Genomic DNA, 273,672 nt, shown 5'->3' on the forward strand with positions numbered 1-273,672 from the left:
AATCCTAAACACAAGATCCTGGTCCGGTTCAATACAGTACACAAAATCCGTGACCTGATCCCATCCGTGAAGGATGTCATTCCTGACTTACAGTACCCCGGGGTTTACAAATTGAGCTGCACTTGTGGTGATTGCTATATCGGGGAGACGAAACGACATGTCTCTGACCGAATTCGCGAGCACAAATCAGATTTGAAACACGGTAGAACGTATTTCTTCTGCCGTAGCTGATCACTGTTACAACACTGTGGGCGATCACGATGTAATTTTCTCCGATACCAAGGTCCTTTGCAAGCCGACAGGTTATCATCAGAGATTTATCCACGAGGCAATTCAGATTTACAAACACAGACACAATTTCAACCGAGAAGATGGTTTCAAATTAAGCAACCATTGGAAAGATGTTCTAAATCGAACCAAACATTAAACTAATTTTCAGTGGTGCAGTATATTTATTCAGGTGGTGTCATTCAAACTTCCAGGGTGGTGTATTATCTTCTTGTGCTAATTCCAAGCGTTGTTAGTGGTGTGTTTTATGCTAATTTCCATTGTCAAGGCGCTTTCTGTTTACCCCCGCAGCTTAAAAGGAGGCGACCTGCGCTTGGCTTTCTTCACTCCAACGCTGTCCGCTGGACAGTTTGTCCCTTCACCTGATGAAGGCCACTTGTGTTGTGGCCGAAACGTCGTGATTTTTGTTGTTTTATTTTTTACCTACGTGACTTTACCGAATAGAACCAAAGAGTATGGATCCTTCTTCATGGTTGGAGTGATAGCTTTGCGGATTGTGTAGTTGGAGTAACCATTAGCCTTAAGAGCTTGGTGTACGTGCTTGAGTTCACTGGCTATGTGTTCCTGGTCGGATATGCATTGGGCTCTATGGTTGCCTCTGTGGTAGTAGTTACATTGGAGAAACCAAACGACATGTCTCGGACCGCATTCGTGAACACAAAGCAGACCTAAAACATGGTAGGACCAACACCTCGGCCGTGGCAGATCACTGTTATAATTCAGTAGGCCCACATGACATTGACTTCTCCAAGACAGAGGTTCTTTGCAAGCCATCTGGCTACCATGAGAGATTCGTTCATGAGGCTATCCACATATACAAACACAGAGGCAATTTCAACCGAGAAGATGGATTCTGGCTTAGCAGTCATTGGAAGGATTTGATCAACCATTTCGGGTCTAATTGATTGTTCACGCTTACGGTGGCTTTCAGACCGCATCCATTATTTTTAGTCTCCCCCCTCCTCTTTTCCGAACATAGATGGACTCGTCCATCTGAACAAACTGTCAAATCGCTCTCCGTGGTGCTAATGTAAAAAAACGCCACTTTTTTCAAATTTTCTTGCTGTGGTTTTCACACCTGATGATGATGATTGCTTGTGTTGCAGTCGAAACGTCGTGATATTTTATTGTTTTATATATTTTTTATTTTATTGTTTCCCTTATACGTGACTTTGCCGAAAGAACAAAGAATATTAATCCCTGCAGTCACGAAAGCTTTAAATAAAAATTTAGAATCCATTTAATTTGAAAATCTCTTCAGAAAAAAAATATGCAACAGCTGTGATGTAATGTACCTTTAAAAGTCACGCGACAGCATTGAATATCTGACAGGCAAGGGTAATAGGATCATCGACTTCACAGCAGGGTGTAACTGGTGGCAAAACATGGGAGGGCAGCTGGCATTGACTGAACCCTGAAAACACTCAGCTCCATTTACACTTTACTGCACCAAAGCGCAAGTAGTTATCCTGTCTTTAGATTGACCGTTCCCCGTTATGTTCTCACTCAGGGTCAGTGACGAAGATCAGCACCGCTCCATGGTGTCCCTGTGAAAGGGGGGGGGGAACCCTGACTTTGAGCTTGTGTAAAAAAACCGACACGGTGGCTTGGAAACGACTCGCTCTGCCATGGAAACACCAAAAAACGCCTGGCGGCAATAGAGAGCCAACGTCGCTGATCGCGTATACTCCGCAAGACACAAGCACAGCGGCACTACCATCATAGTCGTGATAGTGCTCGTGGTGTGGCGAAGGCCTTTCTCGCGCTCCAATATCCAAACATGGAACTAAAGCCACAATGCGCAGAGGGGACCGCTGATGGAAAAGTGAAAAAGGTACAACAGCTGCGCCCTGGATAAGTATACCGCGCGAAATTCAACACTTAAACCCAAGAGGGCAGTCTCACGCTATCTGCCAATTAGTGCGCTGCTAAGAGATTGCCGCGCGCGTGTGTACAGCAGGTGTATATATATGGACTAAAACCACGTGTGTGTACAGCAGGTGTATATATATGGGCTAAAACCACGTGTGTGTACAGCAGGTGTATATATGGATTAAACCGCGTGTGTGTACAGCAGGTGTATATATATAGACTAAAACCGGGTGTGTGTACAGCAGGTGTATATATATTTAGACTAAAACCACGTGTGTGTACAGCAGGTGTGTATATATGGGCTAAAACCATGTGTGTGTGTACAGCAGGTGTATATATATGGACTAAAACCACGTGTGTCTACAGCAGGTGTATATATATGGACTAAAACCACGTGTGTCTACAGCAGGTGTATATATATGGGCTAAAACTGCGTGTGTGTACAGCAGGTGTATATATGGACTAAAACCGGGTGTGTGTACAGCAGGTGTATATATATGGACTAAAACCGCGTGTGTGTACAGCAGGTGTATATATATGGACTAAAACCGTTCTTAAACGTTGGAAAACGGTGTCGGCAGACATAGCAGAACTTTATATCTTGGGAGTGGTGAAGCAAGGCAAGAGGGAGGAATGCCTCGGCCTTCGGGTGCTCTCAACCACCCAAGTGTGCAAAGCCGAAAATCACAGCTCAGCTGCAACGACGCCGCAATCTACACAACTAAAGCAGCTTTATTTATTGATCACAAATCATACGAAAATTACGCCGTGGTAGTAGTGTCAGTGAAAATACACATTCGTATCGAGTTCTCGGTCGGCTAAGCATAACTATCTGGGACTGCTTTGGAAGGTGACACCACATAAGCGACTGATATCACGGCAATCGGAATCTCTTACCGAGCACTGTGCCGTTATGGTGCTACCTCGTGCGGTGTCAGTCGAAGTGAACGTCGTTGATACGCTGGGACCAGGTAATGTCGCGGATGCTGTATGTAATCCGCGACACACAGCGCAGGTTAGACCTGCACTCCAGCGTTCACGCCGACGTATGGGAGGGAAGAGTCGCGAGTTTCCGTGAGTCCGTGAAGACGTTGTGGGTTACAGGAGAAGCGGGAAGCGTGAATAGCGGCGAAATTAATCCACAATAAATTCATGGGTCACGGGATGACAATACATTTTTTTTAAAGACTTCAATGGTGCAAATGTACCATGTGGATCTGATGATGGGTTGTTGTTGTTGTAAGACTTGATTTCCAAGTGTGAACTTAAAAACATTGAAAAACAACCTTCCGTATTTTTCCCTGCAGCTCCGCTCCTGCAGATCCACGCTCACCCCCCACCACCAACACTTATACGGATCTCGGTTTGTAGTTGGAGAAAAGTTTCCAATCCGCTGTGGATTACGGGAGCAGTCACGAACCACCAATGATCTCCAAACTACAGGGATTCGCAGATCATTGAATTGTAGGTTTTTGTTGCAATTGCTGTATCCTTTGCAACTGCATGCGAGTCAAATGATTCGTATGCATGTCCCATGAATGTAAGCTAGGCTGGTTTAAGTAATTCTCCAGTACGTGGCGGTGTGTCCTTTGTGACCACCGCGTTGCTGCTATACCCTGCAGACTTCTCTATCGTCAGCTGCGGCTGCCCCAGCTGTTTGACCGCACGCTCGCTCGTGAAGTGGGCAGGCGAGACGCCACAGCACCGCTGGGGGGGGTGACCTTCGGGTGCCGCGCGGCCAGAGCCACAGCGTCACGCGTGTTGAACGCAGCTCGGGATGGGACATCCAAAGTGTTTAAAAAAATAAAACGCGGCGATATTTTGAATCGGAAACAACAATGTACACCACGGTGGTTCAGATGTCTCGTCACCCCCATTCAATGCTCTAAAACGTTATGTTCTTTTGGATACCAATGCATGTGAAAACAAAAACGAATACGCAAAGGGGGTAGGTAGGGAGGGGGAGTTCAGGGTCAAATAATTGTGGGGTCACAAGACATCTGGACCGGCCTGTGCACTAAAACTTCGCTACAACAACACTGAAGTATATGTTGACGTCCTTTGGGGTTTTGCTTTCAATACACTACAATCATTGCATGCAGGAGAGACACACTCAAGTCGTAGGACTCGCTTTTTTTCGTCCAGGATCTTTTTCTGTCTCCAGCTCTCTGACGTGCGATGTGAAGGCAGGCGGCAATTGGCAGTGGCGGCTTCTAAGGCGACGACCGCGATTGTAGATTCGGGGGGGGGGGGCGAGGCGAGACCTCGTAGGCCTTGGGCCGCTGTCGGGGGAAACCCACGGAGGCCCCCACGCAGTGCAGGGGGCCGGCCCGAGTGGGCCCAGGCCAGGGAGTCGACGCATTCGCCACGGCAGGCACTGAAGTCAAGCAGAGCAGGGTTGGTGTTCGATGTTAGGACGAGGAATGTGGTGGTGTTAGAGGTCAGGCTAAGGCTGGAGTTAGTGTTAAGACTACGGTTAGTGGCTGTAGGATTATTGCCAGTCCTGGGGTTGCCAACTTTAACGTAAAAGAAAGACGCACGCCAAAAAAAATAATTAATTGAACATGCTTACCCGACGAGGTTACACTTATTAGAAGCACGATACATTGGGATGGGCGGTCATGGTTAAATAAAAGGCATTAAGAAATAATTACTCGTTGGGCTTTCACAACGCTAAAGTACTACATTATGCATAATTGTCAATGAATTCTCACACAGCAAAAGTAATTAATTACTCAAATGACGCTCAATTGGCTTTGTCGTGGTTAAATAAGTACGTAAAGGTACGCTGCAGTGAATATCAATGTGCGTGAAGATGACTCAAAATGGGAGCTCACGTGGTTAAATACACATGCAGATCATAAGAAATTATAATTAATTTATTACAATAGAGCCATTGTTGTCAAGCCACTGGAACAAACTGTTTGGTGATGCTGCATTAATCATAATACTGTACTCACTATAGTAAAATATTTAAAAGATCATTTTGTAATATACTCCACATCATGTGATATGTTGCTATTTTCTTTCATTATTTTTATTTTTCTTGCAGCCTGTTGTGAATGGGAACCCATTCTTTGTTGATGAAACCCAATACAAAAGCCTCTTACCTCACGGGGTACTTCAAAATAAACTGAACAGAACTGCGTTAGCAGTGGTGCACAAGTACATGCAACAACAAAAACACAAGCACACTCTTCAACAGTAATTCCTTAAGATAAAAGCAAATATATAATTGGTGAGGTTATGGGAAATGGCCCTTCTTCATGAGGTTATCGGGGGTTGCTTAACCATACTTTACCACACTGGTCACTGTGCGTTCTGAAAGGGTGGAGTGGCGACACAGTGGTTAGTACACTGTGCGATGAACCTGAATACCCAAGTTCCATTCCCATTGGACTTGCCCCAAAAGTCTGTTAAGGCTATATGGTGGATCTTTGTTTGGTGCGTGTAGTGTATCAGTCTATGATGTAGTGACATAGAATTATCTATGTAGCAGCGTAGTGCTAATGCTGGCGGGGAAGGTGATTTGCAGCTTGCAGCAGCCCTGACAGCAGCAGGCCACGTGATACACCAGAGGGGGATCTAGGGGAAAGGTCACGGAAGGGACACACCAGGAACCTGCGAGTAGGTTCTAGAAAGAGGGTGTGGCCGGGGGCGGAGCCAGGCCACGCTGACAGTAAAAGAGGGGCCCCGAGGGGGGACCTCGGGGCTGTCGTTTGGAGTGGGATCCCGTCATGCTGCTGCTGGAGTCTTTCGCCGTTCTTCTCATCGTCTCCGTCTTCACCATCTTGGTGTCGCCAATCAGGCAGTCTACCCACTGTCCTGACTAGGAACCATAGTCGACTATAGACGGATTATTTGGAAGTGTTAACCCGTTGGTGCGTGTTAATAAACAGAGTGCCTCCAACTCTTAGTGTCTCTAATTCAGTCACTACACATGTGGAGAGCAGTGGTTATCACTGTAAATGGGCCTGAACATTGTACGTAATTTATTATTTATTCTGTCGTGGGATTCATTACATCATATGAAAGTACTACTCAGCAGGCAGCCGTCTCGTCCGGTTACTCTGTGTCCTTTTTTTGGAATGCATCTACCGCATAAAGCGAAGGAAACCTTGCATAGAGTTGTCCTTCCTTTTGTTATCCTTCCCCCCGCACCTCTGATTAGCACGGATGGCTATGTACGGTGCGAAAGTAGTTCAACATACAACAAAAAATAACCACTACCATCATCCTATCTGATCATCATGAAGAGGAAGACTGATGATCCAATCTGACCCCCAGGGTCAGGTTTACAGATAAAGTTCAATGAGAAGCAGGAACTGCCCTTATCCACATGCCACCTTGGGATGGTTTAGGAAACTGGAAGGGTGGAGGTTTTATCCCTTCTCTGTAAGTAGCTTGCGGATTCCTCCTCTGAGTTCGGAGGTAGTACACACCTTGATTGCATCAAAGGGATTTCCATACAATGCAGATATGGAGAATATCAGAGCAATACAGTATATAAAAACGGTTATTTTGGGATAAGTTGACCTGGAGATTTTTACCTATTACGCTAACGCAATAACCCACCCCAATCAATCAATCTTCCATGAAGAGGGCTTAACATCAGCACTTACTAAAACAAATACATCCATGTACTCCATCGCTAAACACTCCATGCCATCAAACGAGTGACGGGGCGGTTGGCGGAAGCGTGGAAGACTTTCCTCGGCTGAGCGGCGTTACCATGTGGAAGTCTCAATCTAAAGCAGACTGACTGCATCATCATCATCAGCAACGGTGCAACTCTGCAATTACACATTTGACAACTTTCAGTCACATCCTGCTCCATGTTTTTGTTGTTTGGCCATGATCATGCTGTCTCGCCGATGTCCTGGCAAAATGTGGCTCACCTGCACCAGCTAGACAATTAATACTGGCACGCCTGCCGTTTATCTCATCCATGTTGAGTTATGAGGTGTTCACCGTTAGCAGACATCTGGATGATATTCTATGAGGAGGCTCCTCTAGCAGACAAGGCCACTGTGGGCAAAACAGGCTAGGGAGGAGGACATCTGATGTCATACAGGAGGACCTAGAGCTGAGGACCTAGAACGGACTACTTCCAGTAGTGTCAAGAGAAGTCTCTGTGGAGAAGGCTCAGGAATGACACAACTGTACTGGACAGCTGGCAGCAGCTTCCTTGAAACAACTTGAGGTGGGAGTCATCCTGATAATAATGGGCAAGCTTGGTGAGGTTGGCAGAGGCACAGTAGGAGACCTGGCAATCTCCCTCGTGTGTTTAATCATAACTGTTGGGTCTGTCCTGTGATCTTCAACGAGCAAGTACTCCTCTAGGCATTAACGTGCCTACCCTAACCCACTTTCACACATTCACCGACTAAGCGGGAAACAGCTCATTAGGTATGTTGAACTTCTTTCGCACCGTACGTAGCCAACCGTGCTCGTTTGAGGTGCGGGGGAAAGACAACACACAAAACACAAAAAGCAGTTCTAAAGAAATGAGTTTTCAATTTAGAAAATGTGTGTCCTTAAACCCCTAAGCAAATTTGTGTGTGTATTTTACAGATGAAAATTGCATCCATGCTGAAAGGCAGCCTGCTTACTCTGGACCCACTTAAAAATAAATTTTCTGGAATATTAGTACAGCCTAAATATTTGATCATTTTACATGAACTTATAAAAAAGCAGCTGTGCAGAAATTTATGGTCTCTGCGTGAGTTTTAGGGGCCAAATTGCGGTCTTAAAAAAACTAACAAATAGCCATCATTTATTTAGTACTGTGTTGATGTCACCATTGTCAAGAATGAGCCAAATTGCCAAAACAATGTTTCACCCACGTTTTAAGGAGGGTAATCTGGCGCTATGCCTGCAAAAGTTACCGAACTTAAATGTAAAAACGAGGCATCTTTTTGTAACTTTATGTTCCATGTCGTGCATTTGCACAGCCTTACCGAATAATATAGCAAAGCCATTATACCATTTGAAAAGGCCCCCAATTATCCATCTGTGAAATTAATTTGTTTATAATAACATGACAACAAAATTATATGAAAAATTTGAGTTTATTTTATTTGTATCTCTCACTTCATTTTAAGTGGAAAATGATGTAATTACAATGCAGTATACAGTTAATTTAATATAATTTGAAAGTAACTCTTAAAATTGCATAGCTTTCTTTTGAAGTCGATTGAGATTCACTAATTGCCCAACTACACAAAACCCAAAAATGCAATTACAGCACAAAGTAAAAACCATTCCGCTTAAAATGAAGCAAATGTATGTCTACGACCACAGATTACACAGCAAAGTAGAGATGTGTACAGTCTCCCAACAGCATACTAGAGATTTATCATTGTCCAAAAACACAACTCCTTGAGCATGCAACGAGAAAAAAATAAAACTCCTCTCTATTCACAGACAAGCCAAGAGCCCCGTGCAAACCACAGCTTTAATCAATTAGTATTTTTCTCCCCCAAAGAAAATTGAATTTCTCGTAAAAAATGTGTTTAAACTCATTTGTGAATATGTAGCTTCGTGTTCGATTGAACAACAAAAAAGACATCTAAAGCTAAAGCTGCAAAGCAATAGTAACATTCATATTTTGAAATGAATAAGGGAACCAAAACGCACAAATAAATACGAGGTAAAACACAACTGTGTCACTACCTTCGACAATGACCTACACGGAGCCCTTTTGCCTTTATTTTCAGCCAAAATAATGACACAATGCTCAAGTTATATTTTTTAAAACAAAATATAACGTAGCTAAAGCATTCACATATATACCGAACCGGGGACCAACTTGGTTAATTTCAGCTGGTGTTTTCCATATTCATATCGTATATATATGGGGCAGAGGCGAGTGTTTAATGTGCAAATGTGGCTTCCTCTCTTCTCACCTCTTGAATCTAGTCTCTGAAAGCCAAGAAATCCAGTTTGTAGTTCAGAGGTTACATTATAGTGTGTCATGTACAACATGAAGCCTTGTTATTCAAGCAATGGCCATCAACATATAATACATTACTTTATACATCGTTGTAAAAGGGAGAATTGTAGAACAACCTCGTCAACATTGCTACCTTACTTCTCATTGCTGCCATGCTCATTCTCTTGCGATCACACAATACCCCCAAGCAAAAACTCGGTGCAGAAGAAGAAGTGTTTATTTTTTTTTGATGGACATAAAAGGATGCGTAAATGTCTGCAGTTCAATGGTGACTCAACGTTTATATCCTTGTGCCTCTTAAACAGTGAATCCATTTGCCATTTCACGAACGATGACTTGTTCAACTTGGTTCGCGCTATACGACCTGCAATGGAACAGAGAGCACGACAATGCATCAATCGACAATCCACTTCAATTATGATTGAGTTATTTCATTAGAGGAAGTTATATTGTCAAGGGAAACACGATTACGTGAACTGTAATTCTGACCAGGGTAACAAAGCATTGAGACAACAGCACTGAGATTGTGTTCAAAGATGTTCTGCCAGCCATGATTCAATTCATATTTTCACTTAATTTGGAACAAAAAATAAAAGTTATCCAGTTTTGAGATTTACAAAGTAAAATTTTGATTCAGTTTGCATCTACATCAGTGTGCGAGGCAAGTGCACTCTCATTCGTGTGGACAGCAGGTTAATAGGATGTACTGTAGCTCATATCATGATATCACCTTCTAACAAGACAACAAACATTTCTAAAGGGCACAATATCTTTGTGCATGCACGGACATCATCAGCAGTTCCTGAAAGGACTGCCTATGGACGGTGGGGTCACGTCGGGCCGGCCAGGTGCGGCAGCGGGGAGCTGTGAAGCAATGACGGGCACATTGTTGGTGAGCGATGTACGGCAGTGATCGGCCGGGATTATAGTCAAGGGCGGAGTGGCGCTGGAATGTCTGGTGATAGAGGGGGGCCAGTAACAGGTGCGGGGGCACACGGCCTAATTAATTGGTTGTTAATGAGAACGGGGATATATTCGGGAGACGGGGAGAACGAGGGGAGTTGTTGCTGGGACTGGAACGAAGCAAGTCGGGGAGAACCGGAGAAAAGATATAGGAGACAGAACAGGCTAGCAGTAGAGTAGAGACAAGCAGAGACAAGTGGTGACAAGTAGAGACAAGTAGAGACAAGCAGAGAGACAGCGTGGGACAGAGACAGAGCGAGATACAGAGACAGCGAGAGAGAGACAGAGATACAGCGTGAGACAGCGAGTGACGGAGAGAGACAGAGACAGCGAGCGACGGAGAGAGACAGAGACAGCGAGTGACTAAGAGAGACAGAGACAGCGAGTGACTAAGAGAGAGACAGAGACAGCGAGTGACGGAGAGAGAGACAGAGACAGCGAGCGACGGAGAAAGACAGAGACAGCGAGTGACGGAGAGAGAGACAGAGACAGCGAGTGACGGAGAGAGACAGAGACAGCGAGCGACGGAGAGAGACAGAGACAGCGAGTGACTAAGAGAGACAGAGACAGCGAGTGACTAAGAGAGAGACAGAGACAGCGAGTGACGGAGAGAGAGACAGAGACAGCGAGCGACGGAGAAAGACAGAGACAGCGAGTGACGGAGAGAGACAGAGACAGCGAGTGACGGAGAGAGACAGAGACAGCGAGTGACGGAGAGAGAGACAGAGACAGCGAGCGACGGAGAAAGACAGAGACAGCGAGTGACGGAGAGAGACAGAGACAGCGAGCGACGGAGAGAGACAGAGACAGCGAGTGACGGAGAGAGACAGAGACAGCGAGTGACGGAGAGAGACAGAGACAGCGAGTGACGGAGAGAGACAGAGACAGCGAGTGACGGAGAGAGAGACAGAGACAGCGAGTGACGGAGAGAGACAGAGACAGCGAGTGACGGAGAGAGACAGAGACAGCGAGTGACGGAGAGAGAGACAGAGACAGCGAGTGACGGAGAGAGACAGAGACAGCGAGTGACGGAGAGAGAGACAGAGACAGCGAGCGACGGAGAGAGACAGAGACAGCGAGTGACGGAGAGAGACAGAGACAGCGAGTGACGGAGAGAGACAGAGACAGCGAGCGACGGAGAGAGACAGAGACAGCGAGCGACGGAGAGAGACAGAGACAGCGAGTGACGGAGAGAGACAGAGACAGCGAGTGACGGAGAGAGACAGAGACAGCGAGTGACGGAGAGAGACAGAGACAGCGAGTGACGGAGAGAGACAGAGACAGCGAGTGACGGAGAGAGAGACAGAGACAGCGAGTGACGGAGAGAGACAGAGACAGCGAGTGACGGAGAGAGAGACAGAGACAGCGAGTGACGGAGAGAGACAGAGACAGCGAGTGACGGAGAGAGAGACAGAGACAGCGAGTGACGGAGAGAGACAGAGACAGTGAGTGACGGAGAGAGAGACAGAGACAGCGAGTGACGGAGAGAGACAGAGACAGCGAGTGACGGAGAGAGACAGAGACAGCGAGCGACGGAGAGAGACAGAGACAGCGAGCGACGGAGAGAGACAGAGACAGCGAGTGACTAAGAGAGAGACAGAGACAGCGAGTGACGGAGAGAGACAGAGACAGCGAGTGACGGAGAGAGACAGAGACAGCGAGCGACGGAGAGAGACAGAGACAGCGAGTGACGGAGAGAGAGACAGAGACAGCGAGTGACGGAGAGAGACAGAGACAGCGAGTGACGGAGAGAGAGACAGAGACAGCGAGCGACGGAGAGAGACAGAGACAGCGAGTGACGGAGAGAGAGACAGAGACAGCGAGTGACGGAGAGAGACAGAGACAGCGAGTGACGGAGAGAGACAGAGACAGCGAGTGACGGAGAGAGAGACAGAGACAGCGAGCGACGGAGAAAGACAGAGACAGTGAGTGACGGAGAGAGAGACAGAGACAGCGAGCGACGGAGAGAGAGACAGAGACAGCGAGTGACGGAGAGAGAGACAGAGACAGCGAGTGACGGAGAGAGAGACAGAGACAGCGAGTGACGGAGAGAGACAGAGACAGCGAGTGACTAAGAGAGACAGAGACAGCGAGTGACGGAGAGAGACAGAGACAGCGAGTGACGGAGAGAGACAGAGACGACGCAGAGTGACAGTGAGGGATGGGGGAGGAAGCGGAGTGAGCGAGACGGGCGGAGCACGGCGAGCGAGCTGCGGCTAGGCGGAATGACGAAGTCACAGACGTCATGTGAAGAGTTGTAATAAAAGTGGTGTCGGAGAAAACAATAAAGTTGTCCGCGTGAAGTCGACCACTACACATGCACGGACATCATCAGCAGTTCCTGAAAGAACTGTCTGTGGCCAGAGACAAGTCTACGCATAGGACGACCACTGTTGACTTTCTCACAAAGTGGCAACTATTTTATCGACCCCAGAGAGAGATGGCTGAGTGACCCACCAACCAGAATTTGAACTAGCATCTTCCAATTGCGAACCGCTCACGCTACCGCTGAGCCACCCGGCCACATAAATAACAAATGCGACTGAACTTGATTGGCCACTTTCATTTTAATTGTCGACTACAGTTTTCTCGCCTCCTCTCTCCAGAGATAAGCTAGAGGAGACAATTAATTACTCAACTTCCTGGCTTTGCGGAGCAAAGCAATTACCCACTGACCTTTAATCTGTTTCTCTCGGCTGGCACACATTAAACAAACACTGTTACCGGAGCAATAGTATCTGGCACTGAAGGGTCACTCACCTCATCCTCTTCATGTGTGTCCATGAGGGTGACGGGGCAATATTTAAATGTCACGACTCATCAAAATTTAAATGTGGCCTGACGGGGAACCTTACAGCAACAATAACACCGTACGCCGAACGCACGTTCCAGATTGCGGGCCCAGTTGCACGTTGTGTGAAATGCTCTGCCCGACAATCTCCAGAGGCAAAGACCACTGCCAGCATGAGGTGAAGACGCATTCAATGTCCACGGCGGGACGAAAAGCCACTGCGTATCGGAGGTGCGTTTAGCACAAATTTCTATTTCTAACGAGATCTTGGGACATACAAGCCTGGACCGGTGGCGGTACACTCTCATCACTGACACACTATTAGGGGAGTCAAAACAATGCACCGGGATATGTTAAGCATCATTTCATTAGGATCACGTTTTAAGACGTTGAATAGCGAGGGAAGATGAGTAGAGTTAGGGAACATGTGTAAATGTAAGGCAACTCCTCACATGCAGCCTACAGCAGGCCAAGGAAAAAAAATATATTCTGTCACACCCAAATCGCGATGCCTTTTACTACAACATGCGCACAATGCAAAACGGAGTAACCTAGAGAGACTGCAGCTAGCTTAACGCGATCCTTAGATCATTTTACGTGATCCAAGGGCACGCTCGTTATATTTTAAAATTAACTTATCTGTCACCTCATCCCATCCACCCTCATTATAGATAAGAGGAGTGTTATTACATTTAACTTTAATGTTTCAAATTATTACAATACATTGCTACATGGTCACATTAACAGCATACACACACCCCAGAATATATTGTATCGGTGAGTAATTCTTTTTATGAAGTTGAATAAATGAAGTGGTCAAGCTATATTGTTTGCATTTGACTTCCAATTATATACCGCTACTATTAACAATTCAATCCACATTGCACAATGAGCAGTTATCGTTTTTTCAAAATTGTGGCCCATGAAGTCACTGTGAGTTGGCCCACTCGAAATAATTAGGCCAAAAATGTAATATGGAACCGTGTCCTAAACAAAATGTACAACAGTAATATTTAACTCACAGCAGCACCAGATATAAACTATGAAAAACCATGATTGAGCCTGATAAATTTAAGCACAAATTCCGTGATAAAACATGGAGCCAAAAGAGAAATGTGTGCTCCCGCTCCAATCACAACAGCCAGTTTGTAGACAAGCTCTGCATTAGAAATAACAGCACTTAGCAAATGAAGGACAACAATTTTGTCGATCTGGCAGCAACTTGTGAGTAAGCCGAGTTCTCAGGTCTAGCGATTTGATGGTCTCAACATCTTCATCACCAATGGCTGCGCAAAAATAACCATTGCATGATACTTGTTTCACACTTAATTGTGCATACATTCCTGCTCTAAGACTCGAACACATCAGTTTGACCGTTACGCTACAATCGTACAGCAGAGCATGCGGCAAAGTGCGACCTATCCTGTGTGAAGCAATAACAAAGCTGCTGGAAATATTCTTTGGTTGTAGTTGCGTGGAAAAAAAATGTTCCGCAGCCATTCAACGACGTGAGGGGCACAATTGCTCCGTGAGATTTCCGCGTTGTGGGGTGGTGTCAATAGCCCAATTGAAATACAGCGGGGGGGGGGGGGGGGAAGGTGAGAAAATATCAATCCAACAAACTTCGCACGTGTGTCTTGTTCTTACGTCAATGCTGTCGTCAGGATTCTTGCGTTTCCTCTCCAGGGACTGGAATTTTTGATTCATCTCCTGGAACATCTCGCTGTGTCGTTGGCGTGTGTGCATGATCCTCTGTGCAGCAGCAGCAGAAACAACAAGAACGACAACGGAGGATTACAAATATATACACAACGTAGAAATCGTTTATGTCACACAATTCGGGAAAACCGCCGTCAAAATGGTTAATATTTGGCTTACCTGAATGTCGATTTCAGAATATTTACTTTTTTGTCTCTAGAGAAGAAAAGACAATATAAAAGACGAAAAAAATTGGCACAAACGAGTTAAGGCTGTGATTATCCAATATCATATTATATCTTCCGTAGTTTCACAACTGCACATTGAAGTGCCGTTTTAATTATAATTAGCTTCAAGCCATTTCAATTACTATGCATTTTAAAGGTTTTACAGCCCTGTTATCAACCAATAAGTGTTTAGGGATACTGTATACAGTGAGGGAAAAAGGTATTTGATCCCCTGCTGATTTTGTACGTTTGCCCACTGACAAATAAATGATCAGTCTACAATTTTAATGGTAGGTTTATTTGAACAGTGAGAGACAGAATAACAACAACAAAATCCAGAAAAACGCATGTCAAAAATGTTATACATTGATTTGCATTTTAATGAGGGAAATAAGTATTTGACCCCTCTGCAAAACATGACTTGGTACTTGGTGGCAAAACCCTTGTGGCAATCACAGAGGTCAGACGTTTATTGTACTTGGCCACCAGGTTTGCACACATCTCAGGAGGGATGTTGTCCCACTCCTCTTTGCAGATCTTCTCCAAGTCATTAAGGTTTCGAGGCTGACGTTTGGCAACTCGAACCTTCAGCTCCCTCCACATTATTTTCTATGGGATTAAGGTCTGGAGACTGGCTAGGCCACTCCAGGACCTTAATGTGCTTCTTCTTGAACCACTCCTTTGTTGCCTTGGCCGTGTGTTTTGGGTCATTGTCATGCTGGAATACCCATCCACGACCCATTTTCAATGCCCTGGCTGAGGGAAGGAGGTTCTCACCCAAGATTTGACAGTACATGGCTCCGTCCATCGTCCCTTTGATGCGGTGAAGTTGTCCTGTCCCCTGAGCAGAAAAACACCCCCAAAGCATAATGTTTCCACCTCCATGTTTGACGGTGGGGATGGTGTTCTTGGGGTCATAGGCAGCATTTCTACTCCTCCAAACACGGCGAGTTGAGTTGATGCCAAAGAGCTCCATTTTGGTCTCATCTGACCACAACATTTTCACCCAGTTGTCCTCTGAATCATTCAGATGTTCATTGGCAAACTTCAGACGGGAATGTATATGTGCTTTCTTGAGCAGGGGGACCTTGCGGGCACTGCAGGATTTCAGTTCTTCACGGCGTAGTGTGTTACCAATTGTTTTCTTGGTGACTATGGTCCCAGCTGCCTTGAGATCATTGACAAGATCCTCCTGTGTAGTTCTGGGCTGATTCCTCACCGTTCTCATGATCATTGCAACTCCACGAGGTGAGATCTTGCATGAAGCCCCAGGCCGAGGGAGATTAACAGTTCTTTTGTGTTTCTTCCATTTGCGAATAATCGAACCAACTGTTGTCACCTTCTCACCAAGCTGCTTGGCAATGGTCTTGTAGCCCATTCCAGCCTTGTGTAGGTCTACAATCTTGTCCCTGACATCCTTGGAGAGCTCTTTGGTCTTGGCCATGGTGGAGAGTTTGGAATCTGATTGATTGCTTCTGTGGACAGGTGCCTTTTATACAGGTAACAAGCTGAGATTAGGAGCACTCCCTTTAAGAGTGTGCTCCTAATCTCAGCTAGTTGCCTGTATAAAAGACACCTGGGAGCCAGAAATCTTTCTGATTGAGAGGGGGTCAAAGAACCTCCTTCCCTCAGCTAGAGCATTGAAAATGGATCGTGGATGGGTATTCCAGCATGACAATGACCCAAAACACACGGCCAAGGCAACAAAGGAGTGGCTCAAGAAGAAGCACATTCAGGTCCTGGAGTGGCCTAGCCAGTCTCCAGACCTTAATTCCATAGAAAATCCGTGGAGGGAGCTGAAGGTTCGAGTTGCCAAACGTCAGCCTCGCAACCTTAATGACTTGGAGAAGATCTGCAAAGAGGAGTGGGACAAAATTCCTCCTGAGATGTATGCAAAACTGGTGGCCAACTACAAGAAACGTCTGACCTCTGTGATTGCCAACAAGGGTTTTGCCACCAAGTACTAAGTCATGTTTTGCAGAGGGGTCAAATACTTATTTCCCTCATTAAAATGCAAATCAATTTATAACATTTTTGACATGCATTTTTCTGGATTTTGTTGTTGTTATTCTGTCTCTCACTTTTCAAATAAACCTACCATTAAAATTATAGACTGATAATTTCTTTGTCAGTGGGCAAACGTACAAAATCAGCAGGGGATCAAATACTTGTTTCCCTCACTGTATGTATTAAACAACTCAAAGTGCACGTATGAAAGGTGGCAATTAAAATATTTTGTAAAAATTTAATTTCAAATTAAATTTGCTAAACCGCCTCCTTTCCCAAGACTAAAAGTGCGCAATGCTACACTAGAAAAAAAAAACATATCAGCAACAGCAGGGAATTAAATTATTAGGAATTCCTGCACAATAAGCAGGTTTGTTTGGTATTATGAAAGCAATGTTTTCTTTTTCAATCTGTGCAATTAGTGAGCAGCAGAAGGGCCTTTGAGGTAAAGTCTGCCGCAAGCTAATGCTTCATGAGAGAAATGAATGTGCATTAGATATGTGGATGCAATGTATTTTTAAGTGACTTATTTCTAGTTTGGACTGCATTATTTACAATGTTGATGCAGGTTAAATCTGGTCTGCAATGGCATTGGTGCAGTGGGTGTGTATTATTCAATATAAAAAAAAACACTGAATGAAACCTAAAACTAAATTCGCATAGTCGCTGAGCACAGGCCCAAAGGCACAGACAATCAAGCAACAAACAGCACTGTCAAAGGCCGCAACAGGTAAGGGGTTAACACACGTTTCTTGCACTTGGCAACGTTATAAGAGCTTGGGAAAAGAGACGACGGGGGGGGGGGAATTAGAAAGTCAAGCAGTGTGCAGCATGAGACGACAGTCGGTCGAGTCGAGCGAGTCCTCAACATGGGCGTGCGATTCAACGCGTGAGGTTCACGGAAGATTGGGAGAGAAAGAACGTGAGAATGCAAACGATCACTCACATCTGGCGAGTGAGCGATGGATTCCGCCTCGACGGTCAGCATTTGCTGGTGCGTGGATCGATCCATGGGCGAGGTGGACGTGTGTTGCTGGCCAGGCTGCAAATGCTGCTGCATGAAAGTCGCGCCGCCGCCGCCGCCGCCGCCGCCGCTGCTGCCGCCGCACTGTGGATCTGCCGTGGGCATCTGGGAAAGTTGCACCTCTCCCCCTGACGACACGTCCTTGTCCGCTGGATACCTGTGGATGTGACGCCAGATGCTGCGAGCGGAGCCGGTGCCTTCCCGATGCCGCCTCTGCCTGTTCTTCTTGGAGGCAGCTGGGTACACCGCGGTCTCCTTGCCCGATATCACCGTGAGCGCGCTCTCAGGCAGGCTCGCCTGTTTGGAATGGTGCGCCTTTTCTCGGTTTTTTTCAGCCCGGGACAGAGTTCCAGAAACTAGTAAACGCGCACATACGCACACGCACAAAAACAAAATGCCGCGATGTGACATTCTCCATGAAGAGATGGGCCGAACATTTCGTCTGCCCGTGAAATGTTTACATTCATCAAAACGATTTACCATCACAGGTGAAGAATGCTGCTACGGTGTCATTTTTATCACGACGGACTTCCAATCCAGAGGACGCTGGGTTCGATCTCCTGGAGCAGCTGCTGAAACAATGTTTCAGTTGTTTCGATATGATAGTGATTTAAATGTCTGCTTAATTGCCAATTCAATTGAGATTTTTTTTTCTTCCCCCCTCCACCTCTATCCACTCAGCAATATAAATGGGTACACACCTCAATGAGTCCGCAGGGCGCATGCTGTGGGGCAAAGTGTGGTAACTCCCAAACATCTTACAAGATATCTGGCTAGCAAGGAAGAGTAATAAAAAATACCCTCTTGTGGAGGCTCTTTCACCAATTAGCAAGCAAATGTATACAATCATAATGATCACTTATTCACCCAAGATATCCTCACCGAGTCTGAAGACTCATTTTCAGGGGGATCCTGTGTTATGATATTTGGCTGACACCAATGCCATTGTATATTTTATCGATGGGAGGAAACCGGAGAACCTGGATGAAATCCATGCACAACAGGGGAGGAACTAACAGACTCCACACACACACACATGAACCCTTGCTGTGAGGCACAAGTGTTACCACTGTGACACCCTGCCACCTAAAGCTGCACATTTACTATTAATATAGCTTGAAACTCTTCTCAAGAACGTCCGTCTTTTGAGTTATTTTCGAGTTGCTCGACATTAAAGCCACGGGAACTTTATCTACCGTTTGCTTTATATCCCCTTCCATTTTGACGAATGCACACAAAACGCAAGCATACAACCACACACTGATATCGTGTTTAAATACATCGACGAACACAAATTAAATAAAGGTATGACAGCAATAATGCAGCAGAAATACAATAATTTAACGACCCTATAATCGGATTTGTTGGCGCTTCTTGGACCGCAAACAGCGACCCAGAGCAGTGGGCAGAGGGCTCACGTGAAGCCGCAGGGGTAGAACTGCAGGGAAACACGGAGGTAATATTTTTATTTTATTTTTTTGTATTTACACAGACTAGCTGTGCTTGATTTGTTCAGTAGAAGATAATTCAGTATTTTTTTTATTTTACTTGGATATAAAAAAAATCCTTTAACATAGACCCATCTGCCAGATTTGAGTAATATGTTAATTTATTGTAAAATATAATCGCGTAGTCAAGAGTTACACTTCCCCTGTAAGCAGTAACATCTTCGCAGATTAATCCCTTTCAATGCCGCGTTGGCGCAATTCATTTTACATAACATATGGTCCCCCCTTATCGCCGGAGATTATTGTATTTCTGCTGTATAAGCCAACCAAATTGCGGCCATAATGTCACAGGGAGACTTAACAAAATAACTTCACTTCAAAATGCTATTCCTGATTTTGTAGTGAGTTTGCATAATTGTTTTGAATATCATTAAATACCATGCGAATAATAATCTCTCCAGCATCCACCAACCAGCGCTGTCACAAAGTTGCCATACACCTCTTTATCGATTTAGAGTGCCACATTAATTTCAATACTCATCTCAATCTACATTTAATGGTCACATTAATCTTTGTAAATCACACTCAAAATGACAATACCGTAATGCAAACCGGCATCCCAATAAGAGCACTGATAATTGTACAGCAGATAATAATTACGATGGGGTTTTTGTTCATTATTAGTGGGAAATGTCATCGGACCTTCAAAAAAGTAGACAATGAGATGGAGTAACCAAAGTCACCTATTAGGAAAAAATAAGAGAAATGCCACATCCCACAGAAGGATTATTGAACACAATGTGGATGAGAGGGAAGTCAATCTCGTAGAATGAGTCCTTGGGAATGGCAGAGGAATGACAGCATTCACAAGGACACTGACATTGCCTGTGGTGCGGTAATAAAAGAGGGATACGGAAGAGCCCTGAACTCTGGTGAGAGAGTGACTGCAGTGAAGCAGTTGGGTGTGGGAGAATCGATAGGCTGAACCGTTTCACTTTCTGTCAAGCAGAGTCAGGCAGGAGCAGGAAGCTCCATCCCAGCAAGGGCTGTCAAGTTTTTGGACACGTGAGTTGTTTCCCCGATTACCGCGACTGGAGACGGCAAATCGGGGACTATCGCCTGTGAGCAATGTTGAGGTGCTCGCGAGCTGTCTGCGATGTGAGTACGGTGATTAACCCTGCGGAGCCGGGGGTGTGCATGAGGTCACAACGGATAGCCTCGTGTACCAAACCCTGACAGACTTGCGCTTCATACAGCAGCCATGACTCAGAGGTGAAGAAAGCTTTGGCATAAAAGAAAAAGATAAAACCAAGCTTTATCGATGCTCCTTCATCAAGGTTTGTTAAGTAGCCATTGCACGTTGCCCTTTCCCCTGCACCTCCGATGAGCACAGTTGGCTATGTAAGGTACGAAAGAAGTTCAACATATATATGTACATAGCAAGTCTGACTAAATGGCCGTGCCAAGCAGACTGATGAATTAATGAAACATACGATTTATATCGTTAAACACGACCGGAGGAAATGTGATTTTGATAACCTTCAGTGACATAAACATTAATTTGGTTTCCTTTGAGTTGAAAGTGACTGGATTCTCATCAACAAACTTAAGGATTGTATTCAAATCAATAATAATAAATTTCCTTAAGCACAAGTCAGCTCAGCAAGATTACACTGCTCTACAGCCAAAATGCTTCCGCAATAAATGTAGTCCAACTTTACTTATTCTCGGTCACTGAGAATGAAAACGATGCTTAAAATTGTTGATTGGCTCTAGTCTTCAAGAAATGCTACTGGGTCAGTATATACGACCCTTGACTTGGGAATGGCGGAGGATAAGTGAGTTATAAATGGAAAGAATCTCAATTTAAACCAGAAATGACTAAATATACATCTTTGACTAGATCTATTAATACATCTATGACTGGGTTTGGACAGTACTTGCTTTTTGGGCAAAACAATGAATGATGCAATCTGAACCTGGTATTGCATCATACATTATATGAATTGCATCATGTTATTCCTAGAAGTCATTGATGATGCAATCGTTACTAGGCTTACATCCCTCTGCTGAACAAATGTCCTTATATCAGCTCGAGAAAGAAGTGTCGTGCTCTCTTATGTGTCAGTGTTTGATTCTGCAAAGGGACACATTTCTGTTTAGCCAAAGTGAACAGAGATGCCTCTTACTTGTGCGAACAAAGCAGATAACTTCTGCACAAGTAAAGCTAAGATAAAGGAAGGTGTCTTTGTTGGTCCTCAGATGTGTGAACTTCTTCGAGATGATGAATTTGACAGTGCACTGCTTGGCAAGGAAAAGACGGCATGGAGAGCCTTCCAGTTAGTGTCAACAAATTTTCTCGGAAACAACAAGGCAGACAACTGCAGGGAGTTGTTGGAAAACCTCCTCAAGGCATACAAAAGCCTTGATTGCAACATGTCACTAAAGATAATTTTTTTGCACTCTCATCGAGATTTTTTCCCACCCTCATATAGATTTTTTCCCACCGAACTGCGGAGCAGTGAGCGACGGGCATGGCGAGTGATTTCACCCAGGACATTGCAACAATGGAGAAACGCTATCAGGGCAAATGGAGCCCATCAATGCTTGCAGACTATGGCTGGGCAGTGAAAAGAGATGCTCAATTTAATGAATACAAGAGACAAGCCAAGAAGCACCGAGGAGACACTGAATAAGGACTAAACTATGTACTTATACTAACATAATAGTTTTTTGCCTTTTGTTTCGTAATACATTTTATGTATATAACCCTTTCGCTTATTTTTAAAGTGTTACATGAACAGGACAGGTGACATGTTATTATGTAAAGCAACCATAAACACATGAAAAGACCTTGGTTTACAATTTATGAGTAAAACTCTACAATGTACACAAGATACATAGACGTAAAATGTAAAAACTTAAATATCTTCGGAACAGTAGTCAATCAGTTGTTTTAATTGTCATATTTTAATTCAGCACATCAAAATACATAATAAACAGCACATTTAATCTCTGAAGCGGACGACGTCTCAAAAATTGTAGACCAATATTATTTATATAATGATAGCACAATTACAATTTTGATTTGCAAAATGTGTTTTATAATTTACTTGTATTATTCAGTTAGATAAATATTAAACAGATATAGGGTGAATATTGCAATAATATGTAAACAGATGAGGATATATGTCAAATGTAGGAAAGATAACATAGTAAAGTTATTTTTAAGGAATTACGTTCTCGGTATTAATACCATCATCGTGATCATCATCACCAACAGCCGAGGATCAATCCACACGGTCACCTTTGCTCATGATCTGTACCTCTCAATCCATTCCGCTCCTGCACATGAGATAATCCCATCACTCCATCTCCATCGTGGTCACCAATCTCATGCATCAGTCATCATCCCCCCCGTCTGCCCCCTTCCACCGGTGTGTTTCATCTGAGCCAACTTACTTTTCTGACCGGTTCATACGATGTCTGAAATGTGCATTTGGTTTCTACTCCACAGGGTTCTCTTTCTCCTGCTTCTCAGTGGGAATATAATCTTTCATCTCTTCATGCAAATTATTTGTCTGTTTATGAGGTTTTGCTCCATTTATGTCAGCTGATCTACTACAAAGCAATCAACAATATGCACTTAAGGAAACATTCCCTCTCGAAATAAACCAGTGGATCAGTTTAACACGAAGGCTTTCTTGACCAATACTATTCATAATAAAGGTTTTTGGGTTAGATCGCGTTATTTATAAATGTGTCGAAACCCTCCACCACCCGACACGGCCAATCAGCAAAATAAAGTGTCACGTTGACAAAAGACAAAATAGTTCACTACTTTAGCCCACCGGTGTGCTGAAGAGTGAATCCACAACATTGACAGTTTGAATACGACGTTTCGCTGGTAATTACATCCAGCATCATTGGGCAATTTGCCATGGTAAAGCCCTCACTTGCTCTCGGTCAATGTTGTGGATTCACTCTTCAACACACCGGTGGGCCAAAGTAGTGAACTAATTGTCTTTTGTCAACGTGACACTTTATTTTGCTGATTGGCCGTGTCGGGTGGTGGAGGGTTTCGACACATTTATAAATAACGTGATCTAACCCAAAAACCTTTATTATGAAACCAGTGGATATCTATTCTAGATTTGTGGCTATCTTTTCCTTTTCAAATTCAATTTTCCAAAACACTCCACCGCACTCTTATTTGCCTATTTTGTTGTTGTTACAATTTTGTTCCAAGTCCACCTTCAATAAGTCCATGAGATAAATATCGACATTAAATAATACACATTACATTTTGATTTAAAGAATTACTAATCTACAACTCATTACTAATCATAACCAATGACTGATTAATAATCGATTATATAATCACTGCACCTGAAATGAGTTAAATGATGACATCACCCTGCTGCTCTATTTAAGACCGGGAGCAAGCGAGGGCTTTACCATTCTGGCGAATTGCCCGATGATGCTGGAAGTATTTACCAGCGAAACGTCGTACTCAAACTGTAAATGTGGATTAACTCTTCAACACACCGGTGGGCTGAAGTAGTGAATTATTTGTCTTTTGTCAACGTGACACTTTTTTTGCTGATTGGCCGTGTCGGGTGGTGGAGGGTTACGGCACATTTATAAATAAACGCGATCTAACCCACAAACCTTTATTATGAATAATATTGGTCGTGAAAGCCTACGTGTTAAACCAAAATTCACAGGTGTGTTTGCCAAGTTGTGACCTTCCAGCAAAACCCTGAACGTAACTTTTGGTTTTGCTCTTATTTACCTCATAGCTCCACGAATTTTAAACGAAGCGTTATCAGTTTATCGTGGTGATAATTTCATATCTTGATGGCTACGGGTGGGGGTGGCTAGGGTAGGGGGCACGCGGTGGGGTGGGGGGTATCTGGGTGGAGGCTGTGGCTGGGGGAGGGGCTGGAGGTCGTCATACGAGAGGGGCGGGGGCACACAAGTGGGGGGCACCCAAGTGGGGGGCACCCAAGTGGGGGGCACCCAGGCGTGGGGGGATGGGGGGGTGGCTTCGCTCAATGACGGGAACCTCCCCGAGTAGAAATTAAAGAGAAAAATAACCGAATGGAAAACAGTGCAAAAACAACCACATTGCAAAATAAATAAAGTAAATAAAACAGTGCACTAACATAAATAAATAGTACATTCAATACATTTCCTGTAACAAAAGTTGGCTAGGACTTAAAAAAAAAGCAGCGTAGAATTAAGTAAAAAAAAAATCAACATTAGTTTTGACTGAATATGGCTCAGTGCTACTTTACTCTGAGCTGCAGACGTGGACCGATCATTCCATATTCGTTTGTGATTGTGTTACCAAAGGTCGAGTCAGCCTCAAATGAGTACCTCGTGTGGAGTGTAACCATCACCGCTGGGGAGACAAAGGCGGCCAGGCGTGGTGCTGGCCACCCACCCCCTCGTGTACCGTGCCGGCCTTCATAGGTGCTCACTAACAGCACTTGCCCCTACAGTCTGTTAAGGCTATACAGAGGGGTCTTTGTGTTTGTTACCTGATTGACACGTGAGGTCGATGTCTTTTTCAAACTCCGTCTGTAACACAAACATGAATTTACAATCATGGGACCTCCCTTGCCAGTATCAAAATATAAGATTACGTTTTACCCTTTCTGGCAATAAAACCTCATGTAAGAATAGGTTAAAACATTAAAATTAAATGTTACCTGCTTTAACAATATTATTCAAAAACACTAAAACTAATATTTATAGCCATTCCTTAAATAAGCACTCAAGTGATGACATGTAAATTACCGAAAGACCCAAAGAGTATATAAATTACATTAAAGCCTAACTACAAAGAGTTAAGGTGAATACCGATTACGATAAATACAATTCAATATTTTAAAAGGTCTACCATTTTAAATAGCACAACTTCATAAGCAACACATATATCACACGTATGAAATAAAAACCTTCGCCACCTTCATTATGAACGACGTGTTAGAAATCTAAACATTCGGTCGCTGTTAATTTAGACATCGTTCAACAACATGGCATCGTTTCCCCTGATGCAGGCCTAACCCACCCCACCAGCTGGTTTCCATAGGTCTCGACAAGGCATGCATTCCTGTTCGAAAATCTTATTACGTTATGTAAGGCTCCTCCAACCTCAACCGTCACAAACATTGTTACCTTAAAACGATTTCAATACTTTCGGTGGCATTTACCTTTAACCCATTTTCCTTCACATTTCGCAATGCTGTGGGGTGTAAGATCCCTTCCCTCTGTAATCTAAAATATGGCTCTAACATAATAAAAAAAAATTAGCTTTAAAAAGCTGGAAAGCCACCGGTGTAGTGATACTCTCTGAGACACAGGCAGCTTCCCCAGGAGACAGGTTAGGAGTGGGGAAAGCTGCGATATTCAAAAGGACAATGGATCTAGGGCGATGCCTGCTGGCACTCCATCTCCGGGCAGCTGAGAGTGAGGGACGGAGAGACAGGGAGAAAGAGCTGCCAGGGGAATCCTCGTAGAGGTAGCGAAGCGAGCCAAATTGTGTGCTCCAGTGAGGCCATGTAACAAAAAAATTGTGACGCAAACCCATGTAGCTACAGCATGCACCTTAGATGTAATGTTTTCTGTTACTACGAAGCCATATATGTTGAAAATCCCAGTTGGCTATAACCTTAAGTAAGATGAATATTCTTCGATAATAACACTGTGATTACAATCAGCGCTGCTGTACAAGTGATGGTTTCCAGATAGAGTGCTTTAATTTCAACTAGGTGAGAACTCATTCAGAAAAAAATATCGTTTCTTCCAGAGAGTGGTTTACAGAAAGGGATATCGCAGAGCTGCTTCTGAGAACTCAAATAAGCTTTTATTCACACAGGAGAGGGTCGCACCTTTTCACCCACCCTGCTACAGAGAGAAGCGTTCATCACATTTCCACGCCAAACCAATAGTTTACTTCTCAGAGCTGGAGTTTAGCCAAAATGAGTGTAAAGCCCAATTTAACATGATCATTTATTTTGTGCAGTAGTTTATGACTGGGTCGGAGAGGTAATCAGCTTGACTACATCTGAGAACCTGGCTTAATGCGGACAGCTGCTTGCTAATACTACAAACTTTCAGTTTATAATTTCACAACAAAAACTCTGGCTAAACTGTAACGTTCACGATGTGCGGCGGACGTCACAATTGTGATTGTGACTCAGCATTTCCCATATAAGGGAGACTCTCACCACTGGTAGGCAGTTATATGTCTATGGGCCAATACAGACTTTGTCGTGGCATTGCTCTTGGACACCGTAGCAGAGGAGAGGATCTGAACCCTTCATGTGCCTCTGATGTTACAACACTTCACTGCCATAGATTCCCTTGTTTTCCCGATGTGACACATTCCATGCCACATATGTCCCACCGCCAGTGCTAAGTTCTGCCGTATATATTGCCCTCTACATGGAACGACAATGTAGAATGCTCACGTGGTTTCGTTTTTCACCCCACCATAGTACGTGATTCATGCATATGATTTGTGACAACCATTATCATTTGGTTAATCGAACACGCCCTAACACCTATATTGTTTTGAGACCTGTCATTGGAGCTGCATATCGAATTTGAATTTGTTACCTTACAATATATGTTAATACCTTGTCCCTTACCATAATTTGAGCTTGCCCATTGGGGAAGTAGCCGCAAGCTTCACTTGGATCAAGGCGACCCGTGATACGAAACTTAAATGCATTTTGAACCTGAAGGACAACAACATACACGAGTGTGTTTTGAGTAAAGAAAAATGCACACGGGTAACAGTAAACTTTAGCTACCGGGCAGTTTACTGCTAGACAGCCGGTTTAGATTTATTTTCATGAACATATCCATATTCCCAGTCTGTTACCCCCAGTTTCACACACTACCATCGCCATGATAGTGTGTACCACACGTTGTTTTAGTTTCAACTCCATACGGAGTTAGCCTGCGCATTGCTAACTTACCCACCCGGCAGCATAACAAAATGCAGCTTAATCCTAGCTGGCTTATCTACTTCCGCCATCTACATCACAAAGCCTCAGTCTCGGCTCCACCAGTTGCCTCCCAGTGCACCATCGGTTTCGCAACTTCTCCTCCCAGCCCACACCCAGCCCCCACACTCACCATGCCCCCCTCCCTCCATGCCCCGCGACTTCTATATAATCCCTCGTCCCAGCCATCTCTGAGACACACTGAAGCGTTTGTGCTTTCGCTACGTTGTCCTCACCTGAAGAAGGACGCTTGTGTTGCGCCCGAAACGTCGTGATTTAATTTAGCTGTTTTTTTTCATTTCTTTTTCTTTTATTTTTTTTTACCTACGTGACTTTACCGGAAAAAAATAGTAAATAAGTAAATTAGGTGGGCAAACGCTTTCGAGGTTCAGCCCTGAAATTGCCTGCTCACGTCACTTCTGTCAGAATGGCCTCCACGAGAGGAAGCTCTGGAGAGCTCCTCTGGAGAGGTTTTGACTTCCATGCTGCCCAGATGCCTTTAAAGAGGTGGGAGTAGCGACACTTTATCTCACCGCCTGATGATTGACTGATTGGTGCACCCCGTGTACACTGATGTTGGGTGGACAGGGGCGGGGGTGTGGATTTAATAAACATGCACCATTGTTTCAATCGCCACGCCGGGAGATCAAACTGGAGACCTCTGGATTGCAAGTCCAGCGTAACAACCCTTATACAGTGACAGTAACCCCATAAGCAAAGTATGCATGTTTCACTAATTGTTGTAACGAGACTACGTGCTTTAGGGCAATATCGCTGCCACTTAACTGGTTTACTTTTGCATATTTGGCTGTATTCTGGGAAATGTCGAATTATGTATATAGATGTGAACTTTATTCACTTTTAAATTTGTAATTGTATGCATGTTGAACTTCTCTCGCATCGTACATAGCCCAAATAGCATCATGCTCTTATAAACCATATTTTACAACACTCATTTAATTTAAAGAGTTACAAAAATATTCCATTAAATAAATTTAGGACGTAGAGTTAATTCGCATATAAAAAATATATAGTTGCACTTGAGCCACATGGCAAGACTTACAAACAGCTGCTGCCGTGGAGAGAGCAGCAGCTGAAGTACCAAGTGACTGGCAGAAAGAGATTATTTAAATTAAGTTGAAGGAAGAGTGGTCAGAAATAAAGATTAAAATAGTCCTGTTCATAATAAGAGATCGAAGATGCTTACATAAGGAGTGGTAATATTAAGTTGTTCATCACATTTAATAGATTCGGAAATAACAGACACTATTACAACACAGGATAAGGACCAGTTCAGGATAGCTGTTAGCATCAGACTGGGCCACCAGGAAGCCACACATCTGCTGGTCATGAGGTTGGGCATTTGGCCAACCTGAAATATAATTTTCAATCAGCCAGCACATTATTTAAGCTTGGCCGAGTGTGTGGTGGCTCAATGAGAAAACGTCTGGTTGTTTGGTGGCAGATTACAACTCTGGAACATTTGTAGAAACATTTCCTAAATGTATGTCAGCGTTTTTTAAAATCTAAGATTAGGTGGTGAGGATACTCTGTGATGCAGCGGTAAAGTCAAGTGCTTAAAACTATAATATTTTTCTTTTACCAGGTAAGGCCCACTTGAGCTATATAGCTCTGTTTCAGAAGGCAACTTGCCACAAATGATAGCCCAACGAAGTGGCTTATCGCGTGGTAAATGTGTAGCAGCCAAATACTCTAAACGCATGTTGACCCCGAGAAAAATACACACGAACACAGGGAAAACATGCAAACTCCAAAAATATTCAGGAGTCAGGGTTGGGATCGAACTCACAACCTCCTGTATACTAATGCGAGGTAGTTAAGCGTATGAAGTGGCCATGTGGCTCAGAGGTCAGAGCCCCGAGTTTGCACTGCTGAGAAAGAGCCTTAGCTCTGTGCTTAACCTTGATTCTCAAGTGTGGTGAGTTGATGTTCTCAGCCCAGTCACTAACGACTACACACAAACACACACATCATCACATTCAATTGGTCCTGTACTCAATTTGGCCAAAATTCCAGCTCTGAAAAAATAAATTACTCTATATGTCAGAGTGGGTGAGAAAGTGCTGCCCCCTACTGAGTTTCAATCCCAAAATCTGTGAAAACAAAATCAACGTGCGAATATTATTCATGATAATGAAGGATAACATGACCAGTCTGCCATGCGCACAGTATGGTATTATTCTAGCTAACGCCTGATGAGGCTGTTTTGTTTCCGTGACAAACCTTACTAATTGGCTGTGTCGGGTGGTGGTGGGTATAACGACACATTTATACTTACGAGATCTAACCCCCAAAAAATCTCTATTATGGTATTATTCGTAACTATAACAGGATTTCTTTAAATAAGGGTTGCTGAACAGAGGCCCAAAAGGCCAGCAACAAACATCCCTTCTGAAGGTGTAATAGGTACGCGTTAATAGGTGCCTTAAATCGAGCCAAGTTATTATTATGAGAACTTTGGATACGAGCGTATGACCCATCGCGGCTACAGCGGTAAAAATGAAATTTTCATTGCTGTCAAACATTTCATTTTCTTCAATCATTCGCTTCATAATCACTCACCATCTTCAGCGTCTTCTATGCTAGTGTAGAGGAGTGAAATACACGGTGCGCACAGTTAACCGAGGGCCACTGAGGGCAAACAGGTGCGCGTGTGCAACATGAGGTTTGCACGGACAAACCGCCAGTTGTTAAGGGGCGAAGCAGGTGCAAACGGGGTCGACCGTTTGTGCACGTTGAGACCGGAGGTGTTGCAAGGGTGACGGGAGATAAGGGTTGATTGATGGGCCGACAGGCGCCGGCCTGGCGAGAGCTTAAAGTGACGCACGATAGGTCTCGGATAATTAGCAGAGGGATATAAGGCGGTGTGTGTGAGCGTAGAGGAAGATGTTGCCGGGGTCGAAGAGTGAAGTCATCTCGCCGCTGCCGCTCCAGCCGTCAATGGAACCTCAACCCTCATGCCGTCGCCGGGCGGGTGTTTGTTGATCCCCCCGCCCGGGACAGACGGGTGAGCGGGTCTGAGCGAGCGAAGGTGAGGGCAGCGGTGGAGATGTGGAGTTTATGTGTGCGAAGACGCTGTGTGCGGAGTCGCTGAGAGCAGAGCTACCGAGTGCAGGATAAGTGAGGTGGAAGGTAGATGAGAGTGGGGAGATGTTATTCAAAAGCCTAGCCAGTCTCCAGACCTTAATCCCATAGAAAATCTGTGAAGGGAGCTGAAGGTTCGAGTTGCCAAACGTCAGACTCGAAACCTTAATGACTTGGAGAAGATCTGCAAAGAGGAGTGGGACAAAATTCCTCCTGAGATGTGTGTAAACCTGGTGGCCAACTACAAGAAACGTCTGACCTATGTGATTGCCAACAAGGGTTTTGCCACCAAGTACTAAGTCATGTTTTGCAGAGGGGTCAAATACTTATTTCCCTCATTAAAATGCAAATCAATTTATAACATTTTTGACATGCATTTTTCTGGATTTTGTTGTTGTTATTCTGTCTCTCACTTTTCAAATAAACCTACCATTAAAATTATAGACTGATCATTTCTTTGTCAGTGGGCAAACGTACAAAATCAGCAGGGGATCAAATACTTTTTTCCCTCACTGTATATCATCATCATGAGTCTTTATGAATTATTACTGATAATAGGATGAATGCAGCACCTCATGGTCTGTGTCCATACTGAAATCTGTAAATGCTATAGACAATAGGGTGGGTTTGGAATCCGTCCCAGGCCCCCTTCCACACTCTGCCTTCAATTTTCAAATTCTCGGGGGGGAAAAGTGGGAAGGATCACGGGTCAGCACGACTCTGCTGATATTTGGCATTGTGGATAGAAGGGCCATGGTTCAAAAAGTTTAAATGTACATGTGAAAGAAGGCGAATGGGTTTTAACTCACGAATCAATTTTGCCTCCACGTGTGAATTTAAGAACTGACAAAACATTCCAGGATAAAAGTATTTTATTTATGCATAAACATGAAGAAAAATTGGTCAAATATTTATTTGGTTTTCAAAATCTGGCTCTAATTGTCTTTATGATCTCAATTTACACCATGTCGTTTGAAGTTGTTCCATTATTAATACTGCAAATATTTATCTATTTAGGTAGGCAATCTAGAACATCATCAGAAAAATGATCGGTGTTTTTCAGCTGTAGATATCCAAGTATGATCCTGCACTAGTTAAATTAGTAGATTGCAGAGCCGCGACGCACGGGTCGGCGTGCGGCTCTGCGATCTGCCATTAACATGCTAATCTCTCATTAACATGCTCATTTTCACCTGCCAGCCCTTTGATTGGTGGAAAACCAACCACCGTCGGGTTGGGCTGCCCACCACTTGCATTATCATTGGCTGCTGACATTTGGGCTATGCCAATTTCAAACTCCTTATTAACAGTTTGCCTTGGAAGCTAACCCCCTTTTCCTGAAGACGACCGCTTGTGTTGTGATCGAAACGTCGTAGTTTTTGTTGTTTTTCTTTGAACCTATCTACGCGACTTTACCGAAAGACCCAAGAATATTAATTCCTGCATTCATGAAAGCTTTAAATCTAGTCTATGTGCTATTGAGCACCCCCTTCGTTGATGCCGGCTTCTTCAATCACACTGGTGATTGTGTTCACCAATTTCTGTTCCAATTCTTATCGAAGCGGATTTACAGAGTATTGTTGTATTCTAACTTGCGTGCGGCATTTACATGGTTCTTGATACACTTCACTTGTTCTTTATGCTTTTTAGTTATTTGGTAGTTTTCATTTTACCTTACCCCAAAGTGTTTTGTGCAGAGTCCATTATGCTGCTTCTATTGCACTATATGAAACATGGATAGCCTGGTCATCACTTTAATTATCTAGAAATTTAAAACTTTGTTCTTTTAGAAGCACTTTAGGTTCTCCCAATCCCTGAACTGGACTGTTAATGTTTTGATTTTTAACGTCTTGCTTTTGCCTATAATTATCTCCCTTATCTTGTACATTTGACCCCTCATGCCCACTTACTACACTCCTTAAGGAAGAAGTTGTTTTGTGATCCATAACAGACGCTTTTGGGTTAGATCACGTACATATAAATGTGGTGGCGGGCTGAACAAAAACATGTATATTTACACGAACTAACCCAAAAACATCTCATGGACAATATTGACTTCTGCTTGGCTGTGAACTCTAGCTGAGGCTTTCCTCTCACGTTTCCCCCTTTTGAATTAAAATTGGCAAAAATGAGTGCGAAATGCACTACATTAACATAATGGGAACATTTTAATGGGTAGGTTAGAGGGAGCAGTGATGAAAGAATGCGATTGGTAAATTTGGAAGAAAATTCGGTTACATAATTTCACTTGGTATACCACACATCTCTGGAGAGCATTAGCATGCTGTAAGTCGCTTTGGGTAATGTCCATGTAGAGCTCTATCTCTGCGTGGATTTCTTTTGGTGTAACCGAAGCAATATATCACAACATGTAGACGTACGGCTCACTATTTTACCTCAAATATTGTTATATTTGCTTATTGAGCAAAGTCTAACCAAGTGGCAATGGATATTTGTTTTTTTATCGGCATTTGTTATCATGAAGGAATACAAAAAAATAGAGCACCCACAGAACACCGAGAAGGGGTGGTGGCGTAGTGTTCAGTGCACTGTGCTTTGAAGCTGCAGGCCTGGGTTGTATTCCTGGTCATGGCTAACATCAGTGGCGAGTGATACATGAACCGGTCCTCCCCACCACCCTTTACGGACCCCGCACTGACCAGCGTGGTGAAATATGGTCGAACAACCTCCATGGCCGTCAAGGCATGATGAGGGCTTTTATCTGGCAGTGAATTGGAAAAGCGCTGTAAATGATGATTATTATTATCCACAGAAAAAACGCACGTATACATCTCACGTTCCCCCTCTTCCCCTCAATCCATCACCAGCTCCCTGACATAAACTGAGTTCCTAAACTGGTCTAGGACCGTTCCTTTCCCTCTATTCCCATGCTATTTCGCAGACACGTGGAGTTATTCCCCCCCCTCCCGCTGGTTCGTGTTGTCACGATGTCCTGCACCTCAGAGACATTGGATACGTTTGTAGTCACACTTGATTACACACGGTGCATTGATCCAATAAAACTGTTATACAGTAAAACCTCGTTATTTCCGTATTTGATCATTCGTAATTTGGGATAATTTGGCACGGCTGTGCTTTCGGCGTACCGAATGGTTCAATTTCGGCATACACGTGGAGCGAAGCCACGCGCCACGACCAAAACAGTGACTCAGCCTGGTGGCGGCGTGCATGGTGAGCGTTAGTACAGAGCTGTTTCTTTTGACTTTACCTTGTTTGTGCACTGTGCGCAAGCCAACCCTCTCAGAAATGTCATCTACACCTACATCAAGAAGTAATAGAAAGGGACTGGAGTATAAATCCCTTCGTCTGCGAGACAAATCCAAAGTTTTGGATAGAACTGATGCAGGGTGTGTGTCATTGCGTATGGTGTGTGAAGAGTTTGGAAAACAAATTATAATTTTTTTTCCTATTGTGGCAGGAGGCACTGTACATCATTCGGAATATTGGATAATTCGGCAAGGCCAGAGCCCCATATGTGTCGAATTAACAAGGGTTTGCCGTATATATATAAAACACCACACACGAGCTCCAGAGAGAGGTGAATATCAGACTGCTGTTGCGTGGTGGAATGAGGCTTTTTTTGCAGCTGCACTCAGCAGTGTGCCTGCTGTCCCACAGATAGTTTAACCTGCCTAAGTAAGTCCCTGTGGCACTCATCTGCGCCTGTCATCTCCGTAACTAAAAACCTTGACCTTGGACTGGGCAGACGGAGATTTGGAGAGCATGTCCTTTCACGACCATCTGTTATGTAGATCTGCTCAGCAGTCAGGCCATCGTCCTCCATATGTAGTCATGGAATTCTTCATTCGATACAAGCCATTTGCAGTGACGATGTAGCCGATGGATTGTGTTACACTCTTTGCAGGCTCGAAGGCTACCACCCAGAGGCAAAGCTAGTTTTATCAAGGCCAAATGATGTGTAGGGGTCAATATCCTTTCACACAGAATAAGAATAATTGATTAGTTGGCCTTCAGTACAATATTAATATGAAGTTTGTTCACATACCGCACCTTTAATTTTGGACCGCCTCGTAGCGCTACACGGCACATTTTGTACAAACGGCTGTGGCGATGGGTTGGGGAGGTTTTCATCCAGCAGTGCATTCACGCTATTAGTAAGGTATATAAGAAGCAGTATACAGTGAGAGGAGTGAATCCCAAATGAGCAGTTAAAAGCAGGCCACTTACAATAAAACAAGATGAAAAATAATATTAGTTCAGAACTTCTGTATCAAATAAGAGCTGGATTGTTTTGAGGAGTGGTTCTCAACCTTGTTTGGTAACTGTACCTCTTGCTGAATTTTGTTTCAACCGAGTAATCCCCCTTGCCTAACCCAACATGGTTCTGAGAAATAAATGTATGACTAATGAACATCAATATTTTAATCAATTGTCCACTTAGTGAGGTATGCTAACGAGCTTGTAACTGCAAGCAAATAGAATTTCAATGGAAGCTCTGCATGCATGACGTAATTTGTTCACGCTCACTGGTTACTCTTGGAAACCAAATTGCTGACGATCAATGAGTTTAGAAAGGTGTTTTAAATCGTTTTAGGTTGCGTATGGATTTAAATTGTACTGTAGCGATTTTATTTTAGCAGATTCATATATGATTAATCACCAATGACTCTAATATATGATATAAATTCACACATTTATAAATCACCTCTCATACCCCCTGGGATTTTGCCACGTACCCCCAGGGGTCCGCGTACCCCCGGTTGAGAACCACTGTTTTAGAAGATACACAGCCTATCAAAGCGTGATTAATGATGCACTAAGATGCTGTTCATGTCATTCATGAGAGTCCCCATGTGAATAAGTGTTAACTACCCAGACAGTCAATTGCATTCTAAATATATTCTTCATCACTGGACAGCAGTGAGCTGAGTGTGAATTAAAAAAAAAACATGCTTTTGAACCATTCCATAAATACAGCCTCATATCTGTCTGGTGTCGAGCTGCTGATTGTGGAAAGTTCACAGGAAAATGCCCTGTAACACGGCGTTTCATCATTATTCGTGCTGATACCAGTCTGCTTGAAAGAGGAATAAAGTCGCGTGATGCATCTGCATCACCCCAACGTCATTAGAAATACCACGGTTTTCTGAGTAATTTTATTTTGGGTAGATTAAAACTATTCAAAATAACATTAAATATCTCTATCTTCTTTAGGAATAAATAGGTGTGATTTATCGGAAGAGTACAGTTACAATGCGAGACAATGCTCAGGTGGAAAGAAAAATCGTACATTAAAACGAACAAAACATTGGACAATGTCCTCCAGTGAGGAAACACATCAACGTACATTTCCGTAGTCAGCGGCGCTGTATCTGTGGCAAGAGTTATCCGAACGGCTAAATAGCTCTGTGGACCATTACAGTGAGGGAAAAAAGTATTTGATCCCCTGCTGATCTTGTACGTTTGCCCACTGACAAAGAAATGATCAGTCTATAATTTTAATGGCAGGTTTATTTAAACAGTGAGAGACAGAATAACAACAAAAAAATCCAGAAAAACGCATGTCAAAAATGGTATGAATTGATTTGCATTTTAATGAGGGAAATAAGTATTTGACCCCTCTGCAAAACATGACTTGGTACTTGGTGGCAAAACCCTTGTTGCCAATTACAGAGGTCAGACGTTTCTTGTAGTTGGCCACCAGGTTTGCACACATCTCAGGAGGGATTTTGTCCCACTCCTCTTTGCAGATCTTCTCCAAGTCATTAAGGTTTCGAGGCTGACGTTTGGCAACTCGAACCTTCAGCTCACTCCACAGATTTTGTATGGGATTAAGGTCTGGAGACTGGCTAGGCCACTCCAGGACCTTAATGTGCTTCTTCTTGAGCCACTCCTTTGTTGCCTTGGCCGTGTGTTTTGGGTCATTGTCATGCTGGAATACCCATCCACGTCCCATTTTCAATGCCCTGGCTGAGGGAAGGACGTTCTCACCCAAGATTTGATGGTACATGGCCCCGTCCATCGTCCCTTTGATGCGGTGAAGTTGTCCTGTCCCCTCAGCAGAAAAACAGCCCCAAAGCATGTTTCCACCTCCATGTTTGACGGTGGGGATGGTGTTCTTGGGGTCATAGGCAGCATTCCTCCTCCTCCAAACACGGCGAGTTGAGTTGATGCCAAAGAGCTCCATTTTGGTCTCATCTGACCACAACATTTTCACCCAGTTGTCCTCTGAATCATTCAGATGTTCATTGGCAAACTTCAGACGGACATGTATATGTGCTTTCTTGAGCAGAGGGACCTTGCGGGCACTGCAGGATTTCAGTCCTTCACGGCGTAGTGTGTTACCAATTGTTTTCTCGGTGACAATGGTCCCAGCTGCCTTGAGATCATTGGCAAGATCCTACCATGTAGTTCTGGGCTGATTCCTCACCGTTCTCATGATCATTGCAACTCCACGAAGTGAGATCTTGCATGGAGCCCCAGGCCGAGGGAGGTTCACAGTTATTTTGTGTTTCTTCCGTTTGCGGATAATCGCACCAACTGTTCTCACCTTCTCACCAAGCTGCTTGGCAATGGTCTTGTAGCCCATTCCAGCCTTGTGTAGGTCTACAATCTTGTCCCTGACATCCTTGGAGAGCTCTTTGGTCTTGGCCATGGTGGAGAGTTTGGTATCTGTTTGATTGATTGCTTCTGTGGACAGGTGTCTTATACAGGTAACAAGCTGAGATTAGGAGCACTCCCTTTAAGAGTGTGCTCCTAATCTCAGCTCGTTACCTGTATAAAAGGCACCTGGGAGCCAGAAATCTTTTTGATTGAGAGGGGGTCAAATACTTATTTCCCTCATTAAAATGCAAATCAATTTATAACATTTTTGACATTCGTTTTTCTGGATTTTTTGTTGTTATTCTGTCTCTCACTGTTCAAATAAACCTACCATTAAAATTATAGACTGATCATTTCTTTGTCAGTGGGCAAACGTACAAAATCAGCAGGGGATCAAATACTTTTTTCCCTCACTGTACCTAAGAGAGGGAGTTACGTTCAAGAGTGCTGTGGCTTCTGCCTGGCATTTGTCGATTTTCCTCGGAGCTATTATGATACATTTCCTTTTTGTGTTTTGTGTTCCATCTGGTGCACAACGGGAGTCGTGATATTCTCTCTGCTCTACTCATGCTGCTCTCCCCTGACCCTAGCTTTCACAGCCACTCTCATGCCCAACACTTGACCCCTACTATTACTCCACCGCTGAGGATGCGTGTGGCCATGTGTGGGTCATGTGCTCGGAACCTACGGCTTGATATTGACAACAACTCTCAGTCAATGCCATCCAGTTTGCTACCCTTTAACCAGCGCATTAAATGTGTGTTGGGTACGTGCTCAATGCAGTGTTGGGGAGAGCGCACGTATTTATTTTCTCTAGGGATGTACTAGTTGATATCTACACGTTAATGGTGAATTTGCGTGGAAATGACCCTCGTGTTCTTGACTTACCTTTACAAAGGACCTGTGACCCTTGACGTGTTTGACAATTATATACCTTTTTTCAAAATTTCTTGCTGTGGTTTTCACACCTGATGATGATTGCTTGTGTTGCAGTCGAAACGTCGTGAGAATTGTATTGTTTTATATTTTTTTATTATTTTATTGGTTCCCTTCTACGTGACTTTACCGAAAGAACCAAGAATATAATTAAATACCCATTAAAGCATGCCCTTTTGTACCAATTAGAAAGATAAAGCTGGCATCCCCTATTGGTGAATACTTTTATAAGTAAAGTGAACCCTCCTCCCTGTTGCTGCTCCCAAAGCCGGAATGCCAAAGCGTTGTTTCTCTCAGTGGTAAACAGTTGCAATCTGGTACATCTGAACACAATGAAAGCAGACAAGAGCCTTCCTGCAAGAAGCACACCTAATACCCTCCTCAGCGACACAAAAGCTTCGGTGATTGCCGGCTGGCCAAGCTCTTCATTCAAAATTAGAATGGGGGGGGGGGGAAGGGGGGGCACTCCAACTGATACACTGGGAGTGTTGACATTCCAGCAGTCGTATTAATAGCAGACCCCAAGAGTGATGGGGTTTACTTGATCCTCACTTGAACCCTATCACCATTAACAAAATGAAGCCTCGTGAACATTTACATGTCCCATCCTGTTGGCACCTCTCTGCTTCAGAGAGAATGCCCAAACCCTCCTAGGCCATCCTCTGGAGAAACCTTATTACGTGGGGGAATTAAAATGTTGTCGTGGCCCTGTAGCTGAACACTATCCCGGGCCAAATGAATATTGGGCTGCCCTTTGCAGCCCAATATCACCTCCCGACTTGACCCCAGGGACTTTACACGTGTCTAGGGCTCGTAAAACTGCTTATCGGACAATTTTCCGATATGTGAAAAGCTTATGAAGAAACCTCTCAAAGCATGCAAGTGTCATTTCCATCATTACAATACATGTGCCCATTGCTTTCTGGCTCCTTTCCAATGCAGAGTTGTTGGGCCCTTTAATACCTGATGGCGAGTCTGTAGCATCCTCAGAGATGCGGTGGCTCTTTCTCAGATCTTTGATAATATTCAGCACTTCGCGCTATTTTTTAAAGTAGGAAAGCCTTATTTGAGCCAATAACCACCAACAGCCTTGAAAGTGAGCCTCAGTGTCTCCATAATCAATAGAAGACACGCTCCCTGAAGAGTTTGGAGATTAAAATTAAGAAAAATAAACACTGCCGAAACTAGCTTCTGAGTAGGAATGCACCGGTAGCTGCCTAACGATTTGGATTAATGCGCGATACTAATAATGCATTCTAAAACTCGACACTATTTCAGACATGAATGACCATGACACTCAGGCGTGGATGCCAAGCTCAGTGTCGTCGCTCGAAAGCCAAGCGAGAGAGAGAGGTGGCCTTTCAAGAGAGAGTTGGAGGCCTCTTTAAGCGTCTCAAAAGTAGGTGTAGCTTGAATTCCGCTATTTTTTAGCAGGATGGAAATTCCGCAAGGCACTTTGAGGCTTCTACTCAGCCTGGAAACGACCTAATTCTCTGGACTGAGAGCCGTAAACTGAGATCACACAATTAATGCATTCAGAGGCCATATATATAAAAAAAATCTTCACGAAACCTGCCAAGATGGACCTCCAGTTTCAATAATTCCATCAGAATTTATCCACCTCACAACAACGTGACGAGTATCTCACCGATAAATCCCAGCATCTATTGACACCCTGAGAGTAAACGACGTAAGGAATTACTGTCGGTCGCCGCTGTCTATGCTGTAGAACCAAGCACCAACGAAAATCCTCTCCTCTCGGGCAAGCCACCAGGTTTGGATGGTCTCCCTTGTAGAATTGTACCGGAGCACCTCATCACCCAGTCACGGCAATCCCCTCTAAATCCCTTCTCGGTAATACTGGGTGAACCCAAATGTTATACAACCGAATATACTTAAAACTAAAGTAACGACATTGAATAAGTAATTTCATATATATAAAACTAAATTCATTTATTCCTTCTCTTTTACTTGTACAGCATTCCCTCGTTCTTCACGAACTTGCTATCCACGATTTAGGCTATCCTTGGATTGCATCTGGAACTCGACACGACTACTGCATCGACAGAAGGATAGGTGATGAGATAAAGTGATGATGATGATGCTAATTGCGCAGCATAATAATAATTTAAGGTTAAGTTCATTTATAAACCACTATTTAATACTTTCATATTTATTTGTATTTAGTTTATGTTTTATATAACCAATCTTTATTTTTTTGTGTTATGATAATGTTCATGTATGTCATCGCATATTAAAAACAATATTTAATGTAATTAATCTAAAATATGAATAATGGGCCAATTTAATTATCTGAAACGTATCCCTCGTTAATAACCAGGGAATACTGTAATAGCAAGGAAAATAAATTGATGTTTGCATTCATCACAGACCTACTGCTGAATACTGTCATTCATGAATGTATTCATGTATTTCTTTTTGTGCATGATACTGCAGCTATATCCTCTAAATATTCCCCAAGTTCTGAATCTCTAAATTTCATACAGTATCCTGACGGCAGACTCACTGTTCAAGCTATTCAAGGAGACATTTTTCATCTACTGTACTGTTAATCGCTTAAATGGGTTTCCATTCACTTGAAACTCAGTCACAAAAAAACGGCCTCATCATTAAAATCCTTCAGGGGATTTATTCCAACTTACCAATTCAACAGCATCCACCCAATGACCTCCCCCTTAATGCATCTGCTCCACAGCCTAATAACAAATGTCCTAAACATCTCATTACGATGGTGGGTAGCTGCTCTCTCCCCATTCTGTCCCTTGTGCCTCAAACAGGTGGCTCACTGTTGTCACATTACGTTTGGTATAAATACATACATGTTGCTTATATATGCCATGCAATTCATTTCCGTTGACTGTCTTTGTATTTTGGATGTTGACGCACGGAGTGAACTTCTGCTTATTCGCTACCTCACCCTCAACGCATCTAACCCTGTCAAACGCACAAAGCTGCACACGACCGTTGTTCTTGGATGCTCTCCATTTATATACAACAACAACCCCTTATGCAAATCACACTTTTTTTCTTTCTACCACTGAAGAAGAACGACATCCGTTGGGACAATTTCCCAGTAAACACACGCAACGACGTTGGCCCGACGTTCCGCGTGGCGGGCTGCCAAAACCGATTGGTGCTCCACCTTTTTGTTGGAGGGGGGTGGGGGGGTGGAGGAGGAGAGGAGGAGGAGAGGAGAGGAAGAGGAGGAGGAGGTTGACCCGCGGGAGCGACCGGCACTCGCCTCCTTTTTGAGGATGCAGTTGACGACAAAGATGACCAAACCCTGCAGCGAGTTGAAGACGCAGAAGAGGACGGGGAAGAGGAAGGAGCGCGGGTCGGTGATGGCGAGCACAGCGCACATCCACGTGAGTGCGAGCAGAGGCAGCACCACGCAGGAGCTCCACAGCGACGCCCTGCACACGGGCGCCGTGGTAATAACGAAGGGGTGGTGGTGGTGGTGGTGGGGGGGGGAGAGACAATTGTGCAAAAAAATTGTTACGCAAGGACGTTCGGAGCACGACGCAAAGATCCACCCCGTGTAGCCTTAATAAACCTGTTGGGGCAAGTGCTGTGAGCGAGCAGCACCCTATGCAGGCCGGCACGGTATGCGAGGGGGTGCGTGGCCAGCACCACGCCCGGCCACCTTTGTCTCTCTAGTGGCGATGTTTACGCAACGTACCAGGTGACTCATTCGAGGCTGAGTCGATCTAGAGGAACCGGCCCAGGACCGGTTCAGATAATCATCACTGGTGTTGGCCGTGAGCGGGAATCGGACTCAGGCCGCCGGATTCGTAGCGCAGCGCACGCGTGCACACACACACAAAAAAACTAACAAAGATGACCGTACTTCTCACTTGAATTGCTTTTTTCTCTCTGCATAAAAAGGCTGTCCACTTCATCCCATTCACATGCAGTGCTGTATAGGCTGAAGAAGCAGCTGGCCCATTCTGGTGAAGGTTGCCACCTCTTCCACCATAGGCTAAACCCAAAGCTATCCCTAGGTCTGCACTCAGGGTCCATTTTCAACACTGGGAAGTAAATCGTGACAAAGTTCACCACAATTGCGATGCCAAATCTTGGTTACGAACCAATTCCTGCCGCCTGAACACACACGCTGATGGTCGGACTGTATCAGGTCAAACCCGGCTAGGTGGCAAACCCTGGGCTGTTCCCACTATAGAAGGAAAATGCAAAAATATTTTTTTAAAAAGCTTGCACATTTGAAAGTTCATAAACAGCATATAATTTTACATGTAACACAAGACAAAGCGTAGTTTCACAAGTGCTTGAAACTGCAAGTAAGCAAGCCGTCAGGCTGTATGTAGGGGAGTTGAACTTATTTCGCACCGCTCGTAGTCAACCGTGCTAATCGGAGGTGCGGGGGAAGGACAACAAACGAACCAAAATGTAAGTAACTTAGTTTTCAAGCGAGTGTCGGTGAAACACGAGCGAGGTGATTACACAACCACGCTGTTGACTGAAGATCTCATAGGTAGTCAATACATTTCTCATAGGTAGTCAATCAATTTCACTGTGATCGTTATAATAGTGACAATACAGCAGCTACAGTGGGTGCAGGAGTTTCACTGGTGTTCATCTGAGCAAGGAAGGCGCACACAAAACCCGGTGCCCCTCGCTGCGCTAGTCCTTGTAGGTTACCACACTTCAGTACATCAGCAGGATGCACGCAACCCCCTTCTCTCGCCCACCTTCCTTTGCCCCTGCTTCCCCCTCACCAGCCCCTCACATCCATGGGGTTCCGTGCCACACCAATCCATTTACCCACCGGCCGCCACTGAGTACATGAGATAAAAACTCTGTTCTCCTCTTTCGCCATTGGCCGCCTGCCATTCCATTAACCTTTGCTCACCCCGCGATGCCGTGAAGTGTAGCTTGTGGTCATAAAGCCGAAATGCTTTGGCCATATCCACGATTCCACTGTGTCAGCAAAAACAAGCATTTCCCAATGTTTTAGAATGATTGGGGTCGGTAAAAGTAGCGGGATTTTTTTTAAGCCTTCGTAAGTTGCTACGGCATGAACGTAACTTGTGGTGTTATGAAGCCACGATGCCTCATGTCAACTAAATTAGCAGTTTTCAGTGTTTCAGCATTTTTGTTATTTAACGAGGATTACCTGAGACCATATCAACCACAAATCCTGTTATCTGTGTGAGAAAATTGGTGCAAAAGTTAAAATTTTATTTTCCATTGTCTGTATATTTGCTGATAATGGTAAGCCTTTTTAGGGATTCCAACTTATTAGAAAATTATAAACAAAGCAGAATTGCAGATGGTTCTAACATGCCACAAAGGCAATTATACGGTCCTTCATATGAACCTTATGGTGGGACCCCGGGGTCCCATAATCCCCCGGCTCTCGCATAAACATTATAATGTAAACAAAAACATTGCTTTTTAAATTTTGATTTAAAGCTTTCGTGACTACAGTAATTCATATTCTTAGTTTTTTCGGTAAAGTCACGTTGAAGAGAAACAACAAAATAATAATATATAATATATAAAATAATATATATTTTATTATTTTGTTGTTTCTCTTCAACGTGAAGAGAAACAACAAAATAATAATATATAATATATAAAATAATATATATTTTATTATTTTGTTGTTTCTCTTCAACGTGACTTTACCGAAAAAACTAAGAATATAAAAACATTGCTCTTTTCACCAATGGGTTTGAAGGATGGTGGCAAGTGTCGTCTTAAACTTTATTTGGAGCTTTCGTGACTGCAGGAATTACTTTTTGGTTATTTCGGTAAAGTCACGTAGAAAGAAAGTAAATTAAATAATATAATAGGACGTTTCGATTGCAACACAAGCAATCATCATCAGGTACAAATGAGAAAAAACAAACCTAGTAAACTTAGAAATATAGAGCAATACAACACAGAGAGTCGGCTAACATAACAGTCAACACCCTACCTGGTTGATTACGTTCTTCCAAAGAGTGCTAAATTTGAGAGAGAGACAAAACACAGACACGGAGACACACAGACAGACACATAAGCAGAGAGAGACAACACAGAGACACACAAAGAGAGACATACATAGGCACACAGAGAAACAACAATACAGCACCACATCTGCTGCATTAGACTCTCTTAATCAAATTTACAGTAGCCTTGATAAAAAAAGCAGTACTGTGCCTGTCTTTTTCTTAACCTGTCCAAAGCTTTTGATACAGTAGACCACAACACCCTGCTTAGTAAACTAAGTTGCCTTGGTTTTTCTGAAAACACAGTAAAATGGTTACAAAATTACCTCTTTTCTCGCACCCAAACTGTATTCACAGATGGTTGGAGGTCAAACAGTGTTAAGATAACAAAAGGGGTTCCACAGGGCTCCATCCTCGGCCCCCTCTTGTTCTCTCTTTATGTCAATGACTTTGGCATTGACCTGGATCATTCCAGGGTAAATCTTTTTGCAGATGACACGATATTGATTATTGCTGGCCGCTCTCCAGATGACGTGATTGCTAAGCTCCAGGGTGATTTCAACAAACTACTACATCAGCTAGTTGCTCTTAAACTAGTCCTGAATACCTCCAAAACCAAAGTGCTATGCTTCTCACCGGGACTAAAGCAGGAAGTTATTTTTCCCCAATAACATTCCTTAAATAATTATCAAATAGAGCAAGTCAAGATCTATAAGTATCTTGGGGTCATCCTGGATTCAAAACTTAATTTTGAAGATCACATTGATTTTATTGGTAAAAAGACAAAAATAAAAATTGGTTTTCTGTATCGACACAAACACTGCTTCCCCCCTATGTTCCGTTTGGAATTGATAAAAGCTACCATACTGCCTCTACTTGATTACTGTGATATCATGTATAAATCAGCCCCAAGTACTGTACTGAAGAAGTTTGATTCCATCTATCACTCGGCCTTAATATTTGCATTGAACTGCCCATATAGGACTCACCACTGTGATCTTTACATTGGGTCAAACTTAACATCTCTTAATTTTCGACGGCTTGTGTACCAGATCTTATTTATTCACGATGTACTTACAAAAAAATCCGCAGACTACCTGCTGGATCTCCTCTCTGTTTCAAAGAACAAATTTGACCTCAGGTCTTCGCTCATTTACCAGCTTCACATTCCCATTGCCGCACAAAAACCGGAGGAAGGGCCTTTGCTATTGATGCCCCCAGGGTCTGGAATGCTATTGCCAATAAACTGCAACTTGAATCACTATCTATGAGATCTTCAGTCAAAACTGCTCTAGAGGAGTTGTACACCCCCAACTGCCACTGCTATTCAGTGGCCTAAAATAAATTAAAATGTTTTGCTCCGGATGACCGCTGCAAAGCATTATCTGTATTTTGATTTAGTGTGCTGATCTTAAAGGTGCATTGAAAAATGTGATACTCCGACTAATGCTCCTGTTGTTGTGGAGTGACTCATGCAGCCAGCTATGGCTCTAGGGTTTGGTGTTACATGTTATTTATGTAGTTTATTGTTACAAATTCGGTCACAGTCCCTATGATCACTGTTACATTGCATTTATGGCTTTATTTTGGTGATTTCGAAAAGTTTTTTGGTTTGGCCATGTTTTTTGTTTATTGTAGTACGGAGTTAGACTGATGGTCTTAATCTTAGTTGTCTTGTGGTTGTTGTTGTTTGACTTGCATCCCACTGGGATTTTTGCACACAGCGTTGGTGTACGGTGCTATTTCCGGAATATTTTGATGTTTTTTCCTGGATTTTCTGTTTGCACAGTCACACAAAGTCACTTTAAGATGTTTTCTTGTTCATGTTTTTGTTTGTTGCGGTTGCACCCGATTCAAGAGCCGAATGGCTCACAGGGCTATACCAAATAAATGGAACTAATGGAAATGGTGTCGAGGCCTTACATAGAGAGGGGGGCAGAGAGAGAGAGGGGGGGGGGGGTAGAGAAATTAGCATGTCAATGAGAGATTTGGAGCTTTCGTGACTGCAGGAAATACTAGAGATACAATACAGAGACACAGAGAGAGAAAATGAACTGACTAAAACAAACTCAGTAAAATTTGGGAAAGTAATGCAATACAACACAGAGAGTCAGTCATTCGTAGGTCACGAATAATAATGAAGAGAGCAGTTTCACTGTATTAATATTATGCATACCATTATGAAAAATAAAGGACTTAAGTCGTGTAGGCAGTTTGAGCAGCTTTGGATAAGACTTATTATGATCCTGCCCATACCCGAGCATGGAGCGCATTCGCTTGTTCAGCTCTAATGCGCATTCGTCCTCGCTGCTGTGCTTGGACGACACGACAAGAGAATGATCCGCGCCAGGTGCGTCGCGGCGTTTATGTGCGGAGTAGCAACAATCAATTAATTAATTAATTCGGATTTTGACTTACATTTATTCGGGACCCCGGGGTCCCGCCATAAGGTTAATGTGGACATTTTGGTGCGATTCCACTCCGTGGAGTGGGCAGACTACACACCCCATCCATGAAAGTCACCAATGCAAAGCCATGGAAGGTGCAAGTGGCTCCAACCACAGCATCACGGAATAATCCCCACTCACAAACCAGACGAACCAATAATGCCTGATATGTCCTACACATATGTACAATAACAACAGCCACCAACAACAATAACAATGGCAACAACAGCCACAACAACAGGTGACTTCACCACAGCACTTGTGCCAGGCTGGATGCACTTTGAGGCTATCAGCGACATGTGCAAGACTCGCTGCTGGCAGGAGGTCACCGGACAGACCCAGGTGCCATGGGTTGACTGACTGAGATGACTGGCAGATGCACTACCTGTGCTCCCAACTGTGCCACCTTGCTGTGATTTAGCCACCTGGCGCTCTGCTCTTTGTTGAAAGCGTCGCAGATATGTACACATACGTACACATACGTAGACATATGTACACATATCTACAAAGACAAAGATCCCCATATAGCCTTCACAGACTGTTGCGGCAAGTGCTGTTAGCGAGCATCTACGAAGGCCGCCACGGTACACGAGGGGGTGCGTGGCCAGCACCACGTCTGACCACCATTGTCTCCCTAGTGGCGGCGTTCACTCACTGCACGAGGTACTCATTTGAGGCTGAGTCGACCTATGGGAGCCCCAGATCCCATTCAGATCATCTCTACTAGTGTTGGCCGTGAGCAGGAACCGAACTCGGGTCGCCAGGTTCGTAGCGGAGTGCACCAAACGCTACACTACCGCTCCCCACACAGATCTACACATACATACACAAAGACACTTCGCAGCATAGCGCCTGCAGTCAACTCGTGCTGCTGCGTGGGGCACAAACTTGCAAGCCACAATGACAACGGCTCTAACTGCTCTGTTTGCTGAGAGAAGAGGAAAACGACGAGGGTCAGTGACCTTGTGGCTTCTGGGTGTCACTCACACGCTGGTCTCAGCAACCTGCCCTTCTCCCATCCTGCACATGTCAGCCATCCACCGTAACCTCATCTGCCCAATAATGTCTACTATGCTTTCTCGCCGCGTCCTATTCTGAACTTCCATGTCGCTGACCCTGTCCTGACATGAAATTCCTAACATTATCCACTTACGTTGAACTTCTTTCGCACCGTGCGTAACCAGCCTGTCTATAGGAGTTTGTATTTGAATGTCTCAATGTTTTTTTTTCTTTCTCTAAATGCCTTGTGTATGATTCGGATGGACACGTGGAAGTGATGGTTACCTGCTGGGAAGATCTCATGGCTAATTATGTGTTGCATAAAATAAATAATTTATGGGACCAGCTCAGCCACAACCCAATCCCTCACACACTCCCAGCAAGTGAAATCCTACTCATGAAATATTCCTGGAAGAAGTGTATCGTGTTGTAGTACGTATATAAACTTTTGTGCACCATACATAGCCAACCGTGCTAATCAGAGGACCGGGGTAGGGACAATATACGTTTAACTCGGGGTTTTTCGGGGGTGCCTATGGCGCCCCTCACAACCATTTACGGCCTTTGGCCAGGAAAGTCACTAAAAAAATTGCACACGAACGACGCATTCACGCAAGCACCCGATGCTCCGTTTTGAAGTTTAAAAATGAAACATCTTTGAATTGTATTATGTTTTTATTTAGATAATTGTATTTCTTCATTAAAAGCTTATATCATTTGACACCTGGAAGACTTAATTGAAAACGACATTTCGTGTGAATTTTCTCTCGTCGTTAAGTAGATGGCCTTGCTGGGGGCTCGGTTCGATACGGACTTTCACCTGTCTGGGATTGCGGGATCCAGATAAGGCGACATAGAGCTGACCGTGCGAGAAGACCGCCGTCTGCAGATCGATTCCAACGTGATCGAACGTCTGTCCCTACGTCTCCGTCGTTCATGCAGGGGGCGTGTCGGTTTACAGCGCCCCCTGCATGGAAACTACGGAAAATGCAGCATTCATCACAGATAAAGTTGTGCGCTTATATGAGTATACAGTATGTGTTTATTATTCACATTTATTTTACAATTTGTGTGTATCAGAAAATATGCATTAACAAATACAAAAAACTTTTTGCATTTCCATCGAAGTCAATTTGCATCGTATTTAGTGGCCGCCCTCTCTTGCCTTTAAATTGTCATGAAGAACGAGAATAATTATAAAACAAAACTAAACAAAGGTGGCCCGGGGCTCAGAGTTAATATTGAGGAACTGAACACTTCTGAGATCCTGGGTTCTAATCCAGGCAGCCACCTTGTGATTAAACTAGGTTTTCAAGTGTAGCCTTATTATAGCTAGCTAGGCAAGTCTACCTGAACTACTCTTAAATCACAATACTCCTATGTTTGGTTCCAGGAGAGTATATAAATCCATTTCTCCATAACTACTATCATGTCTGCCTCTATAACAGTTCTCTTCATTGCCCTGACCTCACCGAGTCTGACACTCCCAGTGTATTCCTCTCTGTACCAGTCTCTCGCTCTACAAGGATGTATTCGCCAACGTCTGTGCATCCATCTCGATCCGTCTCCATCGCACTGCCCAATCTCCCTGAGCCGTTTCAGTTCGCGCATCATCATAACGTTGAATCAGCATAACATGTGTCTGTAATTTGTATAATTAACATGATATAATGTTGAGCAAGTAATTCAATGCATGTATCGTTTGCTGCAAGATTTGTTGGAGTTGCCATGTTCCCATCCTAATAAGCGTGCAATGATGATGTACTCTCGCCCCCTGCTGTCAAAAATGGTTAATTACTTCCTCAATGGAATACAGCATGTATGTATGTATGTTGAACATCTTTTGCACCACAGGTAGCCAACCGTGCTAATCGAAAGTGCGAGGAAAGGATAACAAACTAAACACAAAAAGCAGTTATAAATAGTCAATCGAGACTTAAAAGTGCATAACTCTAGTGGCTTCCTAACATTGGAAGGATGAGCGTTCCAGACGGTCGCAGCACATCTGAAATCGCGCGATGCAGTGACCATCTTTGTTCGATGGTTAGCCAAAATCCACTCGAGGATGACAACAGTTTACCTGATGGTTTATGCCCCTTGACGAGATCAGCAAGGAATTACTCGGAGACCAACGGTTTAAATTAAAGTGAAACCTCTCAAAGCCGTTAACCCTTTTGATTTGGAGGAATATCTGGCATGCTGCAAACAATTGAATAATTCGGACAATTTCGATTTAAAGCTTTCGTGACTGCAATGATTCATCTTCTTTGGTTCTTTCGGTAAAGTCACGTAGAATGAGAATAAAATAATGAATTGATAAAATAAAATAACACAATAATATTCTCACGACGTTTCGGCCACAACACAAGCGGCCTTCATCAGGTGAAGGGACGAGACTCATTCTACGTGACTTTACCGAAAGAACCAAAGAAGATGAATTCGGACAATATTAAAATTTTAATTCCATGTATACTCAAATGACAACCTAATAGGCGTAATTAATGCTCATCAACCCATCCATAATAAAACTAAACATTTGGTCGTGTGACAATACTTAAGGAATATCACTACTGTACAGTTTAATCTGAGAAATGTACCGTCACCATGAAGCACGGTAGGAAGGTTGAAGTTCACTGGAATTTCTGACAGGCTGCAATAACTTAAAAAAACATAATTCAATGAAAACTGAGAGAACACGGCACCCAAGGACAGGGGTTTACCGGAGCCTCACTCGTGCACAAATGCACGTGAATGTCATTTCAATGTGTTTCGTGCTTGTCATTATTTTCGGTCAGTTTGCCAAAAATCACGAGTGCTGGCATGCACTTCTCAAATTCGTGCACATTAATTGGCATCTGTGTCCGGGTGGCAGGAATTGATTCGTGCTGAGATCTGATACCGGTATTGTGTTGAACTTTATTCCAGTACACGGTACAGTTTTGACAACAGCCCTCGGCTACCTCAAAAATGTCTGGGTTTCTTCTACACTGGAAGAGTGGCAACCCTAATGCAGACAGTGGCAGTGGCTGTTCATTTGACCCACACAAGCACGACTTTATCCATTGATGAATAACAGGGGAATTGAATACATTACGTAAATTATATTTTCCGCACCTCCGATTAACACAGCTGGCTACGTACAGTGTGAAAGTAGTTCAATATACCGTACATACACATTGTTTGGCATGATGTTTAGCATTGTCTTCGTGCAACAGCTGATGGCAATAAATGTTGGTTTTAACTGCCATTTTCATAAAAAAAATTCAGGGCCAGCCTAAGAAGAAATGGCTCCCGTGTCAACCTCACATTCAACGCCACCGCCCCCCAGGTACAGAGTTAAAGGGATGAAACAAGACGTGGATTGTGCCCCCCCTCTCCCCCCATGATAGCGCCGCTGTGTACGGGCGCACAACACCCCGAACCCCTAGGGCCGGGCCCCTGCCTAAACTGTGCAAGCCTAGCAACATTCTCGAATGATAAGAGTTACAGAAGCTGTTAAAGGGCGCCAGACGAATTGTTCACGGGAAACAAAATGAACCGGCACTACGATCATGCCAAATTAATGATTTTTTTTTATCTTTGTGCCCTACCGAGCCGCAATTTTGTTCCGAGTCAAACGTAACGCGCTCACCCGCGATACTCTGTGAGACAGGTTATGATATGTTTTGAGCAAAACAAGAAAATATCGCAATTTTACGTGAATTCCCATTCCAGTTTTTTTTTCTTCAAAAATCTGAAATGATTTGGCGACGTATACATCTCAGGCTTGTTTTTTTTAATTCATGGACATGTTTAATTCAACTTTAAATGTCTCAGAATTGGTCTTGTGTGTGGGAGCATTTAGTCCTTGCTACACCTTCATATATAGAGGGAACGCTTTCTATCCATCATGTTCTATAATCCTCTGGGGGGCTAGAGGATCTGCCATTCCTGTTATCAGTGTATTCCCAAGGACTAACGGTATGTTACAGATGAAGGATATCAGAAAGCATTACTATAAAACTCCTCTTATCTGATTTGAGACTCAAGAGGTTGGGGGGTGGGGGGTGCAGTATGGGGGATCATATTTCACGTGTGCATCTGCCTGAATCACCTCTTTTATCGACACACGGATAATAGGATGCTGCCACTTAACGGTCACTCCTCTTATCTGCATGTTGTCTCAGATAATAGGGTGACCTTGCCGTCATTTTCGGGTCACTCTTGTTTTGCCAAACATGTGGGTAAATCGTGGCATGAATACCAGAATTTTGCAGCTTAGGGGCACGGGTAATATGAAGTACACATGATGTAGTAGCACTGTGATATTTGGTTGAAACGTACACACACACACTTGATGAGATGAGTTTGTAAAAGCAATTAAGCTTCACGTTTTAGAAACCCGAGAACAATGGAAGACAAATGAAACAAAAACAGAAACCGCGCGAGTGGCCAAAAGCGATGTACAATCTCGAGAGACGCTAATACGGTTATAGGCGAGCGGATGGAATCATAACGCACGCAATAAGGCGAAACCCATTAAACGAACGGATTCAATGGGAAAATACCGATGGCGACGTCGGGCCCGACAAGAAGACCACGTGCGCTGTAGGTAAATAAATGTGCGGCGGTTGCCATGGCGACGCTCGACCCACCCTGCTCTGTGCTTGAGTGCTTTGTCTGCAATGGCGTCTTTGGCCACCAGCTTGTTGAAAACCACGATTCCCAAGATCATGTTCACCTGGGAAATGACAGCAACAGCAAGAGATTGTTTTAAACGTATATATACACACACACGTGAGCATCATATGCCCTAGGCCACGTTCATACATGTACAGACACAAGACAGCTACGGTGGGACGTACGGTATAAGCCTTTACAGACATAAGCATATAGGAATTTCCCACCGAATATGTAAGGGTTGCCACTTCTGAGGTGTATACAAAGGTAGATATAATGGGAAAAATATCTCACAATCGCACGCTCACTGCTTCGCGCTTGCGGCTGCCTGGAACGCTCTTCCTTCCGATATTGGGAAGCCACTGTAGCTCCAAAATGTTTATTTATCTAGATTGAAACCTAATTTCTTTAGAACTGCTTTTTTGCGTTGAGTTTGTTGTCCTTTCCCCGCACATCCTACGCATGGTGCAAAATAAGTTCCACATACATACAATAACGGAATAGAGGATAATTACATGTAAATGTATTTGATCTCTAGTGGTGTTTTGTAATTTAAATGACAAAAAACCGGGACAGACTTAGAGATTTCCCAGGACAGCAGCTGCCTCAAAATGAGGGCAATCCTGGGACAACCAGGACAGGTGGCAACACGACAAGACAAAAAACCCCCATGTACAGCCTGAACAGACTGTTGGGGCAAGTGCTGTTTGCGAGTGGCACCTATAAAGGGCAACGTGGTACACTAAAGAATTGAGTTGCCAGAACCACGCGTGGCTACCTTTGTCTCCCCAGTGGTGATTCTTACACACTGCACCAGGTACTCATTTATGGCTGAGTCGACCTAGGGGAGGCCCAAAACTGGATCAGATATATTCGTCACCAATGGTGTTCGTTGTGCAGTGCACTAACCGCTGCACTATCACGTAGGTGTAGTCCAGACAACCCTACATCTATACACACGCATGCCAGTGCATACAATGTGTACGTGTATACCCATGTATTACGTATTGCCGAGGCCCTCCCTCGCTCTGTGTACAACAGCTCAGTGTCTACACAGAGACCGACATTGATTGGCCTGGTGGATCTCAGAACCCATGGGTCGAATTCAAATCTGGATCAAAATCCATCCCATTCCCAGAAAAACGCAAACACAGGACATTCCAGGAAAGCTGATGAGAGTGACACTTGGATTCATATAGCATGCAGCAAACTAATGTATTAGTGGTACACCGGTGGTGCGCTATATATATAAAGAAGCGAATTTTTCGCAATAATAATTTATTTTCCCACGATTCGCGACCCGGTCAGAAAATCGTGCGAGGTGGTGGTGGTGCGTCAAAATCAGCTCTCGTGATGTCCAACAGTCGAAAGACGAATGTTTATGAGCAGCTGAACACGAAGCTTCACAGTCTGTTGCCGTACAGTAGCACCCAGCCTAATGACGATTTGGCTGCTCCGTGTTCCAAAGGCAGATTTGACTCCTCGTGCCTTAGACTTGGTCGGACGGTTCCTCGATTAATTTCCGGAATAATTTATTGGCGGACGGTGGCATCGAAAGATTATGACTCGTGTTGTCACCACCACCACCACCACGTTCGAATGGGAAAGCAGCTGCTGAATCTCAGTGCAACTTCTGATGCAGCTCACTGAAAGGCAACAGTGACAACGTCAGACTATTCTACAGGGACCGGTGTGTTATGCTGCACCCGTGTACCGCCAATACGTCCATAGCCAGTACGTGGCTACCCTGCATGTCGACCAGCATTGTTTAGCTCTGCGTTCATTTAGAACGAAGGCTTAATGGTGAAGCTCGCTGGCAAGGCTGGCTGGTGTAGTTGGCAATCGCGTGTTGCCCCAGGAGACTGCTACTCAATTCTAGATTTAAAGCTTTCGTGACTGCAAGGATTCATACTCTTTGGTTCTATTGGGTAAAGTCACGTAGGTAAAAAAATAAAATAACAAAAATCACGACGTTTCGGCCACAACACAAGCGGCCTTCATCAGGTGAAGGGACGAGACTGGAGGACAGCGCTGGAGTGAAAAAAGCCACGCTCAGATCACGACCTTTAAGCTGTGTGAGAAGAAACAAAGCGCCTTGACAAAGGAATTAGCATATAATTTAGCATTGAAATGGCTGAGTGATTAGCTTGTGACTGGTCACAGAAATGGCTACTCACCAGCACCACCACTGCTGCAGGCCCGACGAAGGAATAGAGGAGCCCACCTTCCAGTGACAACCAGCAACTGGTGTAACGCACACGACCGCACGCACACACACACACGGACACATATCCCCCGTATAGCCTTAACAGACTGTTGGGGCAAGTGCTGTTAGCGAGCACCTATGAAGGCCGGCACAGTACACGGAGGGGATGGGTGGCCAGCACCACGTCCGGCCGCCTTTGTCTCCCCAGTGGCTATGTTTATACACCGCACCAGATTCTTATTTGAGGCTGAGTTGACCTAGGGGAGGCCCAGGACCGGTTCAAGTAATCGTCACTGGTGTTGGCCGTGAGCGGGAATCGAACTCTGGTCACCGGGTTCGTAGCGTAGCACGCTAACCGCTACACAACGCTTCACACATACACACACGCACACACGCATGCACGCGCACACACACATGCACACGTATGCACACACGCACACATACACACACACGCATGCACATGCATGCCCATGGACTAGAGCGTTACATTAATACTTACTGCATATGAATTATTACACGATGCCCTAAGCATGTTCAGTACAAAGAAAAATATCAACCAATACATACAAATGTAAGTATAAAAATATGCAATACAGTATTCTATTTTCTTTGATAACTGTATATACTGAGATGTATTTATTGTTCGGGACATGCACGTCTTAACACTCCGTTTATTCGTTCAATACATAAAAGAAAACAATGTAGTCGTCAGGATGAGGCTGACGACTTCTGACATTCAGATAACCACATAACCATTGCACACAAAGCATTGAGCTGAATAAAACACAAAACTCTGAAACATTCATGAGTCCTGTGGTCCTAGACAATTTTCTAATTATCTGTTCTTAATGCAGTAATTATCGATAGTGGACATCACGTCATAAAATAAAAATGAGGAGAGACGCGGCACACATGCGTAAAGAGTTACGAACAGAAACCACGAGAGTGAAACTTACTAGTGAATCGTTCCATATCCGCTGGACTTTGTAAAACCCACAGATGAAGCCACCACCAGAGCAGGCAGCCCTGAAACACGGAAACAATAATAATGATGCCTTAGAACAATACGTCTGTACATTTTCAGAAAAGATTAACAATCATAAGATGAGAAAATCAATATGCAAAATGTTTATTGGTGATACAATTATTTGGTGATGTTGCGTTAGTAATGGTGCAAAGCACAACGAACAACAATTCTTAAAACGTTTGTCAATAACAGTGGCCTTAAAAATATTTAGAAATATTTCATGCTGCAGGTGATGACTTTTCTTCATATTCACATGCCAAGTAAAAAAGCTGTTCTTCAGGAAACATTTTAAAAAATGTGATTCTCATCTGGCCCACGGTGTAAAGTGCAATGTCCAACTCTTATTATCCACTCTACCTCTCTGGCCTCACAATGTATTTCCTATGAAGAATGTCCATCGCCCAAAACGTCACCTATTACATATTTTCCGTTTAAGGCAACGGTGTCATTGACGAACGTGTTTAATGTTTTTTTTTTTATTGCTGATATAGATTAATATTGATACGTAAAACTATTCATTGTAGTTCTGCAGCATTCTCGACTATTTCATGCAAAAGCTGTTCTTAGGCTCTTTCACCTCTTCCCACTTCAATCCGTCATCATTGGGCACCATTTCGTGTCCTCTGCTGGACGAATGCCTCCCCAACGCTGTCGCCATCCTTCACGGCCTCTCGACACTACAATCCCTTTCACTCCCACACATCTCGTCGCGTTCTCGTCCACATGGTCACCCTCTCAAGCGCGTTCTCGTCTCTGGCTGTCATTCCACCACTGGTCTCGTCCATCGGCCATCATTCCTTCTGTCCAGGCACACTTACTTTCCTGAACAGTCAATATGTAGCTGCTCCAACGTTTTGGAAGCAATTTGTCTCTTCGCTGGAGATCACCACACGGCCATGTCTGCACTCTTTTATATAGACACAATTGAGGTCGAAACAATACAAATGCGAACGTACGCAATTGTTTTGTAAGATCGTTTGATTATAATTATTTAATTTAAATATATTTTACATCGTGTTCACTTATTGATTTGTAACTCTCGCTGCTGTGTTTGTCTGCTGGCAGAGCCACCCTTGACAACAACCTGTATAGCTCAATGGGTAATTTACTCGGATAATAAACTTCTGATCCCAAATCGTGTTCCTTCCTTCTTCTGCGTGTTTCTCATTTTGTTTCTCAGTGGAATTCTGATCATGCACCTCGCCTTTTTCACGTGTGCATGTTTTATCCCAAGTTACGTTGAATTTGTCAGCGTCAATGTGTTTGATCCACGTCACAGTTGGAAATAATAACTGATTGAAAACAAATTCAGGAACATTCATAGTCAATTTAATTTAATTAAAGTGCTCAATTCTGTTCCCATTCGTCTCTTAATTTTATCCTTTTGGTCCCGATCAACCTTCAATAATTTCCTCTGTGTTTGTAATCTTTTGTTTTCCAGCTGTGGCTGTCCAACAATTGTTTGCGTAACAAACAAAAAATCATACACATTGATATATTTCCCAACTTATACTCAAATAATGGCAAAAAAAACTACAATTGTTGCTTAAAGGTTTCATTGACTTTGGATAGTTAGAAGTTGAAACTGACTTGATAAGGCCAGCACAATGAAGGGGTTAATAAGATGTAAATTAATAATCAGAGAGGGGTGAAATACACGTATAGATCATCAGCCAATGAAGAAGATCAGCTCGGTGCATCAAGCATAAGGTTGAAAGGCAATGTGAGTAAATAGAACATTGGAACTTTACCTCTCCAGAGGTAAAATGGAGAATCTATTTTTAAATGATCACATGGAGGGATATGATGCGAATATAAGTTACCAAGTGTACTATGTGAAATCTTTCAGGGCTAGTATGCGTGAGCAATAGAGAAGGCACATATTACCCTCCCTAATGGTAGGTATATTTCATAGCTTTTTAAAAACAATGGAATAGGCAATAGCAAGATGTAGTGATATTGATTTCGGCAGGATATATTCGCAAAAGAGAGATGAGATGGGCTGTGAATGGTGAGGAGTTAATGAGAGGATGAAGGTCATTAGGGAGGGGCAGTAGAAGTTGATGGATGAGTTTGAGAGACACAGGGCAGAATGAGAGAGCACAGAGACTCGGGGAGTTGATAGGAGGCACGCGGAGTAATGGCAAAATTAGTAACTATGAGGAGAAATCATTGTAAAATATCACAAAATAAAAAACCGCGTACGTACTACAGGGTGGTGTTTTTTTAATTGGGGCCATAGCACGTGGACCCACCCTGTTTACTGTGAGCGATCCGGGGCTGTGATTTGAGAGTAAAAGAGAAAGTATATTCTGAATAGGGAAAGTAAACATGAAGAAAGGGGGAGGGCTATGCAATGAATGTGTACAAGAGAACAACGTAAACAGTGAAAGTGATATCTTGCTCAAATGACGTGGAGGTGCGGCTCATCGCCCCGTTTGCAAAGCTGAGCCAGCGGTGGAAATTGAACATTCCTCGTGTACGCACATGGAAACCGCTGTTGGATGTCCATGATATGGTACCCATTTTGTTGACCCTGGAGGTATGATGGGCTGAATCAGCCCCCAAGCAGGATGTGAACTGCGAGTCGCTTCCCCTACCGCTGAGCCCCTGTACCACCGATAGACCATACAGTGACACCACTGTAGTCTGCACTCCTTGAAAGGAGGAGTAGCAAAATTATGCCAACTCTCTCCTGAAGCCCTCGCATGGCCAGCAGGCCTCGACATTGGCGTTTAGCTCCTGAACGTATTGCCATCACGCGCAAGACTAGAAACCGTACGACATGGCGGTGAGTGATACGTCGTCAATTCAATTAATGCCCGAACCCGATCATTTAACCGTTTGATGCTCCATCAAATAAAACAATGTTCAGCCAAAGAAGGCATGCGGCTATGGAAGTCAGGTGTGAATGAACGCTGGCTCAGAGTAGAGGCGTTGCATGCCGTACCCCAGCCCAAGCACAGGAATCTCTTGCGCACGATCCTCTTCATGGACACCCCGCGCACTGCCATGAAGGACTGCCAAGCCTCCGTGAGCACCCAGCAGAAGGAGGCGAGGAAGAAGAAGTGCAGGAACACTGCCACGACGGTGCACGTCACCTGCCAGGTGCAGACATTTCGCGGACGTAAAACGACCTTCATTTGTAAAAAAAATACATCTATATATAATCTGATGGAATTGCAATGGTAAAAGCCTCTTTTAACATACAGCCATTAAATTAGTCATCAAAACCATTGGCCATGATGACGCCATGGCGAATGCTGATTCTAATCGTTCCTTTTGAAAGTAAGTATAAAGTCTTATTTTGCCAGGACTCACTGAATACCGTAACGCCTCACAAAGGGAAGCCTCAATTCGGGGTTAGCCAGACGGCCACCGAAATAAATAAATAAATACACAAATAAATAAATAACTCTGCATGTACATCTTGTGCAGGAGCCTTCCACCTTCACCGTGATGCTAAGAGACTCGGATTACTCGGCACAGCACACGCAGTGATTTTTTTTAAAGTGTTTATAACAGTGTAAATAATAAATTGGAAATATTTACTTATTTGTTATTGACACATTCCATGTACAATTGTGAAAGGTATTTACTAGTCGAAACAAATGAGTATGGAATATGTATTTATTTATTCATATGCAGTACTTCGGACGTCCCCCATCACCTCCCCAATTAGTCACTCGTTGGGAGGTTTTTCTGTTTGATAAATGATCATGTATAATAAAACAAACATTTAAATTAAAAATGAAAATTGCAATCGTGATACGGTTAAAATATTGAACTATTAGTTTTAAATGAAGCAATCACATTTTCACAACAAAGATCAGCTTAAGTATTTAAGGTAAAGGCCACAACTAAATTGTTGGAAAGAGATGGCATGTGAAGTTAAAACTTGCAACAATATATAATGCTAAGTTGTATGATTGGGAAATACAGTAAATCTGTGCTATTACTCTCCACACAGGCGACTCTTGATTATTCGCAGGCAGATTATCCAGATTGCAAAACTAAACTATTACACTTTTTTTTGTATCTTACCATGAGCTACATAGCTTTTTTTCATAAGCGATATGGTCACAAATGATAGCTCAACAAAGTGGCTCATCGCGTGGAAATGATACCAGCCAAATACTCCAAACGCACATTGATTCAAATTGTAGAGGGAAAAAAACTGGACCCGGAAAAAAATCCACACGACCACGGAGAGAGCAGCAGGCGTCAAAGTCAGGATCGAACCAACCACCTCCTGTATACCAGGCGAGGTAGTTAATATCTCGCCACCGTGGCACTATGAAGAACTGTACTCATTCATCTGCTCCTCACTGGTCGAGGATCAATGATAAAGGAGTGAACACGTGTCCACAAATAAGCCAATAACTTTAAGAAACTATAAAAAGCAGACAAAACAGTATACATCATCATGACCATTCTACAGGGATAAACACAAACATGTTTTATTGTTTAGTTTACGTATGTTTTGCATTATCCATGCTTTTGTTTTATGCACGCCATCCTTCCCCCATTACCCCAGAAAATCAATAGTTTACAGTGTAATGATTATTATTTAGTCGTTGATTTATGTATATCAACATATCGCTAAACAGCGGAATACATAAATCCGTGTAATGTTTTAACATTTGGCGCCTCTTAATCTCCAAATTAAAAATGACAACTTAATTCAAGTATCAGTCAAAATGTATTCACCTAGCGGCTCCTAGCCATTAAAGTTAATTCTCGAATCAATATTTAATTCTCCCGATGTGTTCCAGGCCATGAATTGCATTTCGTCATCATGGTAATATCTTCCGTTGTTTTTTCATAATAGGAAATACAATTTCTATATTTTAAAATTTACAACAGGATGGTTGATTGAAACATTATTTTCATTATTCAAAAGCATTGGATATTACACACCTTGTTGTAGGTTTGCGTCTCTCCAATCAGAATCAATATATTGGAGGATATTATTGAAATGCAGAAGTTGAAAAGCAGCAGGCTCCGGTCGGATTTGACAGACCTGGACTCACACAAATAAATTAATATCATTGTAATATTATTATTCAGTCACCCCGTCCACTTGAGCCACAACCATTAAAACCAACCCAAAATATACGCAAACATGTGATTCATTAGTGAGTGAAAGAGTGCTGCTTTGAGTATCCTACAAGAGACAATTGTCCATAATACAGTGAGGGAAAACAGTATTTGATCCCCTGCTGATTTTGTACGTTTGCCCACTGGCAAAGAACTGATCAGTCTATAATTTTAATGGTAGGTTTATTTGAACAGTGAGAGACAGAATAACAACAACAAAATCCAGAAAAACGCATGTCAAAAATGTTATAAATTGATTTGCATTTTAATGAGGGAAATAAGTATTTGACCCCTCTGTAAAATATGCCTTAGTACTTGGTGGCAAAACCCTTGTTGGCAATCACAGAGGTCAGACGTTTCTTTGCAGATCTTCTCCAAGTCATTAAGATTTCGAGGCTGACGTTTGGCAACTCGAACCTTCAGCTCCCTCCACAGATTTTCTATGGGATTAAGGTCTGGAGACTGGCTAGGCCACTCCAGGACCTTAATGTGCTTCTTCTTGAGCCACTCCTTTGTTGCCTTGGCCGTGTGTTTTGGGTCATTGTCATGCTGGAATACCCATTCACGATCCATTTTCAATGCCCTGGCTGAGGGAAGGAGGTTCTTACCCAAGATTTGATGGTACATGGCCCCATCCATCGTCCCTTTGATGCAGTGAAATTGTCCTGTCCCCTTAGCAGAAAAACACCCCCAAAGCATAATGTTTCCACCTCCATGTTTGACGGTGGGGATGGTGTTCTTAGGGTCATAGGCAGCATTCCTCCTCCTCCAAACACGGCGAGTTGAGTTGATGCCAAAGAGCTCCATTTTGGTCTCATCTGACCACAACACTTTCACCCAGTTGTCCTCTAAATCATTTAGATGTTCATTGGCAAACTTCAGACGGGCATGTATATGTGCTTTCTTGAGCAGTGGGACCTTGCGGGCGCTGCAGGATTTCAGTCCTTCACGGCGTAGTGTGTTACCAATTGTTTTCTTGGTGACTATGGTCCCAGCTGCCTTGAGATCATTGACAAGATCCTCCCGTGTAGTTCTGGGCTGATTCCTCACCGTTCTCATGATCATTGCAATTCCACGAGGTGAGATCTTGCATGGAGCCCCAGGCCGAGGGAGATTGACAGTTCTTTTGTGTTTCTTCCATTTGCGAATAATCGCACCAACTGTTGTCACCTTCTCACCAAGCTGCTTGGCAATGGTCTTGTAGCCCATTCCAGCCTTGTGTAGGTCTACAATCTTGTCCCTGACATCCTTGGAGAGCTCTTTGGTCTTGGCCATGGTGGAGAGTTTGGAATCTGATTGATTGATTGCTTCTGTGGACTTTTAAAGAGAGTGCTCCTAATCTCAGCTCGTTACCTGTATAAAAGACACCTGGGAGCCAGAAATCTTTCGGATTGAGAGGGGGTCAAATACTTATTTCCCTCATTAAAATGCAAATCAATTTATAACATTTTTGACATGCGTTTTCCTGGATTTTTTGTTGTTGTTATTCTGTCTCTCACTGTTCAAATAAACCTACCATTAAAATTATAGACTGGTCATTTCTTTGTCAGTGGGCAAACGTACAAAATCAGCAGGGGATCAAATACTTTTTTCCCTCACTGTATATATAAACTTAAATTTTACCAGGTAATGCCCACTGGGCTATATTGCTCTTTTTCAGCAGCGACCTGGCCACAAATGATAGCTCAATGAAGTGGCTTACCATGTGGATATTTACAGCAGCCAAATACTGTAACGGCATGTTTCTAAATTTGGAGGGAAAAATCAGAGGACCCTGAGAAAAATACACGACCATGGGGAGAACATGTAAACTCCAAATATACAGCAGGCATTGGGGTCGGGATCGCACCCATGACCTCCTGCATGCCACCGCAGCGCTATACATTTGTGCAGCGCTGAATGGGTTCATATGAATTACCAACCGCACCGTGTTCTAGCATCGTGGGGGGGGGGGGGGGGGGGCGTGAATTTTAAATATTCTTAGGGCACAGCGCAATCTTCCCACCTCCAAATAACTGACATACAGCAAACTGTCTTTCGTCTATGGGAGGTGGAATAAATGAATCTACGATAAACAACAAAATGTACAATTTTGTGCTAGAGTTAATAGCCAAGATCAAGGGTAGAATGTCAGTTAACGCGAGCAAAGTAGTGGATTTAAAAGACGGTACCTCCAGAAGGTAAAGTGAACGATCATGAGCAGAATGAGTGCCAGGGAGGAAAAGCTGCATCCGACGATGAGGGTCAGTGACAGCGACCTGCTGCGATTAATCTTCTGGGAAGGAAATAAAATAAAACAAGAAGGAGGGGGGACAAAACGTGAGGTGGGGTGAATTCGTTAAATGGTTGGTCCTTGCCTTCAATCCCTGTTTTTCTCCAGTAAAAGCATTCATAAAAAAAAAACAAAGCAATAAACAGGCACTCATATAATTACTCGAGAGTGCATTCGGTGAAACAATTGGACATGTTTTGTGATATGCATGTGATTAATCTTAAAAGAAAGGCCAGCGATAAACAATGGCAGCCAATATTCAGGAAACGTATGAACCAACTTACATTTTTCCATAAATCAATGAGCTGTTGGGAGTGAGATTAAATGAAATTGCACTGAACCAAAGGCAACTCTGACATCAAGGAAAGGTCTTCATTTAGCCATGAAAGATTGCTCGTGATGAATGCGTCATGAGAGTTGACGATGAGATTTCACATGCCCCAAATGCCAATGTGCAAACAAGCATTGAATGAACATGTTTCATTTGTGCATGTTTTTACTGGGACTTTGTTATGTAAATTATAACAGTAACACTGGTGCCAACCGGCGCATTGGGATACACGGATGAAATCCGCGTGACAAATGTTAATTAATCTTCTTTGGTTTTTTCGGTAAAGTCACGTAGAATGAGAATAAAATAATAAATTGATAAAATAAAATAACACAATAATATTCTCACGACGTTTTGGCCACAACACAATCGGCCTTCATCAGGTAAAGGTCGCGATCTGAGCGTGGCTTTTTCACTCCAGCGCTGCCCTCCAGACAGTCTCGTCCCTGTTGTGTATACGGAGGAGAAGGGATTTCAGAAATGTGCAGAGTTGTCTCCACTGCCGTGCTAGGAGACCATACCGTTGATCTCTGGATTTAAATAAAGCTTCTGGTAGACATTCTGATTCTAAAGTCCCATGTGCTTTAGGTTCCCGCCAAGTTGCCACGATGTCGCTGCTGTAATTCCAATTGCGTAATTTGCAGGACATTTTTCAGCATTGAGATGTTTTGCCAATACTACTTATATTATATATTTTTTGTAGCTACGGCAGCAAAGCAGACAACGCAGAGTAAACCCATTGCAGGACAGGGGGAGAACATACAAACTCCTCGCGGAAAGGTGCCCGAATTGGGAATCAAAACTTGTCCCTCACCACTGCGCTAACTTGCCAAATCTTTATAACCAGGGTGGCTAGATGTTAACTACCTTGCCTGGTGTACAGCAGGTCGTGGGTTCGATCCTGACCCTGACGCCTGTATAATTGAAGCTAGAATGTTTTCCTCGTGGTCGCGTGGAGTTTTCTCCGGGTCCTCTGGTTTTCCCCTCTAAATTCGTTTAGAGTATTTGGCTGCTATAAATTTCTATATGATAAGCCACATCGTTGAGCTATCATTTGTGGTGAGGTCGCTTCTGAAAAAGAGCATTCAAGGTCAATGGGCCTTACGTGGCAAAATAATAATTATTCTTGGTTCTTTCGGTAAAGTCACGTATAAGGAAAACAATAAAATAATAATACAAAAATTATTGCTGTGGTTTTTACACCTGATGATGATTGCTAGTGTTGCAGTCTAAACGTCGTGAGAATTGTATTGTTTAATATTTTTATTATTTTATTGTTTCCCTTCTACGTGACTTTACCGAAAGAACCAAGAATATGAATCCCTGCAGTCACGAAAGCTTTAAATAAAAAAAAAAATAATTTTTGAACATATATTACCATTTCAAAAAGTCACAAACGTTATGTTGAATTAATCAACAAAGCAACATCAAACCGCTGCAATTCCTCATCATGGTGAACAAAAACTCCGTGCAAATCTTTACCCAGTAACGTCAAAGCGTGAATACGATGCAACGGTGAGCTTACCATTTTAAAGCCCGGCTGCGCCAAAATAGTGAAGCTTGAGAAATGCTCGCAACGGCACTTGGTTCTGAAAGCATCGCTGAACATGGTCTTACACCCAGCACCACTCCATCCGCTTTAGAGCAACAGGGACAGGAATACAAAGACAAACGTAATATCTGTCATGTGTGTCAGAGTGTAGAACCAAGGGTAAAAGAAAGAAAAACTCACAAACTCACATTACATGGCAGTTATATCGCTGCGTGTGAGTTAGAGTGACAGCTACCGAACGTTAGATGACGTAAAAGTGACGATACTAAACTAAAACTATTAAACTATGTTTATTTTACCAGGTAAGGCCCACTGAGCTATGCAGCTGTTTTTTTTTTTTCAGTGGCTTATCACGTGGACATTTATAGCAGCCAAATACTCTCAACGCATAAAATTTCGATTTAAAGCTTTCGTGTCTGCAAGGATTCATCTTCTTTGGTTCTTTCGGTAAAGTCACGTAGAATGAGAATAAAATGATAAATTGATAAAATAAAATAACACAATAATATTCTCACGACGTTTTGGCCACAACACAAGCGGCCTTCATCAGGTGAAGGGGACGAGACTCCAGCGCTGTCCTCCAGACAGTCTCGTCCCCTTCACCTGATGAAGGCCGCTTGTGTTGTGGCCGAAACGTCGTGAGAATATTATTGTGTTATTTTATTTTATCAATGTATTATTTTATTCTCATTCTACGTGACTTTACCGAAAGAACTCTCAACGCATGTTTGTAAATGTGGACGGAAAAGCCGCAGGACTCAGACAAAAAACCCATGCATTCTTGCTCCGTGAGGCTTGACTGCATCCGTACTTGCAATCACTGTCAAGAGTTTTCTCCAAACCAAAAAAAAGGCGTTTGTCAGTAACAAACCGTGCACGGTATTTGGTGTGCAGTTTCACACCTCCCTCCATGCCAATGAGGCCAGCGCTCAGCGGACGCTTAAAACCGCACGGCGCCTGCCGCTGTCGAGACAAAGGCGATGATGCGCTTTGGCGATGGCCACACGAGATCCCTCCACTGCCCAGTTAGTATACGTTGACTACATGCGGCAACTCATTGCAAATTTCGTGTAGCTTACGGGATCCTTGGCAAGCAAATAATGCTTGCGTGTGGTCAGGGGAAATAAATAAAAAAAACGAACGCGCCATTGCCAGGATTGCTGGCGATCAGCGCCGCGCTTTACCGCGGCCGCCAGCGGCTGTTGGCAGCCCCCACCATCTTGCACGGTGCAGGACTGGCAGGACTGGCAATTGAGAGAGGGGCATCATAAGAGCGACATGGAGAGGGATGGGGCATTGGAAGTTGGAGACCGCTGCTGAGGCAATGCTGCGAATGCTGTGCGGAACTCTACCAGCATCTAGTGCTCCAGCATCTGTCTACGCAGGAACTCTATTTGACTGTTTACATTCACGAAATGACCTACCCTGGTGTCTAGAAGGATTTTTTGTAGGGACAGCCGAGTGTTTTGCTCTCCCCCCCCCCACAGTCTGCCAAGCGGGTGAGCGGTACCCCCCCCCCCCCTTTGCCCTCATGTGACAGCGTTCAGGCTAGCGGTGCCCCCTCCACAGAGGACATGGTGGCAGATTCCTATTGGAATGTCTTGCACTGCACACTGACGTATTTGAATATAGGCGAGCGAGCGAGCGAATGTCAGACTCGTGCATTGCCAGGTCCTTCCCTCCACTTGCTACGGCACCGGTCGACCACCAATATCAACCTCCCCCACGCGGTCATGATGCTCGTTATCATCGGCAGCACACCGGGCCGCACAGCGCAAGGCGAGCGAATAGCCGACAGCTGCCAAGAGAGACGAATGGGGGGGGGGGGGGGGGGTAGCTCACTCCGACATGCAGGACGCAGGTGCGTCACTCGTGATTTGTCGCCCTTTGTGCGCCCCGCCGTTGTCTACTCGCACGGCGCTGTGCACGGCAGCAACCCAGAGCACTGGCCGCCTGCTGAGCAAAGGACTTACCCAGTGCACATTAATGCCGCACCGGATTTGCTGCATCCCTTTATCATCAAGTGATGCAGCACCGGTATTCACAGTGGTAGGCCATAGCCTGTAAAGTGTAAATGCACAGATGCTAAACTGTGACTGGAACGATTCACAAATGTTCCGCCAAGTCGAGTTGCACAATGGTGAGCGGCGCACTGCACTATGAACCTGCACACCCGAGTATATTAGTCAAAATGATAAAGCACACCAGCACTGGTTATTCAAGGCCTTCGTATAGCCAAGGATGCATGGAATTACCTAATTAAAGTCAGCAACACAAGTTGCATAGAACAAATAGACATATTGAATAATTAAAATGGTTAGATTTTTATATCAGGAGGTCGTGGGTTCGATTCCAGCCTTGACGCCTGTATATTTAGAGTTGGCATGTTCTGCCCATGGTCGTGTGGATTTTTCTCTGGGTCCTCCAGTTTTTCCCTACCTCATTTAGAATCAACATCACGCGTTTACAGTAATTGGTTGATATACATTTCCACGTGATAATCTACCTTGCTGAGCTATCATTTGTGGCCAGGTTCGTTTCTGAAAAAGAGCTATATAGCTCAGTGGGCCTTTACCTGGTAAGATGTAAAATGGTTTATTTTATTTCCAAATATCAAGGAACGTAAGGAATGTATCTTAGTTACCTTGATTGTTAACATAGTACTTGATGCAACACCCATCTACATATGCTTGAGTAGAATGTAGCTCCTCAGATATATTTCCTGCCCTGTGTGAGTTCTGTGAGATAAAGGATCTAGTCGAATAAAATGGATGAAACAGGAGGTGAAGGATATAGGAACAGCAATGCTCAATTATGTGTCAGGTCGAGTTTCATAAAGTTAGGGACTTATTCATCCAGGTATGACTTCCAAAGTGATCAGATATTCACTATCAAATTTTCCGTGATAACGTTAAGAACATGAATCAATGGTCACTGCCTATCACCTTCATCACAATTTGTATGAGCAGCAGCAGCTGCGGCTGATGGAGTTACGTCAGCTCGCGTCCACACTCCAGCCTGCTAACCATTGCTGAATCGATATGGCCATAAAAAAAACATTGATCATCAATATACTCACTTCCCACTTTAATAATGATAATTATTTAAATGTACATTATGTAAAATAAACAATATCCGGTGAGGTGGCGCTGTGAGTACAATTGGAAAGTTGTGAATTCAAACCAGCAGTTGGAGGCCAACTCTGCCGATTATTATTCTGGGGTTGATAAAACTGAGTACCGTACTACTTTTCTGAAAGTCAACAGTGGTCATTTTATCGAGATCAGCTGCCACCATGGGAATTAAAAATGCCACCGTTGTCTCAGAGCCTTGAGGCGGAGATGAATGCTGCCCTATTTCTCTTCTGAGCAAGACGGCACCGACTTTACATGTGGAATTGTGTGATCGATGTGGATACGTACATGTTTACCGGGTCCCAGAAAGCACAGTATGAGTTTGTACCCTGCAACAAAAATTATAACACAGTTTTATTCAAATAAAAAATGGTTATTTTCTTCGAGGCATGAACTAATATCAATCTAACAAAATTGGAAAAATGTCATGATCGTGCCATTGCTGTTCGAACAAATTGTAAAGATACTCCCACAATTAATAATTCAGGGCACAGGACACAATTCATTTAACACAAAGCAATAGATTTTGCATCATTTATTATTCACTCTTGGTAAATTTTAATATTGATCACATTTGTAATATCCGCTTCTTAAACATTAGGCATTCCAACTAAAATTGTAACCTTGCAAATGAAAAGCTAACTTAAATATTCACTAAACCTTGCAAGTGCTATGCTTTAAAAATAGTTAAAATGTACAGACCAACCTCATCTATTCACCCATCAGCTATTCACAAATCTACTTGCGATGTTGTTCACCAATGAGTTGTCTGTCGTTTGTGTAAATATATATGAAAATGTTGCGTCTCTGGGCATTTGCAAATTAAGTAATGTAATGTATTGTAAAACACATTACACACATTGTGATCGTTAAGCTTTCATCACTTACAGTCACGATGTCCTCCAATGCCTGTGTCCATGCCAATGTGAATGAACCGTTAAATGGTAGTCATCCTGCTGTGATTCGCATAGGAGACCCCAACATTAGTGTAAAATTTTGGGGATCTTTTGATGTTATGGAGGCACCGCTGACATTCTGAGTTCGAATCCAGAATGAGACCGCCCAAGATTGCACTGGACTCCCAGGTGTAGTTGCTTGATGGTCTCAGGCCCGTAACAGATGGCCACTCCCCTCAACTCTCCACGAGCAACCGGGCAGATGTCGAGAGAGTGGAGGAGTTCCTATACTTGGGCAGTGTGCTTATGACCATCTCAGCTTTGGCAGCAGAGGTCTCCCTCCAAATCACCATTACAAGTATTTAGGTATGTATGTTGAATTTATTTCGCATTATACGTAGCCAACTGTGCTCGTTGGTGGTTTGGGGGAAGGGCAACAATCACATCATTAATACATTTATATGATTTTGACATAGTCATGAAATAATTACTGCAGTGTAAATAATCCATTTCAAATTCTTGGTTCTTTCGGTAAAGTCACGTAGAAGGGAAATAATACAAATCAAACACAATTCTCACGACGTTTCGATTGCAACACAAGCAATCACCTACAGGTGTGAAAACCACAGCAAAAGAAAGAGCCAAGAATATGTGGATGTGGGTATTCCACTGTTATTTGAGGTTTGCAGAGGCATTGTTGAGACGTTTCTTTATTCATAATAACGGTTTGTTGGTTAGATCGGGTAAGTATAAATGTGTCGCAACCCTCCACCACCCGACACACCCAGTAAGGTTTGTCACGTAAACAACGCGCCAATTAGTTTACTACTTCAGCCCACCGGTGTGTTGGAGAGTAAATCCACAAAATGTACAAATTGAATACGACGTTTCGCTGGTAATTACATCCAGCATCATCGGGTGATTTACCAGAATAGTGAAGCAATTCACCTGATTCCTGTCTTAAATAGAGCAAGAAGGCGTCATAACTGTGAACCCACTATTCTGCAAAAACGCCCAAAGATGCTGGATGTAATGACGAGCGAAACGTCGTACTCAAATTGTAAATATTGTGGATTTACTCTCCAACACACCGGTGGGCTGAAGTAGTTACTAAATGGGGCATTGTTTATGTGACAAACCTTACTGGGTGTGTCGGGTGGTGGAGGGTTGCGACACATTAATACTTACGCGATCTAACCCGCAAACCTTTATTATGAATAAAATCTGTCGCGAAAGCCAACGTGTTCAACTGACGTTTCTTTATACTTCCATTAAGTGTACCTAATAAAATTGTACGTTTAAATGGCATACGCATGTGCGCTGTTTTTTGTTTTTTACAAAATTAGCAAACTTTCCCCAAAAAAGAGTTGTGTGCGACGTGACACAAACGGGGCTCAAATGTAACATGTGCATGTGTAATTTGCAAATGAATCCATTGTTTTAAAATTCTGGGGGCATGCTCCGTCACGATCACTAACTTAACGGTTTGACTATCCCAATCGTGAATGAGCTGTCCTGCAAGACTAAACACTTAATATCGAGTGAGATGGCACGCGCGTATATGGCAATAAAACAAAGCAATCGGACGCCTCATCTGTGAAGTCGTGCAACAAAAAACACACACTCCCCTTAGAATAATGTGACGCCGCTCCGGTTGTGCAAAGCGTAGAGACACTGCTGCATCGGTTTGCGCAATCGCACAGTAAAGACGTCCGGGACTGCACCAAGCATTGTTTGGTGCGTGCATTCATTCAGCACGTGAAGGAGTGCTGCGCCAAACGTGTGACCTCTTGCGACAGCATTCGCATAAACCGCTCTTGCTGCCATACACCGGTGTCTCGAATGATTTGTTTGAACGACGGATCACGGGGGGGGTGGGGGGGGGGGAGGAGACCGTGGGTGTGCCACCATTTCTTTTGAGGGTCGCAGTCCACTTTGAACGTCAATCGTCGACTGAGTGTGAATGCGTGATTCACGTGAGTTCCTGAAGAAGGTCCCGGCACGTGGAGCGGAAATGCCGGACACCGTGGCGAACGATGCGAAGAGCAGCCCGGAAACGTGTCAGGGAAGTGTGCGCGTGGTTTTAGTTTCATTTACAAGGAAACAAATCATCGAGGAACAAACAGAGTGGCAGCGGCGTGCATCGGTTGCTCACGTTAGCCGTGTGGCTGAAGTCCAGTTCGAGCCTGACAACGTCCGGAGCGGGGTTCATGCTCACCGAAATGATCCGAGACTGCACTATCGTGTTGTTCCTGAAAGAGGAAATGTTCACAGCACGCAGCGAGGGTTCAGGCCCAGTCCAAACATGTGAGTGTTGCACAGTTGTTAAATGAAACGAAGAAATTATGTCAAATCGACCATGAAACGTGACAATTACAGCTGTCTGCCCAACTTTCGGACTTCCTAAGACTTGTAGAATTTTACATATTTTTTTTTATAAAGGTTAATCCACCGTTGTGGTCGCTCCATCCAAATTGCGGTGCATCACATCGGATTAAGTGCCTGAATCATATCCTAGGTGATGCACCTTGCAGGTATATAAATTCCATTTCCATGATAAATTGCATCCATATTGATACAAATAAATGTCCTTATGATTTGATCAACTCATTTACTGTAATTCCAATTGTTTACGCAAAATTTGCTTAAATTGCCCCCAATTTAAAAAATATATTTTTTCATCTGACTGCAAATCAATGCTTTTTGTGATCTCCATAGGGCAAGGGTTCCATGTATGTGGCAGCAATTTTCATCCCCAAACTCTTCTGCTCCCGAATTGCATCGTGTGATATGGGCTCCACTCACTATTAAAGCCACCAGTTAGGACTCAAGATGTCAGCGGTTTTGAGTAAATTAAATAATTGCATTCCCCACTTTCTTTGTCGTGAAATTGAGTGGCACTGTGAATCTCGAGTCATATAATTAAGCAATTATGGCATGGAGATTGGAAACAATTGGGAGAGTTCGCTGTGAGTCACCCATCGCTTGGTGCGATTTGCATAAATCCTGACCCGTCACTTAAAAAAAAATATTCGCTTCCACTCTTGCGTTTGCATAACGGGGGCAGGTCAAGCCGTTTCAATACAAATTATGATCTGAAAGAAATAAAACCATCTACCACCACACCAGTTGTCACGGATACAAAGGATGGAAAGGTTCTCAAAGTACGGTGAGCCTCGCAAGGAAGTTAGCGAACAGATGGGGAACACTTTAGATGATAGCATTCTTTATTTTCTCGAGTGGCCGTTACAAATTTGCCGCATCATCAATTTTAATTCATATGGTTTGTGCTGGACTCAATTTTTATTTGTTTTGCTGCCATAAACCGGGTCTCTTTCTGTGTCCTCATACTGGTTGGTGCAGCCACCAAATGGCATAATCAATCGTAATTCATTTGGCAAGCTCACTTGCTGTCTGGTAACATTTCCTGGGGGGTAGGTGCATCCAGCGCTGTACATTTAAATAATCCAATCAGTGAGCGGGAACGTATGTCGTGAATGCAAAGCACAGCTCACTGCCTTGAATTAATAGTATGGAAACTCAAAGCAGCGTCCATTTGAGGCTGGTTCAGTAAATCCAATCAGCGTGACATTGAATTGAATTGGGACCATAAACATCCATTCAGATGTGAAGTTCATCATCATCTCCAACAGAGGTTAACAGCAGCCCCTCCTCCCTTCTCTCAATGACGTGCGGCAATAATAAATAAGGTTTAAAACTGTGGTCCGTGACGCGGCATCGACAATACTGGGCTAGTGATGAAGCTCTCGCCGGAAATCAAAGAAAACGGTAACAACTGAAGAAGTGGTAAAGGTTTTAGAGAAGAAAACAAAACATCTGGCCAACACAAACTGACTAAAAAGTTCGATGCCCGAATTGAAGATGATCAACACAGCTCGGCAGAGCAATGATGACAACCACGTGGTTGTTGAGAATACAAAAAACTTTCAAAGGCGTGTGTTAAACAACTAATTCTAGCGAGTCTCTGGAAAAAAAGCAACTCGGGTGAATAGCCATTAGGGGATCAATGCTACCCGAATCTCTACATCTCAGAGGCTCTACCCTGTGCAATACGGCAGGAATATTATGCCTGGAATACAATGTACTTCGCCTTATATGAACTACACTCGTTTTTACGTCCCCATTCAGCTGGGGGCACATGGTGCAGCTATTGAGCACCTCATGAGGAGGTGGCATTGCACCTACTGTGTCAGGTCATATTTTGCTCCTCCAGTTTCTGATGTTTATATATCCTGTGAGGTACACATTTAAGGCTGGATCGACCTAGGTTCAAATAATACTTGATGCCATTGAGTAAGAGTTGCAATTCATGGTATACATGGTCAGAAGGATACCCCTGCTTACAAGGCATGCAACTGAAACGTGTACCTGGATAGATTCAATAATACACCTCCTGACCATCTCACAGCTCAGCAGGTTTGGGAGTTTCATCAATCTCTACAGGATTCACCACCAATCATGTATGAACTTCTTTCACACCGTTCGCAGCCAACCGTGCTAATCGGAGGTGCGGGGGAATCATGAGCGCACCAGGCACCCATTTAGGGCTGAGCAGAGCGAGAAGCATCAGGCCTAAAGTGTCTTCAAGCTCCAATGAGTGACGAGCATGTACGTGGTGGGGCTCACCTCTGTTGACGGCCCTGAACCACTGATTGAACTCTAGATACTGCACAGTCAATATGAATGCGTAAAAGCTCAAAATATAACGTGCTTGATGAGTGTGATACTCTAACCAAATGGGGGAGCAGTGGCACCGTGGTTAGCGCACTACGCTATCAACACAGCGACTTAAGTTTGATTCCTCGTCATGGCTCACGCTCGTGGTGAGTGATAACTTAGGTGATTCTGAGCGTGTCCCCCCCCCAATCCCTTCATCAATCCTCATGAACTGGCATGGTGAAGGAAAGTCAAACACACCATCATTACCAATGAGGCGTGGGGAGCCTTCATCCGGCCCATAGATTGACAAAGGGCCGAGGTTATTATGCAGTGTGCACTACGCAATGGAGTAAGTGTATGGAGTAAATGTATCATTGTGAATGCAGAAAGTATGGTATTGCGTGTGTTTACCTTGGCTTGGGTAGGAAGGTTTCCAGATGTTTGTAGATCACAATTCCAACGACAAACACCGGCGATTCTGCTGCAAACAAGAAAACATCCGAGCATTTAGCAAAACAAAACAGGGCGCAGTCTGTTATTAAACCAATTCATAGTTTATGGACAAATGCATCAGATTGTCAAACAACTAAGAAAAACTATTTAAATGCAAAGTGTTCCATCGGTTTTGGAAATCAACCCTATCGAAATGTTTGAAGGAATAAAAAATATATATATGAAATATGCACATTTCATGAAAACAATAGATGCGCTTATACGTAACAAACATTGCACAGCTGTGCTCCTGTAATTATACACAGACGTGCACGTGTAAATATACTCGGCATATGACAATTACATTCCATCCATGAGACTCGATTACTTACAATTTATGCAAATTTCCGTACATGTAAATTATACATTTAAGCTGCTGAAGCAAAAGGGGGACTACAAATGAGACTGTGACATACAGCACAAATGAGAGTAAAAAAAAAGAACAAATACAAAACCATGATCCCAAATCACGTTAAATGCTTGGAATTGCCGGGAGTTGAATCCTCAACGACTAAACTCTGTTCGCATCGACAGCTGGTCTTCTGGGTCTCGTGCCCACCCACCCCCGCGGAGAAAAACAAGTTAAGCTGGAGGAATGAACGTAACAAAACTGAACCGCACATTTTTACGTTTCTAAACTGCTCGCAGTTTGTGACCTCACAAGCCTCTTGGTTAAGGGCGCGCCAGTGATTATGCAAGTTGTTCCGCAGCAATGGGACTGGGCCCCCCTACCACCTGCTGAGAGCCAGAGGTTTATGAACTCGAGACCGTAGCCAGCGGGGTCACGCACGCGCTGGCATTTCGATTCCCGCTGGGCCAGCGTTCTTCATTGCAAGGCCGCGCGGGCCACTGGCGGCCTCTGGTGGCTTAGCAGCGCGACCCCTGACCTGCGGCCCCCCGACAATACACAAATGTGAAAACACCCACCCATCATCATCGTCGTGCTGCTATCGAAGCCCAATGGTTTCAAATGCGTGGTGGCCCTCCCACTGAGAGTTCGTGAAGAACGCTGCTCTGGGCCATGAAAGGGCCCACGAGTATTCGGCCCATTGCTGCATGTGCTCGTCAGTTTCTACTGTTAAATACGGGGCACGCACCCTCCCCTAGCCTCCACCCTTTTCCTTCCACTCTACTCCCCACCACCACCCGGGCTTGTGCACCCCCCCCCCCCGCCCCCCAGTATATTTTACGACCGGGCGCTACTGTTTGTCCGCGTATGGTAAGTACCACGAGGTCGAGAGTCCATCCTGGCCACTATTATTGACGACACCCACACCTTGCCATCTCTTCCACCCCTATGCCAGACAAGCTCTGAAAACTTGCGCTTGGTTGTTGCAAATGCTGGAAGATCTTGCACAGCCGACACGAGGACACCTTGACTCCCGCGATCTCTGCGGGAGTCAAGTGTCCGCACTATGACCACATCACAAATATAGGTGATCAGCCATTCAGCACTGGGGAAACAAAGGCAGCCGGGTGTGGTTGTGAGCCACACCACGTCCTTGTCCACCATGCCAGCCTTCATAGGTGCTAACAGCAAATGCCACAACAGCTTGTTTTAGCTATATGGGGCGCCTTTATCTTTACGTGTTGTTGTGCGTAACAGCTCTGTGCAGTAAATAATGCTTCTAACAGGGCCTGAAGAAATGTTCCATGCTAAGTGGATAGAGCAGCTGAAAATAGTTTTCTGGCATGTTCTTCTTGTGGCATAAATGCCGCAAGGGTTGGCTACATATGATTCAAAACAAGCTCAACATACATACATAACTGTCCCTTCGACCGTGCGGGCTGAGGTTTGGCAAATTGTCCCCTCCCCCATTCGAGGAGATGGTCTGGTTGGGTTACTATATGCGGGATGAGTTACAGTGTCCACTGACAAGGCCATCATTCCACCAAACAACTGGACAGAATGAAAAGCGAAAGCAGGCATGACTGAGGATATGCAAGTTATTGTTTTAAAATACAAAATTACTGCATTTGAGGAATTAACAAAATGTGTAATTTTGATTTAAAGCTTTCGTGACTGCAGTGATTCGTATTCTTGGTTCTTTCGGTAAAGTCACGTTGAAGGGAAACAATAAAATAATAAAATATATTATTATTTTATTGCTTCCCTTCAACGTGACTTTACCGAAAGAACCAAAAATGGGTAATGTTAAAACGAGCAGTGTGACACATCAAAGCGGATGCTGCATACACATCAAGACGTAAAAAAGCTACAATTCACAATGTTTTTAGAGAGGGCCGTCGAGAATAAACCCCACGGACAAGTTTAGTTTTTGTTTGTTCCCCTGAGTTATTCTTCAAGGATCTGAAGGCCACGTATTATTTGAAGCGTGGCAACCCTTGCCTCCTGCCGTGACGTCAGCACAGTGCCACGTTGGGGCAATGTCTCCTGATCCGTGGATGACGTTGCCCGGTCGTGGGTCCTTGCTCACCCTATCTTTGCCCGTGTATCTGTCGCAGACTTCAAGGGAGTTGCCACCCTCTGGCGCGTGGCATCCACGATTCGTCACACGTGACGTGGACTGTTGTGCTGCTGTTGAGCATCGAGGGCTCGAGGCAGGCAAGGCAGCACTGAGTTTGTTTCCTTTTTGTAAATCACCGTGTCGCTTCCGATGTGTTGTTGCACGACAACGGGTGGCACTCCACTTGAACATTTTAGACTTCCTCTTGCATGCGATGTTGCCTAACAGAGTTTTAAAAGTTCACCTTATCTCTCCCGCATAGTTACACCATGATATTTGAGGTGAGAGTCCATAATCCCATGGAAATGTCACCACTTATTGTGATTTTAAATTGTCCACCCTATATGTTTGATGTGTGCCTCCGTGTGAACGTGACAAGACGAGCATTTTGCGACCTTAAAACTAGATGTTAACTTCATCTCACGAGCAACGGTGGTTGTGAAATGTAGCTTCGTGTCATTGAACCTAACCGTGAACTTTCAGGGGTATGCGCGCAGTAGGTTTACAATCCATGGCCTCAAAGGAAAAACAAATATTTGAGTGCAGGCAAGAGTATGACGATTCTGGGACTACTACTTGAAAATATAATACACGGGGGGTGGGGGGGGATGTGACTGAGTTCACTTTCACTTATCACGACTCCAGGTAACATAACAGTCAGTCACCGAAAACCCGATCCGAAACAAATGAAATAATGCAGCCTCCTGTTCGTGCAGATTCATGAAAATGCAAATACATCCAAGTTGCGAAATAGCATCCCTGGCGAGATTGGGGAGAGAGACTTTTCCACGCGCCGCAGAAGTTGACGGTGGATGCGCATGACGGCGGTCAGCTAATGTGCTCTGGCATTATTATCGCCGGTGTCAGCGGGGACTAGGAATGTCGAGGCGGTCGGGGACATTGCAAATCCGAGGGTAACACATTGCATAATCCAGCAGGGTGGTGGCTACGTCTCGGGCACATGACTCACAGTCAGAACATTGCTAATTGAAATCCCAGTTGGAGGTCGACTCAGCCCATCATTCCCTCTGGGGTCAATTAAATGAGTACCACTTCAAGAGAAGTCGACAGTCGTCAGCCTCTTAATGAATTAGCCCCTGTCAAGGGTATGAGGAGCGTACAGTATATGATGCACAAAGGGTTATGAGACGGAGGGAAAGAGACATTGCAATAACAGGAGAGGATTTTGATGGACTACATAAAACATCAATCTTCAGTTTTACCAGACCGGTTTTGAGGCAGGGGTAATGTCTGTGTTGCTGTATGGGACAGAGTGCTGGTCTTTTACCAATGCAACTTGTGCCTTCGAGTCTGTAGTTTTGAGCGGAATAAATGTGGCCAGAAAGTTGGACGCTTGGAATAGAATGTGACAGGAAACCTTTGTAAATATAATTGGATCGAGGTGGTTGGGATGGTTAGAGCAAACATGCAGAATGCAGGAGAATAACTTTTACCAAGACAAACATTTGAGTGGCATCCAGAGGTCAGTAACCTCAGAGCACTACTGTGGTGCAGTGTACTGTAACATCCTCAGACCCTATTTACCTTATCTTTCCACGGATGTTTGTGACATCGGTGTTCATGAAGTGATTTCCCTTCAGTATCATATGCAATGTGGAGTGTGATCTACCAGCAACCACCCACCGGTCTACTTCATGACAGATAAGGAGTTTTAGTGTCCAGTTCAACTCTGTTACAGAGCGATCAGGAGAGGGATATACCCAAGTAAGATTGTTATCAGTTTAACGCGTAGGATTTCGCGACGAATATTATCCATAATAGAGGTTTTGTTGGGTTAATTCGCGTGAATATAAATGTGTCGTTAAACCCGCCACCACCTGACACAGCCAATTCTGGCTGTCACCTGATGAGGCTGGTTGCAATGACCTGCGAAATGGCGTACTTGAATTGTAGATTTTGTGGGTTTACTCTCCAACAAACTGGTGTGCGCTGAACTCGTAACTAATTGGCACGTTTTGTTTTACGTGACAAACCTTACAATTATATTCTTGGATCTTTCGGTAAAGTCACGTAGAAGGGAAACAAGAATATGAATCCCTGCAGTCACGAAAGCTTAAAATCAAAATTTAAACCTTACAATTGTCTGTGCCGGGTGGTGGCGGGTTTAACGACGCACTTATATTTACACGATCTAACCCTAACCTATGTTCTGGATAAAAATTGTGTTCGTAGACGACACCCACAATAAACACGTGCCCCTCGCCCCCCGCCCCGCCTGCGTTGCACGGCACGCGCGAGCAGTACACGTCGCACCGGTAATCTCTAGGGCGATCTTCGGTCTTAATGCGAGGATGAAATATGTATGCTCTATGTTTCTGGAGACACACACACGGAAAGGTCACCTATCCCAATGCCAAAGGCTACATCTCATCCCAGCAGTATATATTTTGTTGAATATAAATGTACCGCGCATACGCTCGGCGTGTCGTGCCACGTCCATTGTGCCGACGTCACCGGGAACAGCGCTGACGACGTGCCACGACGCTTGAATTTATATTCACTTACTCAGGAAAGCCACACCGAGGCCAAAGACTCTTTTGCAGGAGGGTCCTGCTCACATTGTGTGTGTGCGTTTTTAGCTATGGGAGGAAACTGGAGAAGATGCAGGAAACCCATGCAGAACAATGGGAAAACATAATAAACGCCACACAAAAAGACACCCGAGTCAGAAATAGAATCCAGACTTCACCTTGCTGCGAGGCCCGAGTGTTGCCACCGTGCTGCAAACCTGCCACCCAAGTATATAAATATCACCATGGCCACCATATCGCAGCTGAACATAAGTTTTTTTTTTTACCCATTTGATCCATTATCTAACTTATTTGAAAAACCACGGGGGTTCAAAATAACAGGCACATTCACAGATTCGTTCCAATTTATAAAGTTGCCGACCTCTGAAATAACAGCACTTGATGTCGTCTTTCATTTTAAACGTTGATAAAAACCATTATAAGGATGATTTGCAGCACTGAAAATGTGAACGTACTTTTGCTACCTCTCGAAGTCGGACTTATGTAAGCTGGAATTTAGGGTAAGCCAGAAAGACTACCAGGAATCATCAAATATTAAAATTAAAATAAAACAAAGAGCACTCCAACCAGAACACAATGCGCTAATTAAGCTGTGCAAGGTATGACAGTTCAAGGCTAATCACGTGTAGAAAATTCGAGATGTGCTTTTCAACATAAGTCATTGTAAGATGTGATCCGCAGATATTGTTCTAAATACAATGAGCCGTGTGTGTTTATGCAAGGCGAATTCTGAAGTTACATATATATTTCTGCTATATGGAATTCAGTTAACCGGGGACGGCTCTTATACTGTAATTTCACATCCAGTGGGCCTCAGCTTTCCACCTCTGCTTCCAGACGATGTCAAGTGACCCAGTTTAAATGGTACAGCAGTAACTTTTACACGATTGCAAATATTTAACTTAGTCAAAACATATTTAGATCTTATTTTTTCCAGTTATTACGTTTTTTTTATTATGATGAAAAGTCTTAGGTGTTAATTCCGTGTAAATCTCGATACAGATGTAATGACATAGTGACATCTACTGGTTGGACAAGGGAGGCACGGGTACAGGCACCACTATAAACATCATCCAATCACAAAGGGAGAGGTATCTGGGCCAAAGGTAAGGGGCGGGGCTGCCCGAGATACTCCGGGAACCGGCATGAAGGTTCCACGAGAGGGCGTGGCTGGAGGCGGAGCCTAGCCGCGCATGCGGCAATATAAGCAGAGGCGGAAGAGGACTCGTGGTTGGTGTGGGGAGCCTTGGGTCCGGACTGCGTCACTGCTCGACGTCATCTATCTCCGTCGTTCGGCCACGTGGCAGATCTCCTGCGACGTCCCACCACCCTCGCCGGCAACCAGCGGCAAGGCCGGGAGTGGGTGGACGGAACCACGCTGTGGGATCGACCACGTGTCGCCTGTAGGGATGCTAATATCTATGTGTGTACTCGGAGAAAGAAGAGGAAAGGTATTCGATGGTTCTTTCGGTAAAGTCACGTAGATATAAAAAACAATAATAAAATAATAAAAATGAAAATAAAGTGAATAAAAAAATAATAAAAATATCACGACGTTTCGATCGCAACACAAGCGGTCGTCATCAGGAACAGGGAGTATTATAGTAATAGGTTTTACACTTTTAGCTGGCACAAAAACTGACACCTTGAATAAGGTTACTGGCAAAGGAGGTCTCATAATGTAAATGCTCACCCCGAGCCCTCAATACTCTGATAGTGTGCTGTTTTTGAGTTGTACGCCTTTTGGCGTCTTCTGGTCCAACACCAGTGGAGACTAGGCTCTAAGAAAAGCCGTCTCGGGTGTGGACCGATCAAATTCAAGGACAGTGCCAATATTATTATCAGAGTTGTCTCTTTTGTTTGCATTTTGACTGCTTGTGTTGTGGTTATTGCAAACATGATGCCTTGAATAAAGGTGTCAATTTTTGTGCCAGTTAAAAGGGTAAAACCTATTACTATATCTTGTTACTGGCAAAGGATGTCTCATAATATAAAGGAACAGGGAGGCAAGCTGTCGTGATATTTAAAAACAGAATTATTCACTGTATTTTTTATTATTTTATTGTTATTATCTTTATATCTACGTGACTTTACCGAAAAAACCCATAGAATATGAATTCCTGCAGTTACAAAAGTCAGAAGAGGATAAGGTTGGCCTGTGGTGTGCCCGAATTTGAATAAAGAAGAGAGTACCCTCTACACGACGTGTCGCGGAAGTCGCTCATTACACATTGAAATCAGCACAAGCCTCCCGTTAAATCACGTGACGCCTGTGTGGCCACCCCCACCCTGAATCCCCCCCCCCTCTGCCCGAGCACTGTGAAAACACGCGCGGCTCCGTCCAGCTGACTTCTGCCGCATGCTCCTTCCTTATCTCTCTCCCTTCGTTGCGTCCCCTCTCATCACCTTCTCATCCCCGACATCTTGGCTCAGCCATGCCTTCTACTCCTCGTCGTCCTCCTCCTCCCCTTCCTGCACCACTGATCGTTCTCTCTTGCTGCTGTTCATATTTGAGCCGTGCCCTCCTTTATCTACCTTGGGTGACTTCTGGCCCCGACCATGCCTTCCCCTTTTCTGTTCCGTTTCCATTCATTACATCCGTGCCTCCACTCCCCTTTCCCCTGGTGTGCCACGGGAAAAAAAGCATTTGATTGCGTAATTTAAGTCTGGAATTTAACCATTATTAATGAGTCTAATTGCAATATGCTGGGCATCTCCCATAATCAGAAAAGCCCTCCCCGAAATAGTCCAGCCTCGGGACGATTTACTGAGTGGTTAATCTTCGTGTCCAAGTAAACAGATAAAAAGAGAGATGCATTTCTCATTATTTTATGACCTTTGATTCATTATTGGGCAGCTGCATATGGCATTAACATTCATTGGCTTCGTGCATTGGCTTCGTGCCCTGCCAGTATACAAATCAGGCAAATATCCACGATGCAGTTTTACTAAAGTAATCTCCCCAGTACACTATTCTTTGTGTTGTGTTACTAACAATAACCATCAAAGTACACGTAGCTGTGGCATGTATCTATTTAAAACAAGAATTCACCATCGGGATAAGTGAAGGGAGTACGTGCACACCCTCGTGGCTCATATCCACAGGCACACTTTCTCCCGCACCCTCGTGTACTCGGCGATTGGTTTTTATTTCACCCCCTCTTCCACGGTTCGTGGCGAACAAAATTTGACTTCTGTTTTTGGGGAATGCCGAGCCGCAGCATAATGTGGCGCATGTGCTCAGCGCGCAGGTTCACGAGCGATGCCTCGTCCCTCCTCCGCGGCCCCCCTTAGCGATTAGGATGACAAGCATTGCGGCTTCTACACAAGGTAATTTTCCCCTGGATTACCAACAGAAAAATGAGGTGGCCGAGTGGGCGTACCACTAATATAATGAGCCATGAATGTCTGTGTGTAAAGCACGTGACGTCACTCCGCCACGTCGACCATGAACAGGTGGGGGTCCTCTACATGGACCCCCCCCCCCCCCGTTATTAATAATCATGAACAGGTGACGTCACTGCGCATGAAGGTGGAGCGTAAACGTAAATTTGTTCACGCAAATTAGCTTTAATTTTGACCTTTCTTCATGGAAAGTAAAGCTAATAAATAAATCAACGCAGCAACTAATATAACGAGCCGAAAAATGATGCGTGTGTGTGTCCCACGCGTGATGTCACTCCACATGGGCCAACCACGCGCCTCATTAATAATCATGAGCGGATAACGTGAGGCACCCCCCCCTAATTAATAATCATTAGCGGGTGACGTCACTCCACTTGGGGCACCCCCTCATTAATGAGTGAATGACGTCACTCCACATGGAGCTACACCCCCTCACCAATAATCATGAGCTGATGACGTCACTCATGTGGACCCCGCCCCCTCATTAATAATTATGAGCTGGTCATAATTTTTTCCATTGAATATTTCAGATTAACTGCAATACACCCGTCCCTGGACAGGCTACAGGCGAGTAATACTATGTTAGAGCACTGAGCTGGCACCACGAACATCTTTGATTCAAATCTGAGCCAGGACATTATGCATGATTACACAGGCTTCTCAAGGACACAGAGTTGACAGCCTGATTACCAGTGAAAATACACAAAGCGGGCTCATCATATTAAAATGTAAGACAATGAAATATCATTCTGTTCATTTACACCAGTACCGGTAATGTGTATATTATGCCCTGATTTAATAATACATAAATGTACTTATATATGTTTTTTTTTACTGATGTGAGTGCATTAATAGTGGAATAAACAAAAATAATTATTGTTGGTATTTACATTATCTTAAAAGATAAAACCTCCCAAAAAACTGTATATAGCAGCAAAATATTCATACAGAGACCTTCAGAGCAGAAATAAGGCAAAGACTTCAATCAGCTATAGATGCCATTTTATACTACACCGTCCTTCACCTCGGAAATACTGGAGAATCATGAGGAACGTTGAAATAAGCAGTTTTGGATTGACACCGGAACGCTTTCCATTACATTTAATTTGCTTTTGTTGCATTCATTGGGCATATCCCAGGTCTAAAGATTGAAAAGAAAATTATTTTTTTATGCAACGAACACTATTAGCACAGCCTATAAAAAGGTGTGAATAACGGGCTTATTGAAGAGAAGTTAAGAAGCAGCAGCAGCAGATGCGTGATGTAATTCGACCTGTTCTGCTCACTCCACTTGCTCACCGCCAGAGTTCTCAGTCTCATTGTGGCGGCAATAGCATGACCGAAACATCCTTGTGCAAGATAAGGGGGAAACAAATTACAACAAAGTCCACGGTCCGCCCATATTTTACTGTGAAAAATACAGTTTTCACAGCCACTACTCTTTTTTGTATCAACGCATGGCAACGCAAAAGTGTGATATACGATTTTGACCGCGATGAACAAATCGTAGAGGACCAGTCATACGCAGCCGAGGTTTAAATTAACAATGTGTGTTTGAGTCACCACATTGTTCACGATCCACAAGTTTGTCGCCTCTCTCCTACGCTCTAAAAAGTGACCATTTCCTGAGGCGTTCAACGATGAAGTCTGACGGCTCCTGATAAGTTGTCTGTTGATGTTACACGAGGAATCGCAAACATCTAACATTCCAACATCGGGGACGGCTGGCAGTAAACATCCACGTGGGTCCTCCACCATCACAAATTTCTCTTGTAATTGTGCCAACTAACGCCACCACTTCTGAGACCTGAACGTCATTCATCCTGCAACGCTCTTGTAATTGTGACAACTAACGCCACCACTTCTGAGACCTGAACGTCATTCATCCGGCAACGCTCTTGTAATTGTGCCAACTAACGCCACCACTTCTGAGACCTAAACGTCATTCATCCGGCAACGCTCTTGTAATTGTGACAACTAACGCCACCACTTCTGAGACCTGAACGTCATTCATCCGGCAACGCTCTTGTAATTGTGCCAACTAACGCCACCACTTCTGAGACCTGAACGTCATTCATCCAGCAACGCTCTTGTAATTGTGCCAACTAACGCCACCACTTCTGAGACCTGAACGTCATTCATCCGGCAACGCTCTTGTAATTGTGCCAACTAACGCCACCACTTCTGAGACCTGAACGTCATTCATCCGGCAACGCTCTTGTAATTGTGCCAACTAACGCCACCACTTCTGAGACCTGAACGTCATTCATCCGGCAACGCTCTTGTAATTGTGCCAACTAACGCCACCACTTCTGAGACCTGAACGTCATTCATCCGGCAACGCTCTTGTAATTGGGACAACTAACGCCACCATCTCTGAGTCCTGAACATCATTCACTGGGCCTCCTGGTCATATTAGCAGCTATTTCAATATTATAAAACGTTGATTTTAGACTATTGGTTTGGCACATCATTGCGAGTTGTTTAACGATGCTTTTAAAATGATGGGCTATAAAAAAAAATATGTGTACTGCGTATTTGAATCAAAATATTGATTTATACTGCAAGAATCCAAACTATTTAAATAAATACCTTAATCTGTATGTCTCAAAAACCTCTCGGGTACTTCCTGACAAGGAAGAAAGCTGACATTTGGTACATATGTACAAAATGACAATATGGTTCTCCGGGACCATGGTAACTAATAGGACATGCTAATGATGATTGATGGGACAAGCGTTGACAGGGTCACGTGAGGGGGAGCACGGGATTCAATGGCGGGGAAGTGTAATAAGGGCGGAGATTGACAGAGCCAGGTGTGGTGTGGAAAATTCGTGAATAGAGGCGTTGCCGGATCGGGCGAGGCATAAGAGCTGGTGCCCACCGGACCTGGGGGCTGTTGGTGTGGGGAATTGCCGTCGTCGTCGTCGCCTTGGAATGGGTCGTCTTCATCGTCTTCGAGCTGTCTTGAGACGAGAGCTATGTTATCTCAGAATAGAGTCGTCTAACTTTCCAAGTGTAGATACTCGTTCTAGATTTGAAGTTTTCGTGACTGCAAGGATCCACAATACTCTTTGGTTCTTTCGTTAAAGTCACGTAGGTAAAAAGTAATAAAATAAAATAAAAAAAAAGAGATAAAAATAGAAAAAAAAATGTAAATTAAATCACGACGTTTCGATTGCAACACAAGCAATCATCATCAGGTGTGAAAAATCACAGCTAGAATTTTTGTTTGCTAAAGTTGGAGAAATGGCGAGGCTAAGGAGTTTATATAAGTGTGGACGTCAGGGACTGGGACGTGAAACTGTGCGGGGCGGGGGGGCTAGAAGCGAGAGGTTGAGGGAGAGAAGCACGGGGGGGAAGAGAGAGCTACGCTGCGGCTGCTGCAGTTACAGCCGATGTTGGCGCCAAGAGCAAAATAGCAGCACTGTTAAACGCTGGGGATGCAATTGACTCGGTAAAATAAACAAGTACCTGTTAAACAAGACGGGACAACTATGCGCAGTTAAATATTTTTTTTTTACATGGTTAATAACATCTTTCCAATGAGTGCTCAATTTTATTTTTTACCTACGTGACTTTACCGAAAGAACCAAAGAGTATGTATATACTCGCTCGTGGTTACTCATTGAGTTGTCAGCGGACTTTATTCATAATAAATATACAGAAAGACAAGATGATGTCCCCGAGAGCTACATTACAGTGGTGTCAGAAGTGGCTGTTGTAAAATACCGAATAAAGGAAATAGTAAGAACCCACCTGTAGCATCTTCAGAGACGAAGAAGGGAGACGACCAAGGAGTTCCCCCAGCAGCCCCGGGAGCCGGAAGTCTGGTGACAAAGCCCGAGGGTGCAGAAAAAGTGGCACCTGCGACAGAAGAGTGGCAAGACCTGGTGGCCGAGGCACATCGGCTCCGTTCAACCATCGCTGAGTTGGTGGCGACTTCGAGAGCCGGCGACTTCGAGAGCCGGCGCAGCTGGGGACGAGCCGCAAAGTCGCGCAGGGATGGTGGAGTGGCCGCCTGCGGTCGGCGTTCCCGCGCTGGATACCACGCGGTCGGGGGCCGCCATTTCGCGGGAGGTGACGCGACCGACGGCCGCCATTTTGAAGCCTGCGCGGGAGGCAGCAGAAGCGGTGTCATCTCGGGCGCCGAGGCGAGGGGCCGCCAAGCAACCATGAAGGTTGCCCTTGATCAGTGAATTTACAGCGGCGGGGGAGGATTGAAACGCCTTCACCCGCCGGGTTGGAGCAGCATACCGGTCTGTCGGCTGGACGAAGAAGGAAGCATTGAGAGCTTTGCCTACGGCTCTTGACGATGATGGCCTCGCAGTGTTCTGGGCCATTACGAAGAAGAGGGCTATGCTTCAGGATGCCTACAAGGAGATGTCAGCAGTATATGACCCACTGTCGGGCCCGAGTGGTGCCTGCAAGCGTGCAAAACGTTGCGAAGACAGACTTGGGTGGCTGCATGGATTGGACAATCTCGGCTTGGAGACGAATGAGCTGGCTGACAATCCAAGATTGTTGTGGAGCCGTCGCAGGAAGAAACGGAGTCTACGGGGGAAGTGACGGCAGCAGATTATGGAGGGGACCGGCGGTTAAGGGGGATGTCAGGACGGCTCCGGGAGTGGCGATCCCAGTCCAATTTGGCGCCTTCGCCGCACGCGCCCAGGCTCGCCTGCTCCACTGTGGCCAGCTTCGACACTTCGTGCGGGGATGTCAAGTGTCGTGGAGACATCATGGAGCCCCTTGCGTCCACCGCTTTGTGGATAGCTACGTCCCAGCCCAGGCGAGTCGTGATGCACCAGATACCCGACCGCTAAAAACCACCTCAAGCATCAGGCTCATCAGGGATTCGTAGAGGCTAAACTCGGGCACGCAGTGGCGGAAGCTGGTGGGCCGAGTAGTGGTAGAGGCGGCTGGTTCATCGGGAATCGTAGATGGTGTGTATGGTGTGAAATTATGAGTTAAGGGATGAGTGCCTTGAACTTGTGATTCTGAAGTCGTTTTGTCACGAAGTCCTTTAAATTAAGGGATCGTTTGGGTTCGCTGTGGTGATTACATGCGTAGTGGCGAACGTAGGAATTTTGGGTGTTGTAGCCTGCATCAAAGAGGAGGTTGAGATGGGGTGCCAGCATTGGATTGGGACGCTGGCTGTGGCCTATCTCTGGGGCACGGATCCTGACCAAGATGCCCCGAAATTGTTGAATGACCAGGGTGTGTTCGGATTCCATGGGGCCACGAATGTTACGTGGATCCCCCATCGGCGAGCATTAGTTGGCTCAGGTAAAATTCAAGGAATCTCTAGAGATCCGCCTGACACGAGAGTAGTGGTCCTGTCGTGTTGGGGCAGATGGCTTAACCTGACGGCCCGGAGGTCGAGACCCTCCGTGGCACATCTAGAGCACTGGACTGTGGGCTCATATTGCTCGGGAGTAGTGGTCCCGTCGTGTTGCAGCAGACGGTTTGACCTGACAGCCCGGAGGTCGAGACACTCCGTGGCACGTCCGGAGCAGTGGGCTGGGGGGCTCACTTTATTCAGTTATAGTGGTCCCGTTGCGTGTTGTGAATGGTTTGACCTGGCGGGCAGGATACGGAGGTCCTCCTTGGCCCATCTAGAGCGGAAGGGCCGCGGACTCGCACTGCTCTGGGTGCTAATGCTGTTAAGTGAAAATTGGAAACCGTTCCTGCATGTTCTATTCGGGGATATGGAAATTGCTGGGGTTCAGGTGAAGAAGGTATTGCTTAAGCGAGGTTAGCAAGGAGCGACGGGTTCGGGCCAACCGCTGAGACAGGAGTGTGTTAGGACACATGCTGTGAAGCATGGAAGGGTGAGTTATTGCAGTTGAACCTAAGTTGTTTGGGGCGCAAGAGGTTGAGTGCAACCCCTGTTGAGTGCGACTCCTGTTGAATACGATTCCTGTTGATTGAATGTTGGCCGTGGAATTTCAACCCTTTGTATGTTGGATGGGGTCCGGCCTTAAGAAGGTACAAACCTTCATTACTATTAAAACCTGTAGGTCAGGCTGGATGATATGTCAAAAGTATGCATGTTAGAGGAGGTGTAGTATGGGATAGAGCATGGCTGAGTCGGTTGCGAAGTGCCATTGCTTTCGTCCCTGAAATTGCACTGGCCAGGGAAATGGCCGGTTGAGGTTGTTGAAATACGACGGCCGCGGTGTGGGCACGGGCGAGTGAGATGTCGCCGCTGAGTTGTCCATAAGCTAAGCTTGGAGCCGTATGTTCATTTTAGACTTGAATCATTCATCCCCAATGTTGTGCGGTCGGAGTCTGGGGTGTCGGACGGGCCGGGCCAATGGGCCGGAGTAATCAGATGCCGAGGGATGTGTGTTGTTCCACCTCAGTTGCGAATCCCTGGCGTCAGAAGTGCAAGCTCTTTTGGCCATTGACGGCCACAAATCTGCCCGGGGAGAAGGACCGACGTCAAGAACTGGACATTTTGTTGATGGATCGCCGTGAAATTGTTGGTTGTCTTGTGTGTTTTTGGGCGATTGTGTGTTAAAAATGTTCGAGGCTTGAAGTGGTGATCGCGGGGGATGCGTTGAGTGCGTTGTTCGGATTTTGGCATTGTTTCGATTTAAAGCTTATTCCTTTGTCAATGGGTGCCTCTGTGGATGTGTATGCTTTAACTTTAACATAGCCATTTCTGTGACCAGTCACAAGCTAATCACTCAGCCATTTCAATACTAAATTCTATGCTAATTCCTTTGTCAAGGCGCTTTGTTTCTTCTCACACAGCTTAAAGGTCGTGATCTAAGCGTGGCTTTTTCACTCCAGCGTTGTCCTCGAGACAGTCTCGTCCCTTCACCTGATGAAGGCCGCTTGTGTTGTGGCCGAAACGTCGTGAGAATATTATTGTTATTTTATTTTATCAATTTATTATTTTATTCTCGTTCTACGTGACTTTACCGAAAGAACCAAAGAAGATTTGGCATTGTTGTTGGGTTGGTTGTGGTTGTCCACATTGTTCTTCTAAGGAGTAAGTTGTTCCCCTTCAATCTTAGAACATGTATTATGTGTTGTGTTAAAGGGTTGATTCGGCCTAAAATAAGTTGTTTAAAAGTATGTAAGCCGAGGACGGCTATCTTTTTAAGAGAAGGGGGGGATGATGTAAAGACAGTACGAAGCGATAGAGGGACAGTATGGTTCCCCGGGACCATGGTTACGAATGGACGTGCTAATGATGATTGATGGGACAAGCATTGACAGGGTCACGTGAGGGGGAGCATGGGATCCAATGGCGGAAAAGTGTAATAAGGGTGGAGGTTGACAGAGCCAGGTGTGGTTAGGAGAATTCGAGAATAGGTGCGTGGCCGGATCGGGCGAGGCATAAGAGCTGGCGCGAACCGGACCTGGGGGCTGTTGGTGTGGGGAATTGCCGTCGTCATTGTCACCTTGGAACGGGTCGTCTCCATCTTCTTTGAGTTGTCTTGAGACTAGAGCTATGTTATCTCATAATAGAATCGTCTAACTTTCCAAGTGTAGATACTCGTGGTTAATCGTTGCCAGTGGACTTCATTCATAATAAATATACAGAAAGACAAGACGGTGTCTCTGAGAGCTACATTACACAGCTTTTGGGACAGAAACAACAGGAAAAATCAGAAAATCCGAGATTTTTCATTAGAAGGCCCCCAAATCTTAATTTAAATTTCCCCGTAAACATGTTTGTTCGTGTCATTTACGAACCATACAAAATATAAGACTGTTTCTTTTAATTTTACAGAGCGTTAAATGGCAAATAAAATTAAAGTGAGAACCATTGTTCTATATTGATTGTTCTTGAGATATTTTGGATTCAAGCGGTTTTGAATGAAAAAAATACGATTTGCATGATGTTCAAATCTGAATAATTCAAAAACTGTGAAAGATAGGAGCTTCCCCTCAGAGTATTGAGTTCATAAATGTTTGTTCTTTCTGATAAAAAAGAACGGAATGTTTAACTTGAGTGGTCTCCGATGGGTACATCTTTAAATATAAGAAGTTTAATCAAGTCCTCAACAATTTTTTTTGCGGAAAAACTATATTTTTTAAATAGCTGTTAGTGTCTCATCTTAGATAAATGTACAATTAAGATTCCTATTTAAAAACAAATTTACTTAAATATACTATTTAAAAATCTTAAAAGTTGAATGCAGCTCTCACTACATGGTACATCTATGCAATGCAATATATACAGAACTCAGTGTCAGATTTATTTAGTCGAATGTTACTTAAACATTAACAATGTTTTGTACGTCAAAAATGTTGATACAAATCTTTATTGACTGAAATTTGGCAGTAACAACTAATCTATCTTTGAAATATATCACATTTTTTGAAAACCTTTGCCTGGTGAAGACAGGCTTTCTGAACCAGTGAGCTATAAAGCTCTTTGTCACAGATGTCTAATAGGGGCAGGCCAGAACGTTACAACGACTATACAAAAACACGATAGAAGTGCAAAGTATAGGAAAGGTAAGCAAATTACCAAAAAAATACAACTAAACTTTTTTTTATTTATTATAACAAGGTATAGCCCACTGAGCTATTAACTTCCTTCTCAGAAGTGACCTGGCCACAAATGATAGCTCAACGAAGTGGATTATCACGTGGAACATTTATAGGAGCCAAATAATCATCCAATTAATCTGAACGCATGTTTCTAAATGTGGAGGGAGAAAAAAAACCACGCGACCATGGGGAGGGGGAGAACACGCAAACTCAAAATATACAGCAGGCGTCACCATCGGGATGGAACCTCCAGGCGAGGAAGACAGCTTACGCCACCGTGGCGCTTCCAAGCCCCAGCATGCGAGTGTGGCGCAGCGTTCGGGAAACTTACCGGCAGAAGCGCGAGCGAACGAGCTGCGCGAGATGAGCACGCGGTCGTTGGACGCACGCACCCAGTCCGGCATGCCGCGCCGGCCCTTCACCGGGAACACAATGTCTCCCGCCACGTCAGCGGCCGACAGCTTGCTCACTCCGACCACTGCAAATCGCACCGACCGTCACAAGTCCCGCTTACTCGCAGCAAGCGTCGTTTTAAAAGTCCACGGTTGCTGGGCAACCTTGAGCCCAAAGGGTCAGAGTACCAAGCGATCGGCAAACATGCAATGCAATATTATTGATGATGTAATAGACAAGAGTTGTGCATATTCTTGGTTCTTTCGGTAAAATCACGTAGAAGGGAAACAATTAAATAATAAAAATATAAAACAATAAAATTCTCACGACGTTTCGACTGCAACACAAGCAATCATCATAAGGTGTGAAAACCACAACAAGAAAATTAGAAAAAAGTGGCGTTTTTTTAACGTTAGCATCACGGAGAGCGATTTGACAGTTTGTTCAGATGGACGAGTCCATCTATGTTCGGAAAAGAGGGGGGAGACGAAAAATAATGGATGCGGTCTGAAAGCCACCGTAAGCGTGATCAATCAATTAAGACCCGAAATGGTTTATCAAATCCTTCCAATGATTGCTAAGCCAGAATCCATCTTCTCGGTTGAAATTGTCTCTGTGTTTGTATATGTGGATAGCCTCATGAACGAATCTCTCATGGTAGCCAGATGGCTTGCAAAGAACCTCTGTCTTGGAGAAGTCAATGTCATGTGAACCTAATGAATTATAACAGTGATCTGCCACGGCCGAGGTGTTGGTCCTACCGTGTTTTAGGTCTGCTTTGTGTTCACGAATGCGGTCCGAGTTGTGCACTTATTTTACTTGAGCAAGTTTGCAAGAGGCTTGGGAAAATAGACGATGACCCCAATGTAACTCAAATTATATATTTTTTAAGTGCATCATTAGCGGGAATATTAAATGATTACTAATTCAGCCAAATGGATTATTGGTCCTACCACTGTCAAAACTGTTGACACACCACATCCATGTATCATTACTCACACACCTATTCTACTGCCATTTGATGTTGTGTTAGACCAGTGGTTCTTAACCTTTACTGCAGCCTTGCACGCCTTGGTTCTCAAACTTTAAAAAAAATTATGTTAATAAATAATATAGGTTTGATGAAACAATGTAGTTGCACTTCCGTGCCCCTGCTTAATTTGTTTCGGTGCTTTACCTTCTAAAAAAATCTGGCCATGTCTCGTACCCCCAGGGCATGCGAGATGCCCTCAGGGAGTGTGTGCACCCCAGGTTAAGAACCACTGCTTTAGAAAAATATTTTGGATATCATTCACTGAACATACATAAAATTCACAAATACACATATTACATTTTGATTTAAAGCTTTCGTGACTGCAGTAATTCATATTCTTAGTTCTTTCAGTAAAGTCACGTTGAAGAGAAGCAATAAAATAATAAAAATATATAAAACAATACAAATTCTCACGACGTTTCGACCATAACACAAACGGTCGTCATCAGGTGTGTCGGTTTGCATAAATGTATTTATTTTTAAAAGTGTATTTATTTATTTATAAAAAACGTTAGCGCCACGCACAGCGATTTGGCAGTTTATTTAGAAGGACTAGTCCATCTATGTTCTGAAAAGAGGAGGGGGGAGATGAAAAATTTAATGTATGCTGTCTGAAAGCCACTGTAAGCGTGAACAAACCATTTCAGGTCCTAATTGATTGTTCACGCTTACAGTGGCTTTCAGACAGCATACATTAATTTTTCGTTTCCCCCCTCCTCTTTTCAGAACATAGATGGACTAGTCCTTCTAAATAAACTGCCAAATCGCTGCACGTGGCGCTAACGTTTTTTTTATAAATAAATACACCGTTTTTTTTAAATAAATAAATTTATGCAAACCGACACACCTGATGACGACCGTTTGTGTTATGGTCGAAACGTCGTGAGAATTTTTATTGTTTTATATATATATTTTATTATTTTATTGTTTCCCTTCAACGTGACTTTACCGAAAGAACTAAGAATATGAATACACATATTACAATTATAAGCACCATTTATCAGCCATCATGGATTATAATTTCGATTTAAGAGCATAATGCGATCTATAAATAATGTCTACACACTGGTTCATGTAACATTCCAAGGAAAGGAAACTTGTATCATCTATTAATAATGAGCATACAGTTTATAATACAACAAAAACAAAGACTAACTAGTGCCTCTCTTTTTACCATGGACAGATGGACAGAGCTAGTCCTCTTTGAGAATACTCTCAATAATAATTCACTAAATGGACCAGCAGGGCTACAGTGGTTGTGAAAAGAATCATGCCTCACCAACTTTGCCAGTCCACTGTTGATCTTCACACTACAGCTGTAGCTACTTATACATAGTAGAAGTGACACAGTGGAGGCCCAGGAAAGGAATAGTGCAGGTTCTACAACATGTTTTGTGGAGGGCCAGGGAATGTGACAGGATCACCAGAATCTTCCTGCACTTTACGGAGTACACTACCTCCCGCCACAATCTAATGTTGATAAATCTGCACTGGAGCAAAGGCAAGCCAGACTATTTCAAACCAGTTTATTATTTTAGGTGGGTCTACATTTCACATGCAGAGGGAACAGGGGAGCCATGCAGGATGGCTTGCGATGAGTCTGCGATGAGGGGTTTTGGTAAATTGCTTTGGTTTGGCTGATGCTGCATTAAGCATTCTTGCTATGCAATGTAAAAGACAAATATGGTCGGGTGTGACTTCGGTAACCTGCAGTGGCCCAGTTGTTCTTAAATACAATGGTTGTGAAGGTGTTCATTTTATTAGTTTTGTAGCACATTAGCAATGGACCACTCTTTTAATTATTTCCCCGTGAAGCAAGGGAGTAAAGTGTGGTTTTGTGAAAGTCCGTATGTGCTGTGCAGTACATCAATGCACGTGTGCACACCAGCATACGATAACTGAGTTGGGCCTGTGGGTGGCTGGCAGGGTGATTGATTAACCGGACTTGTACACCAGTCACGTGGTTAATGGCGACTCGGTTGAGGATTGCTGCGTGTGACACCACGTGCTGTTGCATTCTACAGGTAAAGGACCCAAAGGTTGTTTTTGATTGTTATAGAATTGTTCTAGACTTGTTATCGACTTCAAGCTTGGCTTTTAATTGTTAGTTTGTGATATATTCCATAGGAGGGGTTTTAGCACAGTACACTAAAGGATGATGTACTGCAGTTAATACTTGTAATTTATTAAACCCTCATACTGTTTATTCTATAACCATGCACCCAGAGTATGACTACTTGCAATGCTATTGAGAATAGAACACATGTATAGTAGTAAGTTGTACAATGGTGACAAGTATAGTAAGAGTACTGTACACATACAGTACAGATAATGGGTGTAAGATACCGATATAAATGTATGGTATAGATAGACATACAGCTTAGGATTAAAGTAATATTCGAATAGTAAAGTGCAAAGGTTATTGTCAAAGACAAAGATGGTTTATCAGTAGTATAATTGGGTGTAAGAGAAACTTATTGATTAACCGGACGTACACCAGTCACGTGGTTAATGGCGACTCGGTTGAGCATTGCTGTGTGTGACACCACGTGCTGTTGCATTTTACAGATTAACCACAATAAATGTGTTTGCCCTCGATTTGGAGCACCTGCCCACGTCCTTCATTTCAAATGTGTGCAACAGTTTTCTTAAAATATTTATTTAAAACGTAGTAGGTGAATAAAGGTAATAAAAGTGGTAAGCATGAGAGAGAACAAACCAGGGTCACAATACGAACGAGACTAGACGTAAAAGAACACTGATGAACAGAATTGCAACCCTGAATCATGACACTTCATACAATCGCGTGTGGTGATTCATCGCATACCTACCATCCAGTCACCAATCTCTTATTGCAAGGGTCTATTGGAGATCGTTGGCTGTTAGGTGTGAGATTGGGGATGGGGAGATTGTGATGTGGTAAACAAGAGTGGGGCAGTGTGGCTCATTATGTAATCAGAAAATCCTCATATGAGAGGGGTACGTTTTTATAATTGCTATTTAAAAAAAACTATTCACATTCAATTTGGTCATGCACGTAAGTTGACTGAATTCCAGCTCTGAGAATTAAATATTGTCGGTTTTGACTGCATCCTGATTAATAGCACTGCAGTGACAGAAATAGGTGGGAGCAAGATCTTCCCCCTAGTGTGTAAAGCAGAGGTCACTTGAAGGGGGTCTCAGTGGTAGCTCTGTGATATCTGCTTCCATGGATATTTCTCTATCCAAGCAGATAGTTCTCTACACTGCTTTGTGAGGGACATGACCAAAAATATAAAGAATGAGCACATTCTCATGCCCCAAAATGCTAACTCTCTTTATATCATGATGTTATTTTTTTTAACCCCACGTTTTTATGCTGTTCCCATTTGATGTTACCTATACGGTACTGAAGAATGTTTTGGGTCGGCTAGCTGGCTTTAACAAGTGGCGATGCACTGGCAGCATTGCAAAGAACAAAACATGAAAATATTGAAATTGTACTGATTATATTTGTAGAACTGTAATGAGTTAAAATGGGGATCTGACAGGAATAACAATATGATCATTGATTGAAATTATCTCAAATCAAGATTGAAATGATCTCTTTATTAAAATATAAATGCATTCAAACGTGCACCCATGGAGCTTTTTTTAAAAGCTTGTAATACACAAGTACTGCATGAATTAACTTTTATTATTTTCCACGATGGTTTCAACAAATCAAATTTGATTCAATGTTAATATATATAAATTACATGTTCCATTTTTGCATAAACGAAACTGCTTATGGAATTTAATTGTTTATCCCGGTTCAAAAAAAGGTGGAAATAATTACAAAAAACAACGGCAACGTGATGATCGTTTCGACGGCTCTGAATTCTCTGCACCATGCGCAAAGGTTGACAAACACTGAACGCGTTCAGACGAGCCCTGAAACTGAATCATCCGAAGCATCTTTCTGTCTCAGACCTATTGCATATTGCAAAATGTACAGTTTCAAAGGCATACGCCAATAGCCTGACAAACAATTTAAATGTTATCGAATCATGAGGCTGAGTGCATTGTTTATAACCGGTTGCACAATGACACGTGTTATAATGGTGAGCGCATTAGACTTGCAGTCCGTGGGATTTGCAAGTCTCTGACCATAGAGAAGTATTAGTTGAATAGGCCACAGTTCATTGATCAGCAGGTCGAATGTGGTGGGGTAAAGTGTGGGTACTCCCACTTCTTTTAACGCAATAAGTCAGCATGCAGGATATGGACAAGTATCCTCATTCTAGTGGAGACTCTTTCGCCTTCAGTCAAGCAATCACAGAGCTGCACCTTTACCATTTACCAAGTGGCACTGACATAAGAAGTGGAGAAAAAAAACACTCCCTAGACAAACCGGATGGCAAAAGTTGAGAACTCAACTGGCTGTCGCCTGATGAAGCTGGTTGTAATTACTGGCGAAAACGTCGTACTCAGATTGTAAATGTTGTGGATTTACACCGGTGTGCTGTACTTGTAACGTATTGGCACATTGTGTTTAGGTGACAAAACTTGCTACTTGCCTGTGTCGGGTAGTGGCGGGTTTAACGACACATTTATATATTCACGTGATCTAACCCAAAACAACTGGATTCTGGAGGAAAAAAAAAAACATTCCCGTAAATTTTAATTTACTCCCAAAATATTATCGATGCGAAACACATTTTCTCAGTCAAATTTGCATCAATATTTTTTGCAGCTTTCTTTTTCTTGATATGCTTGCCGACGTCTTATCCTGCCGCACTTGGCGCCTGTAAACGTAATAGGAATGTCTACAGCTTGCTGGACATAAAGGAGACTCATCCGGCGTGCGCTATAGCACATCCTCGCTGGCCTGAGAGGCACACTCAAACTGAGAGGCACACACAAACTGAGAGGCACACACACACTGCTTGGCAGCATCATTGGCGTAAAACCAATTGGGACATTAATCTGTAAATGCCTGGGGGATGCAGGTTGGGTATATACCAGTACAGTGTCCACATAAACTAATTACTTGTTCTCAGCTGCAAAATGAAATACGCGTGATTGTTCGCGCTAATCCTACGGTAATAACTACACCTAATGTGCAGAGATGTGCCACTGAGGAAGTACGCAAGATAAGCAAAAACACTGGAAAGCACATATTTCATTAAAAAAATACAAGCAACAAATGTTTTCCGACGGCCGTGCGTCGCATAAACATTCACGTGGCAGGCGAGCGGTGTGCTACTTGAGATAAAAAAAATTAAGCAGGGTACCTTGTTGAGAATTCTAATGAAATACCTACATTATGATATACAATCCAGATTCCTGAAGCAAAACCTATTTCAAAATACTGAGCATAACCATAATTTTATGAGGCACAGAGTTTGTGCTCGCCGCACATCCTCAATGCACAGTGAATAGAGACTTCTGTACTGGCAGTTAAAATAATTGAAAGAAGCCCTGTTGATTTGAAGACATCTCCACACTTGTGGCGGTCAGTCATTGTGCTCAACTTAATGATCATTCATTTAACAGCGCATTTTTTTCACAGGTTCATCATCATGATCGTCAACCATTATCTATCCACTGTTAGATGAAGTCCTCCCTATGTAAACATCATTTGCGCTCCTGTGATGGAAAACCTTACAGCCACGTTCCCCTGCTATTCTGTCACCAATCTTGTGCGTTGGCAATCATCCCTTCTGGCTACATGTCCTGGCCAAGATAACTTTAATCTTTGTTTTTCTTTCTCCCCCCTCTCGCAGTTTTATTCGAATTAGGCTGTCGGCTTCAGACGATGAAGAAATGTCTCTTCAGAAGCACTACAGCTAGCAGTGGATCACCCCTGTGGCAGAAAACGGCCCAGGAAGATGACATCATAGAATAACCGCAATGTATACGTCTCAGAGCTGGAATTTAGGCAAAATAAATTAAACCACAAATACTCTTTGGTTCTTTCGGTAAAGTCACGTGAGTATGGATTTCTGCAGTCACGAAAGCTTCAAATCAAGATTAAACCGCAAATGTTTCTATTTTGGTTTTTCCTTTTTTTTGCAGACAATGATTGGTGTCTGGGCTTAAGACCATTAATTCACGACGTTTGAGAAGGCAGTTTAATCACAGGTTTCTCCCCTGATTAGAATCTCGAATCTCCCCGGCACCAGCTCTGTGCTCTCAGCCCTGAGCCACCAACCAGATCTCTGATCCATGTGTTCTTCTTTCTATCTCTCAGCGTTAATTCCCAGCATGTGTATCTCTCTCCACATCCTTTCAGCTTTCAGGTTATTTGCTTCAGAATGTGCCATATTGCTGAACCTGATACTGATCTTTTCTTAAAACGTGATATGAAAATATTTCAATTAAATAATGTAGTCACTTTTCTTTTCTCTTTCCCGAAATCACATTTTGCCATCTAATTATTTTGGAATGTAACCTTACATTTCCTGCCAGGACGAAAGTGCAAGATGTTGTAAGCGTATCGACTGTGATGCCAGAAAGATTGCCTCAAGGTTTATTTCCACTTAAAGAGTTTAGCAATCGTGTCATTTGTAAACAGCACTTACCTAAATTCTCCTTTACAAAGTACGAGTCGTAGTAATATTTCATCCCCTCTCCTATTATGTGCAGAAAACCTTCCAGCATGTCCATGAAGTTAGAAATTGCAGAATAAATCTGGAAGAATAAACACAAACATTACCAAATTAACAACACATCAAGACAATAATAGGTCGCTGCGATAAATATATTTTGAGACAGTGAATAGAAATGGGAGTTTGTCTGCAGGTCATGTGATTCCTGCAATTCCACCAGAAACAGACAATGTATGCAGGAATTGTGATTCTTTTATCGACGATTTCCCATTTTAAATCTACATTCATATCAATTAGATTCTGCAATGGAAGATTTTAGCAAAATAATGGGATTCTACTCTGATTCTATTGCGATTCTATTGCAAAACTAACTTTAGATAAGCTTCAGCTTTGCTTGGCACAGCTAAGCAAGCAGCCAGTTTGTTGATTATGCCTCCTCCAGATGGCCAGATTGCCCATTGAATGCATTGCAATGCATCGCTAATGTATAGTAATGCATGCAATTGGCTCATTTCCACCCTGATTCTGGCATGAAACAAGTCGGTGGCAATTCCGATAGACTAGCCAGAACCCCCCAAGGCCATTCCTGAACGCTGTGCTGGGTTACTTGTAATCTGGCCGACCCCAATTCCAAAAACGCTGATCCCATTTGGAAGGAATCAGATTCCATTCTAAGATTAGAATCATGATTCCGGACGAGGAATCGTGAGAATCACAAAGCTCCAAACGGTGCCTTGGTGGATCATGAGGACCTCTAGAAGTTTCTACAAAGGTACTAAAAAGTCACATCAACTTTCAAGACCTTGGGTTCATTACCCAAATAAAACTAAACTGACGCATGGAATACATATCGAGTGCATTGGAAAATTATATTAACAAAGATTTTAACCAGCACAGACAGCTGTGCCATATCAAGGATGTTTATAAGCGGGATCTCGAACAAGCTCGTGTTAGTCTCATAGGTATGAGATTTTCTAAATCTGAATAATAATTATCATTGAAAATGTGATACGAACTGAACAGCCACGAAACTATTCATCAGTGGCTCATACTGCTTAGGGAAATTATATTTTAATTACTGGTGAGTTGTTTGTGGTAGCATTAAGATGTTGTTTTGCCGAACACAAATCCCCATCCGTTTGTTTTATATTCTCTCGTGACCCAATGTGCTAAATGTAATTGCGTCAAAAACGAGTCGCTCCCGAACAGAGGTTTTTACCACTATTGCTCAGTACAGCAGTGCTCACGCTCACTTTAAAATGTCACAAATTTAATAAACAAGACAATAACAAATAAGCTAGTGAACAATATACTTCCTCATATCGGTTTCTCCACGTAAAAAAAATAAGTTTGAACACATCCCATCAGTCTCACGGCCTTCTAGGACTGCATTCATCACAAGCAACGGGTATTTTAGGATGCACAATTTTTTTTCTCTCATTTAAAGTGAAGCAAATATTTAAAGATATAGTGAGGGAAAAAAAGTATTTGATCCCCTGCTGATTTTGTACGTTTGCCCACTGACAAAGAAATGATCAGTCTATTATTTTAATAGGTTTATTTGAACAGTGAACTCTCTGGTGGAGAGTTTGGAATCTGATTGATTGATTGCTTCTGTGGACAGGTGTCTTTTATACAGGTAACAAGCTGAGATTAGGAGCACTCCCTTTAAGAGTGTGCTCCTAATCTCAGCTCGTTACCTGTATAAAAGACACCTGGGAGCCAGAAATGTTTCTGATTGAGAGGGGGTCAAATATTTATTTCCCTCATTGAAATGCAAATCAATTTATAACATTTTTGACATGCGTTTTTCTGGATTTTGTTGTTGTTATTCTGTCTCTCACTGTTCAAATAAACCTACCATTAAAATTATAGACTGATCATTTCCTTGTCAGTGGGCAAACGTACAAAATCAGCAGGGGATCAAATACTTTTTTCCCTCACTGTATAAAGACTGAATACAATGGGGTGCACATTGCCTCATAAATGATAATGCTCACCACTGACGTGTCCTCCCAGTGCTCCCTGTGGATATCCGCGACCAAGTTACTGTACGACTGAAGCAAATTCTGCACAAGGCAACAATAACACACACGTTGTCAGCTGCATCAAAAGAAAACATTAAGTTATATTGAAAATACCCAGCATTTCATCCAGCCAGTCTTGTAAGTGACAGTTGAAGGATCGAACCATCAATCTTGGACTTTCAGTTACGGCCCCCGTGCAGGTTTTATGGAAGGGGGCGGCGGTAATGGAGAGCCGGCCGAAAGCTGCCCTTTGCGTGCCGTGGTTTTTCAATTGATCCCACTTCAGGTCGGATGTTGTTTCTCTGTCGAGATAGCGATGAGGTGGGTTTTTTTTTTCTTACCAATTTTTTTCTGTTAAATTAGGCAAGCAATCGTGAGTCGTGGCGATTTTGTGATACGCTGTTTAATTGACAGCTACAAATTATGAAATTGGTGTGAATTGTTATCGTGCTCGGGCCGCAGCGAATCGATGTATACCTTTCCCGTATCAAATTCAGTCAAACGCGAGGGTGGATTAAGGCTGGGGATGGAAGAGCGGAGTCGCGGTGCGGAGGGAGATGGCGACACCTCGCAGCTGCCGGGTACGGCGAAGCGACCGCCTCAGCATGCCAAGTACACATTTAAATAGCGAATCAAAAGAATGCCCACTGACCAGGGATGAAACAATTCACAAGTCTGTGCCCAGTGTGCGCCCTTTTACGAGGGGATCTATGGGCTGGCAAATTGCAAGCGAAGATATACAAAGGTGTCACATGCGGCGTCATGGAGGTATTAGGTTTATAACAAACTTGTAAAATGACGGCCACCGATACTGCTGATCACCCCCCCCCCCCCCCCCCACCAGATAAAAGCCACTTAAATCCTAAATTGCTACCAAATAACTTGAAAATATCCTATTATGATTATAGGTCCCACACATGTACGTGCGTAATTCAGGCAATTGGGCGTGCGGTTTGTGATACCGTCCAACACTGTATATATCCTTTCAAAGTTTCCAACCTTTGAAAAATATCCCAATCTTCAATATCCAAATTCGAATCCGGTTTTTCTACCCCAGCTATCGCCGACGGCGCTTTTGCACCGATCAATGCCCTATCGATGATGCTTCGCTCCGCTCCCCTGGGCCGCCGTCTTGCTCTCGCCTCTCTCCCCGTACTTGTTCGTGTTCTCCTTCACCGAACGATCGATCCCCGCGTTATGCTTAAGAAGCTGGTGCTTCATTGTGCTTCCCCATTTTGGAGTCGTGCAGGACGGACTGGAGTAAAACCTCTCCAAGCCAGGTGAATCGGGGTGGGTGGGGGAGCCTTGCTGATATGGGGAGGGGATAGCGCTGGAAGGCGGAGGGGGACTGGCATGCTGCAAACTGTTGCTCAATTGTGAATTAACTGAATAGAAATTACAATGAAACATGATTATCACCTAATACATTTAATTAACGTATGATAGGTGAGTAAGTATTAACTAAATATGTGGAATGTATCAATTAAAATACAGTTATGGCCAAACCACTTACAAACATCAACGTGAAGTAGAGCTAGAAGGTTGACGGTTCACTTGATTGTAAGAAGGTCGAGTATATTTTCAGACGGATTGAGAAATATATTTTGTTTGTAAAGTCAATGCGACGAATGAGAGGGAGGGCACGAGTAGACCCCGTGGATGCCCAAGGCATTCACCAATTGGCAAACAGCAGATAAGTCAACAGCTTTAGAACCGCTAGCGCCAACAAGCACTGGATCCGAACCCAGTGCCTCAATGGTCCATACAATTAGCACCGTTGGTGCCGTACGGTCCGAAAGAAATACATCCAATGGTGCCAACTCAGCGCTCTGACCTTCTGAGCCACCCGGCCACCGTGATGATAAAATTAACCGAGTTAGAGCGACAGTAACAACCCAGATTATGCGTTCCTCAAAGGTGCCAGGACGAATATCGAAACGACATCAATCCAAGCAATGTACAGGGTAGGTGGTGCCGGCGAAGGCTGAGAGGCGACGGACAGCAAGAAAGGACGGACGACGCTATCAGCGATGCGAGTGTGGGGTTGGGGCGACGCTCATCGGGCAGAGGTTTGAATAATGAAGTGACGACGTTTTTGCAAAACGACGTAAAAGGGGGAGACGTCCTTCAGAGTATTACTGTAGTTGTGAGCCAACGCAGTAATAATACTTTTAATTCATAGTAATAATAATCATAAAATAACCTTTTTTTGCCAGAGCAAATAAACACTGGAATATATCGGGATGCTGAACAACATCGCTACGTGCACATAAGCAGGAGACACAATTTATTTTTAAATGTTAAACCGGACTAAACGACAAGTTGGGTGGCTTGAGAAAGGGCGTGACACCAATGGCAAAGCGTCTCCCAGCACAGCAACCGCAGCTTGTCGTTTTTGTTGTTGTTAACCTTTATAATAGTTAATATATATAAATACGTTTGTTCTTGAATAATAATAAAAAAACACAATTTTAATGTATTGTATCGTTAGTGAATCAAATCGTCACTTTTAGCAATCTCACAAGCTCAGACCGTATCACCTCTGAGTTGCGTTGTGAGTGGCGAGTTGCTCAGATCGTGACACGTGTTGCACTGTGGGTGTCTTTGTCAAATCCCTTTAACTACAACTGAGACATATCTACATCCACTTGATTGTGCTAGATTTTTCTTTGCTCAGTTATCTTCAGCCCAACTTTACAGCCATTATTATCATCATCATCATCAAGTCCTTTGCTATCGTTCCACAGGGTTCACTTACACATCACTTAGATATCATTTATATCAAGTTCACTTAGCAATTAGAAACATGTTGTGTCAGAGGGACACACAACTGCAAAGAGAGTATCCAGGAGAACCACAGTGAGTAGTAGGACTCTTTTTCAGGAGGGTCCTGCTGCATTGGGTTTCTATTTTAATATATATTTCAGCCAATGCATGACGTGTGTTTATTATTCACGTGGGGAGGATACCAGAGCACGCAGAGAAAACCTACGCGGGCGAGAGGGCAACACTCTGTCCCCATACAGATGTATACAGATAGCGATTAGTCCACTTGCTGTACTGCCTTCGCCTACCGCGAGAGCTGAGCTCTAGTTAGCACCTGATGATGCTGGTTTTAATCTCCAGCAAAACAGTCGGAAGAAACTGTCAAAATTTTGCTTCCTTTTCAACATTCCAGTTTTCCGATAAACCAAATAAATTGGCCATATTTTCCCACGTGGCAACTAGATTTGAGTGGCTCTTGCAAGTAGGGCTGCGTTATGTTTAAATAAAAACAATTACCTACACGAACTAACCCTGAAATAAACGAATCATAATATTGGTCATGACAGCCTACACATACAATCATACCTAGGCCTGCTCTAGACCAATTCTTCGACCACATCAATTCTATACACCCAGCCATCAGATTTACCATGGAAGTCGAAAAAGATGGCAAGCTACCTTTTTTTTTTGGATGTCCTAATAAAAAAGAGACCTGATGGTTCAATGAGCCACTCTGTCTACAGGAAAGCTACCCATACGGATGCTTACCTGAAACCGGATTCCCACCACCATCCATCCCAGAAGAATTCCCTCATCAAGATTCTGCACCATAGAGCCCAATGCATATCCGACTAGGAACACATAGCCAGTGAACTCAAGCATGTACACCAAGCTCTTAAGGCTAATGGTTAACTCCGACTACACAATCCGCAAAGCTATCACTCCATCCATGAAGAAGAACCCTCTTGAGCCTTTCAAACCATTACTTTACCCTACATTGCGGGGATCACAAAAAAGATCTCCAAAATCTTGAATAAACACAAGATCCAGGTCCAATTCAACACATTACATAAAATCCGTGATCTGGTTCTGTCTGTAAAATATGTGATTCCGGACATACAGTACCCTGACGTCTACAAACTAAGTTGCCTCTGTGGTAGTAGTTACATTGGAGAAACCAAACGACATGTCTCGGACCACATTTGTGAACACAAAGCAAACCTAAAATACAGTAGGACCAACACCTCGGCCGTGGCAGATCACTGTTATAATTCAGTAGGCTCACATGACATTGACTTCTCCAAGATAGAGGTTCTTTGCAAGCGATCTGGCTACCATTAGAGATTCGTTCATGAGGCTACCCACATAAACAAACAAAGAGACAATTTCAACCGAGAAGATGGATTCTGGCTTAGCAATCATTGGAAGGATTTGATAAGCCATTTCGGGTCTTAATTGATTGCTCACGCTTACGGTGGCTTTCAGACTGCATCCATTATTTTCGTCTCCCCCCTCCTCTTTTCCGAACATAGATAGACTCGTCCACCTGAACAAACTGCCAAATCGCTCTCCATGGTGCTAATGTTAAAAATAACCGCCACTTTTTTCAAAATTTATTGCTGTGGTTTTCACACCTGATGATGATTGCTTGTGTTGCAGTCGAAACGTCGTGAGAATTTTATTGTTATATTTTATTATTTTATTGTTTCCCTTCTACGTGACTTTACCGAAAGAACCAAGAATATACCTAGGGCAGTTATTTACAGCGTACCGAGATCAAAATAATGAAACATAGGGAGCCAGTTACAGCGATTTTAAAGAGCTGATCTTGATAATGAAAAGAAACATGTATCTATGTATGTTGAACCTCTTTCGCACCATACGTAGTCAACTAATAATCGGAGGTGCAGGGGAAGGACGACAATATGTCTCAGTTTAACACATAGGCTTTCGTAACCAATATTATCCACAATAGAGGTTGTTTGGGTTGGACCACGTAAATATAAATGTGTCGTTAAACCTGCAAGCACCTGACACGTGTGTAAAGTTATGACCTATAACATTGATCAGAAAGGTGAACACTGGCACATAAAACTGAAACCAATGCTGAAAAGTATGCAAAGAAACATGGAGAGATGCATGATTGGAGTCATGCCGAGAGGCAGAAGAAGCAACACGTGGACCAGACAACAAAAGCACATCAGAGACATCGCGTTGACTGTTTATAAAAGCAAGTGGGCTTGGGAGGGACATGATATAGAAGGAATGGTCACGGCCAGATGAGGCAGGTGATGAAATGGCAAAGTATGGAACATGCTGAGAGGACGTCCGCAGAGGAGAAGCAGCGATGACATCAGCTCATGTGCAGGAGTGAGATAAATTGCGGCATCGTGGGAGAACGAGGGATGGCAACGACATGGGGAGGCATTTAATCTAGCAGTGGGTAGACCACCAACCGATCAATACAACATTTATCATGTGCCATATTCAGCAAAAATCTGAGATAGAAGTGTAGATCGCACTGAGAAGATGAAACTAAAATAAACTAAACGGAATAGAGAACGAATGCTTTATTTTCGTCCGGTCTTAAAAGCACCGATTGTCAAGGCTGACCGGACTTCAGTTGGCAAGCTGTTCCAGACCACCATGGCTAATCGGAGATGTTGACACAAACATGGGTGACTCTCAGGGGTTTATAGACATTTGTGGCCCATTGGCCAGCCAGATCTGTTTTCCTATAATTATAATTTGCATGAATTTCCGTACTTAGCTTTGTGTATGTTGATGTGCCCAAGTATTGTTGTGGAAGTGGATTGTCGGGAGTGCTTTGTGAAATCCTTTTAATGAATAGCGCCACAGTGATGTATTGCTAAACTAAGCTATATCATGCTCACGTATAAGTGGATGACGTTGGCTCATTGGTTAAGACCGTTGGCTGAAGCATTGGGACGTTTGGCAATTACGGGTGCTGAGGCTGTACACGCCGTTCTGAAGGGGAACTTTTTAAAGATAAAAACAAAAATCCAATGATTAATTTTATACAGTATCGTTTATCCAAATTGCATCTCACAATTGCTGAGGAACCACAGACAAGCTGGAAGGCTGTCATGCATCGCCAACAATTGCTCTGCAGTTCTTTACATATTAAGATGTTTTCAGCCAATCAGTCAGTGTTTATTATCTATAACAGTTTTTTTGGGTTAGATTGCGTAAATATAAATGCATCGTTAAACCCACCACCACCCGACACAGCCAATTAATAAGGTTTGTCACGTAAACGGAACGTGCCAATTCGTTACTAGTACAGCACACCGGTGTATTGGAGAGCAAATCCACAACTTTTACAATTCTAGTACTGGATTTGCTCTCCAATACACCGGTGTGCTGTACTAGTAACGAATTGGCACGTTCCGTTTACGTGACAAACCTTATTAATTGGCTGTGTCGGGTGGTGGTTGTTTAACGACACATTTGTATTTACACGATCTACCCCCCCAAAAAAACCTGTATTATGGATGATACTCTTTGGTTCTTTCGGTAAAGTCACGTAGAAAAAACATTAAATTATAGAATACGACGTTTCGATTGCAACAAAAGCAACCGTCATCAGGTAGAGTGAGGGAAAAAAGTATTTGATCCTCTGCTGATTTTGTACGTTTGCCCACTGACAAAGAAATGATCAGTCTATAATTTTGATGGTAGGTTTATTTGAACTGTGAGAGACGGAATAACGACAAAAAAATCCAGAAAAACGCATGTAAAAAATGTTATAACTTGATTTGCATTTTAATGAGGGAAATAAGTATTTGACCCCCTCTCAATAAGAAAGATTTCTGGCTCCTAGGTGTCTTTTATACAGGTAACGAGCTGAGATTAGGAGCACACTCTTAAAGGGAGTGCTCCTAATCTCAGCTTGTTACCTGTATAAAAGACACCTGTCCACAGAAGCAATCAATCAGATTCCAAACTCTCCACCATGGCCAAGACCAAAGAGCTCTCCAAGGATGTCAGGGACAAGATTGTAGACCTACAGAAGGCTGGAATGGGCTACAAGACCATTGCCAAGCAGCTTGGTGAGAAGGTGACAACAGTTGGTGCGATTATTCGCAAATAGAAGAAACACAAAATAACTGTCAATCTCCCTCGGCCTGGAGTTGCAATGATCATGAGAACGGTGAGGAATCAGCCCAGAACTACACGGGAGGATCTTGTCAATGATCTCAAGGCAGCTGGGACCATAGTCACCAAGAAAACAATTGGTAACACACTACGCCATGAAGGACTGAAATCCTGCAGCGCCCGCAAGGTCCCCCTGCTCAAGAAAGCACATACATGCCCGTCTGAAGTTTGCTAATGAACATCTGAATGATTCAGAGGACAACTGGGTGAAAGTGTTGTGGTCAGATGAGACCAAAATATAGCTCTTTGGCATCAACCCAACTCGCCGTGTTTGGAGGAGGAGGAATGCTGCCTATGACTCCAAGAACACCATCCCCACCGTCAAACATAGAGGTGGAAACATTATGCTTTGGGGGTGTTTTTCTGCTAAGGGGACAGGATAACTTCACCGAATCAAAGGGACGATGGACGGGGCTACGTACCATCAAATCTTGGGTGAGAACCTCCTTCTCTCGGCCAGGGCATTGAAGATGGGTCATGGATGGGTATTCCAGGATGACAATGACCCAAAACACACGGTGAAGGCAACAAAGGAGTGGCTCAAGAAGACGCACATTAAGGTCTTGGAGTGGCCTAGCCAGTCTCCAGACCTTAATCCCATAGAAAATCTGTGGAGGGAGCTGAAGGTTCGAGTTGCCAAACGTCAGCCTCAAAACCTTAATGACTTGGAGAAGATCTGCAAAGAGGAGTGGGACAAAATCCCTCCTGAGATGTGTGCAAACCTGGTGGCCAACTACAAGAAACGTCTGACCTCTGTGATTGCCAACAAGCGTTTTGCCACCAAGCACTAAGTAATGGTTTGCAGAGGTTTCAAATACTTATTTCCCTCATTAAAATGCAAATCAATTTATAACATTTTTGACATGCGTTTTTCTGGATTTTGTTGTTGTTATTCTGTCACTCACTGTTCAAATAAACCTACCATTAAAATTATAGACTGATCATTTCTTTGTCAGTGGGCAAACGTACAAAATCAGCAGGGGGTCAAATACTTTTTTCCCTCACTGTAAAACTAAATTTGAGAGAGATAAAACACAGACACGGAGACACACAGACAGACCCACAAGCAGAGAGAGACAACACATAGACACACAGAGAGAGACACACAACATAGACACATAGAGACCCAATGCCTCTGTGTCCAGGCCTTAAATAGAGAGTGAGGGTGGGGGGCAGAAAGAGAGGTGGGTCTGCTGTGCTTTGCCTCTCAAATTTAGTTCTACCTGATGACGGTTGCTTGTGTTGCAATCGAAACGTCGTATTCTATTCTTTCTACGTGACTTTACCGAAAGAACCAAAGAGTAATTCCTGCAGTCGCGAAAGCTTTAAATCAAATTACGGATGATATTGGTCGCGAAAGCCTACATATTAAACAGTGTTTATTATACATGTGGAAGGAAACTGGAGCACCCGGAGAAAAGTCCCACATGCGAGGGAGCAACACTCTATCCCGTAAAGAAGGGACAGAATATCAAGTTCACACTTCTGTTGGCGAGCCAGGGTATCACACCTCCTCAATGCCCACAGAAAATTTGTCTCGCCACATTTTGTCAATTGTGTGGTGATCCACCAACCCTCGCTGCTGCCTCCACAGTGCTGGATTACAGGCAGCTGAGCGCATAGCCACCACCACCTGCCTGGCTGATGATTTTTACGGCAGCATTTAGGGATGGGGTGCTGCACCTTGTTCGTAAGGTGTTGCGATTGTCAGGGAGTAAAAGGGATTCCGTTTACCATTGAAGCAGCGTTGATAATATTTGGGGTGTGTGAAAGGGGGTCAGAGGACATACTACGTGAGCAGGGTGTGGGTTTTAAAAGAATACGTAAATAACTCTTGCAACAGAAGATACATTAATCTTAGGCGGTTAATAAGAGAAAACCATTTTTATCTTTATTTTTATATTTCAAGTGTGGGTCGCGTCATCGTCTTATTAGACAAATCATTTTCCATTTGCAATGCACACAAGCAAGCAAATGGCACAATTACACAATGTCTCACTGCGAGCATTTGTCAAATAATAACCCCAGGGAGATTTTGCAGAACTGCTTATAATGTCACACAGTTGCCTCTTATCCAGAGTAGGTGGTGTCACTTTTTAACATGTTGGTCACATGGCGATAAAAAAACGTAATTCTCAAAACTGGAATGTCAAATAAATGTGAGAAACCAAATGTAATGTGTTTCCTGCGTGCGTGTGTGTAATGTAGATTCAACCTCTGAATCTCAGTGGTGCTGTCTCGCACTGCCCTCGCATATCAATGGCCCCTGAGCAATCCGGCTCCTTCCAGCACGTGGCTGTGTGAGGCACTGAATTCAGATGTCAACTTTAGACGATTTTAAATATCACTGAACTCTAACAAAGCATCCAGAGAAACAGGCTTGCATGTATGTTGAACCTCTTTCGCACCATACGTACCCAACCGTACCAATCGGCGTGCTTGTAAACCTGAATTGACTTCTCAAAGTGTCCTGGTGTCAAAAGGAACCCATTGGGCCTCCTGCCAACAGCGTGAACTGAGGGACGCTTTGCTCGACACCAGAGAGACAGCGAGCGCTGCGCTCACATCAGTCGTGCTCGCAACCGGATACCATCGTGCCACCGCGGAGTTGTGCGAGGTGCAGGCGGTGACCTGGATGTCGTCGCTGGATGGCTGAAAGGGCGCTCGCCGGAAGGTGTCGCTGACATTGCGCAGGATGTCGAGCGAGGCGAGGACGTCTCCGCCGTACAGCACTTGCCCCTGGGACGCCTCGGCCAGCTCGCGACTCGTCTGGGAGAGGCCGTCCGCGAGCGAGGGCGCCCACAGACGCTTGCTGCGGTGGTATCTCAGCTGCGAGGCGGGCGACAAACGGCGGAGGCGGAGCCGCTCAAAAAACACGACACAACGCTTCTTAACAACGCTTCCCGTTCGATGTTCATGACACTAATGTGTATGTTTGTTGAACTTCTTTCGCACCGTGCTCAGCGGTGGTGTGAGGAAAGGACAACAAATTCAAAGAAATGAGTTTTCAATCTAATTTGACTCCAGACACTGCCGTAGGTTTTCCCGGCTGGGCTGCGCAGCTCTGCCGTGTGTACCGTATGTTGTTTGCCACGACGTCCGACGTTCTGTTTCCCTGTGCTGGGGGCTTCTTCAGGAAACACATGCGGTACAACCCGAAAGCCCCAAGAGAGGGCGGTCGTCTTGAGAGAGTTTGGGTCTTACTCTCACATGGTCTGAAACATTACTCGTGAGCACCTCACTGCATTCTTAATGTTCGGTTACAATCTTAACACTCACGTGGTGCACGTTATATTTGTGAGCTGGCTACACTGGGTGTCTGGTTGAATGTGTCCAGGTAGTAAAATCAAGAAGGCACATTTGTATGAATGTACAAAACTATCTGTTGTGCATCTGTTTCTGTGCGAGCAATAACACGTGCATACATGTGTACATATGAGAGTATGTAATGGCGCCATATCCAGTGTAAGTACATGGAGGGTTATTTCCTCACTGATAGCCCTGTCGGTATATTTTGCTAATAACACTGTGTAACATAATTGTTTTTGTTCCTGGGTAGTAAGTGTTATTTCCTAATTGCTTATGCCTCAAAAGTACAGAAAATGGCTAGTATTCCCTCAAACTTTGCTTTTGTGACCAGTACAATGATATTTTGAAATTTACCTATTTTCCAGAACATTCCAGATAGATTCAGTGCTCAGTAAACTTGGAGTAAACATCTAGAACATTATAGAACTTTCCAGTAATATAAATAGTAGTATAAACACAGGTGCCTTAAGCCCACCAGTTCAGTTTAGTTCCAACTGCCTAAGTGGATACATATCTGCATTTTTCTGAGCTGGCATCAAGAGGCTGCAAGCATCCGGCAGACGCATTTTGCTCTGTCTGTGGCCAATTTATCAAGACAAGAGCGAAAAAGTACTCTGTGGAAGCATCTACTAAGATGTGTGAGGCCTACAACAAGGCATATTTCGGCATGCCTGTCGGGGATAAAGACAAACCCTGGGCACTTCATTTCACCTGCGAGTAATGCAAAAAACTCTGGAAGGTAAGATGGACAATTGTTGCTCGGAATTTTACGTTATAAAATTTGTTAAAATTTGTAAAATTGTAAAAGTTGTTAATTTTAAAATGTTTTACATTTTCAATGTTATTGAAAAAACTATCATATATGAAAGATTTTGCGAGAATCTCTTACACATTAGTCATGAGTGAAATAAATGTATTTTTGTAGGATAGTACAGAGGGGAAATGAGAGCCATGAAGTTCACTATCCCAAGAATTTGGCGGGAACCCACTGACCACTCAAGCAACTGCTACTTCTGCATGGTGGACCCTTCCAAACGTCTGACTGGCAAGAATGCACCTGCTTTCACGTATCCGGACCTTCATCCATCGCCCTGGTGCCACACTGCCATGAGCTCCCCGTACCCACTCCTCTGGAGAGAGAGCAGCCGTCTTTAGAAGAGAGCAGCAAGTCAGAGAGCGAGGACGACGTTGTAGATCTAGATGCCAATTTCAGAAGTGGAGCTGAGGAGAGAAACCTATACCACCCCAACCAAAAAGACCTCAAAGACTTGATCAAAGATCTTGGTATCACCAAGTCCAATGCCGAACTTTTGACGTCTATGTTCAAGCAGTGGAACTTGTTGGATGAAAGTGTGCAAGTCGCAGATCATAGGAAGCATTACCAACCTTTCTGCACCATCTTCACCCGTCAAGATGGGCTCTGCTTCTGCCACAATGTGACCAGTCTGTTTGAGGCAATTGGAATAACCTGTAACCAGAATGAGTGGCGCCTCTTCATTGACAGCTCATCCAGGAGCCTCACAGCCATGCTGCTCCATAATGGTAACAAGTACCCGTCTCTTCCCCTGGCTCACTCGGTGCACCTCAATGAGGATTACAACAGCATCAAGACCTTGCTGGACGCCTTGAAGTATGATGATTACGGCTGGGAGGTGATCGGAGACTTCAAAATGGTGGCATTCCTGATGGGTCTCCAAGGCGGTTTTACCAAGTTTCCCTGCTATCTTTGCGTTTGGGACAGCAGGGACACCAAGGCGCACTACCACAGGCGGGACTGTCCACAGCGGACCGAGTTCTCTGTGAGGAGGAACAACGTCAAGTGAGAGCCACTGGTGGACCCCCGGAAGGTGCTAATGGCACCACTGCACATCAAACTAGGCCTTATGGAACAATTTGGCAGAGCTGTAGATAAGGAGTCGGCAGGGTTCAAGTACTTAAAAAAATTCTTCCCTCAGCTGTCTGAGGCAAAGGTCAAAGGCGGTGTCTTCGTCGAACCACAGATAAAGAAGATCCTGGAGTGCAATGATTCCCCAAGACGCTGACTAGAAAGGAGAAAGCGGCTTGGAACAGCTTTGTCGCAGTGGTTCGTGGCTTCCTGGGCAATCACAAGGTCGAAAACTATGTGGAGCTGGTTGCGACTCAGGTGAAGAACTATGGCACAATGGGCTGTAGGATGTCCGTCAAAATCCATATCCTTGATGCTCATCTTGATAAATTAAATGAGAACATGTGAGTGTGGGAGTGTACTAGGAGGAGCAAGGTGAGCACTTCCACCAGGATATACTGGACTTTGAACGCCGCTACCAAGGACAGTATAACGAGAACATGATGGGAGACTACATTTGGGGGCTGATTCGTGAAAGTGATTTACAGCATAATCGTAAATCTCGAAAAACTACTCACTTCTAAATCTTTTGTTGTCATTTTTGTATTACTTTAGTATAAATACATGTTAATTTTGATTCATGTGTTGTTGTTTTCTGACTTTATGTGAACGAAAAGACACAAATTCGCCGGTTTTCTCATTGAAAATAGGCAAATTTCAAAATATCACTGTCCAGGTCACAAAAGCAAAGTTTGTGGGGAATAATAGCCATTTTCTACACTTTTTTGGCATTAGCAATGAGGAAATAACACTACCCAGGAACAAAAATTGTGTTACATCGTGTAATTAAAGGCGCAATTCCCTAGTTACTAAAATGTGGAAAATTATTTCACGTTTGTCAAACTTATAGGCAGTATATCGAAAAAACATAAAAAGGTACGAAATTATCAGAGTAGTATTTTAGGTAAAAAATGTAAAACAACCCAACTTGCTATTAATATACCCCAAAGAGCAGGGTGGGTAGCAGCAGCTGGGTTTAGTAGCGACGGCCATCGCTGTGGACCTCGACGGCCTCTTCCCCGTGGCCACCTGCGAGGCCGCTGCACGTGGAGCCTCGTGGACTCCCGAGACTCCACATGCGTTGGTGTCTCACTCGGTGTCTCACTCGGTGTCTCACTCTGTGTCTCAGTCCGAGTGAGACCGTGTCTCAATCCATGTCTCACTTGGTGTCTCACTCGGTGTCTCACTCTGTGTCTCACTCCGAGTGAGACCGTGTCTCAATCCATGTCTCACTCGGTGTCTCACTCTGTGTCTCAATCCATGTCTCACTCTGCGTCTCACTCCGAGTGAGACCGTGTCTCAATCCATGTCTCACTCGGTGTCTCACTCGGTGTCTCACTCTGTGTCTCAGTCCGAGTGAGACCGTGTCTCAATCCATGTCTCACTCGGTGTCTCACTCTGTGTCTCAATCCATGTCTCACTCGGTGTCCCACTCTGTGTCTCAGTCCGAGTGAGACCGTGTCTCAATCCATGTCTCACTCGGTGTCTCACTCTGTGTCTCAATCCATGTCTCACTCGGTGTCCCACTCTGTGTCTCAGTCCGAGTGAGACCGTGTCTCAATCCATGTCTCACTCGGTGTCTCACTCGGTGTCTCACTCTGTGTCTCAGTCCGAGTGAGACCGTGTCTCAATCCATGTCTCACTCGGTGTCTCACTCTGTGTCTCAATCCATGTCTCACTCGGTGTCTCACTCTGTTTCTCAGTCCGAGTGAGACCGTGTCTCAATCCATGTCTCACTCGGTGTCTCACTCGGTGTCTCACTCTGTGTCTCAGTCCGAGTGAGACCGTGTCTCAATCCATGTCTCACTCGGTGTCTCACTCTGTGTCTCAATCCATGTCTCACTCGGTGTCTCACTCGGTGTCTCACTCGGTGTCTCACTCTGCGTCTCACTCCGAGTGAGACCGTGTCTCAATCCATGTCTCACTCGGTGTCTCACTCTGTGTCTCACTCCGAGTGAGACCGTGTCTCAATCCATGTCTCACTCGGTGTCTCACTCTGTGTCTCACTCCGAGTGAGACCGTGTCTCAATCCATGTCTCACTCGGTGTCTCACTCGGTGTCTCACTCGGTGTCTCACTCTGCGTCTCAGTCCGAGTGAGACCGTGTCTCAATCCATGTCTCACTCGGTGTCTCACTCCATCTCACTCCATATCTAACTCGGCCTCTCCCTGTCTGCACCTCTCTGAATGTTGAGCGTCGTGTTCAATTTTACTATAACCGCTCCTCCTCCAATGCCATTCTCTTTACGCAAAACCACCCCCACCCCATCCGTTGCACGTCCAAGTTGTGAAGTAAACCTTATGGCGTTACCCCAGGGTACCATAGTACCCCGGCTCTTGCATAATGTCCGTGATGCAGTAATTTTTAGTCTGTTGATGGTCGGCGATGCGGCAATCGACTCATCTCGACGAGCTGTACTCACGATGCACCACCACCACTACGGTGTGTACCGTGAGCGTTCGGGGTTTCAGCGCAATCGCCCTCACTGCGTTTAAACATCGCGGAGTGTGGCACTGATTTCGGATTGATTAGTACCCCAGTCGTGGAGTTAAGTAACACTCCTGGAAAAAAGAGTGTCCCAGAAATAAAATATTTAATTGCCTCAGCCATTTTGTATTATTTGGAACCCCGGGGTACCGCCGTAAGGATCATATGCTGCATTAGCAGGTGCGTGTACGATTGTACAGACAGGACGCAACATTCATGTACATATTGATGCGAATCTGCCTGCGTTTGTGCGTGGGGAGCGGTAGTGTGTTGAGGTAGACGGCTGTCCTATGAACCCAGTGACCCGATCCCACACAGTCAACATCAGTGTTGAACATCTGAACCGGTCATGGGCCTCCCCCAGGTCGACTCAGCCTTACCTTAGTAGCTGGTACGGTGTGAAAAAAATCACCATTGGGAAGACAAAGCTGGCCAGGCGTGATGCCAGCCACACCACCCCCTCGTGTGCTGCCTGACCCAACCTTCGTAGTGGTCGCTAACAGCGCATGCCCCAACAGTCTGTGTAAGGATATAGGAGGGGTTGAGGAGTCTTTGCTTTTGTCTGGTGTGTGTGTGGGGGGGCGTAAGCGTGCCAGTACGAGAAGGCGGTCAGGCATGCGGGCAGCCCGCACTCACCACCCACATTCCCTTTGTAGTGTGTGTCTCACGAGGCACACAGAGAAGTCTGGAGGCACCACGATGTATTAACAACTGAACAGGGACTACGGGTTAACAATACTCGGGGTTATTCTAGACCCCCAACCGACGCCCCAAGACCCCCCCCGAAGCAAGGCCGCACGGTGAGCTCTTCCCGCCAGACAACCCCGATCGCTCCGCCTGTGGCCACGGCCCCCTTCCTCGGTCTCTCGCGACGGAACCGGAGCCAGCGTCACGTGTCCCCCGGGCCCCCTTCACCACTCCATGGCAGCACGTCCCCCTCTCTATCTCTCTCTGGGACGGGACCCTGCTCTGTAGGGCCTGCCACACGTCCCCCTCTCTATCTCTCTCTGGGATGGGACCCTGCTCTGTAGGGCCTGCCACACGTCCCCCTCTCTATCTCTCTCTGGGATGGGACCCTGCTCTGTAGGGCCTGCCACACGTCCCCCTCTCTATCTCTCTGGGACGGGACCCTGCTCTGTAGGGCCTGCCACACATCCCCCTCTCTATCTCTCTCTGGGATGGGACCCTGCTCTGTAGGGCCTGCCACACGTCCCCCTCTCTATCTCTCTCTGGGATGGGACCCTGCTCTGTAGGGCCTGCCACACGTCCCCCTCTCTATCTCTCTCTGGGATGGGACCCTGCTCTGTAGGGCCTGCCACACCCCGCCACGTCGCCGTCGGCCCCATCGAGAGCTACGTGCACCCTCCTTTACCAGTTGTGGTTGTAGTGGGCTTATACGCCGTAGAGACGCTATTTATGTTTCTACACCTTTATTACTCTCACTGCAAAGGGGACCTCTTGTGGCAAGAGGCTGACTGCGGCGACAGGATTTCTCGATGGGTGAGACAGGCCCCCTGATTAACAGCTCCTTCCTGCCACTGTAGCCTTGCGCTGAGGCAAGAGGCACAGGAGTAACACTCATTCACTTCGTGCCAATTTATGTGGCAATTGAAGATGTAGCTTCTCCACTGCGTTTCCATTGCACAGTGTAATTGTTTTTAAGGTGCATTCGTCATGAGGCATGCCATCGCTTTGGAAACAAATAAATCATACCGATTGGAGGACTGTCTGCAGTTCCAGGGAGATGCACTTGGAAAAACTTGGATATTCCCACAACGCAGTTCCATTCTCAGACAGTGAGCATTTCCTCCTCACCACACCTGCAAAATAGTCAAAGCTCACTAAAACATACAATTATCAACCAATAGTCATGTAATGTTTGAAGTCAAGTATAATTTAAATAATTAACCTAATTTTAATTTACATAAAAAATAACTGTACAAAAGCAAATGCGCGTAGTTAGGTGTGGGACATCGCGTGCGGTGACAACGTTTCAAGCAGTCACAACTTTCAACCACCACCGTTTCCATCTTCGAGATAATTCCAAACGAGACTGCCTCTGAAGCAGCCGCCGGTGTGCCCCCATGCTCACGTTAGCAGTTTCTCTTATATAGCAATATACATTTGACACTGAATCAAGCATAGCTAAAACAAAAATTGTCACACATGGTGCCGATCGCCGGACTGGTTACAGTCTTTGGAGCAGTCTTGCCGGATCGACCTGGAACCACCGGATAATGTTGGAAGACAGATACAGATAACCGCGAGCTGGATAATCGATGATCAACTGATCCTTTATGGCGCTACCCCGGGGCACCAAATCATACAAAATGGTCGAGACAATTAAATATTTTATTTCTGGGACACAATTTTTTCCAGGGGATTCTGTATGTGTCAGTTGTCCTGTTATAATGCTAGTTTATTATTCTGTATGTCGGTTGTCTTGTTGTGATGCTATTTTTTTTATTCTGTATGTGTCGGTTGTCCTGTTATGATGCTAGTTTTGTATTCTGTACGTGTTGATTGTCCTGTTGTGATGCTAGTTTATGATTCTGTATGTGTCGATTGTCCTGTTGTGATGCTAGTTTATGATTCTGTATGTGTTGGTTGTCCTGTTGTGATGCTAGTTTATGATTCTGTATGTGTCGGTTGTCCTGTTATAATGCTAGTTTATGATTCTGTATGTGTTGATTGTCCTGTTGTGATGCTAGTTTATAATTCTAGCATCATAACTGGCCAGATACCCTTGGAAGATGTGGGAGAACCCACGCTTTCCCCCACCACACTTGACATGCTGATCGACTTAACTCTGGTGTACGTACTCATTTAAACTGCTGGGTAGAAAGCGTTGTGATGGATTTCAGAAACTTATGCTAAAACGGTGTGTAGAACACTCCAGATCACGCGGACTTCATGGTGCCAGTGGTGTGTGTACCAGTTGCATCTGGTGTTCATGGTGCCAGTGGTGTGTGTACCTGTGGCATCTGGTGTTCATGGTGCCAGTGGTGTGTGTACCAGTTGCATCTGGTGTTCATGGTGCCAGTGGTGTGTGCACCTGTGGCATCTGGTGTTCATGGTGCCAGTGGTGTGTGTACCTGTGGCATCTGGTGTTCATGGTGTCAGTGGTGTGTGTACCTGTGGCATCTGGTGTTCATGGTGCCAGTGGTATGTGTACCTGTGGCATCTGGTGTTCATGGTGCCAGTGGTGTGTGTACCTGTGGCATCTGGTGTTCATGGTGTCAGTGGTATGTGTACCTGTGGCATCTGGTGTTGATGGTGCCAGTGGTGTGTGCACCTGTGGCATCTGGTGTTGATGGTGCCAGTGGTGTGTGTACTTGTGGCATCTGGTGTTGATGGTGCCAGTGGTGTGTGTACCTGTGGCATCTGGTGGACATCGGCTCACTGCTACACTCTGGGCTTCAGTCTCCTTCCACAAGATGGAAGCGCTCACCTCTTCGGCACACATCTCATAGGGCTCTGCATACATTGCCAAACAGAAGACAAAGTGTATTTACTAACCTCGTTATATGTGGCAAATACCGTTATTCTTGAATTTGGGTTATAATTAGACTTCTGTGATTTAGGGCCCAGCATACGCAATCGACTGTTTTTTATATTTAGCTATGGTTGATGCCCACAATAAGTGCTCATTTAAGGGCTGAATCACGACAGTAAGGACACCAACCAAGTAACTACTGAGGGTGCGTGGCTTTCATATGAATGACCCTGATCACATTGGACCCCATCGGGCCCCAACGTGATTCCAAGCTGATCTGATGCGAACCACCAGCCCAATCAAAATCTCATTCATCGGATTCATAATGCATTCTAATTATTGCACGGCAAGCTATTGCTAAATAGGAGATAATTTATTCCACCTTGTTGTTATTTAATGTGAACCTACGTTTACTCTCAAGTTATTTGGCGATGGAGCTCCTGCTGCTGCTCCATTGGCAGTGGTGTACGAGCACAATTACAAAAAAAACTCAATGACAACAAGCAATACCACTCATTCTAGATTTGAAGCTTTCGTGACTGCAAGGATTCATACTCTTTGGTTTTTTTCGGTACAGTCACGTAGGTAAGATAAATGAAAACAACTAAATTAAATCACGACGTTTCGGAGGCAACACAAGCCTCCGTCTTCAGGTGGAAACCATCACGGTAAAATAGCTGTAGCCACTTGATACAGCAAAATTGCTGTAGCCACTTGATACAGCGATTTTGTTGTGACGGTTTCCACGTGAAGACGGAGGCTTGTGTTGCCTCCGAAACGTCGTGCTTTAATTTAGTTGTTTTCATTTATTTTACCTACGTGACTTTACCGAAAAAAACAAAAGAGTAACAATAACACTGTGGCCTTAAAAGAAAAAATATATACATAAAATAGGTGACCTTTTCTGTCAGTGGCCCTTCTGCATCGCTCTGCATAGTATTGAGTTTAAATATGAGGTGGCCTTCTGTCCTTTTTCTAGTCCCATTCCCACCAGCGATCTGAACAAGGCCATGCACCGACACATCATTGGGGCTACGGTCTACGCTGTTGGGAGTGACGAGCCACTGGTGTGGGCCCTGTCTGCACGGAGAGCAGACATAAGAGCTTGGGCGAAAGCTATCACTGAGGCGTTGACCAGTTTCTCAAATGTAGTGGGAGGCCACAAAGTAAGCTCATTTAGTCATGATATTGTTTGAGTATCGATGAGTTTGTCACCAAATAGGTACTATTAAGTCACTAGTCATATGCCAAATTAAAAAAAACGGCCATCAGAAATCATCATGCCTCATGTAGTCTCCAACTCTTTTTGTCCACTGGCCTCTCTGTTTTAAGTGCTATGAAAAACATGCCATTGCCAGAAATAAAAAATAGCGTATTATATATTTGTATTTTGAAGCCACAATGTTATTTAACAGTACGTGCAGTTCATTTGTTTCTCAGCACACATAGTAAGTGAACAATAACAGCAGCAGCACCACCACAGTTAATGCACCCTCATACAGTATATCGGGTTTAAACGTTTCGGGAAATGAAGTAGCAAATACAAATTACAATTGTCTCCAACCAGGAATTATCCTGCAGACTTTCATAACTCAATGTGGGACAACGAATGTGGCTGTCCCTGCGTGCCACTGGACGATTTATCATCGAAGGATTTCGTGATACATCTTCAGCTTTAGTGTGCAATGCACGTATATTTTTCAACAGTAAAAAATATAATTACCCATTTCGAGTTAATAATTAATTTTAAACGCCTTCTAAAAAAATCGGCTGAGTGTAGAACAACACATGGTGATTAGTGAAACAAGTTGTGAGGCGGTCTTAATTGGGTCACATTGTCGACCCTTATCACCCAAACATTTACTTAAAAAAGTGGTGTGCATGATATTCAGAACCAAAATAACTTCTCATGTTAAAATGTACTCCCACTCCCTTGCATAAATTATCTTAAGTATAGGCAGGATTAACGTTGATTGATTATCGGTGTTATTCATCTGTATATTTAAATTTCCAATAAAACAGCACTACAAATTTAAACATGCCGGAATATGTAAATCGGTAAACCAAAAATAGCGTACATTTTTACACTTCAACAACAATTTAAACTTGCTGAAATAATATAAAATTATGATATATTTTTTCAAACAATAAAATTAAGATTCATGTTTTCATGTTTCCGCTATTTAACCATCTAAATAAATGCAACATATATCAAGATGTATTTTCCTTTAAATTAGAATACTAAAATTAATAATTAACAAGCACTGATAGAAAGCAATTTGTTCGATGTTTACGTTTGTTTAATTAAAGTGTCCCGTGAAGTAATTCAGTTGCCGTGTGCAATTTTAATATTTCCTTTAAATCAACGCTTGCTCTTAATTGCGTCGAGGTATCTGGCTTCCCCCATGACCCCCAACCTGGCAGCACCGCGGCGTCTCCCTTCTCACACGGAACAACAACAACAGAACGACGCAAACGCAGGTGAATAAGTCCCCCACCTCCCCCCCCCCCCCCCGAGTATCTCCCACGGATTTGACTATTACGGTGTAAAAAAAAATTGACAGAACCAATGGCATCCCGTCTACACGTAAATTGCATCAATGCCCCTTGATTGAATGTTGCAAAAACAGATGCATTTTTGTGCTTCTTGTAAATGAGGCCGTGAGACTTCTGCGTTTTTGATTAAAAAAAAAACGCTCGCAAAAAAAAACGTGAACCAGGCACAGCGGGAATTAAGATGAGGTGAGGTGCTCTCTTAAACCTTGCTTTGGTCAGTTGTATCATGGAGCTAGGGCAATGAAGACATGGTCCTAAAGCATACAGTTGCAGCAGTGAACAGCAAATTCTCAAGCAAACGTACTGCAACTACTACAACCCTGCCTTTGGAATTCACACAGGTCATAGATGGCTTCTGTCTGTCCAGTAGTTATAGGTTAATCAGGTCATACAGCTTGGTCAACAGTATCTGTGCAGTTGAAACCAATAAAAAATAAGCACGTTTCAAACGCTGACACTGAAACACATTAATGCCAGCTAAAGGTAAGGGTGCAGCCCTTCAGTGCCTTCCTCACATCGACTGCTGCCAGAAAGGCCTCCACTCGAGAGATCTTGTGAGAGGTCCCCTCTCTCTGGGGTATTCGGCCTACTCTTCCACCGCTGGTCAGACATCTTGTAGGAGATAGGAGTGTATCCACATTTCCCCAACACACACGACCGACTAAGTGTGTATCTCTCTCTCTCATCATCACGGTGGCTAGGAGATGTTAACTACCTCGTCTGGTATGCAGGAGATCGTGGGTTCGAATCCCGACCCCTGACACCTGCTGCTGTATATTTGGAGTTTGCATCTCTCTCTCCCCGTGGTCGCGTGGATTTTTCTCCGGGTCCTCCGGTTTATATCCTCCACATTTAGAATCAATGTGGCGTTCAAAGTATTTGTCCGCCATACATTCCACATGCACGTACACACAAGCACGTTGAGCTCCTCGCGCGCCATCCAGTGAGGCCAACCGTGACAATCGCTGGGATCATCATTTGCTGTGGGAAGGTCGCTTCTGGAGAAAACAACAACAGCAACAACAAAAAAAACCCGGCTATGTAGCAATAATCATCGTGCCAAGAAGTGTTGTTCCGTTACTTTGAGAGGCGTGAGCACACCTGGACATCTCGGGTTGGTGCAGTTGGCAGGCTCCTTGTCGCCGCCCTGGCACAGGAGGCCGCCGTGGAAGGGGCCCCAGCACTTGCGCTGTCGCCACCGCAGACCACTGCCACAGGTGGCGGAGCACTCCCCCCATGCCGCCCACACGCCCCAGCGGCCGTCCACTGTCGCCAACAGCAACAGCAGAAGCATCAGCGGCAGCATCAGCAGCAGCGGCAACAGTAGCAACAGCAGCATCAGTAGCAACAGCAATGGCAGCAGGAGCATCAGCGGCAGCATCAGCGGCAACAGTAGCAACAGCAGCAGCAATAAAAGGAGCAACAGCAGCATCAGTAGCAGCAGCAGTGGCAACAGGAGCATCAGCAGCAGCAAAAGCAGCAACAGCAGCATCAGTAGCATCAGCAGTGGCAACAGGAGCATCAGCAGCAGCAAAAGGAGCAACAGCAGCATCAGTAGCATCAGCAGTGGCAACAGGAGCATCAGCAGCAGCAAACGCAGCAATAGCAACAACAACAGCAACAACAACAGTAGCAACAGCAGCAGCAGCAGACACTATTCTCAAAGAGTTCACCGAGCACGCCGTTAGTGCTGAACATCACTTTCATTTTGTGGGAATCTATCAAACGTACGTTACCTCATATATATTTCAATATTCATATCGTGAGCAATTTGTATGGAAAACATTCGCTGTGTACAGATCCAGGCTTGCAGACTCCAGTAATGCGTTGGAAGTGCGCGGTTAACGCGTGCAACGCGTGCAATCCAAACGTGTCCCCGATCGAGGCGTCGGAGCCTCGTCTGGAGCACCAAGCGCGGGATTGGATGTCGCGATGTTTACGGACGGCAAAACAGCGAGGCCCGAGAGATTGGGAATCATTCTGGCAAAAAAAAAAACCCCAAAAGGTGTGATGCATACCCTGTCCCCTTGGGAACAAGAGACAGCACCGCATTTGAAAGACACACATCGATGCAAGCGGTGCACGGAACCATCAATGTTTAATCCGCTGTCTCAGAGCTACACGGATTTTTAATGTAACACGCTGCGGCAGACCTCATCGCCACGTTACCACCCCTCGCTCCAAAATTGCCTATCGTAAATTTTAGCTCTTAGCTGGTTATAAATAAATGGCCGCTACCAATGTTTACCATTGCATAACGGTCAGGCTTAGTTAAAACAAGGGGTTTTAACATTAAACAAAAACTGTCATTGCAACCTTTTAACTGCGACATACTGTTTGCCTGCTGCTCATATTTACTCTCGTTTACATATTCTGAAAGGAGTCCGACAAATTATTAGTATAACGGTGTCTGTATTAAGATCAAAGCCGAGTAATTGAGAAAGCACAAGACTCACACTAATGAACCATGCCTTTGGGTCAATACTTGGTTGCATATCTGCAATGCTGACATTTACGCTTTTTCTGTACATCAATGCTGAAGACACACAGCTTCCAATAATTAGATGTGCTTAGTTTATGTTCTGGGGTGGGGATATTGTGGGGTTTTTGGATTTGCACATCCTTTGCCTAGGTATCTTTTTTTCTTCCATGCTAAAAATACGACCATGCCAATGTTCAATTTTAAATGATGAAAACGCGTTGCGAAGATACACGCAGTGTTACAAATATATCTTATTTCCATGCAAGCAAATTGTGCATGTAAGAATACAAATTTTGACATCATTTCCACCTCTTCTGTCTTCCCGCAGATTTAGACATTTTCCAAAATCCAAGTCAGAGTGATTTTTTTCTCCAAACGCGCATTGAGGCACTGATTATTTCCAATTGACAGCCTTGAGCCAGTGGTGGAAATTCCTCATTCATCTGAATGGGGCGAGTGTTATCTGTAAAAACAACCACTATTGGCTTCCCCTCAAACCAGTACAGTACTTATTATTATTGACCCTGGAGGGGATGATGGGCCGAGTCAACCTCCAGAAAGGATTTCAAACTTATCGCGACCTTCTGATTGCGGGCTGCTCGAGTAAAGGGCACTGTCCTTCACGGAGTGGGCATGCGGTGGTGCTTGGGTGGGTGAAGGCGCACCTGGGCAGGGGTTGTTGTCGCACCGCCTGTTCTCGGTCCCGGGACCCACGCACTCCGTGCCTCCGTAGATGGGCCCCACGCACTCGCGGCTCCTCTGCTGCGTGCCGTTCTCGCACGTCACGGAGCAGGTGCTCCACTTGGACCAGTCTGCCCACTGCCCATCTACTGTGGCACCACACGGCATCGCGGTCGGGGGTCGCGCGCACACGCGAGGTAGGCTGCCGTGGCACTCCAGTCTAGGGCGTGCGTGCGTGCGTGCCTACGTTGGATGCCTTTCGCACCTCTGCTTAGCACGGTTGGCTGCGTGCGGTGTGAAAGAAGTTCAACATGCACTCGTACTATGGGACCTTTTTGCCAGAATAAAAAATGATTAAAAGATTGGTTTTACTCTTACTGGCAATAAAACGGGAGGTGTTAAGTTGTTCAAGCACCAAATAGATATATTTTGCAAGGCATCAAGTCTGCATTAACCACACACTTGTGGCAAAATATGTACACAAACATGCTCTGGTAATGCATGCATTGTCTTTTGCCGCAAGGATGTACCTTAATGCAGACTTAATGCCTTGCAAAAGGTATGTATTTGGCGTTTGATGATCTAAACTCCTGTTTTATTTCCAGCAAGGGTAAAACCTATTCTCATTCTTTTTCATCATAGACACATGCGCACAGCCATGCGCCCCCATTTTGCACAGAACACGGCGGGGTTGTGTATTGTTCAAGGGAAAACTTTGTAATGCTTTCATTTAACTTTTTATTCGCAGTGAGGAGCGCTGTTGTTCAATTTATATTGGTTGGAAAATGGTGACCAGGGAGGAAAACGTGATGTAATTAATTAGGAAAGGCCTAACAACTAAAGTCAATGATACATGAACATGAACACTCTGAGGCACATTAGTCAAACAAATGATAAGATGGAGAATTGTGCAATGTTAGATTTACATTTTACAGCATAATCATAAGCACTCCGTTGCGTGCCTGCACATCTTGTGGGATAGAGTGATGTTTTCTGTCATTGATAAGAAAAATATATTCTATCTCGCCTACAGAGATAGCGTATGTCCGACAGAGTCAAGAAAAAGATACGCATGTGGAAAAAAAAACAATTTTGGCTCCCACCAGCACAATCCTTTAAAAATTTGTATTTGGCTGGCTTCAGCAACAGCTGGCTCGATGACCTGCCCGGCATGTCACGGGGAGGACGAACTATTTTTATTTGCATTCTCTGAAGAATATCCGCGAGCAACAATATGCGAGTACCTATAAATGGGCATCAGTTGAACAATCATTTTAAATTAGAGTGGGCAAATGTGATACAGTTGACGCTGAAGATGCACAAAAATACCACTATTCTGTGACTGGATAAAACGGCGTCGTGGTTCCCAGAGAGCCTTTGTCGGTGGGAACTTCCTTCCCGTCTCTGTGCTTGTAGCCTCACCGTCCCGCAACAACCAAACAATCCCCAAAAGCCGACCGCTACCAAAACCTACCCCGCCAATTTCCAGAGCTAATGCGCCTGAGCACATATGCGCCTTGGGGCACAATTACACTTAACAGTTATTTTAAATAACTCATAAAAAAAAACACTCAACGCTTGGGAAAATGCCTAATGAGCTATGAAATATAACTGCCACGCATATGTATCCGACGAAATGTTAACACGCTGATGCGTCTGCAACACGGGTTATGGGCATGCACTTGGAGAAGTGTTCGCTGGAGGAGAACAGCGGAGGCCCTGGGACTGAGCCGCGCTACGGGAGCTCGCCTCCGTGGAGCGCCCTACAATGTGTACGCAAACGTTTCGTGGCCGTTGCAACTGTAAACCGCAACACACACACACGCGCACAAGGACCGCTAAATGCCAAAGTGCACTCTCAATGCGACTGTAAAAAGTACATATGTTGGCAACAGAGAGGAACAGATAAAGCCATTAAGAGCAAATTGCAAAGATCTTGCTTGTCAGATACATCATGTCAAAATACACTTTAATCAAACCTGCCCTGGTAATAAAATAAATATATTGAGCTTCATCTCACAACCCCTGTGTTTCGCACATGGTGCACATGACTACAGTTTCTATTCCGACAGACACAATAACTTTTTACATGATTGCCGCTTCGAACCAATGCCATTAACTTCGTTTTGTGAAAGCTCACTTGAAGGCTCAGTCCCTGACCCAGTGTGGGCCGCCAAATGACTACAATGCCCCAACAAAGATTGTCAGGAGCAAACCTGCATCATCCACATATTTCAGGAGCCCGAGTAACGATTCTCCATAAACTGTTGTGAAGCTGACTATTGATGAAAAAACACAGCTGCGTACAAAATATATTGAAGTGGTAACATCCTAAGCTATTAATGCAAACAAAAAATACAAAGATCTCCCGTATAGCCTTAACAGACTGTCGTGGCAAGTGCTGTTAGCGAGCACCTATGGAGGCCGGCACGGCACAAGGAGGGGGTTGGCCAACACCATGCCCGGCCCCCTTTGCCTCCACAGTTGCGATGTTTACACACCGCCAACAGGTACTCATTTGAGGCCGAGTCGACCTAGGGGAGGCCCAGTACCGGTTCAGACTATCGCCACTGATGTTGGCCGTGAGCGGGAATGGAACTCGGGTCACATACACACGCGCGCTCGTACATCCGGCACGGTAGTGCAATCTTCCGTGGCTCCCACACACCGCCTCTCCCTGATCCTCGCTTGTGCGGTCCATTTCCTCGCGTTCACTCAGGCAGAGCGTGGGGGGCTCTCGACTCTACCCACAACAACCACCGTTTGGCAGTCTGATCGCGTCGATCTGCATGGCGGTGGAAAACGTTGGAAGGTTCTCCCTCCCATTTGCCTCACCCCCCCCCAAAAGAAAAGCTGCTCTGTCCTTGCAAATGCTACCCCCGCCCGACCTACAACGTCGTTGTCGTCGGAGAATGATTCCCGCAAACGCGGAAATAATTTGCGTGGCCCTCGAGGTGAGGCGGGGAGGGGGGGGAGTATTTTCTGAAGAATTCCCACCTTCCAGATAAAAGGGGAAAAACGTATTCTCAATTCCCACCTTTACTGTTTTTAAGGCAGTACTCATGGTTGTGATAGCTAGCATTCTTTTTTGTTTGTTGTTGGGGGCTATCTGATCATTATTCTTGGTGCCCCGAGAGAAAATATTCCATTAACCATGAGCGCGTGAATAAAATGTATCTAAATTAACATAACTTTTAAGCAGCCTGCATATTATCCGTTCAACTGGCTATAAATTATGAAAACAGTGCTGCGTAAGCATATATTTGAAGTGCAAATCTATTTTGAACAATATTTATGTATACCAAAACTTTGAGATTGTTATGCTTGTATTCTCCTTTGTTTATCTAAAACCATTAACGCAGCTGTGCGAGTCCAGCTACATGCAGATGTACAGATGCCTGCAAGTTGATAAGACAGAAAAAAATACTATATTAAATAAACAAACAGTCCAATAGGTGAAGATGCTGCTCTACAATTGCTGGCCCCCGCCACTGGTGGCAAAAAAGGGCCTTAACTACAGTAGAGGGGGCTCTAGAGAGCCCCTATATAGGGTAATTGGCCTACTCTTCTATGCTGGCCAGAGGTTTTAGAAGAGGTGGGAGTACCTATACTTTACCCCACCATAACGACTGTGATGATACCCATTTGTACAGCTGGGTGGACAGAGGCTGTGAGGGGGATTTGAGAAACTTGCCCCATTGTTTCAACTGCCGCGCCAGGAGATGGGATCGGACCCACACGTTCGATTAGCTACGTATGGTTGGCTATGTATGGTGCGAAATAAGTTCAACATACATACACACACTCTGGATTGGAAGTGCAATGTGCTGATGGTTCCACCACGGCACGTGTACTCTATTCAGAAACATATAATGTCATGACCCTTGAGTTAAATAGATAGTAATAGAACATTTTATTTGGTGGGGTAAAGTGTGGGTATTCTTACTTCTTCCAAGACTTCTGGCCAGTGGAAAAAAAACAATGGCAGAATACTCTCTAGCTGGGCCTCTGGAGCTCCCTCTAACAATGGAGGCCTTGCCATCAGTGGCATCAGCCAGACATTGCAGGGCTGCAACTGCATCTCGACCACCTTTTATAACTACCTCCCCGGGTATGTAGGAGGGTCTAGGTTTGATCCCGACCTTGTCACCGCCTGTATATTTGGAGTTTGCGTGTTCTCTCTCCCCATGGTCTCGTGGATTGGTATCCTCCCGTTTTCCCTCCACGTTTAGAATCGACGTACGTTTCGAGTATGTATGTTGAAATTTGTTGGCACTGTACGTAGCCAACTGTACTGACTGGAGGTGCAGGGAAACGACAACAAACTAAATACAAAAACAATTTTAAAGAATTTAGTTTTCAATCTTGATAATAAAAAAATGCGCAGCTTCAGTGGCTTCCTAATATCGGAAGGAAGGTCATCGAGATGGCCACGCAAGCGCATCCGAAAGCATGCAATGCAGTGATCGTCATTGTTCGATGGCTGCTATAAATTTCCACATAAGCCACTTCGTTGAGCTATTATTTGTGGCCAAGTTGCTTCTGAAAAAAATATATATATAGCTCAGTGGGCCTTACCAGGTAAAATAAAAATAGGTTAGCGACCCCACCACCAGACTATCCAGATTATATCTTCGGCAAAAATGACGAGCAGTGCTTAACCGGATCCACACAGTCGACCGTGGGATGTGGTTACCTAAAAGCATTTGTGGAAAAATCAAGACTCTCACTGTGTGCGTCTACAAACTCCAACCCATGGACCATGTGACTTCGCACTGCCCCAAATATACACGTGAATGCAGTGGGTGGGTGCATCTGCAATTCACTACTCTCAGACAACGTGGTTGATTGGCTAAGTCACTCGGACCGGAATCTATGACAGTTGCTTTTTATGGGCCATTCAAAACAAGAAGACCATAACTTAGGCAGACTGATGAATAACAAATATTTGGGTTAGGCCACATCATGTTCTGACCAGTTTCATTATTAAGAACCTCCACCACCCGATACAGCCAAACAAATTGAATTGTCAAGCGTACAAGAGTTTAACGCACCAATTATTTTGAAACTACGTCAGAATTTATATATATAGGATGTCAGAATAAACGTGTCACCTAACCCGGCTTCTTAAATAGGTGTCATCACATCTTAGGATCAACCAATCAAATTAAAATTAGATGTTAACCATTTCCAATTAATTTATACTCATAGAACTGTAAAAATAATCCATGCTTCAAGTTTCCTGGCTGGCTGCTGGCTGGGCTCTTCTAACCTCCAATTCGGGGCTGCTGCGCGCTGTTGCCATCGAATTTATCTGGGTAACTGGTTAAAGGGGATTTTCCGTGTAACAAATGAAAATTGAATTGAATTAAAACGGTGGAAGAAGTTTGGAGGACAAAGAATCGACAGTAACACCGAAGGGATGAGAGAAACTGATACACAATACCAACAAGGCTCACTTAAAATTGTTAAAACTTTCGATGTGTGCTCCTGTTAAATACTCCTTTCGGCAGAATATTATTTATATCTGACAAAGAATTTAAAATAACCTAAAAATACAAAGCATAATGGCATGTTATTACTTTTAGTGCTCCAAGCACGGGAGGTTTGTGGGAAGAGCACGTAAGGCGATGACAACTGTGTCTTATTTTCCGTGGCGGAGAAGTGGCTTCCGGACTAATCTGATTCTTAATTTCATGGCAGACTCACGATGCAAAACGCTGAGACATGTGGGGTGCTCACCAGGGCAGAGGGCGATGTTGCAAACCTTGGTCTGGTTGTAGGGCCCCTCGCAGGAGCTCCCCCCGTGCTGGGGGACGGAGCAGTGGCGCATGCGAGTGCGCAGGCCCCGGCCACACGTGTAGGAGCAAAGGGACCACGGGGACCACTCCCCCCACACTCCGTGCACTGCCACACACGAACCCACACACAAGGACCACTCGCACACACTCTGTGTACTGTGATACACGCACACACAGGGGCCACCCACACACACTTTGTGCACTGACACACACGAACCCACACACAAGGACCACTCCCCCCACACTCCGTGCACTGCCACACACGAACCCACGCACAAGGACCACTCGCACACACTCTGTGTACTGACACACACACAGGGGCCACTCACACACACACTCTGTGTACTGACACACACGAACCCACACACAAGGACCACTCACACACACTCTGTGTACTGCCACACACGAACCCACACACAAGGACCACTCGCACACACTCCGTGTACTGACACACACACAGGGACCACTCCCCCCACACTCCGTGCACTGCCACACACGAACCCACACACAAGGACCACTCGCACACACTCCGTGTACTGTGATACACGCACACACAGGGGCCACCCACACACACTCTGTGCACTGACACACACGAACCCACACACAAGGACCACTCGCACACACTTTGTGCACTGACACACACGAACCCACACACAAGGACCACTCGCACACACTCTGTGCACTGACACACACGAACCCACACACAAGGACCACTCGCACACACTCCGTGTACTGACACACACACAGGGGCCACTCACACACACTCTGTGCACTGCCACACACGAACCCACACACAAGAACCACTCCCCCCACACTCTGTGTACTGACACACGTGCACACACAGGGATCACTCACCCACACACTCTGTGTACTGACACACACATACGGGGACCACTCACACACACTCTGTGTACTGCGATACACGCACACACAGGGATCACTCACTCACACACTCCGTGCACTGACACACTCAGGGTCAACCTCCATCAGCACATTTCACTGCAGACAAATAATCCGACTGCTACATGAATGGTAGTGCACTCAGACCCCAGACATAGCACTATCCGCCACAGCAATCAGTTATATTTGGAGCAGAGTAAGATTAAGTTGGGAATGAATCACGGGACTTCAGAATATATTTTAGTTAAGAACAGCACCACAATTACATGCTGAAAAAATATGTATATTCACCTCCGACGGGATATTTTTTTTCCACTGGTAATTAATTCAGCCATAATTGACTTGCAAAAAAGTTGTATTTCTTGGAAAATGCTAATTAAGTTTTACAATGAGCACTCACCAAGTCATCATACCGAATCATTAATCTGTATTTAGATTGCAGGAGGGGGAATCGGATGAGCTATGAAGCTCTTTTAACACAGATGTCCAGTAGGGGAGGCTCAGCAACAAACAATATAAAACAAACGATAATGTATACGAGACAAATGGTAAACAAGTCTCTAAATATAAATAAATACATTTGTGAAATAAGTACAATTTGTCAAGACTGGGCAAAAGGCGGCAAAAACAACAACGGTCCCAGACCGCACCGACACAGCAACACAGCAGTCCCTCAACAGAATGGCACATTAAACCATTGAGCAATGAATGAGAACACCTGCGGTGATCACGGTCCGCGTGTCCCGCTGAGTACGCGCCGCTCACCGGGACACACGGAGGAGCTGTCGCAGACGCGGATCTCGCGGAGTGGCCCAGAGCACGCGGCAGATTTGGACGACGCGAGGCAGACACGGGCCCGCACCTGGGAGCCCTCGCCGCACGACGAGGAGCACACGCTCCACTCGGACCACTCCTCTCCTGCGCCCGCGACACCTGCGCCGAGACAAATGCAAAGATCCCGCCGTGTAGGCTCAACGGAATGTCGGGGCGAGCGCTGTCAGCGAGTAGCACCTGTGAAGGCCCGGCACGGCACACGAGGTGGTTGGTGGCAGGCCCCACGCCCGGCTGGCCCTTGTCTTCCAAGTGGTGACGTTTAAACACCACACCAGGTACTCATTTGAGGCTGAGTCGACCTAGGGGAGCCCCATGACAGGTTCAGATAACTATCATCACTGGCGTTGGCCATGAGCGGAAATCGAACTCGGGGTAGCCGGGTTCGCTACACCAGCGCCTCCCCACCACTTGCACCACACGCAGCGCCATAGGAGATTAATCGCCTGATCCTGTGGAAGCTTGGGTATCTATATTGTATGTATTTGTGCATGTTGAACTTATTTCGCGCCGTACGGAGCCAACCGTGCTATAGGAAGCCACTCGAGCTATGTACTTTTAAATCATCTTGATTGAAAACGAATTTCTTTAGAACTGCCTGTTGTGTTGAGTTTGCTGTCCTTCACCCGCACCTACGATTAGCACGGTTGGCTACGTACGGCGCGAACGAAGTTCAACATACACAGAGGACTCCCGTGCGGACTTGAGGGCACGAACGTTCGCACGCCCTGACACGGAAACATTGCCGAGGGATACTGCCCTGGCTTGCAACTGAGAGTTCGCCGGTTCGATCTCCTGGTGCGGCAGTCGAAATCATATCTTACGTAAATTATATCTTACATCCCCCACCCCTCCACCGCAGCTATCCACTAGGCAATACTGTATACAATGGGCACACCATAGTTAGTTGATTGGTAGGTCACGTGTGGTGGGGTAAAGTGTGAGTACTCCCACCGCTTCCAAGACATCTGGCCAGGCGTGGAAGAGTAGGCCAAGTACTCTTTAGAGCTCCCTCTAGTGGAGGCCCTGCTGCTGCAGCAGTCGTGTGAGGAATACGTTTCAGAGCTGCACATTTACCGACATCACGAACACTGTCTCTTTACCTCAAAGACTAAGCCTGTAATGATTCACCCTCTAGCGTTTCGGGGGATTTAAATTCAATGAAATAATAATATTTTCGTCTGGTTTTTAATATCACATTTATGTTATTTGTTGTTTTTTTGTCTCCCTCGTTTGTAATGTTTTGTTCACTCCATTAGCCTCAAGGTAGGATTTATACAAATTCCATGCGAAGATGCAGTTATCATGAACCTAAGAACCATAATATTTGTTTTATTTGACCAGGTAAGGCCCGATGAGCTATACAATATAGCTGTTTTTCAGAAGCGACCTGGCTATCACAAATGATAGCTCAACGAAGGGGCTCATCGTGTGGAAACTCATAGCAGCAGCCAAATACTGTGAGTGCGTGTTTATGAACGTGACGGGAAAAAACGGGAGAACCCGGAGAAAAATCCACGCGACCACGGGGAGAGAGAAACGCAGACTCCAAATATACAGCAGCAGCAGGCGTCGGGGTCGGGATCGAACCCACGACCTCCTGTATACCGGGCGAGATAGTTGACATCTCGTCTGTGTGAGCTACGTCCGCACGTCTTGTTCAACGCATTTGTGTTTCGGAATGGGATGAAAGGAAAACAATTGTAACGTAAAATACACGAAAAGTGTTCCAGTTTGTGCCTTCTGCCAGGTTCTTGTTAAAGTATATAAAAAAAAATCAATTAACATAAATACACGAAAAGTGTGCAGGGAATGTCAAGACAAAACCACCCATTACAGCAAACATTCCCTTGAAAGCCCATCAGTTTTTTTTTACATTTATTTTTAATTTACAAAAACTATCGCGCAATTGGCGTCCATGTAGTCACGCCACAAAATAATGAAATGTAGAGCTGTCACCGCTAACAATGGTCCCAGCAGAATTATTTCATCAGGCCTTTCTATCATGTGCTCTGCATGGCAATTAAAACGATTTTTTTTCGTATTATATATTTTGCGAGAGCTGTAATAAGCACAGTTTTAATCATAAGTGTATGCATGTGTAACTAATTTCGCAGCGTACGTAGCCAACCGTGCTAATCGGAGGAGCGGGGAAGCACAACAAAGTAAACACAGAAAGCAGTTCTAAAGAAGTTAGTTCTCACTTTAGAGAAATGAGTTTTCCATTGCGAGTCATTTCCTGGCTTCAAACCCAGGATCTCGGCAGTGCTGGGTCGGTGCTCCAGTGCGTAATTCGTCCTCTGTGCCCCTCAAACCACCTCATTTATCATTTTCAATCATGAAATCTATTCTCCGCAGGGCCGTCATTAGGGCCTTCATTGGGACGCTGATGGAGAGTCCTACAGCCGCTTGTGAGATCTCTATTGCAGCTCGTTACCTCGCCGCGCTTGGTGATGCGGCGCAGCTTGTATTCCTGGAAGAGTTAAAAAATTAAATCGTCTGGGCCCACATCTCGTGGTCAAGGTAGGTCACTCACGTTAAGCCCCCTCCCCCCCCCATGCCCCGCTACTGCAAGGGGATATGAGGGCGAGCGCTCAATTCGCTGCCGTCATTTATGATCGGTGTGAAAATGTATTAAATATTAATGAAGACTGCTCGCTCGCACGCACGCATGGGCAATATGGCTTCGAGGCGACTGTGGCGGCCCGGAGCTCGATTCTACCCTCGGCTGAGCCCAGGATGCGGTGCGGATAGAGTCCTGGGGCACCAGGGCGTGAAAGGAGAGCAAAACCCTCGAGACCGTGGGCATCGCTCTCCCGTCTCTGCTCGGGGAGAGTGAGACCTCGCCCAAACCCGTTGCTCGCTCGCATTATCATCAAAGCCCCGCTGTGAGCATAGAGATGAAAAAGGAGGCAGCCCCATGCAATTGCTTCTCCAGACCACTGCTGGCAGACGGGCCCTCCACGAAAGTAGAACTCTGGAGAGCTTCCGTCGAGGGTATTTGGCCTACTCTTTCACACTGGCCAGACATCTAGAAGTGGGAGTGCCCACACTTTGCTGCACCACGCCGCGGCCTGCCGATACATTGTGGTGTCTCCGTTTATACTGCTGGGTGTTTAAGAAGCCGTCCCAATGCTTCAACTGCCGCGCCAGGAGATCGAATCTCAGCAGGAATTGGTATTACAGTATTGATATATTGTGTTCGCGGGCTGCCACTGTCCGCAGCGTCTGACGTGCTGCTAACGAACATACGGGGCGATACGGAGGGGGATACATGCCAGCCCCGATGTAATTCATCATCAGAGGAGTTCCCCCCGCCACCATTCAATCACCAACGTGAGCTCACCAAAACGCACGCTTTATATTCCGCTCTGCCTGATTGCCGCCCGTATTTGGGTTTGGTGCCATTTGGCTTTCGCCAAGTAGCAACAACGGAGGAACGATGTCCAGCCGGTTAATTAAAAGAAACGACTTTGCCCAATGAGCACGCTTGCCGTTAAGAGGGGGAAAAAAGAGTTATCCCTAAATCACTCGGCTAAGACCTCACTTTTCAACCGCACCAACCGTGACGGAAGGCAGCATTGACGCAGTGTCCATCGCAGCAGTCACGATGGAAATCCAACAGCTGCGGACATTTTTTACTTCATTGTTCACGTGCAGATGGGTAGTCTACCAAAACAACAAGAAGAGGATTTATTTTTTTCGAATTCTGTAAAGTAAAAAAAAAACTCAACATTTCAAGAGCCTCAATGCACTGTGATGAATACGAGAGGGTAGTGGTCCATGATACATAACTATCACGAAGCAGCCGTCTTTAAAGAGCCGCAAGGGGCTCCTGATCCACAGGTTGTCAACCCCTGTCCACGTGTGATCGCGCTGAACGCACGCTGCAGAGGGCGGATCAGGGTCCGGGAGTTTCACTGCATTCTGTTTACTCCGTTCTTACTCCGTCTCGTGCGGTCGCTCCGGGGGGGATCGCGAGGCCGAGCCGCGGAGCCGCCGGCTGGGCCCCCGTGAGGGGCCTGCGCGGGGCCGCTCTGTGAGACTCCTGCCACCGCCTGTCTTCCTTGCCCTGGGGGTGTTTCGCAGCAGTCTCTTCATTTCGTTCTTACTCCGTCTCGGTGGCTGGGAGATGTTAACTCTCTCGCTTCCTATGCAGGAGGTTGTGGTGTTCGATCCCGACTCCTCAGGCCCGTTGTATATTTGGAGTTCGCGGTGTCTCTCCTCTGCCCGTGGTCGCGTGGATTTTTCTTCGGGTCCTCCGGTGTTTTACCTCCACATTTAGAATCAGCATCGCGCGTTTAGAGTATTTGGCTGTTACTATATATTTCCACGAGATAAGCCACACTTCGTGGGCCCTTCCTGGTAAATTACAAAAGTTTCGTTTACATTTTAGTTTAGTCTCTTCCCGTGTTCTCTGCATTGAATGCATACAGTGGGAAACGTTCAAAATTGCACGGTCAGAGCCACTCTTCCCACAAGTAACTATGACTCTTCCACCACACAAAAAAATAGCACACCAAAGGGCCCGCATATGTGATGACGTTGATTCAATAGTTTCAAACAGCCTCTCTCCTGAAAATATAAAAACTCATCGCCAACTCAATAATTATTTTGTAAAGTATTTCCTTCTATTCTATTTAGGATTCATATAGCGCCGCTTCCAGGAGACTGGCTAGAGTAGTCTCCCTGGCTCACCAAAAGATTTTTTTTTCCCCTGCAAATGCAATTCATTCCACGTCGGTAGAGCATCAGCGTCTAGTTTAAAGTGCACTTTCACCATATTGCGATCGAAACGTCGTGGGTTTTTTGCTTTTAATTTAGATTTTTGTTTTCTATCTACGTGACTTTACCGAAAGAACCAAGAATATGAATTCCTGCAGTCACGAGAGTTTAAAGTCTAAATTTTCACTTTTACCATTTCGTTGTTTTCAAAAATGAAAAATGATAACCATTCCGATCGTATTCCCATAATAATTACATGTCTAACAGATGTAATTCAGAAGACACCCAATTTTTGTGTAACACTTCCATGTTTTTGTTCATTCATCAAGATAACAGCTGCAGGTCTCGTGCAGCGATCCGGAAATCCGACTCTCAATGTTGATCGAGCCGGTGTACCAAAAAAATATATATATAAAATAAACACAGCATGTGTGATAAAATGGATCCCTTCTTTCCTCTAGGCCATCTATAAGAGTCTGCAATAATCATCAAACCTCCACAAGCTGTCACCTCAATGGCAATATTAGGCATCCTGGGCAGTCATTACAGGCTGTCAGTCCTCCTTTGATCCCACCGAATGCCTTTCTCCCACACACTACGAGTGCCGTCTTCAATCCACTTGTCATTGTCTTTAATTAAGCCATGCTCGTGCTCCGCTGATTAATGTGGATGCGTTTCATCATTTGTTAACTCTCATTCTACGTGACTTAAAGCTTTTGTGACTGCAGAAATGTATATTCTTGGGTCTTTTGGTAAAGTCACGTAGATAGGTTCAAAGAAAATATCTCATTCTACTATGGTGTATTTTTTTCCAATTAAACTGGTTACGCTCTACATCACATCGGCTTCACACAAAGGGTTAATGTAAGGTAAAATCATCAACTTATGTGCATTTTCTCTTCACGGTGGAACATCCATATCACTGTATATGATATAATCTTCGTCCTGACCATTGTATAGAAACTACACCATGATAATTCAGTGTTGCAGCTGAAAATGTTGTAAACTGCTTTTAAATTCATAATAAAGGTGTTTGGGTTAGATCGCGTTATTTATAAATAACGCAATCTAACCCAAAAACCTTTATTATGAATAATATTGGTCGCGAAAGCCTACATGTTAAACTGCTTTTAAATTGATGTTAAACATTGGAAGTACAGGGTTTTTGAAAAAGATGGACCCGATTTGAAATCGCAATATCTCTGCAACCACGAACCGACCATGAATGAAACTCTTACCACTTGAAAATGCGGCGCATAGAGTTTCAAATGATTACTGCTAGATGCCTCTCCCAGCGCACAAACAGCCCCTAGCCTCAGTCATTCGCAAGATGGTGACCACACCGCAACACAAGGATCGTTTTGCGTTCTGCAGTTCAGCAAGACTGAATCCGTAATTGCGTGCAGCATGCGTTTCAACGGCGTTTGGCATTGATCCGCCAATGTCAAAGAGCATTCGTTGTTGGTACCGACAATTTGAGGCTAAGGGCTGTTTATGTAAGGGGAAGAGCACAGGGCGACCACGCACCTCAGAGGAAAACGTGAGAAGAATTCAAGAGAGTTGTCTGCATAGCCCGCACAAGTCCACTCGTCGTGCCAGCTGAGAACTTGCGATCCCTCGTACGACTGTCTGGCGTGTGTTAAGGCGACGTTTAATCACGAGGCCACACCGGTAGCATATGGTACAGGCTCTTCGTGCAGGTGACAAAGGAAAGCGTGTCGAATTTTGTGATGCGATGTTACAGAACATGGAGGACGGCAGCTTCTTACCGCGTTTGATTTTTAGTGATGAAGCAACGTTTCATCTAAGCGGTAAAGTTAACCGTCACAATGTTCGTACATGGGGATTAGAGAATCCACACGATACTGTAGAGCATGAGCGTAATTCCCCGAAAGTGAACGTGTTTTGTGCTGTTTCTCAAATAAAGGTTTATGGCCCTTTCTTTTTCGACGGAAACACAATTACGGGGCAAGCGTATCTCGAAATGCTGCAGGAATGGCTCTTTCCGCAACTTGATGAAGATTCCGATGACTTCATTTTTTCAGCAAGACGGAGCACCGTCCACATTGGCACCTGCAGGTTCGACGTTTTCTAAATGACGCACTGCCTCAACGTTGGATAGGTCCCACGGGACCCCAAGACTCAGCGCAACACTCTTGGCCCCCAAGATCCCCAGACATCACCACATCCTGCGACTTTTTCTTGTGGGGATACGTCAAAGACCGTGGTGTTTTTGTGCCACCATTAGCGACTAATCTGGATGACCTCAAAAACAATCACACTTTGAGAGGCGTTTGGGACGAATTCAACTATCGTCCCGATGTTGTCCGTACAACAGGTGGAGGGCACATAGAGCATTTATAAAATGGTTAGTAAAACTTGATCACTTATTAAAACTTTTTGTGTAATTGTAACATGTTGGTATCGTGAAATATACTGCTTTGAAATTGAGTCCATCTCTTTTGAAGACCCTGTACTTTAATTTGTTTCGCCTTCATGGAAATAATTATCAGTAAATTGGAATTAAGTATAACTCTTTATAAGTACCTCAAAAGGTACCATAACCACATGATCTATCATGGGGTAGCAAATTAAAGGAATTTGCTTCTTTCCTGCCAAATTTTCCTTAAGATTAATATTTGCACACGTTACAACCCATTTCAAACATGCGCAATTATGTCCCAGGGATCCACAAAATAACTCTAAATGGCTAAAAGAATAAACAATGTACAGCGGATGACCATTTATTATTGCTGATTGCACATCTGCCATTTACACCACAATATGAAGGCCCGAGGCATCGTGTCATATCACACCGGCTGTTAAACGCATAAATAATACTGCCTGCAAGCTATCACTATCACTTGAATTTCAAATTGTATCCAGTGGAGAAAGAAAATAAATACATATGCACAACTAAGCAGTTGACGGTGCAAACTATTTTACGTGAAATTGTCCCCCACAAAGACGTGCCGGCGATTCCTCTTCAATGGCAGCGGCAATGCTGAAAGTGGTGGCCATGGGGAGGCCGGAGGCACTGAGACGACGTCATCAGGCCCTACTTCTACTCAAACCAACTCAATGGCTTCCTACCATAGTGGGACCCACGTGGCGTTGCATTGTTCCATGCGCTCCAGCTGGGCCATTTGATACCTTTTCAGACTTATGCACCTCGAGCGTGGTTAGTGTGGCTAATGTTGGAGCCGGCGTAGAAAATCTTCGCGGAGTTTGGTGAAGTTTGATTTGCCATACACCCGCATTTTTTTCAATTAAGAACAACATGTTTCACTTTTTTCTTCTTCATTAAACACTATTCACGGGACAAGCGGAATCAAATCTAGAAGAGTTCATACGTTGCCAGAGAATAACGCATTGGCTGTATCTCGAATGATCCTGGAGTGGCCCCCAAGGGCCAATTTGATGAGGACCCGGCTATAAAGTGCCAGACACTGTTCCACGCGTACCCCATGGACCGACCGTCAACCGAGCCTGCTCAATAGCGATGGAGTGACCGCACTCCAAGACCCATTCAATTCATCTGTTTAGATCCCCCCCCCCCCCGCACCACTGTCTCTCCCAATAGCACTTGCAGGAAGTCCTCAGCTTACTAGCAGGTCTCACGAACGAATTAGGTTCGTAACCCGAGGGCTGTTCGTACTCTATTGCAGTCGTGGCAATGATAATAGTGTAATACAATAAGATAATGAATATTAATTAAAGTACACCCTTGTATTTAGTATAGTGAATAGAGTAGTTGAAATAGTACCAGTTACTATTACAATGGTGATATAATTACACATATATAACAGTGACATTTTGTAAGAGTTTAATAGCACTGAAAAAGTTTAACACGTAGGCTTTCGCGACCAAAATCATCCGCAATATAGGCCACCACTCGACACAGCCAATTAGTAAGGTTTGTCACGTAAACAGAACATGACAATTCGTTATCAGTACAGCACACCGGTGTGTTGGAGAGCCAACCCGAAACGTTGACAATCTGAGTACGACGTTTCGCCAATAATAACAACTAGCATCATCAGGCGGACAGTCAGATGTGTGGAGAAATCCTCCTGTTTCGTTCCGTAAATCGAGGGATAGATGTTATGACATCACTTGTGAGTCCTTCACGTGCGAAGAGGGCGGGGGGATTAATGAATGCGTATAAATGACAATGGGTATCCATTACCGTCGGGTTATTCATATGGAAATCAACGCACATGATGCATGCACAAGATGCATGCATATTGTTCTTGTACCTCCTGTCGTTCGTGTGCACTGTTATTGTCTGTTCACAGGTAATCCCCATTGACGTACGATGACATGTATAGGCATGCATTTAAACAATGCATTATTTGATGATTCGCTTCCAAGCAGCACTCAGCCTGTAGCTATCTGAACGGTTATATTTTTTTAAATTTTTCTCTCAATTTCGATGGATGCTCTCATTAGTCTTGGCCAGTAGTAACTAGATTTGCACCGAACTTCAACATTATCAAAATCAATTGAGTGTCCTTGTTGGCACGCATATTCTGCCACTGCCGACAGTTGTATTTTGGAGTATTTAATATTCCTATGGTTTTATTTTCGTCTCGTGCTGATCATTCGTCCTGTCTGCCCAACATAGCATTTGTCACAAGAGCAATTAATCCGGTACACACCTTCTGTTGATAGCTTCGAAAATACATATTTAGTACCACTTATTGAATTTTGATTTAAAGCTTTCGTGACTGCAGTGATTCATATTCTTGGTTCTTTCGGTAAAGTCACGTTGAAGGGAAACAATATAATAATAAAATATATATAACAATAAAATTATCAGGACGTTTCGACTGCAACACAAGCAGTCATCATCAGGTGTTGGTTTTCACACCTGATGATGACTGCTTGTGTTGCAGTCGAAACGTCGTGAGAATTGTATTGTTTTATATTTTATTATTTTGTTGTTTCCCTTCAACGTGACTTTACCGAAAGTACCAGATATTAGTTTATGTATTTTATGTACTATGCCAAATCTGATTCGGATGTTTTGTTTCTACAAAAATCTGGCGAGTTTATCAGTTACTCCCGCAATGTACGGTGTTATTTGATTTGATTTTGGCATTCAGTGCCCTGTTGATTTGTGCATCTTTGTAATCGTTCAATTGCAGCACTTCTATAACATGCTTAATTGATGAGACAGGATTTCTGTGCTGGATGATGGTGTCACTGCATTCAGATAGGCGTCAGTGTGCATTTTATTTTGTTAAACGCTGAGTGTTATTTTACCATTTAGGCCGCGCCCGAGCAGAACATCCAGAAATGAGAGAGTTCTGTCAACTTTCGCTTCCATGGTCAGTTTAATGGACGGGTTTTGCGAGTCAAGATGATTTATACGTTTGTTAGTGTATCTTTGCCGTGTGGCCAGACCACCAATGTGTCATCCACATATCTAAACCAAGCAGAAGGTTTTAGTGTGCTCACAGGTAACATTAACACATCTATCCCTCTATTTATGGAACGAAACAGGATAATTTCTCCACAAATCTGGCTATCCGCTTGATGACACTAGTTGTAATTGATGGCAAAACGTCGTACTCAGATTGTAAATGTTGTGGATTTGCTCTCCAACAAAAAAAACTATATTATGAGCACTGAAATAGTTAACAAAACAACAGGCATACTCAAGACAATGTTACTGCATGGAGTGAAACCCTCTTATCTGGATGTCTTGTATCCACAAATCCTATTATCCAAATCCACCCCGAAAGAAAATCCCTTAATTCAAATGTTAGCATAACTCCATTCTGTCTCCATACAAATACAACTATTGTTTAGTATACATCAGACTTTTGGTTTTCCAGACCAATGTTATCAAGTAGCTTTTGTTAATGCTGCAAAAGCTGGATCAGTTTTCACATTTTAGGTCTCATCAGCAGATTCAGGCTTGTTAAACAACAACATCCAGAGGTTAATACTTCCCACTCCCCAGGGTTTTTCATGGATAAGAGAATTCCCTTGGAAGGCTTCACTGTGGGTGATCAAATTCATCTTATTAAGCGTTACTTTTTGTGCCGATAAATGATTCATGTGGAACTGGTTGAGGGTAGGAGCTAAACTCATCTTATTATCTGCAGTGACAATAATGCAGATGAAGATTCCAACTATGATGATGTCCACGTTGCTGCTGCTGCGACTAAAACCACTGTGGCAGCAGCTGCTGATGATGATCATTAATCCTAAAACATCTCCAGGAAAGCTTCTCTGACTCTCTTTCAGGAGCGCCCTACATTGGAATAATTTACCAATTTCCATGAGAATTAATCCATTGTGTGTAGAAGGAAACAGGAAAATCCACTTACCAGGCAATAACCGCTCATAAGTCTGCATGGAACAGCTTGCTAAACTCATTTGCGTAACTAAAGTTCGTGCTGCCAACCCAGAAGACATGCTTTCCTCTCGTTGATAGTGAAACAAACACCTGCAATTTGTTGTATTTGCACCATTATCTTTTATGTTCATTTATGATAATTCATGAAACATATATCTAACTAAGTTTGTTTCCTCAAACTTCCTATTTCTCTCTCTTTCTAAAATTTGCCAGGCTTGTTAAGTTTATTTTCTCCATTTGCTCTTTCTCTCCCCCGGCCGCTACGAGGTGGATTTCCACACAACTCTCTCATTGACATGCTAATTTATCTAACCCCACTTCTCTCTCTGCCCGCCCCCCCCCCCCCCCTCTCTATATTTAAGGCCTCGACACAAAGGCGTTGTTTCTCTGTGTGCCTATGTGTGTGTCTCTCTCTCTGCTTGTGTGTCTGTCTATGTGTACCTGATGACGATTGCTTGTGTTGCAATCGAAACGTCGCATTCTATTATTTTATTGATTTTCTTTCTACGTGACTTTACCGAAAGAACCAACGAGTGCTTGTATATCAGTTACTGTGATATCTCGATAAATCTCATGTTTCAGTGAACAGCATACATTGCTGGAGCTCCATGAAATTCCCGAGACAGCCAAATTAAAGGCAAAGTTAGGATTTTCAACATTAAATGCAAACGTTTGAGATTCAGAAACAATTGCATCCTTGGACTGAAGTGGAAATGTCTAAGAGTAAGTAAGAGTGATACGAAACCTGTTTTATGATTTATTAGAAATTCAGTGCAAATTCCCCGGGACTTGAAGTGCCAAACAAAGGTAGGTGGAGGGCTGTTATGCCACGGTGAACCTTGTGGACTTTAAAACTATTAAACTATTTTACTCTTTCAACAATTTGTTGTTTTACCAGGAAAGGCCCGCCGAGCTGTATAGCTCTTTTTCAGAAGCGACCTGGCCAGAGATGATAGCTCAACGAGGTGGCTTAGCACGTGGAAATGTAAAGCAGCCAAATACTCTAAAACGCGTGTTTCTAAATGTGGATGGGGAAAAGTCAGAGGACCCGAGTAAAAAATCGACACAACCACGGGGAGAGAGACACGCAAACTCCACATATACAGCAGGTGTCATGGTCTGGATCGAACCCTGTATTCTAACGGGGTTAGACGTAAGTTAGAACAAATAAGCAAATACAGTTAGAGTACATAGACAAAGATCCCCCGTATAGCCTTAACAGACTGTAGGAGGAAGTTCTGTTAGCGAGCACCTATGAAGGCCGGCACGGCACACGAGGGGGTGGGTGGCCAGCACCACGTCCCACCGCTTTTGTCTCCCCAGTGGCGATGTTTACACACCGCACCAGGTACTCATTTGAGGCTGAGTCGAACTAGGGGAGGCGCAGGACCGGTTCAGACAATCGTCACTGGTCTTGTCCATGAGCAGGAATCGAACCCGGGTCGCCAGGTTCGTAGCGCAGTACTTAAAGAGCAGGTGCTAACCCACATTGTCTCAAATTTATTCACGAACATGTATTGGCTTAATATACTCTCCAACTGCAATGGCTATGATAAAATCGGCATCATGGGCTCATGGTAATTTTTTGCAAGAACGTTAGAGAAAGCCCATCAAATGTTCACAATCCCTCGTGCTGATAAGTTATTGTTGTCCATGTGCGGTAAGCTGCATCGTCAACAGTCATTCCCATCCCCGCAGAGTTAACAAAGTGAACACCACTTGGAAAATGCTGCCCGAATTTTTGACGGGGAAATCAACAGTCGAAAGATTCTTTCGTGGTCTCTCCTTTAAGGTGCCAATGCCCTATAATGCAGAAACCATTTAGTACGCATCACTGGTTCAGCGCCTCAACATTTTCCGTTCGTTCCCATTTATGAACATGCTTTAAATCTCTTTTTTGAGCTCCTCACACTCTTAGTCAAATAGATGTAACGACAAAGCATGCAAACGTGAATACTTTTACAATAGACCTGCGTTAAAGTGCAGCTAAGTGTATATATTGCAGACTTTAAAACTCTTTCCACCTGTCGCAATCTTATAATTTTAGGCCCAAATGACCATAACGACTTATGACCACTCTACATACGCTATTATGCCAACAAGGGCCGAAATTCATCCTTCCACCCGGTTGAAACCTGAACAATCAGCCCTGATAAAGGAACTAGTGCATAACTACAGCCGACTTTGTCACAGCCTTGTCCACTCCAGTGATTACTGCTTTGGATAAGCACCCAAGCAGAAAACGTTGTGGGACCTCCTTTGCCAGTACCAAAATATGATAATAAGTTTTTCCCCTTTTTTCCTGCAACAAAACAGGTGCTACTGCGGGGTCCACTTTCTGCCCCGCCTCCTCCCCCCCCTCTTCTCTCTCCTCTACTGCCGAGGCCTACTATATAACCTCGTGCCACGGCAGATCTCTCGCCTACTTCAGTGTTTTTTCTTGCTGTGGTTGTCCCACCTGATGATGATTGCTTGTGTTGCGATTGAAACGTCACGTGATCTGTTATTTTTCTACCTACGTGACTTTACCGAAAGAACCAAAGAGTAACAAAACAGGTGTTAAGATGTTAAAACACCAAACTGAAACCTTTTACAAGGAATCATGTCTGCATTAACCACAATGCTTGTGGTCAGAATGCAAACAAAAAACACTCTGATGGTATATGTATTGTCCTTGAAACTGATTGGTCCACACCAAAAGGCATCCTCTGGTCTAACACCGTTTGAGACGAGGCTCAAAAGAAAGCTGTCTCTGGTGTGGACCAATCCGTTTCAAGGACAATGCATATATTATCAGAGTGTGTTTTTTGTTTGCATTCTGACCACAAGCATTGTGGTTAATGCAGACGTGATTCCTTGTAAAAGGTTTCAGTTTGGTGGTTTAACATCTTAACACCTATTCTTAGTTTTTTCGGTAAAGTCACGTTGAAGAGAAACAACAAAATAACAAAATATATATAAAACAATAAAAAATTCTCACGACGTTTCGACCATAACTCAAACGGTCATCATCAGGTGTGTCGGTTTGCATAAATTTATTTTGAAAACGGCATATTTATTTATTTATATATATAAAAATTACGTTTGCGTCACGCGCAACGATTGGCTGTTTGCCAGGACTAGTCCATCTATTTTTTGAAAAGAGGAGGGGGGAGACGAAATTTGTTTTTATGTATGCTGTCTGAAAGCCACTGTAAGCGTGAACAATCAATCAAGAACTGAAATGATTTATCAAATCTTTCCAATGATTGCTAAGATAGAATCCATCTTCTCGGTTGAAATTGTCTCTGTGTTTGTATATGTGGATAGCCTATATAAATAATAAGGCGTCCATACAAAATGTAAATTGCTTTAAAGTAGCGAATTCATTGATTAATTGATGCTGATAGAGGCATGCATTGTCACCGGATCTGAGTACGTGTGCAAAATTTGGAATTGATTGGACAACAGGAAGTAGACTGCATTTTGATTACAAGATTTGACCACGACAAACATAGGAGTCAAGTTAAGTAAAACCGTTGAAAAAAGGGGAAAACCCTATTAATCAGAAAACGTTGGTTTCTGCCAAACTTAACCAATGAGGTGTTGCACTGAAACGAGCTGTCACTATTTTTTGAGAAACTAAGTTTTTTCTGAAGAAAAATAATGAACAATTCCGTCTTGAAAAATTGTTTATGCAAACGGATCAATTGGGTCAAATGTGAGTCCTACCGCTGATCAACACTTTAAGCGATAGTCGTTCCATTTAAGTGGCTCAGTGGTAGAGCACACAGCTCAGAGAAGGAAGGTTGCGAGTCACATTCCTGATTGGGTGTTGACTCAACCTATCATCCCTACGGGGCCTATAAGATGAGCCCCACTTTGTGGGAAAGTCAACAGTGGTGCTTGTCCTACGAGTAGACCCTATTATGACACAGGAATGTGGAATTTCCATCACAAGCTCAGGTCCCATTTGAGCAGGAAATCACTTTGAATGTTTTATTGTGTTCTACCAAGCAACGATTGTTGGTAAATATGACTATATTAAGACTCAAATGAGATGAGTTGGATTAAAAAAAGGTGAATATACTTAATTCATATGTGCATGCTCAGATAAGTACCTCCAACTACATCTAAACTCAAGAAGTATTCACAACTGTATGGACACAAAATGCTGCCATGGTGTTAATGGTTATCACGTTGGACTTGCAACCCAGACTTTGCAAGTTCAATCTCCGGGCACGGCAGTTGAAACAATGGAGCATCATCATCATCATAACGATCCATGGGCAGATTGCCCCGTAGGTGCCCACTGCACATTTCGTCATTTGTTTCCCAGTATTCTCAAACGGTGCCACATCTCTCTGGCACCAATCTCTGAAGTCGTCAAGCCACTCTCTGTTACATCTTCCTTTATTTCCGGTTCCTTCCAGTTTTCCAAACAACACACTTCAAATTTTTCTGTTGTTGTTCATCCTACATATGTTTCCAAAAATATTCCAGTTTCCTTCTCATCACGCCCTGCATCATCAGGTTGTCTTCTTCGATGTGCAACCTTTCTCTTAGTTCTACATCGGTCACTCTTTGGGTCTAGCCTAGACGCAGTATCCTTCTGTACCAATACATTTCTAGTGCCAGTGTAGTGGATTAAACTGAGTCGCAGATGTACTCTTGGAGGCAACACATTTATTTAGCACCAACACACGTGGTAACTGCCCCTTAACAGAATAACAATCTATGGTGGTGGACCACCAGGATAACTACACTAATTACAAAGTAACTGCTACAATAGACCGGACCACAGCTCGGGCCCAGGTCCACGTGTTGGAGACTCGGTAGAACGTAGGACGTAGACAAAGGTTTCTTCAAGATGAACAACAACACTGATCCCTCTGGGGGACCTGGCTTATATTCTCTGCAGTGTGGCTGGCTCCGCCCTTGGCCACGACCACCTTCCAGAACCCTCGAGCAGGATCTGGACCCCGACCACGTGAACACCCCTATCCCCCCACTTGGGGCATCCTTTGTAGACTTAACCGGTCACGTGTCCTCTCGGGTCAACCGGAGTGCCATGGCCTTTAGTAACCCCATTTCTACGGCCGGTACTTGCACACCCTATCCTGTCGGGCTGGCACTGCACGCCAAGCGTGATGCCATCTAGCGCTATCAACCAGCGCTCATCGAGCCCCTCAAGGGCTGGTACTACACCCACATCATAGTGGTGTCTGCGATGTCGTTACATCGCACGCCGTGACTCTCTAGGGCCAGCACTGTACAGTGACATCCCGCAATGTCACATCACCAGTATGGGGCACGTTTCTTAAATCCAAGCTGCCTCTCTACACCCAGCAGTGTAAAAGGGTGCAGAACAGGAGGTCAATTGAGAGGTTGCGTGTAGTAGGGTAAAGTGTGGGTATTCCTACCTCTTCGAAGATTCTAACTATTACTATTCTTACAAATGTATTATTTTATTTTGCCAGGCAAGGCGCACTGAGGTATACAGCTCTTTTCAAACGGACGTGGCCACAAATGAAAGCTCAACGAAGTGGCTTATCATGTGCAAATGTATATCAGCCAAATACTCTAAACGCACATTGATTTTAAATGTGGAGGGAAAAACTGAAGGACGCGGAGAAAAATCTACGCAACCAAGGTTAGAACATGTAAACTCCAAATATAAAGGCGTCAGGGTCGGGATCTAACCCATGACCGCCTATATACCAGGCGAGATAGTTAAAATCTTGTCACCGTGGCACCCAAGATGTCTGGCTTCTAAGTGTGGGCCAAAAAAGATGCCTTAGAGATAGAGCTCAATTCATAACCGTTTGATTAGTTCATAATGATTTGATGGCAGGTCATTTATGTATCTCATGGCAAACCAATTTGATCTCCACCCATTGCATAATTAATAGGTGGCGATGAGAAGCCTCATTAAATTCACCAGCGAATTCTTACAAACCTTCAAGAGGGAACGCAGCCAAGTCGCGATGGACGTCCACAAAAAAAAATCAACCACCAACTCTAAAAGTTTGCCTGCTTTCTAACTTCTGAAATGCGACAACGATCTTGAATGTCACTGCTAAGATCCATAACACACTCACATCTACAGGGGAGCGGTAGTCTAGTAGGGGTTACCGCTGTGCTGTGCTGCGGCCACCAACACTGGTTACGATCACCTGAACCGGTCCTGGGCATCTCCTAGGTCGACTCAGCCTTAAATGAGTACCTGGTGCAGTGTGTAAACATCGCCACTTTGGAGAAAAAAAGCGCCCGGGAGTGGCGCTGGCCACCCACCATCTCGTGTGCCGTGTCGGCCTTCATAGGTGCTCACGAACAGCACTTGCCCCACAAGTATGTTAAGCCTATACAGGGGATCTTTGTCTTCGCGATCCACGGACACAGTTAATTCCCTGCGATCTTTTCCTTCAGTGGCCCAGAGTTAACAGCAGCAAGTACACATTTCCCGGGTAAGTCTGTATAGTCAAACAGCTGACTTCTCGCAAAACAAAGTGGTATCACTGATTTTAATGACCCCAGATGGTTTCCCACTGAAGGGGTTATTATTTGTTTCTATGTGGCGTGTGAGTGCTCGTGTGTTATAAGCATGTAACAGAGGTCCTGGGGGCACAGGTGTCCCCTTGCCAAATCCCATTTGGCGGAGACAGGGAACTGAAAACCCCACCTCAGCAAATCTCTGGAAACCACAGACAGTTGATTTGGAAGGGGATGTGGAAAGTTCAAACGCTCAGGAGGGAGGAAAAGGCTGCCAGTCCACCGTTGGGAACTAAACTCCTTCCGCCGGATGGCGTGCGGACACGGTCAGGCGTGTGTGGCTGTAACCGTGGGCGGTGTGAGCAATGCTCGCGGTGATAACAACACGTGCGTCTGTCCTGTGACTTCCTGCCAGTGAGCCTTTGACATTTGACATGGCCTTACAGGACACCTCGCTTGGCGCAAGGGCTGTCGCCACCGCTGAGTGGAGAACAGCATTAGCTGTCATCTTGTGTTTCGGTAACGCGAGCCACGCGGCTGAGCGGCGGAGGTTGAGTGCCCAAGACAGCGAGTTCCCCCCCCCCCCCCCCGACATGCTCCACAATGGTTGCCCCGCAGTGCCAGGGACAGTGGAGGTTGCTCGAGAGGAAACCGCCCTTCCCACGGAGACCACGCCGGGCACAGGGAAGGGAACCACGGAGCCTGCATGGATCAGGGCACACCAGGCGCAAATCCACATGCCGCGAAGGCCCACTTCGAGGAGTCACGGAGTCTCGGAGACTTAGAGGCTTAACCCCCCCCCCCCCCCCGTGCTGGGAGCACTCAGCCAGCCACAAAGGAAGAGGCAACAGCGCAAGCTGAAATGTTTATCACTCCCCAAGTCACCCTGGGCTGTAGTGACACATACATGAGACTGACAGGAGTGCACTTAGAGGAGGGGTGACAGCTTCCTGTAAGCGACAGTGTCAATGCAACTAGAGGGTGTAACGCTGCAAAGACAAAGATCCCCCGTGTAGCGTTTAACAGAGTGTAGGAGCAAGTGCTGTTAGCGAGCACCTATGAAGGCCGACATGGCACACGAGGGGGTAGGTGGCCAGCACCATGCCCGGCCAACTTTGTCTCCCCAGTGGCCATATTTATACATCCCACCAGGTAATTATTTGAGGCTGAGTCGACCTAGGAGAGGCCCAGGAAGGATGTAGATAATCGTCACTGGTGTTGGCTGTGTTCGGGAATCGAACTCAGGTTGCTGGATTCGTAGGGTAGAGGAGCGGACACATTCGCATACACAAACATACACATGGACACACGTCTTCAGAGTACGAGCAAGTGACGCCTGTTATAAGATGGCATAGATGGCAGTATTTACAGCCATGCAAGGTGTAATCCACGACAAACACAGAATATACTGCTTCAGAATAACCAATCAGTGTCCTCCGTCGGGTTGTTTGTCACCTGTCTGGTTTTCATCCAGACAGTCCCGGAATTGGCATCCGTGCTCGGGTGGTGGCAGGAATTGATATGTACAGATATCTGGTTCCGGGATTGCATTTAACTTTATTACATTAGAATGCACAGTGTTTTTTATATCTGATATAAATGTACATAGCGTCTTATTCCAAGGCGCTTTACAACAATTATAAAGTTTAATAATAGGGTTTTTCCCCTTTTTTCTGGCAACAAAACTGAAACCTTTTTTTTACAAGGATTCATGTCTGCATTAACCACAATACCTGCAGTCAAAATGCAAACAAAAAACATACTATGATAATATATGCATCGCCCTTGAAACTGATTGGTCCACACCAAGGAACGGCTTTCTTTTGATGATGTAGATGCTCACCCCGAGCCCTCATTACTTTGATAGTGCATTGTCTTTGAGCTGTACGCCTTTTAGTGTCATCTGGTCGAGCACCAATTGGGTCCAGGCTAAAAAGAAAGCCGTCCCTTAATGTGGACCAATCAGTTTCAAGGACAATGCATATATTATCATAGTATGTTTTTTGTTTGCATTTTGACTGCAGGTATTGTGGTTAATGCAGACATGAATCCTTGTAAAAAGGTTTCAGTTTTGTTGCCAGAAAAAAGGGGAAAAACCCTATTATTACATTTTGGTACTGGCAAAGGAGGTCTAATGATGTAGATGCTCACCCCGAGCCCTCATTACTTTGATAGTGCATTGTCTTTGAGCTGCACGCCTTCTAGCGTCATGTGGTCGAGCACCAATTGGGTCGAGGCTCAAAAGAAAGCCGTCCCTTGGTGTGGACCAATCAGTTTCAAGGACAATGCATATATTATCATAGTATGTTTTTTGTTTGCATTTTGACTGCAGGTATTGTGGTTAATGCAGACATGAATCCTTGTAAAAAGGTTTCAGTTTTGTTGCCAGAAAAAAGGGGTAAAACCCTATTATTACATTTTGGTACTGGCAAAGGAGGTCTAATGATATAAAATTATAAAGTTGTACATAAGATGATAGTGGCCGAAATAAAGAGTGGGGTTATTAAAAGTGGTGGTGTTATTATGGTGGCAGTTAGGATGAATGGGAGTGGTTAAGGAGGGGTTGGGGTAGTGACAGGGGTGGAGATAGGGGTAGTGACAGTTATAGAGGTAGTAATATGTGTTTGGGTAGTGACAAGGGTAGTGATAGGGGCATTGACAGGGGTAGTGATAGGGGTAGTGGTAGGGATAGAGATCGTGAAAAGGGTTGGGGTAGGCCTGGTTGTAGCCGGGGGGCACGTGCACGGAGTAGTTTTAGTAGGACGATGATGGGCGCGGGGAGAAGAGATGGGGGTTGTTTTAAGGGAGGCACAGAAGCTGGTCAGTGAAGATGATTGTTTTATGTGCAGTGGGAGTTTGCTCCAGTGAAGGGGAGCGAGAAGGAAGAAGGAGCGAAAGCGAGACTGGACACAGGGCGAGGGAGGCACAGAGAGGGACCGTGGACAATGGGAATGTAGAGGCCGGGATGGGATGCTAGACCGAGCGCCGACCTGAGACATTCGTCTGAGTTTGAACCGTGAACGAGGTGGGCAACGCGAGTTTTTTTCCACGGCCACAGCTGTTGTCAACACAAGTCAACAGAAGTAGACCATAATGAGGGTTTTTGGGTTACATTCACTTACACAGCCACTGTCGTTCGCTTTCCTCGATGTGGCGGTGGCTCTTTCCGAGCTCTCTCCAATCTTATATTTACAAGCAAATGTCTTACATTGACATGCTAATCTCTCTTACATTGACATGCTAATCTCTCACAATACAATGGCCACCCTCACAGCTTCGTTTGTCAAGATTTCTCCGATCTTACATTTACATGCAAATTTCATCTCTAGCCCTGCCCACTGACCCTTGGGCTACACCCATCTCAAACCTTTATAACTCCCTGCCTTAGCAGCGCTCCCGCCATATATTTTTCCTGCCTCAGCAGCTCTCCCGCTATATTTTTCACCTGATGACGATTGCTTGTGTTTTGATCGAAACGTCATGATATTGTTATTATTTAATTAATTGTATTATTTTCTATCTACGTGGCTTTGCCGAAAGACCCAAAGAATAAGGGTTTTTGGGTTAGATCGCGTGTCCTAACCCTCTACCACCCGACACAGCCAGTAAGGTTTGTCACGTAAACAAAACACGCAAATTAGGTACTATTTCAGCCCACCGGTGTGTTGGAGTGTAGATCCACAACATTTACAATTTGAGTACGACGTTTCTCTGGCAATTACGTCCAGCATCATCGGGGAGATTTGCCAGAATAGTGAAGCAATCCACCTGCTTCCGGTCTTAAATAGAGCAAGATGATCGTTAACCACAGTTGATTAGCATGTGTTGCCTTTACAAGGTAGCCCACCACTTACTGTGGCACTTGTGCTTGTTGCATTCCCGGCCCTGTTCAGCATTTCCCGGGCAGAACGACGGGGCGCTTCCAGGCCGGGTAGCAGGGAGGCAAGTGCGGATGCGCAACTGAATACTATTGATTAGGATGTGTTGCCTTTACAAGGTAGCCCACCACTTACTGTGGCACTTGTGCTTGTTGCATTCCCGGCCCTGTTCAGCATTTCCCGGGCAGAACGACGGGGCGCTTCCAGGCCGGGTAGCAGGGAGGCAAGTGCGGATGCGCAACTGAATACTATTGATTAGCATGTGTTGCCTTTACAAGGTAGCCCACCACTTACTGTGGCACTTGTGCTTGTTGCATTCCCGGCCCTGTTCAGCATTTCCTGGGCAGAACGACGGGGCGCTTCCAGGCCGGGTAGCAGGGAGGCAAGTGCGGATGCGCAACTGGATACCGCCCGAGCACGTGCGTGAGCAGGGACTCCACGGGGACCAGGCGCTCCACCCGGCTTCTGCAGGGCCACACGGCACGGGCACGTCAGTGGAGTGTGCACGAAATGAGACGTTCCGAGCAATTCGCGATACGTTTATCGATATTTATAGCAAAGCAAACAGAAAAAAAACCTCACGCACCAAATGTGCCACGTGCCAGCGATAGTTCTGATCGGATGAGCAAGCTAAACAGAAAGCTAGACAAATAACAATATCCAGAGTGTATGAATAATTATCAAACGACCATTGCACGGCATTGCTCCTATCGAACAAGGTGATCTGACCCTGAGTCAGAACAACCATTCAAATCTAATCCCTGCAAACTCCAAACACGACAGGGCAGGAAAATCAAAGGGAGAAGCAGTAACACAGCGTTCAGATATTTCACGCCTCACTCTATCAATATGTGCCAATGTACTTATAAATAATATGCTCAAGCAGGAATATGCCAAAACGCCGTCCTGGGAAACAGTGCCAACAGCAGGGAGAGCGACGGAGGGGAAAGCGATATTCTATTCTGTTTTTTAGGGGAAAAGGAATTGGCTTCGAGAACGGATCTGTGGCTGTGCTTGTATTTGTTCAGCCAACATCAGAATCAGAACAATGTATTTATATTGGAGGAATCCGATGAGCTATAAAGCTCTTTGTGGCATGTCAACAGTGAAGCCTGCCACAGTAAATGTGGAATTTTCAACAATTGATTGTGAGAGCCACTTGCAATTGAACTAATTTGAGCAGTCAAACTTAGTTTGAGGACCACAGCGCACCTCCTCTAGGAAGCTGCTCATGGGTTTTGTGTAATGCACCAAGGGCGAGTGTTTTGCACACGTTCTGTGTGTAGTTGGAACTTACAATCCTCCTGCCTTCACTTTCTTCTGTTGTGATGGGTTTGTCTCGTCATTTACATATCTGATGATTATGAAACGTAAAATCTTGATTTGAAGTTTTTGTGACTGCAGGAATCCATACTCTATGATTTTTTTCTACCTACGTGACTTCACCGAAATAACCAAAGAGTATGAAACGTAAAATATGCCACGTATAATTAGGGGGGTGTAAGACTAAGATTTCATGTGCCTGTAATTAATCTGTAGATGCATTTTAAATAATAAAAAGGTGTGCTCATTAAATGTAAGTACTCTAATAATTTAATAAAATAACAATATGAAGGTGTATTGTAAGATGTTACTGTATCCTTAATAAATTTTGGCCTTCTCGTCACATTTATTTGTCAATGCAGACATACTTGGGATTATTAGAGGGTATCATTTGCAATTACACGCAATTTGATTTGCATTATGCCTGCAAGCACATTGACTTTCGGACAGGCACCTCATGTTCAATGCTTCCACGAGGATTTTCAGCTTGTAAAAAAAAAGCGAATCTCCAATATCCGAAAATGTTGCTTGATCTGCAAAATATGATTAGCCTCAGGTTTTAACATCGTGCTCCACTGTTTCACATCGTAACTCAGAGCTCGCCGCAGCCTTTCGTGATCCACTCCTCAAACACAGCGCAGGCATTCAGCGTACAAGGAGGCTGCGTTTAAATTTTGATTTAAAGCTTTCGTGACTGCAGTAATTCATATCCTTAGTTCTTTCGGTAAAGTCACGTTGAAGGGAAACACTAAAATAATAAAATATATAGAAAACAATAAAAATTCTCACGACGTTTCGACCATAACACAAACGGTCGTCATCAGGTGTAAACCGACACACATCAGGTGTAAACCGACACACCTGATAACGACCGTTTGTGTTATGGTCGAAACGTCGTGAGAATTTTTATTGTTATATATATTTTATTATTTCATTGTTCCCCTTCAACGTGACTTCACCGAAAGAACTAAGAATATGAGGCTGCGTTTGTTAGAACCTCGTGCAAGATGTTGTCGACTGCGCCGTGGCGGAGAATACCCAGTGCTGGTGAAGTTCATCGAATCGACATTCGTGGACCCACGCGCCACGCACGACTGCATCAGCTCATTCAACAGCCTCTCCAGGACGTGGGCGGCCTACCGGAGTGCATTTCCATATTGTCTGTGCCACTCCACCCCGCCACCGTCCCCTCCTCCCGGTTTTCAAAATCGCAGTGCAAAATGCTCTGCGGTCCCGGCAGCGATTTGCCCAAATACCCCTTGGAATTCTCTCACTTACGTGTAAGATATTTTAAGAACTTCACGTTCTAAAAATGTTACACGTTACACTCTCTCCCCTCGCCAGGCCACCGTTGTGTTGGCGCTCTGCTACATATCTTGACATAGAGTGGTAAAAAGTAAAAAAATGTAAGCAGTGCACATAAGCTATATGTTGCCAACGTTTTAACCGCACATGTTACACCGCTGTTTGTACGTTATTTAGTAAGGGTGAATAACCTTTATGGACGCCCTAGTTATTTCAACTACTGTTAGAACTCATGAAATTAATAAAAGACACAGCGGGCACCACTAATACCGCATTATTGCCCGCAGTAATGACCGGTACATAGACAGATGCTACATCATGCGTACACCACTTGCAGTGGATATACGTTGATTCTATCATGAACATAAGCATTGCTAAGATTGGTGTACACACCTGTCCAAGACAATTATCTCTAACATGGCTTTTTGAACTCCATTAAAGAGAAAGAATAAAAACTTAATTGGGGTGGCCGGGTGGCTCAAAGGTGAGAGCCAGCAGAGACACCAATGTGGCTGTAATAGGTGGCTTAGGAGACCCTGTCTCCTGAGCTGAGGGATCACCTAAAGGTCAGAGACCAAGAGAAAGACCATAAGCCAGATCACGGAAATACTGTAAAACAGTCCATCAGGTTGGAAGTCGGTTACGCAACAGCTCTGACTGGTTGATTTTAAGGAGTGGAGGTCGCTGTGGTGACATTTTGATGGCGGTCATGGTATTTGTTGTACAGTGCACAACATTTTAAGGCGGGTAGGCCACTGTGTGCAGGTGTGATGGTCTACATTTGAAAAATCCCCAGAAATAACTAATTTGGGATGACACATAGGAGTTATCACCTCCTACTGGCAGACCAATGCCCATTTGCAGACCAGTTTTGAGTAACATTGTGCTGCACACAGGGACAACTGGCACTGAAGGTGTCCTTTGAATGTTTTAGATGAGTTGTGAGTTACTGGGGCATTTAAGTCATCTTAACTATAAATGTCATTTTTGTCTGTCTGTCACTTTGACTGTGTGTGTCCACCTTCCTTGTAACGCTTGTAACGGACAAACTATTGGGTTTGCATGTTAACAAAGTACAGACATACAATAATCTAAGCCCCCACATGAAGACTTGCTATTTGTTTTTACCCTTGTCCCAGTCCAAACTAGGAAAATCAAACTTTGTACAGTGTACACTGAGCCAGTAGTTACTACTATAGAGTCAGTTGATACTACTGTAGTCAGTAAACACTCATATAGAATCAGTAGATACTATTGCAGAGTCAGTAGATACTACTATACATAATAGAGGTTTTTGGGTTAGATCGCGTAAATATATATGCCATTAAAACCCGCCACCACCCGACACAGCCAACTAGTAAGGGTTGTCACGTAAACAGAACATGCCAATTCGTCACTAGTATAGCACACCGGTTTGTTGGAGAGCCAAACCACAACATTTACAATCTGAGTACGACGTTTTGCCAGTAATTACAACTAGCTTCATCAGGCGAAAGCCAGATTTGTGGAGAAGTCCTCCTGTTTCGTTCCTTACATAGAGGAGTAGATGTGGTGACCACGCTTCTGCGCTCTTGCACAATGTGGGGGGGGGGGGGGAATTACTGAGGCAACGTACATTATGCATTTCAATTATGGGAGCCCTTTGAACTTGTCCTTCCTGTCTATTGTATTTATTAAAAGAGCCCTACCAACGGTAATCCCTATTGAAGTATGCTGCCCTTTGTAGGCATGCATTTAAATAATGTATTGATGATTCGCTTCCACACAGCACTAAGGCGGTAGCTATCTGAACGGTTAAAGTTATTTTGATTTCTTTCAATTTCGATAGATTTTCTAATTAGTCTTGGTCAGTAGTAGCTAGTTTTACACAAAACTTCAACATGATCAAAATCAATTGAGTGTCCTTGTTGGCACGCGTGTTTTTGCTACTGCTGACGGTTGTATTTGGGAGAATTTAATATTTGTCTGATGTTCTTTTAGTCTCGTGCTGATCATTCATCCTGTTTGCCCAACATAACATTTACCACACGTGCAGTTAATCCTGTACACACCTTCTGTTGATAGCTTCGGTAATACATGTTTTGTACCAGATATTAATTTCTGTATTTTATGTACCGTGCCAAATATTACACTGATGTTTTGTTTTTCCAAACATCTGGCCAGTTTATCAGTTACTCCCGCAATGTACGGTATTTTGATTACTTGGGCAGTTTCAATGCTCTTGTTATATGATTTGGTTTTGGTATTCAATGCCCTGTTTATTTGTGCATCATTGTAACCATTCATTTGCAGCGCTTCTTTAACATGTTGAATTTCACTTCTCAGACTGTCACCATCTGACACTTTCTTAGCTCGATGAATGAGCGTCTTGATGAGAGCAGATTTCTGTGCGGAGTGATGGTGTGACTGCATTCAGATAGGCGTCAGTATGCGTTTTCTTCCGGTAAACACTGTATGTTATTTTACCATTTCTACCCTGTCCGAACAAAATATCCAGAAATGGTAGAGTTCTGTCAGCTTCCACTTCCATGGTGAACTGTATGGATGGGTTTTGCGAGTTGAGATGATTTAGAAATGCGTTCAGTGTATCTTTGCCGTGTGGCCAGACCACCAATGTGTCATCCACATATCTAAACCAAGCAAATGGTTTTAGTGTGCTTGAAGCTATTGCTTTTGTTTCAAAAGCTTCAATGTACAAATTCGCTATCACAGGAGACAAAGGAGAGCCCATTGCTGCTCCTTCCTTCTGTTTATAGAAGTCACCTTGCCACAAGAAGTAAGTGTTCTTTAGACAGTGTTCAGCTAGTCTTTGGATATATTTGGCTAAACCTTTGTTCGTTACCAGAGTGTCGAGTAATTTAATTGACTCGTTGACCGGAACCCTCGTGAACAGAGAGGTCACATCAAAACTTAAAATAATATCATTATGGTTAAGCTTAATATCTTGAATTATATTTACGAGATGTTTAGAGTTTTTGATGAACGAAGAGTTCCTTCCGATATATGGCTGTATTTGTTTCATTACATATTGTGCCCATTTGTACATGGCATAGCCTATTGCACTAACAATGGGTCTTAATGGTACATCAGGTTTGTGAATTTTTGGTAGCCCATAAAGTCTTGGTGGTTTTTATGCCCTTGGTTTGATCATGTATTGCACTTCCATGGGAATTAATGACTTGGCAATGATGGCCGTTGTTTTAAGTTCCAAGGTGCTGGTTGGGTCTCGTTTAATTTTAAGGTAGGTACCTTCATCGAGTAAATATTTTATTTTGTTTACATGACAACCATTACTAGTTGGCTGTGTCGGGTGGTGGAGGGTTTTAACGACACATTTATATGTTTATGCAATCTAACCCAAAAACCTCTATTATGGATGACATTGGTCGTGAAAGCCTACGTGTTAAATATATACTATAGTCGGTTGATACTATTGTAGAGTCAGTTGATACAACTATAGCGTCAGTAGTTACTACTGTAGAGTCAGTAGTTACTACTGCAGAGTCAGTAGATACTACTGTAGAGTCACTTGATAATACTGTAGAGTCAGTCGTCAGATATTACTATAGAGTCAGTAAATACTATTGTAGAGTCAGTATATACTACTGTAGGGTCAGTGGATACAACTGATTCTATTGTATTGAGAGTTTGTTGGTATATATACCTACAAAATAAAAAAAATGGTGGGGGGGGGGGTAAAACATTTTGAGGGAGGCAGTCGACAATTTTTTTAAACCTGTTGGATCAACCTTTTACCCCACTGTATAAAACTTTTTGATTCAGGCCTTCTGAAAGGCTCTCATAATGGAATGCCGGGCTTTTATAATAGCTTAGTATTTGTGTATGTATATGTTCCGTTTTTTTAAAAGAAGACAAGTTTTGAAATATATATGTTTTCCCCGGGCAAAGCCGGGTACTTCCTGCCAGTGTAATATAAATGCAAATTATTTGAGAAATGTACATAATCGATACCTAATGAAAGTGATACTAGATGGGAACACACTCTGGATGCCTTTTGTATAAGAAACATATTTGGTAGCGCATCTGAGTGGATGTATTTATAGAAATTAATTGACGAGGGTGCATGTATGTTAGTTGAACTTCTTTCGCACCATACGTAGCTAACTGCTCATCAGAGGTGTGGGGGAAAACATGGTGGGGAAATGGTTTCATGTGAAAACCTGATTACAAACATTACAAGTGGTATTGGTGGCAGGTATTTATTCAGGAAGTTCTGAAGTGGTGTAAAGCCTCAATGATTATTTCCTGACTTTCACTGCAGTAGTAAATAGTGGCAAGATAAACATTTGGGTGGGGTGATTTGCAACATACAAGCTCAACCAAGGTTTTCTGATCACATAATTCCAGCAAGACGTGCACGAAAAGCAACAGATTAAGCAACTAATAAAGGAAAGCATGGAAAAGAGCATTCAAAATAAACACGAGAAAACAACAGCATATACAATACTCTTAAAAAAACTCACACATTTAGGGTTACTCTGTAACATAAACTACGAATACATTTGTAATACACTTAACTCAAGATTCATCATGATTAGAACTATGAATAACATAAATTAAAGAGGATGGAGGTTATGTTTAATAGACTGTCTGGAGGAACAATTTGCTGTAGCAAGTCCACTGACAATGTGCTTGTAAAACAATATGAAGCCCATGCAAAGGAACACGATTCTAATTAAATGAAGGGGCGAGAAGTAAACAGAATGATTATTCACGATTGGAATGCAAAGACTTCGGATGGAAAGTTAGCAGGCATGATACTGGGAACATACATGGCAGCCAAAACAGGGGAACACGCATGAGCAGATGAGAAAAGAACATGTAAGGGTCATCATGTCAGCAACGTAAGATGAATCATAGTTCCATGACACCATGAGCAATGGCATTAATGGTGACTCAAGAGACCAGGTTACCTTCCATGTTGACAGCAAAAGGGTCTGGCAAAGGACTGTCACTCTCGTAGTAGCTGCATCCAATGTCTCTGTGGCCCGCTGGTGTCTCGCACGGCAAACGATCCGATGCGGGAGGGATCTCCATGGGTTGGCACTTGCAAGGCACTTGTCCAACTGTACATTCCCATTGGGCTCCGCCAGAGGCGAGGCAGCCTTCCAGCCAGTCGCAGATCACGCGGCAGCTTGACTCGTTCGGCTGCACCGTGTTGAGAAAGACAATTTCCACCACTGCCTCTCCATTCCCATCCAGCGTGGACCACATCTTTTTGACGCTTGCCGGAGTCAGAGTCTTCCAATGTCGAGAGGGTCCGGCCTGGGAAATGCCAATTCTCACTTGCACCGAGTGTTTGTAATCCCACCAAGTGAAAAGCGGGTGCTTGTAAGATTCCGAGTCACACAGCTCCATGACGTCTCCATAGTCTGCTCCGTGAGCGGTCTGATTGTCCTTTTGCTGATTGTAATCCAGGGAATTGACTTTTACGCTGATGCTGTTGCAAATCTTCGCATTGGCAGTTGTGGCCCTTAGAAATATTGAGTAGACAGCGGGATCAGGGTTAAGTACCGTCCACACACAGTCCAAGGCGTTCCTGTGCGGCAGTTCCTTTGAGGAGATGTGGCCGTGAGTCAGGTCATGGATGACAATCGAACATGCCGACTCTTTTCCAGCTCCTAATTCAGGGCTTATCGTCGCCAGCAGTCCGTGGAGTGTTAATGTCCACAAAGCTAATATCCTGTCAGAACTCATTCTTGGGCATCGCACCTCCACATAGAAAAAGAAACACACGGTCACATTTGTGTTCCATCAACACACACGTATCACAAATATTTAATTCTCAAGATTACCCAAAAAATACCCCACAACATCAGTTCTCTACAAATGTTTTGCTTCAGTAGAACAATGCGTTTTTTGATGCCAAAATATAACATTTGCTGCGATTAAATTAAGAGCACTCTATTTGATAAAAACAAAAATTCATATCGCGTGAGTCTTACAATTGCGACCAAAAGCAATTCACGTAAAAAAATAACAACATTTCAGAGCAAGCAAAAACACATTCACAAGGGGTCAGAAAAGTCGCGAAATTATTGTCGAACGATTGAAATGTATCAAGATGCAGAAGTGACGAATCAATCTGACAACATTTGCAGGTGTAATATAGTTTGTCACCAGCTAACCAAATTCAATCGAAAAAATACACATGGTGACCTTACATAAAAATACACCAACATTATGTCTAATATATTATGTGTGCATTGTTTTCAGATTGTTATTTACACTAAAATCTATTTACCCTAAAACTTAACAGCCCACACAGATAAAATTACAAAAAACATATTTGTCCGCCATTGCTTTACCGCATCGTGCTACCAAGAGTGGTGAGGCAAAACGCATCACTCACACACTCACCTACTCACCCACCCATCCACTCACGCATCCACCCACCCACTCACGCAACCACCCATCCACTCACGCATCCACCCACCCACTCACGCATCCACCCACCCACTCACGCATCCACCCACCCACTCACGCATCCACCCACCCACTCACGCATCCACTCACGCATCCACCCACCCACCCACTCACGCATCCACCCACCCACTCACGCATCCACCCACCCACCCACTCACGCATCCACCCACCCACTCACCCACCCACTCACGCATCCACCCACCCACCCACTCACGCATCCACCCACCCACCCACTCACGCATCCACCCACCCACTCACGCACCCACCCACCCACGCATCCACCCACTCACGCACCCACCCACCCACCCACTCACCCACTCACCCACCCATTCACCCACTCACGCATCCACCCACCCACTCACGCATCCACCCACCCATCCACTCTCACTCACCCATCCACTCTCACCCACCCACCCATCCACTCACCCACCCAACCATCCACCCACTCACCCACTCACCCATCCACTCACCCACCCATCCACTCACCCACCCACCCATCCACTCACCCACCCACTCACCCACCCATCCACTCACCCACCCACCCACTCACCCACCCACCCACCCACTCACCCCCCACCCACTCGCCAACCCACCCACTCACCCACCCACCCATCCAGTCACTCACCCACCCATCCACTCACCCACTCACCCATCCACTCACCCACCCACTCACCCACCCACCCATCCACTCACCCACCCATCCACTCACCCACCCACTCACCCACCCATCCACTCACCCACCCATCCACTCACCCACTCACCCACTCAACCACTCACCCATCCACTCACCCACTCACTCACCCCACTCACCCCCCACCCACTACCAGCCCGAGCTGCATTCACTCGACTCCTGTCATCGGCGTTCCTGTTTGAAAATTGATCTCTCTTGATTGAAAACTAATTTCTCTAAAACAGCTTTTGGTGTTTAGTTGTGTTGTCCTTGCCGCATACAACATACATAATGATGATTGAGAAGGTACGACTGATCACAGTCCTCGGCATCTATTCTCGCTCATTATAAGGTGACAACCCTCACTCCATCATCTGAACCCATGCCCCTGTCTTTCACAGTCAACCTAACATGTTTCTCTTGAGCTACAATAAACTGACTAAAGCTGCCCACTCACACGAGGGTTCACGCAATTAGCACAGTTAAGGCCCGAGCTTAATGCACCAAAACAAGATTAAACTTTTCTGTGACCAATAAAAGCAATTATAAAAAAAATATTTATGACGGGTGCATTATTCCCAGCTTGTACTACGTCATCGGTTGTTTTTCCCTCCTCATGAAATCCCCAAGATATTCCTGGATTCCTGTCACGCATACTTTGTAAATGTCTTTTAGGTTAACCCTCTGTATGACAAAGAAGATGATGTTAAATTATTGGGCAATTAATTTAACTCTGCAAACGCCAACAATACATAAATCCCATAATACTTCAATTATAATGTTTGGGTCAAATACCACGTAGACGATAAAGTACATTTTAAAACTTGTTTTTCATTCAGTGACAAAAAAACCAAGCTTTAGTGGAACGCGTAATGGCCTTGGGTTATTAGGAACACAAATATTATTATCTCCATATATATATGCCAAAGTTGTGAATATGTGTCTGTTCAAAATGTTTAGTGTACTTCCCGACATGCAACAAACTGCAAATTTGCCATGTGGGTACTTTCCAGACTGCACACCATGCAAACATTATAAAAATAGACTTTTGTGTTTTTTGGGGGGGGGAGGGAGCTCAATGCATTAATTTTTTTGCACGGAAAATGAGCTGTGACGTCGAATCTGTCACGTGACCCGCGCATGTGGAAGCGTAACGCATTGTAGTGTAGTGGGTAGCGCGCTGTGTGTGTGTCTGTGTGTTTGTCTGTGTGTGGGTCTGTGTGTGTGGAAGCGTAACGCATTGTAGTGTAGTGGTTAGCGCTACGCCACGCTACAAACCCGGCGACCCGAGTTCGATTCCCGCTCACGGCCACCACCGGTGACGATTATTTGAACCGGTCCTGGGCCTCCCCTAGGTCGACTCAGCCTTAAACGAGTAACTGGTGTGGTGTGAACATCCCCACTGGGGAGACAAAGGCGGCCGGGCGTGGTGGATCCAAGTCCCGGGCGAAGCCAGGTAGTACAGCTAGTATATCATATACTGGTAGGAATGAAGTTGTAAACTGAGTGTACCAGCCTGCAATAGATTCATGTGTCCGTCCGTCCCCTTTCAATACTTTAACGAAGTGAAATCTCGTGCTGTTGGGGTGTAAAATCAGCAATAGACAGCGCAGAGACTTGTCCTACCGGCCCACCCAGCAGGGACCTGTTAAAAGGGACATTTGTGAATGTGTCTGTTCAAAATGTTTAGCATACTTCCCGACATGCAACAAACTTGAAATTTGGCGTGTGGGTAGTTTCCAGACTGTACACAATGCAAAAGTATACAAATAGACTATCGACATTTGAGTGTTTTAAACAAAACTTTACTTTGGGCCTTCGCTCCCTCCGCAGGAGAGTATGGTGCGTAACGTTTGCGCCGTACATTAGTCACGTTTGAGATCCCCTGGCATTGAGTAAAACGCACACCATATAACGAGCAATAGCCCCCCCCGGAAGATAACGCCACAAAACTGCTATTGGAGTCAATTCAATAGGCCGTCATTTATTGTTTTATCCCACGTGAGGTAATGGCTCTTGATGTTCTGCAAAAGAGTTGTTAAGCTAATATCGTTTGGCATTCGTGAATTTACGGGAAAGGCTGAGCTCGCCTGAATTTAAGAGAAAAACAAATTAAACTTGTATTTGTGTAGGCAGTTAGTAACAATGAGCCGACTGTTTGACCTTGCTGTGCTTATAAATATGGCTCGATGTCATTTACATTCCAGAGTTGTTGGGCAGTGCCGGGTGAGTACTCAGAGGTGGAGATTAAGCCAAAGAACCACCCAGCCATAATTAATCACACTCAAAGAAAGCTAATCAAAAATACGTACAGCACTTTAATGGCAATAAGTCTTACCAATTACCAGCGCCATTCACGAAGCCAGGTGGCTTGCAGGTAAAATGCTGATTGTTCCATTGCAGTGTCCACAAAATACAGAGCATTTGTGGACATCTTTGAAGAAACCAATATGATAAATATTCTTTGGGTCTTTCAGTAAAGCCAAGTAGATAGAAAAATAATAATAAAAAATAAAATTATTAGTTTTCTATCTACGTGGCTTTAACAAAAGACCCAAAGAATATGAATTCCTGCAGTCACGAAAGCTTTAAGTCATGATATATATGTATTTTTACGAAACTCCAATATGTTACCTGCCTAACATAAAAAAAACAAGCACGGACAACATCATTCATAATCGGTTTGACATCGTCTGGGCAGTGTAGCTCCCTTCCATCTCTCCTACCTCTCCAGAATAGATGATGTGGGCCTAAAGAATAAATACGAATCGATTAATAGTTTGAACGGTACACCCCAAGTTTCTGTGTGACCGGATAAGACACCTTTTCTTGCCTGGAGCTATGCTACTCCCGGTACCAGGGCTCTTAATAATCATGATTACATTTATATAGCGCTTTTCATCAAGGATCTTAAATCGCTGTACAGGACACAGCAGAAGCAGCGGTACACTCAGCATAAAAATAATACTATAAATACATTTTAAGAATCGTTTACAAAATTAACTGAACATTTAATGAGCGGAAATGTATACATAGGTTTTAAGGCGCATTTTAAAAATGTCCACAGACTCAGAGATCGCTGATATATCATGGAAGGGCGTTGCATAGCCTTGCTGGAGTCTATTGTGAAACCATCAGGATCCACATTGGACTCCTCGACCACGTAGAGACACAGGGCAGAGGAGTAGAGTGACCAATCATGTCTGGGCAAGGTCTTGCATGTACTCAGGTGATATCACATCAACGGAATTAATCGCGCAGCCCTGGTGGGAGGCTGAATGTTCTTCGTGGGAGCATGGACATACAAAGGAGCTCGATGCCGCCTGACGTTCATGTCACTGCAGATGTATGCAAGTGAGATTAAGTGCAGGCAGTAAATTAATCCTCTTATCTGCACTCAACTGGTTAAGAAGAGGAACCTTTCTCCTTAGTTATACAGATTTAGTTTTTCACGTTATTTTTTTTTATCTCTGACCTTTATCTTATTTTGCAATCAAACATCTCGACATTTTTTTACATGTACAGTGAGGGAAAGAAGTATTTGATCCCCTGCTGATTTTGTACGTTTGCCCACTGACAAAGAAATGATCAGTCTAGAATTTTAATGGTAGGTTTATTTGAACAGAGTGACAGAATAACAACAACAATATCCAGAAAAACGCATGTCAAAAATGTTATAAATTGATTTGCATTTTAATGAGGGAAATAAGTATTTGACCCCTCTGCAAAACATGACTTAGTACTTGGTGGAAAAACCCTTGTTGGCAATCACAGAGGTCAGACGTTTCTTGTAGATGGCCACCAGGTTTGCACACATCTCAGGAGGGATTTTGTCCCACTCCTCTTTGCAGATCTTCTCCAAGTCATTAAGGTTTCGAGGCTGATGTTTGGCAACTCAAATCTTCAGCTCCCTCCACAGATTTTCTATGGGATTAAGGTCTGCAGACTGGCTAGGCCACTCCAGGACCTTAATGTGCTTCTTCTTGAGCCACTCCTTTGTTGACTTGGCCGTGTGTTTTGGGTCATTGTCATGCTGGAATACCATCCACGACCCAATTTCAATGCCCTGGCTGAGCGAAGGAGGTGCTCACCCAAGATTTGATGGTACATGGCCCCGTCCATCGTTCCTTTGATGCGGTGAAGTTGTCCTGTCCCCTTAGCAGAAAAAACACCCCCAAAGCATAATGTTTCCACCTCCATGTTTGACGGTGGGGATGTTGTTCTTGGGGTCATAGGCAGCATTCCTCCTCCTCCATACACGGCGAGTTGAGTTGATGCCAAAGAGCTCCATTTTGGTCTCATCTGACCACAACACTTTCACCCAGTTGTCCTCTGAATCATTCAGATGTTCATTGGCAAACTTCAGACGGGCATGTATGTGCTTTCTTGAGCAGAAGCACCTTGCGGGCGCTGCAGGATTTCAGTCCTTCACGGCGTAGTGTGTTACCAATTGTTTTCTTGGTGACTATGGTCCCAGCTGCCTTGAGATCATTGACAAGATCCTCCCGTGTAGTTCTGGGCTGATTCCTACTGTTCTCATGATCATTGCAACTCCACGAGGTGAGATCTTGCATGGAGGAGCCCCAGGCCGAGGGAGATTGACAGTTCTTTTGTGTTTCTTCCATTTGCGAATAATCGCACCAACTGTTGTCACCATCCACGACCCATTTTCAATGCCCTGGCCGAGGGAAGGAGGTTCTCACCCAAGATTTGATGGTACATGGCCCCGTCCATCGTCCCTTTGATGCGGTGAAGTTTTCCTGTCCCCTTAGCAGAAAAACACCCCCAAAGCATAATGTTTCCACCTCCATGTTTGACGGTGGGGATGTTGTTCTTGGGGTCATAGGCAGCAATTCTCCTCCTCCATACACGGCAAGTTGAGTTGATGCCAAAGAGCTCCATTTTGGTCTCATCTGACCACAACACTTTCACCCAGTTGTCCTCTGAATCATTCAGATGTTCATTGGCAAACTTCAGACGGGCATGTATGTGCTTTCTTGAGCAGGAGCACCTTGCGGGCGCTGCAGGATTTCAGTCCTTCACGGCGTAGTGTGTTACCAATTGTTTTCTTGGTGACTATGGTCCCAGCTGCCTTGAGATCATTGACAAGATCCTCCCGTGCAGTTCTGGGCTGATTCCTCACCGTTCTCATGATCATTGCAACTCCACGAGGTGAGATCTTGCATGGAGGAGCCCCAGGCCGAGGGAGATTGACAGTTCTTTTGTGTTTCTTCCATTTGCGAATAATCGCACCAACTGTTGTCACCTTCTCACCAAGCTGCTTGGCAATGGTCTTGTAGCCCATTCCAGCCTTGTGTAGGTCTACAATCTTGTTCCTGACATCTTTGGAGAGCTCTTTGGTTTGGCCATGGTGGAGAGTTTGGAATCTGATTGATTGATTGCTTCTGTGGACAGGTGTCTTTTATACAGGTAACAAGCTGAGATTAGGAGCACTCCCTTTAAGAGTGTGCTCCTAATCTCAGCTCGTTACCTGTATAAAAGACACCTGGGAGCCAGACATATTTCTGATTGAGAGGGGGTCAAATACTTATTTCCCTCATTACAATGCAAATCAATTTATAACATTTTGACATGCGTTTTTCTGGATTTTGTTGTTGTTATTCTGTCTCTCAATGTTCAAATAAACCTACCATTAAAATTATAGACTGATAATTTCTTTGTCAGTGGGCAAACGTACAAAATCAGCAGGGGATCAAATACTTTTTTTCCCTCACTGTATTGTGTTAATCTTGATTTAAAGCGTTGACTGCAGTCACGAAAGCTTCAAATCAAGATTGAACCGCCTCTGCGGGGAGGATTTCCACACAACTTAGACATGACTTCAACCAAGAAGATGGATACAAAATTGAGCAAACTTTGGAAGGACGTTGATCAACCAGGTAAAGTGTTAACGGTTGTGTTTGCCGACTCTCTGAGTTGCATTACACTTCCAAGTTTGCTAAGTTTGATCTTTTTTCTCTCTATCACCTTGTTCCCTCTGTAAATTTCAGCCCCACCCTCTCGCCCGTTACGGCAGCCCCTCCCCCTCGCCTCCCTCCCCCCCCTCGGATTGGCCGAGGTGCGCCCGCTCTGCGATCTTACATTTACTTGCAAATTCCATCCCTAGCCCCGCCCACTTACCCTTGGGTTGTACCCACCACAAGCCTATATAACCTTTGGTTGCAGTAGCTCTCTCGCTACATTTCCTCCTGTCTCAGCAGTCCGCCTGCTGTATTGTTTCACCTGAAGACGATTGCTTGTGTTGCGATCAAAACGTCGTGATCTATTAGCTATTTTTCTATCTACGTGACTTTACCGAAATAACCAAAGAGTATGTATTGTGTTACAAAAGCAGGATATACAATGCATTATTATCATATTAGCTCATATAACATAGCTAAACATTGTGAAATTAAACTTTCGTTTCATTTGACCTATCCAACCAAAATAACGTCTTCATCAATTGCTTAGCACAGGACTATACTTCATGAGGAAATTAATTCAAATGATTAAAATCTAAATTGAATTCAAATTGCTTTAATTTGAACTAGAGTACTCATATATGTAATCGTTGATGCATCTTTTCAGTGACCCATTTAAACATAGTATTATTGTGATTGAGTAATATCCGAAATGTTTCACAATCACATAATTTCTTCAGCCAAATCCAATAGACTTCAGCCGTTGTTCCCAACCGTTTTGGACCTGCGGCAAACCGTCAACTCTCAATTTTTCATCTCGGACCACCGTGCAGTCTGAGAAAATATTGTACCTGCAAAAGTTTGGTGGACTACCTCCCACGGGCTTGCAGAGCAGCGGCGGTCCACGGATCACAGGTTGTGAACCACTGGGCTATTGTAGCTCATCAACTGGCTTCAGTTGTTCCCGTTGTTGAATGACTTCCGGATGCCACTCCAATGCCTGCCTCGGTAACCCGCCCATACTTCACAAGCCCACCCATTGCAGCTGCTCCTCTTAATGAATATACGCTTTTTCTGTCATGTTCAATACCGAACCTCAAGGATCCTAGCATCGTTCATATGCACCTGTTCTCCAATTCCAGAAGCTTATTTTCTCCTAAGTCAAATTCTTGAAGAAATTATACGAGCCGAGTCCCCGCCCCCACACACACAATTCCAGATCTTCTCTATGAGTGGCCCTATTGATTAGTGACCCCAAAAACTGCAGAGTATTACATTTTTATAAGAAGAGCAAAGGAGCAAGTCAGGGACATAACTATAAATATGGGAAAGTCACACATTTACACGCTGCAAAATATGCACACACAGCAGTAAAGGGAGGTTATTTTTATGATTTACATCTTAAGTAATTGTGTCATTTGATTGGATGTATATGCTGCTCTCAGAACAAACATCAGCATAAAATACAGACAATGCGATTCATGAGGAAAGTACATTTTCCAGTGACAACACAATCCGTACAGAGGACATCTAAATGCCATTGTAAAAGAAAAAGAACACAAGCGGACTTTCAACATTGTAAGTAAATTCAACGTGAAAAAGTCTAAACACGACGAATATTGCCCATGGTTAATTTGGAGTCGCAACTAGTATGCATCTTGAAGTGGGTGTGTAAGATTAATTATTCCATTCCTATCATGCTTTAACACTTAGGCATAATTTAGGGAATGTATTGGTCAAATGATCCCGAATGATCGAAACAGAATGGAGAGGACTACATTCAGGAGTGGCTGTAAATATGTCATCACTATTATGAACAGTTTCACTACTTTGCCTTTTTCGCTCTCACAAAAAAAGAGAGAACATTCCCGTTGCTTATCTTATTCCACAAAATTCTCCCTTTACGATCTTATTGACCAGGCATCATGAGAAATGAGAAAGCGCCCTCCTATTGGGTTTTGAACTCGATTACAATCCAGTCAATCTCGACGAGATCCCTCGGGATCATCTTGGTATTGCAACCAGAATTGGCATTTAAGCTGTAATGAAAAACCATCAAAATTTAATGTGACATTAAAAATACATTCAACAATATAAACCGCTATATTTACAGTACAGTGATGTTTCGGCCCCCTTACATCTACGACATCACCTCCTGGGCCTGTTCTCCGTCATTTGCTACATCACTGCAAAGTAGTGAGATGTGTAACTTGTTGTTTTTATCTCTTTTTCACTGCCTCCAACATCTCCAATGACTTTCTTGACTTATTACACCTGATCACGCTTTACTGACACGTCAGAAGAATGTCTTTTCGAGGCCTAGCATGTGAGGCTGCGGGTCTAAGGCTCACCGGTTCAAGCTGTTATATCGGCCCTTGTGTTTTCAGTACGGGAAAAAAAATAGGTGCTCTTCCTGTCCCAGAGTAAATTACACCGACTCCCATTTAAACTATTACGTTAAGACCATCATTTACGCGATAGTTGTGTGCGCCAAAAAAATGGCTTCACTTGTCTTTACAATTACATAAATGCTATACTACTGTGCCACAGCGTGGCTTTTAAAAAAAAATGCCGCGCCATGAGGCTAAACCAGGCAAACACACTGTGTGGAACGTGATTTACCTGTGGAAATGCAATATCGCGCACATGTGCATGCGCATACGCATCGCACGCCACTACAGCCTACAAGGCTAATTTGGGGATTTGTCTTTGTGTGTTCATGTACATAAAGAGAGCCGAAAAGCCTCATGGTTGGTGTACTCCTGCACCAGTTTGCACATCATTGAATAATGCACATCCAACCGCTACGAATGCTTGGTAATTTCAGCAGAATAGTCAGGCTCTGATGAAGTGGATTTTCACCAATGCATTGTCGTGGCCCAATTTCCAAATTGCCCACACGCAGCATTTGCCTCTTCAGATGTGGTGGTTGTGAACATCGATACGATTACAGTAGTTTCCCCGCCGTTTCAAATAAATCAGCTTTGCGTTCCCTTAAGATGGTCCTCTAGAGGAGACACACAACCAGATTCATTCGTTGGTTGTTGCCTCATATACTGTACATGCCTTCATGTATAGCATTCTAATATTGTTAACTACTTAGAAAACGAATTTAACGGAAAGGTTTCCAAAATAAGCACATGGAGGCATAATATTCTGAAATCTGGGCGCCCACATATTCGATGCAATTGCAATACAGTATGTTGGCCATGAATCTGTTTCACTGATTTTTTTGTTGGCTTATCCCAAGGTTTGCAGACCTGATGGAGGGGTGGGTGGGGGGTGTCTGCAAGCTCAATTGAGGTATCCGGGAACAGGCATTTGAGAGACAAATGAACGTTGGAGAAGGTGGCGGGCTGCTGTTATTAGCGAACACATGGGCAGACGTGGAGACGCACGGCAACGCGGGGGAGTCAAACAGTCGGGACAGGAAGATTACTGGGGGGGGGGGGGAGGGGGGTACACGGCGGGCGAGGAGCCACTCGCCATGCAAGCCAGCGCAGAAGCCGTCACCGAAATAATCCACGCAGAGCACTTAGCAGAGGTGCTAATGACACGAGCTCACTCGGTGCAGCTCGGCATGATTTTAACGTAAAAATTGTTCAAGACAACCATTTCAATTAAATTTTGATTTAAAGCTTTCGTGACTGCAGGGATTCATATTTTTGGTTCTTTCGGTAAAGTCACGTAGAAGGGAAACAATAAAATAATACAAATATAAAAACAATAAAATTATCACGACGTTTCGACTGCAACGCAAGCAATCATCATCAGGTGTGAAAACCACAGCAAGAAAATTTGAAAAAAGTGGCGGGTTTTTTAACGTTAGCACCACGGAGAGCGATTTGGCAGTTATTCAGATGGATGAGTCCATCTATGTTCGGAAAAGAGGAGGGGGGAGACGAAAATAATGGATGTGGTCTGAAAGCCACCGTAAGCGTGAACAATCAATTAAGATCTGAAATGATTTATCAAATCCTTCCAATGATTGCTAAGCCAGAATCAATCTTCTCGGTTGAAATTGTCTCTGTGTTTGTATATGTGGATAGCCTCATGAACGAATCTTTCATGGTAGCCAGATCGCTTGCAAAGAATCTCTGTCTTGGAGAAGTCAATGTCATGTGAGCCTACTGAATTATAACAATGATCTGCCACGGCGGAGGTGTTGGTCCTACCGTGTTTTAGGTCTGCTTTGCTACGTCTGCAGCGATGTGACCCAGGCCCTTGAGAGCCACGTCTACTTGGGCAATGATATCATTAACTGGTATGTGTTTAGGTGTGACTGCAAAGTTTAGCCCTTTATGTAATTGAAGGACCCTCTTGAGCCTTTCAAAACCATCACTTTACCCTACATTGCGGGGATCACAAAAAAGATCTCCAAAATATTGAATAAACACAAGATCCAGGTCCGATTCAACACATTACATAAAATCCGTGATCTGGTTCCGTCTGTAAAAGATGTGATTCCGGACATACAGGCGTCTACAAACTAAGTTGCCTCTGTGGTAGTAGTTACATTGGAGAAACCAAACGACATGTCTCGGACCGCATTCGTGAACATAAAGCAGACCTAAAATACGGTAGGATCAACACCTCGGCCGTGGCAGATCACTGTTATAATTCAGTAGGCTCACATAACATTGACTTCTCCAAGACAGAGGTTATTTGCAAGCGATCTGGCTACCATGAGAGATTCGTTCATGAGGCTATCCACATATACAAACACAGAGACAATTTCAACCGAGAAGATGGATTCTGGCTTAACAATCATTGGAAGGATTTGATAAACCATTTTGGGTCTTAATTGATTGTTCACGCTTACGGTGGCTTTCAGACCGCATCCATTATTTTCGTCTCCCCCCTCTTTTCCGAACATAGATGGACTCGTCCATCTGAATAACTGCCAAATCGCTCTCCGTGGTGCTAACGTTAAAAAAAAAACGCAACTTTTTTCAAATTTTCTTGCTGTAGTTTTCACACCTGATGATGATTGCTTGCGTTGCAGTCGAAACGTCGTGATAATTTTATTGTTTTTATATTTGTATTATTTTATTGTTTCCCTTCTACGTGACTTTACCGAAAGAACCAAGAATATGAACCATTTAAATTGTTTAAATTGGAATGTCCTGTAAATGGGCAAGGGCGATCCAGCCTGATCTAAATTGCCGAAAATTGACGCTGTGTGCAGCCAGCTTCGAATGTGAAGCACACAATCCTTGCACAAGGCTGTCCACACTTCAATCACCTTTAAACATGTTACAAATTATTCGTTTGAAAATTAATAACATTTACTCTGCTAAAACATTCCCAATCAATCAATTTTTATTCTACGTGCAAACAAAATCGCCCTCAATATGAAATCGGCATCAGTGCTCACATTACAACAAAGGAACGAACAGCATGGGTATGCAAGATGGCCCATCCAGCAGTAGATTGACAGAGGGCGTGCATGTTCACACGCGACTCCTTTGAATGTAACATAATAACTTGAAAAAAAGTTTACGATAATTATCTTTCCAGTGCAAAAAAACTAATGCAAAAACTAACTGCACGCGTTAAAATGGCCCACGAGTACACGACATTGCTCCATTCAGAGCCGTGGATGGTGTTGGTATTGGGAGCAAGGTGCCAGCTACTCACGCCATTGCTGTGGGAACAGCACCACCCCACCCAATATTTGAGTCCTCCAACTTGCTTGCTCCGTTTCTAACGATCCGGCAGCACGAAGGAAAATTAAATGAATAAAATAAGAGGCGTTTATCCTTTCTGGTAATAAAACAGGTGTTATGATGTTCAAAAACCAAATAGATAGCCTTGTGACAAAACATTAAAACAAACATAATGCATGCATTGTCTTTGAAACTGATTGGCTTATACCAGATACAGCAGCCTTCTTTATGGCCATGTCTCACCACCACTGTCAGAGCAGAGAACAACGCCAAAAGGCGAACAGTACAAAGACAATGTACCCCTCGCTTTAAATGTGCCGGAGACATGATCCTGTTCCACGTTTAGGAGGCTCTGCGCAAGCTCCTCCCCCTGTTTACCCCCCACCCTCCCCCCACCCCTCGCCCTCCCCCCACCCCTCGCCCTCCCCCCACCCCTCGCCCTCCCCCCACCCCTCACCCTCCCCCCACCCCTCACCCTTCCCACGCCCCCCACCCCTCGCCCTCCCCCCCACCCCTCACCCTCCCCCCACCCCTCACCCTTCCCACGCCCCCCACTCCTCGCCCTCCCCCCCACTCTCCCTCCCACACCCCTCGCCCTCCCCCCGCCCCCCACCCTCCCCCCACCCCTCGCCCTCCCCCTGTTTACCCCCCCCCACGCCCTCCCCCCACCCCTCGCCCTCCCCCCGCCCCTCGCCCTTCCCACGCCCCCCACCCCTCGCCCTCCCCCCGCCCCCCAACCGTCGGCCTCCCCCCACCCCTCCCCTTTCCCTCCCCTCACCCTCTGGGGGGGTGGGGGGTGTGGGGTGTTGGCCGCCTTCCCAGGGTGCCACCCGCCCTCGCCGTGACGCTGCTGCTACAACGCTGCCGCCCCCCCTCCCTCCCTCCCGTGTTCCACCGCCTTCTCTGCAGGGGTTCGTCACGTATTTAATTCTGCGGCTTGGGCACACGCAAGAGTCCATTAGAGCTCAGCTTCGCCAAAGGGCAGGGTCTAGATTTCTCATCATGTGTTGCATGCATTGACCCACCACCCCCAACCCCCCCTATTGTATTCACTTGATATCTATCCCCTCCTCGCTAGTGTCCACAGCCCGCAGGGATCAACGTTCAGCGTTAATAACCATTTCCTCACAACCAGATGCTATCTTGCAAATACAGCAAATATTGCCTATTCGACTGGAAATGGCAATTACACCACCGTGCACAAATACTGGACAAATATAAACCCTTGACTTCTGCCGTTTCCCGATGTTGTCCATACGGCAAAAAAAAACCCTTGAGCCTCGAAATGTAATAAGTCTACGGACACCCTTTTGGCGATGAGCATTATTACCTTATCTACTCCCTTTATGATATCACTTTATACTGACGCCTGCGGTCAAGGTGAAGGAACCGCATCAACTAACCACTGCCGTCAACTTCATTTTTCGTTTTTGAAAAATATCCCCCTCGGGCCAAAAGTGTCCAGACTCAGGACACGGGATCGAGCACACGCTGCAATGCCTCGGCCAACAAGGTCCTAGAGCGAGCAAATTCGCATCACGTTGAAGGCTCAAAGTCTCCTCGCGTGGCGAAATTGAATGAACCGCGGTTTTACCGAAAAATGTCAGAGCTGGGGCAACGACGTGGTCCAAGGTCACGAACTCAACGAAGTCGCCTTGCACGACCTCCCTGGCACCTCCCCGGCGCCAGAACGAGCCCTTAATCCCAGAGCAGGGGTCGCCCTCGGCTTAGGTCATTGGCGCCGTAAAGTCCAGCGGCTGAGTGGCTCAATTCTATTAATGCACAGCTCGATGCGACACACACACACGTGCGCACAAACAGGACCTAACTACACTGCATTAAGAAAATCACAGAATATAATGAATGCCCACACACGCTGGAAGTCACCACTTGTATTGGGAAGTGCGGTGATCACCTTGGTGACAGATTTGCTCAGCACTTCTTCTTATCAGCACACCACGTCTGTACCAACAGTCGCTCGTTACTTCAACATTGGCCATAATCATAAATGACACGTCTTATACGTGGCGTTACTCTAATCTGAAGTAGGAATGAAACCTAAAAATCAAGTGTCACCTTCTATTTTCCATCGCACACTGCTCCTCCAGCTGGCTTATACAATGGTGTCGTTTTTATCTCTATACTGTATACAGATTCATGAAGAAGGCTACTTGTGTTGTGGCCGAAACGTCGTGAGAATTTAATTTTATTATGTTTTATTTTTATTATTTTATTGTTTCCCTTCTACGTGGTGACTTTACCGAAAGAACCAAGAAGATGAATCCCTGCAGTCACGAAAGCTTTAAATCGAAATGTATACAGATTGGCTAAGGAGTAGCACAATAGCCTTATTTGATAATAGGATTTTCCCCTTTTTTCTGGCACAATAACCTCATTTCTTACATTATTTAACAATGAAATAGTAATTTAAAATAATTGGTCAATCTGCTGCTGGAAGGCCTTCTAATGCCATGGTCATGTTTTTTTTCAACCACACTTCGTCACGCCGGTCAGTGGTGTTTGGTGAAGTGCGAGGCCCAAGACTAGTTCAGATATAACTTGCAAGTGCCTGTAGCCGCTGCCAGGAATCTAACTCAAATCACCAGGGCTAATAGTGTGGGCAAGCAAACTCCCATTGCCGATACGCGGCATACAAATGCCTTCATCTAGCAGTCGCTTGACAAAAGAAGCCGTTTATTGGAATAAAAAGAGAAATAATTAAAATAACGTTAAATGGCTTCTTGCCTGGGGTGGAGTTCACCTCCGTTGGTGGTCACGAGTTAATCGTGAAATGACACGTTTTTTTGGTGCCGGACAGTGACTAAACCATTGCTTTTAATGACCCTGGGAGGATGATGGTGAGTCATAATAGTGACTGGGATTTGAAGGTTCAGCCTTCCAAAATGGAGTCAAGCGCTCTGACCACTCATTGCATCTGCTTGGAATGAGCTATATCTATATATTTGCTTTCAAAATATGCATATTAATTCCATAATACCCCCAGTCAAGGGACCTCGGTACATTCAGGGGACCACCATTCCCTGTCAGATCTCCATCATGACGAGCCAATAGAGGCCACGGGGCTTCCCAAGAGTCAAAAATCACATCAGTAAACAGGGGTTCATGCGAGCCTCAACTGATTTGATAAACGTAACAATCAAGGGACCGGGAGAACAATGCTTTGCTCTGCATGCTTCAGTAGAAGCCACCATTTTTGCTGAACTTTGTCCGTGTCGGATAATTCCTAGGGAAAAGGGAATGGCTTTTAATTTAATTCACAATAGATCGCGTGCATGTAAATGTGTCGTATACACACCTCCACCCCACACAGCCAATTAACAAGGTTTGTCACATTCTTAGTTTTTTCGGTAAAGTCACGTTGAAGAGAAACAACAAAATAACAAAATATATATAAAACAATAAACCCTGGTGTCTACAAACTAAGTTGCCTCTGTGGTAGTAGTTACATTGGAGAAACCAAACGCCATATCTCGGACCGCATTCGTGAACATAAAGCAGACCTTAAACACGGTAGGACCAACACCTCGGCCGTAGCAGATCATTGTTCTAATTCAGTAGGCTCACATGCCATTGACTTTTCCAAGACGGAGGTTCTTTGTAAGCCATCTGGCTTCCATGAGAGATTCGTTCATGAGGCTATCCACATATACAAACACAGAGACAATTTCAACCGAGAAGATGGATTCTATCTTAGCAATCATTGGAAAGATTTGATAAATCATTTCAGTTCTTGATTGATTGTTCACGCTTACAGTGCCTTTCAGACAGCATACATAAAAACAAATTTCGTCTCCCCCCTCCTCTTTTCAAAAAATAGATGGACTAGTCCTGGCAAACTGCCATCGTTGCGCGTGACGCAAACGTTATTTTTATATATATAAATAAATATGCCGTTTTCAAAATAAATTTATGCAAACCGACACACCTGATGATGACCGTTTGAGTTATGGTCGAAACGTCGTGAGAATTTTTTATTGTTTTATATATATTTTGTTATTTTGTTGTTTCTCTTCAATGTGACTTTACCGAAAAAACTAAGAATATGAATTACTGCAGTCACGAAAGCTTTAAATCAAAATTTAATCGCCTCTACGGGGAGGGTTTTCACATAACTTTAAGATCTTTCAACAAACTCCGGGATAAGAAAGCTCAGCTGATCGAGTCTCTCACCTTCCTGAAGAGATGCCGCGACTCTGGGGTAATACCAATCGCATTTACACTCACCTCTGCTACTGTAACTTCTTCTAATGCGAAACGAATTCTTTTCAAAACTAGCTTAGCTCTTATCTCAGAAAAAATCAGACTTATACGCACAGAACTATATCAGTTAGACAAGACACTCTACAAATCACACTTATCATTGACGGCAATAATGTCCACATCGGATTGGGAACATGTAGACAATATGACTGCCTCTTCAGCTGCTACTATGTCGACCAAATGTAAGGAAAACCTGATTTCCAAATTTAACCTCCTCTTAAACAAAAGACCGGACCCACACACCAAAAAGTTAGACGTTAATAAAGTCGTAATTAATCGCAGTAACAGTTCTATTTCCGATGGTCTGAAATCCGTTTTAGCTAAAGGTCTAAACTTTGCAGTCACACCTAAACACATACCAGTTAATGATATAATTGCCCAAGTAGACGTTGCTCTCAGGGGCCTGGGTCACATCGCTGCAGACGTAGCAAGATCTGAAATCGCTGCAACCCTCAAAAACGCTAAGATGCCAGCTAGCAACCTCAGCAAAGATGAGCGTTTTGAATTATATAAATTAAAAAAGAGGAATGATATTGTAGTTCTCTCAGCTGACAAAGGCAATGCTACTGTTATCATGGATAAAATAGAATACAACAACAAAATTAAAGAATTACTCGACGATGGTAGTTATACAAAAATAAAAAGAGATCCCACCAACAGCCTCGTCACACAAACCAACAAAATAATTTCTGATTCAACCGCATTAATTGATCAATCTAAACAGTTTTCGTTGAAACCTTCTGCTGCCAGGCCACCAAGATTATACGGCTTACCAAAAATACATAAAGTTGATACACCTCTTCGTCCCATAGTCTCTACTATCAGCTCCCCCACCTACAAACTAGCTCGTTTTTTGTCTGAAATCCTGCGTCCTTTCACTGGAAAGACCACCTCTGCGGTACAAAATTCTACTCACCTGGTATCAACAATCAAGGGTATTTCCCTGTCCCCAGACGACCTGCTTGTCAGTTTTGATGTAGTTTCCTTATTCACCAAGGTTCCTGTACCTGACACCATTGCAATCATTGAAGACTTGGTTCATCAAGGACTAAACACTGAGGTACCCCCCCTGGTGAGACACTGTTTAACCAATACATACTTCACTTGGAATGGAACTTTCTACAAACAAACTGAGGGCACCCCAATGGGCTCCCCCCTTTCTCCAGTTATAGCTAACATTTTCATGGAGAAATTTGAGACTGACGCCATCCAGACTGCCACTCTGCGCCCAACCTTATGGAAGAGGTACGTGGATGACACTTTTGTCATCTGGCCACATGGCCGGCCTGCTCTAGACAAATTCTTCGACCACATCAATTCCATACACCCAGCCATCAGATTTACCATGGAAGTCGAAATAGATGGCAAGATACCTTTTTTGGATGTCCTAATTAAAAAGAGACCTGATGGTTCAATGAGCCACTCTGTCTACAGGAAAGCTACCCATACGGATGCTTATCTGAAACCGGATTCCCACCACCATCCATCACAGAAGAATTCTCTCATCAAGACTCTGTATCATAGAGCCCAATGCATATCCGACCAGGAACACATAAGCAGTGAACTCAAGCACGTACACCAAGCTCTTAGGGCTAATGGTTACTCCGACTATACAATCCGCAAAGCTATCACTCAAACCATGAAGAAGAACCCTCTTGAGGAGCCTTTCAAAACCATCACTTTACCCTACATTGCTGGGATCACAAAAAAGATCTCCAAAATCTTGAATAAACACAAGATCCAGGTCCGTTTCAACACATTACATAAAATCCGTGATCTGGTTCCGTCTGTAAAAGATGTGATTCCGGACATAAAATACCCTGGTGTCTACAAACTAAGTTGCCTCTGTGGTAGTAGTTACATTGGAGAAACCAAACGCCATATCTCGGACCGCATTCGTGAACATAAAGCAGACCTTAAACACGGTAGGACCAACACCTCGGCCATAGCAGATCATTGTTCTAATTCAGTAGGCTCACATGCCATTGACTTTTCCAAGACGGAGGTTCTTTGTAAGCCATCTGGCTTCCATGAGAGATTCGTTCATGAGGCTATCCACATATACAAACACAGAGACAATTTCAACCGAGAAGATGGATTCTATCTTAGCAATCATTGGAAAGATTTGATAAATCATTTCAGTTCTTGATTGATTGTTCACGCTTACAGTGCCTTTCAGACAGCATACATAAAAACAAATTTCGTCTCCCCCCTCCTCTTTTCAAAAAATAGATGGACTAGTCCTGGCAAACTGCCATCGTTGCGCGTGACGCAAACGTTATTTTTATATATATAAATAAATATGCCGTTTTCAAAATAAATTTATGCAAACCGACACACCTGATGATGACCGTTTGAGTTATGGTCGAAACGTCGTGAGAATTTTTTATTGTTTTATATATATTTTGTTATTTTGTTGTTTCTCTTCAACGTGACTTTACCGAAAAAACTAAGAATATGAATTACTGCAGTCACGAAAGCTTTAAATCAAAATTTAATCGCCTCTACGGGGAGGGTTTTCACATAACTTTAAGATCTTTCAACAAACTCCGGGATAAGAAAGCTCAGCTGATCGAGTCTCTCACCTTCCTGAAGAGATGCCGCGACTCTGGGGTAATACCAATCGCATTTACACTCACCTCTGCTACTGTAACTTCTTCTAATGCGAAACGAATTCTTTTCAAAACTAGCTTAGCTCTTATCTCAGAAAAAATCAGACTTATACGCACAGAACTAGATCAGTTAGACAAGACACTCTACAAATCACACTTATCATTGACGGCAATAATGTCCACATCGGATTGGGAACATGTAGACAATATGACTGCCTCTTCAGCTGCTACTATGTCGACCAAATGTAAGGAAAACCTGATTTCCAAATTTAACCTCCTCTTAAACAAAAGACCGGACCCACACACCAAAAAGTTAGACGTTAATAAAGTCGTAATTAATCGCAGTAACAGTTCTATTTCCGATGGTCTGAAATCCGTTTTAGCTAAAGGTCTAAACTTTGCAGTCACACCTAAACACATACCAGTTAATGATATAATTGCCCAAGTAGACGTTGCTCTCAGGGGCCTGGGTCACATCGCTGCAGACGTAGCAAGATCTGAAATCGCTGCAACCCTCAAAAACGCTAAGATGCCAGCTAGCAACCTCAGCAAAGATGAGCGTTTTGAATTATATAAATTAAAAAAGAGGAATGATATTGTAGTTCTCTCAGCTGACAAAGGCAATGCTACTGTTATCATGGATAAAATAGAATACAACAACAAAATTAAAGAATTACTCGACGATGGTAGTTATACAAAAATAAAAAGAGATCCCACCAACAGCCTCGTCACACAAACCAACAAAATAATTTCTGATTCAACCGCATTAATTGATCAATCTAAACAGTTTTCGTTGAAACCTTCTGCTGCCAGGCCACCAAGATTATACGGCTTACCAAAAATACATAAAGTTGATACACCTCTTCGTCCCATAGTCTCTACTATCAGCTCCCCCACCTACAAACTAGCTCGTTTTTTGTCTGAAATCCTGCGTCCTTTCACTGGAAAGACCACCTCTGCGGTACAAAATTCTACTCACCTGGTATCAACAATCAAGGGTATTTCCCTGTCCCCAGACGACCTGCTTGTCAGTTTTGATGTAGTTTCCTTATTCACCAAGGTTCCTGTACCTGACACCATTGCAATCATTGAAGACTTGGTTCATCAAGGACTAAACACTGAGGTACCCCCCCTGGTGAGACACTGTTTAACCAATACATACTTCACTTGGAATGGAACTTTCTACAAACAAACTGAGGGCACCCCAATGGGCTCCCCCCTTTCTCCAGTTATAGCTAACATTTTCATGGAGAAATTTGAGACTGACGCCATCCAGACTGCCACTCTGCGCCCAACCTTATGGAAGAGGTACGTGGATGACACTTTTGTCATCTGGCCACATGGCCGGCCTGCTCTAGACAAATTCTTCGACCACATCAATTCCATACACCCAGCCATCAGATTTACCATGGAAGTCGAAATAGATGGCAAGATACCTTTTTTGGATGTCCTAATTAAAAAGAGACCTGATGGTTCAATGAGCCACTCTGTCTACAGGAAAGCTACCCATACGGATGCTTATCTGAAACCGGATTCCCACCACCATCCATCACAGAAGAATTCTCTCATCAAGACTCTGTATCATAGAGCCCAATGCATATCCGACCAGGAACACATAAGCAGTGAACTCAAGCACGTACACCAAGCTCTTAGGGCTAATGGTTACTCCGACTATACAATCCGCAAAGCTATCACTCAAACCATGAAGAAGAACCCTCTTGAGGAGCCTTTCAAAACCATCACTTTACCCTACATTGCTGGGATCACAAAAAAGATCTCCAAAATCTTGAATAAACACAAGATCCAGGTCCGTTTCAACACATTACATAAAATCCGTGATCTGGTTCCGTCTGTAAAAGATGTGATTCCGGACATACAATACCCTGGTGTCTACAAACTAAGTTGCCTCTGTGGTAGTAGTTACATTGGAGAAACCAAACGCCATATCTCGGACCGCATTCGTGAACATAAAGCAGACCTTAAACACGGTAGGACCAACACCTCGGCCGTAGCAGATCATTGTTCTAATTCAGTAGGCTCACATGCCATTGACTTTTCCAAGACGGAGGTTCTTTGTAAGCCATCTGGCTTCCATGAGAGATTCGTTCATGAGGCTATCCACATATACAAACACAGAGACAATTTCAACCGAGAAGATGGATTCTATCTTAGCAATCATTGGAAAGATTTGATAAATCATTTCAGTTCTTGATTGATTGTTCACGCTTACAGTGCCTTTCAGACAGCATACATAAAAACAAATTTCGTCTCCCCCCTCCTCTTTTCAAAAAATAGATGGACTAGTCCTGGCAAACTGCCATCGTTGCGCGTGACGCAAACGTTATTTTTATATATATAAATAAATATGCCGTTTTCAAAATAAATTTATGCAAACCGACACACCTGATGATGACCGTTTGAGTTATGGTCGAAACGTCGTGAGAATTTTTTATTGTTTTATATATATTTTGTTATTTTGTTGTTTCTCTTCAACGTGACTTTACCGAAAAAACTAAGAATATGAATTACTGCAGTCACGAAAGCTTTAAATCAAAATTTAAGGTTTGTCACGTTAACAAAACGTGCCAATTTGTTACTACTTCAGCACACCGGTGTGTTAGCGAGCCAACACACAGCATTCGCAAGCCAAGTTCGACCTTTCGCTGGCGATTAACAACAACGGCATCATCAGGCGATTGCCAAAATTGCGAAGATGTCATCCTGTCATCGGTCTTCAACAGGGTAAGGTGATGTCATTGCGGTGCGCCTACAAGTTAGAGGGTCCCGGCGGGGTTAATGAATTAATATATAAATTAGAATACATTATGTTAATATGGCATTACCTGCATACACGTTATGAGATACATATGCATGCAATTATTGGTGTTTGTGTTGTGTGCAGGAACTGTGGCGTGCGTGTGGGTTGTTGGTTTTGGCTCGTGTGCAGGGCACGTGTGTCTGTGTTGTTTTTGTGGTTTATTTCATTGAACACGCACATTGCTCCTTGTTTAGGATTTGTAGAATCGTACGACCCGGGGAGCTACAACATCGGCCAACCTCGGTACTCCCTTTGGAAGTTGTGATGGAAATTTGAGCGGAAAAAAAAAAATCAATAGTGTTTGCAGAATTCGCTGGGCCAACATACACGCCACGCGTTGTCCGGGTTAATGGCAGAGGTCAATGTGGGTTTTTTTTTTATTTTGCCACGGATGGCTGCAAATCTTGAGGTCGGGACAGAGATCGCAGTATTTCTACTAGAGCCTCGTGATGTCTGCCCATGGACGGCGTGACCAATCAGGCCCCAGGGCTGTTCCACACATACACGGCATACGTGCGCGCGTAGTAATGCACAAGCTCAACCATAAACTTAAGGCCCACTGCGCTACATAGCTCTTTTTTCAGAAGCGACCTGGCCACAAATGATAGCTCAATGAAGTGGCTTATCACGTGGAAATTAAAAGAAGCCAAACACTCTAAACGCGTGTTTCTAAATGTGAAGAGATAAACCGGAGGAACCGGAGAGAAAGTCACACGAACACGGGGAGAGAGACATGCACACGCGTGTGACGGCAGCTATTTATAGAGGAGCGCCATAGAAATGGGATTGACAATTGTAATTATCCCCCTTTGGCCACATTGAGTAGCCTCGTTGCCATCATTGAGGCTACTCTACGCTACGTTCTATCTACGTACAGGTGATCTTGTTTCAGTTTGTTTTTCTGCGGCATCGTCGCTTTCTTGATGTTAAAATCGATTTTGAGAGTTTTGAGTTGCAATTCGCATGAATAATGCGATATTAAATTAAAGCATTATTTTAGTATTTAGGCAGCACATCTCTACGTGGAGCGGTCAGTAAATGAGACCCATTTTTAAATGGTCACACCTCTCGGTGGGAAACAACCAAGAGACTCCTATGAATAGACTGGGCTCTGCCATAATGTAGAATGCACCCACGAATGGCTTACACAAATGGCTGAAATAGTTCATATTAGCAACAGTTTACAAGTACTCTGAATCGGCTTCGTAAGTACCGTACAATGTATAATATGGCGCAGTAATTATTTGTGTAAAAGATAGGAGCAAATAAGTATATTTTCAGTAGCTAAGAGATGTTCCTTAAATATTTTATTTTGCTGCTTCAGCAAATGTCAGTAATGAAAAATAAACAAGTTTATAAATCACTAAAACTAAATACAATGGTATTACAGTAATTTGCTGAAACTGCAAAAAACTAAACTAATTTGGCCATGTTAGTGATTTGTATATGACTTTGGGTGGACGGGAGGGGTCTACAATTTGAAATTCTGTACTGTATAAGATTACAAATCCAACGTGGAATGGTAATTAAATATGCCTGAAGTCTACTGATAAGACGCATATTTAATGTGCGTTCTCCAACATTTACGGTGATTTATACAAACGAATATCCACACTTTTTAGTACTGCAACAAGGCCGAAAAGAGCAAATTACAACCAAATCAATTGGAGAGATTATACAGCCTCGTGCATCGGTATGTGATTTGAATTTAAATTAGCGGGGGCATTTTTATTCATTGTAACTAGTATTGTACAACCGTGTTATACGGGGGAATAAATTAAATAAATACATATATTTTTCGCTTAGTGACTGCATTTTTATTACTGATATATACAGTAGTCACAAAAAGCGGTTTGTGTTTTGAATGGATGCCCGGATATGGAATTTTATTTTCGAATTACTTACTGAGTGGTGTAAGCCCAATCCCCCAATTTGAAAAACAATGCAAATGGAATTTTAACATCTAGTAAGAGGCTTTCGTGACCAATTTGATCCATAATAGAGGTTTTTTTGAGTTAGATCACGTACATATGAATGTCGTTAAACCCGCCACCTCCCAACACAATTAATAAGGTTTGTCACGTAAACAACATGCTAATTCGTTACTAGTACGGCACACCATCAATGACGATGCTCGTTGTAATTACTGGCGATACGTCGTACTCAAATAGTAAATGTTGTGGGTTTACTCCAACACACCGGTGTGCTGTACTCGTAACGAATTGGCATGTTTTGTTTACGTGACAAACCTTACTAATTGGCTGTGTCGGGTGGTGACGGGTTTAACGACACATTTATAGTCACACGATCTAACCCAACAACCTCTATTATGGATCATTCAAATGTACATGAGGTAACAGAAATAAACAGGCCATCCCTTCCACCTGTTACATGTCCAGGAAATAGATACCGCCCGTGCTTCTGACCTGCTCAAACAAAGAACAATATTATTGATAAGCAAACACAAGTAGTGCCTTCCTTTGACGTTGGTGCCATTAAAACACGTGTAATTGAGCAATGGGGAACATTTAAAGGTGATTTTGTTCGACCTGGTGGGTGAGCACTCATAACGGCAACAGAGACATCTAAAATAGTGCACAAACGTAAATTTATGTTAAATCAAAGTAACATGTTTAATTATCTTGCAGCGGAAATACAGCAAGTAGGTGCAAATAGCACCTCTATTGCGACTAAATATGGTTTATTACCATTATGAGAATATCTCTGCCGGTGCTGAAATAGATATTAAAGTACTTATTGATTTTGTTCAAAATAGATTTTTCCATCAGTAAGATCCCCTTGCTAGTTGCATACGATTTACCTGATGATGCAGAATTGTAAAAAAAAAATAAAGTATAATTCTAAGATGCCGTTGCATCATCTGTTGTTCTCAGCAAAGATACCACAATGTAATGTTTTAACTTGCTGATTGAAAACACTATAACTGCAGTAGAGAAAGAAAAAAAATCCTCAACTGCCAATGCCTTTTCTGCAAATAGCATCAATTGAGTTGGCCCCGTGACATCAAAAGGGAGGCACACAGCTCTCCCGAGTGGCAGATGCCAAAACAACGGATTATATAAAGCGGATGGCACTGGTGGAAACTGCCTGCTATACGTACACGACACCAGCACGGCTCGGAAAAACCAAATATCCCTTCCTGGTACTTCCAAGCAATAGTTCCTATCCCTACGCAGCGGTGTTTCTGCCGAGGAGGGAAGGGGAGGGGGGTAATGATGAACACTGCCTGCTGCATAATGAATAGGTTTCAAAGCTTCAACTTCTGCATTTACTTTGAGACCACCGGAGATCCGCGTACGTGCAGCTGCAGCAGCAGCAGCTCCAGCGTCATCGTCACTTTAGAACACATCTGGTGTTGAACAAAAGGCCACAGTATTCCCACGTAGCCTCTTGAAAGAGTAACAAAACCCTGTGTACTGTAATTGACTGTACCAATACAATGCATATATTATTACAAGTAGTGCAAATTTCGCACGGACACAAAAGAGTACTGCGAGGATTGCCTCTATTAACACACACTTTTCTTAATGGGAGAATTGCTTCGTCATATTTATAAGGTGATCGAACTGAAGTTGTAATTGCACGCAACTTGGCCGTGCACAAATTTTCGTTAAACTGCAGTGTTAAAGGTACGCTTTAGCATCGATAGTTTTGTTTCCAGACATTTTTGTATCGCTTTTAAAAAAACAAAAACGCTGCAACCTGCTCTCATCCACCTCTCCATTTCACCATGGGCATCTCAGTCGTCCTCATCACGGTGAGCAACTCACTCGTCCTCATCACGGTGAGCAACTCACTCGTCCTCATCACGGTGAGCAACTCACTCGTCCTCATCACGGTGAGCATGTCACTCGTCTTCATCACGGTGAGCAACTCACTCGTCCTCATCACGGTGAGCAACTCACTCGTCCTCATCACGGTGAGCAACTCACTCGTCCTCATCACGGTGAGCAACTCACTCGTCCTCATCACGGTGAGCAACTCACTCGTCCTCATCACGGTGAGCAACTCGTCCTCATCACGGTGAGCAACTCACTCGTCCTCATCACGGTGAGCAACTCACTCGTCCTCATCACGGTGAGCAACTCACTCGTCCTCATCACGGTGAGCAACTCACTCGTCCTCATCACGGTGAGCAACTCACTCGTCCTCATCACGGTGAGCAACTCACTCGTCCTCATCACGGTGGGCAACTCACTCGTCCTCATCACGGTGAGCAACTCACTCGTCCTCATCACGGTGAGCAACTCGTCCTCATCACGGTGAGCACCTCGCTCGTCCTCATCACGGTGAGCAACTCACTCGTCCTCATCACGGTGAGCAACTCACTCGTCCTCATCACGGTGAGCAACTCGTCCTCATCACGGTGAGCACCTCGCTCGTCCTCATCACGGTGAGCAACTCACTCGTCCTCATCACGGTGAGCATGTCACTCGTCCTCATCACGGTGAGCATGTCACTCGTCCTCATCACGCTGAGCAACTCACTCGTCCTCATCACGCTGAGCATGTCACTCGTCCTCATCACGGTGAGCATGTCACTCGTCCTCATCACGGTGAGCATGTCACTCGTCCTCATCACGGTGAGCATGTCACTCGTCCTCATCACGGTGAGCAACTCGTCCTCATCACGGTGAGCATGTCACTCGTCCTCATCACGGTGAGCAACTCACTCGTCCTCATCACGGTGAGCAACTCACTCGTCCTCATCACGGTGAGCATGTCACTCGTCCTCATCACGCTGAGCAACTCACTCGTCCTCATCACGCTGAGCATGTCACTCGTCCTCATCACGGTGAGCATGTCACTCGTCCTCATCACGGTGAGCATGTCACTCGTCCTCATCACGGTGAGCATGTCACTCGTCCTCATCACGGTGAGCAACTCGTCCTCATCACGGTGAGCAACTCGTCCTCATCACGGTGAGCATGTCACTCGTCCTCATCACGGTGAGCAACTCACTCGTCCTCATCACGGTGAGCATGTCACTCGTCCTCATCACAGTGAGCAACTCACTCGTCCTCATCACGCTGAGCATGTCACTCGTCCTCATCACGGTGAGCAACTCACTCGTCCTCATCACGGTGAGCATGTCACTCGGCCCCAATACGAGTTCCGACGTACACACATTCTGCTGTTTTTTTCAACTGTGCCAAATTATTCGTTTCGCTCGTGCGTGCCTCGAGTTCAACTTCGCGGCCGTTTTTAAAATTACATTCTTCTGACATTTCCTACAGTTCAGTCTCATTGGCCATTACAATGATGGCTAGTGTCGCCAACATGATAACGAAAAGCAACGCACCAATGTGGTTAAAGAGGAGAGTGTTAAATCAATGCGCATTACCTGCTATGGCATAGGAGATCAGAAACCTGGACAACTGACGTGGAAGCTGGAACAAAAGCTTAAAAGTGTGCAAAGGAGATGCACGCTTGGGATTGCACAGAAAGAGCAAGAGGTGCTTTAGAAAACATATGCAGGGAAGAGACGTCACATTGTGCCGATGAGATAAGTAAATGGGCCCATCTCCATATATATAAAAGATACATTTGTGAATATGTGTGTCTGTTCAAAATGTTTAGCATACTTCACGACATGCAACAAACTGGAAATTTGCCATGTGGGTACTTTCCAGACTGTACACCATGCAAAAATTATAGAAAATACACTTTTTTTGGGGGGGGGGGAGCTCAATGCATTTATTTTTTGCACGGCAAGTGAGCTGTGACATCAAATCTGTCACGTGACCCTCGCATGTGGAAGCGTAACGCATTGTAGTGTAGTGGTTAGCGCGACGCGTTACGAACCTGGTGACCCGAGTTCGATTCCCGCTCACGGCCACCACCGGTGACGATTATTTTAACCGGTCCTGGGCCTCCCCTAGGTCGACTCAGTCTCAAACAAGTAACTGTTGTGGTGTGAATATCACCACTGGGGAGACAAAGGCGGCCGGGTGTGGTGAATCCAAGTCCCGGGCGAAGCTGGGTAGTACAGCTAGTAATCAATCTATTGTTGGGTTAGATCACGCATCGTCAATATAAATGTGCCATCAAACCCACCACCCGCCACGGTGGTGAGATGTTAACTACCTCGCCTAAACAGGAGGTCGTAGGTTCGATCTCATTCCTGACGCCTGTATATTTGGAGTTTGCATGTTTCTCTCCCTGTGGTAGCGTAGATTTTTCTCCGGGTCCTCCAGTGTATCCCTCAACATTTAGAAACATGCGTTTAGAGCATTTGGCTGCTATAAATTTCCACATGATGATAAGCCACTTCGTTGAGCTGTCATTTGTGGCCAGATCGCTTCTGAAAAAATCCATATCACTCAGTGGGCCTTACCTGGTAAATATACATCATAGCCAATTAGTGTTAAACTAAACAAATGCGCTTGGGAAGGATGTGTCGCTAAACGCGATGATGGTTGGATCTGCAAGAATAACTGCTGAGCGGCAGCCTAAAGAGGGAATGTGTTCGCATTTACGTCTGGCACGGAGATGGAGTGATACGGTTGGCTCGAGTGCAGGTGGATTGTTAGATCACGGGACCATGAGGGGTGGTTACATTGAAGTGGAGGAGGGAGGCATTCATAAAGCCATGGATTGATCATGGCTAATGATTCAAAAGATTAATTTCATATATGAAGAGGCAAATGTAAAACATGATATATTACTTGATTTGAAGCTTTCGTGACTGCAGGAATCCACACTCTTTGGTTATTTCGGTAAAGTCACGTGGGTAGAAAGAAATATAATAGATCACGCCGTTTCGATCGCCACACAAACAATCGTCTTCCACGAATGCGAAGCGACCTGGCTAGAAGACGATTGCTTGTGTGGCAATCGAAACGTCGTGATCTATTATGTTTTTTCTACCTACGTTAATTTACCGAAATAACAAAAGAGTATGATATATTACATTATATGATATACTAGCTGCACTACCTGGCTGCGCCCGGGACTTGGATCCACGACGCCCGGCCGCCTTTGTCTCCCCAGTGGCGATGTTCACACACCACAACAGTTACTCGTTTGAGGCTGAGTCGACCTAGGGGAGGCCCAGGACCGGTTCAAATAATCGTCACCGGTGGTGGCCGTGAGCGGGAATCGAACTCGGGTCGCCGGGTTCGTAGCGCGGCGTGCTAACTACTACACTACAATGCGTTACGCTTCCACACACACAGACCCACACAGACACCCACACAGACACCCACACAGACACATACACAGACACACACACAGACACACACACACAGACACACACAGATACACACAGACACATACACAGACACACACACAGACACACACACAGACACATACACACACACAGACACATACACAGACACACACACAGACACATACACAGCGCGCTACCCGCTACACTACAATGCGTTACGCTTCCACATGCGAGGGTCACCTGACAGATTTGACGTCACAGCTCACTTGCCGTGCAAAAAATATATGCATTATTGAGCTCCTCCCCCCCCCCCCTAAAAGAAAAAAGTCTATTTTTATAGTTTTTGCATGGTGTACAGTCTGGAAAGTACCCACATGGCCAATTTCAAGCTTGTTGCATGTCGGGAAGTATGCTAAACATTTTGAAAAGACACACATATTCATACCTTTGCATTTTATATAAATGGAGATTACATTATTTGTTTATAACATTTAAAACGCAGTTCACACTTTCAAATATCGCAATACACTAATGAACTGCTTAATGCGGGCTGCATATTTGCAGGTCTATGCCCTTATAGCACGTCAAGGGGACACATTTTGTTTAAGAGTCATGCTTTAGTCGTTTCGCTGTGGATGTAGTGTAGTAGCATGACAGTACTGTATTGGCTCGGTATGGGGGCTGTAGGCAGGTGTCACGGGGTTCGTGTCGGGCCGTGACACTCTGCGTGAACCCAACAGGACATGTGACTGGATAAAGGGGAGCCAGGGGCCCCAGGGGGGTCACGTGGTTGGGGGCTCGGGCCTTCCCGAAGGATCGGGAAGGGGGGCGTGGCCTGGGGCGGAGCCGACCACGCCGGAGTGGTGATAAGCGGGGTGTGGACGTCGAGCTGGGCTGTTCTGTGCTGTTCTGCTGGGTCATCTCTGGGATGAAGCTCTCCGGTCTTCGCTAGTGGACCAGGCAGCGTGTTGGGCTGTCCTGGTCCAGTGATGTACTAACCCCGTGGGTTAGCCAAGGTAGGAACGGTGGCTACCACGTTAAGTCGTTATGTGAAGTGTTACCTGTTGTGTTAGCTAATAAATAGTGTTGCATCCAAAGTCCAGTATGCACCTGAATGTAACCAACTACATGTGTATAGGTCACAGTATTACTTTACAAAGTATCGGGTGCTGACATTACATTTTAATCACAATTTCGAGCAACTCACAGTTAACAAAACAAAGTGAACAATTACCTGGATGGTTGAATCTTTCCATGGCACGATTCTCCAGAGCTCAGCACAGAGTTGTGGTGGCAAGCATATGCAGAAGTTATTTAAACTAAGCTACTTTTATTTCACGAGGTAAAACCCACTGAGTAATATAGCTGTTTTTCAGAAGCGACCTGGCTATAACAAACGATATCTCAAATATTCTAAACGCATGATGTTCATTCTAAATGTGGAGGGAAAAACCAGAGGACCCGGGTAAAAATACACGCGACCACCACGGGGAGAGAGACGCACACGCACTAAATATACAACAGGCGTTAGGGTCGGGATCGAATTTACAACGTCCTGCATACCAGGCGAGGTAGTTAACATCTCGGCACCCTAAACCACATTCTCTCATAGCCATCACAGGCCTCAAAAATGTAGCCGTCAAAGCAACTCTGCAAAGCGGACGGCGTGTATTGATTCCGATGAGTGAGCCTCATCGTTCTACACCATTAGCCTTTGTGTGGCATTCTGGTACAGTAACCAGCAGAATTGCTGAGAGACAGGGAGGAAAAAAAAGGTGAAATAGCTAGCAGCTGCGCTATCTGAATGTAATACCCTGCAAGCTGTAACAGAAAAAAAATCACACTTATGCACATTGAAAGGGATTGTGCTCTTGATTGACTTGAATTAACGTGAACCCAAATTAATAATTGTGCCCTTTTTTCCCAGGAAAGCGTTGCCGAGTCCCAAACGTCAGTGGTTGGTTGTATTCAGGAGTGTTTGGCATCTATAATTAAAAGCTGGTACATGGCGAATGAAGAAATATATGGTACATGATGCTTTTCTTTGAAACGCAGAATAATCAACAGGTACTTATTAACAATTCATCATGCTGAAAGGCAGTGCATTGTTGTGATTCAGAGTTGTGGTTCAACCCAAGAATCAATCCTTTTCATTGTTATCCTGTTAATACATTATTCTGTTTGTGATGGGTTTTTTGCCATTTAGAGATGTTATGAATACATCCTATTCAGATTATTTTTTGGCCATCTTATTGTGTTTCTTTTAAATTCTATACAAAGAGTACATTTTGTTCCATCAGTCTTAATATAGAATTGGCATATTATTTGCATTGCATGTAAATAGTCAATTTTGGTGCCAACAATTCTGCCTATATATTGTGAGTGTAAGGAGCAATCAATTTTAATCGATGGGTTATTGCATGTCGAATAATCACTGGTGGCTGTCCAGATTTGAACCCAGGAACTCAGCGGGAAATGGTAATTGGGCCATCTGAAATGGTTATTATGCCATTTGAAATGGTTATTGGGCCATCAAATCACCCAACCATTTCTAGGTTCTGTTTATTTTGAGATTTAAATTAAAAACACCAATTTTAAAATGTTAATACATCACCTATATATTTTGCACGTATGACATACATATATTTAATTGAAAGCTATACTTCTGCTCTGAATCTGCTATATCTTTACTTTCAAAAGTAATGTTAAACATGGATTGAATGACTGTGAAATTTTTGAATGCTGGAGATGTGGTTGTTTTTATTTATCTGGGAACGGACAGAAATCTTGAGCATACATAACGCTATTAAAATAAATGTCAGGGTGTCTTAATCCTCAAACAAGCATTCGGGTAGATGGCCTCAAGCTACATTCACGTCGTGGGGATGGCTTCCATCTGGTGACGACTGGTGGCTTCCCAAAAAGCAGGACTCGTTTTTTTTACATCTAACCCCTTAAGGAATGTCAGTAGCGGATCCAATGTGAAGGGGGGGGTAATTGCCCCCTCCCATCGCCCATTCCCTTAAGACCCCAACAATTGGTATTCTATATTTGCCAGAAAAAACTACATGGGATGTTTTATTAATGTCGGGGCCTATTTAAAGGAGCTTGACATTCCAGGGTTGTCCCTCCCCCTCCCCCCTCGGGGCTGCCCCGCCCCCACCGGGTAGTTTTTTGATGTGCATCTGACCTCGGCTGAGTAAACACCTGACGGAGATTTGAACTCACAACCTCCCACGTGGTGTGTGTGTGTGTGCTCCCCCCCCCCGCACCTCCGATTAGCGCGGTTGTCTACGTACAGTGCGAAAGAAGTCCAACATGTGCACGTACTTTAAACGCACGTCATTTTCTACATGTGGAGGGAAAACCCCGCAGGATCCAGAGAAAACCCCACGAGAGCACGGGGAGAGAGAGAGAGAACATGCAAACTCCAAATAAACAGGCGTCGTCAGGGACAGAGTCGAACCTACACCCTCCTGTATATCCAATGGAGCCTCCGAGGCAAATTAAAACCCTATTGAAATATGTGATTACCTCACATTAGGCGTCCGGTCGAGCAGCAGCAGCAGCAATATTCTTTCCATACAGCTTTCGCCAGATAGTAAATTATATGCAAAGCCATATATAATTAGCAGCAGGGAAAAAAATGCTTGCAGGGAGTACTCAGCGATGCGTCACGCGACCACGTGAATCTACAGGAACCAGTGGCCATCTCGTCTCTCTTACTACATTCGTCGTCTGTGTTCTAATGTTCGTTTTAATATATTGTATGCAACTCTTCCAACTCTCCATTTCAATCATACATATTGTATGTTTACCTCTTGTTCCTTCTGTCCATCTCCTCTGTGTGTTCTAGCTCTCCCATCTAAAAGTATATCCTCTTTTATTACTCTCCTCCCGACTTTCTGTGCCAGTGCAATATCTCTTATCTCCCTCCAATGTTAAACGTCAATTACAGCACTCCCACTTTCTCATTGTCCTCTCTTTGGTCAGTCATTCTCTCTTACCCATGTAAAGCAGACTTTACTCTCAGAGGTCGCTTTGCCTACATTTGGATATTGAAAGATTGTACGTGATGTTTGGTCACAGGGTCAAAACATTCAAATGGATCTGTAATTCTATTTTAAAACATTTACAGTATATGTTTTGATCATTTTGCTCTCATCATATTTAGTAAATTTTTGTTGCGTTTTAATAGTTTTTTTATATGGGCCATAGAATATTACCTGTTGTATTAGTATTCATAGTAACACTATTGTGATGCATTTTTATTCTTTACATTTTTAATATTTTGGTTTCCATGAAACAAAAACGTGTTCCATGCTGTTAAATTTCGATTTAAAGCTTTCGTGACTGCAATGATTCATCTTCTTTGGCTCGTTCGGTAAAGTCACGTAGAATGAGAATAAAATAATAAATTGATAAAATAAAATAACACAATAATATTCTCACGACGTTTCGGCCACAACACAAGCGGCCTTCATCAGGTCGTGATCTGAACGTGGCTCTTTCACTCCAGCGCTGTCCTACCAGACAGTCTCGTCCCTTCACCTGATGAAGGCCGCTTGTGTTGTGGCCGAAACGTCGTGAGAATATTATTGTGTTATTTTATTTTATCAATTTATTATTTTATTCTCATTCTACGTGACTTTACCGAAAGAACCAAAGAAGGTGTTCCATGCTGCTTCAGTGAGCGTTCACACAAAAATCACACTTCGGTGAAGAGATGTTTTACTCGCTTCCACACAGGTATTGCACACACCCCCGAAAGGAAACGCGGCCGAGTTTCACTTCCATCAGCGCATGCCCGAGTCTCATGCCTTCCTCAGGACCACAGCGTAAAGTCCCACATTGTTACTTGGGAAAAAGGCAATTGCCTATAAATTACGAAGCCCCATGAAAGTGCATGCAGCGTAAAGGATAAGAATGAATTGTCTTAAATGCGGTTTCAGCAAGATTTATGAACTTACAAAGGTAACTAGAACACGAGAAAATAAATGTTTAGATTTACTCATCGAGAATAGAGCTTGGTCTTTTTGCCTGACAAGTCTTCCATAGAGCTGTAGAGGCGTTAACTACACACTGTTCGGTAACCTGCATTGCTACCAGGTATCAAAGGGGCAGTGCAGCGTTACCTCTGGGTACAACGGTTGGGGTCAGACGAGGTGAAGTGGATCGTAGCCACGGTTTGGTAAGAACCAATCAGATTGCTCCACGTGGGAATGTGGGATTGGTTCTACCTGGCCACGAACAAGTATAAGAAGGGTGACCCAACAGAGCTCGGGGAGTTCTCTCCCTACACGAAGACCGAAGCATGGGCCGAAGACTAACTAGGACCCTGGACTAGCCTTCCAGCCCTTCTGAGGGCTAAAGCTCGGTGTATCCAGTGGTCTGGACCCACCGGGCCAGCGGTAGGTCAGCTAACCTCCCCTAGGTCCCAGCCGGAGGACTCTAGAATAGCGGTAGACGTGTAAGTCCCGCCAAGCTAGGAGGCTGTACCTCCTTAGTCAAGAATAGCGGTAGACGTGTAAGTTCCGCCAAGATAGGAGGCTGTACCTCCTTAGGTATCAAGGAGACCTGTGTGTATGTTACGCTGAGTCCGGAGGCTGTACCTCCTTAGGGTATCGGGTGAGGGGACCGGATACCCCTCTGTGTGTGTTAAGGATTGTATGAGGAAAGAATAACAATAAACAGAGTGTGCTTCCTAAGAAGTTTACTCGTCTTTATAAACACTACAGAGCCATCCGGTGGCCAACAGCATGAGGAACATTGGTGTAGATTGCCCTGAGATGTGTGCCAAGAATAACTGTTACTTTGATTCTCTCTGCAGTATATACTATCTCCAGTTATCCATAGTGTTAGGTTTTAAAGGTACTAAGTACGTAGCCAACCGTGCTAATCGGACTACTACAATAGTCTGGCTGGGGATGATGAGCTAATGCATTACTGTATCCAATGATATTAACTATCTAGTGCTTTTTTATGTAAAGACTGCGCTGTAAAACACACATTTATGACTTGATTACATTTTTTCTTAGACATAATATTCTGAATTTATCTCCCCGATCTGCTGTAGGTTTACATCTATCTTCGTTTAATTTGTCAAAAGATATGTTTCATTTAAACAAAGTCGAAAGAACAGTTTATTGGTAATTTTACTCCTGAATTTATCCACCTAAAATTATGCTTATTGAGCATATTACACACGGACATAAAATGCTGAAGCATGGGAATATTTAGACGTGTTTGTATTTTGTCTAGGGAATTTAAAAAGGCTATTTGTCATTCACCCCAATGTTGCTTTGCTGATTTGTGCAGCTAATACCAACATCTGACGAGAAAAAATTAATAACATAAAGAGACTTGTCATCACCAGCCAGAACGGGTTTAAACTTCAGTAGTTAACAAATTCCTTTTCCGTAGACAAATGGTATTACGGATAAGGCGTACAAATGCTGAAGCTGAAACTAAGCACGTTTTGCCATATGATTCACTAATGCCTTAGTATGTGTGACCTTCACAATAATATTGGCTCTTGCAAAACAATAAAAACAATAGCATGCAATTAAATTCATGACAACACAATGTATCCTTCCACTCGCATAACAGTCGGACTACAAATTGAGGGGACCATTTTTTGTTTATGAAAATGACCCATCAAATGTGTGGCAATGAAATAAGGAGACACTAATAAATGCATTGACATTTCTTCAATAAAACCCCAAGGGCACCAACTAAGCGACGACATGCTTGTAACCAATTTCATTGTGCGCCGCTCTCGAGACAAGGGGCCCCGATTCGTAAATTGCAAATAAAAAAAAGAATTGCCAATCATTTCACATCGCCTTTTAGCAGAACGGTGACGTGTTTTTTTTTTTTGCAGAAGCTTAGGGTATGGCTTAAGGAGGCGGCGGTGACAACTTCCAATAAGACTTCCACCGTGTCTGCATCGCTGCACGGCACAATGAAAACAAGGTATTGGTGGTGCCATGAAATGTAAAATTCAATTTTCAATCAACATGACTTTCTACATTTATAATCACGGTATTCTCAAACGGCGGGGTGTAGTCACGACATAAAGTATTTGGAGAGTGTGGAAAGAAGCCCAATACCATGCTAGTCCTAAAATATCGAGAAATTCTGGCACCAGAGTTCAAGTTCTGTTATTGTCTGTTGTCTTTTTTATGAATTTGCTCGTCTATATTGTGTTCGTGGTGTTCTTTGCGTATGACAAAGACTAATCAAGCATATACGACTAATCTTACTAGCCCTAAAAAAATAAACCCTGTTGCATTAATTAGGTAACTTTACAGAAGTATTCTGGCCTTTTTAATGTCAAAACATAAACAAAATGTCAGAGCAGGATAAAATCTGTGCGTGGAAATTTCCATCCGAAAGTGGCAAAGAAGCAATGATAATGTAACGAGGAAGAGTTGGTGGTGTATTGTGGGGCACGCATTGAGATGTCCATTGGCGTGTACACCCAGAGGTTTGCAAGCCTAAAGTGGCGTAGCGCATGAGCAGACACTGGAGGCACGGGCGCAAACTCTGTGACAAATGTGGAAATATTTCGGTACGATGCGAAGTGGAGGTGCGGTGGCATTAACGCATTTAACAGTCTTGGCCTCCTGATCTTGTTAATATCTGCACGTAGTCACATGTCTGAGTATAAAATAGGAGGGAGGGGGGGTGCGGCTGGAACTTCACAGTTGTGGCCCCATCTGTCATTTGATTTGCAGTTGTTCAGGCCTATATGGTCAATGGTGCAGCTGATGCCTATACGGTCAATGGTGCAGCTGGTGCCTATATGGTCAATGGTGCAGCTGGTGCCTATATGGTGCAGCTGGTGCTTATATGGTCAATGGTGCAGCTGGTACCTATATGGTCAATGGTGCAGCTGGTACCTATATGGTCAATGGTGCAGCTGGGACCTATACGGTCAATGGTGCAGCTGGGACCTATATGGTCAATGGTGCAGCTGGTGCCTATACGGTCAATGGTGCAGCTGGGACCTATATGGTCAATGGTGCAGCTGGTGCCTATATGGTCAATGGTGCAGCTGGTGCCTATACGGTCAATGGTGCAGCTGGTACCTATACGGTTAATGGTGCAGCTGGTACCTATATGGTCAATGGTGCAGCTGGGACCTATACGGTCAATGGTGCAGCTGGTACCTATACGGTCAATGGTGCAGCTGATGCTTATGCCGAGGGCCCATCGTTGATAGCACTCCCAGACTTCATGGCTAGAAGCCTTCGTCTATTGAAGGGGCAGCCTCATTCCATTGTTGATATGGTGGGAGGCCCACATATCAACCAAATCAGAATTCATATTGCATACAATTAATATTGCGTACAATTCATATAGCATCCAATTCATTTCTATTGCATACAATACAATGTATTTTTGGTATTTATGAACAAAAAAGTATCGCAACTCAAAGCGAGCCCGGTACAATACAGAAACTCCACGAACAGCAACCTGATTTCGTCGTGAGAGGATCCTATGAAGGGGGTGAATTCCATGTGTTTAAGCTGCAATGAACTAACGTGTCTTTAGCCATCTAGCGTGCTGTGTGAATGCGCTCATTGTGAACCGCGAACTCCTGCCACGAGCGGTGCACGCTCTACCGCTAAGCCGCTTCACCGCCCCTTGGCCACACGCTCGTGGTTTATGCGGTTATCGTATTGTATCTACGTTGCACTTCTTTCACACCATACGTAGCCAAGCGGAGGCGCGGAGTAAGGGCAACAAACTAGGTACGGTCTGAAACCATGTTGAAATTGAGTTGCATTTCATGTAAACGTGATTACTTTATAGTGAAGCTTTTAATCAAGCATTTTTTTTTTTTAAAGCACACGGTGCATTTAGTTTGAATGGGGGGGGGGGGGGGGGGAACAAAACAGCATTCCATTCAGAGTTAATTAAAAGTTAAAGCATCGACGACGCACACCAGGTGCGAGAAGGAGCCACCACCCCCTGCTGCACGTTCACGGTTCACGCGCACGCTGCGACTCAGCAGCAGCAGCGGTAGCGGCGCGCGCGTGACTCACGGCATTTAGCCCATCTCAGGGAACGCAGTCCTACATTTTGTGGAATACGCAAATATTTCACGGTATAATTCTTTTTGTGTGCATTTATCATGAGCTCCGAGGGGGAACGACCGGCTCGCCATTATAGTTATACAAAAGTAATACGCTCTGTTGAAGAACTGCACAAGAAAAGACAAAAAAAAACGTGAACTTCGCATGGTTGATATGCACAACATTAAAGATTTGCTATTATAAAATGTTACTATTCAGATCTTGTGCGATACAATCACCACCCTACTTCTCTGGCCCACGTGCTGGGAAGAACCATTGCCAGAAACGCCACTGATTATGCACGGTTCTTTTATTTTGAAGGGCACGGTGTTATTGACAAATGTGTTGAGTTTTTAGCTTGTTATTTTTGGGAAGCAGAGTGATTGAAATCTGTTCTTTGAGGTATAATTACTGTATCTGCCTTGTGTTTAAGTGATAGTTATTGTGCCTGCATGAATACTGTGTATTCGCGAATGGGACTACATCGCAAACAAGGGACGCATACCTAGTGGTAAATATATCACAATTACAGTTGATCGTAAATTGATTTAATAACTAATTATTTGCCACTTATATTGCTTGTACAACAGCCAATGAGGTATTGCCGCTATAAATAAAATCAACACAACTTAAATATACCAAGACATGGCACGTTATAAACACAACGCTTATACAACTGTGATGTCTACGACATTCACTGAAGAGTAAAGCCCAGTAAAAACATCAATAAAACAGGATCTCGCCACAAATTTTGGCTGTCCACCTGATGATGCTCGTTGTAATTATTGGCGATACGTCGTACTCAGATTGTAAATGTTGTGGATTTGCTCTCCAACACACCGATGTGCTGTACTAGTAACGAAGTGGCATGTTCTGTTTATCTGACAAACCTTACTAATTGGTTGTGTCGGGTGGCGGTGGGTTTAACGACACATTTATATTAATTCGATCTAACTCGAAAAAAACTATATTATGGATCAATAAAACTAATGTCGTGGGGGAGCTCTTTATTTATTTCAGCAGCCCCTCTGCCAGAAGGAGAAATTTCATATTACTATGGTTGCTCTACACATTGTTGATTAATTTCGATTATTTTTTTTGCTGCTAATGATTTTCCACTTAGAAACATTCATGGTTTGTGATTCAAATAATTCCCATTTGGGAATTAATTTTAAATGTTTTGTTTTGTCTTTTATCACAATATATTATGCTCTCAGCATTATGTCACGAGTCAATGAATCCATTTGCAAATCTTAAACGAGCAAGCACATCTGGTGAGTTAGAGAATGGCTGCAGAAGAGCCTTCTGCATAATCTTTCATTTGCACAGAAAGGGGGTGCACTTTCCCACAAGCACTGCTACGAGATGATTTGTGGCATGACATTTAAACCGATATGAATTTTGAATTCTCAGAGTTTGAGTTTAGCAAAGCCATTCAGTCACTGGTGGCAGGGCTGATGCCATCAGCGCGATCTTCTTGAGAACGCACTTTAATCACAGGGAGCTGTCCGAGATTTCCACCTCGGATATGCGCCACCTGGTAGTTGATTTTCTTATGGGCTGAAGCAAAATTTCAAGCAAAAAAGTAGCATATACTTTATGTTACCAGCTATTTACACAGATGACATACATTGAGGTGTGCGTTCACATATTTAACAAGAAAATCACCACTCCAGGCCTCTGTGCAGTATATGTCGTGTCGGCAAAAGAATGCTACTATTTCAAACACTGCGCATTTGTATGTATGTTATTTCACACACCTTGGAGTTGGGTTGATGTCAGGGCCAACCAGCCTCAACATTTCATAAAGGGCTTTGTTAAATGCCACTTTTCAAATTTGTTAAATATTTAGCAATGTAAAACATCTCTGAAGAAGTGCACTTTCTTTGCATCATCTTGGTCATCGATTATGACGTAAAATATGAATGAATTACAGGAAAAAAATTGTTATCTATTTTTTACATATAAGATGGGTTAGGTGATTAATGTCATGGCATCATAGTTAATACGTCATGAAAAGCTGCAGACAACATAATTAAAATGCAACTTATCTATGATTTAGATTATTTGTGATAAAGGTACCGCTGTTAATCATGACTAGAATGTAAAACTTTAGGTAATTTTTATTTATATATATTCCAAGGCTGTGTTGGCACCCGTTATCTAATACAAGTCTGAAGCTCCGTCATTCAGACTTTTATTTTTCGAGTGAGTCATTCTTGCAGCATCAACAGAGCCCTCTCACCCAGTGATGATTCTAGAAAACTGGGGGAAATAAGGGGAGGGTGCACCATGCCACGGTGGCTATGAGATGTTAACTACCTCGCCTGGTATACAGGAGATCACGGGTTCGATCCCAACCCCGATGCCTGCTGCTGTATATTTGGAATTTGCGTGTCTCTCTCCTTGTGGTGCTCGCGTGGATTTTTCTCCGGTACCTCCAGTTTCTCCCTCCGCATTTGGAATCAACATCAGACGTTTAGACTATTTGGCTGTAAATTTCTACGTGATAAGCCACTTCGTTGAGCTGTCATTTTTGGCCAGGTAGCTTCTGAAACAGAGCTATCGAGCTCAGTGGGCCTGACCTGGTAAAATAAAAATAGTTGATCGTTTATTGTCAATGTAATGGAAACAACCCCTAGTGTAATGTTATTGGTGGAATACTGTAAGAGCAGACTTTGGAGGCGAGGTGTTGATTGCCACTATTGTAGCATCTGGTAGCATGAGCTACATTTATATTTTCAGCGTCTCTTGCCAGCCCTTGCGTTGACACCTGTCCTGTGTTAGATCCAGACAGTCTGGAAATTGACATCTGTGTTCGGGTGGCAGGAATTGATCTGCACCGAGATAGGCTACCGGTATCGCTGTGCTTAACTCAATCGCAGTTTACTGCACAGTTTTAACCAGAGACCAAGGCTGACTGGGAACTACGTCTGGGTTTGGTCTAGAGTGGGAAAAGGTGGCAACCCGACCCAGCCTACCCCAAAGAAGCTGCCTCTAAATGGTGGAGTCACGGTCGGGGCGGGGGGACGCATTTGTTGATTAGGAAGCAAAAGCCTCACCAGGCACCGGCCCCCTCCACCCCCACTCGCCCACTCATAGTTTTTAAACTGGCACAAATGGCGCTAGTTTTATCTGCTTGCCTTCAACCAGGTGGGAGACCCAAAGCCACAGCCCCACGTTAAACTTTCTGCGCGTTAGGAATTGTTCCAAGCACGCCTGTAATCCAGGACTGTGAAGGCGAGAATTGTAGGATCGCGTAAATGTCTGAAACTCCTTTCCGTAGGCCTCAAGGTGCTGTACGCTTCAATACCTGCACCACCAACTTCTGCTGTCACATGCCAGCAAGGTGGCACAGCAAGTGAGGCCTAATCGACGTGTCCCATCTGTGCGAAATCAAGCATTGCGCTCCGTCGCATGCGTCACTTTTCTCTTGGTGCTCCGGTTTCCTCCCCTATGTAGAAACACTAATTGGCTAGGAACATCTTAATTGACGCGCTCTCGTGTTTGTGGATTGTGCAGTTTTGTGTGGTGCAGTTGCATCAATAAGGTTGCTTTATAATAACTCAATTATATAATCGTGGGTGCCTGCCCCCCCCCCTCCATCACCAACCTGTACTGTGCAGTGTTATGATCACAACAACCCCCATCAGTATGTATGTATGTTGATCTTCTTTCACAACGGTACGTAGCCAACCATGATAATCGTAGGTGCACAGAAAGGATGACAAACTAAACACGACAAGCAGTTCTAAGGAAACGAGTTTTGAATTCAGGAAAAAAGAGTGACATGGCGTCACCTTACCTGTGCATTCAGCCGGACTAAAATGATAATCTCTATCTTCAAAACACACGGGCTATTGAAAACACAACAAAAGGTATTATTTCAATGAAAATAACGACAACCTGAAGCCACATTCCAAATACACGCTGCTGGATGAGGGCCTGAGGCTTCTGCATGCTTGTTTATTGCACAGTGTCGGTGCGGGAGGCCCAGGACTGGTTCAGACATCATTCGCCACTGATGGTAGGCGTTGCCAGGAATTAAACTCGGGTAAGCCAGGTTCATCGTGTAGTATGGTCAAACAACCACGCCCCATGAGTGACATGATGTAACGAGGCTTTCATCCAGCAGTGGATTGGGAAGTGTTTGTAAATTATTATCATTAAGTAGCTGGGATTTTAAACGGGAATTTTAGTCACCAAAATATATTTCAGCTGCCCCATTGTCATCGGCTTATATTGGACATTGCTTTGATAAGCGGGTTCACCTTTCAGGAAAAAAAAATCAAGAACCAGTTCTCTTTACAGTCATTTATAAGCAATGTAATTTTAATGGTGAAGATTACGTGACCTATTCGTGTTAAGGATTATGAATTTTAATGAAAAATATTAAAATTCCTGAAAATCTGGTAACCCTTTTTGTAGCATTTGTCGAATTTCAATAACTGCTGTAGAGATTTTTTTTATCCCACTCAAAAATGGTGGAATGATGAATTACAGTTCGCATATGTACTCATAGCAAAAACAACAATGCTTGTCTAATAAATAATTAAAGCTTTCGTGACTGCATAAAATTACTCATTGGTTTTTCCGGTAAAGTCACGTATGGAGAAATACAATAAAATTTTATTTTAATATAAATATTTATTTTAATATAATTTTATTGTATTTCTACATACGCGACTTTACTGAAAAAAACCAATGAGTAATGCTTGTCTATTAACAGTAAATACATTTTAAAAAACGTACTGCTATGTGGAAATAATACAATTGTAAAAAAATGCAGGTCAACGGGTGCTTGGTCAGGTAGCGAGATGTTAACTACGTCGCCTGGAATGCAGGAGATCGTGGGTTCGACCCCGACCCTGACACCTGCTCTATCTTTGGAGTTTGCGGTGTCTCTCTCCCCGTGGATGCATGGGATTTTCTTTGGGTCCTCCGGGTTTTCCCACTACATTTTAGAATCAACACGCGTTAAGACTATTTGGCTGCCATACATTTCCACGTGATAAGCCACTTCGTTGAGCTATCATTTGTGGCCAGGTCGTTTCTGAAATAGAGCTATATAGCTTAGTGGGCCTTACCTGGTAAAATAAAACTCGTTTGTAGTTAACAGTCTTGTCATACTCTTTGGTTCTTTCGTGTCATAGTTTAGTTTATTACGAGGTCAGATCGGTAATGCTGTCCCTTGATCGATCTCAGTTTCTCAAGTGAAGATGGTTGATGATCTCAACCCGGTGAACAATGGCTTCACAAAAACAAGTAATGTTAGATCATGGGACCTCCTTTGCCAGCACCAAAATATGATCATAGGGTTTTCCCCTTTTTTCTGACAAAAAGAAAGCTGTCTCTGGTGTGGACCAATCGGTTTCAAGGACAATGCATCTACTATCAGAGTGTTTTTTTGTTTGCATTCTGACCACAAGCATTGTGGTTAATGCAGACATTATGCCTTGTAATAGGTTCGAGTCAAGTCATGTTAAATTTGATTTTGTAACTGATTTGCAAAATTCCATCTCTGAGCATGAGCAAACAATATGGATAACACCCGCTTGTCATGCGACAGCACCAACAACAAAAAATACATAGCAGAGCTTTGGGAAAAGTGTGCCTCCTACTGTGTAAATTATGAAGTGATTATTAAAGAGGTGAAAAATCGCTTCCGTGGAGCATTTTCTGACACGAATGGATTCTTTGACGCATTGAGTGACGCTGTAAGCACAACATGGATCGAGTCTGAACCAATTAAGGCTGTTCGTTAAATCCCCATTGTTTTTGCGATTAAGGCTCAATTATTTGGATTTACATTTCATAAAATTAGCATTCAGAGCGAATGTGGAATAGCATAGCCCTAAAGTATCATTGAGCAGTTGCATCACTGCACATTGATGGTGTTGCCAAAGTGGAATATGGAAGTATGATTCGACAGCACTTGTTCGTCAGCTCCCTGGTGATGGCATCATGGCCCATCTGAGGCTCAGGAAAGTGTTCAACAAATCACTGCCATTTTACGGTATCGGTTGAGGTATAACAAAGTTCGGGTTTGCAGTAAAAAAAAATAACCGTGCTATTGCTTACACATTTATTCCCCCCCTTGATCTCCTTTGACATACATTTGGGAAAAATAAAAAGAAATTACAGTAAATTGCACAGCACTGGGAATGGCTGAATAAAAATAAAATCATTCAAACATTTATAAATCACTGACCACTTTATCACCATTTTGCAACGGTGATGAAAGTTGCAGTTTTCTTAGAGGGAAACCCGTTTCTCCGTGAGCCCTCTGTGTTTTATTTGCCCAAATAATGTCCACATTGTGCACTGAATCAAATGTGAAAGGGCAACATCAAACAAAGCAGTGCCAACTCACAGCATTACAACTCCGGAACAACTCCCCCCGCCCGCCCACGCTATCTATGCACCATTTGTATAATATACCACGACAGCTAACATTGAGACTGGCCTGCTTTTATATGTCACATGGCTTTTGTGCCGGTTGATGTAAATGGTGATATTTATTCGGGCACATATATGCCGGCTTACATCACGTTTGCAGATTGCCTGAGCGCGGTTTATAAGGAGCCTGCTTATTTCAATTACGGAATGATCTCCCGGTTTGCCATTCGCGGTTACGCAGCGTCCAGCTGCAGACGGTAAACCGGCACGATGCTGTGCAATGAAAGGCGACAACACTTATCTTGGGAGGTTTGCAAAGAGGAAGGACCTGTTGCGATGATGTGGAATGAGGTGATTGCTCTTTAGGGGGCGGGGGGCAGAGGTGGTTGAGGCTGTGAGTGTGGCAAGGTCACGGGTTGGGGGAGGAACAGGATACGATCACGACGACGTTATAGTCTTAAAGTCGTGAGGAAGATGCCGCACACGGCTAAACAAGAAGACGCAGGGGAGGAAAAGCGAACGTGTCGAGGCAAAATGCTCGAGGCACATTTTCTCCAGCATTGCCGGGGCCGCTGCAAAACAATCGCGGGGGACGAACCCGTCGCTCTGTGCCGATAGAAGAAAAAAATTAACTTGGTGAAAAGTGCCACGCGTGCAACTCAGCGATCGCACGCGGCCACGCCAAGGGTAATAATGGGGGGAGGGAAATCAGTGCTTACAATTTCACAATCTCCACTGGCACCCCAACCATCCATTGTGCACGGAAAAACGAATCTCAGATAACGGGGTGCATTTGTTGCATAAACTCTCCTTGTCCATGACAACAGCGCTGAGAACAGGAATCCTTTGCTGTGATTAATGTCATGTCGTATGAATAGATATAGCGCCTCATTCCAAGGTGCTTCACAACAAATAATGGGGGGAAATGTACGTAAGATGATAGCAGTCGAAATAAGGAGTGGGTTGTTATTAAAAGTCGCAGCGGTGAATTTGTGGCGACAGAAGGAAAGGTAGTGGTTAAGGAGGGATTGAGTAAGTGATAAGGGTTGGGGTAGTGATAGGGGTCGGGGTAGTGATAGGGGTTGGGGTAGTGATAGGGGTTGGGGTAGTGATAGAGGTTGGGGTAGTGATAGGGGTCGGGGTAGTGATAGGGGTTGGGGTAGTGATAGGGGTTGGTGTAGTGATGGGGGTTGGGGTAGTGATTTGGGTTGGGGTAGTGATATGGATTGGGGTAGTGACAAGGGTTGGGGTAGTGATAGGGGTTGGGGTAGTGATAGGGATGGGGTAGTGATATGGGTTGGGGTAGTGATTTTGGTCGGGGTAGTGATAGGGGTTGGAGCAGTGATAGGGGTTGTGGAAGTGATAGGGGTTGGGGTAGTGATAGGGTTTGGGTAGTGATAGGGGTTGGGGTAGTGATAGCGGTGGGGGTAATGACAGGGGTGAAGGTAGTGATATGGGTTGGGTTAGTGATTTGGGTTGGGGTAGTGATGGGGGTTTGATAGTGATAGGGGTTGAGGTAGTGATAGGGGTCAGGGTAGTGATAGGGGTTGGGGTAGTGATAGGGGTTGAGGTAGTGATAGGGGTTGGGGTAGTGATAGGCGTCGGAGTAGTGATATGGGTCGGGCTAGTGACAGGGGAGACGGTAGTGATAGGGGTTTGGGTAGTGATAGGGGTTGGGGTAGTGATAGGGGTTGGGGTAGTGATAGGGGTAGGGGTAGTGATAGGGATTGGGGTAGTGATAGTGGTTGGGGTAGTAATAGGGCTTGGTGTAGTGATAGGGGTTGGGGTAGTGATAGGGGTTGAGGTAGTGATAGGGGTTGGGGTAGTGATAGGGGTTGGGGTAGTGATATGGATTGAGGTAGTGACAGGGGTTGGGGTAGTGACAAGGGTTGGGGTAGTGATAAAGGTCGGAGGAATGATAGACGTCGGGGTAGTGATAGGGTTGGCGGTACTGACAGGGGAGACGGTAGTGATATGGGTTGGGGTAGTGATTGGGTCGGGGTAATAATAGGGGTTGGGGTAGTGATAGGGCTTGGTGTAGTTATAGGGGTTGGGGTAGTGATAGGGGTTGGGGTAGTGATAGGGGTTAGGGTAGTGATAGGGGTTGGGGTAGTGATAGGGGTGGGGTAGTGATAGGGGTTGGGGTAGTGATAGGGGTTGGGGTAGTGATATGATTTAGGATAATGACAGGGTTTGGGGTAGTGACAATGGTTTGGGTAGTGATATGGATTGGGGTAGTGACAGGGGTTGGGGTAGTGATATGGGTTGGGGTAGCGACAAGGGTTGGGGTATGATAGGGGTTTGAGTAGTGATAGCGGTTGGGGTAGTGATTGGGGGTGGGGTAGTGATAGGGGTTGGGGGTAGTGATACGGGTTGAGGTAGTGATAGGGGTTGGGAGAGTGATAGGGGTTGGGGTAGTGACATGATTTGGGATAATGACAGGGTTTGGGGTAGTGACATTGGTTGGGGTAGTGACAAGGGTTGGGGTAGTGAAAGGGGTTGGGGTAGTGATCGGGGTCGGGGTAGTGATAGAGGTTGGGGTAGTGGTAGGCGTTGGGGTAGTGAAAGGGGTTCAGGTACTGATATGAGTTGTGGTAGTGATAGGGGTGGGGGTAGTGATAGGGGTGAGGGTAGTGATATGGGTTGGGATAGTGATAGGCGTTGGGGTAGTGATAGGGTTTGGGGTAGAGATAGGTGTCGAGGTAGTTACATGGGTTGGAGTAGTGACAGGGGTTGGGGTAGTGATAGGGGTTGTAGTAGTGATATGGGGTGGGGTAAGTAACAGAGGTTGGGGTAGTGACAGGGGTTGGGGTAGTAAAAGGGGTTTGAGTAGTAATAGGGGTTGAGGTAGTCATGGGGGTTGGGGTAGTGATATGGGGTTGTAGTAGTGAGAGGGATTGGGGTAGAGATATGGGTTGGGGTAGTGATAGGGTTTGGGATATTGATACGGGTTGGGGTAGTAACAGGGGTTAGGGTATTGATAGGGCTTGGGGTAGTGATAAGGTTTGGGTTCGTGACAGGGGTTGGGGTAGTTACAGGGGTTTGGGTAGTGATAGGGGTTGGGGTAGTCATAGAGGTCGGGGTAGTGATAGGGATTGGGGTAATGATTGGGGTCGTGGTAGTGAAATCGGTTGGCGTAGTGATTGGGGTTCAGGTAATGATATGATTTGGGGTAATGACAGGATTTGGGGTAGTCACAGGGGTTGGGGTAGAGATAGGGGTTGGGGTAGTTACAGGGGTTGGTGTAGTGATAGGGGTCGCGGTCGTGATAGGAGTTGTTGTTGTGATAGTGGTTCGGTTAAAGATTCGGGTCGGGGTAGTGATAGGGGTTGGGGTAGTGTATGGGGTTCAGGTACTGATATGGGTTGGGGTAGTGATAGGGGTTGGGGTAGCGATAAGGGTGGGGGTAGTGACAGGGGTGAGGGTTGTGATATGGGTTGGGTTAGTCATTTGGGTTGTGGTAGTAAATGGGGTTGGGATAGGGGTTGGGATAGTGATAGGGGTAGTGATATGGGTTGGGGTAGTGATAGGTGTCGGGGTAGTGATAGGGGTTGTGGTAGTGATAGGTGTCGGGGTAGTGATAAGGGTTGGGGTAGTGATATGGGTTGGGGTAGTGATAGGTGTCGGGGTAGTGATAGGGGTTGGATAGTGATATGGGGTTGTGGTAGTGACAGGGGTTGGGGTAGAGATACGGGTTGGGGTATTGATAGGGCTTGGGGTAGTAATAGGGTTTGGTAGTTACAACGGTAGCGGTAGTGACGGGTTGGGGAATTAAAAGGGGTTTGGGTAGTCATACGGGTCGGGGTAGTGATAGGGGTTGGGGTAGTGATTGGGGTCGGTTTAGTGATAGTGGTTTGGGTAGTGATTGGGGTTCAGGTAATGATGTGACTTTGGGTAATGACAGGGTTTGGGGTAGTGACAGGGGTGGTGGTAGTGATTGGGGTCGGGGTAGTGATAAGGGTTGGGGTAGTGATAGCGGTTGGGGTAGTGAATGGGGTTCAGGTACTGATTTGGGTTGGGGTAGTGATAGGGGTTGGGGTAGTGATATGGGGGGGGGGGGGTAGTGATAGGGGTGAGGGTAGTGATTTGGGTTGGGCTAGTAATAGGGGTTGGGGTAGGGACAGGGGTTGGGATAGTGATAGGGGTCTGGGTAGTGATAGGCGTTGGGGTAGTGATAGGATTTTGGGGTAGAGATAGGTGTCGAGGTAGTTACATGGGTTGGAGTAGTGACATGGGTTGGGGTAGTGATAGGGGTTGGAGTAGTGATATGGGTTGGGGTAGTGATAGGGTTCGGGGTAGTGACAGGGGTTGGGGTAGTCATAGGGGTCGGTGTAGTGAAAGGGGTCGGAGTAGTGATATTGGTCAGCGTAGTGACAGGGGTGAGGGTAGTGATATGGGTTGGGTTAGTGATTTAGGATGGGGTAGTGATAGGCGTTGGGGTAGGGACAGTGGTTGTGGTAGAGATAGGGGTCTGGGTTGTGATAGGGTTTGGGGTAGTGATAGGGGTTGGGGTTGTGATAGGGGATGGGGTAGTGATTGGAGTTGGGGTAGTGAAAGGGGTTGGGGTATTGACAGGGGTGAGGGTAGTGATAGGGAATGGGGTAGTGATATGGGTTGGGGTAGTGATGGGTGTCGGGGTAGGGATATGGGGTTGTGGTAGTGACAGGGGTTGGGGTATTGATAAGGCTTGGGGTAGTGATAGGGTTTGGGTTCGTGAAAGGGGTTGGAGTAATTACAGGGGTAGCGGTAGTGACAGCGGTTGTGGTAGTAAACGGGCTTGGGGTAGTCATAGGAGTCGGGGATATTGATTGGGGTCGGGGTTAATTATAGTGGTTGGGGTAGTGATTGGGGTTCAGGTAATGATATGATTTGGGGTAATGACAGGGTTTGGGGTAGTGACAGGGGTAGTGGTAGTGATAGTGGTCGGGGTAGTGATAGGGATTGGGGTAGTGATAGGCGCATGGGGTAGTGATAGGGGTTGGGGTATTTATAGGGGTTGGGGTAGTGATATGGATTGGGTATTGATAGGGTCGGGGTAGTGATAGGGGTTGGAGTATTGATATTGGTGGGTGTAGTGATAGGGGTTGGGGTAGTGATTGGGATCGGGGTAGTGATACGGGTCGGGGTCGTGATTGGAGTTGTGGTAGTGATAGGGGTTCGGGTAGTGATTGGGGTCGGGGTAGTGATAGGGGTTGGGGTAGTGAATGGGGTTCAGGTACTGATATGGGTTGGGGTAGTGATAGGGGTTGGGGAAGTAATTTGGTTTGGGGTATTAATAAGGGTTGGCGTAGGGACAGGGGTTGGGATAGTGATAGTGGTCGGGGTAGTGATAGGGATTGAGGTAGTGATAGGCGTTGGGGTAGTAATAGGGGTTGGGGTAGTGATAGGGGTTTGGGTAGTGATAGAGGTAGGGGTAGTGATAGGGGTTGGGGTAGTGATAGGGGTTGGGGTAATGATAGGTGTTGGGGTAGTGATAGGGGTTGGGGTAGTGACAGGGGTTGGGGTAGTGATAGGGGTCGGGGTATTTATAGGGGTTGGGGTAGTGATATCGATTGGGTAGTGATAGGGTCGGGGTAGTGATAGGGGTTGGAGTATTGATATTGGTGGGTGTAGTGATAGGGGTTGGGGTAGTGATTGGGATCGGGGTAGTGATAGGGGTCGGGGTAGTGATAGGGGATGGGGTAGTGATTGGAGTTGGGGTAGTGATAGGGGTTGGGGTAATGATAGGGGTGAGGATAGTGATAGGGAGTGGGGTAGTGATATGGGTTGGGGTAGTTATAGGTGTCGGGGTAGTGATATGGGGTTGTGGTAGTGACAGGGGTTGGGGTATTGATAAGGCTTGGGGTAGTGATAGGGGTTGGGGTAGTGAATGGGGTTCAGGTACTGATATGGGTTGGGGTAGTGATAGGGGTGGGGGTAGTGACAGGGATGAGGGTAGTGATATGGTTTGGGTTAGTGATTTGGGTTGGGGTAGTAATAGGGGTTGGGTAGGGACAGGGGTTGGGATAGTGATAGTGGTCGGGGTAGTGATAGGGGTTGGGGTTTTGATAGGGGTTTGGGTAGTGACAGGGGTTGCGGTAGTGATAGGGGTTGGAGTAGTCATAGGGGTCGGGGTATTTTTAGGGGTTGGGGTAGTGATATGGGTTGGGTAGTGATATGGTTTTGGGGTAGTGACGGGGGTTGGGATAGTGACAGCGGTTAGGGTAGTGATCTGGGTTGGGGTAGTGATGGGTGTCGGGGTAGGGATATGGGGTTGTGGTAGTGACAGGGGTTGGGGTATTGATAAGGCTTGGGGTAGTGATAGGGTTTGGGTTCGTGAAAGGGGTTGGAGTAATTACAGGGGTAGCGGTAGTGACAGGGGTTGTGGTAGTAAAAGGGCTTGGGGTAGTCATAGGAGTCGGAGATATTGATTGGGGTCGGGGTTAGTTATAGTGGTTGGGGTAGTGATTGGGGTTCAGGTAATGATATGATTTGGGGTAATGACAGGGTTTGGGGTAGTGACAGGGGTAGTGGTAGTGATAGGGTTTGGGGTAGTGATACGGGTCGGGGTCGTGATTAGAGTTGTGGTAGTGATAGGGGTTCGGGTAGTGATTGGGGTCGGGGTAGTGATAGGGGTTGGGGTAGTGAATGGGGTTCAGGTACTGATATGGGTTGGGGTAGTGATAGGGGTGGGGGTAGTGACAGGGATGAGGGTAGTGATATGGTTTGGGTTAGTGATTTGTGTTGGGGTAGTAATAGGGGTTGGGGTAGGGACAGGGGTTGGGATAGTGATAGTGGTCGGGGTAGTGATAGGGGTTGGGGTAGTGATAGGGGTTTGGGTAGTGATAGGGGTCGGGGTAGTGATAGGGGTTGGGGTAGTGATAGGGGTTGGTGTAGTGATGGGGGTTGGGGTAGTGATTTGGGTTGGGGTAGTGATATGGATTGGGGTAGTGACAAGGGTTGGGGTAGTGATAGGGGTTGGGGTAGTGATAGGGATGGGGTAGTGATATGGGTTGGGGTAGTGATTTTGGTCGGGGTAGTGATAGGGGTTGGAGCAGTGATAGGGGTTGTGGAAGTGATAGGGGTTGGGGTAGTGATAGGGTTTGGGTAGTGATAGGGGTTGGGGTAGTGATAGCGGTGGGGGTAATGACAGGGGTGAAGGTAGTGATATGGGTTGGGTTAGTGATTTGGGTTGGGGTAGTGATGGGGGTTTGATAGTGATAGGGGTTGAGGTAGTGATAGGGGTCAGGGTAGTGATAGGGGTTGGGGTAGTGATAGGGGTTGAGGTAGTGATAGGGGTTGGGGTAGTGATAGGCGTCGGAGTAGTGATATGGGTCGGGCTAGTGACAGGGGAGACGGTAGTGATAGGGGTTTGGGTAGTGATAGGGGTTGGGGTAGTGATAGGGGTTGGGGTAGTGATAGGGGTAGGGGTAGTGATAGGGATTGGGGTAGTGATAGTGGTTGGGGTAGTAATAGGGCTTGGTGTAGTGATAGGGGTTGGGGTAGTGATAGGGGTTGAGGTAGTGATAGGGGTTGGGGTAGTGATAGGGGTTGGGGTAGTGATATGGATTGAGGTAGTGACAGGGGTTGGGGTAGTGACAAGGGTTGGGGTAGTGATAAAGGTCGGAGGAATGATAGACGTCGGGGTAGTGATAGGGTTGGCGGTACTGACAGGGGAGACGGTAGTGATATGGGTTGGGGTAGTGATTGGGTCGGGGTAATAATAGGGGTTGGGGTAGTGATAGGGCTTGGTGTAGTTATAGGGGTTGGGGTAGTGATAGGGGTTGGGGTAGTGATAGGGGTTAGGGTAGTGATAGGGGTTGGGGTAGTGATAGGGGTGGGGTAGTGATAGGGGTTGGGGTAGTGATAGGGGTTGGGGTAGTGATATGATTTAGGATAATGACAGGGTTTGGGGTAGTGACAATGGTTTGGGTAGTGATATGGATTGGGGTAGTGACAGGGGTTGGGGTAGTGATATGGGTTGGGGTAGCGACAAGGGTTGGGGTATGATAGGGGTTTGAGTAGTGATAGCGGTTGGGGTAGTGATTGGGGGTGGGGTAGTGATAGGGGTTGGGGGTAGTGATACGGGTTGAGGTAGTGATAGGGGTTGGGAGAGTGATAGGGGTTGGGGTAGTGACATGATTTGGGATAATGACAGGGTTTGGGGTAGTGACATTGGTTGGGGTAGTGACAAGGGTTGGGGTAGTGAAAGGGGTTGGGGTAGTGATCGGGGTCGGGGTAGTGATAGAGGTTGGGGTAGTGGTAGGCGTTGGGGTAGTGAAAGGGGTTCAGGTACTGATATGAGTTGTGGTAGTGATAGGGGTGGGGGTAGTGATAGGGGTGAGGGTAGTGATATGGGTTGGGATAGTGATAGGCGTTGGGGTAGTGATAGGGTTTGGGGTAGAGATAGGTGTCGAGGTAGTTACATGGGTTGGAGTAGTGACAGGGGTTGGGGTAGTGATAGGGGTTGTAGTAGTGATATGGGGTGGGGTAAGTAACAGAGGTTGGGGTAGTGACAGGGGTTGGGGTAGTAAAAGGGGTTTGAGTAGTAATAGGGGTTGAGGTAGTCATGGGGGTTGGGGTAGTGATATGGGGTTGTAGTAGTGAGAGGGATTGGGGTAGAGATATGGGTTGGGGTAGTGATAGGGTTTGGGATATTGATACGGGTTGGGGTAGTAACAGGGGTTAGGGTATTGATAGGGCTTGGGGTAGTGATAAGGTTTGGGTTCGTGACAGGGGTTGGGGTAGTTACAGGGGTTTGGGTAGTGATAGGGGTTGGGGTAGTCATAGAGGTCGGGGTAGTGATAGGGATTGGGGTAATGATTGGGGTCGTGGTAGTGAAATCGGTTGGCGTAGTGATTGGGGTTCAGGTAATGATATGATTTGGGGTAATGACAGGATTTGGGGTAGTCACAGGGGTTGGGGTAGAGATAGGGGTTGGGGTAGTTACAGGGGTTGGTGTAGTGATAGGGGTCGCGGTCGTGATAGGAGTTGTTGTTGTGATAGTGGTTCGGTTAAAGATTCGGGTCGGGGTAGTGATAGGGGTTGGGGTAGCGATAAGGGTGGGGGTAGTGACAGGGGTGAGGGTTGTGATATGGGTTGGGTTAGTCATTTGGGTTGTGGTAGTAAATGGGGTTGGGATAGGGGTTGGGATAGTGATAGGGGTAGTGATATGGGTTGGGGTAGTGATAGGTGTCGGGGTAGTGATAGGGGTTGTGGTAGTGATAGGTGTCGGGGTAGTGATAAGGGTTGGGGTAGTGATATGGGTTGGGGTAGTGATAGGTGTCGGGGTAGTGATAGGGGTTGGATAGTGATATGGGGTTGTGGTAGTGACAGGGGTTGGGGTAGAGATACGGGTTGGGGTATTGATAGGGCTTGGGGTAGTAATAGGGTTTGGGTAGTTACAACGGTAGCGGTAGTGACGGGTTGGGGAATTAAAAGGGGTTTGGGTAGTCATACGGGTCGGGGTAGTGATAGGGGTTGGGGTAGTGATTGGGGTCGGTTTAGTGATAGTGGTTTGGGTAGTGATTGGGGTTCAGGTAATGATGTGACTTTGGGTAATGACAGGGTTTGGGGTAGTGACAGGGGTGGTGGTAGTGATTGGGGTCGGGGTAGTGATAGGGGTTGGGGTAGTGATAGCGGTTGGGGTAGTGAATGGGGTTCAGGTACTGATTTGGGTTGGGGTAGTGATAGGGGTTGGGGTAGTGATATGGGGGGGGGGGGGTAGTGATAGGGGTGAGGGTAGTGATTTGGGTTGGGCTAGTAATAGGGGTTGGGGTAGGGACAGGGGTTGGGATAGTGATAGGGGTCTGGGTAGTGATAGGCGTTGGGGTAGTGATAGGATTTTGGGGTAGAGATAGGTGTCGAGGTAGTTACATGGGTTGGAGTAGTGACATGGGTTGGGGTATTGATAGGGGTTGGAGTAGTGATATGGGTTGGGGTAGTGATAGGGTTCGGGGTAGTGACAGGGGTTGGGGTAGTCATAGGGGTCGGTGTAGTGAAAGGGGTCGGAGTAGTGATATTGGTCAGCGTAGTGACAGGGGTGAGGGTAGTGATATGGGTTGGGTTAGTGATTTAGGATGGGGTAGTGATAGGCGTTGGGGTAGGGACAGTGGTTGTGGTAGAGATAGGGGTCTGGGTTGTGATAGGGTTTGGGGTAGTGATAGGGGTTGGGGTTGTGATAGGGGATGGGGTAGTGATTGGAGTTGGGGTAGTGAAAGGGGTTGGGGTATTGACAGGGGTGAGGGTAGTGATAGGGAATGGGGTAGTGATATGGGTTGGGGTAGTGATGGGTGTCGGGGTAGGGATATGGGGTTGTGGTAGTGACAGGGGTTGGGGTATTGATAAGGCTTGGGGTAGTGATAGGGTTTGGGTTCGTGAAAGGGGTTGGAGTAATTACAGGGGTAGCGGTAGTGACAGCGGTTGTGGTAGTAAACGGGCTTGGGGTAGTCATAGGAGTCGGGGATATTGATTGGGGTCGGGGTTAATTATAGTGGTTGGGGTAGTGATTGGGGTTCAGGTAATGATATGATTTGGGGTAATGACAGGGTTTGGGGTAGTGACAGGGGTAGTGGTAGTGATAGTGGTCGGGGTAGTGATAGGGATTGGGGTAGTGATAGGCGCATGGGGTAGTGATAGGGGTTGGGGTATTTATAGGGGTTGGGGTAGTGATATGGATTGGGTATTGATAGGGTCGGGGTAGTGATAGGGGTTGGAGTATTGATATTGGTGGGTGTAGTGATAGGGGTTGGGGTAGTGATTGGGATCGGGGTAGTGATACGGGTCGGGGTCGTGATTGGAGTTGTGGTAGTGATAGGGGTTCGGGTAGTGATTGGGGTCGGGGTAGTGATAGGGGTTGGGGTAGTGAATGGGGTTCAGGTACTGATATGGGTTGGGGTAGTGATAGGGGTTGGGGAAGTAATTTGGTTTGGGGTATTAATAAGGGTTGGCGTAGGGACAGGGGTTGGGATAGTGATAGTGGTCGGGGTAGTGATAGGGATTGAGGTAGTGATAGGCGTTGGGGTAGTAATAGGGGTTGGGGTAGTGATAGGGGTTTGGGTAGTGATAGAGGTAGGGGTAGTGATAGGGGTTGGGGTAGTGATAGGGGTTGGGGTAATGATAGGTGTTGGGGTAGTGATAGGGGTTGGGGTAGTGACAGGGGTTGGGGTAGTGATAGGGGTCGGGGTATTTATAGGGGTTGGGGTAGTGATATCGATTGGGTAGTGATAGGGTCGGGGTAGTGATAGGGGTTGGAGTATTGATATTGGTGGGTGTAGTGATAGGGGTTGGGGTAGTGATTGGGATCGGGGTAGTGATAGGGGTCGGGGTAGTGATAGGGGATGGGGTAGTGATTGGAGTTGGGGTAGTGATAGGGGTTGGGGTAATGATAGGGGTGAGGATAGTGATAGGGAGTGGGGTAGTGATATGGGTTGGGGTAGTTATAGGTGTCGGGGTAGTGATATGGGGTTGTGGTAGTGACAGGGGTTGGGGTATTGATAAGGCTTGGGGTAGTGATAGGGGTTGGGGTAGTGAATGGGGTTCAGGTACTGATATGGGTTGGGGTAGTGATAGGGGTGGGGGTAGTGACAGGGATGAGGGTAGTGATATGGTTTGGGTTAGTGATTTGGGTTGGGGTAGTAATAGGGGTTGGGTAGGGACAGGGGTTGGGATAGTGATAGTGGTCGGGGTAGTGATAGGGGTTGGGGTTTTGATAGGGGTTTGGGTAGTGACAGGGGTTGCGGTAGTGATAGGGGTTGGAGTAGTCATAGGGGTCGGGGTATTTTTAGGGGTTGGGGTAGTGATATGGGTTGGGTAGTGATATGGTTTTGGGGTAGTGACGGGGGTTGGGATAGTGACAGCGGTTAGGGTAGTGATCTGGGTTGGGGTAGTGATGGGTGTCGGGGTAGGGATATGGGGTTGTGGTAGTGACAGGGGTTGGGGTATTGATAAGGCTTGGGGTAGTGATAGGGTTTGGGTTCGTGAAAGGGGTTGGAGTAATTACAGGGGTAGCGGTAGTGACAGGGGTTGTGGTAGTAAAAGGGCTTGGGGTAGTCATAGGAGTCGGAGATATTGATTGGGGTCGGGGTTAGTTATAGTGGTTGGGGTAGTGATTGGGGTTCAGGTAATGATATGATTTGGGGTAATGACAGGGTTTGGGGTAGTGACAGGGGTAGTGGTAGTGATAGGGTTTGGGGTAGTGATACGGGTCGGGGTCGTGATTGGAGTTGTGGTAGTGATAGGGGTTCGGGTAGTGATTGGGGTCGGGGTAGTGATAGGGGTTGGGGTAGTGAATGGGGTTCAGGTACTGATATGGGTTGGGGTAGTGATAGGGGTGGGGGTAGTGACAGGGATGAGGGTAGTGATATGGTTTGGGTTAGTGATTTGGGTTGGGGTAGTAATAGGGGTTGGGGTAGGGACAGGGGTTGGGATAGTGATAGTGGTCGGGGTAGTGATAGGGGTTGGGGTAGTGATAGGGGTTTGGGTAGTGACAGGGGTTGCGGTAGTGATAGGGGTTGGAGTAGTCATAGGGGTCGGGGTATTTTTAGGGGTTGGGGTAGTGATATGGGTTGGGTAGTGATATGGTTTTGGGGTAGTGACGGGGGTTGTGATAGTGACAGCGGTTAGGGTAGTGATATGTGTTGGGGTAGTGATAGGAGTTGGGGAAGTGATAGGGGTTGGGGTAGTTATATGGGTTGGGGTAGTGATTGGGGTTAGGATATTGATAGGGGTCAGGACAGTGACAGGAGTTTAGGTACTGACAGGGGTTGGGGAAGTGATAGGGTTCAGGGTAGTGACAGGGGTTTAGGTACTGACAGGGGTTGGGGTAGTGATAGGGGTTAGGATAGTGACAGGGTTTGGGGTAGTGATAGGGATTGGGGTAGTGATAGGTGTTGGGGTAAGGATATGATTTGGGGTAGTGACAGGGGTTGGGGTCGTGATAGGGGTTGGGGTAGTGACAGGGGCAGTGACAGGGGTTGGGGTAGTGACAGGGGTTGGGGTAATGACAGGGGTTGGGGTAGGCCTGGTCCTCTCTCGGGAGGCGAGGGCAGGGAGTAGTATTCGTAGGATGATGGGTTGGGGGAGAACAGATAGGGGTTGTTTTAAAAAAGCAACGCAAGCAGGTTGGTGAAGATTGTTGTACGTGCAGTGGGAGTTTGTTCAGTGAAAGGGAGCAAGAAGGGAGCATAAATGAAAGCGTGACTGGGTGCAGGGCAGACAGCAGAAGAAAGTCAATCTGTGGATAGCGGGATGAAGTTCAGATCAGCCGCACCCTACAAATAACACGATTCACAAATATAAGGGTTCCAAAAAATAATTTCACTTAACCTGTCATTATTATCTCACGAAAATTATTACGTCAATATGCACTGCGTTGCTATTATTGTATTCCCTCAAGTTTCCACACACTACCCTTGCTGATGCAATTCATCACGTGTAATTAATTCCACGTTTAAATCCACTGGCAAATCTAGCACAGAAAGACTAAGGAATTCTCAACACTGCGTTAGCAATTGGAGATTCCTTGTAATCATCATCATGCGACCACGGGGTTATTGAAAGATATCTTGTTCGTGCATCACTTCGATCGCCATCATCTGCGAGCCATAAAGCAGTACCGTACTGCATCAAGCGAGTGCCAGAGGGTGTGCATGGCACAATACCCGGTTCACGTGCGCGAGGAAGACGAAGGATGACATGGATATATAACATCAAAGCATGGACGAGGCTCACGCTGGAACAGACAGTGGGGATAGCAGAAGACGGAAGTCAGTGGCAAAGGATTGCCCGTGGTGCGGCCAACCCTAGGATCGAAGATGGCTTGAAGACATGGCACCTGGGTCTCCTTCCTGCCAGCGCGCGTTAGACAATTCACGTGGGCTTAAAGTGCACTTTGCCTGGCACAAGCACCGTGGTCACGTCACCGCCACTGAGTGGCTAATCGGGGTTGTTGTTATTATTGTTGTTTTCGACAAGGCAAGGAGAGAATGGGGCTTCCATGGCATTCATCATTAATCCTTGTGGCAAATGGACAACAAAATGCGAATCCCGCTGTCGGAGCAAGGCGGGGCTGTAGCCCTTTCCGAGGATATGAAATAATCAACACTTTAGGACAAGTGACTTGAGTTGATGTTCGATGAATATGAACGTTATAAACCAGGTTTAACCAAGTATCCACCTGATTTTGACGGCGTTTAATTCCTGAAGGACGTGTAAATAAGCTCATTGGATTATTTTAAAGAAACAACGATAACAACAAAAACCCCAGCATTATTTTATAAAGCTGTGTATTTTGAGATGTTGAACCATCGTTACACAGGAAAGGGCACTCGGGGAAAAATGTAAAAGTTCGAGGAGCCTCCACCTTTAATGTATTCTGACATCACCCTAGTGCAGCAATCTGTGCACAGGGGCATCACCTGGATAGTTCTTTGTTTATTAGCTCTGGCAGAAGTCAGTCTTTCAACCCCGCCAACATCTACACCCTGTACAGCATCTCAATGCATCGCCTCCCTTTTGCCCAAATCACGTATTTCTTTTAAATAACGATTGTAAACTAATTTATTTAAAACAGATTTAGGGTGTTTAGTTTGTTGTCCTTGCCGCGTACCTCTGATTAGCACGGTTGGCGATGTACGGTGCGAAAGAAGTTAAACATACATACATTTCCAGATTAAATGTTGACCATGATCACTAAGCTCTTGCCATCCAGCGCTACATCATCATGAAGTGATTTCCATCCATTGACACTATGACCCCAAACTCACATTCACTCTCACGTCCTGTCGTGATATGATCTCACCTTGGCTTGGTGCTAACTTCTCTCAGTTAAATTTTCACAAGTGGTCTTGATTATTAAAAGCTCCACTCTCAGTAAATACTGAGGTTTGAGTGTCAACCGTCGGAGCTTTGACATCACACTGGGAAAGCGTGTGCAAAACTTTGTAATTGTCTTTGATCCGAATTTCTAATTATTTTCCCACATCTCTCTCTCTCTCTTTTCCTACATATCTCAAATATGCAGCATCTCCTTCATGCCCCATTCCCTTATCCTGGCCGCCACTGAGACCCTCAGCCAAGCCTTCCGCACATCAGGACTTGACTGTTGCAACTCTCTTCTCTCTCTGTGTGAACTCCCCAAAACCCTCATCTCCAAATTCCCAATGATCCAAAGTGAAACTGTCAAAATTCTCACCCGTACTAATGAATGAATGCATGTTTAACTTCTTTCGCACCATACGTAGCAACCGTGCGAATCAGAAAGCACGACAAATTAAACACAAATTAATGAGCCCATATTACCCCAACACTATAATCCCTCCATGAGCCCCAAATCCAATCCCAGATCGATGTCAAGATCTCACTCACCATCGTCAGTATCCTCCGTGGACTCGCCTCTGCTTACCTCTCCGCTCTCAACTCAATGCGCTCTCCTTCATACGCACTCTGCTCCAGAAACCGATGTTTTTCTGTCGAAGCCCTCAGCCAAACCTTCGCTTAGTGTGGGGGGGGGGGGGGGTCCCTCACCCCCCTCTGCTAACCCCAGGGTCTGAGACTCCGAGCCATCCTTGTTGTTGACTCACTGCCTCCTTTTCAAGTCCAGGTTCATAATCTCCCCCTTATTTTCGCTCTGCCTCTGTAGAATCAATATGCTATATTGTTTCTTGCACAGGGGCCTGAGATGTGGTTGAATTTTGAAGCGATATAAATCCACATTGTATTGTTCAGTGCATTACGAGATCACGTAATTCGTTGTCAATATGATCAATATATTATGCATCCAATGCAAAAGCTGATGTGAAGCGCCTTTTTTTTCTTTCAGTGTTTAGTAAAATAGATTTTATCTGCTGTACTGTAAAATGAAATGGCAATTATGATGTTTAACAAAAATATATATTTGCAGTGTCCCTTTAAATCACTGCGGTTGAGCATGTTACCCAAAGAGTGAATACTTTAAGGCATTGCCATTGAGGAGTGTGCTGATTTTTTGTATATTACAAATTGAATACAAGTATTTCATATAAATACAAAAATACGTCAAAAATATACATTCCTAATACACTAAGTGCAATGTATACCAGTGTGTATATACTAAAATTACATGTGCTTTTAAGGAAAACATATTAACCTGTTCATAATAATTCCCCATACACAATTATAAGAAAATAATTTAATTTCTACATCACCTTTACATTGCATGAAGCGCATATTCAATTGACAAACTGAATATATCTTTTTTCTATTAAAACCAGTGTCTTGCCTGTTCCATGTCCTTTCTTCTGCGGCCTTGACAATGTATTTCTCGTTTGAAAAATAATTGCTCCTCTTCCCCAGAAAATTACTTATTGCGTAAGGTCACGTAATACATTGTACCATCATCAATACAGGACGCGAGTCTGAGGTAGTATTCCGAATGCCACGGGTATATCCAGCCAGTCACTGTCAAACGCCTCAAGTTTCTCTATGGACAAAAGCAAAAGTGGCAGATGGGGATAATGCAATGAAATTGTTCTCCTTATAGTTATCTGCCCCCCTCCTACCCGCAAAACAAAGGGACAGTTGGTAGTATTGTTTACAACGAAGTGCAAGTTAACTTTTGCAACAATATACAATTCCAGGCTTAACCTATCTCTCTCTCTCTCTCGCTCACTTTCGTCTCATTTCCTCATTTGCTGTTATGAAATAAAAGACATATGGGCTTTGTCGGTTCTCACAGTGGGGGGCCATCCAGGCACTGCTACGCAGGTGCGGATCCGGAATACGAATCGGCGAATCTCGCAAGGAGCAGCAGCAGCAGCAGCAGAAGCCGGTCTCTCTAGCAATTAGTAATGGCCACACACACAGTGCTCGCCATTGATTGCGTTACTTTGCCGATGGAAGTGTACACGACGCGTTACAATAAGACTGAGTGGTGGTAATGTCGATTACGCTTTCGCTCGCTTCCCTCTCTCTCTCTCTGCGAGCCTGTAAATCAAGTGGCACCGCCGAAACGTTCACACACATTTAAAGATGTCACGGTCAGTTTCACACACGCGAGATTTTGGACGGCAAGCCAGTCCCACTCGCCCTTCGTATGTGCATTGAAAGCAGATTCATGTTTTTGTTTGCAACTATCGCAGACAAACATCTGAAAATGCAGGGAAATGCTCTGAATTTGTTTCCTCTCCGACTGAAACAATTCTAGTAGTAGGCATTTAAAAGAGTTACCTACATATAATGCAGCAGCACCTCATCACCGTTAACATCCAGCACATTCACCCAGTCACTGCGCTGATTAGGGTCACTCCCGAAAAAGCAAAACCTCTCCTGCAAACGCCTATCGTTTGGATAACAAAAAAAATACTTCGAACATACATAGAGAAGATTGGAATGCAATAATGTTGTAAAATATAGTCGTGTCATCCGCGTGTGTGCAATGCATTCGTATTCAATGAGTTTAACCTCTTCCCCAAGGAACATCAAATATAATTGCCAATTGGTTATTTGTCACATCTGCACTGGTATGTAAATGGATAATATTTTAATGGCACGACAGGGGCCATTACAATTGATTGTCTTAATATAGTGCCGTCATATAGTGCATCGTTAACAAATTCGTGTGGCGTGAGTTTTCCCCCCCAATTTTAAACAGTTAAATAAATACCAAAAAAAATAACGTACATTACCTGCAAATGACAGGCAGTCGCGCATACTTGGCACCCAACCCGATCCAAGATGTGCACTGTGAGTTTAATTCTGCAGCTCCGTAGGGTTAACCGAGACGAACAAAATCGCGAAATGCACACGAAGACAAGAGGCCGTTTTTGGTTGAACTCCCCTTCCTTCCATTAACGACTCTATAATCCTTCGGAGGGCGGCGGGGGGGGAGAAAGTGAGACTCGGTCTCACTCCCAGGCTCCTTTTGTCACCGTCACTGGCTCCGAGGCATGCCCTGCATTTTAAACACATCAATTTACTACCGTATAATGAAACCGGTCACAAGCAAACAACGGATCCCGCATGCGCGTCTCTACCGCGAGATGTCTTTACGTTCCCGGCAAGAACGAAGTGCCGGTCCCAATGTTTACATTTATGCTTTTATAAGAACACCTTCCCCCCCCCCCATCTGCAATACAAAATATTGTCTCAAACGAAATAACCCTGGCTATTCTGTATTGCACTTTGTATACCTACTCGTGTGTGCTGCGCTCCTCCAAATCTGTACTGCACTGAGAAGCAGCAGACTGCGGTCGTGATTATATGTATCAATGCCGCACGTGTGGTAGTAGTAGTAATAATAATAACAGCACGCACTGCGCGTCGTGCAGGTACAGAGAGCGATCTCTCTCTCTCTCGTTTTTTTGCCGTTCCCTCCGCATTGGGCAGACGCTGCGAGGAGCACTCCCGAGATCGCGATGCGCTGTGTGCGTGTGTGTGTGTGCGTGAGTGTGCGTGTGTGTGTGCGTGTGTGTGTGCGTGTGTGTGTGTGTGCGTGAGTGTGCGTGTGTGTATGTGTGTGTGTGTGCGCGAGTGTGTGCGTGGGTGTGTGTGCGTGTGTGTGTGCGTGAGTGTGCGTGTGTGCGTGAGTGTGCGTGTGCGAGTGTGTGTGTGCGAGTGTGTACGTGCGTGCGAGTGTGTGCGAGTGTGCGTGTGTGTGCGTGCGTGTGTGTGTGCATGCGAGTGTGTGTGTATGTGCGTGCGAGTGTGTGTGCGAGTGTGTGTGTGCTGTGTGTGCTGTGTGTGTGTGCTGCGTGTGTGTGCTGTGTGTGTGTAAGTGTGTGCGTGCCAGTGTGTGTGTGTGAGTGTGTGAGTGTGTGTGAGTGTGTGAGTGTGGGTGATGTGTGCGTGTGTGAGTGTGTGTGAGTGTGCGTGAGTGTGTGTGCGTGTGTGTGCCAGTGTGTGTGCGTGCGAGTGTGTGTGTGTGAGTGTGTGAGTGTGTACGTGTGTGTGTACGTGTGTGCGAGTGTGTACGTGTGTGCGAGAGTGTGTGTGAGTGTGTACGTGTGTGTGAGTGTGTATGTGTGCTGTGTGTGTGTGCTGCGTGTGTGTGCTGTGTGTGCGTGCGAGTGTGTGTGCGTGTGAGTGTGTGTGTGTGCGTGTCCCCGCGTGCGTTGCTCGCTCACCTCAGAGAGCCACACATACATGGGCGCCGCGTCCTTCTCCTCCTGCTCCTCCTGCTGCTGCTCCTCCTCTTGCGCGCCTGCCAGCGCCTGTGGTGTGCAGCGAGCCAACTTTGCGCGGCATCACCGCCCCCGCGGGGCTAACGCAGCAGCAGCAAGAGCAGCGGCAGCAGCAGCAGTAGGGGCCACAGCAGCAGCAGTAGGGGCCACAGCAGCAGCAGTAGGGGCCACAGCAGCAGCAGTAGGGGCCACAGCAGCAGCAGTAGGGGCTACAGCAGCAGCAGTAGGGGCCACAGCAGCAGCAGCAGCAGTAGGGGCCACAGCAGCAGCAGTAGGGGCCACAGCAGCAGTAGGGGCTACAGCAGCAGCAGTAGGGGCCACAGCAGCAGGGGCTACAGCAGCAGCAGTAGGGGCCACAGCAGCAGCAGCAGTAGGGGCCACAGCAGCAGCAGTAGGGGCCACAGCAGCAGCAGTAGGGGCCACAGCAGCAGTAGGGGCTACAGCAGCAGCAGTAGGGGCCACAGCAGCAGGGGCTACAGCAGCAGCAGTAGGGGCCACAGCAGCAGCAGTAGGGGCCACAGCAGCAGTAGGGGCTACAGCAGCAGCAGTAGGGGCCACAGCAGCAGGGGCTACAGCAGCAGCAGTAGGGGCCACAGCAGCAGCAGTAGGGGCCACAGCAGCAGTAGGGGCCACAGCAGCAGTAGGGGCCACAGCAGCAGTAGCGGCGCGCATCCTCGCCGCGCGCTCCCGAGCGCCACTTCTCCTCGCCATCAGATCGCCGCCCCCCCCCCACCCGCTCCAGAGACAAAGCTGCGCCTGCGCATGCGGGGGGGGGGGGGGATAACTCCCAAACCCCGTCGCGTTGCGGCGAGGTGGGGGGGGGGTGCTGTGGAGAGCGACGGGTTGAGGGTGGATCGCAGTTCGTGGTGGTGATGGGGGGGGGGGGTACCGGTGGATGTCGGGGCAAGCGCTAAAGCAATCTTTACACACACGCACAGACACACACACACAGACGTAGCGCTCACGACGTCGATGTCCCGCAGGTAAACACGATCATTGCACCTGCCGAGTTTGGGTGGTGCACTGGCAGACAAGCTTCGCTTGTTGCTTCTTCTTCTTCTTCGTGTTGTTGTTGTACCAGCTTAGACAAGTAGCATACGCCACCGCATTGTTGTTATTACTGTGCACGCAGATGCCAAGCACCGGAGGGGCGCCAGTGGAATAAGAAGCGAGGGGGGCCTCAATTAGTGCGGATACCCTTGCGTGTCCGCGCACTACACGTGGCGGACACGTGGTTGTTGCTTGATTGTTGCCTGGTATACGACCGCACCATTCCCACCACACACGGATGCAACGTCTCACCATTGCATGCTGCTGTCACCCCCCCCCCCCCCCCCCCCCGTTGCCCCGTTATATACAAGCGGGATGCCCGACACGTTGGCTACGCATTTGCTGAACTAAATGTGTGAGCAATTATACCAACCACACCCCCTCTACCCCCACCACCACTCCTCTGCCCAAATGTGCGCGCAATAAAGCCTTGACGGGGAGCCCGCGCGGCTCGGACAACGCGGCGGGGTCATCCATCTCGGAGCGCCGTAAATACAATCATGGGCCATCTCTCCGCCGGCCCCCCCCCCCCACGCAAGGGGAGAGCAGTGGCGTGCCGTCTGGCCGCGCTGAATATTGATGCGAGAGCAGTTGACGAATGATTTGGGAGTGCAATCCGTCTTTACGGTGCGCCGCGCCATCCTCCTGTCGACCCGCCTGCCAGTCCTGGCCCTGGGCTACTGCAGGTTCTCAGATCCCTCCACTCCCTACCCACCTGCCAGTCCTGACCCTGGGCTACTGCAGGTTCCCAGATCCCTCCACTCCCTACCCACCTGCCAGTCATAGCCCTGGGCTGCTGCAGGGGCCAAGATCCCTCCACTCCCTACCCACCTGCCAGTCCTGGCCCTGGAATACTGCAGGATCCCAGATCCCTCCACTCCCTACCCACCTGCCAGTCCTGACCCTGGGTTACTGCAGGGCCCAGATCCCTCCACTCCCTACCCACCTGCCAGTCCTGGCACTGGGCTGCTGCAGGAGCCCAGATCCCTCCACTCCCTACCCACCTGCCAGTCCTGGCCCTGGGCTACTGCAGGTTCCCAGATCCCTCCACTCCCTACCCACCTGCCAGTCATAGCCCTGGGCTGCTGCAGGGGCCAAGATCCCTCCACTCCCTACCCACCTGCCAGTCCTGGCCCTGGAATACTGCAGGATCCCAGATCCCTCCACTCCCTACCCACCTGCCAGTCCTGACCCTGGGTTACTGCAGGGCCCAGATCCCTCCACTCCCTACCCACCTGCCAGTCCTGGCACTGGGCTACTGCAGGGCCAAGATCCCTCCACTCCCTACCCACCTGCCAGTCCTGGCACTGGGCTACTGCAGGTTCTCAGATCCCTCCACTCCCTACCCACCTGCCAGTCCTGGCTCTGGGCTACTGCAGGTTCCCAGATCCCTCCACTCCCTACCCACCTGCCAGTCCTGACCCTGGGCTACTGCAGGTTCCCAGATCCCTCCACTCCCTACACACCTGCCAGTCCTGGCCCTGGGCTACTGTAGGGCCAAGATCCCTCCACTCCCTCCCCGCCTGCCAGTCCTGGCCCTGGGCTGCTGCAGGGCCAAGATCCCTCCACTCCCTCCCCACCTGCCAGTGCTGGTCCTGGGCTACTGCAGGGCCAAGATCCCTCCACTCCCTACCCACCTGCCAGTCCTGGCTTTGGGCTACTGCAGGTTCCTAGATCCCTCCACTCCCTCCCAGCCTGACAGTCCTGACCCTGGGCTACTGCAGGTTCCCAGATCCCTCCACTCCCTACCCACCTGCCAGTCCTGGCCCTGGGCTACTGCAGGGCCAAGATCCCTCCACTCCCTACCCACCTGCCAGTCCTGGCACTGGGCTACTGCAGGTTCTCAGCTCCCTCCACTCCCTACCCACCTGCCAGTCCTGGCTCTGGGCTACTGCAGGTTCCCAGATCCCTCCACTCCCTACCCACCTGCCAGTCCTGATCCTGGGCTACTGCAGGATCCCAGATCCCTCCACTCCCTACCCACCTGCCAGTCCTGACCCTGGGTTACTGCAGGGCCCAGATCCCTCCACTCCCTACCCACCTGCCAGTCCTGGCACTGGGCTACTGCAGGGCCAAGATCCCTCCACTCCCTACCCACCTGCCAGTCCTGGCACTGGGCTACTGCAGGTTCTCAGATCCCTCCACTCCCTACCCACCTGCCAGTCCTGGCTCTGGGCTACTGCAGGTTCCCAGATCCCTCCACTCCCTACCCACCTGCCAGTCCTGACCCTGGGCTACTGCAGGTTCCCAGATCCCTCCACTCCTTACCCACCTGCCAGTCCTGGCCCTGGGCTACTGTAGGGCCAAGATCCCTCCACTCCCTCCCCGCCTGCCAGTCCTGGCCCTGGGCTACTGCAGGGCCAAGGTCCCTCCACTCCTTACCCACCTGCCAGTCCTGGCTCTGGGCTACTGCAGGTTCCTAGATCCCTCCACTCCCTCCCCACCTGCCAGTCCTGGCCCTGGGCTACTGCAGGTGCCCAGATCCCTCCACTCCCTACCCCTCTGCCAGTCCTGGCTCTGGGCTACTGCAGGTTCCCAGATCCCTCCACACTCTACCCACCTGCCAGTCCTGGCACTGGGCTACTGCAGGTTCTCAGATCCCTCCACTCCTTACCCACTTGCCAGTCCTGGCACTGGGCTGCTGCGCCGCGCCTCGCGCGCCCAGCCACGAGGGGGCGCCCAGAACTGCCGTGCCCACGGCCCGATGGAACGCTGCTGCTGCTGATGATGTGCCATGAATATAAATCTGAGAAAACATCAATTAATTTGTCTTTTCCATTCTCCAACACGTCATCAAAGCACGTCCTCGAAGCATTTACACTGTGTCAAATAAAACTGATCTGAAATGAAAAAATATATTTTTAATTAACAAGGCTGGGGGTTGGGGTGTTACATGATTCCATTATTCGAGAGGCGACATGCGTTGGCTCGTGTAATAGCCCATAGCCTTTTTGCGGCACTGTGTTGAAAAAGTGCTTCCATTTAGGCTGGTGGATGAGCAACGAGTAACAGTGCTCACCTGATTGTTAGGACAGGGTATTCTTTAATCCAGGCTAATTTGCACAGCTCCTGCCATATAAATAGGGCTGTCAGAAGCCTGAGAAAGACGACAAGCTGTAACTGTTGTATTTATGCTGTTGTTGTTGCTGTTGATGATTTTGTTGCTCTTGGGAGTCTGAGTCATAACTAGAAAGTTGAAAATGAACCCTATTTTGGAGTTGAGCTAAGAGTGCCATGACGACTTTTCTACAGGAGATGTGTTGTGCAATAGCCCTTCTTTGCTATGAATGAGGGTCATTTCCCGCACACTCGCTTATTCTTTTTCATTTTGCGGCGGCCTTATTGATAAATGTGAGTTTTAGTAATTTATGTTGCTCGTGCACCACTGCCAATGCAGAATCGCCATTATTTTATTTCTCTGTAATAAATCCCGACAACTCGTTGTTTTTTTTTAGTCTACCAATAGTCCGGTTGTTGGCATTTACACAGAGTCTATCACTCATTCTGAGAAATCTTTGAAAGTTAGTCAAGAGAAAGAGCCAATGAAATGTGCACCATCTGGCATTGCAAATACTGAGAAGACCTTCCTGGGCGATTTCCAGCTCTATCTCGCATTGTGCTGCACAATTACTCAAGGCAATTTAACATCATCATCGTCATCAGCCATGACAAATCCACTTTTGAATGAAGGCTTCCAGAAGCCACCGCCATTCCCCGTGATCCTGCGATATGTAGCAGAACTCCAATGATCCTGTAATCTGCAGTACACTGTGGATGGTGAGCTCTTATAACGTATGCTATTTCTTTCTGTGGCGACACGGTGTGTTCTCACAGATTATGGAAGGAAAGAGCTGGGTAATTCTATTCACGAAAAAAAATGTGTGGATTACATGAGAAGCGTAGCACACGATTCATGGCTAAATTAATACATGATTAAAAAATAACGCCTTGATATCTAAGTAAAAAAATATATTCTATGCCATTTAGCAAATGAAGTGATAACGGCTAGACTGTGCTGATGCAAAACAAAGAAATGTAAAGCTAAATAAATAAATCTTCCCGAAGCATTTCCCTGCAGTTCTGCTCTTGCAGCTGCGCGTTAGCCAACTTCTATGGATCGCGGTTTTACGGTCCTTAAAGTGTTTTGGTCTGGCGCAGAGTGACGCAGAGTAGGGGAAAACCCGCAAAATAATAATAGTTCTGCTGTAAAAGTCCATTGAGCAGCATCCGCTCAAACCTGTCATCAGTATGAGGATTGGGTCTTTTAGAACCTCTTTTCAACCCCTCTTGAAGCACAGCCACTCCTCAGCGTAGGTCACCCGAATCGACAAACCACCGACTTTTACCAATCAAACTTTAAAATAAAAAAACAAAACACAATCAAACAACCAACACACTCGCATGTCCCCCAAAAAAGTTACCTAACCGCAAGATGAGATCTTGACTCGAGAATCTCATCGGGGCCTCGTGCCGCAGTGGCTTACAGCCTCAGACTCCTGAGATAGACTCAGGAGCGACATGTAGCTGCGGTGCCACGACTACGGAGCAACTCCGCAAGCGCCGCGACTTCCCCCCACCCCTGCACTAAACACACACCCGCACGCTGCGCACCGACATAGTGTCCTGGCAGGGGGTTGCCTGGCACATCGGGTTTTAATCCAAAGGGCCCCTAGGGGGAGAGTCCCACGGTTTGCCGGTGCCAGGAGATTGGCCGACCCCCACAGGACAGGTTACATTGCGGTGCCCCTAAATTGGCTTAAAATTGTATGGGCACAAAAAGAAAAGGTTCCCTGGGCCAACCACAATGAGTTACACACAACATTGGGGGGAGGACGGAGGGTGGAATATTAGGCACCCTGAGCAAGGCACCCTGAGCACGGAACAATGGGTAAGCAGCGAAAAAAGAGTGTAAAGAAAACGAAGGCTCGAACTACTGGGCACGGGAGAACAATGGGTGGGAAGCATAGAGAGCGGACCCGAAGACTCGAAATAAAGAGCAAGACTGAAAGCTATGACGACTGGGCACGGGAGGACAATAGGTGGGCGGAGCGGCAGTGAGAGTATAAAGGTGGGAGCCCCAGGGCGATTGGGTCAGTTGTCTACAACCTCCGGGCCATCACGACCCACTCCCTGCCTGCCGTCCTGCCTCTTCAAGCTGCTCACAGCATCTGTGTGATGCCAGCGAGTGCTGCTGCGAGAAAGTGATTGGGCAAGTCGTCTCTCGTCCTTCTCCCTTCGCCTCTCTCAGTGTCCGTGAGATGCCGCGAGTCCAGTTTCAAGGTACGTGTTAGGACGTTTGAGTAGCTGGGTTCATAGGCAGAGTTACGCTCGGCTCTCCTCGCGAAATATTTCTCCTAAGGGTAATGCGTATTGGCGCCACTAATAAACTATCGTACAGAATATCCGTGTAGTGTGATTTCTGTGTGTAGGCAGAACCATGGCGTAGCGTCTGTGATCTGTGTGTGGTGCGTCTGCGTGGAGAGACGGTGTGCCCAGCGTGAGTGCAAACGCAGGGCTTCAGCGTGGGGGTGGTGTGAGTGATTTGAGCATGCGCGTGAGGTGCGTGTACTGTAGCATATACGGCTGCCGTCGTTTGCGCGTGCTTGCGTTCGCGTGCGTGTTTACACAATGCGCTTTACGCAGTGCGTTTACACGGTAAAAAGTAGCGTTAATGGTGAGGTGTACCCCATTGTCCCATCTCTGCCGTTCACTTTCCACTAGCATTAGCCTCTGTTTGCATAGCGGATTAAGGCTTATCCACGGAGGGGGGGGGGGTGTGCATATTCCTACCGCTGCCGTTTCGGTTGATTAGCGCTCGGCGGGTGCGGGATAACCTCGGCGGTGGTAAGCCAGCCGTTCAGATATGTCCCTCAGAGAGGGCGCTAGCGCAAGGGGGGCGATCACCCGGGGGCCCAGCGAGAGGCGGCCGAAGAGGAGGAGGGGGGAGCGGAGGGGGTGGATGTCACGCCCCGCCCGCTCACGGGGAGCGGGGAAGCGGACGTCGGCCCCCACACAGCCTCAGATTCCTGAGATAAACTCAGAAGTGACTTGCAACCTCAGACCCCTGAGATAGACCCAGGAGCAACTTGCAGCCTCAGACCCCTGAGATAGACTCAGAAGTGACTTTCAGCCTCAGACCCCTGAGATAGACCCAGGAGCAACTTGCAACCTCAGACCCCTGAGATAGACCCAGGAGCGACTTACAGCCTCAGACTCCTGAGATAGACCCAGGAGCGACTTGCAGCCTCAGACCCCTGAGATAGACCCAGGAGCGACTTACAGCCTCAGACTCCTGAGATAGACCCAGGAGCGACTTGTAGCCTCAGACCCCTGAGATAGACCCAGGAGCGACTTGCAGCCTCAGACCCCTGGGCTCTGATGCAGTAAAAACACAAGCCTGTCACTCGTTTGCAGCAGGGTGAATGCCTGAGAGACTCTGTATTCGGCGGTACTGTAGACGTCGAACACCCACGGATTTCAAGATTGCAGAAATGTGGAGGCCAGAAAGGTTAATCAACGGCGAACTCTCCCCTCCTTGAAAGCGCACGGCGGAGGCAGGGCACGACCACCAACACCCAGACACCACGATGGCCTAAATACCACTACCTGAAAACTTTTGTGTTTATAATACACTTCTTGTCTCAACGACTCTTGCCTGACTAAACCTGTTTATACACCTCCTACCTGAAAACTCGGCTCTAGAACTCTATCTCTCTCTCTGCCTCAAGGACTCTGTAATAACGTGTGAATAACGTTTTTCCTTTGACTCTACCTCTGCCTAAACACTGAAATATAAAATACAATCACACCCAATGAGCCCAGTACTTTACCTTTAAAAATGAACATTGGCGGCTATCACCTTACGAAGTCACACCGATTTAAATTTAAAAAAACACAGTAACCAGATCACCACTTCACCTGGAGCCTGCCCTGAACTATCTGATAACCTTTGAACACTTATTTAAGACTTTTGGCCTGATTCATGGCTCACGTGTGCACACCTGTCACTTTCTCGGGGCTCCTACCTCTCCTATCACTCTTCCAGAACAAAAATAACTGTTTCACATGAGAAATGTAAAATATTGCCTAATATAAATCCGTCAAATAATAAATCATCTCCAGTGTAAGTCGGCTCAGGAAGATGTATTATTTTACGGATTTATATTAGGCAATATTTTACATTTCTCATGTGAAACAGTTATTTTTGTTCTGGAAGAGTGACATGCAATATCCGGGAGTCTACAAACTAAGTTGCTCCTGTGGTGATTGTTACATTGAGGAAACGAAACGGCATGTGTCGGACCGTGTTCGCGAGCACAAGGCAGATCTGAAACACGGCAGGACTAATACCTCCGCCGTGGCTGACCATTGCTATAACGCTGTGGGCCCTCAGGATATTGTTTTTTTTCCGAGACCAAGGTGCTCTGGAAACCTTCGGGCTACGATCAAAGGTTTGTTCATGAAACCATCCAGATATATAAACATAGACATAACTTCAACCTTAGAAGATGTATACAAATTGAGCAATCATTGGAAGGATGTTATTGACCAGGTAAAACCTTAACTGCTATATAGTTTCCCTTCGAATCCGCACCTCCAGTTTCTTCAGACTCCTACCACCCGGCATTTTGTCGTCCTCGGGCTCCTGTTGGTACCGAGCACTTCCTAGCCCCGGCATTGTGTTGTACTCGATGTGTATCCTGCACTTCGCCACTCCCCCTACCCCACATCCTCTCTGTCTCTCCTCCCTGGCTCCTCCCTTCTACTCTCTCTTTCTTATACTGTATATAGCCTCGTGTCACACGCAGCCTTCCTTTGCCCACTTCAGCAATTGTTTATTGCTGTGGTTGTTTCCACCTGATGACAGGCACTTGTGTTGCGCCTGGAACGTCGTGATTTAATTTATTTTGTTTTATACCCACGTGACTTTACCAAAAGAACCGAAGAGTGTGGATCCCTGCAGTCACGAAAACTTCAAATCTAGATTCAGATAGATTTGATGCTCAATGATTTATATAGATTGACAATAGAATAGGAATGGGCACAGAATCCGGGGTAACATCTATGACGATTGGAGTGAAGTCAGATGAAACACTGCCCAATTGTAGGCATTGTCTTCTACTGTCTCAGTAATTTACTAATCAATCTGTTGCTGTTTCACTGAGGCCGGAATCGAGTCACCTGGATCGGAGAAAATGATGATCAATGGTATTCAATGCCTTTGCCAAGTCTATGAAGACCAACACGCGGATATTCCTATCGTCAAGGTATCTAAATATGTTGTCTTAAACTGTTCGTGAAGCAATTATGGTGCTATGCTTAGGTCTAAAGTCAGGTTAATGCTTTGTTAATTTTCAATAACATTTTAGATAGTTGATCGACTGTTTCTAAAGCCGTTTTTTGTGTGAATGTATAAGCTAAATACAGAAGAGAATAACGATTGTCCAGTTATTGAGTGGGTTACTTGAATCCTCACCTTTATATAATGGTGCGACATATGCCAATTTCTATTCAACGGGTATTTAGTTGGATTATATTGACAAAAGAAATATTGGTGTACAGTGTTGAGAGAGTATGATTATACATATTTGAGCAATGCTTTCTAGTCTGGCAGTATTGTAGGGGGCTATGTTTTCTGATAACTGTTTTTTTCTCGAAGTCCGGACTTAAGCAAAACAGAGTGATGGAATAATTAGGGTTGGATGTGGGAGGACATATTCTTGGTTTTTTCGGTAAAGTCACGTTGAAGAGAAACAACAAAATATATATAAAACAATAAAAATTCTCACGACGTTTCGACCATAACTCAAACGGTCATCATCAGGTGTGTTGTTGGTAACACACCTGATGATGACCGTTTGAGTTATGGTCGAAACGTCGTGAGAATTTTTTATTGTTTTATATATATATTTTGTTATTTTGTTGTTTCTCTTCAACGTGACTTTACCGAAAAAACTAAGAATATGAATTACTGCAGTCACGAAAGCTTTAAATCAAAATTTGTGGGAGGACAGTTTACACATTGATGACAGCACTGAATGTTGTTAACAGCGTTAAGAATAATATAGAATTGAAGCTTTCGTGACTGCATAAATTACTATACTCTTTGTTTTTTTCGTTAAAGTCACGTATGTAGAAAATTATATTAAAATAATAATGAATCAGGACGTTTCGAACGTAACACAAGCGACCATCATCAGGTGTTAAACAAATAGTGAGGGAGCACATAGGGGGACATCACTTACATAGCACATTAAAAAAACGATAAACTGTACGGAGGCAAATACAACAAGAAGATGAGAGACGAGAATTCAACAAGCCTAAGAAAAATAACGTGTTGCATTCGAAACGTCGTGATTTATTATTATTTTAATATAATTTTCTACATACGTGACTTTACCGAAAAAAACAATGAGTATAGCGTTAAGAATATTTTTTTTCTCCAGAATTGTTTCTGCCAATTATAGACAAGGAATAGATAAGTGTTGAGTAGGGGTGTTCTAAAGTAATTTCATGGCAGACAAACTTTTTGGGGGATTGTCTTTGGAGCTATCTATTTTTTTTTAAGAAATCAGATTTTTTTAATTTGAGCAGTACATTTATTATGGAGGATTGTGAAATGTAGGCTAGCTTCATGAGTTTTTATTTAATTGCTATAGCCCATACTTTATGTATTAGCTGGATGAGTTTACTTAGTTTAGAAATGAACCAGGGGTTAATCTTCATTTTGGGTTATGAAAAAAAAATATCCCAACATTGTATTTTGAAAGCAGACTAGGCAAATTATATTAAATTTAAATTAAGGACTGACGACCATTCGTTTAAACGGATATCGTCAAATATATATTTTATGGTACTTTTTAAAATATATTCTAATTGTTATTATTGAAGGGGTATTTTTTTCACTTTGATTGATCTAATGCAAGCTCTCAACATATGTGCTCCCCCGCCTTCATCAACTGCCCACCGACCAGCACGGTGAAGTATGGCTAAATAGCCCCCCCACAAACAACACGGCGTGGTTAGTCGCGGTGGATTTGTAAAACATTTTTACATGTACACAATGTACTCCATTCATCTGCTATCCCACAACTGCATTATGCCTGTGATCTGTATGTATCACAGGGATGGGCTCGTGTGCACGTGTTGTGGATGTCTACCAGGGGCAGATGCTTAGCTCGCCTTCATGGCAGTACACCTTTTGAAATAAAAACATCCCCTCCCATAATGGGATTCAGGAAAGAGCAGGAATGTCAAAACCCCAAGAGACAACAGTGAGCTGTTCCCGTTTTTTGTTATTATTATAAACGGTATTGACTGTTGAAAACTAGCCAGTTGTTAACATTGACTGGCATTTTAAAAGGTTGACACCACCACGATGTGTCATGTCGCCGATAAGAAAGTAGCTCTATAATTTTCTACGACTATACAATGTGTGTACAATAAGAAACCATTCGTGCAGAGAGGCAGCAAAGAGGCTGGGCATGCAGCCTGGTTGGTGTCATTTCGGCTGATGCGCATATCCATATAACGGAACTCGAGAGGCAGTGAGTAGAATTTTAAGCGAAGCGCAACAAAAACTGTCCAAGAATGTTTCATTGTTATCCATTGCTTTTTAAATACACACTGACAGCAATAGCTGCAATATCTGCCTTTGGTGTCAGACTACCTGCAGTCGTGTGGATCACTTGAGGTTATGAACCGAATCAATGTCCTAGTCAAGCCATTACTCCATTCACCAAGAGCCGTATGTGGCTACCTTGTACACTGTGTGTTGTTTATTGTATGTTTGCATGTGGTTTGAACTTTAAATCTCTTTAAAACGTGTAAAATGCAGTTGTTCAAATCACTGCGGGTTTTAGATCATAGATATTTACACAATTTCACAAAAAATTGCATTACCTGTATTATTTTGTAAATTCAGTATTCAACCTTGAAGACATTCTTGCCTAGGCATGAACATAGCAAAATCGTATAAATTACCATTACGTTTGCTGTATATAATATATATTTAAATAGTGACCAACTGTTTTTGTTGATTCATGCTGGTGTAATGCAGTTACTTTTTAATTAACTGGTTTTGTCTGTATTCAAGTTCCGATAAAATTGTTTATTAGAGTCATGTTCACACAGACATGCAGCTGTCATTACACTTTGTAGAAAAAAAGTTACGCAAATAAAATTGCATTTAGTATACACAAGGGTAAACACGGAGTCCACTTTGCAGCAACTGGGATCTAGCAGCAGGAAGGCAGTGGGCGTGTTGAGATGTGTCTGCGATGAGCTCTTGTCCATGCCTGTAAATATATGCAGTACATTTGGTGAAATATATATCTGAGAATGGGGTTAATGTCATGAAACCATTGCATTAAGTTAATCATATTTGAAAACTGGTTGTACTGTATTGTGTTGCATATATATTTAAAACATATATATGCAACACAATTGGTGAAATTTATCTGAGAATGAGTTAATGTCAGAAAATAATTGCATTAAGTTAATATACACCTGAAAACTGATTGTACTGTGTTGTGTCTAATATATATTTTAAATATTTTTTTCTTAGTCTATTAAACGAGTGTCTGGTACAAAGCACGAACATTAATGGTGAACTCTACGCGTTCTAATTTTTTTAATTAATTTTTTTAATCTATCAGGTAGGGCCCAGTGAGCTATACAGCTCTTTTTCAGAAGCGACCTGGCCACAAAGGATAGCTCAACCCATGATTAGCACAGTTGGCTACGTATGGTCTGGAAGATGTTCAACATACAGACGTATATAATGTGGAAATGTATTGCAGCCAAATACTCCAAACATACGTTTATAAATATGGAGGAGAAAACGAGAGGGGCCGGAGAAAAATCCACGCGACAATGCTGGGCGTCAGGGTCGGGATCAAACCCACGAACTCCTGTATACCAGGCGAGGTAGTTAACACCTCGCCACCGTGATGCCCAGAGTGCCTTAGTCTTCAAATGTCTAAATCGTAGGTATCAGCATTGAAACCTCCGAATTTATCATGATGCTCTAGCTCGCATTTTGCGTTATACACACGAGCTCATTCTGAATAGATGTATAGTAGCTTAACATTCAGCAGCATAATGGCACGAATTAGGACACACAAGAGGTGTGGTTATGAATGGTAAAATCACTTGTGAACGCAACAGAGATTCAAATGGGTGCAGCTGCATTGTCATTTGAGAACACGCAGTTCAATACGAAGCTGTCCTTGGAAACATGAGGGGGTGGGGGGGGGGGGTAGGAGTTGGCTATTATTTGGAAGGAGTCTGAATACTGAATAAGGAGTCACGGTAACTAGTGCATACTGGATGGAGTATCTGAGGCTACGTCAGCGCCTGGAGACTGGATGACGGATTTGATAACCTGATTAGGAATGTGCAGAATGGATGAGGGGTTACGAGATCTAATTGGAACAGTTTTTGGATGATAAGTGAGCATTGCCTGGATGATATGGGAAGCCAAAAAGGCCAAATGGAGCAGGGGTCAGGAGGATGATGAAGAAATTGGTAAAACCTGATGAAGGAGACCGAGAAACTGGGTGGATATCAAGATAGATCTTGACCTAGAATGTCATGGATTTATGTCCTCTTGGATGACTCGGGGCACAGCATGCTCAAGCGTTAAAGCAGTGCTCCCCCTCGGTTTGCATCCCTGAGCCACCATTGTACCATCCGCATTATGCAGGAAACAGCCAGTACCATACGCAGGACAACGGGTGGTGTCTAACCACAATGTCGCAATCGTTTAATCAACCTCAGAAGGATGATGGAGTAAATTGACTCTCAGTCAGGATTTTAAATTGAAACTTTCAAATGCTCAGTTGCATACCATTCACGAGGCATCATCTGGCTGGTGAATGTGAGTTTATTCGTATACAATATTGGTGTGAGGAAAACTAAGTGTTAGCCCCATCAATGGCAATATTGCTGATTCATTTTCATTCGGTTACCGGTAATGCCAAAAAAAATCTGTTTTAACAACCCAAGTGTTTCCGTGAACTGTGCAGAATCACTCCTCCAGCGATAGCATGGAGCTGCCGGTAAAAACACGTGCCCATTAGCAAGGGGGATGCTTTGAGCTATGGCAGAATTGGCTCAACTCCACTGGAGGAAGTGACTTGTGGGTGAAAATGAACCTCTGATGTTCTACGCGCCTACCTCCGACTACATGATAGCAACGTCCACTTTGGTGTAACCCTCCAAACGACCTGAACCACAGTGGAATGCGCTCTGCGAGTCACGGCAGAATGATGACCAGAGGTGAGCGGGAGTTCAAACTCAAAACTGCTCCCTCACGCTTGTACTTCCCTTCTGCTCATCTTCTTTTGCCTTGAATCAAATTCCTCACCCGCGTCTATACACTCTCCCTTAGAGTCTACCACAAGTTGCTTCATTGAATAAAAATCTGCTAGTTTAACGATGTTTCTTAGGCGCAGTAATGGTGAAGCGAATGAATAGTAACAAATATTGAATCTGCCTCCCTGAATCAACATCATTAAGTAGAAACATTAATAATATTACGAGCATAGTAATGAAGCCGTTGGCTTTTGCTTATTAACATTAACCCTTAAATCATATCATAAGGGTGTTTGGGCAGACTCTATTAGCCCATGTCATTAATTTTGAAGCTTAACAATCCTAATTGTGCTCATTGTGAAATGTCATGTCCCACAACTGGATGATCCATGTATGCGGGGCCAGAACCTCCAATCTCCACAGAGCAATGAGGCCCAAATAGAGCAGACAATGCCCCTAACAAATGGCAGCTTGTGTGTAGATTTATGTCAGTGCCTTGTACATCTTAGACTACTCTCACCCACTTGTGTGTAATTAATCTCTCCCTCGCTCAGAGTAGCAATAGCCTAATGTACAGGTAAGCACATAATCCTGTTCTCAACAAATATGCAGGCAATGTGAAGTACACATGGTGGTGGTGGGTTAGGTGGCTGGATGAAATTATGAGGGATGGGGCAAGTGTGGGGTAATGGTAGCAGTAATATGAACAGGGGGATTGCTTCATACCATTTTTGACCTATCACAACAGCAACCGTATTCTAGAAGATTCCCAAACATCCCATTTGTGGGACAAATTGACCTTCGACTATCACCGACTTGTGTTGTGTCTGCACGTCAACCAGGTGAGCTCAGGGCTGTCTACACTGAACCATGTTCAGCTATTTAAATAAACATACTTTTTATTCGTTGGCTTTCATGACCAACATTATGATTCATAATTAGTTTATTTTGGGTGGCATCGTGTGGGTAACACTTCAATTTAAACTCTAACCATCCACCACCCAACAAAGCCCATAAGATCATCTTGTCACATGGATACATATGCAAATAGCTTTCCTTTAATAAGCAAAACCAGAAATCTTGAAAGTAAACCAAAATTATGATAGTTTTACATGAAAAAAAAGTAAAATTGAAAATAATATGTAAATTTGTTAAATAAAATGCTTGTCTTTCAAAATTCCGGATTAACTTATAAGCCAAATCAATTTGCATATTCACCCATGTCATAACTTGACTATATTGTCTCTGTCATGTGGTGGAGGGTTGTAGTTAAAATTGGCATGATACCTACACGGTCTCACCTAAAATAAACCAAATACGAATCAAGATGAATTCGGGAGAACACTTTAAGGTGTCTGGGTCACATAAGTCGAAGGGTTATGCAAACTATTTCTGTGCAGAAAGCGTGGAGGGAAATGAACTGTATAAGCTGGTCAAGTCCGTTTGACACGTAGGCTTTCGCGACCAATATTATTCATAATAAAGGTTTTTGGGTTAGTTAGCAGCAAAGCTGCCCATCACATGTAAATTGAACAGTGAAGAAAATCCATATTGAATCAATGTTAGTCAGAAGAGGTCATCAATACATCTCAAAATAATCTCCTTAACCTTGCGAGGCCAACTACTGTGAAGTGTACCCATGGGGTATAGAGAAAAGGTATAAACTTCGCCGAATGTTATGACCTCACTAAGCTGCCTGGTTAGGGATAAAACATCGTTTGCTTTAATTCTAGGCCAAGGGCCTGCTTGAACAGGCCTTTACTTAAAGTGGCAACAGAGACGATTTCTTCAGACCTCCTGCTGCAAAACCCACTTCCTGTACAAGCATGTATGTACTGTATGTTGAACTCATTTCATACTGCACAGAGCCAACCATGCTAATCGGTGGTGCGGGGAAAATACAACGAACGGAGCTCCACCAATAATGCCCTGTGTAGACCCTTGCACGATTACCCTCTTTAAGGAAACACGTGGCAGTGCTGACCTTGGAAAGCCAATTTCAAGTGCATGCCTGGCCAAAATCGTCCACCAATGTCCAATCTCCTTGCATCTTTGGGTTGCGTGATGTGCTGTGCTGTGTGAACTTGGAGATGTTGCTGCTGAGTAGGAGCAGTGTTACAATCATTCATGGCCAGGAAATTAGTCCCTTTACCTCTGTACTTTGTGGAAAAGTGCAGCATCTGTTTTGGAGCACAGCTGCACAACACATTGTTTGTGCCATGATACTCCCTAGCTAATCAGCACAAACTAAAGTGGTCATAGCTGTACAAACAACAAAAAAATATAAAACAAATTAAAAATTATCCGTCCAAAAATACGAATTGTGAATTGCTCTCACGCAAAAGAAGTGCACCTAAATGCACACAAACCCACAGCTACATGAGCAAATGCATTGCCAAGGCTTCTTATGACCACACACATAAATGGCAGAGTGTGCAAAACTTGCACACTCCATTAAGGAAATGACGGTCCAGCCTCACGTTTCTTTCTTGATATGAACATATTTGTTGCATGCGGAAAATCGTGGTTTTGTCTGGAGTGATGTGTGGTCTTCTGTGATATGTACGTATAAAATATATTCATTTTAGAATGTGCTCTTTGGAAAAAGTCAACAATAAATTGAATACATAGATACATACTTGTCTAATCACAGCTTGATTTGTATACTCTATTATTTTTAATGATTCAAGCTGCAGGAATCAAATGTAATTTCTGCCATTCCACTTTAGTTAATTTCTGTGGTAATCACAATGCCTCTCTGAGCTACATCCATGTTAAAATCTCCATTCATATGAATGAGATTGTGACAGGGATTATGACATGGAAAAATCTGTGCAGTAGAAGGGCATTATATTATGATTGTATTCTGAACCCAGCTCAGCTTGGCCTTTGGCTATGTTTGACTTAGCTTAGAATTTCTGATTTCAGCTGGAAAAATTGGTGATTCAGGCCAATTCGAGTGGACCATAATTTCCAGAGAAGCCACAATTTCCACTGAAATGTATTGCTTGTTGTTATTATTGTATCTTTTATTTAACTAGGAGATGTGTTAAATCTTTTGAGTCAAATGAAACATTGCCTCTTTGCAAGAGCGATCTGGAAATACATTGTCATGCCTCGTGTCCAATTTCACCCCAAATGTGGCATAGCTATAGGCAAGGAAGGAGGGCTCATGGGGCCTGGGTGGATTAAAGGAGGCCGGCTCAGGCACAGCCTCTACCTGTGCCTAAGTGTGACCAGCATGTACAGAGCATAAAACTGTCTAGCCAAGGCCAGAATTGCCGTGGCCAATGCCGAGGCGTTGTGTTTCGATGGTGATTCCACGAGGCTGGGAGGGCTGCATGGACCCTGCATTTTCATCTGAATGCCACACCGGGGTGGCTCCGTGTAGGCCGGCCCCAAAATTGATTCCAAGATTCTTACAATTCTATGATCCCATTAGAAATCATATTCGATTGTTCGAATAAAATTGCATTCCCAGGCCAAGGAGATTTTACAATTCAGCTGTTTATTTCATTTCTCACTTTAATTGTCATAATGTTTATTTTATTTAAGTATTTCTGTTATTTTACAAGCTGAAGTGCAGTTCAATGCAGTGTTAAGTATTGTGTTATCGTGCAAATACATCACACTTGTGTTGCCATTAATCTCTTCACACAACTTTGGCAGATTCCTGTCTCTGTAGTGGTGTTGTATAACACATCAAGAAGTAGCTTTCCTTCCAATGAATTCCGTGTAAAAAAACAAAACAGGAAAATGCTTCCCCCCCCGCCCACTATCCCCTTCAACTCACCAACCTCAATCTGCTGCCCTTTGTGATTACAGAGGTTGGAGAATAAATTCTGTTGAACGGTTCAGGCAAACCATTACACCGAGTGTAAACAAGGTAGCAGATGACATATTATCAATGGGAGGGTGTGGTAGAAAGGAAGAGAAACGTGCGCAGGCTGCGCTGGCATTTCAACTAGGCCATGGAATGTGGTTTTAGAGGCAACTGTATTTGCTAACAGTTCTGCATTTAGGTGCCAGCGAAAGTGCATTAAAAAATGTATACCGACATTCACCGTTATTGCCCTATAACTGCGTGGGCTGGCGGGGGGGGGGTATGCGGAGGGACGTTTTTGAGAAGAATAAAAACCCATTGTCTGTGGCTGGCTGTCCAATGCTAGATTAAGTCAATCATTTTATTGGCAATGCAGCATATAAATTACATATTTATGTGAACAACCTGCGTCGGCAAAAAACAAATCTATTTTAAGTTTCCTTTCACCTTGCCGCGCTTAAGTACTGCAATTTAAAAGTGGGACCGATAGAGACGCCACACTCGCATTTAAATCACCCGGTACACGATACGTGGTGCACCATTTCTGCATGAAAAAACCCGGTATATTTATCGCCTAACCGACTGCCATTCCTTTCGACATCGGTTTTCCTGGCACCAAAAGTTGTGAGTTGGGAAATGTGCCACAAGGGTATTTGCATATGTACAGATGGGCACTGTCTATTTAATGTCATGATCACAAAAGCTGAGGGGAAAATGTGACATTCTGTAATGAAAAGGCAAAAATGTAATATCTAATTCATCTCCATTGCAAACAGTACATTCCATTTGCTTAAAAATATATATTTTTTGAATAATCAGAGATAATGAGGCTGAGATTTGACATTTAAAAACAACAATTTCAGATTATTCTAAGAAGGGAAGTGATATCACAAACGTGTATTTTACTTCGATCAGGTGCGTTGGACAAGCGTTGTCGAAGTTCAATGTGTAAGGTGATGGCTGTCAGTTTAAAACTTCATCAGCATGTTCAGCCCATATTTCCCTTTGTCAATCTGGGGTGAGAAGAATGCTGCTCATTTGTGTGTTTTTTATTTATCCTTCGCATTGTGACGAAAGTTAATTGGTTTTTCGACTCAGGGACTCATGGGTTTTTGGCAGCTTACTCTACATCCTCAGCTTATTTAGTTACTTAGATGACTGTGTTTTTCTTAGCAACACATTTAACCATTTTGTCTTTAATCTTGTAAACAGATGTTTTTATTTCGGTATTCTTGGATATACCTCTGTCCTTTGGGAAATTACATCCCAGGTTGCATTGCTGATCCATTCTTTCACATTTTTTTTTATATACAATTACACAGATGTTGCCGATTCAATATAGGATGGATACTGTTTATGGTGGTGTTCCCCACATTTCAGTTTTCTAGGTATATTTTATGATGTGCCATTTTCAAATTCTTAGCTCCTTTAATACGAATGTCTACTTTATTTGCCATACTGTTGATAACAATATGGTTAACAATTAGTGAATGGCGTTACATTCGTAACTAAGCGATTTTTTTTATTTAAAATCTTGACTTAAAGCTTTCGTGACTGCAGGCATTTATATTCGTTGGGTCTTTCTGTAGTCATGTAGAAAGGTTCAATGAAATAACAAAAAAAAACAAAAAAACTACGACGTTTCGATCGCAACAAAAGTGGTCGTCATCAGGAAAAGGGGGGTGAGCTTCTAAAGACAACTATTACCAGGTAAGGCCCACTGAGCTCTATAGCTCTTTTTAGAAGCGACCTGGCCACAAATGACAGCTCAACGAAGTGGCTTATCACGTAGAAATGTACAGCCAAATAGTCTAACTGCAGGTTTCTTAATGTGGATCCAGAGGACCCAGAGAAAAATACATGCGACCACGGGGAGAACATGAAAATTCTAAATATACAGCATGCATCAGAGTCGGGATCGAACCCACGACCTCCTGTATACCTGACGAGGTAGTTAACATCTCACCACGTGGCACACCTTCACAGTACTCATGTAAAGGGAAGATCAAACTTGATTTGAAGCTTTCGTGACTGCAGGAATTATTCTTTGGTTCTTTCGGTAAAGTCACGTAGAAAGGAAATAGATTAAATAATAGAATACGACGTTTCGATTGCAACACAAGCAACCGTCATCAGGCAGAACTAATTTTGAGAGAGAGACAAAGCACAGACACGGAGACACACAGACAGACACGCAAGCAGAGAGAGACAACACAAAGACACACAGAGAGAGAGACACAACATAGCCACACAGAGAGAGACACACAACACGGACACACAGAGAGAGAGACACAACATAGACACACAGAGACCCAATGCCTCTGTGTCGAGGTCTTAAATAGAGAGAGGAGGGGGGGTAAAGAAGTTACCACATGGATTTTCTCACCTTTTATTGCTGATTGTTCTTTGCCAGTATGTTCATAGGCTCGGATGCTTTCTTAGTGGTGTTGTTTTCAAGGGGAGGCTCAATATCGCGGTACTGCCTTCAGGAGTGCAGCTTAAGTCGTGCCGTTCGCTTGCTGTTCTCCAGCTTTCTCTGTCAGAATATTAAGGTGTGTGCGCTTCCCTCTGGTCAAATATATATAATGTTCTTGGCTACATAAGGTGATGTTGAAGTCTTCTTTGGTATGCCACACACTCTGTTGGTGACGTGTGTGATGCTAAACAGGGACTCCTCTACATAAGAACATTCGACTTACGAACTTTCAGAGATACGAACAAACATGTCCATATGTCCAGTTCAGATCAAGAATCGTAAGATTAACCACTGTGCAATAGATGGCGGTGGTGGTATCTACATCTGCAGAACATGAAGTACCATTGTCATCTACATCTACAGGAGATAAAACTTTTAAATTCATTTCCCGTATTTAGTATACATGCCGTAGAGCATGTTTGGAATCGACAGGGGTAAAGTTCGACTTACGAACAGACCTCTGGAACATAAACTTGTTCGTAAGTAGAGGAGTCCCTATACAGTACATGCTTTATGTAAGTCTGTGATTTATTCGATCTTGTTTATCAAAAGTTGGACAGATTTTCCACCGGGTGCAGCACTACACTAGTTTGGACAGGCAGGTTTGCGTTCTCCTGCGTGCACGTCCACCCATCATCATCATCATAATCCATCTTCACCACCCATCATGATTACCATTCATCACCAACACCATCACCCATCATCAACACTCCGGTAATCAATAAATGTTCTTATGGAACATTCTTAATAAGTAAATTAAACGTAATTGAGGATTCAGGCTTTGCCTATAAACAGGTTAGTAGGCCTCAAGCATTAGGCCTAACGGTTTAAACTTTAATTTGGTTACCCATCTAAGGTATTTAATAACTTTACTATTTTACAGAGGTCCTTCGATGGGAAATTATCAGTCACTTCTTAATCTATAAGTATTTCTAAAACAAAATTGAGGATCAATTATCTTGCCGCAGGCTTCGCCTAGTACCAGATTAGTGGGCCTAAATGTATGAACTTTAAATTAGTTTACTCATAGAAGGTGTTTAATAACGTAACAATTTTTACTGAGATCCATAAATCGCAGATTATATGTCCCCTTAATCTATAAGTAATTTTGTTAAATGTAATTTGGGGATTAATTATCTGTCATATTATCGTGGTTTGAGCTGTTCATAAATGTTGCAAAGGTAAAGGTGCAGTCCTGCAACTGCCGGCTCATGCCGCCACGAGGAAGCTCTTGAAAGGCTGATGAGATCTTCCTCAAGACATGGCCCAGGCCTAGTTAATAGTGCGACGGACCACAAGCTGTGTCCCTGCCAAGGCAACATTGCCACGGACCCCAAGCTGTGTTCCTGCCAAGGCGGCATTGCCACGGACTCCAAGTTCTGTTCCTGCCAAGGCAACATTGCCACAGACCCCAGGCTGTGTTCCTGCCAAGGCACATTGCCACGGACCCCAAGCTGTGTTCCTGCCAAGGCAACATTGCCACAGACCCCAGGCTGTGTTCCTGCCAAGGCAACATTGCGACGGACCCTACGCTGTGTTCCTGCCAAGGCAACATTGCCACGGACTCCAAGCTGTCTTCCTGCCAAGGCAACATTGCCACGGACTCCAAGCTGTGTCCTGCTAAGGCAACATTGCCACGGACTCCAAGCTGTGTTCCTGCCAAGGCAACATTGCCACAGACCCCAGGCTGTGTTCCTGCCAGGGTAGCATTGCCACGGACCCCAAGCTGTGTTCCTGCCAGGGTAGCATTGCCACGGACCCCAAGCTGTGTTCCTGCCAAGGCAACATTGCCGTGGACCCCAACCTGTGTTCTTGCCAAGGCAACATTGCCACGGACTCCAAGCTGTCTTCCTGCCAAGGCAACATTGCCACGGACTCCAAGCTGTGTCCTGCTAAAGCAACATTGCCACGGACTCCAAGCTGTGTTCCTGCCAAGGCAACATTGCCACGGACTCCAAGCTGTGTTCCTGCCAAGGCAACATTGCCACAGACTCTAAGCTGTGTTCCTGCCAAGGCAACATTGCCGTGGACCCCAACCTGTGTTCCTGCCAAGGCAACATTGCCACGGACTCCAAGCTGTGTTCCTGCCAAGGTACCATTGCCACGGGCTCCAAGCTGTGTTCCTGCCAAGGCAACATTGCCACGGACTCCAAGCTGTGTTCCTGCCAAGGCAACATTGCCGTGGACCCCAACCTGTGTTCCTGCCAAGGCAACATTGCCACGGACTCCAAGCTGTGTTCCTGCCAAGGCAACATTGCCACAGACCCCAGGCTGTGTTCCTGCCAAGGCAACATTGCCACAGACTCCAAGCTGTGTTCCTGCCAAGGCAACATTGCCGTGGACCCCAACCTGTGTTCCTGCCAAGGCAACATTGCCACGGACCCCAAGCTGTGTTCCTGCCAAGGCAACATTGCCGTGGACCCCAACCTATGTTCCTGCCAAGGCAACATTGCCACAGACCCCAGGCTGTGTTCCTGCCAGGGTAGCATTGCCACGGACCCCAAGCTGTGTTAATGCCAAGGCAACATTGCCACGGACCCCAAGCTGTGTTCCTGCCAAGGCAACATTGCCACGGACCCCAAGCTGTGTTCCTGCCAAGGCAACATTGCCACGGACCCCAAGCTGTGTTCCTGCCAAGGCAACATTGCCACGGACCCCAAGCTGTGTTCCTGCCAAGGCAACATTGCCACGGACCCCAAGCTGTGTTCCTGCCAAGGCAACATTGCCACGGACCCCAAGCTGTGATCCTGCCAAGGCAACATTGCCACGGACCCCAAGCTGTGTTCCTGGAAAACTTCACGGAGATCGTCAAGACGGCCAAGGGTCGTGACTGAAGAGTCCCCATGTGTGGGCTTCAGTGGGGCCGTCTGGTCAGGCAGCAGAGACACAAGAGGCCAAGAAACGACATTCCAGTCGTGGGCTGAGCTCAAGGAGGGCTAGCTCGAGCACCATCCTGCGGCGGGGAAAGGTGGTGGTGCGAGCGGTTCAGCCGAGCCCACAACAGCCAAAAATCTGCTGTCCCTGTCTGGGGGGGCGCTGTTCAACCCTAGCACGTGGGCGAGAAGCCGTGCATGAGTGACGAGTGCGGCAAGACGTTTTCTCGCGCTCGGCCTACAAGTATATATTTTTTCTTTTCCGCTTGTGTGTTAATCTGTGGTTACCCCGGATATTTTAGAGATGGCAATTCTCCTGCTGTGTATCCTACTGCTGTCCCTCCCGGCCATATCGAGTGCCACACTCAACTCTACAAACAGCTACCCTCGTTACTTTGCGTCCATACTTGTTGCTCGATTTGCCACTACACCTGCTAATGAAACAGCTCATAGACACTTCTACACTCCACCATTGTATCCTTTTAAACACTATCTTTGTCACATTACTTCACTAGCACTCCTTCCCAACTTCATTCTGCTCTTAAAAATAACACCATCTGCGAGCTACCGCTTTCCGTGGTGCTAACGTTAAAAAGAAAAAAGAAACCGACATGCTAATACCTCACACTAACATTCTGACTTTAACATCCTGCTAATCCAACACATTAACACAGCTATTTCAATGCTAAATCCTGTTGATATGTAAATTCCTTCGTCAAGGCACTCTGCTCCTCCCACCAAGCTTAAAAGACGCTGCCAAGCTTGGCAGTGTTCACTAACGCGCTGTCTTCCTGACAGTTCTGTTTCTTCACCTGAGGAAGGCTACTTGTGTTGTGGCCGAAACGTGATATTTATATTTTATAATGTTTTATTATTATTTTTTTATTAACATTCTGCGTGACTTTACCGAAAGAACCAAGAAGTTCACATTGATTATATTGGTAATAAGACAAAAATAAAAATTGGTTTTCTGTATCGACACAAGCACTGCTTCCCCCCAATGTTCCGTTTGGAATTGATAAAAGCTACCATACTGCCTCTACTTGACTACTGTGACATCGTGCATAAATCAGCCCCAAGTACTGTACTGAAGAAGCTTGATTCCATCTATCACTCGGCTTTAAGATTTACATTGAATTGCCCATATATGACTCACCACTGTGATCTCTACATTGGGTCAAACTTAACATCTCTTAATGTTCGACGGCTTGTGCACCAGATCTTATTTATTCACGATGTACCTTCAAAAAAATCCGCAGACTACATGCTGGATCTCCTCAGTTTCAAAGAACAAATTTGACCTCAGGTCTTCGCTCATTTACCAGCTTCACATTCCCTATTGCCGTACAAAAACTGGAGAAAGGGCCTTTGCTATTGATGCCCCCAGAGTCTGGAATGCTATTGCCAATAAACTGCAACTTGAATCGCTACCAATGAGATATTTTCTCAAAACTGCTCTAGAGGAGTTGTACACCCCTAGCTGCCACTGCTATTCATTGGCGTAAAATAAAATGTTTCGCTCCGGATGACGCTGCAAAGTATTATCTGTATTTTGATTTAACGTGCTGATCTTAAAGGTGCCTTGAAAAATTTGATACTCCGACTGATGCTTCTGTTGTTGCGGAGTAACTCATGCAGCCAGCTATGCTCTAGGATTTGGTGTTACATGTTATTTATGTAGTTTATTGTAAAATTTCGGTCACAGTCCCTGTGATCACTGTTACGTTGCAATTATGGCTTTATTTTTTGGTGATTTGGAAAAGTTTTTTGGTTTGGACATGTTTGTTTTGTTGTAGTACGGAGTTAGACTGATGGCCTTAATCTAAGTTTTCTTGTGGTTGTTGTTGTTTGACTTGCATCCCACTGGGAATTTTTGCACACAGCGTTGGTGTACGGTGCTTTTTTCAGGAATATTTTGCTGTTTTTTTTCATGGATTTTCTGTTTGCAGTCACAGTCACTTTAAGATGTTTTCTTGTTCGTGTTTTTGTTTGTTGTGGTTGCACCCGATTCAAGAGCCGAATGGCTCACAGGGCTATACCAAAATAAATAAACTTAAAAAAAAAACTAAAACCAATCTTGGCCTGAAGGTTTGCCATTACTAAAGGGTCCTGTAGTTTGTCTGCATCATACTTGAAAACTCACCTCTTTAATCTTGCATTCACCTGCTCGTTCTGGCCTTTTATCCAGGTTTTGATTATTTCTGATTTCTATACACAGCACATTAAGACCTACGGATAAAATGCGCCTTACAATTGTAATTTATTTTTCACTTCACTTCAGTCAATCTCTATGGCAACACCGAATAAGTTGAATTTATTTTTGGTATCGATTCTGGACTTCAAAAACTTGGAGATTAGAGTGATAGACATTCAGCAATAATGTGGTGTTCACTGGGTGCATGCCACATTACTCTCCTGGTCAGCTTATGTGGGTGGAATATGTTGGTCAGGATTTTTTGTTTTGGCCAGGACAACTATTCTAAACAATGGCCTCAAGTAATTAATCTTACCCAGCCTGGTTTACCGGTGACTTTAGACCTTTCATGAATATAAGTGTGGAAAAGTGCTAAGCCACTGGTGAGGAGCTTCATTGGTCAGAATTGATTAATACATCGGCACGTATATATGTCTTTGTGAACGTGACAATTTTGCCGGGTGGTGGAGGGTTATTGATATTAATTTTGACATAAAGCTACCAAGTGGCCGAACCCAATATCATACATGGGTCATCATGTGGGCTACAACAATCTACGTTGTAAGTGAATTTGTGTTGATATTTGTTTAAATTATTTATTGCTCATACTCTGTTTCTCTGCTGTAAAGAAACAATACCTTGATTTATCAACCTTCATCCACACCATTCATTACAGTACCCTGGAAATTCAGTATACCATCTTCCAACAGCTTGTAATTTCTATAGATGCTATGTTTTGTATTCTCCGAATGGACTTTAAATATTCAAACGTTAAAATAACCTGGAATACATCATTAGATCTCCTTTGCCAGTACCAAAATATAATAATAGGGTTTCCCCCCTTTATTCTGGCAACAAAACACACTATGATAATATATGCATTGTCCTTGAAACTGATTGGTCCACACCAGAGACAGCTTTCTTTTGAGCCTCGTCTCAATTAGTGCTCGACCAGATGACGCCAAAAGGCGTACAGATTTGCATTTTGACTGCAAGTATTGTGGTTAATGCAGACATGAATCTTCGTAAAAAAAAGGTTTCAGTTTTGTTGCCAGAAAAAAGGGGGAAAACCCTATTATTATATTTTGGTACTGGCAAAGGAGGTCTAATGATGTAGATACTTACCCGAGCCCTCATTACTTTGATAGTGCATTGTCTTTGAGCTGTACGCCTTTTGGCGTCATCTGGTCGAGCACCACTTGAGATGAGGCTCAAAAGAAAGCCTTCTCTGGTGTGGACCAATCAGTTTCAAGGACAATGCATATATTATCATAGTATGTTTTTTTTTGCATTTTGACTGCAAGTATTGTGGTTAATGCAGACATGAATCCTTGTAAAAAATTTCAGTTTTGTTGCCAGAAAAAAGGGGAAAAACCCTATTATTATTTTTTATAACCTGGAATACCTTTTTTGAAGATTTAACTGGGACTCTTGTGTAAACTAGTTTGGACTTCACAGAGACATACGATACTCCTTTAAATAGCTTGCAGAATATCTACTCCTCTTTTGACTTATAAAGAGCTTACAAGTACGGTGGTGTAGACCTTTGAATTGGGGGGGGGGAGCAAGAAGAGAGCTTCAAATGGATCTCTATGGGATGCTGAGGTAGTGTGGAAACATTCGAAAGAGCTTACACAATGCCCTGGGGCCAGGTGCGTGCTCTGAAAGGGCTTTAAACAAACGGACTATATATTTTGCAATGACACCATGCCATGATCTGTGAAGCCCATGTTGATTTCTGCAGTCTCTGATATAAAGCACGTGATATCCGTGTCACTTTTGTGTGAGTTTTTTCTGTTCAAACCAATTGTTGCATATAAGTAGCGTATTGACACTGGGGAACTTTAGCTGTTCCAGTTGGATTAATACGACACATTAACATGGCATATGAGTGACTACGTAATATAATTGTACCACTACTTTTTGTTAAAAATGTTTTATTTTGTGGAGGCACAGATGGCCTCATTGCAAGTGCCTTGACAGTGTTTCCTGAGGTAAGTGCAAATTTCTTCTTGACAATTCTTAAACATTATTGGAAAATTCAAACACTGTCACAGTCAGCACTGATGATGTATTTGAATTAAAATTTATATTAAATAGTTCATTAGAATGTTGATCTTTGTAAAAAACAGGTTCAGGGAGCCTCTTCCCAAGACAGAATTTATATCATGGCCACAATATTAATACTATTTTTTACTACTTTTCTATCAGGTTAAGCCCAATGAGCTATATCGCTTTTTTTCAGAGGCAACTTGGCTACAAATGATAGGTCAACAAAGTGGCTTGTTTAGCAGCCAAATACTCTAAACACATGTTTCTAAATGTGGAGGGAAAAACCGGAGGACCCAGAAAGAAAACCATGCAACCACGGGGAGAACATGCAAACTCTAAATATACAGGAGTCAGGGTCGGGATGGAACCCACGATCTCCTGCACATCAAGCAAGGTAGTTAACATCTCGCCACCGTGGTGCCCTTATATGAATGGCCTTAATAACTTAAGTTATACATTCATTAAGTATATCGCACACTTGTATTACATATCATACACATTTTATTTTGAATATCATTGCACACATATAGGTGTTTTTTTCCCTTCCAAAATACCTACACATCCTACATACAATAGGGTCTGTAGTATCTACTGACTCTATCTACTGGCTATATACCTACTCTATATATACCTACAGCATACATCTCAAAAGATTTGGTCCAGGCGATCGGCGTGGGTGCTAATATCTAGAGCCAATATCAACATGGTCCTCCTCACCTGAGCAATCACATCAATAGCGTCCACTTAAACTTCATTGTATTTACATCTGCAGACACCGAAGTTGACATTGTTTTGTTTACAGTGTTTTATATGATAGCTATGAACATACATCATCACGACACACCTTCAACTTACAAGAATTCACCAAACAATGAATTATGAATCAGAGAAAAACGTGAGAATTGTTTCACAAAATATTAATAAACCTTTATCATCGCACCTCCGATTAGCACAGTTGGCTACGTACGGTGCGAAGTTAGTTCAACATACATCATCTGAGAGTGCTGTTGCTGTATCACTTCCAACCATTGCAGTGACCTGCATCACTAGGAATGGGTGTGTGACCCGATTTGAGAGGGGTTGCTTACCTGCAGATTTGAGTGAGTGTTCCATGTGTTGCGCTATTAGTTCTGCCCATTTTTTCATAGGCTTGCTGCACGTTCACTGCTATAGTTGAATCATGAGTAAGAGAGGGCGTGCGTGACTGAACCCCAGTACAGCGGGATAAGGTACATCGGGAAGGTTTAATAGATGTTTGATTGCGCTCGAAGGGAAGACGATCGCCGAGATTGAGTTAGCCAACTCGGTTTTGTTACTTTTCCTGCGGAAAAAATGTGTGGTCACAATTACGGCTCAGTTGAAAATCTAGTGCCTTCTCCACGATGCCTGCGATGCCCGGAGTGCCACGCGAAACATTGATTATGTGGGGTGGCCATAAAACAATGCAGGGTCTGGCGTGGCAGAGGGACACAGGGAGGGTTTAGTCTATGAAAGGAGATTCAAATCGAAGCACGGTTTTGGAGATGTTATTGTTTCACCATCGGGTATGTCAATTCGTTACTGCACATTATCGCTTCACTATCGGGGAGTGATACCGGGAGGGGGTTAAGTGCGTACATAATGAAGGGGATCACGAGTGGGTCCGTGTTAATTTTTTCCCATGGTTTTGAAAAAACTAAATGATGCTGTACGGTGGCTATATTGTCAGAGCATGTTTGTTTACATGTTTTGCCACAAGTACGTGTGGTTAATGGAGACTTGATACCTTGCAAAAGGTATCTATTTGGCGTTTGAACACCTTAACACCTGTTTTATTGCCAGAAAGGGTAAAACCTATTCTTATTTTTGACCATGATTTTGTTACTCCACTCAAGGATGTATAAGAAAATATATAACAAACCATAAACAGCAGCACTGCATTTGCACATCGAAGCACGGTTTTGGAGATGTTATTGTTTCACCATCGGGGATGTCAATTCGTTACTGCACATTATCACTTCACTATCGGGGAGTGATACCGGGAGGGGGTTAAGTGCATACATAATGAAGGGGATCACGAGTGGGTCGACCATTTCTATATTTGTTTCCTTTGTGCTGCCTAGGCGAAGTGTCAAAAGCTTACAAGCCATGCTGTTGCATCCAAATTAGAATTCAGAATGTGGTCTCAAGCTTCAGTTATTCTTTCACAAATACTGATGGCAAGTGTCCAACGCAATGTATTTTTGTTAATCGTCAACTGGCACAATCTTTGTCAGAGATAAATGTTTATGACTTCTTTTGGAATATTATTGCCTCATTAGACCACCAAGGCAAAGTTAAGTTGATGTGGATAGGAACTCTGTTATAATAATTTACTTATTTATCCAGAAGAGCCACAATGAGTCGTTGAACCCTCTTTCAGGAAACACCTGCATTGGGTTTTTATTTTAAGATGCTTTCAGCCAATTAGTGAAACCAGAGCACTTGCAGAAAAACCACAGAAGCGAGAGGGTAACACTCTATCCCCGTACAGATAGAAACAGATGACGATTAGTCAATTTGCTGTACTGCCTTCTGCTGGCGAGCCAGGGCATAGCACATTGAGGCCCGCAGGAAGAGAGAGTTTCACAGCATTTGTGCGATCCACCAACCCCCACCTGCCGCATTGCTGGATCAGAGTCGTGTGACACCACTGCCTGGCTGTTGAGCATTGATTAGCGCAGATGACCAGGCTGGCATTTTAGTATGCAACCTTTTTCCCTTCTGCATCAATGTTTTTGCCACCGGGTGCCATGTCTCAAGTCCTCAGGGAGATTATCCGAGTTTAATTTTACCTTCGTACAGGCCCCAGCTTGTGTGAGTGACCCCTTCCCTATAACTCTCACGCCGGTGACTGAATGACAGTTCAACAGTGCCTCATAGTTTGGGATGTTCAACTCATGAAAATAATGGCCCAGGTAGTCACAATAAGAGTGACTAAGGAAGTGACTGAACGATGGTGAGAGATTAATTGGAGTATATCTGAAAGCAGGTACATCAGTCAACTGAACTGTTTTACATTGGCTTCCATCAAACTGTTAGGTAGGAGCTAGGAGCCTAACTTTAGATGGTACAACAGAATTCTGACTACAAGCCAAATGTTTGCTTTGTACAACTGAAGCATTTTGAAGGCATCTGGCCAGCGCAGAAAATGAAACGATACTTTTTGGCGCCTGCTTAGCCATATTATTAACCTAGTCCACTCCATTACAGATAACATAGTCACATCAAGCAGATTAATCGATTCATTGTGGATGAGTTCATCATATTTACGTGTGATATAAGAGGAACTGCGGTATTGACAGCCTTAGATGTTACGTGTCGATTTTTATTTCCTGTTGAACATGACCATGATTTTGTTACTCCACTCAAGGATGTATAATAAAATATATAACAAACCATAAACAGCAGCACTGCATTTGTGAGTGTCATACCTGTGCGTACATTATTGATGGTTGAGCTGCTTTCAGATGCCATATTATTTGAGGCGAGTGATTGCACTGGGATTGGCTGCAAATCCGGTTGTGTGATAGGCTCAAATGCGGCCAATGTATTTATTCTCTATATAACAGTGTAGGGTTTGCAAGGACCTGGGCATTAGCTATGCATTTTTTGTGATTAAATTAAACTTTAAAAACAAGTTATTTCAATATAAATGTAGTAGAGTACACAAAATCCGTGATCTAATCCCATCTTTGAAGGATGTCATTCCTGACATGCAATATCCTGAAGTCTACAAACTAAGTTGCACCTGTGGTGATTGTTACATTGGGGAAACGAAATAACATGTCTCGGACCGTGTTCGCGAGCACAAGTCAGATCTGAAACACGGCAGGACTAATACCTCCGCCGTGGCTGACCATTGCTATAACGCTGTGGGCTCTCATGATATTGTTTTTCCGAGACCAAGGTGCTTTGCAAACCTTCGGGCTACTATCAAAGGTTTGTTCATGAAGCCATCCAGATATATAAACATAGACATAACTTCAACCAAGATGGATACAAATTTAGCAATCATTGGAAAGATGTTATTAACCAGGTAAAACCTTAAATGCTTTATGGTGTTGCCATCATATCCGCATCTCCTGTTGCTTCAGCTCCCCACTCCCAGCCCCGCTGTCTTCCCCTCCCCACCCGCCCCCCCCCCCCCCTGATATTTTGTCGTTGCTCGCCCTTTAATCCCTTCTAGTAGCACTCCACTTGGCAGCACTCCACTCCCCCTACCCCACACCCCCCTCTCTATCTCTCCTCCCTGGCTCCTCCCCCCTCTCTTACCTGTGTAGTGGCCTTATCGACGTCGGAGACTGTTCTTAGAGGCAACACGTATTTATTATAAACACTTCTGTTACAGTATCGAATCTAATACTTGAAGAGATAACGGCCTCTTCACCCGTACTCTACAGAGGGAACGGTCCCCGAGCTTTACCCGCGCTAGCTCCCTGGTTCCCTCACACCTGGCCCTATCTCCCGAGCTCTCTGACCTGGCCCAGCTTGGGCGCAGGTCCCGACCACCAGCCGCACGAGTCCGGCCCTTAGAAGGACATCGGCCCTCGCGGCTCTGGTGTCACACCCTGGCTTGCCTTGCCCGGGCCCTCAAAAGGACAGCGGATCAAGGGAGTTCCAGGGCCTAGCTAGTGGGTCTTCTTTCTTCACTGGTTCTTCATCTTGCTTGAGTCGAACTTCCCCTCAGCTCTCCGGGTCCCACCTTTTATACAGTCCCTCTCTGAGGGGTGGGGCTGGGAGGGATCCCAGCATCCACCACAGCCCCCCAGGGTGGTGGCCGTAGCGGACGTGGTTGTAGCCACCGCCCTACAACCGCGTGTCCCCGTCCCATAACACCTCTACACAAACAAACAAACAAAATAATTTCTGATTCAACCGCATTAATTGATCAATCTAAACAGTTTTCGTTGAAACCTTCTGCTGCCAGGCCACCAAGATTATACGGCTTACCAAAAATACATAAAGTAGATACACCCCTTCGTCCCATCGTCTCTACTATCAACTCCCCCACCTACAAACTGGCTCGTTTTTTGTCTGAAATCCTGCGTCCTTTCACTGGAAAAACCACCTCTGCGGTACAAAATTCTACTCACCTGGTATCGACAATCAAGGGTATTTCCTTGTCCCCAGACGACCTGTTTGTCAGTTTTGATGTAGTTTCCTTATTCACCAAGGTTCCTGTACCTGACATCATCGCAATCATTGAAGACTTGGTTCATCAAGGACTAAACACTGAGGTACCCCCCCTGGTGAGACACTGTTTAACCAATACATACTTCACTTGGAATGGAACTTTCTACAAACAAACTGAGGGCACCCCAATGGGCTCCCCCATATCTCCGGTTATAGCTAACATTTTCATGGAGAAATTTGAGACTGACGCCATTCAGACTGCCACTCTGCGCCCAACCTTATGGAAGAGGTACGTGGATGACACTTTTGTCATCTGGCCACATGGCCGGCCTGCTCTAGACCAATTCTTCGACCACATCAATTCCATACACCCAGCCATCAGATTTACCATGGAGAGTGCTGACGACGTCGGGGAGGCTCCGGCTGCGACCCGGGGGCAGTCCGTCGCCATGGAGATGGACTCGGCGGGGCAGGTGGTGTCGGCGGCTGGGGGTCCCAGCGCACCACCGCCGGTGGCGGGGGGCGATGCCGAGGAGCGGTCGCAGCTGCTCCTGCGGGCGATCGAGCAGCTCACCGCCGCCCTTACAGAGGTGGGAGCGCGGACGCACCCACCCGGCCCACACTCCGCGTGGCACTGGCGGATTCCCGCCGCTTTGCCGCCCGCCAATTTGGAAGTTGGCGCCATTTTTCATGCGCCGCCGGAGGTGGCGGCCATGTTGGTGGGGGAGCCGCAAGCGGACGTAATTTCCGCTGCGACGCCGGAAGCGGCAGCCATTGTTGCGGCCGTGGCGGCCGCGGATCCGGCTGCGGATGCCGCCGCGGATTCGCACCTCGCCGTGGCTGCGAGCTTGGCCGCGGAGGCTGCCGCAGATGTCGCTGCCGCAGATGTCGCTACCGCGGCTCCGCGCCTCGCCGTGGCTGCGAGCTTGCCCGCGGAGGCTGCCGCGGATGTCGCTGCCGCGGCTCCGCACCTCGCCGTACCGGCGAGCCGGGCCGCGGATTCCGCCGCAATTGTGGGATGGGCCGCGGATCCATATGCCACCGCATTTGCGAGGTGGCTCGCAGGCGCTGCTGCGCCTCCTCACCTCGCCGCGTCTGCGGCGTGGCCCATGGAGGCCGCAACGCCGCCGGCCCTCGTCGCGTCTGTGGGAGGGGCCGCGGGGGCTGCCGCGGCTCAGCATGCGGACGGGGCCGCGGGGCTGGCCGTTGGAGATGCCGCGGGCCCGCACCTCGTCGCGCCTTCAAGGTGGGTCACGGGCGCTAGTGCGCCTCCGCATCCCGCCGCGCCGGCGGGGTTGGCGGCGGCCGCTGCTGCACCTCCGCACCTTGCCGCGTCTACGGCGTGGCCCGGGGGGGCCGCAACGCGGCCGCTGCTCGCCGCGTCTCCGGCGTTGCCCACGGGGGCCGCAACGCTGCCGCACCACGCCGCGTCGCGGGAGGATGCCGCGGATGCGAAGGCCGCCGCAGGCACGCACGCCGGCACCGCGGCTCCGTACGGCGCCGCGGACAGGTGGGTTGCGGGTGCTGTGGCGCCTCCACACCTCGCCGCGTCTACGGCGTGGCCCGGGGAGGCCGCAACGCCGCCGCCCCTCGCCGCATCGCGGGAGGTTGCTGTGGCTGCGGCTGCAGATCGATCCGTCGCCGCGCCTGCTGGGTGGCCCACAGGGGCCCCCGCGGGGCCGTGTTATACCGCCGCGTCTCCGGCGTGGCCTATGGGGGCCGCAGCTCTGCCGCCACCCACCGCGTCTTCGGCGTGGCCTATGGGGGCCGCAACTCTGCCGCACCACGCCGTGGTTGCAGGGTGGCCCGCGGGAGTCGGGGGGCTTCCATACCTTGCCGTACCGCGCGGCCAGGGGCTGCGCCGGTTACCCCACATCGCGCCGTTTGTCACGAAAGTGGGCGACTGGTTGGCCTTCCAGGACCGGTTCGACGCGGCGTATATGTCGGTCGGCTGGTCCATGGAGGAGGCGTTGGGGGCCCTTCCGACCTATCTGGACGAGAAGGCGATGCAGGTCTTCAAGTCCATTCCCCCGGCCGATAAGGCTACGCTTCCGACAGTGTACCTCCGGATGGCCGATGTTCTCGAGCCGCCATCCAGGGCACGCCAGAAGTTTTCACTACGGCGGCGGGAGGAGGGGGAATCTCCATTGGTTATCCGCTGCTCCCTCCTGGCCTTGGCACAGGTCGCATACCCTGATATACAGGGCAGGGCGCTGGACTCGATGGCCCTGGAACGGCTACTCGACCTGGCACGTGAGCTGGGGATCGCTTTGTCCATAAATAGTGATCGCCAGATCACGTCGTTGGCGGTGGCGGAAAACATTCAGGCGCACCTCTCCCTCCGCCAACAGCCCCGGATGGCGGCGTGCGCGGGGATCCCGGCGCCAGAAGAGGAGGCCGCCTCTCAGGGTGTGGACACCCTCGCGGCCCTGGCGATGCCCGGTCGTCGCGGGAGGGGGGCGGGTGGTCGCCGTCCGGAGCAGCGGGGGCAGCCGGGACCTTCCCGCCCGCAGGACACTGCCACGGTGACCTGCTTCCACTGTGGTCAGCAGGGCCACATTGAGCGGGGGTGTAGGAATGCCCCGGGGGCCTTCAGCCAGGGGGCTCCAACTCCTCCCGGACCTTCATCGGCATCGAGCCCAGGGCCCCAGGCGAGTCGCGACGCATCACCCGCGCGGCCGCCCCCCTCACCTCATGCATCTAGCGGGGCTAGGGTTCATTGTCAGGGGGTTGTCCTCGAGGGGTCGGGTGCACCACCATTGTCACCCACTGGATGGCCCAGGCTGACCCGCCACTGGAACGCGCTGGCGCATCGGATGGTGGCGGCAGCTGCTGGCTCCTCAGCGTTGGCGGGTTGCGTGCAGGGGGTGCGAGTTCGCCTCTTGGTGGATACGGGGGCGTCTGCCACCATTATTTCAGAGGCCACTTTCAAGCTCCTACCCCGCAGCGTCGGTTCGTTAGGGCCGGTTCGTGGGGCTTGTGTCGCCGCGAACGGCAGCAGTTTGGGCATATTGGGCCAAGTTATAGCGTCGGTTCAGGTGGACGAGATTGAGTTGGCCGGGCCTATTTTGGTCTCCAAGACCTTGGCAGTTCTATGCCTCTTGGGGTCCGACTTTTTGTCTAGAATGCCCATTCGAATTCTTGTTGACCAGGGCTGTGTGGAATTTCCGTCAGGGAGGCGGCTGCAATTCCTACAATCGCCTACCGTCCTTTCTCCCTTGGTTGCCAGTGTGCGGGCCTTGAATAGGGCGGCGGTGACCGTGCCGCCGGCGTCACAAATCTTGCTACCCCTTAGGTTGCGCAGACCGCTCGAAGGGGGCTTCACGGAGACAGGTATCCTCCTGTCCCCGTCGAGTTACTTTTCAAGGACGATGGGATTGGTGGGCGCCTTGACGGCCATGTCGGGGGGCCAGGACCTTTTTCTACAGGTCCTCAATTCGGGGCCCACGCCGATCGTAATCCCGGCCGGTGCCGTCCTGGCGCACGCGACCCCGGCTCCCCCACCCGAGAGCGCTGTCCTGGATGGAGGAGTCGTGGCGGGCGTGATGCGTGCGGGGGACTCCGACGCATCATGGATCGCCACGTGCGACGAGAATGCCTCGTTGTCCACCGGGGAGCGTCAGCAACTCCGCGAACTCATCGAGAGGTTCACCGATGTGTTTAGCCAAAGTAAGTTTGATCTGGGTCGCACTACTCTTTTGGAACACCACATAGATATGGGCGACTCAGCCCCTATTCGGCTTAATTCCCACCGCTTTAGCCCTGCGGAAAAGGAGCATGTCCGCTCGGCTGTCGACGAAATGTTGGCAGCGGACATCGCCTCCCCTTCCACTAGCCCTTGGGGTGTCCCCATTGTGCTAGTCAAGAAATGGGACGGGAGTCTCCGGTTCTGCGTTGATCTCTGTAAATTGAACAAGATCTCGGTGGCTGACGCATATCCATTGCCTCGCATGGATGATTCCCTGCACGCCCTCTTGGGCGCGTGGTTCTTTTCGACTCTAGATTTTCTCTCCAGCTTCTGGCAATTGTTGCTGGACGAAGCCTCTAGACCCAAGAGAGCGTTCTGCACGCCCCAGGGGCTGTTCGAGTTCAATCGGCTTCCTATGGGTCTTCATTCGGCCCCAGCCACCTTCCAGCGTCTCATGGAGATGGTTTTGGCGGGGCTGCAGTGGGAGTCTTGTTTAATCTACTTGGACGACGTTATTGTTTTTGGGCGTACGTTTGACGAGCACTTGCAACGCCTCGAGGCTGTGTTCGTCAAAGTGCGCGCTGCGGGCTTGAAATTTAAACCCCAGAAATGCCATTTGCTACAACCATCAGTGAAATATTTGGGACACTTTGTTAGTGCGTCAGGTGTCGCCACGGACCCGGAGAAAACGGCTTGTGTCCGGACGTGGCCGACTCCCACATCTGTCGCGGAGGTGCGTAGCTTCGTCGGCTTTGCATCGTACTATCGCCGGTTTGTCCGCGATTTTGCGACGATTGCGAAGCCGCTGCACGCCCTCTCTGCCAAAGGCCAAAGGCTTTACTGGGGCGCGGAGGAGGAGGCTGCTTTTGCGATGCTTCGCACGGCCTTGGCGGATGCGCCGCCCTTGGGGTACCCCGATTTCTCGAAGCCCTTTCTGCTTGACACCGATGCCAGCGACATGGGCATTGGGGCAGTCCTGGCCCAGGTGGTCGACGGGGTGGAGAGGGTGGTAGCCTACGGCAGTCGGGTTCTGTCTCCGACGATACTGCATGACTCGGAGGGAGCTTTTGGCCATAGTTTTTTTGTTCAATTGTATAGGCCCTACTTGTACGGTAGGCGGTTTACAGTCCGAACCGACCACGCGGCCCTGCAATATTCGCTGAGGATTGGTCAGCCCTCGGGTCAGCTGTCCCGCTGGCTCGAGGTGCTCCAGGATTACCCCTTTGACGTAATCCACAGAAAGGGGGCACTGCATGGAAATGCGGACGGTTTGTCCAGATTGCCGGCAGGCGGCGGGTGTGCTTGCGCCCTGGGCTCTAGCCGTTTCAAGGCCCCAGCGATCGCCGTGCATGACGGACTCCTCATGCGTTGGGATGCCCAATTGGAACGCTATTGCGTGGTTGTGCCCACTAGCCTACGTGGTAAATTAACCCGAGCCATTCATGAGAAGCTTATGCACCTTGGCTACCACAAGACCCTATTGACCCTTAAGCGGGACTATTACTGGCCAGGTGTGGAGGGTGACGTGGCACTGATTTTGAAGGGTTGTCACGACTGCGCGCGGAGGAAGGCCCCAGTTGTCCAGGACCGGGCCCCGCTGCAGTCCATCCGGGTTTCTCGCGTTAATGAACTCGTGGCGCTCGACATCTTGGGCCCATTCCCTGCATCCCAACGGGGCCATAAATACCTCTTGGTGGGCGTTGAGTACCGCACACGTTGGCCTGTGGCGTGGCCTTTGGTCAATCAGTCGGCCTCTTCTATCACCGAGGCGTTCGTCCAGGGGTACGTGTTGGACAAGGGTGCGCCGGAACAATTGTTGACGGATCAGGGGCGGAATTTCTCGTCTAAGCTGCTCAAGGAGGTGTGTGACCTCCTTGGCACCAAGAAAATCCGCACCTCGCCCTACCACCCCCAATCGGACGGGATGGTAGAGCGCTTGAACCGCACCCTCACTTCCATGCTGTGCCACCATGTGAACACGTCTCAATCGGACTGGGACCTGTTCGTCCCGGGGGTCTTGGCAGCGTATCGGTTGGCTCCTCATGCCTCAACGGGTTTTTCGCCTTTTTATTTAATGTACGGGAGGGAGCCGGAGCCCCCGGTGCACGTCCAACTGGACGTGGGTTCCTCCAGGAAGGGGTCGGCTGTGCCGGTCCCTTTGAAAGTTGCGCTTGACCGGCTGCGCGAGGCACGGCAGGCCGCTGCCGAGAATACTGCCGGCCGGCAGGCGGCTAATGAGCGGCTGCCCAAACACCAGGCAGCGGGCCTCCCGTGGGTAGCGGGCCAGAAAGCGTGGCTGCATTGTCCCCAGGTCCCGGTTGGCACATCTGCCAAATTGCACCGCCCTTGGCAGGGTCCCGTTGTGGTCGTGGAAGTCCCCCGGCCGCAGTGCGTCCGGATTCGGTTCGGACACCGGCGGTGGATAGTGCACCCGTCCCGGCTCAAACGCTATATTCCATCTACCCTGGGGGATCCACCCCCAACTCCGGGGCGGCCGGCGGGTGATGCGTCCGTCGTGCCTGTCCGGCCGGGTCCTGTTGACCGGGGCGGCGTTCGCCCTGTTTGTATGCCCCCAGGGCCCTTCCAAGTAGCGCCGGCGGGGACCCCTCGGCCACCGGAGGCTACGGCGGTGGGCCTGTTGCCTGTGGACAGCCCACCTGCACCGGCGGTGGATGCCACACGGGGAAGCGGGCCGGCAGCGCATACCCGTTCAAGGGGGATGCGGCTCCGGTGATGGCCTGGGCTGCTGTTCGTCGGACCCAGCCCCGGCGCCCGCTCGGCACTGCCGGCCGGAAGAAGCCGTCTCACTTTTTTCCCGTTCATTTGGTTGTTGTTATTGTGATGCCTGGGATGCCGTGCTGCCCTAAGGTTGGGGTTTTCTTGCAGCCGGGTCGGCTGTTTTTTTTCACAGGGGGGCGTAATGTAGAGGAGTAGAATGGGGAAGTGGCATCACTCGTGCTGTCCAGGGCGATGACGTGACGTCATGCGCTCGGGGCAGCAGAGTGACGTCACGGCTCCTCAAGGATAAAAAGGGGACCCCGTGACGTAAGCGGGGTCGTAGCTGGAGAGTAGGGTCTGAGAAGGGTGGAACGGGGAGCCAGGGGCAAGAGGGTAGGGATAGGGGAGAGCACAGTGCCAGGCTAGACGTGGCTGTGCTCCTCGGTCGGCCGTGTTGGTTGATCCCACGGCCGGGGCAGAGGAGACAGCACAGGGCAGCCGGCTGTGTCGGGACCTAGCCCGGGACCCCTAACCCCTGGGGAGTTGTTCACCCCTGTGTATTGTTAAAGATTTGTAATAAAACCTTGGCGGAAGCCCTTACCTTACCTTAGCCTCCGAGTGAGTCATCGGGAACTCCTTTACACCTGTATAGCCTCTTGTTACAGCAGCCCTTTTGCCCACTTCAGCAATTGTTTCTTGCTGTGGTTGTCCCACCTGATGACGGACGCTTGTGTTGCGCCCAAAACGTGATTTAATTTATTTTATTTTATATCCACGTGACTTTACCGAAAGAAGCAAAGAGTATAAAAAAATGATGATTTTAACAATTACAAAATCCATCTGTCAAATGTTTATACTGCTTATTGGCTCGGCACTATTTGCTATTAAGTTCCTTGTAAATTTCTCAGTCATTTAAGGGCCACTTGCTTTTAATTATTTCATGGCTGAATTCTTTGAAAGCTGTGGGTAATCCATTGGCCCAAGTGTCCATCATGTGATGCTTCGGGCCATCCAGATAAAACTGTAAATATGTTAATCCTCTATGAAAGCCTAACCAAATTTCATGAAGATTGTTAGTCAGAATGTTTGGTGAGTTGTTTTTTCAGTTTGTTTTTGCCCAAAAGGGTTTTAATATCCCAGGATCACATTCCTAATTGGAAACGTATTTAGAAAAAAATGTATTTGCCATTCTACTGTATTGTCCAATTGCATATACTGTAAATAAATTCTACTATATACGGTATATGCTTAATTTCTTCACTGTGTTAATTCATTTCTAAAAGTGACACGACTTGTCCTTGGGGGTACAATTAACACCTCAACGAACAATATGCAAGAGCATTTAAATCTCATTGAGGCAGTGTACCCTGTAATATGTTTCATGCTGCACAATGCAGAAATTGAGAAGGGCGTATATTTCAATAGTTATAAATAGGGAAAATTCTGCAAAACTAAAAGGGCGCAACAGAATACATTTAAAGTCAACTCACCTGATAACTGCCGCATTGCCACTTACATTTTTAAAACATCAACTGTAGGTACAATTATAGCAATACACACAGATGAGAAATGCAACTAAAAACTGTATGCTGGCCAGACATGAATGCGTACAATATTTTGCCGAACTGTAATTACACCCAACAAGTGAACATTATTTTTTTCCCTCTATGATGCAAAAAGTTGAACGTACCATATACAATTCAAAATCATGCTCACGATTATATTTACTTGCAGATAACAGTGTGAATGTTTAAGTCGTGTATTGAGGCATACAAGATCCCTTCCGCGGAATGACGATATGTCCAGTTAGCAAACGCCGAGGGGGAGCTGTCACGAATGATGAACCAAGAATGGCACGAATATCTGCCGTACCTTCACCATTAGTCTTTAAATGGCAGTCAGCTGCACATATGCCTGACAGGAGCCCTTGCTGCTTCAGGCAAGTTGGCTTCTATTGTTTTTTTTTACCATGCTTGCCGCCTTAGAAGTGACAGGGCCTATTGTGCCACAGTAACAAGAATTGGACCCTTCCATTGACTTTCGGGGGTCCTAGCTTGGTGAGGAGCATATCTCAGCCTTGCACACTATCTGGAGCTAATGAAATCATTTCTGGAGGACCAGTCTGCCAATGGAGGAGGGGGGAGAAAAAACCTTGATATATATAAAAAAAAGATTCAAAAAGTACAGCAGTTTACAACAAGACGTTTTTTAAGCAAAAAATATATTTTTTTGATATATGTGTTGGAGTTTCAAATGTATTATCGGTTGCATAAAACTGTAGTACATGCTATTTTTCTCATCAGCCCTCATGCAAATGTACAGAAAAGATAACTGTGTTGACAATTTAACATCGTGCTTTAACGCACAACTTTTTTTTACTCTCTGATGTTTTCTTTAAGGTGATTTGCTTTAATCAATTTACAACTTTTTGTATTTGTAGTCTTCTCACTTTGCATGTCGGTATATTACAGCTCGTGAAATGCGTTTGTTTTAACGTTTAGGATATTTCTGAACGTGCTCCTGTTGAGTTTTTGCAGCTCAGAACATGTTGGATAACTAACGGAAGAAATTCATCCCGCCTGACTCTGGAACTGCCTTCCATTGTCTGCTTTCGTGAGATCCTATAGCCTCGCTCAATTCAAGAAACATGTTCATTCTCTTATCTGCTGTCGCATAATCGGTGCTCATCATTGTTGGCTGCTTTGCACTGTAGGCCATTGAAACTGTGCAAAGTAAACTAAAATTAAAAACACAAGTCTCCTGTTTACCACCGCATTCACGTTTGTTTATCATTATTCCTTTGGATCCCCTCCTGGTAATCGGTCTATGGTGTGTAGAATAGCTTGGACGAATTCTGTTGTCATTGACATTATTATTCAAACAGATGCACATGCAGTTTAACACGTAGGCTTTCGCGACCAATATTATCCATAAAGAGTTTTTTTTTGGGTTCGATCAGGTAAATATATGAATGTGTCATTAAAGCCGCCACCACCCGACACAGTCACACACGTGACTACTCTTATTCATTGGCTGTGTCGGGTGGTGGCGGGTTTAACGACACATTTTTATTTACGCGATTTAACCCAACCCCCCCCCCCCCCATATTATAGATGTCAAGGCATGGGCGGAGTTGTCTGGGGGGGACGATGGGGGGGGGGGGGGAACTCCCCGCCCAAACTGGGCACCTTTATTAATGTTTTTTCAGTAGTTTATAATTAAAATGAAAAAATACATTAATTATATGCACCCGCGATTCCTAATGTGAGGGACAAAGCGAATGCCTGCCCCCCCTCCCCCCAATATAGAAGTCAAACCCCGCCTATATGCACGGGTTATGAACTTAGTCGGGTGGTGCAGTGATCTGAGACCTCAAATCACAGCGTGGGAGGTTGCGAGCTCCAAATAGCAGTCACTTGGTCAATGGCAGACCTTGGCCCAGTGGTCAATTAGAACCAATCACTTGGGAAGTCGACAGGGGTTGTTGTCCTATGGAGGGACTGACCTCCTCTATAAAAATACGTTTTGAAGGCCAATGTAGACAAATTATTATTGAGGCTTCACCCCCCCCCCCGTTTCCTATGCGTACATCATATGTCAGTAGACCCCTCTTACGCAAGCGTACGCATTTGGGTTAACCCCCCCGCTCCCCCCTCCATGCGTACGTACTAAATGGATGGATAAACGGGCGTTGTGTAAACACGCGGTGTGTCACACGTGAGAGCTGAGTGTGTCTGTGCGTTAGGTGGTGTGTTGGGGAGCGGTAGTGTAGCGGTTAGCGCGCTGCTCTACGAACCTGGGGACCGGGGTTCGATTCCCTAGGGAGACAAAGGCGGCCGGGCGTGGTGTTAGCGACCCACCCCCTTGTGTGCCGTGCCGGCCTTTCAGGAGTGCCTTTCGTGCTGTTGTTGATTCTGCTGCTGGGCGGTGAATGTGGCGAGTGTCCTCTGTGCTTTTCCGTTTTGGCTTTATCTTGACCTCTTGCATAACAATTGAGGATATTTGGTAGTCGTGCCATCATAGCTGCTCCTTCAATTAGCACGGTTGGCTACGTACGGTGCGAAAGAAGTCCAACATGCGTGCATACGTCAACGATCCAGGCCCGTCTATGTCTGTGTAGGCATTGGAGGTATTTGCTTGGCCCTGTTGATATCCAAGTCACCAAGTAACCCACGTGGTCCCGATGATTTTGGGTGGGGAATTGTATGGCCTGCGAGTTCATTACATGCGTCCCAATGCCACAAAGAACCCTCCCACTTTTAGGAAAGATCTTGACGGAGTAACACTTTCTAATTTTAGTTGTGCTCAGTTACAAGTCTCTTGCAGTGCCATAAGTGGCTGGGGTGTGTGTCAATGTGTGGCCCACCAAAGGTATTTTACAGCCCTATTTGACTCTCAGGAAAAAAAGGTTTCTCACTCCTGCTTTACACCATAGATTAAAATTGAAAATGTCATGTTTAAATGCAATATATTTCAGAATATTAGACTGTGGAATGAAGCTCATATTTGTTGTTTTCCAGGTAGTGGTGGCTACGCACGCCTGTAATCCAGCACTGTAGAGGCAGCGAGGGTTGGTGGATCGCACAAAGGTTGTGAAACTCACTTCCTGTGGGCATCGAGGTGCCGTACTCTGCTTTGTCAGAAGGCAGTACAGCAAGTGTGAATTCATCTCCCTCTGTTCCATCGAGTTGGCATATAGTGTTTCCCTCCTCACAAGTGTTGGTTTTCTAAGGGTGTTCCGGTTTCTTTACACACGTATCAATACTTATTGTTTGATGGGAAAACATCTTAATACATAGAGGACCGCAGAGCTTCGGTAATTGATGGTTCTGGCTCACCGCCTGGCTACCTTTTCACTTGTCTATGGCTCCTCTTGCCTCCGGGTTATTTTCTCTCTTTAAGAGTGAGAAACAACAACAAAACACTGTCGGTTTTATAAGTAGTGAATACATCTAAAATATTTGAATATTAAACAACGCTCTCATTGTTTCTTAAGTACGAACTAAAGTATAATAATGCTCTTTATGAACACATATTTTCATGAGATGATTCGATGAGTCGAAGGGACAAAAAAACATTCCTCGGTAAAAACAACACGAGAGAAGGTAATGCATTGAATCTTATCCTTTGCTGAATGATTAATCATCCTTCGGTGACCTCTCTGCCAAGGTGAGGGGGAGAGAGCAAGTATCCTCTTTAGTTGCGCCACTGGGGGTTCTCGCCACTGTCCTCTTCCGCAAAAGAGAAGAGGTTCACATGTGGGAAAGGCAGGGTTGAGATAAAAGTGACACATCATCAGTCAGCAACCTTTAGCCTGCACAGCAGCAGCAGCAGCAGCCCGGGGGCTCTCCACCTCTCCTGGCCTCATATTCACAAGTGCTGTCACAAGTGCTGTCAAGGATGTTTCATTTGTGCGACTCGGGTTAAATAGATGGATACGTGGTGTAAATGCGGTCGGCGTCATTGTCTCGGGCGGTGGCAGCGGAATCGTCGATGCTCTGTGCGGTGAATCCCGCGGCCCGATTTCGTGACTCAATGTCTCACAACTCCCCTAACGCATATTTTACGTGGAGTATTACTGGAGCAGTAAACATGCATAACATGTGCACGTTTTGCCAAATACAGTGCAGTATTTGTGAATTGTGGTTTTGGTGCCAAGTCACATTCATGCAACAATTCATGTTTAGTACGACATTTGTAAATGAAATACAATGACAGGATTTGTTATTTTTACGACAAAATAGTTTGCTTAAAATAATACGTGAACTATCTGACGTAATATTGCATGTTGAGTATAAATTCAATTCATTGCTCAATCCTTGCTTTACATCCTGCTGTTATTCGCACGCCTTGGATTTTCGCTGTTAGTTTTGGTGCCTCCTGCACCCTCATAATGCGTGCATGGATAGTGTCGCCCCTCTCGCTGACCCCATGCCCCCACCCCCCCTGCAGCACACACACCTCCAGGTACCCTCACAGGTACCTGCAGGTACCTTCACAGCACACAAACCTGCAGGTACCCTCACAGGTACCTGCAGGTACCTTCACAGCACACACACCTGCAGGTACCCTCACAGCACACACACCTGCAGGTACCCTCACAGGTACCTGCAGGTGTGTGTGCTGCAGCCAATCAAAACGCCTGCTGCTCGGAACGCGGAGGGGCGGAGTCTCGGGACGCCGTGGGGGGGTGGTGCGTGTCGAGGGGGGTTCTCGTGTAGGGGGCGCAAGGTGGGGCGGGGGGGCTGCAGGTTGTGGGGGGACCCTTCGTGGTAAATTTTCGGTATTTTTGTGTAGTTTGTGGTACTTGGCGGTAGATTTTTGCGGTAATTAATAGGACTCGTAAAGTTGCGGTCGTTCGCGGTATTTTTTGCGGTAATTGGTAGGACCCGTCGACGCTATGCGTGTACTGTATGTATGTTGTACTTCTTTCCCACCGTACCTAGCCAACGGTTCTAATTGGAGGTGCGCGGTGGGGAAGGATGACCCACTAAAACACGCCAGTGATCGACATAGCTGTGGCGGAGAGACTCCAACGCTGGGCCCGGCTGGACAGAGCGCTATGTGTCAGCAACTACCACGTTCTAGAAAACGTTCTTAGACCACAATGGAACGGAACACGTTGCCAGACACTGTGGCGTCCCTTCGGGCAATGAATACTTGGCATCACTGCAACGCCCTGGCCCGAGGACCATTCTCCTGGCTCACACACGGAGGGTCTGTGCAGAGGTGGAGAGGGACGTAGCAGAACCCCGGAAACTGAATCCCCGAGCCCGTGACCCTTTGATGACCCATTGGCTCTCCTACGCTCTCCCCGCCATGTTTGTCTCTTTAATCACACAGGTAAAGGCACATCCAATTGGCCGAATTGCGATCCCAACTTGGAAACTCATGCTGGTCTCGGGGTCACAGCGGACCCCACAGTGTCACACGCGTGCCGTAACCGTCCCCCTTGATCATTTACCGCCGTGCACGGCGATGAGATGCTCCAGCCTCCCCCATCCATACGCGGCAAAGGGAACCGTGGCGCACCACCCATGGAAGCTATCGGGAATATTGACCCGTTCGTACATGCGAACGCATGCCTGCCTCGGTTTGAACATGTATTGCGAACCACAATACCTTGCTTTAACCACAATGCCTTGCTGATCTCGTCAAGGAGCATAAACTATCACGCAAACTCCGGTCTTCCTCGCAGCGGCTTTTGGCTAGCCACTCCATCGCACGCATTCAGATGCGCTTGTGCGTACGCCTGGAATACTCTTCTTTTTTAATATTAGGAAGCCACTGGAGCTATGCACTTTTAAATCTCGATTGAAAATTAATTTCTCTAGAACTGCGTTTTGTGTTTAGTTTGTTGTCCTTCTGCACATCCGATTAGCACAGTTGGCTCAATACGGTGCGAAAGAATGTCAACAAATGCAGTGCTCTCATGCATAAATGGACACTGATTTCTGCTCATGCACGACATGAGAGGCATATCTCTGAGAACAACTAAAGTTCACCCAAGAACATACTGGTTGATCCAGCCAAGCAAATCATTATGTTGACTTTGTGAAGTCGACTGAATTTATGGGCCCATATTTTATGCTGAAGGTAGCAAGCATAACAAAGTCCAGCTTTTGAAAAAATGCAGGTTCTGTACGTCTACCACTTTTGCCAATACACTGCTGGACGAGGGCATCTGCATGCTGTTTAGGTTGTGGGTGTCATTTGACTAGATCTCGCCTCTTTGGTCAGTTCGGGTTGAAGGTAGGGAGCATACACGTTGAGACATCGTGCAATACAACGAATTTGCTACACTCTCCTTTGTTGACAGAGTAGCCCCACAGCAGCCCACAGCACCTGCTTTACACACCGTGGGCAACCAAACCCAAGCACTATCCAGGCCTAACAATTATTCCCCTTCTTAGTGGATTCACCCTTCCTGTTTATGCACAATCTCAAAGGACAAGAGTAATGGCTCACTAGATTATTCCTGTTGTCCACGGCAAACAGGGA

The 273,672-nt window shown here is 45.2% G+C and overlaps 1 protein-coding gene and 1 long non-coding RNA gene across 14 annotated transcripts; one reads left to right on the forward strand and one right to left on the reverse strand.

The window, feature by feature from the left end:
• Window positions 1–8,212: 8,212 nt before the first annotated feature.
• Window positions 8,213–226,785, reverse strand: LOC116939852 (adhesion G protein-coupled receptor B1-like). 13 transcript variants are annotated; one of them, XM_076065261.1, is made up of 31 exons: window positions 226,270–226,785; window positions 224,833–225,098; window positions 161,034–161,832; window positions 153,766–153,936; window positions 131,962–132,129; window positions 130,238–130,402; window positions 124,480–124,644; window positions 122,434–122,598; window positions 118,656–118,757; window positions 116,994–117,100; window positions 110,231–110,428; window positions 100,628–100,696; window positions 98,601–98,709; window positions 90,961–91,107; window positions 73,610–73,679; window positions 70,674–70,770; window positions 67,911–67,951; window positions 64,462–64,573; window positions 62,505–62,608; window positions 60,154–60,256; window positions 58,184–58,334; window positions 55,163–55,232; window positions 54,178–54,244; window positions 51,976–52,061; window positions 41,183–41,354; window positions 26,935–27,024; window positions 24,820–24,859; window positions 17,748–18,181; window positions 14,748–14,783; window positions 14,517–14,621; window positions 8,213–9,479 (listed from the first exon to the last, which is right to left on the reverse strand). In XM_076065261.1, exons 3-31 carry the CDS (start codon window positions 161,815–161,817, stop codon window positions 9,471–9,473), a joined length of 4,137 nt encoding a protein of 1,378 aa, XP_075921376.1. In that variant the 5' UTR covers window positions 161,818–161,832; window positions 224,833–225,098; window positions 226,270–226,785; the 3' UTR covers window positions 8,213–9,470. The 13 variants fall into 13 exon arrangements, with proteins under 13 accessions (XP_075921376.1, XP_075921377.1, XP_032804653.2 ...); XM_076065262.1 differs by lacking the exon at window positions 226,270–226,785 and adding an exon at window positions 225,341–225,590; XM_032948762.2 differs by lacking the exon at window positions 224,833–225,098.
• Window positions 226,786–234,614: 7,829 nt separating this feature from the next.
• Window positions 234,615–266,276, forward strand: LOC142924013 (uncharacterized). Its single transcript, XR_012941144.1, has 2 exons — window positions 234,615–235,643; window positions 265,530–266,276. It is a non-coding gene; the product is annotated as an uncharacterized LOC142924013 (long non-coding RNA).
• The last annotated feature ends 7,396 nt before the right edge of the window (window positions 266,277–273,672 follow it).

Source organism: Petromyzon marinus, chromosome 7, assembly GCF_048934315.1.
Source record: "Petromyzon marinus isolate PM22_M1 ecotype Great Lakes invasive population chromosome 7, UKy_Petmar_22M1.pri1.0, whole genome shotgun sequence".
Lineage (NCBI taxonomy): Eukaryota > Metazoa > Chordata > Hyperoartia > Petromyzontiformes > Petromyzontidae > Petromyzon > Petromyzon marinus.

What these genes read in the sequence shown, in the direction of transcription:
- LOC116939852 (XM_032948762.2), bottom strand. Translation starts at nt 226,290, where the DNA reads ATGTATGTGTGGCTCTCTGAG. An exon ending in CGACAACAACCCCTGCCCAG is followed by an intron (nt 122,599 to 124,479) that starts GTGCGCCTTCAC and finishes TGTTGGCGACAG; the next exon opens with TGGACGGCCGCTGGGGCGTG. An exon ending in CACCAACCCGAGATGTCCAG is followed by an intron (nt 118,758 to 122,433) that starts GTGTGCTCACGC and finishes CAATGTATGCAG; the next exon opens with AGCCCTATGAGATGTGTGCC.